The sequence below is a fragment of the Mytilus galloprovincialis genome, chromosome 6, assembly GCF_965363235.1.
Source record: "Mytilus galloprovincialis chromosome 6, xbMytGall1.hap1.1, whole genome shotgun sequence".
Taxonomy (NCBI): Eukaryota; Metazoa; Mollusca; class Bivalvia; order Mytilida; family Mytilidae; genus Mytilus; species Mytilus galloprovincialis.
Genome location: NC_134843.1, coordinates 90,492,885 through 90,713,571, shown reverse-complemented (window position 1 = coordinate 90,713,571; position 220,687 = coordinate 90,492,885). Strand labels below are relative to the sequence as shown.

The window sequence follows — 220,687 nt, the reverse complement described above, 5'->3', positions numbered from 1 at the left end:
ATAGTTATGCAAATACAATATAAAGCAAATTATCACATGACCAGAATACTGATTACTAATATCGATATTATACTACATGAAATGTTTGTTTATTAAAACACAACACTTGATCCAATGTACTCATCTGTTCAATATTTCATACCCTGGCGTATTTAATCCAATAAATTCAACGACTAAACACGATAAATGTATATGGCTAAAAGCATCAGACAATAACAAAGTCAATCAACATAACAGACAGATTAAATGTCGCATACAGAAAGGATCAGTAATTCAAATGATTTATGTTTGTGTCAAAATTAATTACATCAATGAGAAATTATAAATATGAAACAATTATCCCTTTTGTTAGTGGTTTTAAAATTCATCAATGATAATAAAATTACTTTTAAAACGCACCTTTTTTTCTTCAATATTATAAGGTTAAATACATGCATTTAATGACCCATACAAAGAATGAAATAATCTTTTAACGATTTTTAAATTCGTTTCGAAATTAGTTGGCTAGTTTCATTAGGAAAGAAGTAAACAAAGGATTAACAATACAACTAACGGTGAGTTAGTTCCAAAGGATATCACCCAACCAGCAGAAAATAATTCAGCATTGACAGTAATTCACTACGAACAGACATAAGGCCGTTAGTTTTCTCGTTTGAATTGTTTTACATTGTCATTTCAGGGCCTTTTATAGCTGACTATGCGGTATGGGCTTTGCTCATTGTTGAAGGCCGTACGGTGACCTATAGTTGTTAATTTCTGTGTCATTTTGGTCTCTTGAGGAGAGTTGTCTCAGTGCCAACCATACCACATCTTCTTTTTTATTTCTTATTGAGAACAATGTTGTACGCCTCGTTCAAAGCTGGCATCATTTGATGTAGGATATTCATTTTATTCTTCAAAGAAAGAACGTTCCCCAATATACTAAATCGTTCAAAGTGGGTTGGGCAATTTATTATTTATAGGTTGGTTGCCCACAGGGTTTCCCCTGGGTCAATTTGTTTTCGCCACCTCTTTCGCCTCTTTAATTATTTTTCGCCAAGAACTATAAAAATATTGTTTGTGTAAGATTCTTTTTTCTACCCTCCCCCCAAAAAATAATCCCCATTGTTTTCTATGATTTTTCTGTTAAACCTATCTTTTAGTCTTTATATATTCTTTCCAGTTGAAGGATAAAGACTAAAGGCAGCGTCCTTTTGAACAGGTTTGGAACAATTAACCCCAAATGAGAGATATCCCTTAAATAAGGGTATGTCCCTCATTTTGCTGTTGTAGAATGGTAAAAAGAAATTCTAAAAAGGGATTAACAAATTATTTTAAAAGAGGGGTTCACTTACTTTTAATAAAAAAGAAGACATATTAAAGTCCTTGAATATTACAAAGATCATTTATCTTAATCAAAGTTAAAGGATAAAGTTTTTAGTATGAGGTTGTTCTTACTTTTGGACATTTTCCGTCATAATAACAGTTTTCCTTACCGGACCATCGTTAAGGGAAGGAAAGGAGATTTGGAAAGTTTGCTTCAAACACGTGCATCGCAAAGTGGTTTATAAATCCTTTATGTGACATCTTATGGACGTAATTTACCCTTATAATTTTGTCAAACAATACAATCAACACCTTTATCAATTAGTCCTTTGTTGCCTACAGCTATACAATTCAATCAGCTGATTATTGTTTTTCTGTCACAATTGTTACGAGTTCAAAGTGAAATCCAAGTATTGTCTCATCAGGTAAAGTCGGAGAAACCCGAACAATAATTTATAAACAAGATGGATGAAATCAAATCGTTAAATATATTTCTTTCGCCAAATTCTTTTGCAAATGTTGAATTTTTAATCGCCACAATTATCATTTTTCTCAAAATGCAAAATTGGCAACCGCCAGAGGAAAGCCTGGCGTCCATAAAGCTTTAAGATTTACCGGGGAAAGTAAAAGGAAAAATATGTATCGATGGTAGTGTTGGAAGATCTAAATTTATGTCAAATTAAAAATTATATCAACAGACAAAATTGAGAAAGGAAATGCGGAATGTGTAAAAGAGCAACAATCCGACACAGTATGATCATGACTTGTATTATGAAAACGCCTTGGCATAAAGTAATATCTATTTTGTAATGATAGCAATACAACATCAGAATCATACAAAAATGGACACACTGTGACCTACAATAGAATTGCGTTATTTCTTGTCTAGCTTTGCCCTAAAATCGATATCTGTGTATCAAAATCAGAAACTAAAGATCAGATGGCTATTTATAGGTTTTCTAAGTCTGAACTTTTGCTGCGATCGACAAAGTGTTGTGTTTGGTAACTGATAAAAGTTTGATCCCTGATTAACTAGGATAAGCATCTTAACTGTACATATTCATAATTTAAAATCGTATATTAAAATCTATGTTTATAGATACTAGCTGTATATCATTGCAATTGTTCGTGTCACTTAATGGACATTCAAAAGATATAAAGAAAACTAAGTAGAGTAGCATATTTAAAAGTAAAATATGATATTAAACCTTCCTGAATGTGAACGGTCGAACATTGCTTACATGGAAGATGCTATCATTTTAATGTCAATTTTTGTCATATAGCTCACCAGCTGTTTCGTTTCTTACACATCATTGGCTTTCGGTTGTCTTACACGTGTGAGGTTTAGCTAGCTGTAGAAACCAGGTTGAATCCACATTTTTTTCTTCTAAGGAAAAACATGCATCAAGTAAGGAATATGACGGTCGCTCTTCAATCGTTTGATGTGTATGAGCTTTTGATATTTCCATTTGATAAGGAGCTTTCCGATTTGAATTTAGTTCGGTAATTTTGTTACTTAATTCGCTTTATTTAAAATTCCAAGAATGAAGTAAGTTTATTTTGATTTATTGCCATCAAAATAGATACATACAAATTCTAAAAAAGTGGACACATGGTGACCTACAGCAGAATTGTGTTATTTCTTGTCTAGCCTACCACTTAAATCGATATCTGTATGAAAATCAGTCGGTTAAACATTAGAAATCAGAAACAGAAGATAAGAAATCTTATTTAAAGGTTCTTTCAAGCTTAGCTCATACTGCGATCGACGGAATTTTGTGTTTGGTAATTGATAAAAAAAAAAATATATCTCTTTTTTTCATTGATGAAGTAGCATAATCATCTTTCAATTTGAAATCAGTTTAATTGAGGTCTGGAGCTGGCATGTCAGTTAACTGCTAGTAGTCTGTTGTTATTGTATTATTGTCATTTTGTTTATTTTCTTTTGTTACATCTTCTGACATCGGACTCGAACTTCTCTTGAACTGAATTTTACTGTGCGTATTGTTATGCGTTTACTTTTCAACATTGGCTAGATGTATAGGGGGAGGGTTGAGATCTCATAAACATGTTTAACCCCGCCGCAATTTTGCGACTGTCCCAAGTCAGGAGCCTCTGGCCTTTGTAAGTCTTGTATGATTTTTAAATTTTCGTTTCTTGTGTATAACTCGGAGTTCAGTATGACGTTCATTATCACTGAACTAGTATACATATTTTAAGGGGCCAGCTGAAGGACGCCTCCGGTGCGGGCGTTTCTCGCTTCATTTAAGACCCATTGGTGGCCTTAGGCTGTTGACTGCTCTATGGTCGGGTTGTTGTCGCTATAACACATTCCGTATTCCCTTTCTCAATTTTATCATGTATACTATTCATAATTCAAAAGCATAGATTGAAATCTGTGTTTATAGATAGCTGACACGGATCAGGGAAATCGTTCCAGGCACTTAATGAACAGTCAAGAGAAGTAAAAAAAAGGTACATGTAAAATTAAATACCGATAAAATTGAGAATGGAAATCGGGAATATGTCAAAGAGATAACAACCCGACGAAAGAGCAGTAATCAGCTCAAGTCAACCAATGGGTCTCGAGATCCAGCACCTGAAGACTGACCTCAGTAAGCTCCTTAACAAAAATGTGTACTTGTAAAAATAAGTTATCTTTAATTAGAAATGCCAAGTTGACCTTAGACGGATGTTAGCTAATATATGTATGTCTTTATCATACAGCTCTTCATATGTTCCGTTTCTTATGAATCATGGGCTTTCACATATTCGACTTTGTGTGTTTCTGAAATAAAAGTGAATTCAAGAAAGGGCGATGAACGCATGGAATTTAGAAAGTAATGTTTTCATATTTTTGCGACAGAGCACATAAAAGATTAAAGTTATCATAATTGTCATTCCGTGACTTTCAGCTTAACACTACTTATTTGCACAGTAGTCTTTAGTACAATTTGATTAAAATATGTATAATGTATGATATGATAGATGTGACACATGTTTTACCAAATCAAAATATTTCAAGAATTTTAAATAAAAGGCAGATAATGATAGTATAATGTATTGTTTGATTTAAATAATTGGTATTAACCGTCTTTTTTCTATGTTGATTCGCGTCAAACATATTGCAACTTTACCAAAATAGACAATTGTTGACTCATACAATAAAGCATTGAATTAATCATAAAAGTAACCACAAGAAAGATGGGCGGTTTAAAGAGCATTGTCAAATAAGGTGTACTATCTCATAGTCATAACACCACATTTATGATATAAAATATGTGAGATTTCAGAGAAACACAATGGTACTGCAAATATACCTCGTGTGCAACAGAACATGCTTTGAAGGACTTATATGAATTCCTGTATTCATTATCTCTTTCTAGACTTTATTTGTGCTTCTGGTAGAGATTGACTTCAGAATTATCTAATTATGTTTGTGCTACATTATGGAAAATAATAAAAATACTTCAACGGATATTGCAAACAGAGAGTCCTGAATAAAATGTCAAAATCAAAATCTCAAACATATACAACAAATGGAAAACAACTGCCATATTCCTGACTTGGTACATCGTTCTTCATGTAGAAAATGGTGGAATAAACCTGATTCTATAGCTAGCTAAATCTCTCCCTTGTATGACAGTCGCATACGAATTCCATTTTTAAAATTGACAACAATGTGTGAGCAAATATATATGGTTTCTCTGGTTCTTGCGATCTTCACATATTTTTGGACGTATTTGCGAATAGTTTTCAATATCGTATGTTTATCTCTAGATGTTGTTTTTGTATTTGGTTTCTGCCCTATTGACGTAATTTACATTTCGTTTAAATCGTACCTGAAGAAAGAGGTTGCCGAGACAATTAGGACAAAATTTCAGTCATGTATAATCGTAATCGACCATTTGTAAAAGTTGTTGATGGTGCATGGCATTAAATTGATTCTTCAGAGAAAACAAGGTACATATGCATAGCAGGACCCCAGTCTGTTACTTAAGGAAACTGTTTTTTTAACGTTTAATCTCCATTAAAATAGAATAATTCCAATTTCTGCATCTCATCTGCTTAATTTCATAACATAACTCATAACAGATAACAGATGTGTGTACATAAAGCCATATATCATTTTCTTAGCGAACAGACAAAACAGTAGATGTGAGCTTATAATACTGGACACCTTTCAAAAGTTTCAGTAATTCGAGAAGAACGAAGATCAATAATTGTGTCATTTAGGAAACAACCACTAAACCATTTTCTGTTTAATTTATTAGTAGATATCAAAACTACAGTGTTGAAGAGAATTGATTCTGATATATATTTGCGTTCTCTTTTCCATTTTATTAATCCATATGGTTCAACAATCACCAGATTGCTACACACAGATTTAAAATTAATTTTACTCAAGTTGGCTGCCGGTGCTTCCGAACTGGTGTCTGACAGAATCAAATAAAAAAACACAATTATCTGACCGACAACATATTGGTCTCACATCATAAGTAATACGTATTCATTGTTAAGTCATAGAATACTTATATTCATTGAACACAGACACCGGTTATAATTGTTTTCTTAAACGGAATTGTTAAGGATAATTATTAACAATTTGTATCAATGAGTGATCTCTGATGAAATAAAATCATCATCTATCAATTTTATAGAAATCCATATAAATGTTTACATACTTTGATTGCTTGTTATTGACATCTGCTTATTGGGTACCTGTTACGAGCAAGGAAAATCGTCAAGACACTTATTTGGCAGCTTTTAAGAATAAATCAAACAAAATGTCCCATGTTAAGATAAAATATGGTTAAGCTTTCGTTAATATGTTAATGCGATAGGCAAAATTGATTTTAGATGGGTTTATCTATTTTTTTTTGTACTTTTTGGATCTTTCCCACTCTCTAAGCTAACATACATTCTTGGCTCCGAAGTTTTGAGCGTTCCTGATGAAAATGAATACTGAAAACAGCTTCGGAAACATGTTATTTAATATGTTTTTTTTTCGTCCATTTTCTAGTGAAAGTGTAAACACCCATACCAAAGAACATTGGACTTACTTTATTGTTTACAAATGGGTCCTTTAATCTGCATTGCTTTTATGTTATTTAAATCAACCATGGCTACGGTCGACCATAAAAATGATTATGAAATCCAAACTAGTGAAGAACAAAAGCAAAAAAGTGGCAAACCACAAATACTTTATAACAATATTGGCAAATTACAATTACAGAAAGTTCAGGAGATCATACAAACGTATAATATAAAATTACATGAAAATAAAAATTTAAATTTCAAATAGAAATAAGCACCTTCAGTATAATTAAGTAGGATATTATAAATCAGAGTCAAACACTAATGTTATAATAGCCAGTCACAAACAGTACAACAGTATGGGTTAATATAGTGATAAAGAACTGAGCAGATACAAAAGCATATCATACAAATATATTTTGATTTCATAATAGTAATTGGTAATACTAGCAAATATCACAATATCACGTGACAGAAATACTGATTACTCATATCGATATCATACTACATTAAATGTTTGTTTATAAAAACACAACACCATATTGAATGTACATATTTCTTCAATATTTCATACCCTAGTGTATTAAATCTGATCAATTCAACGACGACGTTATACAATAAATTTATATAGCTAAAAGCATCAGACATGAAGCAATTTAGCATGAAGAGATTGAATGTCTCATACAGAGAGGATCAGTTATTTTAAACATGCTTTTTCTGGAAATATAATGAAATATATGAAACTTAAATAGCTTGTGACCTTTCAAAATGAATTACTACAACGAGATATTATATATAATGATGAAACAATTATATTGTTGATGGCTTTAATGGTAATACATTTATATAATCGCAATTTTTTGAACATTATCAAGTTAACTATTTACACTTAGTTACTCATAAAAAAAAATGAAATATATTATTCAGGTTTTTTAAAGTTCGTGTGGAAATCAGTTGGCTAGTTTCATTAAGAGATTTACAATGAGTCACAATACAGCTAACGGGTTGTCAGTTTCCCAGGCTACCATCCAACTAGAAGAAAATATTTCAACGTTGGTTATAATTCACTACTAACAGACATTCCTTTCTCATTTGCTAATGGGACCTGTCTCATTTTGAAGCCTTGTTCAAAGCAGGCCTCAAATTGTTAATGATCTTAATGTTGGTTCGTAAAAACGAACGTTCTCCAATATACTAATTCGTTCAAAGTGTGTGAGGCAATTCTTTATTTATATGTTGACTGCCCAAAAAGCGCTGAGACTTACAAGGGAAAGTAAATCTATATAAGTACCAACGGCAGGGAATGAAGATCTACATTTATTTGAAATAGAGAATTAAATTTACAAATAAAATTGAGAAAGGAAATGCGACATTTGTCAAAGAGACAACAATCCGACCAAAGAGCAGAAAAATACTTAAAATATTGATATACGCATTATTATATCAACTTCTACTTGCTGATTTGTTTCTTTTTTGTGTTTTCAGTGAAGATTTGTACAGAAAACCATATTCATGTTTACATAATTTGAATTATTTTTTATTGAAATCTATTTACTGGGTACCAGAACCAGGGAAATCGTCAAGACACTCATTTGGCAGATTTAAGGAGTAAATCGAACAAAATATCCTTTGTTAAGGTAAAATATAGTAAAGTTTTTGTCAATGCGAAATGCAAAATTGACTTTAGATGGATTTGGCTACTTTTTGGTATTTTTTTGTTATATATCCGTTTCGCTCTTCCAGTTTTTATACATTCTTGCCCCCCCCCCCCCCCCCGAAGTTTTGAGCGTTTCTGATGAAAATGAATACAGAAAACAGCTTCGGAAACATGCGATTTAATATTTTTTTTTCATCTTTTGTGACAGAAATAGCTATGACTAATGTCTAAGCTGTTTAACAGTCTCTTAATCGTTCATTTTCTAGTGAAAGTGTAAATAACCATACAAAGAACATTAAACTTTCTTTAATTTTTACAAATGGGTCCTTTAAAAGAGGGACGAAAGATACCAGAGGGAGAGTCAAACTCATAGATAGAAAATAAACTGACAACGCCATGGCTAAAAATAAAAAGACAAACAGACAAAAAATAGTACAGTAGATCTGCATTGCTTTCATGGTGTTTACAAAAAAAAATTTATATTTCAAATAGAAATAAGCACCTTTAGTATAGATAAGTAGGATATTATAAATCAAAGTCAAACACTAATGTTATAATAGTCAGTTCCAAACAGTACAAAAGTGTTGGTTAATAAAATGATAGAGAACTGAGTAGATACAAAAGCATATCATACAAATATATTTTGATTTCACAATAGTAATTGGTAATACTAACAAATAGCACAATGTCATGTGACAGGAATACTGATTACTCATATCGATATCATACTACATTAAATGTTTGTTTATAAAAACACAACACCATATTGAATGTACATATTTCTTCAATATTTCATACCCTAGTGTATTAAATCTGACCAATTCAACAACGACGTTACACAAATTTTTTATAGCTAAAACCATCAGACAATAATGAAGCAATTTACCATGAAGAGATTGAAAGTCTTATACAGAGAGGATCAGTAATTGAAATGTATTTCAGGAAATATAATGAAATATATGAAAGGTTAATAGTTTGTGACCTATCAAAATGAATTACTTCAACGAGATATTATATATGATGATGAAACAATTATATCGTTAATGCCTTTTGAAATGCTTAAATGGTAATAAATTTATATAAACGCAATTTTTTGAACATTATAAAGTTAATTATTTACAATTAGTTACTCATAAAAAAATGAAATATATTTTTTAAGGTTTTTTAAAGTTCGTATGGAAATCAGTTGGCTAGTTTCATTAAGAGATTTACAATGAGTCACAATACAGCTAACCGGTTGTTAGTTCCCCAGGGTACCATCCAACTGGAAGAAAATATTTCAACGTTGTCAATAATCACTACCAACAGACATTGTTTTCTCATTTGCTAATGAGAACTGTGTCATTTTGAAGGCCTTGGTCAAAGCAGGCCTCAAATGGTTTATGATCTTGATTTTTGGTTCGTAAAATAGAACGTTCCCCAATATACTAAATCGTTCAAAGTGGGTGAGGCAATTCTTTATTTATATGTTGACTGCCCAAAAAGCACTGAGACTTACAAGGGAAAGTAAATCTACACAAGTACCAATGACAGGGAAGGAAGTTCGACATTAATTTCAAATAAAGAATTAAATTAACAGGCAAAATTGAGAAAGGGAATGCGAAATTTGTCAAAGAGACAACAACCAGACCAAAGAACAGAAAAATACTTGAAATATTGATATACGCGTCTTTATATCAACTTCAACTTAACGATTTGTTTCTTTTTGTGTTTTGTGTGAATTGTTTTTTGCATATAAAATTATTACTTTAAGTTAGTATGCACATGATTTGGATCATGGACATTCCTTGGAACGGAGTAATTTACATTTCGTAATTATTGCGACAAAATGGACACTATGTGACCTACTGCAGAATTGTGTTATCTCTTGTCTAGCCTTTAGCTAAAAATCGATATCTGTATATAAAAATCAGACGCTAAAGATACGATGTTCATTTATAGGTTTTCTAAGTCTTAGCTCTTACTGCCATCGACGGAAATGTATGTTTGTTAATTGATAAAAATTTGATCTTTGATTGAAAAGCACAATAATCATCTTGAACCTACAAGAAATTAATGTAACATATGCATAATTCAAAATCATATTTTTAAAGGTTTATAGATACTAGCAACAGATCACGGAAATATTATATGTCAATTAATGGACATTCAAAATAAAACAAAATACTCTCGCATAAAAGTAAAGTATGATATTAAGCCTTCGTGAATGTGATAGGCGAACATTACCTTACATGGATGTTGCTTATTTTTATGTCCTTGTTGGTCATAAAGATCATCACCTTTTTCATTCCCTACACATCATTGGTTTTCATAAGTATGAGGTTTAGTTAGCTTTAAAAACCACGTTAATCCACAATTTTCTACATAAGAATATGCCTGTATCAAGCTAGTCAGAAATATGACAGATGATTTAAATTCGTTTAATGTGTTTAAGCTATTTATTTTGATATACGATAAGGAACTTTCAGATATGAGTTTGATATTTTTATTATTTTTCTTTACTTTCACATAATCGGCTTAGAGTGTTCCGGATAAAGGTAAATCCAGAAATGAGCTTCGGATGCATGGAATTCATATAATATAATGTATAGGTTTCTTTATTATTTCGACAGAAATATTGAATAGATTATGACAAACTGTTTAGCACTATTCGATGGGGATCAAAATCGTATAATCATTAACGATATGCACTATACCAGAGCACCTTCCGCTAAAATAAGGTTTCAAATAGGTTATTCCACTGTGTATGGCTTTGATGTTGTTTAAATCATCATTTCCTAATGGCGCCATAAAGGTAATAAAAAATACCCAGCTAAACAATAGTAACAGAAATACCAGTAATGACAAAGTAGAATTACAATAAGGTCAGCATATCATACATACACACAATAAAGAATGCTATTAAATACTATTAAATTCTTTAAAATCATTTTACATTTTTAAATAAAAATAAGCATATTCAGTTTAATTAGAACATAAATCAGAGTCATACACTGAGTTATAAATGTTTTGATAGCCAGTTTTAACTTTACAAAAATATGGATCAATATAGAGATACGTTCATTTAAGAGCAGTTACAAAAGCATATCATACTATAATGTTTTAATTTCACAATAGCAATTAGTTATGCAAATACAATAGCACAATACCATATCACCGGAATACTGATTACAAAAATTATTATCATACTACATTTGTTCATAGGAACACATCATTTTGTCCAATGTAGATATTTGTTCCATATTTCATACTTGGCACAAACTCTGAAAATTGATATACGTGCATAGTTTCAACTTAAAACAGGGCGTTATGTTTTTTATTGATTTGTTTTCTTTTGAACGTGTAGTTTTCAAGTAAGCACATTTATTTGATTTTCAAATCAAAACACATGAATTTGAAAACAGTATATGACATATATAGTTGTAAAATTAATGTTAAACGTCAGTATGCACACCGTTTAGATCATTCAAAATCCCTGGAATGAAGTAATTACCATTTTGAATTATGAAAAAAACCCAGATAAATACAAATGCTACAAAAATATATATACGGTGACCTACAGTAGAATTGTGTTATCTTCTGTCTAGCATACCACTAAAATCGATATCTGTATAAAAATTAGTCGGCCAAAGATAAGATGGCTATTTCTAGATTCTTCAATGTTTAGCCCTCACTGCGATCGACCACATAAAAATTCTAATTATTTGATTTTCTATTCAACAATAGTGTTGATTTGTAATGTAGTTCATTTTCTGAATGAAATCTGGTAACATCTTTTGCAAATAATAATGATGCTTGTGTAGCACAAATTGACTATGATTAGATAGACATAGAAGTATTTTACGTACATTCAATACATCAATTTAAAAAAAAAAACACGTTTATTAAATAAAATCCTTGAAATAAGAAAAATGTTAATAATAGTTATCAAAGATACCATGGTTTTAATTTAGTACATCAGGCTATAACTTACATCTTTTACCAAACATGTCACGAATGTTTAATTGTCTGTATTTATGAAATAGAAAATAAGAACATTTAAAGTAATGATTGGTTCATGTCCTATGACCTGATCCGCAACTCTGTCAAAATGGATATTGACTATACAAATATATGTTCATATCAATGTTTGAAGCAATATAATTGAAATATAAAAACGAATCCTACAGAATAAGCTTTCATCGTATATCACTTTGATTGATGTGTATTAGACATTAGAAATGTTACTTGTTCTTTCTATGACAAGTAAATCAATTCCCTGGTCATCACTATCATGATAGAAACCAATTGATTGTTTCGGCTGTTCCCCTAACAGTACACCCGATTCATTTTCTAATGTTGTCATGACAGCATCGTTGACCTTGTCGATAAGACGAGCTGTAACGCTGTGTGACTCGCCGACATTATCACTTCTATTTCGGTTTTCGTCGATATCAATATCATGTATGTCCCAAGATTGGATATACTGGTCAATTTTTGCTTTGAAATTACTTTTAAAACTAAGATTGTTTGTATCTAACTCTAACGGGTCTCTTCCACTGAATAAAACATTTTCGAACACCCATGGTAAAAGTCCACCAGCCAAGGTTGCCAACATTTGATTTGCACCTGATATATTATATTCATCACCAAAAGCTAACACAATAAGTACGACGAACATCAGGAATGCGCATATACACATAAATCGCCATACGGCGTGTATGATATTCGGAATGAGAGGGCCAGGTGCCCCGACGGTATCCATATAACAAGTTGAAAAGAAAAACTTTTCTGTTAAATACGGTTGATCTTGTCGGTCTAAAAATAGAATTAGTTTTCGAATAGACCATTTTGGTATTCCATCTTTTGATACAATCAATCTCACATTTACGTCATTTTTATTTTTCTGTTCATCACATTGACCATCTTCGTTTGCAGTTATCTGAAATGCAGTATTTTTCTGTTCTTCAAAACTGTCACTAGCAACTGCTTCAACCTGCGAGCGATTGTTTTCCACTATCAAACTATTTATTGTTTGATTAAATTTGAGATATTTTTCACCTATACCTTTAAAACAATTTCGCGCATAAAGACCAAGCATAAAAACTAGTGTAATGTACTTGAGCATGTCAGAAGAATTCATTATAATGCCTATGACTGTGTATAAAATCATTTCAACGAAGAATATAATTGTTTCCATTGTTAACAGAACAAGGGCAAATATAGTAATCAAACACATCGGTAACACAAAAAGTTGCAAGAGTCTATTTTTACAGGACACCGTTTCTCGTGTTTTGTCAGGTACGTTTTGCAGATGAAATAGGTCAAACATGAAACCACATCTCTTTTTACAGGAAATTAGAGCTTCTCTGTTGCACATTCCTGACCATTGAGTTAGATAGGCTAAGAAATGCGCTAGTAAGCGTACAGTAACGTTGATAGTTGGTACACAGTAAAAGGCTAAAGATATCATAATTATTGGAAAAGCAAATATGAAATAAAAGGGGTATATTATTAACCCAGCTATCCCACATATTTCGCATGGAATGAGCAGTTGAACAATTGAACCTTTAATTTTGGCAATCTTCGAAATTTGACGCATATCCCTCATTGACCGTCTCATCAAAGATTGTAATTTCTTTTTAATTCTTGGGTTGACCAGTGCAAAAACTATCACATCAGTTATAATAACGGCGTAGCAAAGTAAGAACATAGGATGAAGAGGTGTAAGAGTATATGTCAAACTCCATTTCAATGCTGGTAAAGTCAAATTCCGAATTTCCGCTGCTTGTTTCTGATCTGAAGCTTCCAAATCTTCATATTCATAGTAGAAATATACTCTGAGCGCCCAAGGAACGGATATTGCTAAAATCAGGAATAGTCTCATTGTTTGTCGAAGACATCTGTGCCATGGGTATTTTATTATGTCAACAGGTTGAATCGTACTTGTCTGCATCTCGTCCTCGGGCATCTTTTCGGTTTCTTCATCGATGTTAAGTTTCTGGGACTTTTTATCAAATAACCATTGAAACCCAAAAATGCTGCTTCTACAACACTTTTGGAAAGATGGAGATTTTCGAATGTGACACTTAACAAATAAAGAATACACTACTTGTAAAATACCAACTGGTACATAATTTGACGGAACCAGTCTATCGTATCTAACAACCATATCCAGTTTTCGGAGGGATACAGTCACAACTTTGTTAACAGGGACCGTTTTCATTGTTTCATAAAATTTCTTTAATTTACAGACTCTATTCCACTCGAAAGAATCTTGCATGTTTTTAATCTGGTTCATTTCCACGATCGGTACATTTAAATAAGCTAATTTGGATTTGTCATCTTTTGTTATTTTTTTTATTCGAAGTTCAATCGGTTTTGACAGAATATGTTCATAAACAGTTTCTGTGTATTTCTTTCTGTACAGGGACGACGGTATGAGGAGCGGACAGAACATAAGCACAAGTATTTTGATTATGAAGATACATGTAAATAATATTTCCATCCAATAATCGCTCGATATATTCTTACATTCTAAATGTTCATTTGCTTTACTGTGACCATGCCAGCAGCATATGTATTTGAAAGCAACAACAGATTGTTCGTTTTTTACCTCTACATTACAGATCTTTTCATTGTCTACTTCATGATCGTCTTCAAGATTCATTTTAAAGTCCATGACCAGTAGCCTTCGCAAATTGTCTTCAATGGTGGAGAAGTTATGCCTGGTAAGACACTGAGTTGGTGTCTGTTTCAACTTAACATCAATATGTTCTGTGTTGAAGGAAAGTGTTGTGAGAGATAAGTGTTCAAACTGAGGACGGAGATAAAGCAGGCTCCGTCCATGTCTTCCATAAGTTCGAATCCAGTCAAGTGGTTTATAAATATCCCCGTGATGGCTTTTAGATTCCAGATTCACGTGATCCTCAAATTTAAGATGAATGAATATTAGTTTCTTACCTTCACTTAACATTAGGTTTAATTTGCTCCTCAATTCAGGATCCACTGGTTGTACTTTACAGTTCGGAATAAGTAATCCAACAGCAAATATAGTGTTATAGGGGTCACTCTCATTGTGGCCTGAATGTTTATGATTATCCTCTGTAAAACAGCATGTGAAGAAACATAAAGACAGGAAAACAATAAATAATGTCATTTTGCAATACTATTTTCTAAGAAATTTCGATAAACCTTGTCAAATCGCACAATTTATCACTAGGCAGAATTCACAGTGCTTCAGCTCTAAATATGATCCTAGTATTGATCGATGAAGTCATGTCTAAAAGGAGGATGAACTTAGATTATGGAAAATTGTGAACGTAGGCAGAAAAAGTATTGGAAAACACAAAACGTGTTCTCATCATCTGTAATCTGCTTTAATTGCATATATGATAATATGTGATAATGATAAATAGTTGTATCATACTCAAAGTTAAAAGTCGGTGATCCATATGAAAATCTAAAAATGATAATGATCTTGATTCATTTATAATCTTATAATCAGTGATTTTTTATGAAAATTTCAAAAAAATACATAGACATATGCATGATAGTTTAGTAATGTTGAAAGTTTGTTCTCCTATATTCTGAATTGTTATGCAGCGTGCAAAGTTTGTTTATGTTACCGATACATATATATATTGTTGCGAATAAATTTAAAACACTATGCAAAACGAGAACAAAAATAGAAATGGAAAATTGAAAAGATATAAAGTATTTAACCCAACCATAATAAAATTTGAATATTATACGTGTGTGTGTAATTCGAAGACACCAACTCCCCCATAACACAAATTGGTAAAAAGCAACATGCAAGTGCAGTGTTTAAAATACGCTGTTTTCGACTATGTTACCTGAATGTTTTTGGACGAGTTCTATGTGTTATAGTGACGCGATTGCTTTTGAAACTCAGTCGATCGGTCCAACTTAATTAATCTCTAAACTTACAAAAATTGCAAGTAAAGAAATTTATGTCTTAGATTATTGTTTTTAAAGAAATAAAGATAAAACGTCTATTCTTCTTAGTATTGTGTTTTTGTATGGTGATTTATATATTTTGGGCAAATATTTAAATCGTTATTTACGTATTTTATTGATTTTCATTAGGTAACCCCGGGCCCGTATGCATAAAGCTACTTAAGGTAAGATTTGTTCCGAACGGACGGATTTTTCTACATGTCCTTTAAATTAGTACTACGATTGGATAATATGTTAACTTAAGTGGTTTCGGCAGACGTTCTATATGCATATCCCTTTCTTTATCTATAGATTCTCTTATCAGTTTAGCTAGTTTCGGTGTAACTTTGAACTGTTAATACAAACTATGGATTTGCGAATATGATTTGCATCTTAATATAAACATAATGATTAGTGGGATGATGAGATAACTATCAATAAAGACCAAAGGACAAACATGTGAACAATAACAGGTCACTGTACGGATTTAAACCATGCACAAACTCATATATAAGTAAGCTAGGCCACGGGAGGACAAAATGTTAAACAAATCAAAAGAGTAAAACAACGGCTTCATGTATGCTACAACAATGAACGAAATACAAATATGACGGACTTAAACTAAAGAACAACTAAGCCTTTCGTTGTTTATTTTTGATTTGCTAAAAAATCATTTGAGTTGACTTTGCGGATATGATATGTATATTGAACACAATAAAATCAAGGATACAAGTTATTAAGTATCACGGTATAAAAATATACTGTCAATTCTAGAAAGGAAACTCATGGTTCTTATTCTGCTGATATAGAAACCATAAGCATCTACACTTAACTACTGATAGCAGTTCTTAGAAACGTCTAGTAGAGTGCGAAAAGAGACGATTGTTTGAAAGGATTATATCAAGTATGTACAGAACTTTTAAATGCATAGAAGAAAGATTTAGAGACAGTCCCCAAACTTGTTTGCTTTATATATCATATTAACATAGAAGATAGGTTTTGATATCAATTTTAAGGAAACTCTTGCTAGTAGAATCAAGTTTTCATAATAAATGTTTATATATTGAAAGTTTCAGCTCCCTTAGGCAAAGTTGACCTACGATTGATCTGGCTACTTTTTTTTATAGCTCTTCAACTGTTTCAGTTCTTCTACATCATTGGCCTTTACATATTCAGCTTTGAGCGTTCCTGATGATGGTAAATCCAGAAAAGCGCTTCAGACGCATGCCATTTATAACGTTTTGCTTTCATTTTTTCAATAAAATTTTGTAATCACTTTAACAAATTCATGATATCTATATCCTTATTGTAAAGATATTTTAGTAAGGAAACTATTGCATGTATTTAAAGCTGAGACTTAACTGAGGGCCGTGCCTATTATTGGTCATATATCTTCATCATATTAACTGTGGTGGATAGTTGTGTCATTAGCAATCTTACAACACGTCCTTGTTTTTATATAAGAAAGACATCAAATGTAAAATACGGCAATCGTTAACTGCAAAATTGTTTGTAAAACTACGCTCTCTGCCCAATTTATCGGTTTCTTATTTAAATAAATTTGCATCGTTCAAGATATTGATTTGTTTGAACTTTTGACTTCATCCTCTACTATATAGTTATTTTAAAGTTAAGTGCATTAAAGGATTAAAAGTGAGAGGGTTATATTTAAAAAAAAAATTAACACAGCAACATATTAAAATACTAGCTGCCCTAAGTCACAAGCCTAAGTGATTGTCTTATGTCAAATCTTTAGTTTTTTCCTTCGTAATTGTCTTATGTAGTTTTTTGTTTACAAGAGGAATTTTGTGTTAGTCTTACACACTTTGTAGATTTGTGTCATCACGTGACATTTGCCTGTCCAAAGGCAGAAACTTCTTCAGTGGATTTCAATGTCAAATCTGATTGCGTGGGATTATTTGAAGAACTTGGTATTGGACCGAGACCACAATTGTCGTCCCACAAATATAGTCCCTAGTGTTTACAGTGGGTTACTTGCCAATATTTTTTATACCCCTTCCAAATTGATTTCTCCATGTTTTATGCCTCAAATGGCAAGAAGGGGGGTGAAATTACACTGTAAAAAAATTTGGGTCCAGAATTTTAAAGGAAAGTAGTGATTTGGTCCAGTTGAAAATGGTTAAAAACTAGCACTTCGGAAGCTGTCAAAAGATTCCAAGACGCCCTAAACATAAAATTATCCATATTTTGAGTTAGAGCGGATGAAGTTTTCTATAATTATGATATAATTTGTCCCAAAAGTAGTACAACACACTGTAAAAATTTCACTGAGAAAGCGGAGGTGGGATTTTTTTTTATTTTTATCTATGTTCTGAAAGAAATGCACTACGAAATAACTGTGGTCTCGGACCTATTGATTGAGGACATTCGACAGTTTCTTTTCACAACCTTTGTAGTATAGACACACGGCTGTTGATTACAAAAACACATGTGAAACTCTTAATGATTGACTTTGGTTATTTGAATATATTCATTCTGATATTAAAATATATCTCTTGAAAAATGCGTTCAAAAATGCGTTTTACAACGCATGACTTATTTTTGATTCGTAATTAACCACTTATACAAGTTTTAATTTATCTTGAGGTTTTATATTCGGCCAATGATTATTTTGCTAGATAGACCTTAAGGGTTACTGATAAATTACTAATATCAAAAGATAGGTGAAATATACCAAAGGGATGTTCTAACTCACAAAGCTACGAAATGGACACAACATATCGTTGCCAATATATTTATCTAATTTAAAAACTCGTATTGATGGTTAAGTGAGGCTACAGTTTTGGCTTCGAAATCGGAAATTCTTACTAATATAAATTACATAAGTTGTTCAGTTATTTGGCTTCATATGTAAATTAAAAAAAAACATGCCTGTACGATAACATTATTTATACTCAGATTTAGCTAACAGCGCTAATCAAGAATATAATCTACTTAATAAAATAACATATATTCACTGATAAAGGCGGATTGTTCGATAATTTTTTTATCAACAGTATGAAAATTTGTAAAATTTTATTGATTTCTTTGATATATTTCAGCCTATTATTGGTGTCAAGCTAATAGATAGATAGGAAATCATAACATTTATTGTCAGATTAGTTGTTTGCAGCAGACACAAATACTAAGTTAATAGAATTGTCCGTATGTTATTACAAATGTAGATGGTATGTTACCAACTGGTGGGCTTCCTGAATATATACATTTTGCAGTTGATTGTCGTTTTGATCAATTTCAGTTTTGTTCTGCTGATTCAAAATTGGTATTTATTTCACCTTAATTGGTTATACTTTCCATGTCATTTCGTTAACATGCACTAACGTACGTAGGCAGAAAGTACAGCAGAAAAATCAACATTACAATTCGTAATAATTTTGCTTTAGATGTATAATAAAAGTGATTAGAATGCTTATTGTACAAAGATTAAAAGTTTGATGTCCAGAAGGTTATTAAATCCAATTCTTACAATTTGTAGTACACTCGAAATTTCGTCTGATTTCGTTTTTCCTTTAAAGTTAAAATACATATAAATGTATATTTATGAATCTGACTTAAAAATCAACTCATATTTTTTCAGTGGCGGATCCAGAAACTTTCATTAGTGCTGGCCGACTGACTGCCTAAGAGGGGCCTGCTCCAGTCATGCTTCAGTGATTCCCTAAATAATCAACCAAATTTTTCGCACAAAAGGGGGGGCCCTGTCCCCCTTCTCCCCCAAAAAAGTAATCAGCCTCTGTTTTTGTTTAATTTATGAAGTCAAGGGCTTGCTATCAATGTCTTATAAGTTGCTTTTTTCAACTTATAACGTATACAATTTATCGCACGCCCCGTATGGCTTATACACACGTACGTTATGTGTGGTTCTCAAACACCCTGTATCACAACCCTGTTTGAAATACTTCTAGAATTATCTTGTTTTAATATATGATAAAGTGAACACCAAATGGTTTAAAACAATGACCTATAGTTGCAGACATTACCGGCATGAGAACTTTGACGGATTGTTTTCCATTGACAATCATAATACATTCCCTTATTTCCATGATGCATTGTTTTGCATGCTATAACAATCCTTGGTTGATATTAGTACGTAGGCATACAGGTACAGTGTATGTAAAGTGCGGATCCTAAAATATCATTTTTACTGTATATGTCATAAATGTCTAATGTAGAATGATAAATAAACAGACGAACTTTTTTTTACTTTCGAAGAAAATGAAGAAAATTAGTTAAAATGTATATGTTCAGAAATACATAATACTAATAAAACAAAGTAAGAGATGCGAGCGGGGTTTTATCGCGCCTAAAGCCATCCAGCTTTGAAATATATACCAAAATATGTGAATATTTATGACATTTCACGAACAGATCGTGCAGGTGCTTTATAACTAACAGGTAAGATGTTGTTGCAGTACAAAATATTCATTTTAATACAATTAATAAAGTTGTATAACGTAGAATATGTTTTGTCATTCAGTTTCTTCATGTTTAACTAAATTCCACTATGATGATTTCGTAATGCTAGTCATGTTTACTGTCGAATAATGATACTATTCTTTCATTTTTACTGTGGAGCGAATCATTAGTACTGTATATGCGGTGCATTTTCACTGTATAATTTTTTCTTTTTTTTTCTTTATCTATTACAGCTCATTTCTTTAAGCATGTAGAGAAAGACTTTAGTTGACTTGCTTGTTTTTCTTTTATTGGATAATCGTTATGATAACACCCAATTTCATTCAAATATTAAAAATACAGGTTAAACTATCATATGCCTAATCATATTGTTTAAAAATGTCAATCTTATTTTCAAAGTGTGTATAAACAAACAAAGCAAGCAAGCCAACCAAAGTTTTGCTTTGTATGCATTATGAAATTAGCTGTAAGGCCTTAATTTAGCCGACTTGCTCAAACAATAGATAAAGTAAGAGAAAGATTTGATAAAATTTAACTTACGGAGGAAAGTTTGGTTTTAAAACACTCTAATAAATTCAATAGAAATAACATTTATTTCAAATGTATTCCATTTAGTTTCTTATAAAGCGTATAGGGATCTTTATCCTTATTTTTTTATCCATTTCCATGACACTTCACCACTAATTACGTACATCTTGATATAGATTGAATCTTTGTTTTCCCGTTTAAAAGGTTTTACACTGGAGCCATTTATAACTTGCTGTTCGGTGTGAGCCAAGACTCCATGTTGAAGACCGTATGTTTACGTATAATGGTCTACTTTTATAAATTGTGACTCGGATGGAGAGTTGTCTCATTGTCAGATACGACATCTATATATGGCTCAAAAACGAAACGAGACGGGATAAAAAGGTATAAAAAAATCCACACTACTTTTTTAATATATGTATAATGGGCTTAATATGATTCAGAATAGAGTAAAATAGTGGGTCGCATTTGGGTATAAGCGTGACGCCGGATTGCCGATTTTTTGCAAGCGTGACAGGTGAAATTCAAATGATTGTGTCGTGAAAAACGAGAAATGAAGTCTAGCGGGACACAGGAATCTGACAAAACAATAAGCGGAATACGGGAATCTGCCAAAACAGTAAGCGGGATCCGGGATCAGAACCCCCCCCCCCCCCAATGAGACCCCCAGAATAAGATATTTGTGTATATCATTCCTATTGTTACAGTCATGCCTTCAATAACAAATGTATCCGATGCATGTATTTTTTTTTATTTTTTTGGTCCCTTTTTCAATTGTGAGGGGTCCAAATTTAAAGACAAAAGTCCTTTAATATAGATATTTGGGATTCGTTGACATGCTGAATCTAACCGTGTATCTAGTTTTGGGATTTTTTGTCTAGTTGCTGAAACAGCCCACATAGAGTTCCAAAGGGTCTAAAATCAACAAAAATGAATTGTAGCAATCATTTCGTGTACAATTCAATAACCCAAATGTGTATGGTTTTACCTCTGCGGTAGTATCCATTCGCGGATCTAGAATTTTTCATTTTGAGAATCGCTTTTGTTACAAGTTTGAAAAGCTATATATTTGATGAAGAATGAATGAGGAGTTTGTATTTCAATTTGAAAATACATGTATCATAAATACTAAAGTCATCAACTAAGTTTTTTCGTTTGTTGCAAGTGCATTTATCACATAATTCTACAATAGAAATTCCTCGCATCTTTGAAAATTCTACATTAATAATGACTGCACTAAGAGTGATAATTCATCGAATCTATAGCTAAAATGGATCGCTTTCAATAATCGATATGCTATATTATGATGCTTTTATAACACTTATTTGAACTTTAATGCTATGTTTGTATATTATAAAGACATATGGCAATGAAAATATGTTAACACTTATCTTCAAATCACTTAACTTGATATTTTCAAAACATAAACAAATACAGTTTTCCCATGATCCTTTATTCTACAATAGACATACCCGCATATAACAGTAAAAATGAACTAGCTGGATTCGCACTTTATATACACTGCAGGTATCTCTCGTGTTAATACAAAATATATAGTGAACTTTACTATACTGTATGGGTTTTTATCATTGTCGAAGGCCATACGGTTACCTATAATTTTTTTTATCTAACCTCCATTACATTTCTAGGATTATGATTGGTTAAAAGCGACCGCGTGTAAACTGTGTTTATTTTAAAATACACGGTTAGTAGTAGTGTTACGTCCTTTTATAAAAACAACACGGCGATGAGGAAAATCTGAAACGTTTTGCCCGGACAACATATGAAGAATTTGTTGATGAACGATTGAAATAAATGCAGAAAACACTTTAAAAGCTAACAAGTTTGGTATAAATATTGATTTTGTTATCAGTAAATTAAAAGCTAACTAAATTTTACTAGTATATTGCACAAGGTCATGTTTTTCTCTGGCTGTTTATGACGTCTTTACACTTAATCCATTGGATGTTGGATGTGTACGGATTGATAATTTAGTCTTAGTTGCATGATTTTTTTTATTAGTTGTTAGTGGCTTTGAACTAGCTGTCAGATAACTGCGAGTACTCTCAGATCTGTTCATTGTGTCTTTTTGTGTCAAGGAGTTAAGGTGGTACCCAACACTTTAACTAAAATTAATTTGGCTCGTTTAATTTTCATAAAATTTTGTTAAAGTATTTACTTTGACCTTTTAACAAAAATATAAAAAATTCAAAAACTTTGAACCAACCGTTTTGTCAGAAAAATTACACTGGTTATATAGCAGTTTGACAAACACTAATTTTGATCATTGAGAAACTTCATATTCCCTTACCAACACAACGTAATTAAAACGTTTAGCTGATTTTACAGAGTTATCTCCCTGCAGTGTTAGGTACCACCTTAAGCCTTTTTCAACTGATTTTTATAGTTCGTTCTTATGTTGTACTGTTATACCATTGTCACAGGTTAGGGGAGGGTTGGGATCCCGCTAACATGTTTAACCCCGCCACATTATTTATGTATGAGTCTGTCCCAAGTCAGGAGCCTGTAATTCAGTGGTTGTCGTTTGTTTATGTGTTACATATTTGTTTTTCGTTATTTTTTTTTTCATAAATAAGGCCGTTAGTTTTCTCGTTTGAATTGTTTTACATTGTCTTATTTTGGGCCTTTTATAGCTCACTATGCGGTATGGGCTTTGCTCATTGTTAAAGGCCGTACGGTGACCTATAGTTGTTAATGTCTGTGTCATATTGATCTTTTGTGGATATCTCATTGGCAATCATACCGCATCTTCTTTTTTATAAGTTGTTATTGTTGGCATTTTTTTTTTATGTAAAGACTAATAGAAGTATGTTCTTTATATTGAAGACTTTATCATTTTGATAGGCCACTAGTATAGTATGTAAGATAAATTCGTTACACAGTGTGCTAGTGACCTATAACGATATTTATGGGGTCAGTAAATTCCATATGGGGTGAGAGCAATCATACCACATCTCCTCGTTTTTATATTGTTTGAAGTAGGAAGATAGATACCTTAGCGTAATTTGAACCATCGAAAAAAAAGAAGTATATTAAAGTGATATTACATTTTCCGATTTGTTTTGTTCAGATGTTATGAATGTTAATATTTTTTTCATTTAAAGCCACAAAATTGAAATTTCAAAAACCTTTTATTCAAGTTTTTTAATTGTAGCACGAACTCCTTGTCATAGAATTTTGTTTGTGTTATAAATGATACGAAAAATATTCATCTATTTCATATTATATACGATTTGATATGTGTTGATGCAGTTATAAGACTAATGCAACCATACCATATATATTTCGGCAAGTGATTCGTTATTCGAAAATAGTCATTGTGTAAGGAGTAAAAGAACTGGAAGCAAAAACGTACATTAAATTCTTCACATACGGACACATTGCAACTTCCATTTATCTTTGAGCTATTCTACATTCTGATATCAGTAAAAATGCTAGTTATAGATACGTTAATCATTGTAGTGTCATAATAATTAGAGTGGCGAAGACCCTTAATTTGTTAAGGACGAGGACACATAATAAAAAAAAAACCCTGTTCATACCGATATTAGGCTATGTTTTTAAGGACAGAATTATTTTAACACGCACCCGTAGATTAAGTAATTTGAGATTGCACCCATTAGCATTATTTGATTCGATATTTTGATCATTTGCTATTTGATGGAGAGTTGTCTCATTGGCACTCATACCACATCTTCTTATATCTATATAGAGAGTTGATATGTAAAAAACATAGTTTAACCACATAATTAAACATTTCCTTGTTCCAAGTCAGGAATCTTGTAAGCTTTTACTTTTGGTGAAGATGGCATATCTATTGTCTTTTTTAGGAAGAGTTATAGCCCCTTATTGACGGAAGTGTCTTATATTCGCTCTTGAAATTATCTAGAATTGTAACATTTCCAGAGGAGTATTTTCTTTGGAAATTTGTGTATATGGAAAATATGAGCTGACTGTAAGTGAACGAACATTTTCTTTACTTGCTCACGAAAGTTGCTTTTGCATCTTGTATAATAAGTTTCTTTACATTTTCGTAAAACAACTCACAACACAACGTCTACTCAAAACACCATATAGCCAGAGTACCGTTGTATTAACCTCCGGGCGAACGGTTCATCGAAGTTGGACTTTGGACTTTACGCATTAAGTGTTTACCGACAATGAGTGCTAAAGATCAGATTGGTCGTTTTGATCTGCCGCCTAGGGAACAAGCACAACTTTTGTCTCGGAAAATATGATAAAGGATAGACACCTTATTAAGGTTCAAAATCTCTCTATGGCAGAGCTTCGAGCTTTTAATAAACATTTCCATAAAAAATTATGATAAATGAGATGAAAGCTTTATTACCAGACTTTAGTGATAGTATTATATCAGAAGCCTGTCACTACGTATCTAACGCATTAAACAACGAAAGTCAAAAGGTCTTGGGTGAATTAAAACGTAGTCGCAAGCAAGTTCCAATATAAACCAAAGTTAGCCGAGATCAAGACATTACTGTACCTAAGTTAGTAACAACAGCCAATGATGACCTAGAAAATCAAATACATAATGATCTATCTGACTCGTTGGTTAACCTCTGTCTCACGCAAAATGAACCGATAGACAATTGCGAAAATGACGTGACCAACGCTACTGATTCGGAAAATCTAGACACCAGCTTTACAGCACTGACAGAAGCCGTACAAACTTCACAAAGCATGGAAATAAGTCATTGCATCGACAAATCAGGTGACTGTGTGGCCGACTCGCCTTTGCCAAGATCGAATAAAACTCAAAAGCCTATCAAATCTAGCGGAGCCGACGAAATGGCTAAATGCATTTGTAACGCTACTAAAAAAGGCGATATGATACGTTTAACGCGTTAAATATATTGATTTCTTTACGCGTTAAAATCTTGTTTTAACGCGTTAAAACTGTATTTATCGCGTTAAATGTGATTTTATCGCGTTAAATGTTAATGTTAACGCGTTACTTTATCGAGTTTTTGACATGATCGGCCTTTCATAGACTGGTGCCGAGATTGGTTTCATGAGAAATGCATGAACATAAAAAAGAACGATAAGATTGGTTTCTGGGTTTGCTCGGTTTGTAGGGACATCCCGATGTCGATCAAACGTATCGAGTACCAGTTAATTTTGAAAAATATGGACATGATCCGTGACGTAGCTTCCAGAATTACGCAGATACATGAACTGAAGCAGAGAAGGACCGCCTTCGGACTCTTTTTAACAAGTCAAGTACATCCGAAGTTTCGCCTTCTTCTAAGAGTGATAGCCGACGTAAAGGTAAATCCAGAAAAACAAAAAACTGCTTCGAAAGTCCCCGAAAAGACAATTGACGAGGATGTTATGAGTCGATTCAACAGTATTCTGACCACAGAACGTGTGAGTGACAATGAGGACCTAGTGGAGATCTCCTGCGACGACCAACCTGGTTCATCGCAATCATCCAGATCGCTCAAACCAAAGGAGTCAAAAAGATCTACAGGAAATTTACTGATAGGTAGTTTAATTAATATACGGGATATTAACAAGCACAAATTTTTCCTAGATACGAATCCTATATGTGTCCGTGGAGATAAAACCAACGATATTACTGAACGTCTATTGGCGCTTCCTAAAGATACTGAGCTAAAACATTATTATTCAAGTTGGTAGTAATGATTGTTGTGGCCCCAACGTTGAAAGTTACACATTTAACGAAGACTTGTGGCATTCAAGGTAAGTGTTGGAAACTGCTAAAATCACTTTACAGTAATGTATCAAACAAAGTTGTGTTTGGTGATTGTGAAACAGACTATCAAGAATTTGGCTTGAAACAAGGTTATGTCTTGTCTCCAGCTTTTTTCTCTGTTCTAATGAATGACCTCACAAGTATGCTCAGAGCCAATAATTTTGGTGCCGAACTATCCTCACAACTAGTGAATTGCCTTTGAGTTGCTGATGTTGTAGTCCTTATCAGGAAGTCCGAGGCGGAACTACATCGTCTGCTTGATATAACAGCTAATTTTGCTTCAAAGTGGAATCTAAAATTTAACCAAAACAAATCCAAGGTTATGATAATAGGCAAGCGTTTAGATATTGATAAGAAGTGGCAATTGGGTAACCTGCTCCTGGAGGAAGCCAATGAATACAAATATCTCGGTGTTTATTTTACCCGTTCATTGACTTTTGCCTTCCAAATAAATTGTTACTTAAAAGATAACTTCGAGCACAAGCTCAATTATATGATAAAGTTGCTAAATGAGCATTGATCTTTCAATCGCATATCCTTCGGAGATGCCCTCTGGAACTCGGTAATACGGCCATCTATGGCACATGATTGTGCTGCATGGCTGCCGTCGTCAGCTTCAGGCAAACAAATTCTTGAAACTTAGCAATATAAATCGGCGAAATTCATTTTTTTGTACTAATTGAATATCCCTAAGTCGGCTCTGTTCGTAGATTTGGGTTGGGAACCGATAAATGATTTCCTAGACAGACAAAGGGTGTCTTATTTTGCTAGATTTCATGACCTAGATAAGAATAGATGATGTCGAATAATATTTCACGAGCACGAACAAATTGTCTACCCATATATCAAGTTTTGTATAGAATGAATATGTCCGAGACTACCATTTGTCAAATGTGTTCATGAAAATCTGAGGTGTCCGTGGAACATTTCGTTCTCGGATGTTCTGAATATTCTCCTATACCATGTATACGAAGTAAGTATTTTGCCGATATAAATGAGTACCTAAGTACTAACTTCCCCGACTTTTGCTTCACAGAGTTACCGTCCTACGAAAAAATAAACATACTGCTAGGTGAATGTTTTCATAAGGTTGATCCAAATGTTTGTAAACATGTTGACACTTTTAGTAAAAAGATGCTGAGTGAAATGTACACTTACAGATCTTCAATTTTAGAAGATTAAGCTAACTGGGATTTACGTGTGCAGCTTAATCGGTGTGATCTCTAAATGTTGAGATTTTATATTAATATATAATATTGTTATGTTTTACATGAATGTTGACTTGTTTTAAAAGAGAATTAATTTTCAACTTTGATATTGTCCTATGTGTATTTTATTTAATTGCAAATTATTCATTGTATATGCTCTTAGACGCATTTTGGATACCCTGCCTACAAGTGCCCCGTTGTAAAGGGGTAGTTTCTTAATAAATATATATATATATATATATATACAACTCGTCTAAACATCAACCCAACAATGTTAGATCTGTAAATTTGCTTTCGCAAATTTTATGTTCTTCCCTCGCCGGGATTCGACCCCATGCTACTGTGATATCGTGACACCAAATCGCCTGCACTGCAGCCGTCCCGCTAGACCACACGACCACCTGGGGCTCTCATATATATATATATAAGTGTCTAAGAATGTAACTTTAACACACTAATGAGTGTTATAAAATTAGTTGTTATATTTTATATATTATTCACGCAATATTTCGCTAAACAAATTAGCTTCATCGGGCGTGTGCATCTATCTAGGTGAAATCGGATGCATGACAAAAAAATATCTTTGTAGCTTGACGTTTTTGTGTAAAAGTTTAAAATATTGATTGATGGGGTATATACAAGATATTTTTGCCGTTTATTGTACATAACAATTTTTAAATCTAAACAAATAGTTGTTTTAGTTAAATAGAATGAAATTCATGATTTATTCCTTTGGTTTTGGATAGAACTGCTTTTCATCCCTCTCATTAAGTCCATCAGGTTCAAGAGTACGTAGCTGATGCATCCAGAACCTTTCTCTCTGTTTTCTCCTTTCGGAGTCCCAATTTTGATTTACCTCAATTATTTGAAAGGTGATATTATCAAAAGTATGTCCTGTTCTTAAGAGGTGTCTCGTAATTGGACAGTTTCTTCCTTTTGTATAGAACGACCGGTGATTGTTAAGTCTGATGTTGAATGTAGTTTCTGTTTCACCAACATACTGCAGCTTGCAAGTTCCACAAGTAAGAATATAAATACTATTTTCCGTTTTGCAATTAGATGTTACATAGATGTTGTATCGCTGCTTTGTTACTGTGCTGCTAAAAGAGTGGTCAGTGTTGGCGGCTTTACAGCACTTACAATTGCTTCTACCGCATTGTTTGTAACACCCAAATTTAGAAGTTTCTTGTTTCTTTACTTTTGATGTCACAAGTATGTCTTTGAGATTTTTGGGTCTGCGATAGGCAATAACAGGAGGTGATGGAAAAATTTCTTTTAAGGAAGAGTCATTTTCGATAAGACGCCAGTGCTTTCGGATAGTAGAGGAAATATTTGTCAAATCGGGATGGAAGGTTACAACAAACGGAATTCTATTTGCACGGGTCGTCTTATCTTTGTATTCCATGAGGCTAGCTCGATCTTTTTCTTGGGATTTATCAAAAGCGTCTGTGATGTTTTTGGTTTTATATCCTCTTGATTTCAGCTGTGTTTTTAGTTGTCCCAAACGATAGTTAAGTTTGGATTCCGAGGAGCAAATTCGCTTTAGTCTGATGGCTTGACTGTAAGGTATACTCCTGGAGCAGTGTTTCGGGTGACAACTTTTTGGAGAAAGGAACTGGTGTTTATCAGTTTTCTTTGTGTGGAGATCAGTTGTCATGATCCCGTTTTTTACAAATGTGGTGGTGTCGAAAAAAGCAATTTTCTCGCTTGAAAATTCAGATGTAAATTTAATTGAGTGATGGAACTGATTACAATGATCTAGGAAATCTTGCAAATGTTCTGCAGTATCGTTCCATTTCATGTCAATATCATCAATAAAACGGAGCCATGACAAGGGTTTGTATGGCACACTTAAAAGGATGCGTTCTTCGAGATCCCCCATAAAAATGTTGGCAAAAGAAGGTGCCATTTTTGTTCCCATAATTGTTCATTCCGACTTTTTCAACTCTTACTCTCCTTTTCTATCTACGGCTACAAACAAATTAATTCGGAATTAAATGAAACGTATATAAAAACATCTCTGTCTGTTACTCCAGAAGACATGGACGTAATTCAAAGAAGACTAACCGACATTCAAAGAATAGAGAAACAAAATTTCAAAGCTAAACAAAATAAAAAGTTCAAACGAGACCGTTTAAACCAACAAAGTTCCGTTTTTGAAGAAGATCAAATTTTAAACTTGTTAAAAGAGAGTAAATCAAAACAACCGAGGAAAAGACGTTTTAAAAAACAGAAACACACGGTTCAAGATAAGTTAGTGGGCAATCGGTCATCAATAGAACTAACTACCTCTGAAGAAAAACTATTGAGTAAAGGCCTTAATTTCTGTCCAGCTCCAGCAACCGTCAACAATTTACAACTTGAGACAGATGTAGAAGCATTTGCCAGGCGTCTTCGGTTGAAAGAACATTTCAATAGACAACAGAAGAAAAATTTAAAAGAAGCCGGAATGAATGAATCTGATTATGAGAGTGATGAAGGAGACATATGCATTCCAAAATTTAAAAAGAAAAGTAAATGGAATCCCCCAAAAAGCAAAAACGACAATTTGGAATCATTCATTACATCAGTCAAAGCTGAAGTCAGATCTTCAATCAGTGGTAAACAAGTCAGAAATATTTCAAAGTCAGAAAGTCAAGCCATGATAAACTTAAAAGACCGTGACGAAATTGTTATCAAACAAGCTGACAAAGGAAGTGCCGTTGTAGTGATGAACAAGGCAGACTACATCGAAGAAGGAAATCGTCAACTCTCAAACGCTAAATTTTATAAAGAACTAGCATGTGATCCAACCAAAGAAATCAGCAAAAAAATTAATGACGTCCTCTCAGAAATGAATAAAGATAAACAAATTGATGACGATACGTACGATTATCTACGCCCAGACGAAACATGCACAGCCGGTCGATTTTACTTACTTCCAAAACTCCACAAAGAAGGAATCCCAGGGAACACTATAGTATCAGCTAATGGCCATCCCTCCGAAAAAATTTCAGAATTTGTTGATTACCACCTCAGACCACATGTTAAACAACTACCATCTCATATTCAAGATACGACTGACTATTTGAAGAAAATGAATTCCTTAAGTCCTTTACCTAACAACACAATTTTGGTTTCAATGGATGTGTGTTCTTTATACACAAATATTCCAAAAGATGAAGGAATTGCCGCGTGTGAAAAAGTATGGAATACTCGAAAGGATAAACATCCCCAAACTGACTGTCTAATTCAATTGCTCAAGCTAGTACTTGAAAATAACAACTTTATTTTCAACGACAAGCACTTTTTACAGATTGACGGAACTAGTATGGGAACAAAAATGGCACCTTCTTTTGCCAACATTTTTATGGGGGATCTCGAAGAACGCATCCTTTTAAGTGTGCCATACAAACCCTTGTCATGGCTCCGTTTTATTAATGATATTGACATGAAATGGAACGATACTGCAGAACATTTGCAAGATTTCCTAGATCATTGTAATCAGTTCCATCACTCAATTAAATTTACATCTGAATTTTCAAGCGAGAAAATTGCTTTTCTCGACACCACCACATTTGTAAAAAACGGGATCATGACAACTGATCTCCACACAAAGAAAACTGATAAACACCAGTTCCTTTCTCCAAAAAGTTGTCACCCGAAACACTGCTCCAGGAGTATACCTTACAGTCAAGCCAACTGACTAAAGCGAATTTGCTCCTCGGAATCCAAACTTAACTATCGTTTGGGACAACTAAAAACACAGCTGAAATCAAGAGGATATAAAACCAAAAACATCACAGACGCTTTTGATAAAGCCCAAGAAAAAGATCGAGCTAGCCTCATGGAATACAAAGATAAGACGACCCGTGCAAATAGAATTCCGTTTGTTGTAACCTTCCATCCCGATTTGACAAATATTTCATCTACTATCCGAAAGCACTGGCGTCTTATCGAAAATGATTCTTCCTTAAAAGAAATTTTTCCATCACCTCCTGTTATTGGCTATTGCAGACCCAAAAATCTCAAAGACATACTTGTGACATCAAAAGTAAAGAAACAAGAAACTTCTAAATTTGGGTGTTACAAACAATGCGGTAGAAGCAATTGTAAGTGCTGTAAAGCCGCCAACACTGACCACTCTTTTAGCAGCACAGTAACAAAGCAGCGATACAACATATATGTAAGATCTAATTGCAAAACGGAAAATAGTATTTATATTCTTACTTGTGGAACTTGCACGCTGCAGTATGTTGGTGAAACAGAAACTACATTCAACATCAGACTTAACAATCACCGGTCGTTCTATACAAAAGGAAGAAACTGTCCAATTACGAGACACCTCTTAAGAACAGGACATACTTTTGATAATATCACCTTTCAAATAATTGAGGTAAATCAAAATTGGGACTCCGAAAGGAGAAAACAGAGAGAAAGGTTCTGGATGCATCAGCTACGTACTCTTGAACCTGATGGACTTAATGAGAGGGATGAAAAGCAGTTCTATCCAAAACCAAAGGAATAAATCATGAATTTCATTCTATTTAACTAAAACAACTATTTGTTTAGATTTAAAAATTGTTATGTACAATAAACGGCAAAAATATCTTGTATATACCCCATCAATCAATATTTTAAACTTTTACACAAAAACGTCAAGCTACAAAGATATTTTTTTGTCATGCATCCGATTTCACCTAGATAGATGCACACGCCCGATGAAGCTAATTTGTTTAGCGAAATATTGCGTGAATAATATATAAAATATAACAACTAATTTTATAACACTCATTAGTGTGTTAAAGTTACATTCTTAGACACTTATATAATTTAATTTAGTAACTGCATCAGTTTATTTACAAACTGATCCACACCTAGATAGATTGAATGTTGATTGTTGCTATTTTTAGACACTATATATATATATATATATATATATATATATATATATATTAGTTTTGTTACATAGCATTTCTAGAGTCGGGGTAATTTAGAGCCGACTAACTACTATATATATGTAGCTCTTTGTTCATTGTTGAAAACTGTATGTATTAACTTAATAGATCTATAATTAACCAAGCAGTGTCAGAACAATACCTATGATAAACATTTGCATTTTTGTTATAATGATCTTTTTTCATAATGCAAATAATTTCACAATAAGATTTTAATTTGGTTCTTAACGCTTTATTTCGTTAACGGAAAACCGTAACGTCAATAACAGGAAGTCCATCCGCATTTTCTGCCATAGATTCTGCTACATGTGGTTCCTCGGCATGGTGCTTGGGATACACCACAGCAGTTAATGTTTCCTTTAGAGCATCTTACTGCAACCTATAGGATTAAAAGGAATATTTCTTTAATTGAAAGTTTTTAATATAATGAATATTTAATATCCATTTTAAGTAAGCATATAAAAATTTAAAACAAAACTAACAGCGAAGTAATTGAGATTTTTACAAATTTAAACTCAAGAAATTTCTAAATGAATAATAAAAATTAATTGAATAACAATGCGCATTTATGGAAATAGAATAATCAGAAATCAAAAAATGTGAACGAATAAACAACAACTAGAAAGTTATGGCTAACTAATCAACCAAGGAAAAGTGTAAATTTTCTACCGAATTCAAAGAAACTTGACAATTTCCATTTTTTCAAAGGACCGGAAATACATAACGCTTTTAAAAAGGCTATTTTAACATTATGATTGACAATTATGAATATTTATTCAATGGAACCCTCCTCTCTGTTTTTCCGATGTCAACCTACTAGAATGACTAATGACGGATTTGTCTTTAGGTTTGAATTAACTAAATGATAACTAAAATTTGCCTATATATATATCAAGGTTTATTTATTAAAATCTTAGATTTAGAAAAAATAGTATATGAAAATGCTATGACATAAAACGTATTGTTTTTGAACTACCGTTTAATAAAAGACTGCTTCCTTATACATGTAGTAGAAAATTGCAAATGAACATTTCGAAAGATATATGTATTATTAACTCTGTAAGTACACCTACATAGCTTAAGTTAAGGACTTACATCACAGTTGTTAGTACATGTTTTAGCATAACCTCCAGTTCTAAGAGTCCTTCTTTCCAATTTGGTCAAGGAATTCCAACTTGCGATCCAGCTATTACATGAAGATAATGTATTTCGTCCATTTTCAATGTTTCCTATTAAAGAGTAAAATGACAATCCGATTAAAAATTGATTGAATTACAATAAGTCAATACTATTTTTAAGACAATTAATGATTAAAGAAGAAGCCACAGAAACGGGTGATCGTCTTCATTACAGAAAATATTAAAAATTTTCATATATATATGTAAGTTGTTTATGGTTGTTTTATTGACGAATACTTCACAAATTTCTCCTTTAGTTGCAATTGATCAATTGAAATACGTTTTTGTCTTTCTGCTGAAGTTGATAATTTGAAAATTGGCCTGTGTGAAAGGAGGATAGGGTGTCAATAAAATGGCTGCCAAACATTTTTTAAGGGGAAAAAATAAAAGTAATAAAAAAGCCACATATGCACAAAGGTAAGGAAATCATATTCCGAATTTAATGCAACGCAATCAATCATATTGCAGTTTTGACATTTAGGCTGTAACTGCGTACCTGTTACAAGGAAGTCTTTTCCATCCAAGACTACACCACATTGAGCAGCAGTGCCGGTTATTAAAGTAGTTTCCTTTCCTTTATAAAGATTGCTCTAAAATATATAAAAACGCTTAAAGTCTATAACACGCATTTACCTTTTTTTTTTTTTAGATTTCTTTATATATTATCAATATTTGTTATGTTTACTACAATTTATTAAGTCATGGTTGCAGCCATGTCTTGATCTGTTTCCTGTTTATACTCATTAGTAATAGGGGGTCATAATTGAGTAAACTATTTTTCAGAATTGCTCTCTCTGATTTTCTTCATGGTTTCTTGAGACTGAGTGCTTGATGTAATAATCTTAAATATGGGAAAACCATTGTATCATTTTCTAAAAGATTGAATGCAATTAGATTTTTGCAGATTTTAAGCATAAAATTTTGTAATGCTCATTAATTCTGTTTATATTTGAGGATGATGGAGGTCTTCAACCAGAGTTCTTTCTTCGTACATTTTCTTTAATTGTTGATGGCAGTTAAGGTTTTCATGATTCTTAGATACAGCATAACTGTATTATCCAGTTCAGTAGCGATTAGCAATTAACTGGATATTTGGATTTTTTCTTTGATTTGTTTTGTTGATTCTACCAGTAGCTACCATGTTGTCTTTTCAACAGGGGGTTTTAAAGAATAATCATACAACAATATACAAGAAAATTGTTGTTGCGCATGTTGCATGTATAACTAGGAGACATTACTTACCTTGAAGGCTTCAGTAACCCTCACAAAATATTTGGTACCACGATTGTAATTCAATCTCTTTTGACGCAGAACAGTCACTCGAATTACTATAAGATAAGATAAGAAGATAAGAAAACTTTATTTTGATTCGGCATTTAAGTACAAATATGCAACACAAGATCTAAGGAGCTTTTGAGTAAAATACTGTAAAAGAAAAACAACACAACATTCATAAAATATATAAAAGAAACATGACATGACATGAAATGAAGGCACTAGGAAAGGTTGGGGTTATGTACATTAAGTCATTTTGTATGGGGTATTTTACCAGTTACGGTCATGTATTTTTGAGTGTAAGTCATTTGGCAATTGCTATTTAACCAGTCGGTTTATGAACGTTTGAGGATATCTAATTTGGTATGGAGTATTTTTAACAATGCATTAATAAAGCACTATTATGAGTTTTTGGAAACCGAAGTGATTTATTAAATATCGGATTTTGAATTAAAAAAAATTGAATGATAGAAATTCAGTGAAGTTTTAACTATTACAGTTGTTTAAAAAAAACATTACTAGATACTATGTATCATTTGTTTAATCTGGATTTTATATTTAAGGAATAACTGTAATTTTTTTTCTGTCTATCGAGAAATAACATAAAAAAAAATACTAAATAACCACTGCCGAATAGACAGAAAAAGATATCACAGTCATTTCTTACAATTTAATTCTAAATTCCATTTTAAACCGGAGTAAACCATGAAAAAACGTTAATGACGTAACGATCACAAGACAAAATTATGTCTCTGAACTGATAAACAAAACAACGTCAGCCAATCAGAAGACGCGTTACATCGAAAATTAAATTATAAGAATTTGTGACACAGCATATATTTCGTCTTCTGTTTGTTTTGCCAAAAATTTTAGTTTGTAAAACTATGATTTATTATGCTTTTATGAGGATGTGTATGTACATTTAATAGAATTGAATAACTAAATACAAATTTGAGAGGACATTTTGATTTTAATTAAGCAAGTATAAACAGTGAAAAATACATTAAACATGAAGAAAATTTGAATATATTTGTGATGTCGTTACACTTTTCATGGCTGTTCTGACGTAAGATTCAGAAGTTAGAAATACAAACTTTCACCATGCATATGACTTTAAAGTTAACACATTTAGAAGCACGACACAGTAAAGTTGTTTTCCTTTTGTTAGAAAATGAAGTTAGATTGAGTCATATGGATTTTTAATTTTTTCTGCAATAACTAGACCTTGAATTTTTGAAATTTGGCTATAGACTGAGGATAATATAGGGTTTTCCATATGATAAGTTTTTCCCCTATTATTTCAAGGTCTTGTGTTGTTCTGTTGAAAGTTTAATTTTGATTTCAAAGTGCATTCGTGGAACTGAGGGTTACCCAACACATTGTTTACATATTTGAGAAGTATTTATGTATGTGTTTAGATTAAATCCTTACCAAAATCAGCATTACAAAAGTATTCTTGTTCATGGTTGAGTACCTCTCCTTTACATCTGCAACCCCCTCTGGCGTCAACATTTCCGAAGACAAGCAGAGATAACACCAAAGCAAACACACACCACATCCTACAAAACACACTTATTATCAACAAGAAGTACATCAATTGAAAAATTTGAAGCGGTCCTAATAATTTTCGTTGAATAATCGTAGAATTATTTTTGGTAACACCTCAACCAACAAGTACACACAGACCGACTGTATTTCAATATTCTATCAATTACTTTAGATATCTCTATTGCAACATATGATTGTGCCCAAGTAGTTGTTTTGAGATCTAAAATAATAAGTTAAATGACTCACATAAAAAAACGTCTGCATGTCTCTATTTAGTATTAACACCACTGGGTCGATGCCACTGCTGGTGGACGTTTCGTCCCCGAGAGTATCACTAGTCCAGTAGTACGCACTTCGGTGTTGACATGAATATCAATTATATGGTTATTTTTTTTAATTTACTGTTTGCAAAGGTATTAATAATTTGAAATACTATGAATTTTCTTATCCCAGTCATAGATTACCATAGCCGTATTTGGCACAACATTTTGGAACTTTGGGTCCCCAATGCTCTTCAACTTTTACTTATTTGGCTTTCGAACTATTTTGATTTGAGCGTCACTGATGAGTCTTGTGTAGAAGAAACGCGCGTTTTTGTTTTTACAACGTCTCAGAATGAATAGGAATATAAAAACAGCCACATTCTGATTAAATTTATAACTTGCACAACAAACCTACATAACCGGGAAAACAGTGTGTTGTTAGAAACACACGTTCGGGTAAACCACTTCCGGTTGCATTGAAAACTGATATGACAGGAAAGTAAAGACCTATATTAATAGCTGGTGTGCTTGGGTTGTGATCGTACCGATACTATATTGCTATCTACACATAAGTAAAAGATTGAAAATTACATCCTCAGATAACGTTTTGCACGTGGAAAAGTAATTAGAACGGAAAACTTATTTAACTTACCATGACAATAAAAGATTTTGATTTTCCATAATATTGAGTTACTTAGCATTCACGGTCATATAAGCAATTACGATCATTTAACATACAGTAGATTCTATTAATCTTTATTTCATATTGACCTTTTTGCATATGGTCACTTTTAGTTTAGGTCAAACTTATATTAATGTGAGGCTGAACTACCAAGCTATTTTCATCGACATAAAGGATTCTGATATTCAACAAAGGTTTAAATAGTTGATGGTTAAACATGTCTGATTTAGACTAAACCTGCCCACCTTCAACAAAATAAGTGAAGGCTGGTATGAGTTGGTATGATTTGAACATTATTCACTATATCAATTAATATATCCAACCTTTCTCAACCTTTACATCCAATTTAAAATAGTGGTGGTACATGCATTACAAAATATAGCAAGCAATGCATGTGTTCCTATATCTAAACATGAAATTTGAAAGACAAAAAACGATGTATTTTGACGATATGGCATCGAAAAGGTGATTTCATGTTTTTTTTAAAATATGTTGCTGAACTTGCGCCTTGAAATTACATACATTTCAAGAATATATGCCAATCATGGCAAGATCTCATTCCTAGTCTGTCTTTGGCTTTTCTTTAGGTCATTTTCCTATTTGGCTTATCAGCTGTTCATAAAAAACAACATTTTTTAAATAAAATTGTTAAATAAGTTCTTGATTTTTAAATATCTTGGCTTCGAACATCATTGCAAAGTCTTGTATTGCGAAATGCGCATCTAATGCAGAAACAAAATATACCAATAAAGGTTATTATACAAAGGTTTTGAAACAGTATAGTGCGAGATTATGGAAACAAGACGATTATGCTCACACTAACCTTACATACAGTATGAAGATGTATAAACTTACCTGATATCGTTATAATTTTAGGAATACAATTTTGAAACTTGCACTCCTATATATAGCTAATTGTGCAGATTTAATTGATCAAAACAACCACAAAGTTCATGAATAACAAAACATAATAATTTATCATATCAAATTAATTTGTCTTTAAACACTTTTTATCAGTGTAGACGAACTTATTATTGTTTTGGTTTTTCCGAAGTGCGTAAGATGAAGTAAATAAAAATGTATTAAAAACATGTTAAAATTACACTCTTTTGACATTTATCATATACATGTATTTTAAAATATAAATATCAATTTAGTATTCTGTAGGCATTGAAGTAAGGAAAACGATAGTTTTAGCGTTATTAAAATATAGTGACTTTAGAATAAAGAAAATTTATGTTATGTTCATCCGTATCTCTATGTGAAAAAAAGCAAATTGAAAACCTTTTTTTTAACCGTTTATTGAAAAACTAAGGTTAAGATTTCCTCATGGAAAGTCCTCTTTAGATGGATTTGATTATTATTTTAGTTTTTTTTTTATCGTTTAGCTCTCCAACTGGTTATGTTCTAGTACATTCTTGGGTTTTAAATGATCTGTTTTGAGCGTTCCTAATAAAGACAAATCCAGAAGAGTGCTTCGGACGGATGCAATTATTAAGTGTTGAATTCAATTTTAACAATACTGAGTCATTAATGCTGCAAATGGACTATCAGTCCCCAATGGGATCACCAGCTCAGTAGTCAATACTTCTGTAATAACATGCCATTTCTTTTAAATTGTCTTACAAATAAAAAGGAACGAAATTTTACAACCAAGAGATTTTGCTATTATTTAAGATCCTTTTTGGTCATATTAGTTGTCAAAGGTACCAGGCTTCAAATTTAATATGCCAGACGCGCGTTTCGTCTAAACAAGACTCATCAGTGACACTCAGATCAAAATAGTTTTAAAGCCAAAGCAGTACAAAGTTGAAGAGCATTGAGGACCTACAATTCCGAAAAGTTATGCCAAATACGTCTAAGGTAATCTATGCCCGGGATAAGAAAATCCTTAGTATTTAGAAAAATTCATAATTTTGTAAACAGGAAATTTATCAAATGACCATATTATTAATTTTCATGTCAACACCGAACTGCTGACTACTGGGCTGGTGATACCCTCGGGGACGAAACGTTCACCAACAGTGGCATCGACCCAGTCCAGTGGTGTAAACACTCAATAGAGACATGCAGATGAATCAAAGGTACCAGGTTTATAGCACTTTAACTGTTTAGATTTTAATAATCTTTGCAATTGTCTTTTAAATATTAGACTCAAAGTTTTCCCGAAGAAGATAAATCCGAGAGCATTAAATTATTTAAGTGTGGTTTTCATATTTTGTTAGAATTGAATTGTGTAGCAAGAATAAACAGAAAAAAAGAAAAGAAGGTCTGAAGTCATAAGTATCTAAAGGGTAATATCTGTTAAAATCACATTCATTTTAACATACTTAAACACATATCCAATATACAATTAGTCTGAAGTAAACAGTTAACAAAGCATATATCAGATAACATATATAAGAATGTCACGTGTATTTTTGTTAAGACGCCATCTAGTTACCTATCAACATGATCTCCCAAAAATAACGACGGTCATTTTACATGATATGAACAGAAAACATAAAAGAAATAATTGATAGCTATCTCGTGCAACTTGATTTGACTATGTTTGCTTGATTTCATTTTATAGGTGAAACAAATCAGTTAACTATCGTTTTTACCTTTAAATGTTTTTGTTGATCGAATCGGTCAATAAATGATTTACCCTGGTTTCACTTTCAATATTGACATTCTTTTTCTTATAATTACTGAACATGCACAATGCATGCGTAATCCATCTCTAGCGTAGGGGTTAAATTGAAGGTCAAATAAATACGGATTTATTTAGGTCAATTGTTCACCAGTAATCTTCAATTGGACCATAAATGTACTGGCTGCTAAAAGCGAATTATCATTTCACTATTTCACTTTCAATAATGATTGAAAAAAAAATCATATTTTTTTTTATCTTGTAGCTAGTCACCCTTTTTATATGAAGATACATTTACCCTTATGTTCTCGCACTACGAACAACACATTAATTCGTTTTGTAAAAAATATTTCCGTATTTTATGTACCCCTTTCAATAAAATATTTTTATTTAACTGTGAAGCTATTAAACCAAGCGTTCTAAATGGTGAAGTTGAAATCATCCCTTCGTAAATTTTACGGACGCCATCACGAGTTGGTTGACCGTTATGGAATAACCGTTTTACAAATGATATCGGATATGTTCATTACGTCGTAACTACAATCCCCTTCCCTTTCATGAATGTGACTTACCGATTTAGATTATTTATCGGATTTGTTATGACATAAGCAACACGACGGGTGACACATGTGGAGCAGGATCTGCTTACCCTTCCGGAGCACCTGAGATCACCCCTAGATTTTTTTTTGGCGGGGGGGGGGGGGGGTTCGTGTTGCTTATTCTTTATGTGTTTTATTGTTTGTCTGTTTGTCTTCTTTCATTTTTAGCAAGGCTTGTCCGTTTATTTTCGATTTTTGAGTTTGACTGTCCCTTTGGTATCTTTCGTCCCTCCTTTTAAAATCTATTCAACGGTATTTTGTCCGATTTTATAGTTATCTTTCTAGTATTGTTTTACATCTCACCACCTCCTCCCACCTTTTTATTATTTTTATATTCAGATGGTGTCATATAAGAACAAACTTATTCGTTCAGTGTATAATTCCAGGAAGTTGTGGGATGAGTGCCAATGAGACAACTCTCCATCCAAGTAATAATTTATAAAAGAAAACCATAGGTCAACACGGAGCTTTGGTTCACACCGAATAGCAAGCTATAAAGGCCCCCAAAATTACTAGTTTAAAACCATTCAAACGGGAAAACCAGTGGTCTTATCTATACAAAAACGTGAAACGAGAAACACTTATGAACCACATAAACAGATGACAACCACTGAACATCAGATTTCTGACTTAGAGCAGGTGTAAACAATTGCAGCGGGATTAAACGTTTTATGTTTACTTGTTTTGTTAATATGTCTTTTGATTAAGTTAAGTTTAATTAAGCCATTTCAATTGATATTTTATTATGCGTCTTTTTATATTGTAATATTACACTATTGTTTTAGGTAAGGCTAAAGTTTGACGCCTAATAAAATGTTTAAACCCGCTGCATTTGTGTGCACCTGCCCTAAGTCAGGAACATATTGTGTTTCGTTTTTTAGTACATATTAAACCGTTGATTTACCTGTTTGAATGGTTTTATACTTATCATTTTCTGGGTCATTTATAGCTTGCTGTTCATAGAAGGTCGTACTTTGACCTATAATGGTCGACTTTTTCAAATTGTGACTTAGATGGAGAGTTGTCTCATTGGTACTCATACCCCATTTTCTTCTTCTTTTCTTCTGTTTTATTCTTGTATGCGCTTTGTTTCTAGTGCTAAATTTAACTTTTGTTGATACTGATGTTTTTTTGTGTTCATAAAATGTTAACATTATTCAAAGCACTAAGATTTTTTCAAATCCCAGGTTTACTTAACTTTTGGAAAATGTCACAGTGACAAAATCTTATGGGGATTGTTGATTTGAAGTACTTTTCCGTAGTTTTTGATATCAACATGTAATTCGTCAGTACGAACATCGATATAACCTTGTAAATGTTTATTTCGAACAACGATATAACCTTGTAATTGTTTAATTCGAACATCGATATAACCCTGTAATAGTTAAATTCGAACATCGATGTAACCTTGTAATTGTTTAGTTCAAACATCGATGTAACCGTGTAATTGTTCAGTTCAATCATCGATGTAACCGTTTAATTGTTTAATTCGAACACCGATATAACCTTGTAATGGTTTAATTCGAACATAGATGTAACCTTGTAATCGTTCAGTTCGAACATCGATGATCACTTTGATGTATACGGATCGCATGTCTGGCGTATCAAATTATAATAGAATAATTATTTTATGAAAGTATGTTTGACGAGTTTATAAAGCACCAGCTCGTTGTTTGTAGTTAACATTAAATTGTATTTGGCAAAACTTTTAGGAATTTTGGTCCTCAATGCTCTTCAACTTCGTACTTTATTTGGCCTTTTTAACTTTTTTGGATTCGAGCTTCACTAATGAGTCTTTTGTAGACGAATCGCGCGCCTGACGTTAATTCAAAATTTAATCCTGGTATCTCTGATGAGTTTATTCAAAATCTTGAATTCCTTTTTGATATTCAAATACATGTATTTTTAGATAAACAGGTGAACCATTTAAAATAAAAACTATGATAGTTAAAGTGTACAACGTTTTACATTAAAATATTGCCCTTCATTATGTCATTGATAAAGAATTATCATAAATGGTTATGCATCAAATACTCTTACTGAACTTAATAGATAAAAGAGGTTCTTATAATGTACCAATTCAGTTATCTGCTGTCAAATGGGCCATTCCAGTTAATATCTGCTAAAGGGGGATGGATGGTCCTTTCTGAGGGGTGTAAAATTTATACATCTTAAGGGTGCAATTTTGGGTTTTTTTCCTCTGACAAGTACACTTATACGCAAAAAACTTCTGAGGGTCTTGTATCAGTAGATAATTAAAAATAATTACATCTAAGGGGTTACAAAAATGCCTATGTCAGATCTTAGGGGTGCTTTGAAATGTAGACAGTTTTGTATCATTCTTTATCTGGTATTGTATTTAAAATTCTGATGGGTACAATCCTTGCAGTAAAAAATTCTGATAGGTCATTTTTCCCAAGAAAGCCCATCCACTCAATATGAACAGAAACTCGACATCTGATAGGTCTTACATTTCTAGATCTGATAAGTAGTTTTTCATGATGTTTTTTTCTGATACGTATAAAAAAAATCTTCCCATCCATCCCCACCTATCAGAAATTAACTGGAATGGCCCAATTCAAAAACGTTGGTTTCTCGTTCGTTTTTTTTTGTCGATAAACAACCTGATTTTTCTGCTGTTAAATAGGTTTTTTAATCGAATTAATTATGACGTTTCAGAGTTTCTTTTTTACGCATATTATATTCAAATCTTTGAGACATCAAGAACTTGTGATGGGTTGATCATGGTTTTACAGCAGGTCAAACTTCCCTCATGAATTGAAGTCATATCAATTCAGATTTATTATGTATTTCGTAGTGAGTAAATTTCAAAATGTTTTTGGGACTTTTAATTTTACCCCAAAATTACTACAAAACTGTACAACGTCACAAATAAATTCGCCATTTAGCTCAAAATTCAGCACTTCTGTGCTGGTATGAATTATTATTGATATGGTCATATTTATAAATTAACTGTTGACAAAACTTGATATTTTCTGCCACAGGAATAGATTACCGTAGAAATATTTGGCAAAACTTTTAGGAATTTCTGGTTCTCAATGCTTTTCAAATTCTATCTTTATTTGGTAATTTTAACTAATTTTTATTCAAGCTCATTGACGAGTTTTTCGTAGACAAAAGAGGGGCGAAACATACCAGAGGAACAGTCAAACTCATAAATCAGAAATAAACTGACAACACCATGGCTAAAAATGAAAAGGACAAACAGACAAATAATAGTACACAAGTAACAACATAGAAAACTAAAAACTGAACAACACGAACCCCATCAAAACCTGGGGGTGATCTCATGTGCTCCGGAAGGGTAAACAGATCCTGATCCACATATGGCACCCGTCGTGTTTCTCATGTTATTACAAATCCGGTAAATAGTCTAATTCGGTAGGTCATATTCGGATAAAGGGAAGGGGACTGTAGGGATCAAGGGAATCATGATAGGAAATACAAGCGTGGGAATATAAATTGGGAGATATATACTCCGTATGCAGGCGCTGCTGGAATGTTGCTACATAGAAATGGAAAGTTCACAATTTGGAGGCTGAAATCATTACATTGGTCGTAAAGATTTGTTTTCAACTGACACTAATTTTCTCGCGTCTGGCGACAATACAAAATTTCAGTCCTGGTATCTATGATGAGTTTATTAATAAGTCAAAATACGGTTTTTAAAGTTCTCACAATTCACATACTGAAGTCATGTTATCATTGTAATATAAAATCAACTCTGTACATCTGGAAACAATCATAAAGGAACGTTATAAACAGTTCAGGGAGTGAGGCCATATAGGTATATATCTATTTGTGTGTCTTGTTAAAAAGTGTGTTTTTTAGGCAAATCTATCTTTTTTTCTGTTTGTTTTAATGGTTATTTTCGAAATTCAAAATTTTAACGATGAATGATTGTACAGTCCATCCTACAAAAACCATTTTTAGATTTCCATCAATAAGTTGAAAAATACGCACACTGACTTGTTGTTGCAGAAAACATCTTTTCAGAACCCCAACCTTCAAAAATGGATAGAATAAATAAAATAAAAATGATTTTTTGTTTTGAAAGGAATCACGAAACTGCAAAATCCAATAAATAGTTATTTTAACGAAAAAACAATATAAACAATACTTCTGTTGGACGTGATTTGTAAAAAAAGTCGAGTAAATTTTTACAAATATTTGTATCTATTCGAACAGGTACAATACAGTCGGAAACCCGGTTGAAATAGAACAAAAGAATTGAAGCTCTTTGTTAGAGAAGGCAATAAATGTGTACTGTAATGTTTACTATAGTGACAAAAAATTTAAAAGTTAAAAGAAACAAACAAAATTACAATTTTCTTCTCAATAACAAAGTGTTATATTTTAAAAACACCATTTGCATAAGTTTTCAATTTATCTAGTAGACTACATAGCTAAGCAGAACAATTAGATATCAGGTCGACGACATGGGTATCTTTCAAGTTGGATGTATAAAATGCATATCCTCCAATTTCTTATTTTTTTTTTTTACCACGGACGGAAAACATATCAATCTTTTAGTTCAGTAATTTTCGTGTCTCACCTTCTTTTTTTGTGACTCAAGAAAAAATTCCAAAAAATGGGTAACAATAGTATCGAAAAGAGAAACTCGAGTGCACCTTTTTATGTTAGGGCGTGTTTGAGTTGAATAATTTGTCTTGATATCGTACAAAACAAGAATATTTCATACACCGTCTCGCTTCAGATTCTATCATTTTTATATATCAAAGCTACAGGTTGACTTTATAACTTATAAAAATCACAGTACTAAAAGATGAAATATATGGGTCAAATGAAATACCTATCTAATGAATCACAAAATCAAAGTTCGAATAGCTATTATTTTACTAAAAGTACTTGACGACAGTCTTTCAAGTTGGATGATGAAAATGCATATCTTCGAAAAATTATAATTTTGTGTGTGTGATAACTAGGGTTTATAGTCTTCAACCACTAAAAAAATCTAGTCTGCCCTTCCACGAAATATTTAATTAGAATTTTTTTTAAATGTTTATGAATTTTCGAAAATTCCACCTGACAACCGATCAGACAATAGTTTTAAGTTGAATCAATGCAGACAAAATCATTAACTGATGCTCATTAGCGAGTTGATACATTTCTCTTATAAAATGCAACTGACATGTAAGGATCGTACTGGTGCAATGTTGATAAATTTATCGGTTTCCAAGAGCAAAATTGGTAGCGCGTCATCCCTACAAATGCTTCCATTTCTACGATTGTGAAAATGAACTGGCGTAATGGGGAGATAATTTTGACGAAGTAGGATCCTGACTGAATAAGGTCACTTAATACAGTGGTTTAAATTCTTGTAACGTAAATACATCATTACCTGTACAAATATTAGTAGGACGGTAGTTTAACTCTTGCACTTTTATTTCATTGTCATTTTTCATTGATATTCTCATCAGTGATGTTTATACCATATGTAATATTCACTTGAGGGATGCATTATCACCGTGACATACTGCAAGATTTATCACTGGCGTCAACACAAATGTTTTCCCACGCCTTTTTGCATATTGAACGAATGTTAACCTTAGCTACTGTACCTTAAAATCATATCAACCTTTTGTCGTTGTTTCGTGTCCGTTGTCCGTGGACTAAATTATAACGCAATATCAACTGAAATCATGATGGTAAAATTACTTGACCTGGCAAGGAGGTTTTCTTTACTAACTTATTTCAGAAATATGTAGCAATCAAAATGATACGGATGTTAGTACTTACGTATCGGATACAAGGATATGATAAACACTAGATAATCAATTATGGCTTACTTTATTTTTATTTTAAGATATATAACTGCATGCATTGATTGTTAGTACTTCATCTATCTTCAATTACGTTCAATATGCAAAATTTTATTTTTTTTTATTTTAAGGGAGTCCCTGGAGAAAACCATCGACTTTCGGGAAGAAAACTAGTAATCCTGATTGCTGAAGACTGAAGTTGAACACACATGCACGTACGGGGCTCGAACTAATTATAATTTGGAGGGTGGGAGTGTAGTTAAAAACAAATCATTGCATATACTTTTGACAACTGAACTTCTTTAAGCGTTATCATGTTTTTCTTTATATGAACTAGTATAATATATCAGAATTCAGACTCGCACGTTCTCACTCTTCGAAAGTTTAAAAGTGTTGTTTTCAATTGTTTTCATTCTGTTTATAAACATATTTTAAGTCAACCCATCAATTGAAACCAAGAGGTGTCGGATACCCAAAGGAAAATACGCAAATGAAACAATTATAATGAACAACAACTAAATGTATTAACAACTACACAATGAATAAATAGGCAATAATTTATCATTGTACAACACTCAACAGAACATTACACATTCAAACTAAACTAATTTAGTTTGAATAGCATAATTTTACACACAAAAAAAAAAACGGAGTTGGGGAGCTCGGGTGTTCCCGATGAGTGAACATAACTGGTTGTAACAGTATTGAGTATGAAAAGCACAAAGTAAGTATTTTTGACACACATACCAGTCACAACGTAAAAATACCTAGACATGACTTTATTTTACAAAAGTTATATGGGGTAATGCAATTTCTGTAATTGTTGTATTAGAAATAAAGAGCTGATTACATGTATATACTTTGATATAGAATAAACACAGATACAAACACTATTGCTTTTATACCGTAAACATCGCAATACTTCTATTCAGTAACAATTTTACATATTGGTTTGATTAAATTGGTTTTCTTAGAATGTGAAATCTTTTGGTCATTACTTGTAAGAATTAAAAAAATATGCACCGTATACAATCTACCAGAGTCGATATGTTCAAGAAAGCTTTATATCTGATATCCTTATGAATAGTGTTAGATAACTACAGAAACTGACTAAAATATGCTGAATAATTTTGTTTATTTATTTCAAAGTTGATAACTTGCGTTTAAGTCAATCAAGAAAAACTTAAATAAACCGTAAAGTTTTAAGTAAATCATGCACTACATTTATTTACAGATAATAGTGTCAAAGTTTCATCTAGCATATATGTTAAGATGACGGACCCTTTCGACTGTCAGGGTACTTTTCTAGTCTTTAACAAATAGACACCCCATAGTAGAAACATGATAACAATTAATGCTGATCCAATCGATATTCCAATTACAAATCCGATACCTATTATTTTCTCATCGTCTATATCCCTTTTCTTGGAACCACGCATAATCGGTTAGAAAATGAACGGTTCCAATATTTGACAGGTCACTAGTAGTATTTGCTTTATTCATAGCTCTTACAGTTAAAAAGTATGTAATATTTGTTGTAATATCTGGTATTTGAAACACATATGTGAACTATTAACAAGCCCTTTTTATGACATTTTGAACGGACATGAAATTAGGCATGCAGATCAGTTGTATGTATGTACTTTCGTTTGTATATGTAAGTGCAGTTATTCAGGAGATGATATGTTTTGTCATTATTATTACGCATCATCACTTTGTTATTAAAATTGAAGGTTATACACCGATGTTCAGTCAATACGACTTCTATATTCATAAATAAAACAGACAGACCTGATATGAATGTATCAACGTAACAGGGTTCAAAAATAAACATAAAATTGAAAGGATAAGAAAACTCATAAAAAGATACCAAAATAACAGTCAAACTCATAAATAGAAAATAAACTGAAAACGCCGTGGCTTAAAAAGAAAAACACTAACAAACAAATAATAATACACCAGACAAAAGAAAGAAAACTAAAGACTGAGCAACACGAACCCCATTAATATACAAGACCATAAATTTAGGTCGCCAGATGATGAATTTTCAAACTTTAAAAGTAGTAAATATTCAGCAAGGGGAATGTCATTCTAATGTGTACGATAACGGACAATAGGTGAATAACATTTGATCAAAAACTTACAGATCTTCTCGGTCTGAATGATACTATCATTGGAATCGGTTAAAATCAAGAACCGTTTCGGTTAACAGTTTGAATGCAGTCTCTTAAACTGTTCGTTAAAGCCGTTCTCAAAGGCGTTAAATAAATCGCAATCAACTAGAATTTCGTACCAACAATACAAATATTTCGGACCTAATTTCTATTTCTAAAACCAATGACAGACATTTTCCTGGTTGTCTCTTTAACACATTTCCCTTCCATTTTCAAATCATTCATTCGTTATTCATATAATATGTAAATTTAGGAAACAAAACTTAACTTTCCTATTAAAATTAGACAATTTAAAGTAATAATCATTGGATATGATAATCCATTCTTTGTTTACAGTATGGGTTAAGCTCAGTGTTGAAGATCATACAGTAACTTATAGTTTGCTTAATTTTTCTTTATTCGGATATTCAGCACTTCTGTGTTGCAATAAATGAAAAGACAAACAGACAAATAATCGTACACAACACACAACATAGAAAACAAAAGACTAAGTGAAACGAACACTACCAAAAACTGGGGGTAATCTCCGGTTCTCCGGAAGGCTAAGCAGATCCTGCTCCACATGTGGCACCCGTCGTGTTGCTCATGCATGTTATTACAAACCCGGCAAATAGTCTAATTCGGTAGGTCTCATAATCAAAGTTATAAATGATCATATGTTAACAAAACTTTGTATTCTTTAAAATGCTAAGGATTACTACACAAGAAAGACTTTCTTATATGCATTTGGCAAAACATTTCGGAACTTCATGATCTCGATGCTCTCCAACTTCGAAATTATTTAGCTTTTAAATATTTGTTTGGATTTGACCGCGACTTAAAGTTTTCGTTTACGAATTTTCTTATCATAGTTTTCTCATAATATAATTTGCAATCATAGTTATTCTTTATTTATAAGGTAAAATTCTTTGCATTGCCGTTCTTAGCTATTCGTTCAAAATGTTTAACTTTTCAATTGTGTGGTCACGTTTAACAGAAAGCCGTCTTGTTTCAACAGATCATTATGACCATAGTGCCAATCTGAGAGTCTTTGCCTTACCTTGAAGATTTTAAACTGATGCATCAACTTTTGTTTTTTGTGAAAAAAGAATTGAAGGTTATATTTACATACTGTCTACTTACTCTACTAGTTTTTCCCAAGCTAAGTTTGGTATGAAATTTAACACGCATCTAAGTATTCATATCACCGAGTGTTTCAGTTTATGTCTTTCTCCGGCGCTAATTCATACAGCTGGGTAAGGACGCAAAGCTTCGTCACCTCTTTAAAAAAGTAAAATAAAAAAATATCGAACTCCAAGGAAAATTCGAAACGAAAAGTCCATTATCCAATAGCAAAACCAAAAGCTCAAAGATATGAAATGAAAAGATAAAAACTGTCATGTTCCTGACTTGGAACACCGTTTTCTTAAAAAGAAAATGGTTTGACAAACCTTCTTTTATAGGTATTAAACCTCTCACTTATATTACAGTCGAATAAAATTCTATGTTATTGACAACGATGTGTGAACTAAACAAACAGACATTGAGAGGTACAAATTTCAAAATTAGGGATACAGCAGTCAAACTTGTACATTTGTTATCTTAATCACAGAAATATCAAACAAATGTGTCAACAAAGAAACACAAAAAGACAGATAGACAAAGAATATCAGCAAAAACGAAAAACGAGAGTAAATTGTTTTACCATAGCACAATAACACAATGACGGGATGTATTAGTACCGAGTCGTGTCAAATTGATATTATCAAAATACACTAAAAAGTAAAAATAATAACATATAAAAAGAAAAAAAGAAAAAAAGAATACTATAACACGTTAGTAAGATGATAAACAACGTATTTGTGAAGATTATACGGAATATTTATCAACAAAGTGTTGGTATCTCCCGATGAACTTTGTTAAAGGCCAAATGGACGAAACGTTCTTTGACCTACTGTAGTTAATTAGCTTTTCATACTGATTATCAGCTGCACGCTCTTTAATAACGAATGAGTATAGAAAATATATATCCACTATGCAGGTGAAGTTGGTAAATTGCTACTCAAGTGGAGAAAATTTATGATTTCAAAACTATAATCGTCTCGTTTGTCATACATTTTAGACGAATACCATTTAGGTAAGTTGAGGTGGTGTATTGTCCACAGTTATTTCGTATTAAGCAATGTAGTCAACACGACTTGGAGCTACATATTCCATAGGTTCTAATCGGATCATCACGGTTCAAATAAAAGAAATGCGACAATTTAATCAACCGATAAGGCCAACAAATATAAACTCAATGCATTCATAGTTTTATAAGAAATATTATTAATATTGTCGTAATACAAACTTATGTTTTACACATCAATGAAAAGTCACATTGTTTCAACACTTTTATTTAGATATTTATTAATCATAATTTAATGTAAGACAATGAATTAATTTCGTCAATTAATAAATCAGATCATCAAAAATTATACAAAAGCATCTGTATGATATGTTATGCCTTACTCACTGATTAAATTACTTCAGATACAGAACAGTTTACATATAATGGTTCCATGATCATATAATGATAGAGTAATATATACAATACTTATGGCAATGATTCCTTAATAAAGACTATAGACTATAAGTTTGAAAGCAGTACACTTGTCATTTGTGTTTTTTAAAGAAGTAAACACTCATATTGATGGTGAGTTTCAGTTATTTACTTTCATCCTTGGAAGCCTCCTCATGGCATAATGATCATCAGCTTCGTATGTGCTTTTCCTCTTCAAACTTAAAAAGAGATACGAATATATATTACAGACAAAAATAATACATGTCTAAAGGACAGAAGCGTGCACCTACAGTCGAAGTACTCCTCTGTATACATGTATATTATTATGAAATTATGTACATGATTCAAGTATTTATTTTTCAAAATAACAAATAAACATTTCTTTTTAATTCCTAAAATGGTTAGAAATATAAGATGGTATTATATATGGCATAATGGGCAATAAAGGGACAAAGATGTATTTAAATAAGGGTTTTAGCTGAAATAAAATACTCTTGAAACATAGGGATCACATTGGTGTATTCCATAACCTTTTAATATTCAATTGTACACCGAAAATCATCATCATCACTACATGTCAAAATTAAAAACAATTATAATAGTAGCTTAATATGCTGTACGGATGTTTTGGATCAGAATATGATATACAGTCATGTAGACATGAGTCTTGCGTACCAGATGATAAGTCTGGTACTATTGATGGTTGTTTTACTTACAAACCATAATATATCTTATTCATCATACACGTTTTATATAAATCCTCAAGTATTTATACTTATTTGGCGTTCAAGTGTTTATTTCCGAGCGTTCATAACCACCTGTTAAGAAAACATATACCACGTCAGTATATGACAGTTGATTTTTACTAGTTCCATTGGTGATAACGTCTGATTTTTTTTATGGACGTCTCCGTTTGAATACAACATAGACTTAATGTTTTGGGTCCTTTTCTATAATATCTCAATACAGATTTATAAAATAATCAATACTAAAAAAAAAAATATTCATTGAAATAATCATTGAAATCTATTTTTTGTACATAACTTACCGACTATTGTTATTCTTCACATAACAATTAACAATAAAACCAACAATGAACAGGATAACTACACTACCAATAGATCCCAGTAGTATCAAACCAAGTTTACTGGACGACTTCTCGGCATTAGATGGTTTGTCGACCTTTGTTATACACACTGTAAGTAGACAATGATTACAAAGGCATACAGTACGTACTTTGTAGGTACGTTGAAATTGTATGAGGAAATCAATGGCATAAAAATTTTGAATTAACTACTGATTATGTCAGACCAATGTTTTCTGAGAACACGTTTACTAACTTGTTTCATAAATTTAAATCTCAGCAGATAACAAGTCGTTAAACAAAAAGCTGACAGATTTTTAGAACGTTATGTTAATTGATATTTGGAAAAAACGTTATTTTTTTCAAAGATTATAGATGTTCTCATTTGTCGTATCTGCATTCCGCCTACTGTTAGTTATTCATTGATTTGGTAAGCTGTTGCTTCGCGCTATTTGATTATGGTATTAGATTGCTTCTTCGTATCCTTTTATTCGTTTATAATTATGATTTCATCTTTTTACAACGTAGAATGAATATTAAGAAATATCTAGAACTTATGTGATACACATGCGCACATGTGTTTCTGTAAAAAAAGTACTAGTATATTCAAAGCACAGAAGCTTAAAGTAATTTTATGGTATAAATACATATTATATTATTTCCAAGATACAATAAATAATTAAAGATTAAGAAAAAAAAGAGCAAGACTATGATCGACTTTATATCCGATAATTGCATTGTGTAAACCAATAAGAAATTAAGACTAGAGGCCATCAAGAGCCTGTGTCGCTCACCTTGATCTACCAGCATATCAAACAAAGGACACTCTATAACACTGTAGACGAGAATAACTATAACAATTTTTCTCTTTTTTAAATTTGCTTAGGATTAAAAAAAAATTATAAAATATTTACCATGAAAGAGAATAACTCCTAAAGGGTTTATTGACCATTTTTATCATTTGACTTATTTGTAGATCTTACTTTCTCAGTGTTTATCATGTTTGCTGTTTACAGTTAATCATCTCTATCTATTATGAATTACCAATTCTGACGCAGCAATCAAGCAACTGGTTTTTTGATGGGTCTGAAAATTTCAGGGAAGGTAGGACTTGATCTGATGAACATTTTTTTATCCCTGTCAGATATGCTTTAAATGCTTTAGTGTCAGAGATAAAAGCCAAACACTGAATTTAACCCCCCCCCCCATGACCTTTTTATAGCCATTGCAGTCATTATGGTTGATGGGCAGGGTTATCGGATACATTATTCAAACAAGATAATCTAAGAATGATTTTGGCCAAGTTTGGTTCTATTTGGCCCATTTGTTTCAGGGGAGAAGATTTGTGTAAATGTAAACGGACGACGACGACGGACAATGGACGCCAAGTGATGAGAAAAATGCCAAGAGAACTAAAAATAACTTATACCTTCATCATGCTTTGTCCACTCAAATAAGTTATTTTCGGTGTTGCAAAACAAACACTCATCAACCGTATTCTTCTGATCATGTGAAACACAATCACCGTCGATCAAACAATAGTTCTATGAAAAATGAAAATAGAAAAAATTAAAATTAAAAAATTGTAGCATTCATAAAACATGTAATCAACTACTTACTAAACCTTACATATAATTATTTCATCATACAAATGTTTTGACTATATAATATTTATAATTTAGTCAATACAATTTAAAAAAAGAAATGCATATCGAGCACCTGTTTTTTTTTAAGTTAAGCTTGTACACATACCTCTTTAAGAGTCCAATTATAAGGCGTAAAATCAGGGTTACAAAATAAGCATTCTTTGTCAAAGATCATGTTGTTACTGCTAAAATATTGCTCTTCTACTTTACAATATTTACTATCATCAAAAGTCCACCTATATCGATCAGTTTGTGCATTACAATACAGATATTCTTGTTGTGAATTTGGTTCCTGGTCCAAGAGGCACTGGTTATCGATAAAACAGGTATCATCCTGAAACATAAGAAAAATGTGTTTATGCCTCACTCAAATTGTACCGTTTACTTGTTTAGTTAACAGCACAAACTGGTTCTCAACCTTTAGTTAGCATTTAGTTTGTAAAAACATCAAATGATAATGAAAGAGTGTATTAATTCTTATGGCGATGTAACAACAACTGCATGGTAACAGAATCCCAAACTTAACCTTATGCAGGACGTACGTACTAGATATAAACTAGAAAACGTATGACCCTTTAAATCGTAGGTAGGACATATACAACTACATAATATTTTCTTTGGTAAATATGTTCATATCAATTGAAAGAATTACTGAAAAATGTGAATTCCAAGACCTTTGATTTCTAATTTTTGCAGGTAAAAAATTTAACTGCACGAAATGTTGAAATAACTATAGTTTGAATATTTATTCTATAAAAAAATATCTCATTAAATCTAAATTCAAGGTCAAATCAAAATATATATACAACTCAATAATAAAATAAGTAATGAGTTACCTTCAGAACAAAATTAAGCTCAGTGATGGTCCCGTTGTTTTGCTGACATTTAGAGTTCATAAGAATCACTCTTTCTGGGTCGCTAAAATCTTCCATATTATAACTGACGCTGACATCAAACACTTCAACGAAAGAAATGGAACCAGTATTTCTGACGCTTCTTTTTTGTTTGGTGGTTTTTAAAGGACAGTGTACTTCTACGAGTGTTTCTACATTCCCGCGTACTATTGTTGTCCCCTCAAATGATTTACTGCCATCTGGATGAATCTGGTTTGTAAATTTCAAAGGCATATTTGACAATTGAGGCTTAATATAGAAATAGTATTTTTTGTTTGTCTAACTATTTTGTTAGTGATAAGTCTTCATTCCAATGACACTTGTTGATTGATTTTATTTAAAAAAAAATGTACCAAATAAACAGAAATTTAACAACGATTTAAAATTTCTGTAAACATATGGTCGTTGGCAAATACAAAATAGCCTTCTCGACAGCGAATATAAAACGACCAACACATTTATTTTGAGAAATATAAGAAAGAAATAGTTATAAAAACAAGTGTCACAAAATGCGTATTGCCATCGACCAAGTTAAAAAAAAAACCAATCACTCTCCATATACATGTGTTTTATTTACATTCAGCAGACTTGGATTAATATAGTTACTTAAATCAGAGGTCTCAAGACTTACAACATATTTAGATATTCTACAAGACAGGTCGTCACTTTCTTCTATTCTATTTCCAACAACAAAGGCTGTATCACAATTGATTTCATTCCTATCACATATACCATTTCCTCTAACTCCGTATATTTCTGGTGGTACTGTCTTTGTCATAGAACAATCATGTGACATAAATCCGTCATTGCAAACGCACAAACCTTGAATTATAGATTAAATCAGAATCAATAGTTTTTATATTACTATGAAGACTAAATTAAAAAGTCTGTGGTAACATTTTATAAATCATAATATACATAGCTACTGGGTCTCCTTACACTGTTTAGAAGAATTCCCTCTAAAGATACAAAATAGTAAAAAAACATTTAAGCCATTTCGATTATATTGATAACATATATATATGTAGTTCATTTCTTTTTAAGGAATTCGGTTTATATGAAAAGGGACATAATAAAAAGATTATAATGATAACATTACTGGAAAATAATTTGCCCAAGTAGCTTTTAATTTCACTGCATGGTAAATGTTATTCTATAGAAATTACAGTCTGTATATGGTACCGAAATCTCAATCTTAACCTGAATACGTTTTGCTGTTGCCACCTAGCTAAAAGCATAAAACAGTTACTCAATCATTAAAATAACATAAGAATGTATATAATTATCTTTATGATGAAGTGCATACCATGATCGCATTTTCCATTACCACTACATTCAGGAAGACCTGGACAAATAGCCATTATTACTGTTTCAGTTATCGACGGTATATCTTCACTCGGCTGATCATCTAATGTCTCGTTTTTCTGAACTTCAGACAGACAACGACTTTTCATTGAATCAACCGTGTGCCTTATCCAATCTACAGATTTTGATTTCTGTAAAAAACGAAATAAAGCAAAATAAGAATAAATTAACACCTCACAAACAGTACCACCGGCCTGTTATTTGTAATAAATCTCATCTATCAGTTTTCATGTAATTTGTTCATGGGTTTACTCCATAACATACTAGATCGAAATAAATTTAAAAACTGAATAAAAAAAACCCAACAACAACTGTTAAATTGGCAATGTTAAAACTACCGCTAAAATGACAACACTACGTAACAGGAATAAGGTACACAAAAGGAAGAACACTCAGACAAGAAAAATACATGTAAATAAATAAACCATATAATATATAAAATTGAGAATGGAAATGGGGAATGTGTCAAAGAGACAACAACCCAACCATAGAACAGACAACAGCAGAAGGTCACCAACAGGTCACCATATAATATTCATTTACAACATGAAATCCGCAGAATAACAACGGACACCTCACATGAGTTTAGCTCGCCAGGAAACCACAAACAAACAAAATATAAATTGCACGTCATATGAATGGATCAACGTCACAATAAGTTAGCGTATTTTTTGTGACGTTGAAATTATCACAGGTAAATTTCAAAAATTAAATAGATTTGTTTTATTGACACGTTCAAGGATATCAAATTTGGATTGAGTTTGTAACGGTGTATTTATGTTTTTTTTAAACATGACAGAATATTGAAATGAAATTGTGTGTGTCATGGGTAAATAATTGTACTTTCTTACCATGTCGTTTTTTTTATAAATCTAAAGTTTGTATATAAGATAACAACATACTTGAAAAAGCTGATTTTCTATCTTAACTTTTACATACATATAGAAAAAAAGAGCTATTATATAAGGTAAGGTCATGTGAGACCAAACAGTAAGTAAACATGAAAACAAACATCATAAAACAACATTATACAAAACCCCTATAAACGAACCACGAGTAACTTGGCTCTACTGACTAATAAGACATAGACATGTAAAATGTACCAAACATAAGATATAGAAACAAAAGTCTTTTTTTAAATAGCTATGACTAATACATACCGCAACTTCAAAACCACACATATGTATAAAGTATTCACTTGGCATGTTTGGTACTACTGAACAAGCTTTGAATGCTGTATTATTTTCAATAGCTTTACGACAAAGAGACTGAGCATCAAGTACCGTAATATTTACGAGTTCAGGTTTCTATAAGAAAAAAAAGAATAAAAACAACATTTTCGAAATACTTTAAAAAAAAGATGTTTTAAAGGGACACTAGCTGTCAAATTCATGTTCACTGATTTGACTCAAATTATCATATTTGATTTACAACCATGCACAACTTTTATCCAAATTATAAACTGTTTAAAATAAACAATTTACGCAATCTGAGCTTATTTTGAAAAAATTGAACCATACTGATGTTCAGTAGTTGTCATTTGTAGATATGGTTCATACGTGTTTCTCGTTTCTCGATTTTGTTTATAGATTAGACCGTTGGTTGTCCGTTTAAATGGTTTACATTAGTACTTTGGTGTCATTTGTAGCTTTCTATTTGGTGTGAGCAATATCTATCTCGTAGCTAGTACCCCTTTAAGCTTCAAGACACCACCCACGTATTTTTCTTTGTTTTCAAGATACCCCTCTATTTATGTACCTGTTCATACAACCACAAACACAAAAGCGTTCTATCCATCTCTTCAAATACCCTAATAAGTGTTATTTTGTGAACAGTTGGCCTTACTGGTATTTTAGGAACAAAAACCAAGAACACAATTCCAAAAAGTGTAATTTTAATCACACTTATGTGATAAAACACTTGATTTTGAAAAAAAAAAAAATTTAAAAGACGGAATATCTCATTCCATAAATAACACTCATGTCTTATGTATAAATGTACTCGATTTAAAAAAAATATATACACGTTATTACAAGCAAAAAGAAAGATTTATGTCAACGCTAAAACGAAATAAAACTATACGTTAATACAAGCAAAAAGAAAGATTTAGATTCAACGCTAAAACGAAATAAAACAAGAGTTACTTACAAATGTTGTGGGATTTTGGTGGGTTCTATTTTTGGTGTGAAGATTGAAATTGTCTATAGGACTAAGCTTGCATGTTAACTGTCCTATCGTTTTATAATCGTTTTTTCTGTTACATGGTACGATTGCTCTTGCTGAACATTCAAATTTATCGGAGATCTCTGCTGAAGGACAACTGCAATACTCATCATGGTCAGTCCATAAAGCAATCGGTGCACCATTTGATATATTAAATAGGTCATTACTACTGGAAACTCTAAAAAAAAAAAGGTTCGTTTGATATGTCTTATTTTAACATAGAGCTGCTTGGAATAAAAAAAAACATTTGTATAGCTGTCTGTGCGATTTCAGTAATATACATGTATATTTGGTTTTTCTAGATAATATTTTCATTATTCATTGATGTTATCTTTCTTTTTCATTTTCCGTCGTGCTTGCACTAGAGGTGTTCATCATTAAAAAATAAGATGATTCCTTTTATGCGCCAAATATAAAAAGCATTATATTTTTTTTTTAGTGATTAAGGTTATAACATAATGTGACTTCTGTACCCCTGTTTTTGACATTTTACCTATCTTTATAAGAAAAAAGTTATGATATGATCGCCAATGAGACAACTCTTCACAAATGACACAGAAATTAACAACTATAGGTCACCGTACGGGAGTTAACAATGAGGTAAGCCTATATTGCATAGTCAGCTATATAGAGCACCGAAACGACAAACGAGGAAACAAACGGTTTAATTTATTCATACAGAAAATGACAGAAAATGTACCACAGAAACAAACGACAACCACTACATTGCAGACACATACATTCAGATTGAGGCGGGGCTAAACATGTTAGCGAGATACAAGCTTTACTTCTAACCTGAGACACAGGTGTAACAGTGCAACATAAAATTAGACTATAAAAGTCAGTTTCAAAGGGCTTAACTTATCAGAAGGATACAAATAGATAAACACATAAAAAAGTCAAACACAGAGTGGACATCACCGGGTACTTGTACATCACAACAATAAAAAGACACTACATACAAATCGTTGTCAATATAATGGAATGTAATGCGACTTTTACACTAGAGAGAGGTTCAGCTAGCTAAAAAAACCAGGTTTGATCGACTAATTTCTACATAAGAAAACGTCTGTACCAAGTCAGGAATATGACAGGTGTTAACCAATCGTTTGATGAGTTTGAGCTTTTGATTTTGCCATTTGTCTAGGGACTTTCCGTTTAGAATTTCAGAGTCCGGAATTTTTGTTATTTTACTTTTTATATTAACATTATTCATAATAGAAAAAAAAAACCATTCAGTTTGCAAATATTAGGCTTTTGGTGTTCACTCAGAATATTAATGAAAGTATGAGTACCATTTCAGGCAATCAATGTCACTGCTCTCAATACAAAATACGGCTTAAGGTAGATGGGGTGTCTAAATTATAATCCATAGAATTTTCTAATAATTTGCCAAAATGTAGTTTATATAATGCTTTTCAAAAAAAAAAAAAAAGAATGGGTCACGGGGCTTATTTTCATGGTACAGGTTGTTCAAAATTGACAGATTTTGTATAGATTATGCATGGAAAATCCAATTTTCTGCCATAAAACAAAAACTGCACCATAAAATTTGAGATAAAATTCGAGAAGATAGCTTTAGTAGTATGCTTTCAGATAAGAAAAAGAAAAAATGAGGCCACTGAACCCGTTTTCTCGCTACATAATAAAATAGAGAATTTCCTAACACATTCTATTGTAAAAGTATCTTTATCTGAATTATCTGCCCTTACATTTGAGTTGCCTCCCTATATGTTGCAAAGATCGAAAAAAATGAATCAAGCAAAATTTTCTGTGTTTTTATAAAATACAATCATGAATATGATAAAACATCTCATTTTCTATATTCAAATGAAAAATCTTACACATGAATTACCTACTACTCTCAAAATTTAAACATCTATCAAAGATCTAGACCGATGTTTTTTGGTATTTATATTACAAATGCAAGAAGGAGGAAGACATCCTATCTACCTTAATAAGTAATTCAAATAAATATGCTTTTTAGTGTAGAAATTATTCCACATTAGACAAAATATTATGATAAATAAATAAAAATATATATAGAATACTTTCAATTTTTATCTTAAACCACAAACCTCCAGAAATCCGAAAACTGTTGTGAGATCGTATTCAGTATTTCATTGGAATTACATTTTACAGGTGAGAACTTGCCATCAGTTTCAGCTAAATCATCAACGCATTGGTCGTTGAGAGTACCACAAAGACCTTCTGTCATGTTAAAGTCAGTTTCTGATGCTCTGATTTCAACATTCATGAAAGTGTTTGCGCCAATGTACTGGATATTAACGGCTACCTCCGTACCAGTTGGAAAGGTAATCTTTAACAAACCAAATAAGCTTTTAAATAAATTAGTCTAAACTGAAATCTCATTTTACATAAACCTGTCTATAGATGTTTGTAAATACATATTGGTTGCAGCATGAATTATTCAATCATATGTATATATTAATATAAAAATGCGAGATCCAATTACAAGCATATATTACGAAAGCGTTGGATAAGATTCAAGCAAACATTTGATTTTCCAAGTAACACGTTGATTTCTTTTTGATACAGACTTTTAATTTTTGATTTATAAACTATTCAGTTATTCGTACAAATCGATAGCAACCTCACAAAATTGCTAGTTTTGATGCAATATGTGTACTTATTTGCTAAAAAAAACTATCTAACTAATAAGAAATGTTGTTTCAATACTCAATCAATCATCAAAATACATGTTGACAATGTTGTAATCTTTAGTAAGCACTAATAGCGTACCTTATACTTTTTATTGTCTTTAGAACGAGTGGTAACATCTAAAAGTTTTTGCTGACAAGACATATACTGTATAATGCTTTTCCCATCACAGAAGTCGAACACATAAACATCTCCTCCAGCCCTGACAGCAACACCACAAATACAATGAACTCCGCTGATGTCGTCGCATTGTGTAAGCTTAACTTGTACCTATACATATTTAAGGGAATGCAGCAAAAATTATTATAAAATGAATATATTTGTTACATAAGTCATTAAATTCGAAGAATCTATAATGCTATAAAAACAATAAAAACAATTTGATTAAATAAAAACACAAGTATAATCCTGGTACCTTTGATAACTATTTACACTACTAGGTCGATGCCACTGCTGGTGTCCTCAAGGGTATCACCAGGCAGTAGTCCGCACTGCGTTGTAGACATGAATATAAACTACATTGTATATGGTAACTTTTATAAATTTCCTGTTTACAAAACTTTGATTTTTCGGAAAAATAAAGGATTTTATAATCTCAGGCGTAAATTACTTTAACCGTGTTTGGCACAACGTTTTGGAAATTTTAGTTCTCAACTCTCTTCTTCTATGTACGTGTTGTCTCTAGAACCTTTTTGATTCGAGCGTCACTGATCACTGATCAGTGTTATGTAGACGAAACACGCGTCTGGCGTAATAAATTATAATCCTGATACCGTTGATAACTATTAGGTAGAATAGAACCATAGAGCAAACTGGTTTACTTTTAATTTTCAGTGTAAACATAAGAATAAAATATCCGTTCAATGGACAGCAACAACACGACTGAAGAGTTTAGACAGGCTTTTTACATTAATCCGTAATATACAGATCTATTTTTATTTTGAAAAAAAACCCAAAAGCCGACCGTTGACGATATTTCGAACACCAAAAAGACAAGTGAGAGTATCAGAGTGTAAATTCGCATAAATGTTAAATTTGTAACAGCTATACGTATTTAAAACATATTTTCTAAAAGGATGATTGGGTTAAAAAAATATGAAAACCTACTAGGTTTTCTTTCTACTGGATGATGTGGATGATGAAATATTGACAAATTAAGTGGAATGTTTTTAAAATTTAAACCTAGGTTCGTTCAGAAAGAGTGTATAATCCAATGCATTTCGTAAAGAGATTTTGGTTCTCTGTTCATTACAACAACTCTTTTTTGATGTCTGCGTTTCCCTAGGCCTGTTGCAGGGCAAAATTGCTGACCGTTTTAGGCATACCAGAAGTCATTAATGAACAAATTATCGCTGGACGTAATGTAAACAACAATCGATTAATCAATCAATTCAAACATTTCTGTGGAATGAATAAAAGTTCATAAATTTTATATATTCATATAATAGTAAAACGAAAATCATGCTAATAAATGTGCTAATTTCACTTTCATAGTATATCAAATAAAGTGATAATGGACTTCACACCAAACTTATGAAATATACACAAGAAACTAAAATAAAAATTATACAAGACTAACAAAGCTCCCGACTTGGGTCACGCGCCTACATACGGCGGTGTTTAAAAGAGGGACGAAAGATACCAAAGGGACAGTCAAACTCATAAATCTAAAACAAACTGACAACGCCATGGCTAAAAATGAAAAAGACAAACATGTGTTTTGAGATCTCAACCCTCCCCTATACCTCTAGCAAATGTAGAAAAACAAACACAGAACAATACGCACAGTAAAAGTCGGTTCAAAAGAAATCCGAGTCCGTTGTCAGAATAGGTAACATACAAGTATCCAGTTTAACTTGACGGAGACTTTTTCTAGCAATCCAAGACTACATTAATGGTCAAACTGCAAATGTCTTTTAGTATATAAAGTTCATACATATTTTGTTCATTTTAAGGACAAGATAATATCTTACCATCATATTTCTTTCTTTTAGTCTATTATTGTACAAGGTAAATGTTCCTTGGTTTGGTTGAACATAATGCCTATGATATAAGGATAAAAATATTTTCAATAATTAGTATTCAAGCATTATATAAAGGAATCCGATGCATTTGTTCATGCAGAACAGAGTTAATTTATATAAAAGATTAAATTCATACTAAAGTCATATGATTTATAAATAGCAATGTCAATATATTTTTTGTCATAGCTTTTTTTTTAACCCAAATAATCGTAAATAGAACCCGGAAATTTTCAAATACCATCATCAGGTTAAGTATGTAAATACACTTTCGTCTTTCAAAATTTATCGGTAACTATAACTGATGAAATATTTATTTATAAAAGAATTTTACATACAATCCGTCAAACGTTGTAATATGGACATTATATGCCGAGCAAACTCTGTCCTGCAGTTCAACTTTACTATCGTGGACGTGCACCTACAACAAAAATAAAAATGCGAATGTTTATGAAATATTTTGTCTTTTCTTTAATTATATTTTCTTCAACATTGTTTTCATTGTTTTGAATGTTTGTTATCAACATCTCAGTTATTATTTTCGATTCAGATGATTAAAATATGTTTTCCAATAACTTTATAAAAACTTAATTTATTTCCCATAATCAATTTTCATCACGAAGCTATCGGAAATAGAAAATTAATCTGTAAGTTCTATGTTCTTAATCTGTATTTGTTCCCCCAATCTTTGAATTATGTTAAATCTTCAGTAAGGCTATACAGTGTGTAAATTAGCTAAACTGGCCTGTTTATCACCATCGACTATATATGCTCGTCAGGGACAGCTTTCCATTATGACAGGTAAACGATTAACCAGTCTACACCTAATATTGGCAATTGGAAACATTTTATGTGAAAAGTGTGTAATAACAGAATCAAATCGGTACTTGTCAACTAGACCATTTTTTCTCACTCTAGTTTATATTTTTTTATGTATAAAAAATAATATTTCAATAAATCAGAAACAAATCTTATTGATTGCTTTTAAATATTTTAGATCATTGAATTGACAACCAACAACTAAATAAACACACACAAGTCGGTAATGATTTGAAGAAATTATTTTCAAATACAGTTTGCTTTTCGAAGTTGTTTAAGGATAGTACTCACTTTAATTTCCGGAATTTTAGTTGTATCCCATAAGGGATGATCTGCACTTGAAGTTTTAAGTTTCATTGATATTTTTTCTGGAAACACACCATACATTTGTCTTCCCCTATGTTTGATGGCCAGTTTCCTGGGCGTACTCCATGAATCTCTCCATATCTTCACTCTACAGTGTTCCAAGTTAACTATATCTCCGTAACATTGATCGCTTGTCGTATAGTCGGGAGAAAGCATATTCAGTTCAATGAAACATGGTAGAGTTCTGTTATTAAATGATAGACATCCAAAAGGAACTGTTAGGTTATAACTGAGGTCTGCTGAACCTCCTTTCTCCACAGTCATTAGTTCAGTTATCTACAAGAATTAATTTTATGTTCAAAAGTCATTTTTTTCTATGTATTGTTTTGTAAAATGTTGTTTGTACTTTCATCACGTTTTGTTTTGCCATGGTTAACTCGGTATGTCTTTGACTTATAAGTTTTGAGTGTCCCTTTAGTATCCACCACCTTTAAAAACAATTGAATAGACGCACAACCTAGTTTTATAATATCTTTAATCCAGATAGAAGTGCACCGAAATCCGAATCCAAAAACGTCTTAATTCAGCAATTTCCATTATTGTTTGAAAGGAAGCAATGCATATGCAGCAAGATATGCACTAAACATGATGGTCGGTTTCCACAAAATGTTCATGCAACGTCAAACCAGCTTTAGCTCACCTTCGAATAATTACATCCAGTGATCAGTTAGCAAGGTAAAACAAAATGCGATGACAAAACTCTGATCCCCATGCATCTTGTTGCATAAACAGTACAGGAATAAAAGGTCTTTAAATAAAATACCTTTGAATCTTGAGATGAGATCACGTTTCTACAAGTAAAACCAAACTTCCAAATTCAATATGAGTACCTATTGAAGTTTTTTGGTAAACATCAACTTACGTAAATACCGGCAAAGAATGGTTCGCTGCTAAACACAGTGCCATCCTGATCTTCGTTAGAATGTTTTCCTCGAAGAGTGCATGAAATCTGTCAAAATATGAACGATCAATATATAACTAATGTTAGCTAACGTTTCATATTAAATTAAAATATTAAACAAAAAACATTTACCCTTCAATGTACAATAAAACGGGCATAAATCCTAGTAGCATGTATTGAATAACACAAAACATTTGTATAAAGCACACACTGTAGCTGTTTGAATGAGCTCATTGCCGAAATTATCATAATATTACTGACCTAAAATACTGTTCAGATTTATCTTGTTTGAACTTTTGAGTTATAATTTTAGAATAATGAAGACGAAAATAAAAACATTTGAAATTGAAAAAATTCAAATAATGAAAAATATAATTTAAAGGGCAGGTTATTCATGCTTAGGCTTAGTGAAGTAAAATGGTTTAATTTAAAAATAAAAGACTTTTTCGTCTCTATATTTGCTGGAATTAACGATTTATATCAAATACAAAAGGTAGTGCTCTTTCAAATATTATCACAGTTTTGTAAAATATGAATACTACAGAACTGTAAATTTTGAATTATGTTAGAAAAATCGTAAATCCATCATGATCTGCATTATGTAGTCAACGACTGTGACGTTGATTTAATTAAAATCTCAACCAATTTGATTTTACATCTCACAGATGTTATCCATTCGTTTGATGTATTTGAGCTTTTTATTTTCCATTGGCTTAGGGAATTTTCGTTTTTAATTTTCCTCGGAGTTCAGATTTTTTGATAATCTAGGGAAAAAAACCATTTGGTAACCTTATATTTTGACAAAAAATATAAGTCATTACCACAAAAAAAACAATCTAAAAACAAGAAGTAAAATATTACAAAACAGAAGAGAACAAGAATGTGTCCAAAGTACACGAATGCCCGATTCGCACTATAATTTTCTATGTTCAGTGGACCGTATAAAATGGGTTAAAATTTTTAATTTGGCATTTAAATTAGAAAGATCATGTCATTGGAAACATGTGTACTAAGTTTCAAGTTGATTGGACTTCAACTTATAAACCTGAAGCGGGACAGACGAACGAACGGGCGGATGAACAGACAAACAGAGCAGAAAACCTAATACCCATAAACAGGGCATAACAAACAAAAACAAAGCAAAAGCAAACTTATCAATCGAACCTGTCCTTATGTTCTATTGTATTCTGTGTAGTTTCAATCCATTTAGTTCAATGGTTTTCTATATTTCTTTGGTGAGAAAATAGTAGCTTATTTTTCTCCAGATATTAATTCAAAATTTAAACAGAAACCATACGACAATATCGGGGTTAAATTAAAATGATTATGTAGATAGTTATCCATATCATTTTTCAAATGTTTGAATACAATAGATTCAGTTGGTGTTCTGAATCCAATCTGTCAACTAACTGGCCGTCATTGAGTCAAAGGTCTCAATCTGTGGAATCAATGGACTCAATGACGAACAATTAGTTGACAGATTGGCGGACATGAATATCATTTCTTATCTGCCAGGTAAATAAGCACAAATTTTGTTTTCCAAAGACAAATTTAGAACCTGAGAAATAATGATTCATGTTTATTCATTGTGTACTTGCATTTGTTCCAAGAGTTTGAAAATGAGTCTCTGTTAACCAAAGGTTCTGCATATTGTGTACATCACTTTCCAGTATTAAAGACTGATTACTTCCCCAAGTCCATGTCACTTCATAAATCTTGTAGAAAAGTCTGTTAAGCTCCATGGCGCATTCAAAGTATAAACGTTCTACGTCAACATTCATAATTGTCTGGTGTACTTTCAGAAGAGCGGGTCGGACATCAGGAACTAAAACTGATTCTAAAAATAATAGATTTCAATACTTAAAATAAATGTATAATAAAATATCATTTCCTTATACAGATGAACATTAATTACGACTGATTGCATGCGCAGGATATTTAAACCTTTTTCTAGAACGTTACGTTTGAAAACCAAAAGAAAAAGAACAATATCTTTTTAAACACTTAAAAGGAATACCCAGATCTGCATTTCTGAGGGTTTGTAATCTAAACTTTAAATAAGGAAGATTGTTCATAATCATAGTTGCTGTGACGAATACGTTTTTAATATAGATAATTTAATGGTTGAACCTTGCGAAAATATAAAAAAAAATCAAATCTAATGAAATCCAATGTTACACATAATGTATAAAAAAATAACCACTGATAGCAAATAAGGTGAGCTACGATCTTTCGTTAAGTCTACCATACTCGCGATCATATCTCGAGTGTGAAATACATATCTTACTAATAGCAATGACCTTGCTGGTAAGAGTATACTAAGGTCAGAGCACTGTATCGCATTTGGTTTTTTTTCGAAATTCATACTAAATAGAAATATGTAACGAAATACATGTAGGACGTTGACGCATAAATCAGATCTTTTGTGTCATTTCGAAATTACAACAAAAGTCTTACTAGAAATATATTTTTGTACGTATTGAAACATCATTCTAATTGAATCATTAAAGTCCTGACTATATCAAAGCAATTGCAAATGATACGTGAGATACCGTTTTCAATGTGCCCATTAATGTTTTCTAGAGCCCTACCAAAACGGAGGTTTTGGAAATTAAATAATTATAACATTTTAAAACTTCACAACTACAAGGCATTGGCAGATCTAAAAAGAAAACCAAAACATAAGTCTAACTAAGCTTAAGTGAGTTGAAAATTTTAAAATGTATTTGGTGTTCAGATGTTTTTAATTGCAATTATCGTCTTGAATTTTTTCTTTAAAATTAATATGTATTGTTCAAGAAAATATTTATTTATATCATATACCGCTATTTTGAAAAATAGTAAGTAAAAATGTATTTTCATGCTCTTTTTAACGTTCGAGTAAGTAGGCTCAGTATTGTTAAGTACGCAATAAAAGACACAAAATGATTTCTTTTTTTTTTATTATTTTATTCTACTTCTGTTCTGAAAATGTAAATTTTAACATAGAGGAAAGCAGTTAAAATTAAATCGTAACTTCAACAAATAAATTGACATGTAACAAAAAATTATTTAACTTTCCTTACATAATCATAAGTATACAATAGAATATATAAAACATAAAAATACCGTTAAATGTCCATCTTATTTGACTATTTAGAGGATCACAATATTCATCAGCATGTTTGGGATTGCGATCATTATTGCTGTAGCATGTGTAGTTTATGAAACATTCATTCTGAAAATTAGAAAAGTAAAATTGAAATCATGTATAGTTTAAGCAGCAATAGTGTAATTCAAGTCATATGTACCCAGCTTTTTTTTTAGTGGCATTAGCTCTCATAATCACAAAACTATAATCCGACCTTGCTAACTCCCTTAAAAGATCGTCATAACCAAATTGCATGTGTAATGTTGGACTCAGTAAGTGGACTTCTCGATGGTGTTTTTGTTTGTGTTCAACATGTTTGTCTCAATGAAGACCACCATGTTAGGAACAAGGAGCTGTAGGTTAAACAATTTCAGAAACTTACATCGCACAAGATTTATATGACTTAAATACATTTTCCAAAAAAGAAATATTATCATGAAAAGGTTACCTCAAACAATTTTTACCTTTCAGCTTATGCATTTAAGAATTTTGTTATCTCCTGGTGGATAGATCGCTTTTGCTACTTTTTAGTTCGATAAAAATAGTTTTTATTTGTTTGAATTAGACGACAGCGAAATATGTAACATTTTTTTTGTTTTTCTGTTATTATTTAGTACATCAGTGATCTTTTTATACATTGAAAATATTAAGGAATAAAGTTTAAACCTATAATGCTGAAATCATACCTTCGTAAGTTTTACGGACGCCAACCCGAGTTGGTTGACCGTTAGGGAATAACCGTTTCACAGATGATATTGGATATGTTCCTTATGTCGTTACAACAATCCTATTCCCATTTCTCGAATGTGACCTATCGAATTAGACTATTCACCGGATTCGTAATAGCATATAAGCAACACGACGGGTGCCATTTGTGAAGCGGAATCTGCATACCCTGCCGGAGCAACTCATATCACACCCACATTTTAGTGAGGTTCGTGTTGCTTAGTCTAAATTAGTTTCCGATGTTGTGTTTTGTGTACTATTATTTGTCTGTTTGTCTTTTTCTTTTTTCACCATTACGTTGTCAATTGATGTTATTTTATTTTATCAATGAGTTTGACTGTCCCTTTGGTATCTTTCGCCCTTCCTTTCAATACTTTAGATTTTTTATTACAGATTTGATACTTATAATTTTAACTTGTATTTTGAAGTTTTGTTCAAATTGGAATCTTCACTTAAGGAGGCTCGAGGGTACAAAAAATCAGCAAAAATTGAAACATTTGTTTTTTTTCATTTCAAATTTTATTTATTACACTATAAGTTGTTACTTTATGATATGGTACAAAAATCGACCAAAAAAATCAATTCATTTTAGCCCAAGATGACTTTTAAAATGTTTATATCATTGAAAAAGCTTTAAATTATCTCCCTTTTGTTAAAAAAAATTCCTTTTTTGCATAAAAATTGAAATAATTCATCGGTGACCTATATTTTTTATTATTTTTTTTCAAATGAACTGTACTAAAACTTAACTTTTGTAAAGTTTAAGCAATTTTTAATTTCGATTTTACCTTTTTTTCTCCTATTAGTTTAACAGAAAAAGTGCATGCTTCTTTCGAAGGCAGATTGTGAGCTTAAATGACCAGTGACCCTATATTTTTATTTAAATTTTCCATTAAGTATAAGATAAAGTTTATTTATACAAACACATTGCGAAATTCTATTCAAGGGAGTTAACTCTTGGCGCGACGTTAAGCGTTTGAATTCCCGCAAAACGTCACTTTTTGCGGGACGTAATGCGTGTCATTTTCCGTAATACGAAACGTAATGTGGAATTTCCATGCTCCAATTTCTGTTTCTCCCGCATTCTTATTTCTACGCCATTAATATTAGTCAGTGCATTTGATTATACCAGGATAACAGTCTAATAACATAATAAGAAATAAAACATATTACTGTTTCTTTGAGATCTTCAACAAATATCGTATAGTGAGCAATCTCAAGACGACTGACCCTTTTGGTGTTACTAATATCATGCATGTCAATTAAAATTTTATTATCCACGATTTGGTCCGGATCCGATTTTTCATTACAGCACAGAAAACCAATGATATTTAAAAACTAATACCGAAAATGTATGTACACGAAGAAGTCAATTTCCTTTCTGAAAAATGTATTTAATTTATTTATGTAAACAAAAAATGGTATGCCGCTAATACAAACAATGATACAACTTTAATAAAAGAACAAAGTTTCTATTTCCTCCACGTTGCACGTAGTTTATCTAACAAAAGGCAATAGCAAACAATATGTTTATGCATCCGTAAAATGGTATAGAAATGCCCGCGTCCGTCTGTCCGTCGTAAATATGGTACAGCATATTATCATTAAACTGAACATGGTTGTTTTTTCAGTCATGATGGTCAAACGGTCTGTATCATTTTTGGTGAACTTTATAAGTTACAAGACTTTGTAACTAGAACAGGTTTTTTTTACAGTTCGCGCTGCATCTAGAAAACGTTTATGACTATTGCTCTAAACTTTACGCACTTCTTTGTTATATAATTCTGAAGAACTTGTATATACTTTTGAGAATGATTCAGAACTTGATTTTAGAGTTATTGAGTTTATGACAAAAAGGGGCTGGGGTTCACATGTCGCGTCGTATCTCAGAAACTATCTATAATAATTGCATAGTACTTCACATACTTTTTAGTTAAATTATTCTTAAGATCTGTATACTTTTTCGTAATGATTCTTTAATTCATTTTTGAGGTCTTGAATTTTTATTGAGCTTCAATTTGAGGATCGTATTAAACATGTTGTGATATATAAACTTATTATTGAGCAAGAATAATTAATGAGTTAGGATATACCTAGCATGACTTCCGTACGACCCCCGTGTTATTTTAAAAAAATATATTATGTTGGTTTTTTTTTCATGAGACGAAGGGCGTGTCATGCGCTCGAAGCGCAGCTGTTTATTTTTTTTTTATTTTTTTTTTATAGATATATAAGAGAAATGACGGAATGACAGAAAATACAATGCAATTTTCAATATAATTAATATTTCCAAATGGCATAACTCTTTTGAAGAATAGTTGATATGCACTGATTTTTGAACGTGTCCATACGATATCAGTTTTATAGAAAGTTGGTAAGAATTGTACACTTGAAAAATCTAATTAACCAGAAGTCCGGAAGGACAGACAGGGGAATGGACATGCGGTATTTTATGTACGCGCTGTGGTGAAAAAAATATATAGTTATTTACCAATAAAATTACGCTATGAGAGAATGGTTTTAATTGCAACTAATCGTAATATATCCAGTCCGCTCGCTATTAATTCAATCATTTTTTTGCGAAAAATCAAAAATTTCAAAATTATAGTTTCTCTGTCTGGACAAAAGCATCCATTAGCAAATTGAAGATTTTCCTTTTTAACATTTTGCGTCTGTTTTCTGAACACATAAAACAAAAGATGTGGTATAATTGCCAATTAGACAACTCTCACCAAGAGACAAATATGACACAGAAATGAACAACTATAGGTCTTCAACAATGAGCAAAGCCCATACCGCATAGTCAGCTATAAAAGGTCCCGAAATGACAAGGTAAAACAACTCAAACGAGAAAAGTAACGGCAAATTTGATTACTGTCCAAACGACGCTAACTTTTTTAAAATTCGTATCAACATAAACGGATTTTCTCAGTGATAAAAACGTGAATTAAAGGATATTAGGGGTATGTGTAATGAAACAGCAGCCAACCAAACAAAACAAAACAAAGAACAACATCTAGAGGTCATCATACAGTATGAAATAATATACGAGTGTGTACAGTAAATGTACCTGTATGTCATGTTCTAAATTGCCGAGTCCTAAATTTTTGAAAGCCGTAAAAATTATCAACAGTCCGTAATAACTTTTCTTGGGAAGTTTCTCACTTAGACCACAAACACAGAGAGGTATTTGTTATTCACATGATTTTACTTCCGAAAACAATATTACCAATTTATAGATAGTACTTTACAAGTAATATTTATAAATACATCTGAAAAATGTCGCCGGTAATTTGAAGCGATAACGTCGAAATTGTCTGCCAGCGACGTCGTGCACTTTAGTGCTAACGTTGAGGTTACAAAGGGGTGACGCAATTTTTTAGGATAAATCGTGATTATCATGGAATCCAGCACGGTGACCTATATTTTTTATTTGAGATTTGGAGAAAGCATGACAAAATGCAGATATGTACAAAAATGATAAAAATGACATTTTCAGAAACAGTTTTTTTCCATTTTTTTAGGTTTAGAAAAATACCACTTTGAGCATCTGGTCCGCAATGTCAAGCAAGACTTGAATAATTTTATAGTTATTCGTATAGTGATTTATTTTTTTCCTTATTGCCACTTATCACAGCTTCAGATTGAACCCGATCTTAATAATTTACGACGAAGAATATCTGCTACAAAAAAGTTATAACATTGCCTAATTTTTTTACAAAATTGCACAAATCCCCAATTGTCAGCCTCAATTTTCTCGAAAACAAGCACGGTGACCTATGTTTTATTTTGTGTTTTATTTTATAACTCGCCAAGGCCTACAACACATTTCAAAATTATAAAAATGACATTATATCGAGAAACTGTATCGGATGCCCTTAATACCAATTTTAGTTTCGAATGTTTTCTCTTATTTTTGAGTGTAATTTCACATTGCGATAAGACGTGTCACGGTACTTGTCTATCCCAAATTCATGTATTTGGTTTTGATGTTATATTTGTTTTTCTCGTGGGAATTTGTCTGAAGCTTGGTCCGTTTCTGTGTGTGTTACATTTTAGTGTTGTGTCGTTGTTCTCCTTTTATATTTAATGCGTTTCCCTCCGTTTTAGTTTGTTACCCCGATTTTGTTTTTTGTCCATGGATTTATGAGTTTTGAACAGCGGTATACTACTGTTGCCTTTATTTGTGCTTTGAATTTTTGCAAATGTGAAACGACACAGTACTTACATCAACAACTGTCCAATTGTAAACAGACTTTTCAGGATTACAGCTTTGACATTCACTGTTACTTGTCAAATTACTCTTTGGTACGTATATTCCATCTATTTTACAAACGCTCTATGAATGAAAAGATTTTTAAAATATATATATATATATATATATATATTTAACTTCCACATGCATCTGTTAAAATTTCCACACGTTATAACAAAAAACAGAAAGGAAAATATTAAGATTGTTTGTTTCAAAGCATTGTTTTTCTACTTTCATGTAATATTCAATAATTATGTCGCTATGTTGATACGGCGATATATCATGTGTCACGTAAAACCATGTCGCAAACAAAGAACAAATTAGATGAGTAAATGAAGCGCTTAATGATGTGATTGTTTTAAAAACAGGTCTGTATTTCATTTGTTTCAAATCGGATTTTTTGACATTCTTACTTATCTCTCACAAATTTAGTTGTCTTGCTTGGTTAATGTCGGTAATATTTGCCTATTGCTATAAAGTTTAGCACACATTTGGTCGTTGGGTTACTGCTGTTGAAGGCTTTTCGGTACCATCTTTGTTTCAACATGCTTTGCATTTGCATATTGTTTTATTGATCTTTTGGATTCATACCAAATCTTCCAATGTTATAGTTTTAATATATTTGCTGCTCGCGATTTGATGAAGTTCTACACTGTAACAAACAGAAAACCAATAAAACGCTTAGTCGAACTAATTTAAATACTATCTGGAATGACCGTTAGAAACAAATTTGACCCTTTTCAAAATGATTGAACTAAAACATTTTTATTTTAATTTTCGAGATAACAGAAAAATATAAATGCTTAGCGTCGATAAAGCAATTCCTACACACCGTTTTGTTAAAGCTCCACTCTTGTTGTTTTATTTTGGAATCACAATACTCAAAGATGTTGATTGGGTTGAATTCCATGTCGTTATAACATCTACCATTAACAAAGCATGTGCCATTCTGAAAAAAATCATAATCCGGTTCTTAACGAAAATACGTTTCATAAACGAAGATTTAATTTAAAGCAAAATTTATTCAGCTGTTTAAAAAAAATCTGAATCATTCTTGTGAAATTCACGAAAACAAAGTACTTATATCGGGAATATCGTTTCGTTCATTTTAATTAATCTGAAATATTACGAACACATTTATCGAAAATTGCTAGACATGCTGGAACATATTGACATTGAATATATATGGTTTATAGAAATGAAACAATATTGTTTGAACTTACAGCTATTTCGAAGAATCTATCTGCTTCTGTTCCTCTAGGTATCTGACATTTTGGTTCAAATTCAAAATATTTGAATGACTTTGTACTGAACAAATGACCATTATGCCCAACGCTGACAGTAACTCCTCTAGCAATGTAAGATGTGAATTTTTGTTCTATCAATAGTTCTGCAGAGATGTTGCATCGAATCTCTACCAATGAATTTATTTTTCCTGTCACGATGTTGACACTTCCATATTGAAATGATTTATCCTCAAACATCTAAAACAAGTATATAAAAAATATAAATAAATAGATATAGGAAGATGCGGTTTGAGTGCCAATGACACATCTCTCCATCCAAATAACAATTTAAAAAAGTACACCATTATAGGTCAATGTACGGCCTTCAACACGGAGCCTTGGCTCACACCGAACAACAAGCTATAAAGGGCCCAAAAATTACTAGTGTAAAACCATTCAAACGGGAAAAGTAACGGTCTTATCTATATAAAGAAAAACGAGAAACGAGAAACACGTATAAATTACATAAACAAACGACAACTACTGTACAAACTATGTTTGAATAATGTTACTGTGATATGCAAATAGACTATTTTCTGTATGTACGACAGTCTATTGTTACTTTATCAGAAAAAATTAAAATGGACACATTTCTGATGAATATGCATTTGAACAAGTTGTCAATTTGTTGAAAACGAATTTTGAATGTCGAATGTTGAAAATTGAATGATGAAAACGAATGTTAAATGTTGAGAATGAATTTTGAAAATGAATGTTGAATGTTGAAAATAGAATTTTGAAAACGAATGTTTAATGTTGAAAATCGACTTTGATAACGGATGTTGAAAGTTCAATAATTTTACTTTTGTCAACTTGCAATTTCAATATTTAGCATTAGTTTTGAACAATCGATTTTCAACTTTCAACATTCGTTTTCAACATTTAACATTTGTTTTCAACTTTCAAAATTCGTTTTCAATATCCAAATATTCTTTTCAACTTTCAACATTCGTTTTCAACATTCAACGTTCATTCGTTTTCCCAATTTGGATTTCAACATACAACATTCAATTTTCAACATTCATCTTTCGTTTTCAACATTCAACATTCGTTTTCAACATTATTTTTCAACTTTCAACGCTCGATTTCAGCATTTAACATTCGTTTTCTACTTTCAAAATTGGTTTTCAATCTCGAATTTTAACATTCAACATTTGTTACAAAATTAAAAACGTTTTTAACATTCAACATTCGTTTTAAAAATTTAAATCTAATGCTGAAAACAAATGTTGAAAGTTGATAAATCGATTTTTGAAAACGAATGTTGAATGTTGAATATCTAATTTGTAAAACGTATGTTGAAAGTTAAAAACGAATATTGAAGGTTGAAAACGATTGTTGAAAGTTGAAAAATAAAGGTCACCGTAGTATATTGCTGTTTGAAATTCAATTATCGATTGTGATAAAACAATTCCGGGTTACAAACTATAAATGAGGAAAATACACCAAATATATGAGGAGAACAACGATACTGACTTCGTACAGGACATTTTAAGAAGAAGAAAACATGGTGGGCATGCCAAACCACTCGCTTTTATGAAAATACTTAATATCACATTAAAAATAACAATACTACAATATAAATAAATGGGTGAACATATAGAACAGAGAAACTCACGATTAATAGCGAACAAAAGGTGCCATTTTTTTCCGAAAGTTGAAAACAATTGTTGAAAGTTGAAAACAAATGTTGAAAGTTGAAAACAAATGTTGAAAGTTAAAAATCGAATGTTAAAAACCAGTATTGAATCCTGAAATGAACATTGAATATTGAATGTTGAAAACGAATATTGACTGTTGAAAACGAATATTGACTGTTGAAAACGAATATTGACTGTTGAAAACGAATATTGAATGCTGAAAATGGAATTATAAAAACGAATGATGATTGTTGAAAAAAAAATTGTATTACAAAAAAGGTTTTCCAAACATTTTTTTTTAATTGTTGAATGTTGAAATCGAATGTTGAGTGTCGAATATTGAACTAACTTGACATCCGTTATTTCAATTGCAATTAGTTTTACAGATGAAAAACAGTCATACAAAAATTACATACTCAGCTCATAGCGACTGACCGATGATTGGATAACATATATATATAGTTTATTTATACAAATAATATCTATCAAATATACCTACATAAAAAGTTTGAATTCTACAAAACATCATTTTAACCTCGTAAATGATACGTCCGTAAACCTGAACAGTACGGCATGCTTCTTTAGACATATCACAAAGTCCATGATTCTGAATATGGTCGACAGTGGGAACGGTTGATATACTGATGGAACAGTCTGGGGACATAAAACCGTGATCACAAACACAAATGCCTGAAATTATATTTTTTAATATGAAGTATCTACATAAGTACAGGTATAGCATAGAGGTTTTGTTCTGTGGCAAACAAAAATCATTTTTTGACATCTGAAACACGCTATGCGATAAATTGTAAAAATCAACCATGCAAATGATTTAAAATGTCAGACTGCTCAGATAGTTAAACCATAAATTTAGAGGACTAGTTCCGTCACGACATTATACATTTATTGACGTTTGGTGAGGTTGGTACGTATACCATGATGTATCAACCCAAAAGATATGGTATTCACCGAGGCAAACGACCAAGGGTGAATATCATATATTTGGGGTTGATAAATCATGGTATAAACTAAAATCAAAAGTCAACAACTGTTTTATAATATGACTTTTTATCCTTCTCCCTTTTTGGGGTATTTGCTGAAGATATATTTAAAACTGCTCCCTGGTTTTTTTTCATACTAAATATATTATGAGCTTTTGCAGTTGCCAATTTTCATAAGTTGAAATATTTAATAACGTTATAAACTAAAAACAAGTAGACCAAGAAAAAACGGGAAAAACAAGAAATGAGAAAAAATATTAAAGTATCTATATTTTGATACACGGACGGCGCTGTTCCATATCTAAAATAAACCTCTCATGATTTTTACCGCTGTAATTATACCGTTTTATCAAAGAGGGTTTCCTATGCTTTTAGCCAATGTGAAAACAGAAAAAGTATAGTCATATGACATGTATGATAAATATAAACTGTTCAAATTAAATGTTTAGATTGTAGCTTTTAAATACAGCTGTTTCACAAGTCACGCCTCTTTTGGGGTGATATATAATATTCATAGATATGTGTATTTTCAATGTACTGCTTCCTAGATATTGTGATCTCTGTATCTCATCTCAGAGAGACACAACTTGGGAATGTTATCAATATAAAAAAAAACAGGGTAGCGCATACAATTTAATTTTTAGAAAGTCCAATAGTTTAGGTAGGGTAGTATAGTATTTAAGTATCAGATTTAACTCTTAGAAATTCAAGGCAAATAAATATTGAAAATATGCCGCAGAGCTATATTTTCACCTTTGAAAAAAATAGTAGTTCATTTTAACTTTTCGTTCTGTGATACAATTTTTCACGAAACTTCAAAGTCAAAGTGTTAAAGATTTAGGCAAAAAAGGAGTTCCTGCGGGAAATTGCATTGGCTATATTTACAGAATTGTAACCTTTAGGTTTAAGTCTATAATGTTGACTTTTTGTTGAAAATGTAAAGCAAAACATAAATGAACTTTATTTGTCAAATTCCTACATGATTTTGTTTGCCGTATGTATTTATTCCAAATATAAATGAATAAATAAAATCTAAATAAATAAAATCAAAATAAATAAAATAAAGATAAATAAATATAAATAAATAAATAATCTGATTTCAACATTGTTCAAGACGACAATCCAAAAAGTTAAAACTAATCTTCCTGAGAGTCATTAAAAAACTAATAATTAAGTCATAATTATATGTCATAATTATATCATAATGATACACACACAACATATAATTTGATAGGCTAGTAGATATCAATGAAAAGCATTTATCTACTTTTTTGAGTTGTGACATTGTTTTTGAAAAGTACAAGTGTATTACTTATCTTTATATTATTTGGTAAATTGTTTTAAATTTGTGAACCAGAACATAAACAAAAATCTTGTATCAAGAAATGTTTAAATGTCCTGTAACAAGTCAGGAAAATGACAGTTGCTATCTAATTTGTTTGTTTTTTGTTCACTACAGTGTGTCTGTTGTTCAGTTGCATTCCTCTTTAAGTTGATGTGTTTACCAAGTTCATATGATTATTGAATATAAGCATTACAATAAATTAATACGTATAAGCAACGACAATACTTTCGTAGCTTTTGTAATAAGTTGATTTTTTTTATATTGTACGTTTTATATATTTGCTCAATCTAAGTTAAGTTATTAGCGATATGAAAACCAATAAGATGTTCACTATCTTCATTATCTAATTGTTCATTTACAAATGACATCTAAACTGCTCCTAGTTGAATACAGTGTCTATTTTGTACCAATAATCATTGATTTACGTTTAATAGGATATTTAGCTACATACAATTTTCCGAACACCAATTTTCAATCATATAAACTATCTTTTTAAAGGTTAGCATTCTGTAAAGTAGATTCATCTGCATATAAACTATTTATGAATTTTCTGTATTTAGTGGCAAAACATTGATGTATAAAAAAATAACAGAGGACCTTGTAGTACACCCGTTTTTATGTATTAAATAACATGACGTTATTGATACAATATGTTTAAAAAAAGTGTGACTAAAACCAGTATTACTATATAAAATATGTCCATAAAAAAACATCCTTAAATGGCCGCTTGTGAAAAAAGCTAAAAACAAATAATGCATTGAAATCGATGAACGTACATTGTAGAAATTTTCTGAAAAACAGTTATGTTGCAGCAAAATGTTCTTTAAATTTCCTACCAACAAGGTAAACGCTTAATCACATACAATGTATGTATACCTCTTTTCGAAGGCATCGTTTAAGAACATTGGAAAGTATTTACCATTTCTACATGCACCATTTCGAGAGCATTGACGTGTGAATCCTGGACAAAGTTTGTGCCTCATAATCTCTGTGAATGACTGCCCTTCCTTTGTATGGCTAGTTTGTAGCACTGGATTTAAATGTAGTTCATGTATACATCTAGAAATCATCGTTTCATATGTCTGAGCTATCCATATGAGGGTATGTGACAACTGTAACGCAATGTAGTTAATAGATTAAATAAAACTATTATAATTAAATATTAAATTATCAATAATTATCATAAATGATTAAACGTGCGGTCGCCATACAACGAAGGTACGAGATTCGTGTTGATTCTCTAAATCATTTTAGGTTAATATTATACTATACTTTGATATAATCAATAGAAACCGATCACTTCTTAACTACGTTTATACTAAACACGACTATTAATATATTAATTTATTGGTAAGTGAACAAAATTAACGCAAAAAATGAGGTTTTGATGTCCCTCTATTTATAAGAATTGTACCGGAATAATATGCATTTTTTCATGTTCATAAATACACCAGCGAGAGTACATAAAATAAATATATACACATGGAAAAAAGTATTGCAACACCTTGATTTTTTTAAAATTTGAAAAATCAGCCTCTTTTTTTGGATGGAATATAATAAAATATTTGTATAATATTATTGAAACATAGTTTATGATAACATTGGCATTGAAATGAACAAAAAATGTTTGAAAAAAAATGATTTATATAACCACAATTTTAATAACAAAATGAAGTGTTTTTTGTACAAAAAAATGCATTTTACAACTTTTACTGTAGTCGAACCTTACAATGTCAGACATTTCAAAATTAATCTTCAGATGACTGTTCACATCATGGTTGATCGTTATACGCCAAAGAATTAGTACTTTGTGCGCAATCTCCATTCAAACGGATAACCGCATCTAAACGTCTTCTGATTCCTGCCAAAAATCGAGTAATTTGTTGCTAAGGTAGCAGCAACCATTTCTGATGAAGAGCATTGTTTATTTCCTGATGTGTTTGAACTGGGGTGTCCTTTCGCGCACGTTCCGCCCAATAGTGTTCCATATATGCTCGATATGGTTCAAATCCGGGCTACGATCCGTCCAAGGAAAATGAACCGAGTTCCATTGGAACAATGGATCTTCCTCCACGATGCTTATTTTCAACTTTAGCGATCTCTGCACTACATTGGATACGGAAAACTGTGTGTCTGTTTGTAAGCAAAGGTCTCTGAAATGGTCTTATCGCACGATAACCAGTAGTGATGAGTCAATCACGAACAGTTCTTGTTAAAAAGCTCCTGTATGCCCACCACTCTCTTTTTAGGATTGTATTGTATGCAATGGGTTTCCTTCTGACCAACCTTCATTATAATTGATTTTCCCTAGCAAATGGTATAGGGGGTCTTCTTTATCTCGGAAGGTCTTGAACATCGTTTAGTGCCTTATTTTTTAACTCAAAACGACTTATAGTGGAATGGTGATGACCAACTATACGTGCAGTTGTTTCAGCGACATCCCTGCTTCTCTCATGCTGATAATATGCCATCTTGCTGCAGTTTTGAGTTGTCGAGGACCCATTACAAGGTGTCAATCACATAACTTTAAAAACTTGGTTATTTAAGGTGTTGAACACAATGAGGATGAAAACATCTGTTTTGCTGTTTACGGGTACAGTAGCTGCATGTGCAGATAAAAACTTATCGATTCGATATTTATTGATTAAGCTCAGGTGATACTTGAATAATGTTTAAGTTGTTCTATTTTACCAAATTATATCACAAAAACTAAAAAGTGTTTTTTTTAATTTCAATTTCAATTTGGTGTTGCAATACTTTTTTCCATGTGTATATTTATATTCATGTTTTACTGATTAATTTCACTAATCAAGTTGGTATAACTTACATGAATATCGATTGCACAAATTTCTTCAAAGTGTTGACTTGGTATGTTATCTATTTGCGAACACAACTGAAAAGCGTCTTTACTAACCAACTCCTTTTTGCAGTATTTTAAAGATTCATTCATAGTCTTGTTATATTCACGTATGAAAGCGTTGCCTGGCTGAAATATAAAGCAATTAGAATTTAAATAAATTCAACCGGCAGTTTCAATTTCATACTGAATTGAGAACAATTATATTTGTTGGTCGGTAAAATGAATAATATCTGTAACATACATTGTTATCATACATACATAGAATAGATAGAATGAATATGCTTTTTCTCGTCGAATTGTGCATGAGCATGTGGTTGAAAATGGTTTTGAACTGCAAAAAATGTCTGCCCAAGAAACTATTTTTCTTGGAAAAATACTGTAGATGGAAAGGTAAAACGAGGGACGAAAGATACCAAAGGGACAGACAAACAATAGTACACATGACACAACATAGAAAACTAGAAAATAAGCACCACGAACCTTCCATAACATTTTCATTAAAACAAAAATCTGAAGTTTATACATAGTTGAAATATTAGACTTTAAGTAACTCCCAATCAATAAAATTGTACTATAACTAACAAATTTATACATGCAAAAAGACTTTTTTTTAGAAATTGATAAGAATATGATGTTTTTTAAACAAGTTTATTCCAAATATCGAATTATTTAAATTGCAAGAAGAAGCAAATAATAGGATAATAAATATGTGTTTGTTGCAGATGAAAGATAACATTTATAAACCTTAATATCTTTTCAAAAAACAAAATGTTATCAAAACTATATATTATTGCATTTTTTAAAAAGGTGCGAGAAACTAACGGGGTAATATAAAATCATAAGTCACCAGAATATGACAACAACTTTATGGTACATACCAAGTTGAACGTGATTAAAAAAAATGGCAATTATTAGTAACGGAAAGTTGAAAACAATTGTCTTGCAACAATAAACACTTTGATCGTTTACTTTATTAAGGAATGTTGATAGTTGATTATGGCAATAGTATACAAACATTGCAGTTATTAGAAATACTTGAATAAATAGGATTGCTAGACCATTTGAGATGTGTCGGATAGAAATCGACCTTATGCATATGCATATCAATACTAAAGATTGTTTACTCTGGGTTGAAATATGCAAAGAAAACAACATCTATGCAAAGTCAGTAAGTGTTTGAACATTTAGTTGATATACAAAACATTCACAACAGACCAAAACATATCTTTTTTTGTAACTGATAGTTCCGCAGAAGTTACAGAAGGGCGCAGTTCTAATATGTACAGCAAACCAACTTGCTTCAATAGATTACATGCTTGTTTATATTTATGCCAACTATTTGAAGGAGTCATCGTTTTTCAGATATTTGGATGCATGATATCAAATATACACATTTCAAACACTAGCGTTCGTATATACACGAGCTCTTGTATTGTATGCGATAATGCCAATTAAATATCAAATAAAGGCAACAGTAATATATCGCTGATCAAAAGTCATACATCGACTGAGAGAAAAAAAATCAGGGTACAAACTAAAACCGAGGGAAACACATTTGACATAAGGGGATAACATCAGAAGAACAGAAACACTGCAGTTTTACAAAATCAAACGCCAACACAACAAAGACAGAAACGAACTGTATAATAGCTGTCATATTCATGACCTGGTACATGGCGGTTAAAAAAAATGGTTGGATTGAACATGATTTTATGGATAGCCAAACCTCCCTTAAATTGTTGTTTTGAAATGAACTCAAACTGAGATAACATTTTACATACTTTATGTCCTCAAAACAAAAGTAGAAATGATACAATTTATATGTTGTTATGAATAGTTGTATGTACGAATAAGTAACATGGAATGATAAAAAGTCAATCTTTGACAAGACTAAAACATTGTTGAACATGATTAATAGTATAAATAGAGTCGTTGAAGGTAACGGATGTTTTCTTAGTAATGAAAAATATTGATTTTATTATTGGTTTGTTTTCCATTTACTTTCTGTTGCTTTATGTTTTTTCCATAAAATACATGTATAAAAGAAATTTATACTTTTGTTATATGATTCTCTCCCTTTATCTTTGGTATGGCTATAGTATACGTTCCAGCTAAAGCATTGTTTCTGCATGTCGTTTCAATAGGCTCGAACCCAGAATCAGTGCAGTACACGCTCGGGAATAAACTGTTTCCACATTTGTCATTTGATTTACCATTTTCTCTTGAAGTACATTTGCAGTAATTTTCAGTGTTTGTCCAAAGGGACAACTTATTTTTTTCGTGAAGTGAAAATAAGTCGATTCCTGATGAAACTCTAAAAAAGACATGTGCAACAATATTTCACAAATATAATTGATGGACATCTGACCTTTGTTTGTTTGTTAGTTCCCCTCTTTTATTTCATTTTGATTCATTTATATGTTTCGGAGCTTAGTGTGACATCCACATTCACTAAAGTAATACGTATTTTTACTTAGGGGCCAATTGACGCCCGCCTTAGGGTGCGCAATTTTGTCGCTTTGTTGAAGACTCTTTGGTTTCCTTGTGACACATTTCTAATTCCCATTCACAATCTAATTATGTACTGCGTATATAAATCAAAGTATTATGCCATTATGTTCATTAGTAAACGCATTTAAGAAGGATGTTTGTTGAAGGTTTGATATAGATATTAAATAGCTTAACGATACCCTAGATTGATAGATCAGCATGTTGTTACGTGTTTTCGGAATTTTAATGGTCCACTCTGTCTTACTCTTATTTTGCCAGTCACAGTCACAATTTTCTCATTTCGTAAACATAAATATTTAGAATATTCGTTTTTATTTAAATCATTTAATGTTAATTAAACATAATAACTTGCATTATTGAAATATATATATGCTATACATATGTGTTAACGGGTTATGTTCTTCTCATATATGATATGATGGTATGATACTAAACACTTAACGGGAAAGACTGTGCCTGATATTCATATGATGAAGACATAATCTTTCAATCAGTGTAATTGATGTCAGGAGCTGGCCTGTCAGTTAACTGCTAGTAGTCTGTGGTTATTTATGTATTATTGTCATTTTGTTTATTTTCTTTGGTTACATTTTCTGATATCAGACTCGGACTTCTCTTGAACTGAATTTTAATGTGCATATTGTTATGCGTTTACTTTTCTACATTGGCTAGGGGTATAGGGGTTGTTGTCTCTTTGACACATTTCCCATTTCCATTCTCAATTTTAAGCTTGTCTTTGAGCTATTTTTGAACGAATTTTAGGGAATAAGGAAGTTATAAGTTGTGTCATCAATAAAATTGACTGTGTAAAGCACCGAAGCGAGTTTTAAAATCAATAGATATATTCGAATAAACTTAATGCCACAGTTAATCTTAAAATGCTAGACAAAAAATTAAGATTAACATAGATTTAGAAGGAAAACATAAATGCACTAATTATTAAAAGTTCCAAAATTGTAAACTATGCTTCAGACAGAGTACTCATGGTAGTATATTGGCAATTCAGATTGTGGTGATCTCAAAGTTACTTGAAATATCATATCATCATACTTAAAGACAACAATTTGTAAGTATCAGTATGCGGTTTCTTACTTCCATGAATTAGAAAATTCTAGGTTAGCTAAGGAGTATAGTCTGTTATGGCAACTAGTAGCTGTCGATTTGGAATTTCCATTCCGTAATGGAAAGTCATCATCACAACTGTTGGTCAGAGTTCCACACAGACCGTCTGTATTATTGAAGTCATCAGCTGAAGGTCTGATTTCTATGTCCAAGAAGTTTACTGGATTTACACGAGCTATTCTTACATTAATCGATGTACCAGTAGGGAATGTGATCTACAATGCAATCGTTGCTATTAATGATTGAAATCGGTAAAGCACATATTTAAATAGTATACGAACCAAGACAGTTAACCTCTGTTTGTTTTCTCAAGTAACAAGATTTTTGTCATTTAAATGTTGAATTAAAAGTAATTAGCAGATCAGCAAAATATACTGAAGTGAATGAATTTATTTCGACATCGATGTTTAAATCTATTCACAATTTTGTACAAAACAACAAAAAGGAAAAAAACACTTTGTTTTGGATATCAGAGCATTGCGATGCTGGCATCAATTTTAAAATTGATTTGATCATCAATTGTACCTACCATTGTCTATAAAACGACTGATGACACAAGTATTTACGATCAAAACCTGAAATGTTTTCTATGCTTTGAAATGGTATGCTGAAGACGACATACTAAATAAGCTGATACATATGAAAAAAAAAAAATAATTCATAAAAAATGATATTATAAAAACTGACTACACATGTCTGCTTTGTAATCCACTGCAAAAGAAATGCTCTTCAAAAGTCTACGTGAAAAAAACCTTCGTTAATCTGGTGAGAAATACAGTTTGAATTGAGGAAGTGCTATTTATCTCGATCATCAATTTTACTGAAGTTAATAAATTACTGATCACTGATGTAATACGCAATTTCCTGCAGTAACTGTTAAATTCAATCAACACATTTTACAGTAAATCAGAATGCTTTAAAACTCATATACAATTTCTAAGACAATTATAATGTTTTCTTGCTAACATACTCTGTAGTGCTGATTGTTTTGTTTCATCTTTGACACTTGTAGAACAGGGGAATGTTCACAAGCAACATATTGTATGACAGACCATCCGTCACAAAAATTGATAATAAACACATCGGCTCCAGCTCTGACAGCGATGCCACATGCACAGAAGACATTGTCGTTGTAACAAGATGTCAGCTGAATTTGAACCTACGGATATTAAAATATATGAAAGAAAATATAATTAAAGAAAACTAAAAATAAGACCAAACTAAAATGACACCAACAACAGAAGTGTCATTGGATAAGAAAATTAACAGAGCAATATTTAATTTGTCATTGTATTTCAATTTGAAAGTACAAAATTTAAAATAAATTTTTGAATTTATGTTTTGCTGTACTTTACTCGTTTTTACCTAGTATAACTGTTTTTTTTGTTCACACATCATTTTCAATATAATGAAATTGTATGCGAATGTCATACAAGTGAGAGGTTAAGCTAGATATAATACCAGGTTTAATTCATCATTTTCTACATAAAAAAAATGTCTGTAGCAAGTTATAAATATAACAATTGTTATCCATTCGTTTGATTTGTTTGAGGTTTTGATTTTGCTTTTTGATTATAAATGGACTATCCGTTTTTGGTCGGTATTGTTGTTATTTAACTTTTTTCGTTTCAGCATTTTAACTCATCATAACAATAGTCAACATCTGCATTTATGTTATAGCTACTTCTTACGTACCTCCATATTTCGTTGTTTATTGCGATACATTGTATACTTTCCTTTATACTGATGTTCATAGTGCCTAAAATATCAACATCAGTATAATAATGCGTAAATCAGAATACGAAAAAACGAATAGCGTTATAAATAAGTCGTATGTAGAACAAAATTTGCAAAAAATCGAAAACAGAATATACAGGATAAATTTTATAATTGTCTATGACAGTTAAACACGCTAAATAGCATACTTTTGTAATTGCTTTTAATGTAGACGAAACGTGCGTCTTGCGTACTAAACCATAATCCTGGTATTTACACCACTGGGTCGATGACACTAGGGGTGGACATCACCAACCCAGAAGTCAGCCCTCTGGTGTTGACATGAATATCAATTCTATGGTCATTTGTATAAATTTCCGATTTATAAAACTTTGAATTTTTCGAAAAACTAAGGATTTTCTTATCCCAGGCATTACTTACCTTATCCATAATTGGCACAATTTTTTGGAATTTTTGGTCTTCTATGCTCTTCAACTTTGCACTTGTTTGGCTTTATATTCTTTTTCGATCTGAGCGTCACTGATGAGTTTTATGTTGACGAAACGCGCGTCTGGCATACTAAATTATAATCCTGGTACCTTTGATAACTATTTACACCACTGGGTTTCGTCCCCGAGGATATCACCAGCCAAGTAGTCAACACTCCGGTGTTGACATGAATATCAATTATATGGTCATATTTATAAATTTCCTATATATAAAACTTTGAATTTTTTGAAAAAGTAAGGATTTTCTTATTCCAGGCATTGATTACCTTAGCCGTACTTGGCACAACTTTTTGGATGCTATGGTTTTTTATGCTCTTCAACTTTGTACTTGTTTGGCTATATAACTATCTTGATCTGAGCGTCACCTATGAGTCTTTAGTAGACGAAACGCGCGTTTTGCGAATTGAAATAAGAATCCAGGTACCTTTGATAAGTATTTACACCACTGGGTCGATGCCACTAATGGTGGACGTTTCATCCACGAGGATATCACCAGACCAGTAGTCAACACTCCGGTGTTGACATGAATATCAATTATATGGTCATGTTTATAAATTTCCTGTTTATAAAACTTTTAATTTTTCGAAACACTAAGGATTTTCTTATCCCAGGCATTGATTACCTCAGCAGTATTTGGCACAACTTTTTGGAATTTTTGGTCCTCTATGCTCTTCAACGTTGTACTTGTTTGGATTTATAAATATTTTGATCGGAGCGTCACTGGTGAGTTTATGTCGACGAAATGCGCTTTGGGCGTACTAAACTAAAATCCTGGTACCTTTAATAACTATAAATACTCACAAGCCGTCAAACGTTGTCATATGAGGATCGCTATATGCAGAACATACTTTAGAATGCCATTCTGTATAATGTTGCACGACTTTGACCTAAAAGAAAGAAGCACACCAAATTAGTGTAAACAAAGTTTGCCTACATGCTTTACTAAATCATATCAAGTGTGTTATGAGTTTGAAAAGGGTTTGATTTTCTAAATTAAAGTGTCGTGATTGAAAAAAATAACTAGCAAATGAACGATCTTCCAGTAAATGCAAAAGATTTAGTGCCTTGTGTCAATTGTGTTTTTGTTGTTTTTCTTTGCTTGTTTGAATAAAGGAGCTTTTTTCAAACATAATTTTATAGTTGATTATATCATTTCTATGTTACGATTTAAAACACTCTAATGTTAGGCGCATCATTGTTGGGCGATCACAAACATGATAAACGTCATATGGTGTCTGTTATTGTTCAAATATTTGTCCTTTGGTTTATAAATAGCCATCGCAATAGCAATATCACCAATTCGCCTTATTTTCAAACTATTGCTAATACTCAAAGTGCCAATCAATAAACAAAAAAAATTAAAAAAAATACCACACAATTAAAGATATACATGATTCTTATATTATATTATCTAAATACAAACATTCCCTTTGTCAAGTGTTAAGTTCACACTTTCATATCCACTGACGTTGAACAATTTAAAGACAATATATCAATTCCAGCATGAATGTATGTAGAAACAACATGCATCTTTTTTGCACGCGTTAAAATACTGTTATCTCTTTTGTTAACATGACACTAGCTATTCTAACCTTTATATCTGGCACTTCAAGAACGGTCCAAATGTTTTCCGACACAACCGCCTCCAACGTAATCAGGAATGTGTCTAATTGAACTCCGTATTGTCTATTTGGTCTGTGTTTTATAGATAGAGTCTTTGATGCATTCCAGTTTGCATTATTTGTTTCAAAATCACACCCATTCCCCCTAGTCAGTGTCACAATGTCACCATTACAACCGTTATAATTAGCCACACCAAATGCTACAGTATCCCTTATCGTGAGATGAAAACTGCAATTGCTGCATGACAAAGGAACGGTTAACCAGTATCTTAACTTAGCTGTACCACCTTTTTCAATTTCAACAGGACTGTTTGTCTGAAACAAGACATGAATCAAACGTAAGTCTATTTTATATACGTTGTGAAATTGCAAATAGTTTATTTGCTTTTTTATACATTTCTGCTTTTCTTTCAATCGGAAAATTAGTTTATGCGAACGCTAACGTGTTTGTTGATTGATATATTGAGAATACATCATTTATTGTTTTAATATAAGTAAGCTTAGCTCTTGTCAATGATTTGTCGAACACCATTAATTAAGGTACTTACTGCAACAGCTAACGAAAAAACTGTGGTTGCATTTGATAAGTTTCCAAATATTGAGACTATTATATTATAAGTCATCCCGTCAAAGATTGTGCAATTTTGTTATTGAGTGGTGTTAAGAATTGCACATGAGGTGTTCCAGCTACCGCTCACTATGTACACGACGTCACCGTTGTTGTGATGTTATCTATTCAGAGTTCCTTTACAAGTATCATTGCAAGTAGACGTTCTTTTTTATAAGCCTTAATTTGTGTCCGATACAACCACTCTACGATATTGGTGCCGAGACAAGGATACAATTTCACATCACAGGCAACCACAAATGTTTTGCTCGAAACTACAATTAATCCTGTAAGATCGGGACGACAATGTTCAGATGCCAACATTCTTTTTGGTGAAGGAGCACAGAGGTCGTTCATCACAGAAGACCTAGCCGCTAAATTACAGTTATCAATAACTGGCACAGAGACTCAAAACTTATCCGGATTTGGGGACAGTGCAGAAAGTACAAGAATTAGACACTTAAAAACTAGTGTTATTTATTTGCTTACTGATGAAGGACAATTGCCGATCAGAGTAATGAAATCGCCGCACCGCTCAAAACTTACATCCGTAAAGCTACCAAATCACCGTACTTATCAGGAATAGAACTCGCTCATCCAGTTACTACGAACGAAAAATTTTAAGTCTCAGTACTCGTAGAAGCCGAATACTATTCAGAGTTCCAATACAAGTATCATTGCAAGCAGAAGGTCTTATTTACAAGCCCTAAATTGTGTCCGATACAACCACTCTACGATAAGTGGTTTAGATTAACAAATAGTTTAGATAGTAGTGAGTTAGAGGTTTCAAGAGCTTGTAAAACTAGTTTACCAAATATATTTTTTCATCAAATCAGGCTTCCTGGACCATATGTTCTTCAATGTTCTTCGTTTTCTTTTGAACGGATAATTTTCTGTTTTTGTTTAAAGTGTTCATGTTTATGAAAACTTATCTTAGTGATACATGACAAAAAGTATAGATAGACGAAGTGGCGGTTTATGTGCATTGTTGTATATCCACAACCTTTTGTGCCTGTACCAATTGAAGACTACCGGTACCGCGTATTGTCCGGTGTTATTATTTTCCAATTCGTCGTCATTTTGTAGGCGTGTCAGATATTCATGGTTGTCATTGTCTATAACACTGTTCATAAGCTATACATGTATTCAACAGCTGAATTGGTTTTGTCAAATATTTGAGAAGCTTGATTAAACGTTAAATTAACGAAAGTATTAAAATACATATTTGAAAAAAATCAGTATTTCTGAAAGAGCAAGATATATCTTTTTTTTTTCGGATCATTTTATTTGAATACATTTTCCCCTCTTAAATATAATATTTGGAAACTAATGAACAATCAGTTCTTTCATATAAGTTAAAGCAATAATACAAAAGGAAATTAACTATTTGTTATTGTATGAAATGTATGTTTGAAAGTATAATTTGGAAACTGTTTCCAAATTTACTCCAATTTAGTACCTTTATTCCAACATAAAACTCATTGCTTCTAAAAGTTGTTGCCACTTTATTAAGTTGATATTGTCCTTCAATCCGGCAAGATACCTTTAAATAAAAGTGAAGGTTGTGTCAATATACAGTTTTCTGTATAATGTGTGGTTCCAAATCATAAAAATAGTAAATTTTAAAATAACTCATCGGTTTGATTATTGATTTTATTTTTGTGTTCGTGTATGTGTCATGTATATTTAAAATTCCTCTTTTTAAAATTATACAACCTTCAACTGTCATGAAATTTGCATAATAATAAAAACGCTGAGAAATTGTAGGTCCATAGATTAGAAATTTTGAATTGAATATTCCAAAGTGTAGAAAAAATATATTTGCGAGATATTTGTTATACCTTTCTCATATTGCCTGTAACTTATTCAAAGCAAGTTGTAAATGTTTTAAAACTCATGTGTTCATACTATTATACCATTAGTCTAAGGGAGATATATGTACTTCCGCGATTGTTTTTAATCTTTCGTTCTTTACGTCAATTGACTCTCTTCTTTATATATTTTGTTCATTATTTTCTGTCCTTTCGATTTAAGCACTCCAGAAGTTTTTTTATTTATTTTGTTCAGATTTTTTTCATCTTTGTTTAAACACCTTAATACTTCTTATTCTTACTACTGATAACCCTCTTGTTTTGACTGACAATACAGTCATTGGTAACATATACTTACGTTTATTCCTAGGTCAGTTATGGAATAACCCGACAAACGCATTAAATGTAGATTATCAGGCGTGTCCTGAAATACTTGACTGTTATTTCCCCACAACCACGTTATGTTAAAATGCGTGTAATTCATTCTTCTTGTATCTAAATGGCATTCCAGTTCGTACTCCTCATTCAACGAATTTGGTGATACATGGATTCTTATGTCAGGAACCGGGATTGTTTCTAAGAAAATAAAACATGGCCATCTATTTATCTAATAGTAATAAAACGCAACTTAAACCAAGAACCACTACCATACTTTTATGTCACTTACATTTGTTTGCAATATATTTAAATCAAAACTTTTGAAGGTAAATTGTTTCATTGACGAGGAAGTCATATGATAAAGTGCATTGTAAAGTAAATATAAATTTAACGACTGCATTACAAGTAGGTAACAACAGTTAATATTCAACACAGTTATAGTTTCAAATTCAATCGCCAGTCTAGGTGAGTTTGTTGTAATTTCGAAAATTTTAATATCGAGAGTAGTGAAATATCGTATTTCAAGTGATTCAGTGGTGAATCTGTTTCTTTGTTGTTTTTTTATCTTTAGACCATAAGTAAATGCATTTTTTTTTATCTGCAAAAAGATGTGTTCTTTCTATTTGAAGTCATTAGCAATGGTTGTTTTTGATGATACGATAGAAGATTTAAAGGACAGCATAAAAATTGACATCGCACATAAATTTAGCTCACTTGACAAAACCATTCAGACTTTTAGGTCCACATGATTAATCACCGATATGGTCATTATAACTATATGAATAAACATATTTGTTTTCGGGTGTATAAGGCTTTTCTAACCTATAGGAAAAAGTAAAATAACAAAATACCGAACACCGAGGAATATTTTAAACGGAAAGTCCCTGAGTAAATGTCAAAATCAAGAGCTCTAACACATTAAACATATATAACAACTGTCATATTCCCATAGTAGATTATAGATTATGATAGCTATATTTGACAAAACCTATCGGAATTATTGGTCCTAATTTCTCATCCACTTCGTACTTAATTTTATCCTGTTTAAGTTTTTCACATTGATCACTACTGATAAATCTTTTGTAACTGAATCGCACGTATATCGTTCACAATTTTAATCCTATTATGAGTATATTGTTTTTTTAAATCTTAAAGTATCGACAAGTATAAATTGTGTAAAAATTATTATTGAGGACGAATATAACTTGTGAGTTATGTTTCATTTGTTTATATTAATTATTGGCCCTGTCTTTTCACAAAATATTTATGTAAACAAAAACTATACTTAGTACGTTTCGGTATAGATAAACTTACGATTCATGCTCCATTCTGATGTTGAATATGATGAGTTACAAATGTACATTTCATCAATGGAACTTTTGGACAAATCAGTATAACAGACACCGTTTATTAGACACTCTCCCTTAAAGAAAGTTAGAAATGTGCAATTGTTCTGTAATTGCATACATATACAAAGATATACAAGCTAATTTTTATGAAATAAAAAAATGAATGTTTTATATATATATATATGTATACACCATATGTAAGTAGCAAACGGGATCAATTCAATAACTTCAAAACTATAAAAGGCAGCCTGTTAAAGTTTGGTACTGTAAGGGTGGCATAAAAGATACTCAGACAAAAAATCTATCTCAGATATTAAAATTGATGATGAGTCGAAAACGAATGATATTGAGGGGTTTATTTGTATTTGGAGTGGAGAAAATACTTTGTTCATCTCCCTGTACAATTTGCTGCAAATTGAAACAATCGTTTAGCTACTTGCAAGGTATAATGTACAATAGGTGTTCCGAAATGACAATCGTCTGCCCTTAGACAACTTTTAAAAGAAATTTAGACGTTCAGTTCTCCAGACACTTTTTTTTTTTAAATTTCATGAAGTTTGAAATTCATTCGTTGTAGGGAATAAGAAGAACTTTATGTTAACCAACGCGAAATTTAAAGGAGCGCAATCAGCTGACCGAACTAGACAGTACATTACGTTGTCGTCACTAAAACAAATTAGTCGTTCCATACGATAGGTTTTTTTGCTTTCGCGGTTTTTGATCTTTGGGTTCAAAAATAGTATTTGAAAAATTTAACAATTGAGTCTTACTCACGAATATTACATTTTCGCCGAGTATGAATTCTCACGCCTTATGATGCATGCATAGCCCGATATGATTTGATTTAGCATATCAACCGATTTCATTCGAGTTCCAATGGTATTCCTATGTGGAAGAAAAGCGTGACTATTGGGAGTTGCTTGGTTTCTGATGTTATCACAAGTTGATAAAACGATGAATAATCAAAATATTATTATTTGAACATTGGTTAGAAATTGCCGACTTAGTTATTGTAAGGAATTTAATAGTTTACAAAAAATGATTTGTGATTTCGGTTACCGTATTGTAAAACGTGTTCGTTACATTATGTAGATTTTTTGGTTAAAAATTCACAAGCGCTATATTCCGCCATTTTGTGTCTTTTGGGGTGATATGCTTAGTTTGGTGTACTTCGACGAAGAGGGGAAAGTTTGTACCCGACAACAAGTGTTTATGTCATCAGTCCGCCATTCAGTACCCCACCATTACGTTTATTTGATTAAATATTTTACAACAAGTCTTACTATTTAGTGTATATTATTGCATGTGCACTGTTATGTACACATTGTTTTTAAATGCCTGGATCATCATAGTATATACATATTATGTTTTGTTTGTTTAAACATAGTGCATCAAATCATAAATATATGTACATAGATACATATGTTTTAATAATGAGAACATATGAAGAAATATTCTTTGGATCGGTACTGATAAAATATTACATGTTCAGAAGATGTAAGTTTGTACAAATTATAATTTTAATTTGTACAGGGTTTTTGTACAAGTTATATGTTTTTTGACACCTACCTTCTTACAACAGGTGATACAAGTTTATCTTCTAAAATATTTCAGTTAAATGTCTTAAATTCAAATCTATATACTTCAACTTAACATTTAGTGCCATTCTCATTGTCCTAAATCTGGAAATAAGGATACCTGAATGGTTTAAATTCTAGTTTTATTTTTCTCCATATACCAAAATTATATCCATAATAAGTCTTTTTATGTTCTAAAACTGTTTTTTATATAAATGCTCAGTATTAGACTGTATCATGTAGTTGTGGAAATATGACTAAAATATGCGAAACAAAAGACTGTTTGCTTGCATCATCCATTTGTGTAAAGCGGTTCATAAAACCTTGATTACTTGTACAAAACGTCTGTACAAATTATAATTTGTACAACATGACAACTTGTACACAACATATAGATCGAATTGGAAGCAGTCTATGCTATACATTGTGTTTTTTTGTTAATCTTTAGAATCACTTACCACGAGTGTCCAGTTAGTTGATGACACCTCCGGGTTACATGAAAGACATTGTAAAGCTGCATTTTTATGTTTGTGGTGATAGAAAGTTCCATTTATTTTGCAGTTGTGCTAGAAATAAAAAAAATTAAGCCTTTAACATGTGTTGCTTTGATTAAAGTTTTTATAATACGTGTTGCTTTGAATAAAGTTTTTATAATACGTTTCATTGTAGATTCCACCTAGTTCAAAATGATTTTTTTGTGAATTGCAACAAACAAAAAAACAAAAAACAAAAAAAAACAAATTTAAAAAAAATTATCCGAACATCTTGTCTCTTTTAGTGGAATGTACATATTTGAATGAAGTTATCTCAAATCTCCCCTGGGGTTATGTAAATATGAAAATCATTTTTATCTCATTTAATAAACATTTCATATTTTGGAATGGCTCAGAGTTTATCAAAAACATAATAAGGTTATCAATTTCTTACTACGATTGTTTGTCTCATTGAAAATGTTTAAAAAGTTTTATCTTGAATGTGTACTTGATATCTGCGTGATAGTAAACATCTTAACAATCGCCTTCAAGTAGTCAACGTGAACTTAATAAAAATGCAGAAGTGATAAAAACAGACATGTACAAAGTTATATTATTTGTAATGAAAGAAAACATAACAGTACACATACATTTTTTTTTTAAAGTAAACTGTTGTTGTTTTCCCAAATTTAATTTATAATTATCCAAATATAAAAGAAAATATACACTTCCACCTACATGTTAATTAGCTTGTTTTCGAGCTACTTTTTAGATGTGTAAAATTTCGTAAATATGTTGTAAGGGTGGTATAGAGAATATTTGAAATGAGATAATTTGAAAAAAAAACTAACAGGTATTTTTTTCTTATGTGTTTAGTTTCTTGTTTGCTGTGTCATTCACGTAATTCCCATAATTCCCTTTCATTTAATAAGTGGAAGATTTATATACAATATTTTACTTTAGAATCAAACGTCCACTTGAGTGGGTCAATGTCTGGATTGCAAACCATGAAATCATTATGTGTATTATTAACTCCTTCACATCTTCCGTTGATGAAACAAGTATTTTTCTGAAATGACAATCATAAAGCTTATATTCATAAACAAAACCCCCATTGTAATGAAAATAATGATAATGATAATGATATGGCTATGATGCGAATGTAAAAAATATACCCTTTGAGAACATAAAAAAAGTTTGAAAACCGCTCAATCTCCAGCGTCTACGGTTAATTCGCTACATGTGATACTGCTTGATTAGTTTATAATTCAGCAATAAAAACAAATACTGAGTTGCAGCTAAAACAATATGATATCGATTCAATAATGCATGACACGCATTGCTAAATAATCTCCATTCTGCTACGTATATGTAAAAAAAAACCAGCTATGACTTTTAAGAATGATAGAGGAAGAACAAAACAGTTTTTGTATGAATATAGAACTCTTTGTATTCATTATTTGTAAAACAATTGTTTCATAATTTCCTACTTGTTTTCATGACAACTAAGCCAATTAATATATTAAGGACAGAGAGAAATAAATACAGAACTATAAGGAAAGTTAAGAACGGAAAGTCCGTTGTCATATAGCACAACCAAAACTCCAAACACATAAAACGATTGAAAAACAACTGTCACATTCCTGACTTGGTACAGGCATGTAGAAAATGGTGTCTTATACCTAGTTTTGTAGCTAGTTATACTTCTCACTTGTATGACAGTCGCATAACATTTCATAATATTCGCAATAATATGCAAACAGTTTTAACAGACATAATAGTTCATGTTTTTCTATGTTTATGACGTCTTTACTCTAAAAGAGGTGCGAAAGATACCAGAGTCACAGTCAATCTCATAAATCGAAAATAAACTGACAACACCATAGCTAAAAATGAAAAAGACAAATAGAAAAATAATAGTACACATGGTATCAGGAGCTCCAGAAGAGTAAGCACATCCTGCTCCATGTGGCACCCGTCGTGATGCTCATGTTATTACAACGCCGGTAAATAGTCAAATTCGGTAGGTCACATTCATAAAACGTGAAAGGGGTTGTAATAACGACGTAAGAAACATATCCGATATAATCTGTGAAACGATTATTCCATAACGGTCAACCAACTCGTAATAGCTTCGCTAAAATTTATGAAGGGTTGATTTCAGATTGACCATTCGGAACTTTTGGTTTAATAGCTTCCTTATGAGTAGCAACCCTCTATCCAGGTAATCATGATAGGAAATACTAGCACGGGAATATCGAATCTATTTGGAGATATATACTCCGTATACAGGCGCTGCTGGAATGTTGCTACATAGAATTGGAAAGTGCACAATCGGAAAGTTGAAATCATCTCGTTTGTCGTAAAATTTTCAACCGAACCTCACTATGAATTTCTATCAATTGGATTTTTTTAACCAACTGGATGTTGGATGTGTACTGATTGATAATTTGGTCTGAGATGCATAATTTTTATATTAGCTGTTTTGAACTAGCTGTCAATAACTGCCAGTACTCTCATATTTTTATTAAAAGTAATGTCTTTTAGTCGTTCGGATATACAATTATCCGGCCACGTTCACTCTGTGTAGCATTTCTATGTGTATCCGTCTGATGAATTAAGCCTTTTTCAGCTGATTGTTATAGTTCGTTGTTATGTTGTTATGTTACGCCACTGTCCAAGGTTATGGGAGGGTTCAGATCCCGCTACCATGTTTAACCCAGCCACATTCTTTATGCATGTGCCTGTCAAGAGCCTGTAATTCAGTGGTTGTCGTCTGTTGATGTGTTACATATTTGTTTTTTCGTTCATGTTTTGTACATAAATCAGGCCATTATTTTTGTCATTTAAATTGTTTTACATTTGTCAATTCGGGGTCTTTCATAGCTGACAATGCTGTATGTTATTTTTCTCATTGTTGATACCCAAATAATTCAGTCGTTATATTCAGCTGATCTACGATGTCTACATTAACTCCCGTGGAAAGAAATCGGACACGGAGAGGAATTGAATTATTCCAGTTACATTGTTTAAGGCCGTAAGGTGACCTATATATGGTTGTGAATTTCTGTGTCGTGTTGTCTCTTCGGGATAGTGGTCTCATTGACAGTTAAATCACGTTTTTTTCTTTGTTTTTTTTTATATATTTATATGCAATTCGGAAGATAATCAGGAACAAATGAAAAGAAAAGGTAGTCCTTTCCATGTCTGTTATATCTACTTAAACACTATGCTTACCATCAAACCGACTCCATTGTTTGTATTTGGATGGTAAATATCTTGGCATTCACCATTGAATACTCTCAATGTCAAATGATGGCCATAATTAAGATTATTATAGCTAAGTGCCACTCGATATTCTACTACATAAAGTCCTGTATGATTAAATGTCACTTCGAGAGTCTGCCTATTGGTCAAAGAACAATGCACTTCTGACAAAGATTCAACTGTTGCATTTACCACATGAGTTGACAAATTGATGACTGTGCTATTTGACATTGCCTAGAATATAAAAACACATTAATCAAAATGGTCGAAGTATTGCAATTCTTGAACGAGACTGTTTCAGTTACATTTAGAAAAAAATGTATATCGTACATAAAACATTATCTGGTGACTGAATGAAATAAACAAAAATCTAAGAATATTTAAAACGTTTTCCCGTTCTAATGTCATGTCCTCTTTTTTTCATATTTAACTCTACTGTATGAGTGTCACCTTATGCAGAAGGTCATTTGATGAATTATTACACTTGATCAATCCTAGTTTTGGACCCTGTTTGAGCCTTATCTCATTGACAGTCAAACCCCATTCCAAAATACATTTTAGAAACCTGTATTTACAATCGGTATATTTTAAATCGGTGTTTATTCAAAATACTCAACTTATTTTCAGCATCATTTGTACTTTGAAAAAAGGAAACGATGTTTTGAAAGATATAGTTATGTTCAACATGAACATGAAATTACAGCTGAAATTTGGATCTTCCTGAATAGCTGGTTCGTATATACGTGGTTAGTGATTGCTTGACTGTTTTATGTAACAAAATAAAAAATTAAACTATAATCACGAAGTACGTGATATATATTGTGAATGCTATTATATGTATTTGTGAAAAAGAAGTAGAAGATATCGAATTAACAAGCACAACTAATACTATAAAAGACAAAAACACCTTGAGAAAACAAACAAGATTAACAACGAAAGGACACACATAAGTCAACAAAGAAACTGCTTAGAAAAACAAATTACTTATCAATACGAACCACACACCAATGGGGTTGATATACGGAGCCTAGAAAGATTAAGAACGTGTCAGAAGTTAATTCAAATATTTGGTTAAGTCTTATTCGGTAATTTCACAAATTATAAAAAAATAGATCGTGGTTTCGACAATTAGAATAAAAATTATTGATTAGTTTAGGTTAAATCAATTTTCATTGTATTTGCAAGCATGATAAAACTGTTGAGATGTGATATGCTTGCCAATTAGACATGCCAGTATCATTATTTTTGAAATGAAAAATATCAATCATGATCTAGATTTAAGACTTTTGTTTTATTGAATTGTGCAGTCAAGATATATATATCGAAAGTATTGTCTGTTGAGTATTTAATGTATTATTTATGATCAATTTCAATAAGAAAAAAAAAAACCATTTCAAAAAACAAAATATAACATTGTAAAGTCGATTTAATTAAACAAAGGATTTTAAAGTGAACTTAGATACACATTATTAAAAGCAAATTTCAGACAGTTCGAGTCCCATATCGTGGCAAAGATTCAATGAGATCATTAAAAACATACAATATAATGACCCAAAGTAAAAAGATGAAAAGGGTAATTAGCAAACAAAACATAACCGAGTTATTGTCATTTAATCTCGCATAAGTCCTTCGTGTCTTTTTTTTCAGCATTTAATCTTAAAAGCTACATTGTATTAAAAGGCAAAAGATACCAAATTAATATTCAAAATCATAAATCAGAAACAAACTGGCAACGCCATGGAAAAAAATAAAAACGACGAAAAGACAAAATAAGTTCACAAAACAACATAGAAAACAAAAGACTGAGCAACATGGACCCCGCCAAAAACCGAGGCTTTTGTGAATCCAATATGTATTTTTCATTCGGTATTTTTTTTCACAGACATTTCTTCTCCATATCTATGTATTTATTGTGACTGAGAGATTTGCAATTTAAGTGTGATCATTTTTAATACGTGTTCGTTTATATCTGGAAATGTATGGTGTATTATATATTATCATTCTGATAAAAATTCAACAAATACTCCATACTTTGCATGTATTAAAAATTGGATTTTTGTTTTATTCATATTTAATTCGATATTCAATTAATTTTCATTCAAATGACTTACTAGGTATTTTTCTATCTTGCATGTTAATGTCCCAGAATGTTCTATTTCATGTCCGTACAAAACAAAGGAGTAACATTTAGCTTTATTATGATCACACCAAATATGTCCTCCGCTTTTTAATCCGGAAATTTCTGTTATTGTAGGTGGAGTCGTAACACTGATTGAACAATCAACTCCAAGAAACTGATGATTACATGTGCATATAGCTAAAAAATAACGTTCAAATTAAAACGGGACATAAATATCACATAAGCCAAGTTTTTTTCCAAATTGTAATTTGCCGTTTGTAAGGATTATACATATATCAAACTTTAGTCAGAAAAGATTAAAATTTAGTTTAATATCAGTAAATAAAAAAATATAAAAAAACAAGTAATTATATACAACATTTTTCATCACTTTTATTATCATCACAGTTATAACATAGACACATATAAATAGAATATCAAAGTAAAAGGTCATACCGTTATTACAGGTTCCATGATCGTTACAGTCTTCTGGACAAAGTTTATCTAGATCCGGGAGTTTAATTGGATTGACAGTTGATGTGTTATGAGACTCCTCTTTATCTTTATTCTTAACTTCCACAACGCATCTTTCTAATACTGCATGGACAGTTTGTTTAGCCCACATTGTGCTGTCTGTCAGCTAAGAAGGTATTTAGTTTGCATTAAAGCTTAATTACAGTTATAACCCACGGGAAATGAGTGTTTAAAACGAACTTTAAGTAGTTTAACACAAGAGAAACACAAAAAGACGAACTTAATTTTTTTTTTATTATTATCTGCTAGATTAAGAACTTAAATTCATGATTCATTTTACTAAACAATTTAAATCTAACTACGGTTTGAATCCTATCTCAAAAAAACAAACCCACCTCAATATCATGCCAGCACATGTCATAGAAATGTGGCCAGTCTATACCTGGCAGACCTGCGGCACATTCTCTATATGCATTTGTTTCTTGTATCTTTCTTTTACAAAACTCCTGTGCTTGAACTGTATTGAAAGTAACGTGGGTTCCAGGAGATGATGTCTACAATAGTGTAATTTCAAATTTACATGCAATTTACTAAGAAATTTGAGGATAGCAGTCGGACGACTAATGTAGTGTAAATTCTTCTTACTTCTAACCTCGAAAAAATCAGCGATTTAGCTAAAATTAAACCTCTTTAATTGAAACCAAGTTCAAGCTACAATATTTGTTCAAATCGTATTAGTTGCACCAAAGCTGAGGGAATATAAGATTATAGAGCATGTGTTATAATTACGATATATAACTCTCAACCACAGACCATATTACATCGAAAATTATCTGTTTGAGTTTCAAAGTCTGCTTGTATTGTACTTTTTCGACTTATTCTATCCGTATTCTCATCCAAATCAATTTCCTTTTTCCATTTTGTCCAAGCGGTGATTTTGACGACCATTTTAACACGAATTAATAGTTGTACAAATTCCCGTTTTTTTACACATCATCCTAAGTTTCTATAGATACATGTAAGATTTTTATTTTCAAAACAAAATTTCATGAGGATACAGCGTGCATCATGAAAAGTATTTATTGCAAAATAAACTAAGAATGAAATAAAGTGATAAATCCCAGTCTATTTTTCATAAGAACATACAGATAAATCGTGCAGATGCTTAAATATTAAAAAAAGGAGAATATAAATTTAAAGTATATAGTAATTCATTTTTAAAGGTTAAAAATGAGCAGAAGAATTGCTGGAACACGATAAAGCAACCTATGTCAAAACGTTTAGCGTTACGTATTGCAAACAAACTTTCGACACTCTGCATCTAGAAAAAGTTACCATAAAAATGTCAAATAGTTTCCAAAAATATTTTTTTTAATTATTTAATCACTTTGTGATTGCAAAACCGGCTGCATTGACTTGTTTGTGTGAACGTTATTCGATAACGTCAGGAACGATAACTCGTGGCGTAACGTCATAAGTCGTGTCAACTTACTGTCAAGACAAACGCTTTTATAGAAAATAAAGGAATATGGAGTAAACATACACTGGACAGTAATCGCACACAAAGTCAATGTTTAACAAAAATACAAATTATCAATGGTCAGCGTTTTTATTCCTGTTCATCTTTTATAGTCGCTAAAGGGTCTTCAACAATGAAAAATTCACTTGTGTACCAGAACAACAAAAAGACACTAGCAAGAAAAGATCTGAGAGTACTTAAGTTACTGACAGCTAGTTCACACTCTTACGCTTGAAGTCTTCCTGTCCATCATCCCGCAATCGTTATTTTTGCGCATATATGAAATACCTACCACTGAACATTGAACCAAGTAAAATCCAGAGTTTTGCATTTACAAGGACGTGTACGGATGAGGATTAAATATAATATTTATGATATATTCACTTGTACTTTACCCTTAGGCTGTCTCCGTGTACTGTAATTTATGGTTTAAAGGAATACGAATACTTTATTTCTCATAAAACTTCAATTACTAGTTATCAAGAACATACATAAACATAAGTATAAGGTAAAATTATTACATGCATGTGTAAACGATACAATTAAATTAACATGGAGAGCTGACTTTCACATTTATATTTTTTACATAGTTTTTCTTATATTACAATATTTGAAGAGTGAAAATGTTGATCAACTTTAAAGATATATTAGGGTTTGACTAACAGTAGTTCCGTAAACATTTCCTTCTTTCTATAGTTTAAATGTTCTACTAAATATTTTTAAGATCCTGTCTATGACATATTCTCCTTACAGATCTAAGAGTATTGTTATTTTAAAGATGAAATTATTTTGCCTGAATACAGAATGCTGGTTAATTTCATGTCTATGTTCATAACGAGTTCTAGAAAATAAAACAAAAGGAATTCTCGAGATTTGTTTGTTTTATGCTTTTTTAAATATGGAATAGGATATATAGTTTGATCCTATAAACTTTTTGTTTATGTTGGAAAATAATCGTTTGTGTCCAATTATATTGAGTATCCTTTGTCTCATACTGTATCATTGATGCAATAGACTTTTTTTTTATATTATAAACGATGCCACGTTAAATATTGTACGAAGAGATTAAGATCCTGTAAATCGTGGATGGAAATTCAAACTTTAATTATTATTATTTATTTTTTTAATCACGACAACAATCAGATATTGTTCAGCAAGCGTCGATATTCAACTGTTTCCAAGCGAATTTGTCTCGATAATGCCGTTCTCAATCCGATTCTGATCCGATTTGTATCTTTTGCATGGTAAAAGTCAACCGAGTCTGTCACGACTGGATTCTACCGAATGCAATCCGACAGAGTTCAGACAGTGACCAAACAGTGAACCGACGCTGACAGAAGTTAGCCGTTAGAAAACTGTCGGCATATTCGGGATAATCAGGTATTATTGGAACCTAATCCTATCATGGTCTGCTCTATCGCATTGCAAACGGCTTTGTCTGGTTTCAGTCGTATAGCTTTCAGTAATTGTCGGGACTCTGGCATGGGTATCATTGACGAATTTCGTATTCATAACGGGACTGTTCCGGAACGGTTTCGGCAAAGACGGTTCGCAATCGACCAGATCTGGATGCAATCTGGACTCAATCGGCAGAAAAACAGCAATGCAAATTTCTCCAGATCATTCCCGTTCCACAGGACACCGTAAAAAAACCACAGAACATTGTTAGGATTTTGATCCGATACAGCAGAATCTGTCACGACATAGTCACGTGTGTAATCCGACTAGTCAAAATCGGTTGAGTTTCCCCGAACGTTACAGGACGCACATAACTGTCGGGGTGCTTCGACGAACTACCATGACCATTCCCGACCCGTAGGAATCTGTTACGAACGACTGCGTTCAGACAATGATAGGACATTCCAGATAATTGAGGATAGTAATCCGATTTTTCACTTTTCGTGTCTTATCGCTGTGTGATCTCAAACGGGAGCAGTAATCGGCAATGTGTGAACGCCGCCTTAATTCGCATTGTTATTGCACGTGTCTTGGTACTTTTCATCCAACATTCGTGTATTTAGTTTTGATGTTATATTTAATTTGTAATTCTGATTGGATATTGTTTCGTTCTTTGTTTTAATTCTATTTTTATTTTCTATATTTATGTAAAAGTAAAGATAATTCAACACCTAGTTCATTTATATGCGTTTTAGTTTTAAGCAACTGTATGCACATGGAAAAAACCAACATGGTTAGATATTAAAATTTATTACATAATTACTAACACAATTCTATACCAATATTTTTGTAATCGAGAGAAAATGCATCAAATAACACTGTTACAAACTAAATTTCAATGATATAGTAATTTTTAGGAATTAACCAAAGATGTCACCTTTGTTTATTTTTACTGTATTTCTGTCACGTAATGTTGTCATTTTAGAGATATTTAACATTTTCATATAAGCGGGAGGTTTTAACTATCCATACAAATGTAACAACAGGTTCAACCAATCATTTGACTTCAAATGTTCTATACCAAGTCCGGAATATTGCAGTTGTTATCAAATAGTTCGTTTCTATGTTTGTTGTATTAGCTTTTGTTTTTGTTGCACGTCAGCGTTTTTGTTGTTCCATTGCTTTCCTTTTATATGTAATGTGTTTTCCTCTGCTTTTGTCTGTACCCTGATGTGTGTTCTCTTAATCAATATACATGAACAGCAATATTGTGCTTTTGAATTTATTTACATGTTTGCAACTGCACATTCATTCCAGATAATTGAATTGTTGTCCTATTTCAAATATATTATTTTAACTTACCGGTAGAGTTTTATTAACAATTACAGGGATACTAAGTGAATAGTTTCCACCACACAATGCTGGTTGAACAGTTTCATAACTGTTATCATTTTCACATGTCAAGACGTTACTGGTTTCTGGGTTTAGTTTAAAATCCATCCATTTGTCGACGGAATTATTGTCAGGCCAATGAAACAAATTTTCAGAATCCTTTACCCTAAAAAATCCCAAAACGACTAAAGATCATTATGATTCAGAAGCAGTTGCTTTAAGAACAAAATCCCGTTACATAATAAAGAGTAACAAAAAAAAAAGTTCTGCACTTGTGTAAAATATGGCATGTGATATTATTTTACAAGTCAATTTCTAAATATAAAAATCTACGACTGCGTATGACAAACTATAAAAAATGAAGGTTTAAGATGCTAACAATAAGAAATATATGCCTTCATGTTTTTTACAATTTAAGTTTAATTCAGATTGAAAAAAGATCATTTCGATTATATCAACAAAAAATTTTATACAACCGTAATCTATTTTTTTTTAGAGAAGTGCACATTTGAAAAAGTTAATAAATTTTACATTACTGCGTTCACTAAAAACTATCGTTCTTAATTGATTGCAGATGCAGTAAAAATTGGTCGAACGGTATATGTTATTGTTTTAAATGTTTGTGCTTTGATAACAATAACTCACTATAAAAAGGATTTTGTTTATAGATCTGTGAACAAAACTTTTAATTTCAAATGACTTTTGTATTATTTTTTTTTATTTGATATAAAATCGAGAATGGAAATGGGGAATGTGCCAAAGAGACAACAACCCGACCATAGAGCAGACAACAGCAGAAGGTCACCAACAGGTCTTCAATGCAACGAGAAATTCCTGCACCCGGAAGCGTCCTTCAGCTGACCCCTAAACAAATATATACTAGTTTAGTGATAATGATATAGCATGATTTCTTAGTACATGTATTAATAATCTAGATATCAATTCTTTATAAAAAAAAAAACCAAACATATAAAACCCATTGGTAAAGTTATACTTTCCTCCATGAATCAGAAAATGCTTGGTATCTTCTCCAGCTTCCTCCTGAATTGTCAGTTGTATTTGTTCCTCTAATGAGCATGTTATCTGCTGTGTCTCCAGTCATTCGTCCACAAAGACCTTGAGTGTGTCCTTTATCATCACCTGAACCTCTAACTTCAACATTCATGGTTCCACCGTAACCACCATGCAGAAATATATTTGCAGATATTTCAGTTCCAGTTGGAAACGTAATCTATACAAATGAAGGTATTCCCAATTTATTTATCGTCATTGGTAATAATTTTATTTCATGATAGAACGGTCAATTAATTAAAAAAACATTTGTTTTATTAACGAGTTGTATCATTAAATTAAACGACTGACTATGTATTTGTAAGAACAGTTCATATGTCTTATTAGTGATTCAAGTATACGAAATCGTTTTCGATAAATTTACATGTATGTAAAGTAACTAATTAAATATTTTTAAACGATAATAACTTCATTGTTATTTGAAAATATATTCGATTTTTAAAATGAATGTGGCAAACTTTGTTTAAAAGGGAGACAACTTCTATAAATTACATGCGTCTAAAGCATTTTTCGATATTCGTTACAAACCCTGAAAGTTAACTACTCAAAAGCAAATGTTTGTTTAAGAAACGGAACATCAAAAATGACACTTTTGCTGTTAGAAGATGGATCTATTGGACTTTGTGTAACTTTTCGAACACCATATTGTTTGACCTAGTATTTAAATTTACATTATATTTATTCCAAAACAGCAGATAATTCGTTCTTATATGTGATTTAAGGGTGACTCTAATAACAAAACAGTATGTTTTTGTTATTCAAAAAGTCATATGCAGTATACGTCAATAAAACAAAAACTAACTAACTTAAATATACAATTATAGATCGCATAGAAAGATTAATAAAAGACAGACACCTTAGCATGGTGTGCTGTTAAAGGAGTTGTAAGATCTTAACCATAACTTTAATTTAATTCAAGTTGTTTTTCAGCATTTGCAAATACTATCAAAAATCTAATTTCTACGTGTAACATATTTGTCCAGTAAAGATAATTTTGTAATTGCACTTGTAAACTCTTAATTGCTATTTGCACTTACCTTGTATTGCTTTGTGGTTTTTTTTGCACGTTTAACCTTTAAAATCTTGTCGTAACAAGTTCCGTACTTTATTATGGTTTTACCGCCACACAAGTAGATAACAAATATATCTCCCCCAGCACGTACAGCCAAGCCACATATACAGTACGCAACATTGCTATTACATGGTGTTAGTTCCATCTGAACCTAAAACGGTAACATAAAGTTGTAACAAAATACTTAATTTCTGCTCTATAAGTCAAAATATCAGAAAATTGTTTTGTACGCGGCCTTAAGTACTAGTTTTAAGTTTCATTTACCAATTCAGGCTGTCTTGACTGTGTTGTTTGTTTGTAATTATCTTTATGCATACGTCTAATTTGATTTGGAGTATGGTAATAGCGGTGTTTGTAGTCTATTTTGTTTGTTCTCTCTTATATTAATGTATTTACTGTATTAAATTATTTAAACGGCATTTGTCAGCTTTTTGAACATTAAATAAAAAAGTTTATTTGAAGTGTTTTATCATATATAAGAGCTGACCATTTCTATTAGAATAACTTAAATGTTAATTTTTTTTAAGGTAAAGCAGTTATGAAATGGATAATTTTACCCGTCTATAGAATTCGTGGCTGGGCGATTGACATAAATGTATAAAATTCAGTGAAATGTTTCCTATCTTTTCAATTTGGATTGGTTGGCCAATTCAAATGAAGATAATTACATAGCAAAAGAACAAAGCGTCAAAAAGATTAAAACTTATACCAACACAAACCTCAACAAAATTCAAAGTTATCTGGTGCATTTTTTTGTAATTAGTTCCAAACAAAAACCCACAATCAATCAATAATCGATTAAGCACTCACACAGATACTAAAATTACTCACTTGCATATGTCTCTCTAATATGTTATGCTCGTACAAAATGTATGTGCCTGCTTGCTGATGTTCATATGATCTGAAATTTTAAAAAAAGGTGTTGTTTGTTGAACAGTGTCATACTACTATTGCATTTATTTATTTGTTATGAAATTAATACTAAGTGCAAAAATGTGATTAAATCTGATATGTCATCTTTATTCAAAACACAAGGATTTTTTAACAATTCTTTATATCTAATAAATTTGCTAGAATGGATTATTGGACGACAGCAGTATAATTTTCCTAGTGTTTGTCTGATTTTAAAAGCGACTCGTTATTTATAAAACATGAGGATTACCATACGGTGTGTACATTTTATGTATATGATAAATTTTAATGCATCTTTAACAAAACATATTCTGCAATAAAATAACAAATAAGTCTTTTAGTAATGTGTGTTGTTGAGTAATGGTCTTATTATTTACCTCATATCACCTGTGATTCAAAACCAAAGTATTGACAAAAGAGCTCTCTTGTTTATGTATCAATTCTTTGTACGAATGTTTTTTGTAAATACTTACAGTCCATCAAACGTCTTCATATGTGGATCATTATAAGCTGAACATACTTTACGGTTTGAGTCTGAATCTTGCACATGTACCTTTAGATAGCAATAAATAATGCAATTATCAACTATAATTACTATACCATGCTAAAGTTTCTTTTTTTTCTTATTTTATTTCTTGTGAGCACATATGATCGCGTCAATAAAAGGTACATGCCAAAGACTTGTATTAGTTGATCGCTTCTAAATGTGTTATTGTAGATTTGACAATTTATGGCTTTCTAGATTTAACACAATTACCTACATTTTTCCTGATTTTTTAAGCCAATTATGTCATTATTTAGAATAAACATAAAATTATTAAAGAAACTGCAAACTGGTCACTGTAGTTGACAAGTCTGTGATGTGTTTTTTTTTCTTCCCTGGTAAAGTAAGAAGTGTAAGGTGAGGAAACCTTTTAAGAATGTTCAAAGCCCTCCAACGAATGCAGTCGCCAAGTATTTGCAGAGACACGTAATGAGTTGAAAATACGAAGGTTGAATTTATAAAAAGTCAACATTTAATATGCGAAGACTTTTTTTTATATCTAGTAATCTAACAACATGGTTTGCTAGATTTCATCTGTTACCGTTTTAGACTTTTGCAATAGAATAAAAATATTGACCTTATGGATTTTGTTGTCAGTTCTCTACTGGAAATACCGTTTTCAGTTTTCGTTATCTCTGAATGCATCGAGTTGATATGCAGCATAAATCTGCAACCACTGAATTACATGCTTTGAACTTTGAACAGGCACATAAAGAATGTGGCGGGGTCTCATGTTTTTTTTTTAATTTACACTTTCTGTTATCTTTATGAGTTTAGATTCTAATTTTGTTTTGTGTATTGTTTTATAAGCATTTATTCAATATACTTTTGATTTTGATTACCTGTTCGCATATTGAAAATCAAAAATAACTATTAGTCTTCAAATAAAAAGTTAAATCACAAAAATACTGAACTCCAAGGAAAATTCAAAACGGAAAGTCAAATGGCAAAATCAAAAGCTAAAACACATCAAACAAATGGACAACAACTGTCATATCAACGATATGAGCGTATCTTTTGAACCTGCACTTTGATCGATATGCATTTGTAAATTATCAATTTTTTGGACAATAAAATATCTTTATATTTTTTATAAATGACGTTAAAATGTACTTACATGAAGTTCTGGAATGTGTTCGTGGTGAATGAAATTCGAATTAGACAAATCAACTTGGATTTCGACAGTAAAAGTAGAAGGTTTAACACCATAGCCCTTTCTACCAATATGCTTCATTTCAATATTGTGTGTGGAATTCCAATCGTTTGGCATTAAATCAATAGTATTGTTTTCTCGTAGGATAGCATAAAGTTGCCCATCACATGTGTTAAGTTTAGTTGTTCCCTTTAGGATGACATTCACATTGATTCCACACGTATCCATCTGACAACTTAATGGAACAGTCAGCTGGTACGGGATCACTACTACTTCTCCTTTTTGAATTGTGATGATCTGTTCTGGAAACTGCAATAAAGTACGCGCTTTTAAAAGGAATACATATGGGTTTGTTATAATATGTTAGTTTAATAGTCCCAGATCTAAGTATCATGCTAGATCATGCGTATTGTTATGCGTTTACTTTTCTACATTGGCTAGAGGTATAGGGGGAGGGTATAGATCTCATAAACATGTTTAACCCCGCAGCATTTTTGCGCCTGTCCCAAGTCAGGAGCCCCTGGCCTTTGCTAGTCTTGTATTTTTTTTAAATTTTAGTTTCTTGTGTACAATTTGGAGTTAAGTATGGCGTTCATTATTACTGAACTAGTATATATATTTGTTTAAAGGCCAGCTGAAGGACGCCTCCGGGTGCGGGAATTTATTGCTGCATTGAAGACCTGTTGATGACCGTCTGCTGTTGTCTGTTCTATGGTCGGGTTGTTGTCTCTTTAACACATTCCCCATTTCGATTCGCAATTTTGTTTTTAGTAATTAAAACATAAACACCGATGATTAAAACATATTATCTTACCTTCAGTCCAGCATAGAATTTGTTACTTGTTGCACTTAAGCCTAATACATCATGTTCAAAATGAAGTGCCTTCATTGTGCAGGTAATCTATAAAATCCCCAAACAGTTTTTATTAGTTGTATGTACATTGAACTTTTATTACAGAATTTTAGATGATCATTTTACATATTATTTTATATTCAAAAATATTTTGGTAAAACTACAACTTTGATATTACATTTATATTACACCGATTTTCTTTCTGGAAATTGTTTGATTATAAAACGGGTTTTTACATAGTGCTTGCTCTTGATATGTGTACTGGTTAAATTGGGGGGTTTCATTTGGGCCTAGCTTGTTATAAGAGTATCCTATGCTTTATGCATTTCCCACAACTTTCATTTACAAATACATGAAAATAATCTCCTTCTGATGTATAGGATTCTGCGAAATTCTTTACTATCTTTCCTTATTTCGACCAAGTGTAAAGGGTGAAAAATGCTTAATAAGATGTTATCCAATAATTGATTTCTCCCAAACTCCTACTGCAAAATGTCTTTGATTGAAATAAAACTAGAAATAAATATATCTAAACAGAGAACACTCTTCATTTGACCTTACATGTACTCCAAGTGTTTTAAAGTGTTCATCAGTCAATCTAAGACTTGAAAACTGACTGGATTCATTCTTTAGTGTCAGGCTGGACGTCCCCCATTTCCAAGTGACTTCGTAATAAGCAAAGTTAAGAGAACTGATATTCAAATAACATTCAAACTGTAGTCGGTCAACTCTGCTTTCATTTTCGTTGTAGATCGAAGGCTTGACTACTGGCTGTGGAAGTGGTGGGTCCTTTTTAATTCCTATGAAAAACAATACATGTTTCAAGCTAAAACCTATGTTTTGCTATTTTAGCACATGGCAAGTTTTTTTTTATTACTTTTCAAATGCTGATTTCACACATCTCCAAGTCAGGAATATGACAGTTCTATTCGTTTTTGATGTGTTTTGTTATTTGGTTTTGCCATGTGATTATGGACTTTCCGATTAGATTTTCCTCTAAGTTCAGTTTTTTGGGGTTTTTACTTTTTTCTCCAAGAGAAACAATTAACAATGTGCAGACTCGTTAAAATGTTTGCACATTTTGGCATTTTTTAACTAAACGCCACCTTATTATTCATTAAGGTGACATCCGAAGACCGCCGTCTGGCATATATTCCAATAAATACAAAGACAAAAATATATCAAATATTAATCAAACAAGCACGTGTAATCGTATAATGGTGACTGTACTAGGTCAGTAAGATATGATAATATAAATTATCATTTTATCTGTACAAACATGATTTTTTTAGGAAGTTTAGAACACGGGATTGTTATTCCTGGTGTCTTCCTTGTTTCACATTTAAATTTTTATATTTTTTTAACGAATTAACACGTTGACTACACTCTACCTAAATCAAATAAAGCTCAAATGAAAGGTTACTTGAAAACGAATTTAAATGAGGTTAAATTATTTTATCGCAAGCTAATATTTAATGAAGATTTTTTTTTAGTTTATATTGACATCATTTAACCAAACTCACTGCTAATAGCAAACCAAACTTGTTACATCTAAGTATTCCAATTGAATAAAAAAAATCATACTTTCATTTTTGTCTTGTTCGTATCTAATTACCCGTTCAGAACAAAAATATAACTCGCCTATACATACAATTTTCTTCTGTAATCAAAACCCGTAAAAACTATCTCATATGTTTGCCTGATATCTTGACTTACATCTAGAAATTGACAATGTCAGTCGGTGGAAAACAAAACTTTACGACAAAAGAGATGATTTCAGCTTCCTAATTGTGAATTTTCCATTTGTATGTAGCAACATTCCAGCAGCGCCTGCATACGGAGTATATTTCTCCAAATTGATACGATATTCCTTGGCTTGTTTTTTCTTTCATGATTTCCTTGATAGAGGATTGCTGCTCAAAATGGAGCTATTAATTTTACGGACGCCATCACGAGTTGTTTGACCGTTATGGAACAACCGTTTCACAGATTATATCGGATATGTTCCTCATGTCGTAACTAAAGTACCCTTCCCTTTTCACGAATGTGACCTACCGAATTAGACTATTTACCGAATTTATAATAACATTAGCAACACGACGGGTGCCACATGTGAAGCAGGATCTGCTTACTCTTCTGGAGCACCTGAGATCATCCCAGTTTTTTTGGTGGGGTTCGTGTTTCTTAGTCTTTAATTTTCTATGTTGTGTCTAATGTACTATTGCTTGTCTGTTTATTTTTGGCCATGGCGCTATCAGTTTATTTTCAATCTATGAGTTTGACTTTCCCTCTGGTATCTTTTGCCCCTTTTCTATCACTTATAAGCACACCAGTGATTAACACAATTCTTACCAAAACAATAAGCTTCTGGACAATGCTTTGTTGGTAGTAGAAAGTAAGCCGTGTACTTCTCACATCGTTTGATTCTGACAGGTATTTCCTCGTCACAGTAAGACATAAATCCCACTTTACATGCTGTTCTGTCTACTACACCTTCTGATATGGTTGGTATTGTTCCTAGACAAAACATGGATCATACAAATTCAAATGAAAAGAAAATATCATAAGGAAAAAATAGAATTAATCTGATATATGTAAATTTCTAAAATTATTTCTTATATCATTCAAAAGTCATTTTGTATCAGATTTTCTCTGAATTTCTCTGAATTTGATATGTTACGAGTTTAGGTATTGAAATAATAGCTTACAAATGACGTGTGTACTTTCGTAAAGATAAACGACTGTCATCCTAATCCTAGTTCTATTTAATCGTTTGAGAGTATTGTTGCTCTTATATTCATGTCATACCGTTCAGCCATATAGGATGTGTTGTTCCACAATCCAGAAATGTTGGAGGTACTGTTGGCATATCATTGTAAGACATAAACCATGCCCCGTGTTGTGGTATCAGGTATTTATCACACACCATCTCCTCGTGTCTCCTTTGGAACATTGTCTTATAGTTCTTAAACCTCCTATGCATATCATGGAGATGTCTTTCACTGTCATCTTCGCATGGATCAACAGACTTTCCTAAAACATAAACAAATAATCTATCAAAGCATCTGATCCTCCTTGATTATAATGCTCTTCAACTGTTTTGGTTATAAACCTTCCTGAGTTTTCAAATATTTTAGCTTTGAGCATATCAAATGTATGTGCCTGTGCAAAGTAAGAAGCATGTGTTTTAAAGATAGTCGTTTTTTTCAGTTTGTCAAATTTGTTTTTCGTATATTGTTTTAGATAAAATCATGCCTTTGGATTTTCTCGTGTGTCCTTTTTTTTAAATATGTTTAACCATGTCGAGTCCCTTTATTACGTATTATACCATGTATACGGCATGGGATTATTTTTTTCATTGTTGAATGCCGTACGTGACTTTAAGTTGCTTACATTGTGTTATTTGGTCCCTTGTGAATTCTTAGTATTTAAAAAAAAAAAAGTTAAATCACAAAAATACTGAGCTCCGAGGAAAATAAAAAAACGGAAAGTCCCTTATCAAATGGCAAAATCAAATGATAAAAAACATCAAACGAATGGACAACAACATTGGCACTCATATCTTCTTGTTCTATTATTTTAATACGATTTTCACATTTTCGAAAATGTTAGTTAATTTGTGTAATTTGTCTAACAACAGTTTAAAACACGTAAAACATTGCAAAATAAGATTAACCATTGTTGAGAAAAAAAAATTGTTACTATGAAAAACAAATATTTTAATAAACTGAGGCATTAGAGTGAACATGCTTAAAGAATATATGAGCGCATATAGATATGAGAAATTTCAAATAAAAATGTCAATATTAAAGGTGCAGAGATTTTAATGTTGAATTATGTAAACATACGCCTGATAAAAATTTCTCTGTGTGCATGATATATATGTTTTGAATAATTTTCACAGTGTACATTAAGGAATAATTTAATACATGTATTAAAGGCACTGTTTAATTCTTTGGTAGTCAATCAATCAAATTTAATCAATAATTTATATATGTGCACAGCCTTATTTTCAAACTCATATTCAATTTTCAAATAATATGGTATGACTATTTTACCTCATTAAGAATACGGATAATAACACTTATCAAAGTAAGAAATAACATTGTTGTTACGTTATCTCGTGTTGATTAGATAGATGTGTTAAAGGCTTCCTTGTAGGGGATGTTATTCTATAGTATTTACTTTAAAGACAGTGATTTGGTATTATAGCTATTTGTTGCTAGGATAGGTAGTCGTTTTATAGTATGCGTGGTACAATAGGATGATATTTATTAATTTTTATTTGCAAAAACCAAATATTTCTCAGAATGAAAAACAAATGTAATCAACCTTTGTACACGTACCTGACGTGTTTTCGATACAAATTCCAAAATTGAATTACTTATCAGAGAGGGACGAAAGATACAAGTGGGAAAGTCCATCTTATAAAACATGCGAAATGATGTTTAAAACAAAAACGCTACAAAATAATAGGTCCCTGAGGCTTTTCCCCATGCAATTTATAGTGAACTTCCATTTAGTTCTATTTTTTTTTAACTTAAAAGAAAACATTGTTGTTTTTTCTTTTTCTTTCATTGATTTGATAAGTAAATTTGGGTGTTAAAAACGGTATAACACATCCAATATTTTACAGTAATATTGTACTAAAAGCGCGGAAATCACTTTGTAATCCGTGTAAACTCATCGAAACTTTAAACAAACTTATTTGTAAAGGTAATCTTATAACTATTGTATTAAGATCTTTGAATATTGTTTGCATTGGCACCAATGTCGATTTTGTCATCAGCAAATTAAAACATCACTAAATTTGTTTTCTTTTCGAATGTTTTTTTTTTTTGCAATGTATTAATAATAAACATTTATGATTATTTTCTATAGAAAGATTGTTTTAACTATATATAACATGATACATAGTTATTCTAAGTTTTAAGCCTAACTATCCAACTGCCTGTCGATACTTTTATTTTGTCATTGCACAAATCTTATGTCTTCTTTGAATTTCCATTGTGTTAAAAAGTAAATCCCTGGGATGTGTTTATACTTATTTTTGTCTCTGATGCTTTATTTATATTATTCTTATTGGTTTTTAGCTTTTAACAAGCTTTCAGTCACTGAAAGTACTCTCAAATCGTACTTTCTTGATAATTTATCCACTCTTAATCAAATTAAAAACAATATAAAGAATGGCTCTGATAAATTTACAAATATATATTCATATTATCCTTCTTACAAAAGATGCTACACATAAAAATGTGGTATGATTGCCAATGAGACAACTCTCCACAAGAGACCAAAATGACACAGAAATTAACAACTATATGTCATCGTACGGCCTTCAACAATGAGCAAAGCCAATACCGAATAGTCAGCTATAAAAGTCCCCTAAATTACAATGTAAAACAATTCAAACGAGAAAACTAACGGCCTTATTTAAGTACAAAAAATTAACGAAAAACAAATATGTAACATATAAACAAACGACAACCACTGAATTCCAGGCTCCTGACTTGGGACAGACACATACATACATACATGTAAGCGGGATCCCAACCCTCACCTAACCTGGCCAGTGGTATTACAGTACAACATAAGAACGAAACACAGCTACTTTTGCATAGGTACTATTTCTGTACCAAAAATATGTAGTACTGAAAATTGACTTTTGAAATTATTGTAATATTTAGGTACCTGTATTTTAAAGAACTTGATCTGTACTTGAAATTTAAGTACTTTATATGTTTGGTAACACCGTTACATTTTCAGAATTTTTTTAATTTGTCTATTTCAAATCCCTTAAAGTTATGGTGTTCAAACAAGAAATATTTTAATCCCTGTTGGAATTATTTTTTAACCAAAATTTTAAGCACAAATTAAGTACTGTAAAATATAGGTACCTACATATTATAATAATTTTAAAGTAAAGACATAGTACTAAAATTAAAAGTAAATTTCCAGTACTACAGATTCTAAGTAGCAGTGTAGATGGTGTTCTATAGTCGACTTTGGTGTATATTATGTGTTATACGTTTATACGTAAAAAAGACAAAAAAGTTTTGGAGACTTCTATTGGTATAATAAATATCGTTACCTATTGATGTTTTCAATACAGAACCACTAAAAAGTAATCCAATAAATAGTATATAGATGTTGATTGTCCTCACATACATTGCAAGTTCAGGTTAAAGAATATTAATATTTGTTTCAAAAGATATGATGACAGTTAATATACATCATAAGATAAATGATCATGCCTTTTAAATAGTGCAAATACAGTATGTGTAGGCTGAACTTTGCACGTGATAAAGAGTGTTACTGTTGTTTCGTATCAATTAGCAACCAACAAAACAATTTCGTCATAATTTAAGTAGTATTGCTTTAAAATTTAATCTGCAATGTTGTTTGAATTATTACCAAGCAGACACAACTCAACAAAGATACCAAGCGTATAATTTCGTCCGCTATATGCGCGTTTAGTTATACATGTGTAGACATCTTGGCAATTCATATTGGATACAAAATTTTATCCTGGTATCTATGATGAGTTTATTATCTACATCACAAAAAATTAATGAAGGTTTGAACAAATATTTGTCTTTAGACATGTATTCTATAAACGGAAAGAACAGATTGACAAACTTAAAGACTAACAATGATTTTCTAGGTGACCAAGATAAAATAGATGATTAAAATTATGTTGTATCTTTTCGTTGTAATCAATATGCATACAAAGTTCTTCAAATCGAATATATATTGTTAAGATATTTTTTTCCGATTAGACGTAACTACATAATAGCATGAAAATAAGAAAGATATTCAGTTTATCATTGATTAATGAGCTGATTTCGTAAAAGTTTACGTATGGAAATAAAACAACAGACTAAGGCCGTGTTCACACCAAACGCCATGAACGATGAACATGTCTACAATTAGTTAAAAGAACTGTACACTGGTTTCACATTAAATTTGTTCACATCTATACACCTTGTTTTATTACCTGTACATACGATTTGTTAACACTTTTAAACTATAGGTCATTTAAATGTTCATTACGTAGAACTAAATGCAAAAGTTTCGGACAACTTTTCTAGCAGTTAGGGAACGACCATTTGACTTTAAAAAAAAGGGGGGATGGGTTTTTACTACAAAAATATTCTGACCCAATTTGACAAATAAAAGTATTCTGGACATACAGATAAATAAAAATCTGAATCCAGAGTTTCCACATCCATTATAGTGTTAAATATTGGGGGGAAAATATTTGATTGCTAGCAGAGAAAAAACTGAATAAAAACGTTCGCGTGACCAAAATTCGGACTCAGAAAAAAAAATATACCCCCCCCCTTCTTTTTAAATGAAGTGGTTGATCCTTTATGAAAGCAGTAGTTTAAAGGTACTAACGTTGTCTCGATTGCACATTAGAAAACGTGGGCAGCAGCAGCATGCTTACAGGCGAAGAAAAAGGATTGAGATGTTAAGGATTACTACATTTCTATCTTTTCTGTTTGGTTCGAATGGTATTTCTTCTATTAGGTGTATTTAGCAATGGGAGGGGGTAATGTCTTTTTTTTTTTTATTTCTAAGTGTATGTTAATGGATCTGATATAACTAGACACACACTACAGTTTACTTCACACTTTTTTAGTTAATGCATTTATGAGTGAATCGTTGGTTGAGTAAAGACAAGTGGCAAATATTTCTGTGTGAGTCCAGTCGATTCGGGAAGACCTTTTCAAATGAATTACGTGTTCGGCAATGATGATGCTTTGAGTCTTGGCAAGGAGTTAATAAAGCTACCTAAAGTTATTTTTTTATAACAAATTAATATATCAAGTTTAGACAAATATTTCTGTAAAGATCTTTATTAATAATTATCAAAAATCAAAAATCGTTTCTGCCTTAAATCTACATAGTGAAATTAAATTTAATGTTTCATTTGGAATTTTTGTCAGATTTTCGGAATCCTCTGGTTTTATCCATTCGAATGCCTTAGAAAGTTTTGCCCATTGACCCCTATTTTTCTTTTTATAAATCTTTTACATGTATTATTTTAAACCTTCTGTAGAAGTTTTATAAAATCGTTGTTATTTTTAATACCTTTTGAGCACCTACAACTGTCAATGGCAAAGCTATGAAAAATCACAAGAGAACATTTTCCCTCCTAAATGTCAATGGCTTATATAACGAAAACAAGAAAATTGACCTTTTGTTTTTGGTCTATTGATTACTTTATTAAACCCCTATCAATGCATACTAGTGTTATGAAGAGCTTGTTATTTGGAAACTGAGTAGCGAGCTTCCTTCATGTATCTTTTATCTTTACATATTTTCTGAACATATGTGCATCTATTATCTTGCATACGTAAGAATAAATTAAGGGCGTATTATCGTGACGATTTTGTGTCCGCAAATGATGCAACAGGTCTTTAGTATAGACCTTTTTTTCTTTTTTCATAGTGTTCGATTTATTATTTCAGAAACTATTTTCTCAACTCAACTTATTTTGATTTAAATAATGTGTTTATTTTTCAGATAGTATATATAGGAACCCGAACATATCAAATAAGACAGTTTTGAAATATTTAAAAAAAAAAAATTAAATAAAATCTAAAGAGTAATTTAACAAAATCAAAGCAAGAATATGAATTGACTTCTTGTTTAAAACCTCATTTATATATTCCTTGAAGTTATGTTCATCTGTCGATATATTGTGTTTTGTACAAACGAAAACCAGAAATCTCAATATGATTGAATATTTTCAAAAACAACTTTTTTTAATGAGATGATATATATATATATATGATCAAAGATCTAAAGATTACCTTCTACATCTTTCGTCAAAATAATTATAATGGTCCAAAACGCACAAAGCCAAACGACGTTACACCTAATGCGCATTTTCTGTTCAAATAAATGCTTGAATCGAGAGGAAGAAATTTATGTTAAGATTTAAGTTATCAATCTTATCTTTTCAGATAGATACTTGAATTAAGAGACAGATTTGTGTCGAGATTTAACTTATCAAGCTCTTCTTTCAAGGTCAATACTAACAGATAGTATTTGAAGATATAATCTAGTTCGGACAATATTGCCAGATATGTTTTGTTTTCACTTCCTGCTCGTAGACTTACCACTGGGAACGTCAGGGACTAAGATCTACTCAATGCTCAGACAATAATCTCATAAGCAATCATATCACGTGTTCTTATTTTCGTATTTTACTAATGAAATCGTAAAATTAGTACAGAATTGAGATCCTTCGCAGTTTTTATGTACGACATCATCTGAAAACTATAGTTAACGAATATAAAGTTCATGACAACGAGTATTAGAATTACATTTAACCATGAGTTACTCTATCTTTTAAGTGTTTTATATTTCAGACAAGGAAATAAAAACTGTATAAATTCTAAAGATATTTAGACATATAATCCGAAATTATTATATAAGAGACGGTTTGTAAATAATTACCAAGTAGTGTACAGTAGTGTTTTATTATTGTTTAAGATACAGAAGATACCACGGGAACAATCATACTTTCTGTTTGTTCTAAATGATATTTGACCTTAATTATACTTGGGTATTTCGTTCATAAATGAATATAACACATATTATATTATCTTAGTTGGATGAACAGGCATTTTTCACACCTTGATATGATCGTTAAAATGAAACTTTGCAGTGACAGTCTGACTATTTAGAAGAATATACTTATCACTCTATTTTGTTATGAGGTAAATGAGGGAACAAATTCAAAGTACTACAGTATCATTACTAAAAAGTAAAATCACAAAATTACTGAACTTAGAGGAAGATCAATTGGGAAAGTCCATAATCACATGGCAAAATCAAATAACAAAACGCATAAAAAACGAATGGACAAAAACTGTCATATTCCCGACTTGGTACAGGCATTTTCAAATGTAGAAAATGGTGGATTAAACCTGTTTCTATAGCGCTAACCCTCTCACTTTAATGACAGTCTCATCAATTTCCGATATTTTTACATTGATGCGTTAAATAAACAGACACAATAAATATAATAGTCAAAATATGGGTACATCAGTCATCATCGTTTAACAATTTTAAAAGGAAAAATTTAACAGAACACAAAAACATCTACTATCTACGAACACATTTATTGATTTGAGTGTCTGACGTCAGAAAATTTTATACGTCACATAATTTGTCGTTCAATGTACGTACAAACAATTTTAAAATTTTCATGGGAATGTTAGCATACAGGGTTAAAAAATCAAAAGTATGTAAGAATAAATTTAAGAAATAGACCGAGATTTAAACTAGTCCAAAAGTTATATATAGAATTTATAAGAATCCAAAAATAGTTAATTCCACTACATTCAATTTCTTATTTTGATTTATCATTCCTAGTTCTTGATTTGTCAAATGCATTTTATCTTTTTCAACTCTTATATGGTTAAATACCTTTTGATTCCAGATAATAGACTTCTATGTGTAATTCAACTGTATCGCATATTTGCCTATGATGTTCTGAACCAAAAACATCTCCAATAAAAAACTTATGCCCGTTCTAACTAATTGGTTTCCAGAATAAAATTTCCGTTGTAGTATATACATATACAATTCCACTAAACAGTTTGATACCACTTGAAATAGACGATCCTATCGACTGAAATATCATATATTTGTTGTCACCATCAGGTACTTTTATCTGAAATGTAGAATGTTTTACACTAGATGATTGTTTTCATTCTTTTATTATTGTTTGTTATTTCATTTCACTTTATCGTTTAAGCTTTCTTGAAGGAATATAACAAAATATAGAACTACTGGTTAATAGAAGAAAATACACCAGTGAACAAGTTCTAATGACTGTTTTCATTTTTTTTTCTGTTATCTAAAGTGTTACTTATACTTGTCTGTATTGACGTGTTACAATCCTCATTGGTTATTGAATATAACCAAATCAGCTTGTAATAATTAATTCCAAATTTTCAGATAAAAACACAAGCAAAAACTAAGGAAAGTCTATGTAGAACGTTAACAATCAGCAACAATCAGGGTAAACTTCATGAAGACAAATGATCCCTTACCTGTACTTTAATCAGATAATTTGACAGATCGTAGTAACGTGGAAATCTCAATACAGATTCTTCTTTGGAGGATTTACTAACTATGAAATTTTTGTGAAAAATACGACCCCGTTTATTGGTTTTCCACGCTAGAATGCGAGCTGTTCCTTCTGTATCTTCCTTGAATAACCCCCAGCCGTCTGATGCTCCAAATAAAGAAACTGATGTTATGACCAAATGTGTAAAAGCAAGACAAATCTTTGACTTCAAACTTTATCCTTTAACTAAATTTGACGTAAATGATTGTTTTGAAGTGGATATCAGTACTTTACAACCGTTTTGGCGACGCACGTGTTTCAAGTTATATGTATATATTATTTTACGTCACGACTTTTGGTGAAAAGAAAAAAAATCAAAAGAAAGACAAATCTTAAACCTAGTCTTTATCAATGATTCTTTCAACTAGACAGATAAATATATGTAAAGGCACCAGTAGTATACCGCTGTTCAAAACTCATAAATCCATGGACAAAAAACAGAATCGGGGTAACAAACTAAAACCGAGGGAAACGCATCAAATATAAGAGGAGAACAACGACACAACATTAAAATGTGACACACACAGAAACGGACTAAGCATTTGACAAAATCCGATGAGAATTACAAATATAACATTAAACATTTAAACTAAATACATGAATTTGGGATAGATAAGTACCGTTACACGTCTTATGATAATGCGAATTCACACTCAGCAAAACAGTCACAATCGGGAATAAGTCACGTTTGGTAATTAAAAGATTGGATGACGTAATGACAAACCATAATCTTCCATGTGGTAAAAATGTCCTTAACTAGTTTGGTCAAAGACACATCGTATGGATCCACCAATTCGTGATGGTGTTCATAAAATTTACGGAGTGTCAATTTTAATCTGTCCTCCTCATAACTTTGTTGGAGCGGTTTCTGCGTAAGGAGCACACTCCTGTATATGAACTCCGTATAATGTGAACAAGCACGAGAATAACGTATCAATTGTGATATGTCAACACCATACGAAGGGGCAGAGGGTATGTTACTGCTGAGAAATGGGAAATTGATAATTGGGAAGTTGAAATCGTCCCGTTTATCATAGATTTTCGTGTGAAGTCGTCCATATGCGTCAATTTGAAGATAAGATCAAGGTATGAAGCAGTCCTTCTAGTATCAGTACTACCTTAATTTCAAGTTCACTGGGATATATGAGATGTAAGTATTGGCTGAAATATGGGTTATTCAATGATAGAACATCATCAATATATCGGAAAGTAAAATTAAAGAATTTCGCAAGGTAATTTTTCTTTTTGTCTTTTAAAAGGTTCTGAATGAATTCTGCTTCATACGAATACAAAAACAAATCGGCCAGCATGGGTGCACAATTAGTACCCATTGGAATACCAAATGTCTGTTGAAATATAAATCCTCCAAACTCAACAAATATATTGTCGATCAAAAAGTCCAGCAACTTATCGAAATGCATCTCGTCTTTCCATAAGTAAAAAAAAAAGTATGAATTCATGATCTTAATTACCATTTGAAAGTATTTGAAAAAAATATGTGAAGGGTTTTATCATTACCAACAAGATTACAAAAAGATTCGTAGAATTATCATACACAACAATAGGGAAAACTGAAATTTATTTAAAAGATGCATATTCGTTGGCAAAACAATTGTTTTAGCGAAAGAGTAGACGAAAAAGACCCAGCGGAAACCCTGCTCAACGAATTTAATCCTTCGAAAAGAGTGTTTGTTTTGGATTATTTTGGTATCTCGGGTTGATACAGATATAATTTTGGAAAAGCATTATGATATTTGCTAATCATAAGTGAGTATATTTCGTTTTGAGAAACATTGGTTTTCCCGTTTGAAAGGTTTTACACTAGTAATTTTGGGGCCCTTTATAGCTTTTTGTTTGGTGTGAGACAAGGCTCCATGTTCAAGGCCGTACATCGAATTATAATGGTTTACTTTTATAAATTGTTATTTTGATGGACAGTTGTCTCATTGGCACTCACATCACATCTTCCTATATCTAGTTGTAAATACTTTAACTGACAAAGTCTATACTTTGTTTGTTTTTGTTGATAAAATTACCGATACAGCACTAGATTTGCTTTTCGACAAATAAATATATCTTGAGGGACCCCCCCAGGCCAACATATTGGAAAAAAATATAGAGAGCTGAAAACACCAAACATTATAAACAGTATAGCCAAAGACGGGCATTAAAACAAGTCTTTTCAAGAATTTTTTTAATGCGACTGTGATACAAGTGAGAACTTCAGCTAGCTCAAAACTATCTGGTTTAATTCACAATGTTCTACACAGAAAATGCCTGTACAAAGTCTGGAATATGACATGCAGTTATTATCCATTCAAATATATCAAAAATATACCTGATTTATGGGAAATAATTAATTTGTAACAGCTAAAGAATTTCGAGAGTATAACACATTGACTAGAATACAATGCATCAAAAGGGGACATTTTATCATTTTATCATATATATACTAAGGACACAAAACTGACACGGTACGACAACGGATTAATTGAAGTTAATTGATTGATTGGTGGTTGCTTGCTTAACCTAACGTGGAAATTATTAATGCATATTACGGACCTATTGAATTACTAATTATTATCATATGTATGTTCTAAAAGGGAGACCGAGCAGAAAATTTGGCCTGTCTATTGGAAATTAACATATGTTGAATTAAACAGACTGACGAACGTCTTAACCTAAGACACACCGATTATATAAAAATTTACTGAATGAGACTGTATTAAAATTATCACATTCTATCAAGATTTAAATGTTGTGTCGTTGTTCCCTTATATTTAATGCGAGTTTTGAACAGCGGTATACTACTGTTGCCTTTATTTAGATTTGAGATTTCATAGCTTCAAAAATGTTTGTTAGTCTTAAAATCACATGTTGACCTATGGTAACGTATATGAAGATCTGGTGTATAAATAGTTTTTTTTATATTAAATTGCATTTTGATATCACATATCTGTATAACTTGAATATGGCAATGTTAAGCTTTTTGGACAAGGATAAGTACTGATGTATGTACAGGCTTTTATTTAAGTTCGAAAAATTACCTTCTACATCTTTGGTCAAAGTGATTAAAATAGTCCACAATGAATAATACAAAACTATTCTACACCTATGCATTATCTTTATAAATAAATGCTTGAATTGAGAGAGACATTAAGGTAACGACTAAAGTTATCAATCTCTTATACATTGTAACAGGGTCAAATCAAATTGATATAATTTTGAGATTAAATTTGACGAACACAATATAACCAGGTATCTTAATTTTCACTTCTTGTGCGAACCACTACTGCGAACGTCATGCAGAAGCTTGGATCACAAGAACAAATAACATGATATTGAAGCAAATTTGATGCAACATGCATATATATACTCCTTAACATTCATCTATCACAAACGATTTCGTTGACCTTTAATAACATTGAACAAAAGAAAAAGAAAACTGGCACCAACAAAAGAATGAAAGACAACTTTATATTCAGAATAAAATCTATAGAACTAATTTTGTGTCTTATTGCCCATATCTAACCAAAGAAGACTATGTTTTTAGAGTAGATACAATCTAACTCACTTTCATCTTGTAACAGTATTAAAACATTTGACATTCTACTCTTTGCACAAGTATTCCACATTCCAAACTAAAAGACAAATTGAAAGAGTTGGTATTGCTTTGCTTCATAAAAAAAAATGGCCAACGTAGAAACAAGTATCTTGTCTTAGGGAGGAATAAATTCTTCTTAGTAAAGGATCACTCTGATTCAAACAAAAAATTCTGTGAAACAGATATTATCAAGATACTTGATTTCTTGATTAACAACATATTTGTTACGTTCGGAGGACGTGTTTTTTCAACAGACTGTCGGCATTCCAATGGGAAAAAACTGTGCCCCTCTACTTGTCGACTTGTTTCTTTATTATTATGAGGCAGAATTCCCTTTCATGAATCTGACCTACTGAATTAGACTACTTACCGGATAAGTTATCACATAAACAACACGACGGGTGCCACATGTGGAGCAGGATCTGCTTACCCTTCCGAAGCTCATGAGATCACCCCTAGTTTTTGGTGGGGTTCGTATTGTTTATTCTTTACTTTGCTATGTTGTGTCATGTGTACTATTATTTGTCTGTTTGTCTTTTCATTTTTAGCCTTGGCGTTGTCAGTTTATTTTAGATTTATGAGTTTGACTGTCCCTTGGGTATCTTTCGTCCCTCTTTTATTACCCAATAACACTTAATAATTAAATATTTCACTTACAAGATTTATTCAGGTGTTTAATTCATGATATAAAATCATTATATGCAAATGATAGTACCCCCCCCCCCCCCCCAAAAAAAAAAACAAAATAAAGCAGTGATGTTTATGCTGTTCTTCACAAGTCCAGACTTCTATTCTCACTGCAAGTTAAAAAAAAAAGCCCTTGGTGACTGTTCATGGTTACGTGTCGGTAACGCTTTATCAACGTATGCTTGATAATATAAAAAGACTAAAAACCATTGGGGTATCTTCTTATGAAAGTTAATTGTCACATATCTTTAAATAATTAAGGGCGGGCCATACACACATTTTCTATATTGAATACATCTGAACGCAATAATATGAATAATGTAAATAGTTCATATGGAGAACTCGCAAAGTATGATAAACAAGAATGTGTCCCCAGTACACGGATGCCCCACTCGCACTATCATTTTCTATGTTCAGTGGACCGTGAAATTGGGGTCAGAACTCTAATTTGACATTAAAATTAGAAAGATCATATAATAAGGAACATATATACTAAGTTTCAATTTGATTGGACTTCAACTTCATCAAAAACTACCTCGACCAAAAACTTTAACCTAAAGCGGGACGAACGAACGGACGGACGGACGGACGAACGAACGAACGAACGAACGAACGGAGCCACAGACCAGAAAACATAATGCCCCTCTACTATCGTAGGTGGGGCATAAAAACATAGCGATCGAGAAAAATTCCTGGAGTGAACACAAATAATGACATCTCAAGACTAAATGCACCATGACAAAACCAAACAAAACATAGGACATTACCTTTCTAGAGAAATTTATCGATCAATGTTTAACTTACTTACTAAAAACAACTAACTAATAACCATACAAACGAACAAACAAACGAAAGAAAAAAGTCTCAATAAAAAAAAAACAGGCTGTAAAGAATTACTTAACTTATCTTAATTTAAATAGAGTTGATAGATGTGAGGAACATGCATTTTGCAAAAACATTGATCGATAAATTTCTCTAGTACTTTATATGGGCAATTTTCCTGAATACAGATTAACATGGGGAGTGTTGCGTGAATAGTAGGTGAAGCTTACATGTTTTATGTAGATGCACCCGATAAAAAAGGACATGATGCAAGATTTATATATGCACTGCAGAAAAGCAATAAAAGCTGTTATTCATTTCAAAGTCCTAGTAAGGACTTATATTATAATAGACACTTTTAATAGCACATTGCAACAATACTGTGAAATCAACTTGCTGAAAACATTAAGCAAATCTTTCTTACTGCTTATAAATGAATTACTATTGTTATTTATTCCTAACAACTCTCATTTCTCGACAGATATTGTTAAATGTGTATGCATCATACATTAAGACCACAGAAAAATACTTTTTTTGGCATTGGGCAGGAACATTGAAGTGCATGAAGGTATCATCATAATACCAAATGAGCAAAACGAGATGTAATTTTGGTTTTGTATATTGTTTATTATTCTCTTGATTTTATCATCCTGAATGATCATTAATTTTAGATCATCTATTTTTCGGCAGATGTTTTGTTATTAAAACTAGACGAACAATATTGAAGATATTAAAAAGCACACGATAATTTAATTGGTCTTCATCAGTTATCCTCAAAACAAAAATAGAAAGTCAGGAATTCGTATCTACTGAAATGTTTGAGGAACCTACAACTATAAAGGACATAACAAGGATATTCAAAAATATACAAAGCCATCAGCATTTGACCCTTATAACTGTACTAGTGGTATACTATCATTCTACCCCTAGCGATATCGAACGTCTGAATGTGCTTGAAACTAAAAAAAATGTTTTCTATGCCACTCTGTCACTGAGTTCGAAGTTTGTTGGATAAATAAACATTCATCAAGAACGCTGAAACATAAAATCTTGAAAAACAATCTTTGATATCACATCATAGGGTTATTTTGTTGTTAAACGCATCGAATTTCAAACGCGGACTCATGATCATATCTTGTGTGTTCTTATAGTACTGATATCGTTTTCATTACTTACTACTGATAGTTGACATTTTTAAGTTTAAAACGTTTTTTGAGGATAAGCTACTTTATTTATGTATCAAACGCATAACACTTCTACAGTAATTATTGTATTATTAGCAGATTTTGTTTATGAAGTCCTACTTTTTTTAACACTTACTGTTTATTGGCAATTTCTTTTTTTTTTGTCTGTTTTTTGTAGGGTGAGTAAGTTTATGAAGGGTTATATTGTCGGTTATAATATGCCGTATTTCTGACAATACTGAAATCATCTCTATTGCAATAAACTAGGGGTACATCTTAACTAAAATTTCTTTAATCCTTTGAGTATTTCTAAATGCTCAATCTGTATCATATGCACACCAATAATATCATTAGATATTATTGATAATCGACACCAATAAACAAAATCTAAACGTTGAACAAATTAACAGGGTTACAAAATAAATTGCAGAAGTAATTTTTTTATTGGCAAGTCAAAATTTCTTATTTCAAAATGAGAAATAAATATGGTCAACAACAAATGTGTTTAAATAAACCTACGCATGTGAACTATTATTGCGATACAAAGATATAATCAGATTCAAAGTCCGATCACTTACGTACAAATGATCAAATCAAAAGCATGGCTAACTCTGTTCACGGTCAATACTGCCAACTACGAGGGTTTGTTTTGCGGGTATCAAAATCTGAATATACTGACTGTCCCATAAAAGCAATATAACACAATTGTCAGGCATAAGTGGTAGAACTTCACAATCTTAAATTTATTTTAATCATTTTGAGTGATCTGGCGATGAACAAGCACCAAGGTTAATATCATATTGAAAACGAATTTCATATAAAAAAAAAATTTGCAGCCTTTAGCGATCTCCTTTTGGAACAGTATTTATGATAGGGTTGAAATAATAAAGAATCTATACCAATGTTAAAATCCATTCATGCATTTTATTTAAGCAGTGACTACATATATTTCACATCTTAATCTAGTGAGATTGTACAGAGCTGCATACATGCTACCCTCAGTGCTATGTGTTCGACCGTGGTAACCTTCTCGTGTCATACAAATCATAGGATGATACAGTTTTCTCATTAAGACTGAAATATATATTATACATTTGAAAATATAATCAAAAATGCAAACTTAGCAAATATAAAATAAAAACACGTTTGGACAGCAGCATATACTCAAATTGAAAATAAACTCTAAACTAAATTTTGTATATACGCCAGACGCGTGTTTTGTCTACAAAAGACTCATCAGTGACGCTCGAATCCAAAAAAGTTTAAATGGCCAAATAAAATACGAAGTTGAAGAGCATTAAGGACCAAAGGATATATACCTAAAGTGAATGTTTTGTCATAACCAACATCGGGTTTGTTTTCGATATCTTATTCTCTGGCTTTTTTCGATATCATATTCTCTGGTTACTGGGGAATACTATAACCGTCGTTCGTTAAAGAACTATAAAAATACAACACGAAGGACGGTTATAGTATTCCCCAGTGACCAAACAATATGATTATGAAGGTGCGTCTAAACACGAAAAGAAATTTCACGATATAAGAGATTCCAATGCTGAGTAAATGATCTTTGAGTAAAAGGAAAGACAATATTTTGATAGTGTAATAAAAAAAGACAAAACAATGTAAAGAAATTCAAACTACCAAAGGACAAAGATCTATAAAGAAATATTACACAGAAAAGATAAGGTACACAATTCAAATCAAACAACCATACAACGTTTATAGAGTGTTCTCATGTATGTACAGGAACAGATAATTCTTCAGGAGCATCAGCGTACACGGCCAGTTTTTTATGTAAGGTTTGTGTTGTTCCGTCTTGTAGTTTTTTATGTTGATTAATGTTATTTTTCCTTTCCTTTCCTTTCCTTTCGTTTATTTTATTTTTTTTAAATTTCATTCTGTTCTTATTTGACTCATTATTTTTTAACTTTACCTTCTTTTACTTAAATGCGGATTTTTCAAACTCTATATATATATATATATATATATAAATGTATAGGTACTTACGGTCTTCTCTTGTATTTCACATACGAGTTAGCAACAAAACCAACAATCAAAAGAACAATCAGACTGCCAATAGATCCAATAAGTATCAAACCAAGTTCACTCGACGATTCATGAGCATCAGATGGTTTGGATACTTGTATTGTACACACTGTAAAACACATTGATATTGTCTAGGGGTACTGCAATAATACTGAGAAAATTTGACCCATAGAATCAATAATATTGCACGGCAGTGTGTAAAATAAAATATAATAATATATATCGTTTGTTGAATGATTAAAATTATATGAGATATATACTTGTTGATAGTCTACTGCTAAGCAAAATATATTGGAACTCCCTAAGCAGTCTTTGTTATTTAAGAAATAAAAAGATATATTTATGTATTTGTAATTTCAAAATCTAAATATGATAGCAATATTTTTATTTTTACTCATATACAAACTTCTTTTTAGATACGATCACAATACAACATTTACAAAACTGTCGAATAATTTACAATAAAACTTATATAAAAAGACTAATAAAACCTGAAAGTATCGGTTTTTGAGCATTAGACAAAATAAACATTATATAAGTATGGCCCACTAATGAGGTGAATATTCGAAATGGTCAACCCGAGTAAGGATTATTCCACGAGCGCTTTAGCCCGAGGGGAATAACACATACTGGGATTGACCATTTTGGATATCCGCCGACTCAATAGGCCATATTTGTTTTATCATACCGAACGAACATATAACTATTAACATTAAAATATGGTTACAGATTATCAAAACACTTACATAAGAAAATTGTTTTGTGTCTATTGAAATTTCGAGTATGTGCAGCAACGGTAGATTCTTTATCTAAAGTATAGATGGCCCTGAAAAAGGCCACTCACAATATATATTTTCGATACTAGATGCATTTTGTATGGTTTTGTTCTTCGTTACTTGATGGACTTCTAACCCGGCCATTACCGTATTTGTTTTTGTTCATCTGACGTTAAAAGTAAAATCACAAAAATACTAAACTCCGAGAAAAATTCAAAAAGAAAGTCCCTATTCTTATGCCAAAGTCAAAAGATAAATCACATCAAACGAATGCACAACAACTGTCATTAATAAGTGACGTCATACTTTAAAGGGAGTCAACTCTTAATCATTGAATTTACAAGCGTTGTTCATCACTATGAATACCTTTATCAGGCTTTGTCCATCCAAAACGGTTAAGTTTTGTGTTGCATAGCAAACATTCATCAGCATTATTCTTGTCACCATGTTTTACACATTTACCATCGATAATGCAATAATTCTGTGAAAATATATAACATTTAAAAAAAATCGACAGTTAGTAAAGTACTTCAATCACTGTTCTTTGATTTTTGATTTATACAAATATTGACTAAGAAAAAGCTTTAAATAAAAGACATGAAAACTCTTAATATTACAACTACTTGTCATTGCCAAGGTTAAAATACAAAAAAAGAGAAACTCTAAATATTTCAAATGTTCGTGAGTGACAAGCTTGGAATACAGGAAATAGAAACGTTAAATATTTAGAATAATTAAAGCCAAAATATGAATATATCCTGCCGTCAAAGACTGTAAATTCAAATTTAAATGGTTCTTTTCAGTGGTATTATAATTCAAATGATACAGGGCTGAAGTAAGTAAAGTTAGATTCATATGTAGCTGGTATACTTTGATAATATATATACCTCTGAAAGTGTCCAGTTGTACGAGGTTACGTCTGGATCACAAAACAAACATTCTTTGCCAAAAACTAAGTCGTTTCTGCTAAAATAATGATCTTCTATGATACAATTATCAACATCATGAAACGTCCATTCAAATGGAGAAATTGGAGCATTGCAATAGAGATTTATATTTTGTGGATGTGTTTCCTCATTCAAATAGCACTGATTATCGATAAAGCATGTATCTTCCTACAAATCAAGAAACATACTGTAGTTATTCAAAAGATAAAAGTTTTTTCCAATATTCTTCATACGTTAAAAATAACATGAAATTGATCATAAACACAACAAATAGGTCAAAAAAGTGAAAACAATCCTTGAAGATCAGTATGCTGACCTTAACTGATTAATTATATATTGTGTGAAGTAACAAATTAGATACATTAGACACAAATAAAGACACATGAAAGTTTAATACTTGACTGTAGATCATTTAATAATAACCCTAGATAACATGCATTAGTTAATTGTAGAATTAAAGACACTCTACCAATTAATTGTCAATATATGATTGCTGTTAATTTCCAGAGGTAAACATTTCACGGAAAGATAGGACTGATTGTCGTTGCAATGTTGAATTAAAAATGATATTAACTTATGATTTCTTATATATAAAATAATTTAGCATTACGTTATGCTACAGAACCCGACTGGTCATATTAAACGAAAATCTGTCCTGTAATAGGTACTAAACAACACCATACGCATACTGAATAATTCAAGCAGGGCGCATATACCTCTGTACACGTGAATGTACGAGGATACATTTCTATCATAACATATGATTTAGTTAGTTCTGTTCTATTAGAATAAAACCACAAAAGACAGTGAATGGCACTGTCATGATTTCTTACAAATATTTCTGCGTTGATAAAATTAAATTTAATTAAGAAAGGTTTCAAAGCTCTGCGGTACAATTGACCTGAGATAAATTTAATTCTACACTTTTATGCGTAATTTCCTAGTTGACAAGAATCATCATTGATATAGGCATAATTATATATTAACTGTTTACAAAACTCGTAATACTAAGGGTTTTCTTCCCCAAGAATAGATAACGTTTACTATATTTGGCAAAACCGTTCAGAATCCGGTTACTCAATACTCTTCCACTTTGTGCTATGTTTTGCCTTTAACATCAAGTGTACTTGACGAGGCTTTTCAATACACAACGCGCGTCTGGCGGACAACATTGTAAGTCTGGTGTCTAAGATGAGTAAATTAACCTATTGTGGCATTTACATGTGGACTAAGTATGGATTTTGCATGCTAAACTTATATCGATGCATTCGATCTTGTTTTATTTGAAATTGATGAAATTCCCCAATGCATTGTTTTATCCTTGACTTGTATTGTTTGATTGGATTGATGTGATTTGAATTTCAATTGAAAGTTACTGTCAATTCTTATAAATAAACGTATAATTTTGTCTACGAAAGATAACAAAATAACAAGATACTTACCATTAATTCAACCACATTATCTACAGAGACCTGGTTAATGTTATGACAATTACCATCAAATACATTCAGCCTCATGTGCTGGCTATAATTGTATCTGTTATAGCTGACAGACACGCTAAACTCTTCTACATATAGGCCGCTCATATTTACTGTTTTCTCATCGATCAAAGGGCATCGCATTTCAGCAAATGACTGCACAGTTGCATTAACAACATTTTCAGATATATGTATATAGGTGTTGTTTGATAGAACCTGGAATATATCAGACAAAAACCTGTTATATGATTAAAAGAAAATATAGATGATAGTGAAGTTTCGATTTACTCGGAAATGCACAAAGGACTTAAACAGTTTGGCATGCATGTAAAAGCTTATCCAAATGTGTAACGTTCGGGTGAGCCAATATATGATGTGTTAAGAACATATCAACAATAAAAAAAATATTATGATACAAGTAGCCATCATTTCCTAAAAAAGTTTTAGTCTTCATTAAAAAAATATATTTGAGTTGCATTACAGATACTGACAATGATCTTTATACTACAAAACAATCGTTTTGCAAGAATGACATGACGTTTGTAAACTAATTTGAAAACGTTTATATACTAGTATTTATTCTATTACAACAGACTAGGTATGTAATAATAATTATAATAGTGTACCCTAACGTCACTTTATTTGAATAAAGCGAATTCTTATACCTCTTTTTCTTAGTCTGTGCATACATTAAAATTTGGAGAAAAAAAATATGAATACATTTCTGTTCAAATATGACAATTAAAGTGCGAAATGGGCCTGAATACATAAACATGTTGATACTAACCAAAAACTTTGTTATCTTGCATGTGATTCCCGGAGCCTGTTCAATTTCATATCCAAATAGAATAGACATTTTGCAGTTGGTGTTCGCCTTGTTGCACCACGTCCGACCATCATGTTCAATCCCAAAAATGTTTGTAATCATTGGTGGGGTGTAAATGCTAACTGAACAATCAACTCCAAGAAACTGATCGTTGCATATACAGTAGGCTAAATGATACATAATATAAGCATACTATATAGTGTGTAAAAAAAGTAGTATACCGATTTTCAGAAGTTATGCACCGATGATATTTTATTAAGAGAAACAAACACGGATTACAAACTAAAATCGAGAATAACACATTAACTTTAAGACGAAAACAACGGGGAAAAAAGAATACTGAAGTGCAAAAAAATTAAACGCCAAAGCAACATACATAGAAACGAACAATTTGATAACTTGGATTGGAACATGATATTTTTACGAACCAATGATGGGTTGAAGTTTTGAATACAATCATAGTCACAATAGTTTGACTATGTACGTATATCAAGAAGATGGCCAGAAAAGACAAAAACCCGGATTAAAAAACTACTATTTTAGATTTCATCTGAACTTGGTTTAGGCTCATGTGTTTCAATTTTAAAAGGGGACAACAAGATACAAAAAAAGTGGTCGACAAAACCGACACTGCAGCCTACGCTATTGAGATCAAATCACGTATTTAACAAGTGCTACTCGTCGTCATGACAAGTAGGTATTCGGTGATTATTTACAACCGGTGATAATATGGTGTTAACGGTAGTACGATTGTCGTTCTATTTCTACCTAGGGGACGAAAATTTGATATTCTGTGGGTGGCGGGGGCAGGAGGATTTTGAAAATAAATAACTCAGCATTAATAATCACAAAAATATATGGTTTGTTCTGTGGTAGTTTGAAAATAAATTACCTGACTTGCAATATATTGAAAATAAATAACTCAACAGGTCTAATCGAAAGTATGAGATTGCACTAGATTCTTCATAAATTCATCTTTTTTCCCCAAACAAATCGGGAAACACTTCCCAAATCTTTTAATAATAAAAGTTCAAATACAATAATTTAGTATACTTGAAATGTCTGAAAATTGGTTTCATTTAACTTCAGGTATATTTTCTCATGAACACTTACCTCACTTTTTTAGAGGGCCATAACTACATTGAGGCAAATGCCTCATGTAGGAAATTTAAAAATCAAACGCTCGTCTCCATATCAAATTGTGTTTACGGCGAGTGCCTTGCAAGAAGCAAGTTCTATTCTTGGGATTAATGTTTCTTATTTATTTGTCTATTGTTCATTGATTGCCCTCCTGTATTCCGTTAGTGTTGCATTCTTTTTGTAATTTTTGTAATTTTGTTATTATTTTGATCATGAATTTAAAAAAAGATAGAAGCCAGCTGAAACTTAACTATGTGATTTACATTTTCGCTTTATCATGCATATTGATCTTTCGATGTTGTCCCTAGAAACTTAAGTCTTACACTGAATCTATACATTTTGCTTTTAGACCAAAATATTGTCAAAAAATTATTAAAACAGAACTTACATTTTCGGATTAAGAAAGGGTCTGGGAAACACCCAGAAAGCATGCTTTTGCATCATTTGTTCTATAGCTTCTTGAGCCTTTAATGGCTTCAGAACCTTCCTAAAAAATGTTTCCTAATACTATTAACAAAGGATAGGTACAACCAAACTTTAATACTGTGTATTTATGTAATACATGTATATGCAGTTGGGGATATAGAAGAATAATTTCTGCAGAGAATGGTGATTAATTCTGATTAAATGGTACAGAAATGACTTGCCTATACATGTATCATTTATAATAAACAAATAATTTAAAGATTGTATGTTTTAGAATATTATAAATATAGTTGTGAAAATAAATAATCAGTCCCTTGCTTTAATGAAAATGAAAAATTTTGCTTCAATAGTGCAGAAAATAGATAACCTGTCCTCATAGTTTACAAAAATACACAATTGATCAAACAGAAAACCTCCTGCCCCCCCCCCCCCCCCGAATATTAAATGGTCGTCCCCTTATGTTAAGATATAATATTTGTCGACTGATTATGTTTTGATAGACTCATTTGCATCTATTTCGTTTCTTTTACATATCGTTGGCTCAGCAATCATATAATCAAATTTTATAACGTTATCAAAATTAAAATAATAGAACTGAGGAATTTCATGTAAAAAAACGTACCTTCAATGCATTCTCCATGAGAAGAGCAGTTGTCAGGACATAAACGCTCTAAGATCGATGTATTGTTACCGTGAGGTGCGTGTGCACACATATTTAGCTGAGAATAATATGTTGGCTTAGTCCACATCGTGCTACCAGTGTCCTTAAATGAATGACACTTTTTAAAATTGAAACGTTAACCATATTTTGTATGAATACAATGCATATTTTAATTGTTTGCCTTTTCTCGACCTTGTGTTTGTATTGATATATATTTTATATTGATATGTTAAATGTTTTTTTCTCGATTTTGCGTCATTTCTTTTTTATATTGGCACTTCCTTCTATAGTCTCGGTAAGTTTACGTCTTGAAGCTCGTTATCGGTCACTTGCTACATACAGCAATTTTCAAATATCGAATACACAAATCATTTAAGTAAAAGAGAAGCGAAAGATTCCAGAGGGACAGCCAAACTCATGGATCGAAAATAAACTGACAACCCAAGAGTTAAGAAAAAGACACACAGAAAAATGATAGTAAACAAGACATAACATGGAAAACTAAAAACTAAGCAACACGAACACCGCCAAAACCGAGAGAAGGTGATCTCAGGTGTTTAAGAAAAGAAGTTTAATCAGATCCTTCTCTACATGTGGCACTCGTCTTGTTGTTCATGTTATTACAAAGCCAGTAAATTGTTTGATTCGGTGGGTCATATTCGTTAAAACGGAAAAGGATTTTAGTTACGACATAAGGAACATATCCGATATAATCTGTAAAACGGTTATTCAATTCTAAAACGGAAAACACACTTGTAATGACAACCGTAAAATTTATGAAGGGATGATCTCAACTTCACCACTTGGAACTCTTGGTCGAATAGCTTTCTTGTGATCAGCAAAATGGAACGATGCACTTCCAGAACAATCTAATTCAGTTGATGACAATCTCCTATCAGGGCGGACTAATATGATTCTTTTAAATTGATATTCATGCCTGTGATCGATGCAATTTACATTGACTAACCAGAATATCATTCCAGCACATGTCGTAAAAATTATTCCAGTCAACACCTTTAATTGTCGAGCATTCTTTAAAAGCATCGGTGTCCCTTATTTTGTTGGTACAGTATTTCTGAGCAGCAGTTTTGTTCCAGTTAACTTCAGTTCCAGTCAAAGTTGGCTTAAATGAGAGACATATATATTTACTGTTTACTACATTGTAAGCCCCGAAATGTTGATAATATACGTATGAATTAACTAATCAATCATCTAAATACATTTTCTAAAAGGTTGCCAATGCAACGCTATAATATATATCATTGAATATTGTTTAAGTTGGTAATAATTTTGATTGTTTTAGAAGTATAATAAAACAAAAGTGAATATCATATTCATATTAACGGTACTACAATCTGTAAATACCTTTGGCTGTGGACACGTTGATAATTTTCACCGTTTGTTTATAAAGTCTAATTGTATAATGGATATGTACTGCTGTTTTTCAATCTTCCATCAATGTTTTTTTAATATTTTTAATATTTATTATTGGCTTTGAACATGCTCTGAGTAACTGTGTGTACCAAATACCTGGTGTCGTTTTTTAGATGTGTAAAGATACCCTTCCACGGCCGGTATGTGCATTCATTAGTTGTTTTTTCTGCTATGTATCGATCTGATGAATTACATGGTAGCTCCTTTTCGACTAATTTTAAAGTAAAGAACTAGCTGTTAGTAATGTAACTGTGAGTACCCGCAGAAATGTTCTTGATGTCATTTTTGTTATCTTGAATGAGGGTTGGCAAAATAGCCTGCAAGATCCGGTCTGTTTTTTGTTTCAGTTTTTCTGCATTATTTAAGCCGTTTCAACTGATTTATATTAATTGTCCTTAAGTTGTACTGTTAAATCACTGGACAGGTTTGTTCCAGCGAACATGTCTAAACCTGCCACATTCTGTATATGCATGTCAAGGGCCTTTAGTTCAGTTATGGCCTTTGACTTTGGTTCATGTATGTCATAGCTATTTGTCGTTAATTGTTTTGCTGTAATAAAGGTCGTTTGTTTTCTCAAATCATATTGTTGTAGCAATTTACCCTGTAACTATTGTGATATTTTGACACCATGATAAATTTCTTAACAAATGAATGGAATCCTAGTTTTCAATGTCAGTTGAATCATTCGGATTGAAAACTATAAGTATTACTATACTTTTGTTAGAGGTTATTAACATATATATGTCGTCTGTTTGTTTCAGCTTTTAGTATAGCATAAATAAGAATCTGGTTAACAATTCAGTAACCAAATATTATGTTAATCAAAATGTTGAAGTCAGGTTGAGAAACGTTACTGAGAAAGTTGGAACAATTGTATTAAGTAAAGGAAGATACCAAAGAGATATTCAAAATCATCAGTGAAAGATATCTGACGACAACTTCACAGCAATGAAGTCAACTGTCCACAAAACAATAAATGAAACTATAAACCTGGTTTACTGTTTAGGTTCATTATCGACAAAAACATAACCAGACAAGTTCATGCCCATCATTCAATCTTGCAAACTATTGATGAACATAGGAAATAGTATTGATTGGAGTATAGAAAGCTAGTCTGTACAATATTGATATTATATGGTACTTGAGAATCACATACGATTATAAGTTCTATAGTTAGATATACTTACTAACGGAGATCGAACATAGCTGATTGGTATTATCGGTGTATATTTGGTCGCACAAGTATTACTACCAGTTACTATTTTAAAATTTCTATCATCGTTACAATCGTTGATTTTATTTTCATGCGGAATAACATTAACATCTTTCCATCTTTCAACATCTTGGTCTTTATGCAAATGAAATAAATTTTCATTGTTTTCAACCCTACAAACATATCCAAGGTACTATATCATCTAAATTGAATAATAAACATACAAAACAAGGAATGATGCGAATTAAAATCAAGAGACAATTTATCTGTTTTGTCGCTAGACGTGTTGCATAAGAAAGGTTAATAAAAGCATGGTCTTTGTTTTTACTATTTTGAATGTTTTTATTTTTAAATAGTTTTGCTAACAAGAAATTGCAAGTATGATATTAAATTGGGGGAAAAAGGATATAACACAGATTTAAGTAAGTGTATTTCACCGATCTGTGTTCCAAATATGGTATACCATATTCAAATTAATTAATCAAAGACTAACAGAGTATGCTATTGCAAATATATAACGACAAAAAAGACAAACACCAATCTGCAAAACACAAATGAAAGGCTTAAGACTGATAAATAAGAATATTACAGAAAAAAGGCGTTGCAATGAAGGATTCCGAAAGTGTAAGCAGAAACTTATTCACACCTGACAACCGTTGTGTTATTCGTGACTATACATATTCGTCTGTGAGGTCTCATTCTGTGGTGTCTCATTCAAGAACAAAATTGTGGTTACGACAACTGGAACATATTCATTGTCATCTGATAAACACATATTTCATGACGGTGAAAAAGTTCAAACAGGTCTTCGTGAAGTAACGAAAGGAGAACTTCAGCATAAAAACTTGGAAATCTAGGTTTAATAGCTCCATTGTAGACTCATTAGTCATATGAAACGTAAGCTCCGTGATATCGTATCACCTGGGAGAAATGTACCACAAAAACACAAGGAGACACAGTTGGAATGTTACTAACTAGAAATGGAACGATCACAGTTGATTGTGATAATTTCTTTTGTCGTAAAATTAAGTTCTCGACCGAAATTGATTGATAATTTATTGACACAAGTTGAATTTGAGGCAGACTTACCTTAAGTTGCGATATTCCTTATTTTTAATGCATGGGTTATAGAAATAAAAAAAAATGAGAATGGAAATGGAGAATGTATAGAAGAGACAACAAGTCTACCAATGAGCATAAAACAGCCGAAAGCCAACAATGGGTCTTCAACACAGTGTGAAAATCCCGCAACGGGAGGTTGGCTTCGGGTAAATACACACACACCTTTTGACCTTCTTGAGAATATTGTTAACAATACACTGTGTATGGTCGTTCGAACAGACACAACTATTAATCATCGGTCCGTAGCATTTATGATTATGATGACAAAAAGTGAACATACTTCCATGAATTAGAAAATATAGGATATTTCTGCCTGTGGTTACCACTTGTTTGACATGTTTTAGAAGTTTCTCGTATCAGCAAATTTCGCGACATATCTCCAGACATTCGACCACACAGACCCTGAGATTGTCCTTCGTCGTCACCTGATGCTTTAATGTCTACGTTCATTGTTGTACCATAAAATATATCAGTGAATATTTCAGTTCCAGTTGGAAACTTTATCTACAATTATTCATAAAAAAATATATAACCCCATAGGTATCTCAATCATGTTTCCAAATTTACATTTTATTTTTCTCTGAACATACTAAATATGAAAATAAGAGTTGTGTTCAAAGACAGCTTATCATTGGTGTACTAGGACTAATTAATGCAAACTTTGACGTATTAATTGTTTGTTTTTCCTAAAGATATTTCGGTACATACCTTATAACGTTTTGTGTTTCGTTTGGCACGTTTAACAACAAGGATGTTATCTATACATGATGCATATTTTATAATGACCTTTCCGCTACACAAGTGTATTATAAATATATCTGCACCAGCACGTACAGCCAGGCCACATATACAAAATACTGTACTGCCACAAGGAGTCAATTCTATTTGTACCTGAAATTATATCATAGGCTATATTGAAAATTCTTGATTGTAAAACATTTTATTGTTGAAAACAATTTGAAAAAAATAAATTAAAGTATTCCTTATTTCTTTTTATATAGTATTAAGTTTTGCCTTTCTTTGATTTAAGATTTGTACGATCAACGATTAATGGAACGAAAGGTGTTGTTTTCATCAGCACAACATATTGAATATAGTGTTGTAACCAGTAGTTGTAAATAATGATGTAGAATTGTGAGTTATTCAAAATAAATTTATACTTACTTGCATATGTCTTTCACTGATTGCATGTTCATACATTATGTACGTTCCTGGTTGCTGATGTTCATACCTCCTTTTATGCAAAAAACAGATAATACCTCATGCAAAACTTACAGTCTGTTTTTAAGTTACAAAATTTATCTTCTTTGGGAATTTTTATAGATTTTATCTTATAATGCATTTTAAGTCCCATATTATACAAGTTAATTTGAAAGCCCATCGGTAAGCGAGTGGCTCCATATCTACCAACACGACGGGTGACACACTGGGGCAGATTTTGCTTACATTCCAGAGCGTTTGAGATCGGCCTCTGTTTTTTTGGGTTTTGGGTTTCTTAGTCTTTAGTTTTCTATGAACTGTTTTGAAAATGTGACATTTGTCATACCCTTAATCCCGTCAAAGCGTCCATGTTAAAAAATTTATTAAAATGTCAACCTACAATTAAATTTTTCACTTGGTGGTAGTCTTTTGCTCTTTTGTATGGTGGTTTTCTCTTTCACACATACCCTATTCTCAATTTCATAAATCATTTGATTTTTCTTAATATGAACGTTCCTGTTTAAGGGAAATCAGGGTAGCCAATATATCATAATAGACTTTTATTATATATTTCATTACTTGAACAACTATGATCATCTTTTAATATCTTCGAAATAACATGTACATTGAGAAGTACTTACAAACCATCAAATGTTGTCATGTGTGGATCGTTATGTGCAGAACACATCTTACGGTCCCATGGCGAATCACGAACGCTTATCTACAACATCTTCAAAGATTTATTATATAAGAATATTGATCAGTTCCAAACAGGAATCAACCCATTTCATTTAAATCTTCTGACAATTAAAATCTGACCATAAGAGTTCATGATTATTGTTTTTTTAAAGTCATTTCTTTTATGTTTCAGGTTTTGAATTTTTCTATTTTGTACTTTGACTCTGTATTTATACATCGCGTCATTGTATTATTGTTCTATGAACATTTTTGTATCTTTCACTTTCATATTTTCGAATGTTCTTTGTCTATATGTTTTTTTTTTGTTACTTTGATTCATATGAGGTGACTTTGTACTTAGGCATCCCGTTTTGTGTTATTATACATTTGCAACATTTTTGTATTCTTGCTTTGAATTTTTAAATATTTCTTTTTCTAATTGCTTTGTCTGTATGCCTCTTTGTGTTGCTTTATTACAAATTTGTTTGTTTTTATAGTTATTAAGGTTCTAATACAATATTGACTGCTGTACCCCTTTTATTGACATTTTTACCTATTATGTCGGTTTGTTTTGTTCACAATTCGTTGTTAATATAATGGAATTTCATACGACTGTCATAAAAGTGAGAGAAGCCTGGGTGACCGTGTGGTCTTAATAGTTACTACTGAAATCACTAGCCTATCAATTATGAGGTTGTGAGTTTAAACTTCGCTCGTGTGGTTACACTCGACTCCAATCCTAATTGACTAGGATTGTCAGTTTTCCTATCGAAGGTCGGTGGTTTTCTCCTGGCACTTTGGCATCCCCCACTAATAAAAACTGGCCGCAACGAAATAGCATAAATGCGATACTTAAAAATGGCGTTAAAATACCAAAAATCAAGCATACAAGTGAGAGGTAAATCTAGCTATAAACCAGGTTTAATACAGCATTTTCATCATCAGTTAGTGTAGTCATTATTTCGGCACTGACATGATTTAACAAACTTTACTAAAACTGTCCGTTTATAAATTTAGAAATTTTAAAGAAACTAAGGTTTCAACTCCCTCAGGCAAAGTTGGCTTCAGATGAATTTGGCTATCTAATTATGAACATTCCGTTTTGAATTTTCCTTAGAGTTTAGTATTTTTGTGATTTTACTCGTTATGTATATTGTCATCAATGAGTCTAATTTTAAGACATAAAATCAATATCATAAGTATATATTATGCTTCAATTAAAATTATTCTAAGAATTTTTCATTTATTCAAACCTTTATTCGTACTTACATGTATATTCGGTATATTCATGTACTTAGTGAATATTGTTTTTGATAGATCTATATGCAGTATAATGGTAAAACTAGACGGTTCCACACCATAAATCGTTCTTCCAACGTGTTTCAATTCAAAATAATTCGAAATGTTCCATACTTGCGACCCAATTTCTACTGTTTCATTGACCCTAGGAATACTAAAAAGATGTCCAGTACATGCTTTTTTACTATTGCCTTCTATTTGCATGACATTGATGTTAAGTCCACATATTTCGTCTGTAGTACAACCAATTGGAATTGTCATATAGTACGGAACATATACTGTCCCACCTTTTGCAACCGTTGCATGTTTTGCAATCTACAATAGGAATTGCAAATAAAGGTATGAACCGACCGTGCAAATCAAAATCATACATCAATATTGGTACATCAATGTAGCCATATAGATGTTGGTTGTTTTGTTTACATAATAAATGATGACTATTTATTCAAAACAAAATTAAAACAGACTAAAATACAATATAAAATCTACGATTTTTTGATTTATTGAAAGTGAATGGAATATTAATAAAAACGTGATAAAATAAATTGATCAAGTAAAATGAAACTCTTGGTTCTAGTTTTTTTTAAACGTAGATTTTATTGTGTGTTACTATTTATCTAATATAACTGAATGTACGATAAATTACCTTGTACATTTATTTCTTAAGGACGACTTTGTACCTCTTCCAAAGTTTAAATTGTCCTATTTCCTTTAATGTTAAAACAGTGTTTACGCGATATATTTGACCAGAACTATAAAAGAGGGACGACAGATACTAGAGGGACAGTCGAACTCATAAAGAGAAAACAAACTAACAACGACTGGCTAAAAATGAAAAAGACATACAGACAAACATTAGAACACATGACACAACATAGAAACTAAGAATTAGCAACACGAACCCCATCAAAAACTAGGGGTGATCTTAGATGTTCCGGAAAGGTGAGCAGATCCTGCTCCAAATATGGCACCCGTCGTGTTGCTCATGTTATAACAAATCCAGTAAATAGTCTTATTCGGTTTGTCACATTCTTTAAAGGGAAGGCGATTGTAGTTACGACGTTAGAAACATATCCGATATCGATTGGAAAACGGTCAACTAATTCGTGAAAATTTACGAAGAAATGATTTCAACTTCACCATTTGGAACTCTTAGTTTAATAGCTTCCTTGTGAGCAGCAACCCTATATCAAGAAAATCATGATAGGAAATGCACCAGAATATCGTATCCATTTGGAGATATATACCACGCATGCATATGCTGTTGGAATGTTGCTACTTAGAAAGGAAAGTTCACAACTGGAAAGCTGAAATCATATCTTTTGTCGTAAAACTTTGTTTTCAACCGACCCTCATTGTCAATTTCTAGATGTAAGTCAAGATATGAGGCCGGTTATCCTTATCTCTAGTTCGATGGGATAGATGCGTTCAACATAGTCACCAAATTTTGAATTATTTAGTGAAAGAACGTCATCTATATAGCGGAAAGAAGAGTTAACGGATATTGCTAGCTAATTGAGTTATTGTATCGTAAAGAATTCTTCTACAAACATGTGTATTGTAGTTTTGTATTTAAATAAACAAATATACAACAAATACATCGAATAAAACAAATTTCAAAATGCCGGGGTTTTCATCGACAAACGGTTCGAGATTCATTTATCGATATTAAAGTCATATGAAACGAGTGAGTGGTGAAAAATAATGTTTATCCAATTCTTGAACCAATGCATGTAACTATATATCATAAACTTAGTCCTCTGTGCACGATTTTATCATTTTTTACGCAAATATATCGTATAATCGTCATTTTTTTTCTCTCTGTCTGTTATGATTTTTAAAACAAATATGGCTGCTCATTAAATGCCGTGTTTTGAAGCCGAAGTTGACCGATTGTCACCATATAGTAAACAAATAACAAAACCATGGGTATTGAGCACGTGTTTAACATGTACAAACAGACAATTGTTTAGCTTAATGACAGATCCATGCGTATTGTGATCATCGGAATTTTACGAGGAGGGTTACGCTCAGGTCACTATGCATACGGAAAATGTGTCGGCGAATTGCTTCCTGGAAGCAAGCAATTAAAAATAAGTCAACTTCTTCTAAATATGGACAAATTAAAGAATTTTCCTCAGAAAAAAAGTATATGTACATAAGTTGTATAATGAAAACTTTCCATTTAGTTATAAAAAAACATATGCATATTTTTTTTTAATTTGAGTTTTCTTATGACTTTAAGCGGAACGTCGTCATTTAAATGGGTAATAGTTTCATACTCCTGCTAGCCGCTTGATGTTCTATTTATATATATTTGAATTTATACAATTTTTTTTAAAAGACATAAATAAAGTGTCATTCTACATTTACACCGACGAACGAGTTCAAATTATTCTGACGTATTTTGTTTTTTATCGTAATAAGTTAACGTTAATGAAATAGTCAATTGTGCCAAAACATCGTCAGAATTTGGTATCATATTTTTTTTAATTGACACCCGATTCAAGAAATAAAATGCGTTTTTGACTTTTCTCCTCAAGCATCAGTTTTTGAAACATATCACAAATAATAAAGTATAGATTTCTTAGAGAAACATTTGTACATTTCAAACTTATCTTATTAAAATGAAATATAAGTCGAAGTTTTCCATGGGCTAAAAACACTATTCCAATAACACTATACTATTGACATACCATAAGGCCAGCATAAAATTTGTCACTAGTGACATTAGAGCCTATGGTGTCGTGTTTAGAGTGAAATGCTGTTACAGTGCATGTAACCTGCAATAAAAACACACGCAATTTATAATGAGAAATTTTCCATCTAAAAGTCTTGAAATTATTCCTTAATTTTGAAAATAACATTTTAAATAAAAGAAAAGTTTATGAGAGGAATAGTTATAGAATGTTGTTGAACATTGTTCTCACAAAGCAATTTATCTGCAACGAGTCTCATCCTCTATAAATATTACATGCATTTCAGTTTGTTATTACATTTAACAATAAATAAAAAAAAAGATTCTTGTTTAGGCATGCAATTATAGTTATTTGACTGTACATATCAAAAATCAATTAATGATCCGAGCCCAAAACATATTTATTGAGTACCTTCATTAACCCCTATTGCAATATACGTGGAATTTAAAGTAAACATTTGTATTTTTGGTTTATTGATTAACAGTTTTTCTTTCGTTTTTTTTAAATTTAATGCTGTTTTAGGTAATCCACGTCACAACTGTCATATTCCTGACTTAATACATGACATTAAAAAAATATTTTTACAACACCCTTGCAGTATATTTCTTATGTCGATCCACAATGAACTTACATATACTCCAAGCGTTTTAAAATGTTTATCAGTTAGTCTTAGATTTGGAAACTGACTGGACTCATTCTTAAATGAAAGGATTGAATCAGCCCATCTCCATGTCACTTCATAGTATGCAAAATTAAGTGTACTTAAGTTCAAGTAACACTCAAACTGTACTCTATCTACACTACTGTCGTTTACATTGTATGTAGAGACTTTAATGACAGGTTTCGGCAGTGGTGGTTCCTTTTTGGTTCCTATAATATAATTTTGAACTAGTACCAGTTGCTGTAGTAACAAGGCAAACAACTAAATATTGGTAGTTAAATTCTAAAAATAATTTAGTTTTGCAGTTGCAACATTTTTACATAGAAAACAAAAATATTAAAAGTTTTCAGTTTTCAAATTTATTTTATTACGATGTCCATATTTTAGTCAATACAATACATATTGAATGCTATGGTCTGTGTCTTTACTCACTTGTTCAACTTTGTATACCGGTATGTTATTTGACCTTTTGAATTGTTAACCTGTAGCGTCACTGGTGAGTTTTATGAAGGGGAAAGGATAGTCTAGTGTAACAAATTACATGTACCAGCGTGGATCATGTTCCATGTTCTAAGTATAACCAAAAAATATATACCACATAGAGTACATTAGTGTTTTTATTTTTTAAAGATGCAAAAAATACAAAGGGAACAATCAAACATTCGTTTTGATCTAAATAATATTTGACCTTCAATACAAGAGGGTATTTTTTTCATTGAAGAAAAATCAATAATACACATATTTAATGATTCTATCAGATTTACAGTCATATTTTTTCATTATAACTTGGCCATATTACATTAATTTTGTTATGGTATTCCAAATGAAACTTTGTAGTCGCAGTCCAATCATGCAAAAGTTATGCAACGCCACGGCTGTCTTATGTGGAACTCTTATATTACGTTATATTGTTCTATAATTACTTGATGATAGTTTGTCTTAACATAATATGGCTTTGACATTACGTAATGATGATGTTTCAAAATTTGACGATTTTACACGACATGATGTGTTTGTTTCAGATTTTGATGTGGTCATGTCATTCTTTGATGTGGTTATCCCTTTACTACTACGAGGTAAACCACGTGACCGTTTTGGAAAAAAATATGTTCTAAGTTTAGACCGTTTTCCATATGTCGTTTGTGTAGTGCGCTTTGGATGAGTACTGCTATCCATTAAGTTAAAGTTCAAATTAACGTTTTTGTTCATACATTTGTAGTTATTTGGTATGAAAAAGGGGAACGACAGACAAAATTAAGAAACAAGTGCTTAGACATTTACAGTAATTCAGGAATCTGATGTACAGTAGTTGTCGTTTGTTTATGTAATATATACGTGTTTCTCGTTTCTCGTTTTGTTTATATAGATTAGACCGTTGGTTTTCCCGTTTGAATGGTTTTACACTAGTAATTTTGGGGCCCTTTATAGCTTGTTGTTCGGTGTGAGCCAAGGCTCCATGTTGAAGGCCGTACTTTAACCTATAATGGTTTACTTTTTAAATTGTTATTTGTATGGAGAGTTGTCTCATTGGCACTCACACCACATCTTCCTATATCTATTAGCGGGATATCCAAAAACCACTTGCCGGTTTTCCATTGTTCTCAAATGGAAGCAGTATTATAATAAGTTCGTAAATGATCCAAAGAACACTGCTTTGTCTTTGTCTTGAAGAATAACTCCTATACAAGTTTTATAAATTGGAGGTTTACAAATTCATCATGTCAAAATAGTTTAACTCGGTAATATTCAATGCAAAACAAAAACCTTATATGAAAATTTAAGAAAAAATACATGTGGTATGATTGCCAATGAGACAACTCTCAACCACTTACCAAATGACGTAGAAGTTAATATATGTGTGTGACTGTATGGTCTTTAAGAATGAGCAAAACTCATACTACATAGTAAGCTTAAAAAGGTCTCGAAATGAAAAATATAAAAAAAAAATCAAACTAGAATCCTTACGATCGTAATGATGAAGACGCCGACGATACTAAAGACGCCGGCATATATGTTTGTTGTATCTCACTGTCGCTACATTAGTTTCGCAGGTACGACACGAATCAAAAGACTTGTACTGTATTTTTAACAAATCAGACACTTTAAATCAACTCGCACTAAAGTTAAAGGGAAATGGGGGAGGGGGGACTAAGCGACAAAGCATCATATCTATAAAGTAAGAGTTCTCCGGGTTTTATTTTAGCGTGTATGTTTATTTGAACATTTTAATATTAAACTTTTATCTTTATTAATTACCGTTTTTGATATACCACGCTCTAATTGAAAAAAAATATTTTTGAAATATCTGTTTCCCAGGTGACGACGGATAGGTTCCAGTCGTCGTAACCACAATCCCGTTATTTTTTCCTCGAATGTAAACTACCAAATAAAACAAAATCACTGGGTTTGTACTTTCACGAATAACACGACGGGAGTAACAAGTTGAGCAGAATTCGCTAACCCTTCCGAAGCACCCGAGATCACTTTGCTATTATCATGATTATACACTAGGTTAGGTTAGGGTTTAGCGCTTACATACAAGTTAACGGATTGATAATTAAGTCTTAGATGCATGATTTTTTTTATTAGTTGTTATTGGCTCTGAACTAGCTGTCAGATAACTGCGAGTACTCTCAGATCTGTTCCTAGTGTCCTTTTGTTGTTGGGATGTACAAGTACCCGGTCACGTCCACTTGTATTTTTGTCCATCTGATGAGTTAAACCTTTTTCAGCTGATTTTTATAGTCCGTTCTTATGTTGTACTGTTATACCAGTGTCCCAGGTTAGGGGAGGGTTGGGATCCTGCTTACATGTTTAACCCCGCCACATTATGTATTATGTGCCTGTCCCAAGTCAGGAGCCTGTAATTCAGTGGTTGTCGTTTGTTTATGTGTTGCATATTTGTTTTTCGTTCATTTTTTTGTACATAAATAAGGCCGTTAGTTCTCTCGTTTGAATTGTTTAACATTGTAATTTCGGGGCTTTTTATAGCTGACTATGCGGTATGGGCTTTGCTCATTGTTGAAGTCCGTACGGTTACCTTTAGTTGTTAATTTCTGTGTCAATTTGGTCTCTTGTGGACAGTTATCTCATTGGCAATCATACCACATCTTCTTTTTTATATGCACTCCGCCGCGTGCACTTTTTTTATATGCCTGTCCCAAGGCAGGAGTCTGTAGCTCAATGGTTGCCGTTGTTTTATGTGTGTCATATTTGTTTTTCGTAAATTGTTTAGCTATAAATTAGACCGTTGGTTTTCTCGTTTGAATTGCTTCACTTTTTCACGTTGTGGTTTTTTGTAGCCGACTATACGGTGTGTTGATTTTTTAGTACTTTTTTTCTTATTTTTGTCGGTCATTCCTCTTTTTCATACCAATTAACTATGAACAATAACTTGAACTTTAATTTGAACTTTAACTTAATGAATAGTGGTACTCATTCGAAGCGCATTACACAAATGACATATGGAAATCGGTCTATAAATAGAACATATTTTTTTCAAAAATGGTCACGTGGTTTTACCTCGTAGTATTAATGGGATAACCATATCAAAGAATGACATGATCACATCAAATACTGAACAAACACATCATGTAGTGTAACATCGTCAAATTTTGAAACATCATTACGAAATGTTAAAGCCATATAAAGTAATGGCAAATCATCATTACAAATAACAAAACCACATAATGTAATGAAACAACTACATTACGTTATGTCACATACACATCAAGTAATGTTAAAACCACATTGCCTAATAGCATTACCACTTTAAATAATGGTGAAACCACATCGAGTAATGACAAAACCATATTAAGTAATGACAAAAAAAACTATATCAAGCCAATACAAAACCATATCATGTAATATCGGAATATCATTAAGTAATGACTATTCCATATTGAGTTATATCAAAACATCATTACGTAATGTCATAACCGTATTATGTGAAGTCAAACTGTCATCAAGTAATAATAGAAAAACGTAACGTAATATCAGAGTTCCACATAAGACAGCTGTGGCGTTCCATAAAAAGCCTATCCTTATCTATATTGTTCGGAGAAAACATGAAAAAACATGCATTCAATTCCATGAACTGTCTTATTCTTTCGTTGTTTTTTATTTGTCTTATGCATTTCACCTTTTTCAATTCTATATCAGAAGAGTACACAACTACCTATACTTATATATATTTATACCTTTAGATTCTAGATGATAGACTTCTACATGTAAATCAACTGTATCGCATATCTGGCTATAGTGTTCTGAACCAAAAACATCTCCAATAAAAAACATATGTCCTTTGTAACTAATTGGTTTCCAGAAAAATATTTCAGTTGTAGTATATACATAGACAATTCCACTAAACAGTTTGAGACCGCTTGCAACTGACGATCCCACCGACTGAAATATCATATCTGTGTTATTACCATTTGGTACTTTAATCTAAAATGTAAAAACAAAATCGACAATTACATGATTGTTTCAATTCTTATATGTTCTTTCGTTAAATTTTGTTTTGTTTTCAGTTATCTTTAATGCTAAATTTAACCCTAAATATCATAGGGCAATAGTAAAAGTGCTTCTGGAACCCTATTCTCAATCTTTATAGAAAATATGAAAAGACAAAACTGACCAAAAGAAACAAATAATGACCATTTTTTCTATTGTTGCCATGTCACAATATTTAAAGAGATGTTATTAACGACGTCAACATATAAGAATACATCTTATCAGGCTTTTTATTTTGTTGTTACGATAACCTAGCTTATGAGAAAAGAACAGAAAGTATATATGAAAAGGTTGCCAATTTTATGAGTGTCGATATCGTTACATTTCACCCGCTCGATAAAACGTTTCACATAGGGGTGTGTTTGCTATATCAATGTGCAGAAAACCCAAAATACAAACATACATTGACCATGTTTTGTGCACTGATGAGAGCTTATGTAGAAGGTACTGACAAGACAAAAGTAAAATCACACAAATACTGAACTCCGAGGAAAATTCAAAACGGAAAGTCCTGAATCAAATGGCATAATAAAATGATGAAACACATCAAACGAATGGACAACACCTGTCATATATCTGACTTGGTACAGCCATTTTCAATTGTAGAAAATGGTAAATTGAACCAGGTTTTATAGCGCTTAACCTCTCACTTGCATGAAGGTTGCAACAAATTACATTATATTTACAACAATACATGAACAAAACAGACATAATAGGTATAATTGTCAAAATATGAGTACAGCAGTCATCACCGTGTTGCAATCTCAATTAAAACAAAAAAAAAAAAAAATATTCAACAAAGAAGCACACAAAAAACATCCATCAAATATAACAACCACATTCATTGCTTATATATTATAAACCAATAAGGGATTGAAATATTTTTGACTGAAGGGCAAGGTCCACATCAATTTTAGTGTAGAGATAAAAAATAATTTTGTCGTTCAAAGATTTGTCAAATAATAATAAAAGAAAAATAACATCATGGCAATATAATAGAAAAATAACATAATGGCGGGATGTTTAAAAGAACAGAACCACGTTATATGTACCAAAAGGTCACACGTACAAACAAACCAGCAAAAATGAAAAATGTTACAAGGAACACATTGACGGGATGTATAAGTACCGTGCCACGTCAAATGGATATCACCAAAACAGACCAAACAGTGAAAGAAATATTTATCTACAAGGTCTTGGTACCTTCCGATGAACTCTTTTAGAAAAAGGACGAGACGTTCTTTGACATACGCCTGGTTCATCAAACCTTATGCTTAGACACTTGTGACGTTTTAAAAAGTCTGGGTAGTAGCTGCACGTTGTTGAATTTTAAATAAGTTTGAAAATGTATAGCCCATATGCAGGTTAAGTTGATATATTGTTACTAAGGTGGGGCAAATTTATAATTTCAAAATTAAAATTGTCTCGTTTGTCATAGATTCTGGTACTGAAATGACTGTGTATGTCGAATTCGAGGTATAAGTCTAAAACTAAGGCGAAGGAAGCCTTGTCTGTTGTTTCTTTAATTTCTTAGTTCTGGGGGGATATGTTAATGGAACCTAATCAAAAAAGTAAAATTTAATAATTTTGCTTCTTTGATCTTCTTGTTTTTGACAAATGTTTGAAGCAACTCCGATTCATATGAAAATAAGAAGGAGATCGGCAAGGAGAGGAACACATTTCGTTCCCATAGAAATGCCGACAGTTTGTTGAAAAAGTCTACCTCCAATATGTTGTCGATAAGAAACTCCAGCATACTGATCACTTGTTCCTCTGTGTAGCATTAGTTATCCTTTTGTTCACTATTAACAAAATATCCCTTATGATATCCAAAAGTAATAAATTTATAGCGTATAGTACAATTTTTATGTTGAAAGTCATTGTGGATTATTTCTTTGAAGCGATTTTTCAATTTCACATGCGGAATGGTGGTTTACAGTGTTGAAAAATCAAAAGTTTAAACTAATCTCAGAAAAAGACCGAAATTTAAAATTATCCAGAAGTTCTTTAGAATTTTTAAGAAACAACATATGGTTAATACCACTACGCGAGTAAACAGTTTCACAGTATTTCTGAAGACCCTCTTTCATTGCGGGCAAAATTCAAGTCAATCTAATGGACAATTGTTTAGTGAAAGATTCAGATGAGCCGGAAATGTATCGTTGTTTGTACAGAATTTTGTGAAGTTAAGATATCCTATGCAAACAAGCTAAGTCATGATTTGCTTTATGGAAGACAAAATATCTATTACCTTCACTTGGATCAGATAATTTGATAGACCGTAGTAACGTGGAAACCTCAATACAGATTCTTCTTTTGAGGATTTACTAACTGTCAAACTTTTGTGAAAAACACGACCCTGTTTATTGGTTTTCCAGGCAATAATTCGAGCTGTTCCTTCTGTATCTTCCGTTAACAGTCCCCAGCCGTCTGATGCGCCAAATACAGCTATATTGCTCCCTGTAATTAAGTTTTTTAAAACGACTGCCTTCGACAAAACATGTTTCCTTAGTATAACGTATATTGCTAAAATCAATGATGGAAAACCAAACAACCTGGCACCATAACGGAGTACAAATTCTAAATATTGGTTACGATTACGTCCATGCTTTTACACTGGGTTGTTATAAAACGTTATAAAAGGATCATGTAAATGATATAAGTGTTTTGTCAACTTTATCTTTATGGAAATCGATGACAATCTTTATCATGGTGAGAATTGTGTATTGTTTTAAGTCATGTTAAAATATCGGTTTATTAACTGGTAAAGACGAGGGAAAAATATAATGTATCCCATGCTTCTCCGGGATTAAATTATTGAATTCCAACGTAGTATAATGGATTGAGTATACATCAATTATGTAACAGACAATTCGAAGGTTCTGCGAATTAGATCCCCTTCATGTACGTTGAAAATAACAACAACCCGCTACCTTCAAAACTGTATTTTTCACCCGAAAACTCTAACGTTGTAATGCATATGACCGCATGGGTAATTACTTTGAATTCATAATGTAAAAATACAGAACTGAACGAAAGTTCCGTTAAATTTTAAAAATCGCGCTATAAGTTCGACGGAATACGTTTCTAAATGTGTTAGCTGCCTTCCATAACGCAAATGTGTGGCAAGTTCACTTAAATACCATTGAGTTGTAGGACAAATACTTTTTAAAATTGATTAAAAAATTTGTAAGAAACATAATTGATTGACTATTGGATGTTTTCATGTAACTTCAGTAGAATATATAAAGTGTATATTCTTTACGGCATAATGAGTACACTAGTATATTATCCGGAGAAAAATAACGTTTTCCTTTTTAAAATATTTTTGTAAACAAAACAAATCTCAATAACTGTTTAAAAAAGATAAAATCAATAGATAACTAAAACAATAGAAGATATAAATACATGTTCTCACCCCATATTCGTACTTTATGATCATCATATCCGTAAATTACTCCTCTTGTACCATCATTATTGTTTTCTTCAAAAACTGATCCTTCAAAAATGACATAATGCATAAACCTGCTTAAACTACATGTAATAAAAAATTTATGATTGTAAAACATTCAAATTCATTGTTTAAAAAATGTGCTAGAACTGAAATTGCAATTGCTTAAAAAAAACGCATGGTTTTATAACAGACTTAAAACAAAAACAAAAATAATAGTATATTCCTGCCAAAGAATGTTACGCAGACACCTTTTCTCTTAAAAGGAGGACACAGTTTTGTATAATCAGATATTCACCAAACGAAAAGGTTGTTCTTCGTATTATTATTATTCTGGTTACTATAAGTACATACCTTGTGCATCAGATATATTGCCATCGCTTAGCATTATTTGAACGTACAATATGTCAGGATAAGATCCCAAGCCGTGGTATAATTCTTGAAAGTTTAGAGATGCTAAAAAAGAAACAATGCTTATTTTGGAAGTTGACCAGTAAACACAATACTGCAAATATGTCCCATACAAATGAATAATTAATGGCTATTTAGTTTTCTTTGACAAAAATTACACTTGTGTGTATATAACGGACCTAATATTACCGTGCTCCTTATGAAAAAAAATTTCATTTTAAGTTACCTGTGTGCGTATTTTTATTAACCGAAATTATGTACCCGATTAAAGTTTTCTTTTTGACATATGTTTCAAATGTTTGTATGTACGATGTGTCATATTAAAATTCAATCAGTGTATTTTAACTTGTCTTTTATAATACATTTATTTATCGATTAAGCCATTTCAATTGATATTTTATAGTGTTCTTTCTATGCTGTAATGCTATACTACTAAGGGTGAAGGTTGTCGCCTGTTAAATCGTTAAAACCCACAGCATTTGTTTGCAACTGTTCTAAGTCAGGAACCTTTTTCTAAAAGGTGTCGTTTGTTGATATATGGTTAATGAGTTCCCGTTTCTCTTTTTTCTATGGATGTGACTGTTGGCTTCCTGTTTGAATTGATTTTGGAAGCTTTATGATTTCAACTTAAAGGATGATGTGGTTCAATTGTCATGATAGGTTGTTAATAAGACATCATTGTACTTACTATTAATATAAACAGTTTTATTAACAGCTGCCGATGGAAAGTCTTTTGCAAGCCACACTCTCACTTTGGCAGCGCCATTCATGTAAGGTCCCTTTAAATGAATATTTTGTGGCCCTTTGTAGTCGTTGCTTAATCCTTTAATATATTTAATATAACTTAAGAAATATTGTCGCTCAATATGCTCAACTAATTATGTCATTTCTTCTTTCTTTTTTATTATATTTCACTTTTTTAAAAATCGTTATGACTTTTGTCTAGACAACATTTCTTGACATTTGTTCTCATTACCTTTGCTAATTGTTAATCGGGCATCTTGATTGCTTAGTACTGTTATTGATTTTAACATACTCGTAGGACGTTTTCAAATACGTTTAGCACCTCTATACATAAAACAGTGAAATGACATCAGCTTTAGTTATCTATGATTATGTTAAAAAAAGTCACATCTCTCAAAATACACTTTCATTTGACAAACGATAAAATTGTTCAAGTTTTCAGGAATATCATATTCAGTGTAATTATAAAATATGCACACTTGTCTGATTTAGATTGTGGTGACATTACGTCCTACTTAAAGTTTATTTAATCAAACTACTTGTTTATTAGGCAAAGTTTTAACATCATTTTTAAAGATACCTAGTTCAATTTCAGGAGTTTTGTTACAACCTCACAAAATTATCGTTAATGAATGCAATATGATTTTATTGGCATGGTGAAAAGAAAATAATCATTTTCATTAACGAAAAACTCTAGTTTCTATGATTTGGTTAAAGTAATGTCGTTGTCAGAGTGACAACAGAAGACATTATAAGTGATAGCTCACATCGTCATGTGTATATAAAAGTCGTCATTGTTTTTTCAAATTTGTCATTTAAGTGTTTAATATACTCTTTTAATATGTCATTTAGTGGGTTTTGTTTTTGCTATGACATTTTCGGTTTTGTACTACTTATAAAACTATATTCTTTTGATATCTTCCGAATTTCTCATACTCTTATTTTTATTGAAAATGTTGAACAGTACTAATTACTTTGTAATTAAACAGCGATGTCTGGTATTAATATGTCTTTCCCTTGACCTATTTAGGTTTTTGCGTTTCTTGTGATACAAATTCAGAATCGAGCTTCATGAATGCATATATCGTTATTTGAGTCTTTGATGGTGACAAAACTAAGCGACATAGAAATCAAATAAAAAAAGCTGAAAATACAAAACGTATCCTCGAAATTCCATATTAAAAGGCATGACATAAAGAAATAAAATCTAAATTCACAATGAAGAAATATTTGTCTATATATGTAGTGCTTTAAATTTAAAACCATCAAACATGGATTTTTAAAATATGTTATAAACTGTTAGAATATGAAATTGAGATTTCATTTTCAATATACTCTGGTGTATGTATGTAACACAAACGGGTCCTTCCCCTCAAACGTGTCCGATTACCCCAAACGTGTCTATTCCCCCAAACGTGTTCAATAATTATAATTCACCAAAACGTGTCCACTATTTAACGCCAGAACGTCACACGTCTTTTAGCGCTATTACACGCATGTCCTAAAGAAAAAAAGATAACGTTTACGGATCTCTATGATGGGCGGACACAGGTCATGAAGTTGTCATTTGTTAACATTAGTTAAATCTAGTTATATCAATGTCGGTTTTTAATGATTATCATTATTGCTTTTATCTGTAACATATAAATTAACTTTGACTGAAATTGCTTGTTATCCAGTTGCAAGTGTTTCATACGCGTTTAGAGCGAACATACAAATAATTCCAGAGTTGACTTAATCGTTAACTATGTAAATCACTTTGCATTAATAAACTCTGATAATGCCTTTTATAACAATTCGAATATGGCACGGCGGGGTTTTAGCAGAATTGACGTTCTTTTTGTCAACAGCTCTATTACTTTAAAAGCTCTTCAAACCATAAACGGATTATCAGATTTTTTAAAAATAAATTTTAGGTTTCTAGCAACACTAAAGGAAAACGATCAAAAGACATAACGTCCAGTGTCAAATATTTCATGTATTATTTGAACGACATCATGTTAACCATACATATACTGTAGGTAGGTTCTACAAAAGTATTATCATACCGGGAATTTGGAATTGGGCCTAAAGTTTTACGGTTGTTCAGGATTAAACACTAGTAGGGGTTTTCACGTAAAAAAAGGAATTCAGTAAGAAATTACTTCAATCTCCGTTATGTAATACGATAACATTTTAAATAAAATGTGAGGAAATTGTAAAAAAAATGTTGCCTTCATAAATACAAAAATAAGCTTCATAGCCATGTTTAGGGGTATCGGACACGTTTGTGTATTTATTAAAAATGGACACATTTAGGTGTTTATACAAATGACAAGCTATGGGGCCCTTAAAAACTAGACATGTTTTGCAGTTCAGTGACGTCGATGTTGGCACGTTTAGGGGATTCGGACACGTTTGGGGGAAAGGACACACTTCTTAGTATAACATGTATACCAAACAGATGTGTATCAAACATAAATACAACGGACAGTCAATTATGGAACTATGTAAGTCAATGTGACTCGATCGATTTGACCGGTTAAAGCTTGGAATACACTCAGAAGGATTTACTGTTTGCACTGTTTTAAATTTGATTACAGAAAAAAATATTGTAATGTATATACTTCTGAACTAGTAGATATAGGAAGATGTGGTGTGAGTGCCAATGAGACAACTCTCCATTCAAATAAAATTTATAGAAGTAACCATCATAGGTCAATATACGGCCTTCAACACGGAGCCTTGGCTCACACCGTGTACACTTCTATTAACTAAAAGATACCAGGCTGATAATTTGTTACAGCAGACGTGTGTTTCTTCTCTATAATACACATAAATAACGTTCGAATAAAAGAGTTTAAAAGAAACATCAAACACAACGTTGATGAGATTTCGTAATCGAGAATTTCCTTTTTTCTTGAACCTGAAAATTTAATCTTTCTAAAATCATCACAAATTCAAGTACAATTGGTTGCCTGATTATCAACATTCCTGCTATCTTTTCGAAACTGTAACTTTATCAAAACTATGCACCCTGACAAATAAAACCATTATTTTTTTTAAATTCTAAATATTGACTGAGGGTTTCAAAACAATGATGATCAATTTTATTTTCAAATGAACAAAGCGTTAGGAACATTGATTTTTATTGTAATTCAACGTTACATTTAAACATTATTTCACGCAATTCCTTTGTTTTCAAAATTGTAGTTTATAAAATGCACATCAATTACGAGTTTTAAATTGATTTCAATGGCAATCTGATTAGATAGTTACTTATATATGTAGACAAAGCACACGTCTGGTGTATCAAAATATCAATTTGTATCGTTGATGATTTTTTATCCAAGTGCCAATGGAGATTCTTATTACTACGAAATGCGCGAGGATAAAGGTACCAAATAAGTTTTGTGTTTCTTACCTGTGAACGCAACACCACCCTTGGCGAAATTGTTGAACCTTAAAGGAAACGTCAGAATGACTTCATGTGTATTGTAAAGATAAACTACTCCTCCGTATCGTTCGTTAAAATCGTCATCTCTGTGTGCAGATCCGAATCCAGTGAATATGAAGTTCGTTCCATTCAGTGTTATTTTAATTTGGACGTCCACTTTTACTGGATATTCGCCCAGATCATGTTGTATCTTAAGATATGGAAATGAGCTGTTTTGAGCTTGTATGTTGCACCAAACACTTTCAAAGCTTGGTTTTGAAATTGAACCAGGTTTCTCTAAAGCCACTGAAAGAAATTATCTGATTATTGAACAATCTAATAGCAGACTAGAGTTGGTAGTGTTTATCGTCCGACACGGAGAGTGGCAGAAGAATGTTGTTCGGTAAACCGAATGGTATTACATTTATTGTTCTAGGTAAAAAAAATACAAAGAAACGTCGATATAGGCATAATGTCATCGCGTTGTCAACCGTAAAACGTCAAGCTAGTTACCGGATTAGTAAATACTATAAAAATGAAGTCGGTGACTGCATGATTATTTACATCATCAAAACGGAAATTCATGTATCAACAACATATAGTTTTTATGATTTAAGAGAAATTGAAGACTTTTTTGTTTGTTCATGGCATGTGCTTTCTATAATAATACGTGTACTATTATAGTCTGTTTTTCTTTTTTTCTTTAGCCATGGCGTTGTCAGTTTGTTTTCGATCTATGAGTTTGAACTGTTCCTTTGGTATCTTTCGCCCCTCTTTCATTAAAAAGTTAGTATTAAAATTCATTTACTTATAGGATCTTTGCATCGGAAATAAACACAATTATTCTAACGAAAGTTGCAGGCATAGTACGGGTAATGCTCTTCTCATAAGGTTTATGATGGATTGTGCTTGATTTTAATATGACGACGGCACAATTTTTCAATCAGTTGAGTTGAGGTCTTGAGATGGCATGTCCATTACAGCTGAGAGACCTTAGTTAATCTATGTTTTACTGTAACTTTGCTTCGTTTTTTCTTACCAATACTGACAAAGGACTCAGACATCTTTTAAACTTACTGTACGTATAGCTGTGAGTTTGTTTTTCTACATTGACTTCAAGTATAGTGGGAGTATTGAGATCTCACAAAAATGTTTAACCCCGCCGTTTTTTTTTTTTTTTTTTGCGCCTATCAAAGGTCACAAGCTTCTGGCCCGTATTAGTCTTCGTATGATTTTTTTAAAGTTTATTTATATGTTTTCGAGTTTATGTGACGTCACTTTGGGCGTTGCAATGACAGCCTGCCTATTCAGAATCGTTATCATACTATATGGTTCTGGGGTAAATGTGACAACAAATTAAAAGTACTTTAGTATCATAGCAAAATAAAACATTCGATTTCTTGTATTGTGTTATTATTATCTTGTTCTTGATTTGTCAAATTAATTTCACCTTTTTCAATTATATATCAGAAGAGTACACAAAATACCTTTTGGTTTCAGATAATAGACTTCGACATGTAAATCTACTGTATCGCATATCTGGCTATGATGACCTGAACCAAAAACATCTCCAATAAAAAACATATGTCCGTTATAACTAACTGGTTTCCAGAATAATATTTCCGTTGTAGTATATACATAGACAATTCCACTAAACAGATTGATACCGGTTGCAACTGACGACCCCACCGACTGAAATATCATATTTCTGTTGTCACCATTAGGTACTTTTACCTAAAATATAGAATATTTTACAACTAGATAATTGTTTTCTTTTTATATTGTCTAGTTAATTCTTTCTTTTTCTTGAGCGTTTATACGAACCAAAAATTCAAATGTCATAGATCTAAAGAAGAAATTACTAGTATCTCAGAATCTTGTCGCTGATCTCAAGAATGTATATAAAAAAAACAGAACTATTAGTGAATAGATGAAAAAACAACAATGAACATGTTCTATTTTGGTTTTCTATTTTTGTTATTTAAAGTGTACCTCTCCTTAGCTGAAGTGTCGCAATCTTAATTGGTTATTTGGTTATTGGATATAACAAAGTAAACTTAAGCTTGAAATAGTGAATTTTAGATAATCGCTATTTTACAACAAAAGCAAGAAAATCAATCTTGTTAAGATGATCAATTGTAATCTAGCGATGTGACAATATAACAGCAAACTCACTTTCGTTAGAAAAACATAGCTAGAGAGAGGAGACCAAAAAGCTACCGTCTGTATATATGTTGATATCGGAACTGATACTAGCAGCAATAGTTAGGGTTGAATTCAGGAAGAAAATCCATTACCTGTACTTTAATCAGATAATTTGACAGATCGAAGTAACGTGGAAACCGCAACACAGATTCTTCTTTTGATGATTTACTAACTGTGATTTTTTTGTAAAAAATACGACCCTGTTTGTTTGTTTTCCAAGCTAGAATGCGAGCTGTTCCTTTTGTATCTTCCGTATATAATCCCCAGCCGTCGGATGCTCCAAATACAGCTATATTGCTACCTTTAATTAAAAAAAAAACTAGACAAAAATACCGTAGTCTGACGTAATATTGCTAATTTGTTTCCCATCGTTGGAAACGTTCTTAAGGGATCTTATCAATCACATTAATTTTCTGTAACCTTTATTTCAACGAAATCGTTGCCAGTCTATATTACAGTGAGCTTGTGTTATGGTATTCTGGTAGATACCAATATTGGTCTAGTGTACCTGATGACGCTAGATAATAACTTTGACTAGACAAATGTATCAGTACCACAGGTATGACCTATCAACGGCAAACTTTTCAAATATTTTAACGGTCTGGTATAACGTCAACGTGCTGTTCAAAACGGAAACATCACGTTGAATCATTGCATGTGTTCGAAACGCTTTTCCCTATTTTAGTTAATTTATATATTATATAAAACTGATTTTAAAGAGAACTAAATTTTATAAATTGCAAAAAGTAATTATTATACAACTGATTGATGAATTGATTGCTGATTGTTTAACGCCTAGTGTCAAATATGCATGTTCAGGACAACATTACAAGTATATTGTGATATCTTCCTAAAGGAAACCGCGTGTTTCCATTTGTGATTGTGTACTACAAAACATGACGCCCAACAACTGCTTGTAAAAGATGAAAACAATAAATAAATATAAATATTAAATGTTTGAATAAACCTCCGTACCCCATATTCGTACTTTGAGATCATCATATCCGTAAACCACTCCTCTTGTGCCACTATTTCTGCTTTCTAAAACCGATCCTTCAAAAATGTTATAATACAGGAATAATCATTAGGCAATTTTCATTAATGATTGCAAACCAATAAGAATTTAAAAAAATTAATATTCGTCTGAAATTGTAATTAGTTGAAAGAAAAAACTCTTACGAGTCCCAAAAACATGATAAAACTTCATTCGGTGTATTCTTTTCCAGGATTTTTATGCATACAACTTATTATCGAAAAAATAGAGATTAAGCACATTTGTATAATCAACAATTCCATGAAAGAACTTATTATTTTGTTTCTTATCATCATTATCATTACATACCTTGTGCATCAGATATATTTCCATCGCTCAACATTATTTGAACTGACATTATATCAGGATACGATCCCAAGCCATGGTATATTTCTTGGAAGTTTAGCAATGCTTAAAATGAATCAATTGTTTTATTGGAGGTTGAACAGTACACGTAATGAAACTGTGTGCAAATTATTGTTTCCGTGTGAGACAGTTAGTTGTAACTTATAAATCGTGCTCTCTTCTTAATTGTAATCATTATAATAGTACTATGGTATTTCATCCAGTCAATATAACGGAACTATCAACATTTTGCATAAAATTGAATGTTAAGCTAGCTATAAAACCAGGTTTAATCCATCTTTTATGTCGGAAAGCGCATGCATGCATGCACCAAGTTAGGAACAGACAGTTGATTTCCACTAGTTTTGTTGGTTACTATTTGTTATTGGCTTTGAACTACATGACAGTACTCTCAGATATGTTCTTAGTATCTTAATGTTGTTGGTACGTACAAGTACCCAGCCACGTTTTCTTTTGTTTTTTGTTAGATTTTTTCTATTTGTATCCATCTGATGAGTTAAGACTTTTTTCAACTGATTTTTATATTTCTTTCTTATGTTGTACTGTTATATCACTGACCCAGGTTAGAAGGGATGGTTGGGACCCCACTCACATGTTAAATCCCGCCACATTATGTTTGAATGTGCCTGTCCCAAGTCAGGACCCTGTAATTTAGTGGTTGTCGTTTGTTGCTGTATAACATATTTGTATTTCGTTCATTTCTTTTAAATTAGGTTGGTAGTTTTCTTGTTTTCTTGTTTTGAATTTATTATTTCGGGCCTCTTGATAGTGGACTATGCGATATGGGCCATGATCATTATTGAAGGCCTAACGATAACCTAAAGTCGTGAATGTCCGTGTTTTTCATGTGAAGAGCTGTCTCATTTGCAATCATACCACATGTTTTGTTTATAGTCAAATGCATTAATTTTAATGTCTATAAAAGATAATAAATATCAAGAAAAAGCTTACAGCTCAAATCATAAATCACAAAACATCACTGTGACTTCGAAATGAAGAAAAGCAATAAAAGCCCGGTTCCTTTGCTCTTTGTTGTTGTGTTTTTTTCTTTAGTTTTTTTTTTTCTGTTGTGCATTTACATATCTCGTGTCATGAAAACATACCGCATATATTTTGTTCATCTACAAATGAAGCGTCTGAACAGTTCTGTGATTTCTTATGTCTTGTTTAATTCTAATAATCGTTTCAGATATAATTATTTATGCATCATTGAAACAAACACCTTTTTTTTGTTTTCTTTTTGTTACAAAGAGTAAATCTTCATACTCAGATTTCGTTGGATTAATAACCAAAAGAAATTTTGATTTAAATTATCACTTAGTTCTATCACCAGTAATAGCCGTTTATTAGACCTCATTGTACTTACTATTTATACCAACAGTCATATTAACAACTGCCAATGGAAAGTCTTTAGCAAGCCACACTCTGACTTTGGCTGCACCATTCATGTAAGGTCCCTTTAAATGAACATGTTGTGGTCCTTTATAGTTTTCGCGAGAACCTTTAATATATTTGATATCGTTTATGAATCCCTATTCCACAATAAGTTATGTTATTGGTTGTTTCACTGCCTTTATATTTCATCCTTTGTTGTGAATTTAATCTTTATGACAATTGACCAGGAAATAGTTCCTGACATGTGAATGACCCGTAAATAGTCTTCAGATGTTACTCTCTATGAAACTTTTTTCATCACCTTGGCTAATTAATTAAAAGACATCGTGATCATTTCGTACTGCTTTAACCGAAATACGTTCGGCAATCAATTTAGTACCTCTACATAAGTTGAACAAATAGAATCATTTCTTAATCCATCAAAGTTTACAATTGAAGAAAATTTAAATTTAATAACAGAATAAAAGTTTTGAGCTAGTTGAAAGGACTCACGTTTTCTTTATCTGTATAAAATATATTACATGAAATAATGAAATCTCGATTCACAATTTCAAAAATTTGTCTACAGTGAATTCATTTTTTTTTTTTGTTGATTAAAGAAAACGTACATAATCATGGATATTTAATTTCGTGTTTTTTTCGAAGTCTGCATACAAGCCTTTGAAAAAAATTAAACATTAAATTTCGTGGTTTACCTGTACCAACGAAATCCACGAAAATTAGTATCAACCGAATAATAATGAAACCACAGTATATATAATGTACTTAACAAAATTTGATACCACCCAACAGCGATTTTAGCAATATTGAATATTAAAACGAATTATTCAGAACAAAACTGATTACAATATCTAAATGAGAATTCAGCATGGTAAGACTCTGTTGCCTGTGTAATGAACAAATGAATATACAAAATGGAGAGATAATGATCAAACTGTTCAATTCAGTGAGACGTGGTCGATTTAATCGCTTAAATTTTGGGATAAACTAACAAAAAAGGGAAGTTTGTACTGATATCAAACTAGTTTTCAGAAACAAATTTATAGTAATATGACAGCGTCAGAACTAATATTATATTCCAACTAACACTTACACTCACTAACAATTATAATTGGGTATGATAGACGACCGTTTCATCACGTTAAACTCATAAGTTGCGCTTGATTCAAACAAATATATAAGACACATCAACTACAAAGTTAACGATTGTGTCCTCATATGATTACAGCATTTAAAACATCATCTTTTGTATTTGTTCTTTCTTTTAAAAACCAAACAAATGCATTGCAGTTCTGAATTTGTGGTTTATACAACGCTCCTTAATTTTGAGTTACATTTGACCCTTAAAGAGCTACGATTCGAGAGCGACTGATGCATGTCTAGTGCAACAAATTATAAGCGGGAATCGTTGATTGGTTGTCCAGCCACTTTGGCGCTTACAAAAACGAAGGATATTCGTCTACAATATAAAAAAAAAAAGATATGCTATGATTGCAAATGAGACAACTCTGTACAAGAGACCAAATGACACATAAATCACCAACCTATTAGTAAGCACTTCTGTATATATACATTTTATGACGCCAAACATGTGAAACAATGAATGAGTTTTTCTAATTTGATAGATGCTTTCTGTTATTGTTTGTTTGTTTTGAGATTGTAACACAGTGATGACTGCTGTTACCATAGTTTGACTATTTTACCGATTATGTCTGTTTTGTTCACGCATCGTTGTAAAAATAACAGAATTTGATGCAACTGTCATATAAGTGAGAGGTTTAGAGCTATAAAACCAGGTTCAATCCACTATTTTCTATATTAGAAAATACCTGTGAATGCAACTCCTCCCGTAGCGAAATCGTTGTTCTTTAGCGGAAATGTCAAAATAACTTCTTTTGTATTGTAAATGTAAACTACTCCTCCGTATGGGTAATTGAAATCGTCATCTCTGTGTGCAGATCCAATGCCAGTGAAAATGAAGTTCGTTCCATTTTCCCGGATTTTAACTTGGACGTCAACCTTAACTGGATATTCGCCCAGATCATGACGTATTTTGAGAAAACGACAAGAAATATTTTGAGCCTGTATGCTGTACCATACACTTTCAAAGCTTGGTTTTGAAATTGGACCAGGTTTATCTGAAGCCACTGAAATAAATAACTATCTCTATTGAACAATATAATCGTAGACTATTTTAATAAGTTTGTGTTTTTAGCGTCCAGACTCCTATATAGTATATTTTGATTGAATTAATGAAATTTAATCATTGGTAAAACAAGAATGTGTTCCTAGTACACGGATGCCATATCCGCAATATCATTTTCTATGTTCAGAGTGGAAAGTGACAATGGAATCAAAAATCTAATTTGGCATTTAAATCAGAAAGATCATAACATAGGGAACATGTGTACTAAGCTTCAAGTTCATTGAACTTCGACTTAATAAAAAAAACTACCTTGACCAAAAACTTTAACCTGAAGCGGGACAGACTAACGAACGAATAGACGGACGAACGGACGGACACACAGATCATAAAACATTATGCCGATAAATAGGATATCTCTTCTGTTTATCTTTAATTTAAATTTTAAAGTGTTCTAGGTGCTATTTATATGATTGTTTTATCATGTTATGTCTAAAGTATCATCTGTAATGGGATGGACTCTTTTTATAAATATTGTGAGTTATGGAAACTAAGAGTAAATGTGGAAAAAAATAAGATTGTAATTTTTTCACAAGGTAGACTACTGCAGAGTATTGTTTTTAAGTATGATAATATAATACTAGATATTGTGAGTGAATTTACTAAATTGGTGTATTACTGTCTAGGTCAGGAAATTTTTCAAGAGCTAAAACAAAGCAATGTGAAAAAGCAACACATGCTATGTACGATATTATTCGAAAAGGTAGAGTACATAATCTGTCAATTGAATGCCAACTTAATCTATTCGATAAAATTGTTAAACCAATACTTCTGTATGGGTGTGAAGTCTGGGGTTTGGGAAATAATTCAATAATCGAGAGGGTACATATTAAATTTTGTAAAATATTACTTGGAGTAAAAAATTCTACCCCTGATTTTATGATTTATGGTGAATTGGGAAGATATCCATTAGATATTGCAATTAAGTTACGAATGATAAATTTTTGGTTCAAGTTGGTAACCGGAAAACCTGACAAATAGCCTTTTATTTTGTATAACTTAGCAACTGCCAAATATGGTACAAATAGTTTATGGTTAAAACAAGTCAAATCAATTTTAGACACGTGTGGCTTGTCATATGTATGGAACAATATCTTTTTTGTAAATAAAACATGGCTACATGTAACCATCAAACAGAATTTAATCGATCAATTCAATCAAAAATGACTAGCAAGCCTACAGGAATTACCAAAAAACATTAATTTATCGTTTATTTAAAGATACTTTGGAGTTTGAGAAATATTTCAATATTTTGGATGACAGGTAAATATCCTTATTTCTTAAATTTCGAACTTTGAACATGACATTTCCAATAAAAACTGGAAGATGGCAAAACATAGAAAGAAAAAACAGAAAATGCGTATTGTGTAATTCAGACGCCATTGGTGATGAATACCATTACATTTTTAATTGCTCAGCTTTTGATAACTGTAAAAAACAATGTATTGCATTTTACTATAGAAATAGACCAAACACATTGAAGTTTTATGACTTAATGAATTCAAAATAATGTACAGAACTGAACGAACTATGTAAACTTATTTAAGGAGATCAATGACAAATTGAACTTTTCTGGGTGAACAATTGTGAATGCCTCTATCTACTTTCGTACGTTATTTATTTATGTAATTGTATTGAAATATGTATAATTGTCTCTATACCTTTGTAATTTGGTTTGTGAGAATAAAGATATATAATGATAGATTATCGTTGATCATCTCAAAGATATTGATTTTATCACTTGAGCCAGTGACATAAAGTGATAATCTGTTTATCGCTTTTTTAACTTTGACGACGTTGTTAATTTCATTTACAATGGGCATGTGCTAGCGATAATTTTCATATCACTCTACTGTGCTGAGAAATCTTCATTCCTAAACTGCAACAAGTGTGTTACGATATTTCTCCACTGGAGACAGTAAAAAAAATATTATTTAGAAAGCGCGAGGTTTGCCGAGTTTTTTTTGTATAATTGAAATTCAACTGTTGAGAGTAGAGAAATCTCTTATAAATTTTATCATTCTTTTTCATAAAGTTGTGTTATTTTCATGTGAAACCCATCCGACATGGTCGCTTGTTTCGTGACGTCACAATATGAAATTCAGAAGAAACTACGAAGAACAGATATTTCAATAGTGATGGAAATTATGTTTTCTTACACCGATCAAGAAATATGAAAATAACACAAAAATTGATGAAAGGAAATTATCAGTCAGTACAAATGTAAGAGCATGGCATAATTTCGTTAATTTCGTTAAATTATCGATAACTTTTTTATTCGACCAATTTACACCCTATCTCTACTCGAAGACACATAAATAACTGATTTTATTACATTTATAAATGTTTACAGAGACATAAATTCATTTATTGATACCGTATGGTTATTTTTGAATTATAAGCAAGTGATGATCCTTTTGATACTGAAACAGTAACAATATAATGGATATGAGCTTTCTGGTAAAAATTATATTATGAAAATTAATTAATTTGACCTCTAATTTCCAGAATTTACATAACATAAATTTTAAGCATTTAAATGCAAAACATGTATTTTCTTTAAGTATTTACATTTTTTACATGTACCTCATTGTTTAATTTAAAATGAATTATATGAATGTTATAGATGTTACGTAAATAAATTTAACAAAGTTGTATTTTTATGTGCACTTAATTGAAAATTTATCACGAAAGGAGTTAAAAATATTTCAAAGCCTACCTATATTTCCACTGACTAAATTAATTAGAATATGTAATGTCCATAGACATAAAAACAACATTTTCCTTCTTTCTGCAATTAAGAAATGAACAAAATCTTAGTACATATATAAAAAACATTTTGAAAAAGTCACCTGACAAGCCTTCAGAAAAGTTAACGATTTAACAATGATAATAGTTTCATATGCATTTATATTTTCTGTTTAATTATGAATTGGTTATCAATGATAAGATATCATAATAATACACCGATGTTAAGTTTCCAATTTGTCTATTTGGAAATTTACGAAATAGGCATGTAAGATTACAGATAGTTTATAAATTGGTTTACCTTCTATTTAACGATTGTTGATAACAATTTTTAGCGTTTAATTAATTATACTATAAAAAATACATGTGGATGACTTCCAATTTTTTTTTTACCTTCTCTGACAGTATATCAACAGGTTTATTCATACTTGTTACAAAGTCGTTTACCTATTTTATTTGTCTGATTTGATGTTGTTCTAATATATGCATAAAGCACGAGGCTCAAACCCGCTGTTGGTGAGTTGCTGGCTGATGAAGCACATTTGAAACCATTCATTAATAGTTATCATTGAAGATACATGTGTTATTCTAAGGGTTTATTTTCGGAAGATATTTTTGACAACTGTAGACTCATAATAAGATCTCAAATAAAAGCTATTTTAACAAATTTTCATACATGTTTTGTTATTCATTAATTATCCTCTTCTACATTTCAAGCCTTATCTTCGACCCATAAAGTATCAAACGATGAAATTGAATACTTTCAAAATATGATATCTTTTTTCTTTGACTTGATGTTTTCTTGAAGGACCTACAAATTATCCTCAAAATAACGAAATAACGGAATAAAGAACTTTAAATTTTTATTTTTTTCATATTTATTATTTGTCGTTTCAACATTTTAATTGGCATGTTCGGAAAGTTACATCTGTAATAAACATAAACTTTGAGCTACCTATCTACACACAGAACAAAATATAAACTGGCTAACGAAGTTGCACAAAACACCTTACACATATATATTTATTTCTTCTTCAAGATATTGTCCCACTGCTTAATATTTTATTCTACTTACTTGTACACTTGGTACAATAAAAAAAACTGGTAATAATAAATCAAATGAAACCTTTGAGTGGAATTAATTACTTTTAGAGTGTTAAAATATTTGATTTGTATACCCTATATACGACTTTGCCTCATAATCCGATTAAGACAAAAATCACATACATAATTCAATAGGCATTAAAAAAGCCAGAATGCCATTATATATATTCCAACTCTTTTATGTCATGTTTTAGTAATATCAAACAAAAGAATTATGCCAATATGACCTGCTTTGATATTATAACTGCCCTTGAATTTTTGCTAAATACCATTTTTGTTCGCTTTTGAGATTCCGTATATCTTCAAGTTATCGGAATTATTATGGGGACTTACTGTGCACCACTCGTTGTGGACCTGTTTTTGTATTGATATGAGTTACAATTTGTGATTCAATCAGCACAGACCAATGGAAACAACATCTGATACAAAATATTAATAATTTAGATATTTGGATGATAATTGGTTCTCAATAAAGATACCTTCAGTATATACAGTAAAGAGAGCCATCTTACTAAACTGTATAAAAAAGAAGATGTGGTATGATTGCCAATGAGACAACTATCCACAAAAGACCAAATTGACACAGACATTAACAACTATAGGTCACCGTACGGCCTTCAACAATGAGCAAAGCCCATACCGCATAGTCAGCTATAAAAGGCCCCGATAAAACAATGTAAAACAATTCAAACGAGAAAACTAACGGCCTTATTTATGTAAAAAAAATGAACGAAAAACAAATATGTAACACATAAACAAACGACAACCACTGAATAACAGGCTCCTGACTTGGGACAGAACATACATAAATAATGTGGCGGGGTTAAATTTCAATAATACTAATAATAACAAAGAACCCTTTCCTGGATCTTGACATCTATATCTTTAACGAAAGGCTTAATATCAAAATGTGTGACAAAATAGATGATTTGTCATTTTCTATTGTTAATTATTCATTTTTCCCTTATCACCATCTCATGATGATTATGTATCTGAACTTGTTCGATTCGCTCGTGTATGTAACAGTGTATTTGATTTGAACGAAACAAATGTCTGTTTTACTGAAAAATTGTTCCATCAGGGTTTTTGATATCACAAACTAGTCAAAACTTTTACTAATTTTTATCATCGGTACAAGGACATCATTCCTAAATGCAGGCATCTTATACCTTCAGGTTTTTCACATCCAATCTTTAATTGTAATATTCTTAGCAAACAACAAAAACGTCGACATTCACCTCAAAATTTAACCAAACCTTTAAAGAGATTTATTGAGAAGGGATATAGCTACGATAATGTTGTCATGTCATTAAAGATGACATATCTTAGTATTGATATTGATTCACTCATAGAGTCTTCGTATAGGATATAAACACATTTATTAATGTTGGTATGACTCGCTTTTCTACATTGGGTAGAGGTATAGGGGAAGGGCTGCGATCTCATAAACATGCTGCAATTTTGCGACTGTCCCAAGTCAGGAGCCTCTGGCCTTTGTTAGTCTTGTATGATGTTTAAGCACAAAAACGGTAGGACTTTGTAACTATGTAAAAACTTCTAACCGGCAATGAAAGTTTTTGTCAAAATTAGGTGTAAAAGTTCCCCCCAAAACTTGCTCTCCAACTCCAGACGTAAAAAATGGCTTCAGCGTTATGACGTCGTAGGAAGGCGTCCCAGACAAACATTAAAATAGCCTTGACAGACGTCATAATTATTTGGACAAGAGTTACACTATCTTTTTAAGTGTTTTATATTTCAGACAAGGAAATAAAAACTGTATAAATTCTAAAGATATTTAGACATATAATCCGAAATTATTATATAAGAGACGGTTTGTAAATAATTACCAAGTAGTGTTCAGTAGTGTTTTATTTTTGTTTGAGATACAGAAGATACCAAGGGAAGAATCATACTGTCTGTTTGTTCTAAATGATATTTGACCTTAATTATACTTGGGTATTTCGTTCATAAATAAATTATGAATATAACACATATTATATTATCTTAGTTGAATGAACAGGCATTATTCCACACACTATAGTTTTGACATATTATTCTATCCTTGATATGATAGTTAAAATGAAACTTTGCAGTGACAGTCTGACTATTTAGAAGAATATCCTTATCATTCTATTTTGTTTTGAGGTAAATGAGGAAACAAATTCAAAGTACTAAGTATCATTACTAAATAATACATTCAATTTCTTATTTTGATTTATCTTTCCTAGTTCTTGATTTGTCAAATGCATTTTATCTTTTTCAACTCTTATACATGTATGGATAAATACCTTTTGATTTCAGATAATAGACTTCTATGTGTAATTCAACTGTATCGCATATCTGCCTATGATGTTCTGAACCAAAAACATCTCCAATAAAAAAACATATGCCCGTTATAACTAATTGGTTTCCAGAACAAAATTTCCGTTGTAGTATATACATATACAATTCCACTAAACAGTTTGATACCACTTGCAATAGACGATCCTACCGACTGAAATATCATATTTTTGTTGTCACCATCAGGTACTTTAATCTGAAATGTAGAATGTTTTACACTAGATGATTGTTTTCATTCTTTTATTATCTTTTGTTATTTCATTTCCCTTTATCGTTTAAGCTATCTTGAAGGAATATAACAAAATACAGAACTACTGGTTAATAGAAGAACATACACCAGTGAACAAGTTCTAATGGCTGTTTTCATTTTTTCCTGTTATCTAAAGTGTTACTTATACTTGTCTGTATTGACGTGTTACAATCCTCATGGGTTGTTGAATATAACCAAATCAACTTGTAATAATTAATTCCAAATTTTCAGATAAAAACACCAGCTAAAACTAAGGAAAGTCTATGTAGAACGTTAACAATCAGCAACAATCAGGGTTGATCCCTTACCTGTACTTTAATCAGATAATTTGACAGATCGTAGTAACGTGGAAATCTCAATACAGATTCTTCTTTGGAGGATTTACTAACTGTGAATTTTTTGTGAAAAATACGACCCCGTTTATTGGTTTTCCACGCTAGAATGCGAGCTGTTCCTTCTGTATCGTCCTTGAATAACCCCAGCCGTCTGATGCTCCAAATACAGCATATTTGCTCCCTTTAATGTAAAAATGAAGACCTGTATTTGACAAAAATATACCGGTAGTTTGACGCAATATTGCTAATTCAATTGCTCAAGAGTTACTATTACGTCTGCAGTTTTTCACTGGGTCGTTGAAAACGGTCTAAATGGATTTCATCAATGCAATTACTTGGTTTTTAACTTTGTTTCAAACAAAATCTATGCCATTCTATATTATGTTGACCTTGCATGTTTCGAAGGCATAGTGAATATTCTACGGAGAGAACCACCCTAGTTCAGGACAATATAATACGTACATTATTATATATTCCTAAATGAAAGAACGTTCTGCCATTTGTGAGTGTGTAATTAACTAATTGTCACTCAACAACAGCTTGATAAAGATGTAAAAAATAGATGAATGTAACTATCAAAGATTTGAACAAATATCCTCACCCCATATTCGTATTTTATGATCATCATATCCGTACACCACTCCTCGTGTGCCACTATTATTATTTTCTTCTAAAACCGATCCTTCAAAAATAATATATAATAATCATTAGACAATTTGCTTGTTTGAAAACAAAGAATTTTAGCAAAATAATAATCGTCTGAAATTGTAATTAGTTGAAAAAGACTTGATATAACTTCATTCGGTGTATTCTTAACAATAATTTTTACTCATAAAACTTCTTATCGTTCTTCCCTACGCCTATATCACCCTGCTCTTTCGTTCAGTAATTCTCGTATCAAGACTTCATAACAAGACCAGGCATTATCAGCGACGTCACAATGTGAGAGGAGAAGTTATCAGCTTGCTTTTGTCAAGCGTAACCCTGTCTTAGGAATAGGGAAAAAGAACAGTAATAGAACAGATAATCGGGTTTTCATCGTATCAATATCGTAAAATATCAGCCGCTCGACACAAAGTGAAACTGTTTAGCTCGTTCGCTACGCTCACTCGCCAAAACGGTTCAAATTGTGGCTCGCGGCTGATATTTTACGATATCAATGTGTAGAAAACCCGATAATCTATACTTATCAACTATATAAGCATGTATACTCATAGGTTCCTTGAACGAAAATTCTTCGTATTATTATTATCAATGCATACCTTGGGCGTCAGATATATTTCCATCACTCAGCATTATTTGAACAGACAATATGTCAGGATACATTCCCAAGCCATGGTGTATTTCTTTGAAGTTTAGCGATGCTAAAAATGAATCAATTGTTATTTTGGAGGTTGAACAATACAAATAAAAAAAAACCATTACAAATTAATGATTCCTTGTCGGTCATGTAGTTATAAGTAAAAAATCGTGCTCTTATCTTAATTGTTATAATTCTAATAGAACTATAGTATATCACCCAATTTTGTCAATATATCGGAAATGTCACCATCTGGTATACAAATTGAATGTTTAAAACCTATATCAGGTTTAATCCTTATTTTATGTCGAAAAGCGCATGTACCATTTTAAGAACAGACAGTTGTTTTCCACTAATTCCATTGTTTGAAAACATTTTATTTGTCATTTTAATGGACTTCCTCTTTTAAATCTTACTAGAAGCGTGGTATTTTTGCTATTCTTTTTATATTATAACAAATGCGGAAATTAGGTAAGTGACAACCATTACATATAAGTCAAAGAGAGATCCACACAGTGTACACGCAGATTGATAAAAGACGAAAACGCAAGAAATACAGCCTACAAAGCAATACTAGTAAATAGTCAAATGTACATGAATTACTCGGCTTTTTGTGTTTTTTGGTTCTTATAACGTGACTCTGTACTTTAAAAGATACCGTCATTATGTTATTGTTCTATTATATATCAGTATGTTGTTGTTCTATTATATATCAGTATGTTATTGTTCTATTATATATCATTATGTTATTGTTCTATTATATATCATTATGTTATTGTTATATTATAAATTTAAAAATACTTTGAACGACAAACGAAAAAATCATTTTACTCGTGTAGTGTTATTGACCATATGTGGACTCATATAAATTCTAGATAACTTCTGGACAACTTTAAATCTCGGTCTGTTTCTAAAATTAATTCTAACATAACTTTTGTTTTTTTAATTCTTTAAACCACCATTTCCCATGTGAAATTATCATTTGTTTTAATAAACATTGAACGACAAAATTTCTTCCTATGTGACGTTTGCGTTTTCTGACGTCAGACACGCGAAGCAATGAATGTGTTTTTTAATTTGATAGATGCTTTTGTGCTTTTTTGTAAATGATTGTTTGTTTTGAGATTGTAACACAGTGATGACTGCTATATCCATATTTTGCATATTTTACCTATCATGTATGTTTTGTACACACATCGTTGTAGATATAACGGAATGTGATGCGACTGTAATACAAGTGAGAGGTTAAGCGCTATAAAACCAGATTTAATCCACCATTTTATACATTTGGAAATGCCTGTACCAAGTCAGGAATATGACAGTTGATGTCTATTCGTTTGCTGTGTTTTGTCATTTGATTTTGCCATTTGATAAAGGACTTTCCGATTGATTTTTTTATTTTAATTTGAATGGTTTTGTTTCAATTGTTTTACATATATCATTTCGAGGCCTTTTATAGCTGAGTATGCAATATGGTCTTGTTCAATAGTTAAAGGCCTTACGATAACCTAAAGTAATAAATTGTGTCAGTCTTGTGAAGAGTTGTCTCATTGTTAATCATACCACATCTTCTTTTTTATCGTAATATGCATCAGTTTGAATGCCAATAAAAGATAATTGATATCCGGAAAAATTTTAAAACTTAAATTATAGCTTGTTTCATCACTGTGTCCAAAAATGAAGAATTTAGATTATTCCTTCTTCCTTCTTTCCATGAGTTAATGCTTCTCATATTTTGAATTTGTTGGATTAAAAAGAAATATAAATTTTGATTTGATGTATCGCTTGGTTCTATCACCAGCAATGGCTGTTAATTATACCTCATTGTACTTACTATTAATCATGTTAATATAAACAGTTTTATTAACAGCTGCCAATGGAAAGTCTTTTGCAAGCCACACTCTTACTTTGGCAGCACCATTCATGTAAGGTCCATTTAAATGAACATTTTGTGGTCCTTTATAGTCGTTGCGAGACCCTATAATATATTTATTTCGTTTATGAAAACATATGCCACAATACATTGTCATTTATTGTTTTCCTGCTTTATATTTCACCATTTGGTCTGATTTTCATCTCTATGACTAATGACCAAGAAATAGTTCCTAACATGTGACTGGCCAGTAAACAGGCTGGTATCTGTTCTTTGGTCGGTTTGTTATCTCTTTGAATAAAGGCAACAGTAGTATACCGCTGTTCAAAAATCATAAATCCATGGACAAAAAACAAAATCGGGGTAACAAACTAAAACCGAGGGGAACGCATTAAATATAAGAGGAGAACAACGACATTACACTAAAATGTAACACACATAGACAAAATCCCACGAGAACAACAAATATAACATATATATATAACATCAAAACCAAACACATGAATTTGGGATAGACAAGTACCGTGACACGTCTTATCGCAATGTGAATCTACACTCAAAAACAAGAGAAAACAAACGACACAACGTTATAATGCAACACACACAGAAACGAACTATAATATAACAATGGCCATATTCCTGACTTGGTACAGGGCATTTTTAAAGGAAAAAATGGTGGGTTGAACCTGGTTTTGTGGCATGCCAAACCTCGCACTTTTATGGCCATGTGAAATATAACATCAAAATGACAACACAGGACTACAATATAAATAAATTGGAGAACACAATTGACAAAGAATCACACGAACAACAGCCAACAAAAGGTAACAAGTTCAAAATTTTAATACGCCAGAAGTGTATTTTGTCCACACAAGACCTACGTGTGACGCCCACATACAAAAGTTTGAAAGCCGAAACGAGTACAAAGATGAACAGCATCGAGGACCAAAAGATCAAAAAGTTTGTGCCAAAAACGGCAAGGGTTTTCTGTTAGTTACCAAAAAATCCCTATAATTTAGAATAATTTATACTTTTGCAAACAGTAAATTTTATAAAATGAATATTCAAAAGATGTACATTTACATAACCAGACATTTGAAACACAAAAGTAGACACATCCGAATAAGTTTAAACCTCAACGCCAAGTGACGTCCTATTTGAAACTGAAAAATGACGAAAAAATGACGTCATTTGAATTTGTAAAACAGATCATCAAAAAATGAAAAATGACGTCAAACATGTCAAATAAGAATGAATAAGATAGAATTAGGATTGATTTAAGATTATATATTTGAACTAAATACTGATATTGCATTTAATAACAAAGCACATTTTAATACTTATCAATATCAAACTAAGGTAGCAATTAACTATATTATAAAACTATGTCCGGTTTGTTTTGAATCTAACTTCAAACGTAAAATATCGTACTGATTACGTTGAACGAAATCAAATCTAATAAATGAAGGCGGTGATTAATTTTCTTTGTCATAACACATAAATATAATAGAAAATACGTCAACACATTTGACGAAATCCAATGACAATTACAAATATAACATTAAACATTTAAACTAAATACATGAATTTGGGATAGACAAGTACCGTACCACGTCTTATAGTAATGCGAGTTCACACTCGGCAAAACAGTCACAATCGGGAATAAGTCACGTTTGGTAATTAATTAAAAGATTAGACGACATTATGACAAACCACAATCTACCATGTGGTAAAAATGTCCTTAGCTAGTTTGGTCAACGACACATCGTATGGATCCACCAAATCGTGATGGTGTCCATAAAATTTACGGAGTGTCAATTTTAATCTGTCCTCCTCATAACTTTGTTGGAGCAGTTTCTGCGTAAGGAGCACACTCCTGTATATAAAGTCCGTATAGTGTGAACAAGCACGAGAATAACGTATCAATTGTGATATGTAAACACGATACGAAGGGGCAGAGGGTATGTTACTGCTGAGAAATGGGAAATTGATAATTGGGAAGTTGAAATCGTCCCCCGTTTATCATAGATTTTCGTGTGAAGTCGTCCATCTACGTCAATATTGATGAAAAGATCAAGGTATGAAGCAGTCCTTCTGGTATCAGTGGTATCCTTAATTTCAAGTTCATGACACATTCCCCATTTTCATTCTCAAATGTATTGTTATGTTACTCTCAACGAAACTTCTCTAATCATCTTTACTAATTATTTAAAGGACACCGTGATCATTGCGTACTGCTTTAAAACAAAATACGTTCGTTAATAAATTTAGCACCTCTGCATAAAAAGAAAATCACAAAAATACTGAACTTAGAGGAAAATCAATTCGGAAAGTCCATAATCACATGGCAAAATCAAATAACAAAACGTATCAAAAACGAATGGACAAGAACTGTCATATTCCTGACTTGGTAAAGGCATTTTCAAATGTAGATAATGGTGGATTAAACCTGGTTCTATAGCGCTAACCCTCTCACTTTAATGACAGTCTCATCAAATTCCGTTATATTTACAGTGATGCGTTAAATAAACAGACACAACACTAAGTTCAACAAAGAGAACTATTACTTAAAAACTGTTTACACCTTAGGAACAGGAAAACATGTTCTAGTTGATAGGTGTCACCAAATTATATACGGGTTTATATGATTAGTTTACTAACCACTTTGGCGCTCAAAAAAGGTGGGTGGATATTTCGTTTTTCAATATAAAAAAAGAAGATGAATTATGAATACCAATTAAACAACGCGCCACAAGCGACCAAATGATACGTTCGTTTTCTGTATCATTCAGCAGTTTCATTGTTCAAAACACTACGGATTTCAACCCAGACATAGGTTACCGTAGCGCTGTATTAAACACTTAACAGAAATTAGTGGTTTTCAATGCTATTCAACTTCTCATTTGAATTCGCCTTAACTGTTCTGTTCCCAGTGTCAATGACGATTTTCCATGAAAACTCGAGTCTAGTACCGTGCAAGATTGTAAGTCTGGTTAGGATATTTTTTACCTGCGAATGCAACTCCTCCCGTAGCGAAATCGTTGTCCTTTATTGGAAATGTCAAAATAACTTCTTTTGTAATGTATATGTAAACTACTCCTCCGTAAGGGCGATTCCAGTCGTCATCTCTGTGTGCATCTCTGTGTGCGGATCCAATTCCAGTGAAAATGAAGTTTGTTCCATTTTCCAGGATTTTAATTTGGACGTCAACTTTAACTGGATATTCGCCGAGATCATGTTGTATTTTAAGAAATCGATAAGAGTAATTTTGAGCCTGTATGCTGTACCATTCACTTTCAAAGCTTGGTTTGGAAATTGAAACTAGTTTTTCTGAAGCCACTGAAATAAATTAATATCTATCAAACTGAGTTTTACTGCGCGTATTGCTGTGTGTTTCTTTATTCTACGTTGGCTATAGGTATCAGGGGAGGGTTGAAATCTCACAAAAAATGTTTAAACCCATCGCATGTTTGCGCCTATTAAAAAAGACGAAAGATACCAAAGGGACAGTCATAAGTCGAAAATAAACTGACAACGCCATGGCTAAAAATGAAAAAGACAAACAGACAAACAATAGGACACATGGCACAACGTAGAAAACTATAGAATAAACAACACGAACCCCAAAGTGAGACGCCTCTAGTCTTCGTTAGCCTTGCATCATTATATAATTTTATTTCATTTATATGTTTTGGAATTTTCACTGAACTATTTCACATTTTCATTTATTATACTTTACGTTAAAACCATGTTTTGATTGGCTAATACACGGCTGTTAATTTACTCTATCACATGGCTGAGCGGGTGACAAATTTTTTAATGTTACCCTCTCGTCCAGACAAATAAAAATCGATCATTTAAAGGATAATAAATAATTTACATTGCTTAAGTTCTCTATTTTGGCTCAGATTATCATTATTAATTTTGACGGTAAAAATAAATAAAGAAAAAAAAACAGCTTGCTTAACGTTTGCTTTTTTTTTCTAGTACCCGTAACGTTGCTATGTACGTGACGTCAACAGAAAATACTTTTAAAATAAAATGTATCTTTAAAAGACAATAATGATAGGACATTTAGTATAATAAATTAAATGACACATAGCTGAGAGGGTGATACAGTAGATTGGTACCCCTCTAAAAAGCATTTTCAACCTTGGCTTCGCCGCGGTTGACAATTTTTTCTCGGGGTACCAACCTGCTCTATCACCCTCTCAGCTATGTGTTATTGATATATTAGGTGCCAGATGAGGCCCACTTTTGAGTGATATATTTTTTCGCTGCGTTGAAGACCCGTTGGTGGCTGTCTCTTTTGTCGGGTTCTTGTCTTTTTGACACAATCCCCATTTCCATTGTCAATTTAAATCTAATCGCAGACTATCGTAATACGTTGGTAGTTTTTAACGTCCAAATTTAATCAGATTAGAAAATGTTGAATGGATTATGGAAATTTTAACATTCGTAAATGTTTTTTTGTTTATCTATCTATCGATCTTTAAAGTGTTCTATGTGCTAATTACATTGTTGTTTTATCATGTTGTGTCTAAAGTATCGTCTAAAATGGAATGTTTTTTATTTGCTTGATTGATAGATATGCTTGTACAGAAATGAAATATGGTATAGACATTATAAAAAAGTGATATTTTTTAACAGAACTGAAATGGTTTATAGACATGATATATGTATAGTTAAAACATTTATAGTCTTTTATAATTCATTATAGAATGACACTTATGTTTTACCCTACAGTGGAAGAACTGTATGACCAAACAGAAGTTTAAACACTAACAATTTCAGACATATAAATGTTGAAATATGCCGCACACGTTTTGACGTTTGAATAAAACAGTAGTGCATATCAACCTTCTATATCATAGGATATAATTTTTCACGAAACTTCATAGTAAAAGTGTCACCGTTTAAGCCGCAAAGGGAGTTCCTACGGGAGATTGCATTGTCTATATTTACAGAAGAGCAACCTATAAAGACATTAATTTATTTATTGGTACGTACGGTTATCTTTAAACAATTATTTAGTTATAATACTTTTGTTACTGAGGCAGTTACAACATATTGAATATGGGCTTGATGGTTAGAATTATATTATTAAAACTAAACACTTTAAACTCTTTTTTTCCAGCATTTACTTCAAATAAATGTATACCATTTGTAGGCCTAACAGATATTTTCTTTAAATAATTACACTTCACATTTACCTAATTGTTGAACTTAAAATAAACTATATGAATGCTACAGATTCAATAGAAGTAAAACAAAATCGTGTTTGTATGTGCACTTAGTTGAAAATTTATCACGAAGGAAGTCAAAAACATTTCAATGCCTACCTATATATCCATTGAATAAACTAATTAAAATGTGTTATGTCCATAAACCTAATAACAACATTTTCCTTCTTAGCACAATAAAGAAATGCATATAACCTTAATACATATATAAAGAACATTTTGAAAAAGTAACCTGACAAGCCTTCATAAAAGTTAACGAATTCACAATGCTAATGGTTACATATGTTTTTATACTTTCTGTTTAATTATGAATTAGTTATAAATGATAAGATATCATACTAATACATCAATGTTATGTTTCCATTTTCTCTATTTGGAAATCTACAAAATAGACAGGTAAGATTACTAAATGTTTGTAAATTGGTATACCTTGTATTTAACGATTGCGGATAACATTTTTTATCATTTAATTTTGAACTATCCAAAAAACACTTGTGGATGACGTCCAATTTTCTTCACTTTCTCTGCCAGGATATGAACAAATTTATTAATATATGTTCCAAAGTGGTTTACCTATTTCATTTGTCTGATTTGATTTGCTTCTAAAATTTACATAAGGAATTGGGGTCAAAACTGCTGTTGGTGAACTGTTTGGCTTATAGAGCACCGTTTGAAACCATTTAGATCATAAGTAACATTGAAGATACCTGTGTTAATCTGGGGTTTCTTTTTGGGAAGATATATTTTACAACTTTAGACTCATTATAAGATCTCAAATAAAAGCTATTTTAACAAATTGTTATACATGTTTTGTTTTTCATTAATTTTCCTCTTCTACACAAGGAACATGACAAGCCTTATCTTCCACCTTTGAAGTATAAAACAATAAAAAAAAATTGAAACACTTACAAAATATAATATTTATTTTTCTTTGGCTTGAATCTTTTCTTGAATTAAATACAAATATCCACAAAATAACGAAATAACGGAATAACGAACTTTAAATGTTTATTGTTAGCAAATTTTGTATTATGTATAAAAATAAAAAGGTTACCATAAAGAGTCATAATCTCTATGATAAAATGTTATATTTATCACTATTATTTGACGTTTAAACATTTCAACTGACTCCATTTTCGGCAAATGACATCTGTCTTTAAACTAATTCTTTACAAACAAAGCCAAATATAATGAAATTTCCAAATATGTACTAGCTATTTAACCTGCTGTTTACACCTTAGAAATGTTGTTTATTTCGTGTTCAAAACATTGTTCCACTACTTACCTTTTTATTCTACTTACTAGTACACTTGGTACAATCAAACACCTTGTAATAAATTGTTTAAGTAAAGCCTTTGAAAATAGTGGAATCAATTACTTTTGGAGTGTAAAAATATTTGACTTTTATACCCTATATACGACTTTATCTCATAACCCTATTAAGAAAAATTTCAGACATGTAATAAAACGGGCATTAAAAAAGTCAGAATGTGAATATATATATATTCCAACTCTTTTAGGTCATTTTTTTAATGATATCAAACAAAAGAACTATGCCGATATGACCTGCTTTGATACTATAACTGCCCTTGAATTTTGCTAGATAACATATTTGTACGCTTTTTAGATTTCGTATATCTTCAATTGATCGGAATATTTATGGAAACTAACTGAGCACCACTTAATGCAGACCTATTTCTGTGATGTAATGAGTTACAACTTATGATTCAATCACCACAGACCAATGAAAACACCATCTGATACAAAAAGTTGATAATTTTGATATTTGGACGATATATTGGTTCTCAATAAAGACAACTTCAGTATGTACATTAAAGACATTTGTCTTACTGAACTGACTGATTGAAGAAAAAAAACACTGCCCTTTCCTGGATCTTGACAGTTATATCTTTAACGGAAAGCTTAATACCAAAATTTGTGACAGAAGAGTTGACTTTTCATTTCCTATTGTTTATTATCCATTTTTCTCTTGTCACTATCTCATGGTGTTTATGTATCTGGACGTGGTCGATTCGCTCGTTTATGTAACAATGTATTTGATTTAACGAAGGAAATCTCTGTATAACTGAAAAATTGTTACATTAGGATTTTCGATATCACAAACTATTCAAAACATATACTATATTTTATCATCGGTACAAGGACATCATTCGTAAATGCAGACATCTTATACCATCAGGTATTTCACATCCAATTTTTTATGATAATATTATTTGCAAACTACAAAAATGTCGGTATTCAACTCAAATAACTGCTAGTAGTCCTTTGTTAGTTTATCTATCATTGTTATATTGCTTAGTTTACTTGTTTTATGACATCGAAGCCGGAAGAAGGTACCGATATATACTTGATACATCTATTATCAAATGTAAATATGTAAATAAAACTTGTTTTGTGGGTGAAATTTTTTTCAGTGACTACTCAACAATTTATATATCCCTAACTAATTTACTTGCTTTGGCCTTTTATTGATAATATAAAGTATATTATGATACTTATAAAATGCACACACCATTTTAATTTAATGAATGTTTTGTTAGACAAATACATTAAGCGATTTTCTTAGATTATCCTTTTTTTCCTGAATAGATAAACATTCTTAAGTGAAATGAACGATAATAAATATATTTACTACGGGCTCTCGTGAACTTGCAGTGAAGTGAGCGTTTTTACTATATATTGAATATTCTATGTGAATTTGTTATAAAGAATAGCAATAAAAATACTGTTTCATTGCCATTGGATATTTCACGTTAACAATGTGGTTTAGTGTGAAATTGACACATCTCATGCGCTCTTTAGCTTAATATTAAATGTGTTTGTCTCACACGCCGTGTATAGGCTTTAAACTTAAATGAGTAACTAGTATTTGAGTGTTGTGACATTCATGACTTTGAAATAAAGACAACTCATCAGGTAGAAAATAACCATGTCCCAATTACAGCCTTTTCATTCAGCTGTATATTAATCTGCAAATTTTTTTACCAAATCTATTAAAAAATATTAGTTCTTTTTATTTTTTTTTTTCATAGAGGATGTGAAGAAGAAAATTGTTTTTCATAACTCTTACCCTAAATACAACTAAATGATTAAACAAATAGTCTGCCAATTAAAAACGTCTCATTTCAATAACACAGATATAAAAGTTGCTGTTTGTTTTGAATGAAAGTTTTTGCATGTTTGACAATATTTACTCATTTAGCAAACATCTCTTTTGTTTAACAGCCTACATTTATTCGTAATTGAATGTGTTCTATCTGACTCTGTCGTTGCTTAATTTATGTTTCACTTAATGTAAATCTAGATACCCTGTTCTTATAAGAATTATAAAGATGTTTATATTCATTTTGATACATTGCGTGCGTCTGAACCGCTGTCCAGAATTTATCTTCATCAGGAACACTCAAACCTCAATAAGAACGGGTAGACATGCGATAACACGTAGCCAGTGAAGCATTTTATGTGTCCATAAGGAACATACAAAGAGCAGAAAAATTCTTTTTAAAGAAAACGTTGTCTAAATGCATTTGAGTTAAGTTTCTAAATAATTTATTATGTATGAAGAGAAACGACCATTATATAGTAAAAAAAAGAAAGAAAAACGACCATTTTATGGTAAAAAAAACCGACAAAAATATTAGTACTCAAAAGACAACGAAAAAACCAAAAGACTGATCAAAACGAAGCCCACTACAATAACCGTCGTGATTTCAGGTCTTCCGATAGAGTAAGGAGATCCTGGTTTCCATGTGGTACCCGTCGTTCATCCAAGTAAAAATCAGGTGAAAAGTCTTATTCAATAGGTCACATTTGAAGAACAATATAAGGCATTTTGGTTACGACAATTTTGGAACAAACCCGTGGTCATCTATGAAACAGATGTTCCATAACGGTCAATGATATAGTGATAACATTCGTATAGTTTGTGAAAGGATGGAACTGTTTGAGTAATATATATAGCTTATTTAGATGCAACAATGATATATCATGGAAATCATGACAGGAAATACAATCTCTGGAATATCATATCAAATTCGAGATGTATTCTCCATTTGCAGTTGCTGCTGTAATGTTCCTACATAGAAATGAAATATTCCATGCTCTTCAACTTTGTACTTGTTTGGCTTTATAAATATTTTGATATGAACGTCACTGATGAGTCTTATGGAGATGAAACGCGCGTTTGGCGTACTAAATTATAATCCTGGTACCTTTGATAACTATTTAAAATTGGAAAGCTGTAATTATCTCCTTTTTCGTAAAGTATTGTTTTCAACCCATTTCTAAATGTAAGTCAAGATAAGATGGTAACTTCATTGTATCTGTTGTATCCTATATTTTAAGTTTGATGGAAAATAATGTATAATACAAATGATGTCAACTACAAAGTTGATAACACCTTGTTGAATAACTTGGTATCAAACCAGTGCTGGTAAATTAAAGTAACAACAACATTTAATAAATTTCGTGCGTTCTATACGTTTTTCTGATTTATCTTCATCAACAACCGAAACATTTAAAAGCAAGGCATGTATAAATACGTAGCATTGGAAAGACCTATATGACATAAAGGTCAAATATATCTAAGTTCAGCAATGAGGTTAACTTTAAAAGAAAATAGATAATGAAATCCTGCCTCGCACGTGACACCCGCAAATTTATCTATGGTCAGCAAGAAGTTAACTTTAAAATAATAAGATACTGAAATCCTGCCTTGCACGTGGAACCCGTAAAACAGGAATTCTATTTTCTAATACAGGTTCGCAATATGATTATCTCACTCTTTTGATCACATGTATTTACATGTATTAATATGTGTATGTACTCGAGTGTCTAAGCAGAAAATTGATGAGACAATGTTACACAAAAGAACATCTCGTTATTTTTCATTTTTGTAAGAAACCACAACCATTTGGCTAAAAATTCCGTATCAACTTTAAACAGAATACATGAAGGTCTTGAAGTATAGGTTCAAGGTACTGGCATTGTGCATCATCTTAATTACGTGTTAACATTGTCTTGTATTGTTCTTCTTTTCACCTTTTATATTAAGAAAAAAAAAGTATATTCTAATGACATGGCTTAATACTTATACATCCCGCTATTGTTGTATTGTGCTATGGTCAATTTGGAATAATGTTTTTTTTTTTATTTTTGCTGATGTACCTCATCTATGTGACATTTTGCGTTTCTTTATTGAAACAGTTATTATTTTTATAGTGATTAAAATTACATTTCAATGTTGACTGCTGTCTTTCAATTATTGCCGCTTTTACCTATTACGTCTGTTTGGTTTGTTCACACATCATTGTCAATATAATGAAATTTTATGCGACTGCCATAGAAATGAATAGCTTAGCTAGCTATAAAACCAGATTTTATCCACCAATTTCTACATAAAAAAATGTCTGTACAAAGTCGGAAACATGACAGCTGTTTTCGATTCGTTTGATGTGCTTTTGTTGAGCGTTTGAATTTGCCATTTAATAAAGGATTCTTGTGAACTTTTGATCATTAGAGTTCGGACAAATAAGTACTAGACATTAAAGAATTCCATTTCACAGTGTTGTATTTGTATCATCATTTAGATTTGTTAAAGAAATGTGTGTTGTGGGGTTTTTTTTAACGAGTAAACGCTTTCAGTTTCATGAATATGAGCTGTGTGTAGAAGAAACACTTCTCTTCATCTTCCTTGGGAACAGATAAAATATAAAGATTATATATGTCAATAGATCCTGATTTTTGTTGTAATTCTGGAGATTTTCGTTGGTGCGTGTGTGTATAATTTAATGCGAAGATAATTCTTAATAAAAAATGTTAAACACAATTGTTATAGCTGTAAAAAATAAAATTTGAGATCAAGACAAAATAATATTGATTAAAACAACTTATAATCCATAATAAAGTAAGATAGGACGAACTCGAAAATTCTCTGACAAAACAGGAGCCATGCGGTTTTCTTTCAGATATGACTTCCATAAACCTAAATTTCAACAAATACAAAGTAAAATGAAGATTTATATGTCCAATGAGAATACAACACTATTTGCCCTGGGAGATTCCAACTCGTTATCCGTATTTGTAACAAAACCATATTCCATGCTATCTGTTGAGTTTGCATCAGCGTTCGTATCTAATAGTATTCCTTTAGTTTTTCTTTGCTGTTGTTTTCGTAACAAAATTTCATTATCCTCAGAATCACTGTCACTATTAACACAATCAAAAGGAATACTTTCGTAATCCCCTTCCATTTCACTAACACTAAGATTATTTTTGGCTCCATTTTCTAGGATGTCATCGTACTGATCATTATTGTCTGTCTGTTCGGTTATCTTATCATACTGATCTTGTTCAGAAACATTTTCTTCCGTTCTGAAAATCATAGAAACAAAGAACATGATTCATATTCTAGTCAAACAGTAATAAGGTAATATTACTATTACACTGTTCCCTAAGTTTTTGTTTGTTACCCGGATTTGTTTTTTTTTTGTCTCTATCGATTTATGAGTTTCGAACAGCGGTATACTACTGTTGCCTTTATTTACACCAATAACAAAAGAGAGAGAATATGACATGTTGCATCATGAATTGAAAATGTTAACAAAAAGCATCATGGGGAAAAATAGAAAAACGACGATAAATCAATAAATACAATAAAAGACATAGAAAATGGAACATTCAGTATTACAAACCTTGTCAAAAAATTGTGACTGAATTCAGCTGTTCCAAAAGTATCGGCAGGTCAATCGTGTAAAAAAATATGAAACTATTAATTTAGAAATTGCTGGAATAAAAAGATTTTGTATATTTACCGTAAATGTTTTTCTATGATTGTGTAAAGTTCTCCACAGGTAGGACGTTTGTCCTTGTCCTTACTCCAACATCGACACATTTGTTCATACAACCACTCTGGGCAGGCCTCTGGCTGATCTGGCTTGCAATCTCTGAATAGGTTGTCACGCAACTAAATAGACGACAATGAATACTGTTGTACAGATAGAAAAAGGGTGAGACAATAAATTTAAGAGATCAGCTTTTTTATCTTCCTAATGACAAGGCTTAATGCAATAACTTATAAAAAATAACAGCAGGTGGCAATGTGGCTTTTTTTTTAAATATACAATTGACTTTCAAATTAATTTTCTATGCATTTACAGTCATTTTTAGTAACCATATAGATCTTCGACTGAGAATAGGTGTATTTAAATCTAAACTGTTACTACACTGATCATAAGTTCGCCCATTACGTGATAGGGTAATAACATATGTTGGCAAGATTGATATTTTTACAGCAAAATGCCTCCATCTTGAATTGTAATTAAACTGGATTACCATTTCACGTTTATTCGTAAAAATATAATTTTCTTATGATACTAGTCATTTTATTCTACGCATAAAATGTTAAAACTAAAAACAAAAACAGCTAGATTCTTTACAAAACTAATTATGTGGTTGTAGTTTGTTTATCTGTTACATATTTGTATTTCGTTCATTTTTTTGTACATAAATTAGGCCGCTAGTTTTCTCTTTTGAATTATTTTACATTGTCATTTCGGGGCCTTTTTATAGCTGACTATGCGGTATGGGCATTGCTCATTGTTGAAGGGCATATGGTGACCTATAGTTGTTAATTCCCGTGTTATGTTGGTCTCTTGTGGAGAGTTGTCTTATTGACAATCATACCACATGTTCTTTTTTTTTATATTAGAATAAGATTATTTTCATGCCAAATGACCAACGACTGAAATAATTTAGGAAGAAATACACTGATAAAATCACAATTGCATATCCGTCAAATGTTTCCTATGTTATTCAATTTACACACAGACACACTTTAGCCACAGTTTGACATAAACTTACATCCTCCAAAGCCACGTTTGGAAATGGTGCTGATTCCAATTCTCCTGCCATTGGATCTTTTTGATTAACAGACAAAGTCATGAAAAACTCATAGATTGTCATAGCTAGTGAGTACACGTCTGAAGCAAATGAGTACTGTTTGAATTGCAACACTTCTATTGGGCACCTGTGTATTAAAAAATATTTTATTTCACTTTAAAATGTCTATTTAATTAATTTTTTTTAGTACGATTAATCAAGTCTTGCAGAAATATGATGTAAAGAAAAAGAAAGAATATTGTGTAGCAACCATTGACACAAATAATTGTTTTTAACATACCAACATAAATATGCATTGTAATATAACTTTTATTGTTTTGTCTTCTTTCTAAAGTAATTTTTACCTCACCTCAATATCAAGACAACTTCCAGCACCACCTGTTTGAGTAGATTTGTGCTTAATGTCAATCACGCTACCATTTTGCATTGAAGATCACAGTCGCAGGGTATTATCAACATATTATAATGAGTGGTTTTTTTTAAAACAAGTACCTCTGTTTATAAGACACGCACAAGTTTGAAGGTTTTGGTCGCTGAATAAGTGTAAAATGCATACTTCAAAATCAATCATTAATAAACTAAATTTAACAAACCATCTCATATCATCTGTACAATCTTGACTAGCAATAACATAATCATCTTCTAATCCTGAGCGGTCAAACCATAACATTCTTCCTAATCTAGCCATCACAACCTTTAGTTAAACATAAAAATATGATGTACTTATGTACATAGTGCCATTCGTGTCGTATCAAAACGTATAAGAAAAGTAAATATTTAATTAAAACTGTATGATGATAAGGAGGGTAAATCAGTAAACAATTGCAAAGAATACTACAGAAAGAAAAACAACAGTCCATGAGAAATGTACAGTTAACTCTTTAGATTGGGTAATACAAAATCACCCAAACATATTCAGGTATCCCAATGTTATAATTATGTTTCAATCATTAATATTGTCATGACAATTATGAAAATCTTATAAAAGTTTTTGATTAATATTTTTCTAATTTCAATTCAATTATCCATTATTACTTAATTATGAATTGGTAAAATGTAACTGACACGGTTTTATCATTTCACCAGCGATATATCAATTTCTTCTTTTACAAAAATGTGTGATAACTACTTAGTTGATATATGTTATGAGATGTTTTTGTACATTCAGGCGCATCGTTTAAGAAAAGAAAATATTCAAATCAAAACAAAACAAAACAAAAATGGAATAGAAAACTTTTAAGTATATATTAAGACATAAAATAGTTAAGATAGCAATAGAGATAGTAAATAACTTTTTAAAATACCAATACTGTGGATTCATCAATATTCGTGGGATACCAGTTTTCCAGGATTTGTTTGGTACAGGTAAACATACACTTTTCTATCCCAAATTCATGTATTTAGTTTTGATGTTATATTTGTTATTCTCATCGGATTTTGTCTAATGCCTAGTTCGTTTCTGTGTATGTTACATTTTAATGTTGTGTCGTCATTCTCCTCTTATATTTAATGCGTTTCCTCGGTTTTGGTTTGTGACCCGGATTTGTTTTTTTTTCTATCGATTTATGAGTTTTGAACATCGGTACACTACTGTCGCCTTTATTTAAATGCTGAATGAAATTCACATATTCCATATTATGCTAGACTAAGTATTTAGACGTGTGCATAACCATGAAATCAAATATCCACGAAATTACAAGATTTTCTCGAGTCACGAATATTGGTACCCACTAAAATAGAAAAATCCTCAGTATATCATAAATCGATATAAGCTTTATTAAGAAGATATAAAAAAAACCTTCGAAAAGTATCCATTGTAGCCTACTTACCTGATCATTTTCATTACACAGGTACATATCGGCACATCGTACTGATCCAAGAATCCACGAACAACGATTCATTTCCATAACGAACTTCACCATTTTCAGAACTAAGTCAATGTTTTTCTTCTTAACAATATCAATAAAGGGATCCCCGAAATGTCTTGAATTTGCTATTTCCATAACACTTGTTCTGCAGTCCATACTATAATCCTAGACGTCATGTCAAAAAATCATTACAATTAGTATCTAACACTTCTAAATGTTTCAAGCCACAACAAATTTAGGTAATATGGTCTATGGTTTATACTTGGTTATTTCAAAATAGACTAAAATAAAGCACAAAATTCTTGTTGTCTATTCGTTTGATGTGTTTTATCATTTGATTTTGCTATTTGATTAGGGACTTTCCGTCTTGAATTTTCCTCGGAGTTCAGTCTTTTTGTGATTTTACTTTTTTCTTGGTTTATTAATGACTATCTTTGTGACCATATCTTGTGTCGGTCAAAATTTTTTATAAACATACATTGATCACACATTTATTATGAAAGAATATGAATTATTGTTTCATGCATAAAATGTTTTATGTAATGCTTTTGTTGCAATATTTCCGACGGAAGAGATATAAAAACTCGTATAGCATTATTTGTACGCTGCATACGCTGAAATCTCAAAAAATTGATCTCGAATTTATATCGATTTTTTTCGTTTTTCAAAATTGCAATTATAAATGCACAGACAAATTTCTGAATTATTACTTATTGCATTCATTCACGTCATTTCGTTTTTTTCTGCATAGTTTTCGCAATACAAATTATATCTTACATTGATTCTTCATGAAATTTAGTCACAATGTCATAATTGATATGCACTCTCGAAAAATAGTTTATATCTTATTTGGATTTAACAAGTTCTTTTTATTAACACAGAATTTCAGGTTTACATATTATTCCAAAAGAAAAAAATCGATTCTTTAACGGAGAGTTGTTATTTCACTCGAGTTTTCGCAACGTGCGTCCAAAAATGATGGCTGAATCCATTTTTTAGCTAACTGATATATCAATTATTAAGAGAATGTTTTGGACTATTTTCTAGCACTTTTTGTCCAAAATTACGTCGCAACGTATAACTATTGCAAAAAAGTTAGACTTTTGACACCAGACATGAAAACGTTCAAAATTTCAGTCATAAATTTCAACTGATTAATGCATGAAAAGATAAAAGTCTTAATCGGTTAATAATGTTCTCTGATTTTTTTATATACTAAACATACACAACGTTGCGAAAACAAAACAAATTAAATTTGAATGCATATATGTATATATCTGAGTATAGAAGACTTTGTATGGTTTACCCTTGACTTTTCTTTCTATCTGAATAGTCCATAAAAAGATAACTTTAGCTTTATTTGACAAAACCATTCTTAATTATATGTCAATTATTCTTTTCGTGTTCATACTTTTTAACTTTTATTTCAATCGAGTGTCAATATCGAGTCTGTCATAGATAAATGATGTCGTGTTAAAAATAAGCAAACGAACTTGATTCTTTGACATTGATATATATACTTTTGGTAAAATTTAAAAAAAATGATTTTTTTCGTACAAAAACGTTTAAATTTATAGTTCGAATATTGAAAAAAAATAATTTAATTTTAAACTATCAAAATGAAAAATACCATGCTGGCCAAACTTACAAGAAGGTATGTGTCACTTTGTCCATCTGTTTTTGTCCATGTTGGACAACTTTTCATTTTCAGTACGTTGATAAATGTATCTGATTCCAAATGTGATCTAATTCTGTCTATCAGCGCAGTTGTTACAGGCTCCCGAACATGTATATGGTCATTCTGTTTATAGAATTTGGATACATAAGGATGAATTTTATCTGTATTATATGATATACCGTGTCATGCAACTCAAACAAGATAATTAATCAAATAAAAATGAGAAATCATATTAACCTGACTTACGAGACAATTCAGCATTTGATTTACAAAACGGGTGCTCTTTACAAAGCAGGAACTACTTATGATTCGGGAACATCTGATGTCCTCCTCGTTTTTGATGTTATTCGTTTTACCCAATTGTTAGTTTTCTGTGCAGTGTTTGTGGACTGATGTTTATCTTTTCAACATTTTTGTTTTTATTCTTTATTTGACATATAAAGTTTGACCATATGACCCTTTTCCGATCGATACTTATTCAAACGATATAAATAAGATATTGCCGATATTTAAGATTGAAGACATGATGACTGAAAAATATTAAGAAAAACGAATTCAATTGAAACCAATTTCTTTTGTCTCACTGTTTGGTTGTTTAGCAAGATGTCACTTATATAGTTGGTTAATGATTTTGAACAGTGTATATACTTTTGCAACTGACACTACTCCAGCCAACACCTTACGATGCAAAAAAAGCTATCTTTCAAAACACTGTGTTCTTGTGTTTGCTACTCCTTTGCAACCTTAAAGAGACCAATTGATGATCTTTCCACTCCAAATGCAGATATTTCGGTTGGAAAATGTTCACTGACGGTTTTAACTGTCAATTCTTGAGTCAATTGATAGCTCTCGATTAACACAGATTCCAAAAAATATATGGCTTTCATATACCTATCACCTGTGGTTTATGAAAAACGATAACATTTCACTAATGTCGTATATGAAAACGGAAACAATTCTCTTTTGAATATCCAAATCACTTCGGTCAAAATAATTCTGATGATCCTGAGAATATTAAGAGCAATTTGATGACATATTAATAGTTTTGCGAATGAGTAGTATAGACAAGAAAAAACGTCATCGGGGACAAATAAAAGTGTTCATTTAAGAGGTGTCAGTTTTAAAAACGTATAAACTATTCGATAACAAATATCTAAGCGACATATTACGAGGGGGGAAAACAAAGCAAGAAAAAGATACACGGAAAGTGGAAGACATTATAATTTAAGTTCATCAAAATATAAATCTACTAACAATTAATTTTGCTTTCAAAATACACAAAATGAAATAACAACTGTACATTTTTTATCTTTAGGCAACAGTAAAAGTTATTTACCTCAATGTCGACACGTGGTCTGTCTGGTGCCGTTAGCTCAGAGATCTGAATCTGTATTTGTGTTATTTGGCTTCTTCTTTCTTCAATTTTAAGGTTTGTGTATGCGTTGTATAAGTGATCTTCAATAGAAAAAAAATCATGTTTAAAGGCAAGCGTTTTAGACTTTGATTTAGGTGAAAATGTTGTTTTAAAAAAAATAGAAAGGTACTAAAGGTTAAATCAATCACAGTTATTAATGTTGGACAGGCTACCCCATGGCAATTCAACAGCTAAAGGTACCCGGCACAACACATAGAGACGAAAAAACAAAGAATTCTCCTTGCCATTGTGTTAATTGTATTGAGAGCTGAAAAGGATATATTGAACTTTACATTTAAGTGCAGATATGACAGTCTCATTTAAAATCAATTTCATATTATTAAAGAGTCGAAATACGTGAACAAATATAACCCGATTTTCCAGATTAGTTATCTTAAACAGCCAACAAACCCTTTGCAGAAATCTATAGATTGAGCAAAATCAGCCACACAGTATATCGAAGTTCACTTTAGCTGGAGGGTAAGCAATACATGTTTTTAACAATAGTGGTACCCGTAATGCTATAAATTTGAAGATCAGGGATAAGGGACGGAATTGCTGCTCCGAAAGGAAGTGCAAACCCCTGATTATAGGTGACGTATATATTCCATTGCGCCCCATTATTATAAGTATCAATATTTCTACTTACAAAGCATTCGTTTACTTTCTCAGGTCTATGATCAACTCTTTTTTTATTTACCTTGGAGGTAGGTACTTTTTTGTAACTTTGTTATAAATATAAAATTTCTTTAAAATGTAATAGCAAGAAATTTGATATCCAGTTCCATTTGATAAAAAAAAACTCATCAAATGTTCGATTGACATTTTATTCTTTAAATATATTTACCGGATCTGCTTATGGTCTGTTTTTTCATCTGCAGAAAAAGTTGAGGTATTCCCTAAAACACACAATTTAAGTGTTAAATTCTAATTCTATCTCACTTTTGAATTATAGTTTTTCATGTGTGACGTCATGCTGTTTCTAAATTTCATAAATTCAAATGTAGCATAACGTTTGCCTTTTCACCATCGTATGTGACGTCATTTTTTTTTTTTTTTTTTTTTTTTTTAATTGCGTTGACGCCTGGATTGATTCGGGTGTGTCTATGCTGTATTGAACTTGGCATCATGTATTCGGGTTTAGTTTTCTGTAATAAGTTAATACTTCAGTTTCATTATGAATATATCTTTCACATTCATTTGTTAAAATTTACTGTTTGCAATAGCATGAATCGTTCTATATAAAAGTGTTCTTATCCCGGGCATAAAAACAATGCCGTATTTGGCAAAACCTTTTCAACTTTTGATCTTCAGTGCTGTACAACTTTGTACTTTTTTCACTTTCGATCTTTTATATCTGGGCGTTATGTATTCGGGTTTAGTTTTCTGTAATTAGTTAATACTTCAGTTTCGTTATCATGATTATGATCGATTATGTATATCTCTTTCATATTCATTTGATAAAATTTACTGTTTGCAATAGCATGAATTGTTCTATATAATAAGAATGTTCTTATCCCGGGCATACAAACAATGCCGTATTTGGCAAAACCTTTTCAACTTTTGATCTTCAGTGCTGTACAACTTTGTACTTTTTTCACTTTCGATCTTTTAAATCTGTGCGTCACTATTGAGTCTTGTGTGGACAAGACGCGTTTTTGGCGTATTGAATTTTAAACCTGATGCTTTTTGTTATCTATTAATCATGCTTTTCTTTGTCTAATATGGTCTCCTTTTTATTTGTATTGTAGTCCTGTAATATTATGTTGTCATTTCAATGTTATATTTAACTTTGCCATTAAAGTGCGAGGTTTGGCATGCCATAAAACCAGGTTCAACCCACCACTTTTATTCCCCTTTAAAAGTGTCCTGTACCAAGTCAGGAAGATGGCCATTGTTATAATATTGTTCGTTTCTGTGTGTGTTGCATTTTAACGTTGAGTCGTTTGTGTTTTCTCTTATTTTTTAGATAAGACGTGGCACGGTACTTATCTATCCCAAATTCTTGTATTTGGTTTTGATGTTATATTTGTTATTCTCGTGGTGTTTTGTGTGTTGCTTTTCGGTGTTGTGTCGTTGTTCTCCTCTTATATTTAATGCGTTTCCCTCGGTTTTAGTTTGTTACCCCGATTTTGTTTTTTGTCCATGGATTTATGAGTTTTGAACAGCGGTATACTACTGTTGCCTTTATTTAAAAGAATTCATAAGTTATCATAGAATATTTACATCATAGAATATTTACTTACTTACTGTGCGTGGTCTGCATACGGAAAGGTATATTTATTCATGCATATCATACTTGCAACTTAATGTTTAATTTTTGATTTTTGTTTTAACGGAGGTCAAACCTTTTTGGGGTATTTGGTTACTCTTCACAAAGGACCACACTTTTACTTGTATAAAATTGAGAATGGAAATGGGGAATGTGTCAAAGAGACAACAACCCGACCAAATAAAAAACAACAGCAGAGGGTCACCAACAGGTCTTCAATGTAGAGAGAAATTCCCGCACCCGGAGGCGTCCTTCAGCTGGCCCCTAAACAAATATATACTAGTCCAGTGATAATGAACGCCATACTAATTTCCAAATTGTACACAAGAAACTAAAATTAAAATAATACAAGACTAACAAAGGTCAGAGGCTCCTGACTTGGGACAGGCGCAAAATGCGGCGGGGTTAAACATGTTTGTGAGATCTCAACCTTCCCCCTATACCTCTAACCAATGTAGAAAGTTAACGCATAACAATACGCACATTAAAATTCAGTTCAAGAGAAGTCCGAGTCTGATGTCAGAAGATGTAACCAAAGAAAATAAACAAAATGACAATAATACATAAATAACAACAGACTACTAGCAGTTAACTGACATGCCAGCTCCAGACTTCAATTAAACTGACTGAAAGATTATGATTTCATCATATGAACATCAGGAACAATCCTTCCGGTTAGGGGTTTAGTATCATACCATCATAACATATATGAGAAGAACATAACCCGTGTCATGCCAACAACTGTTTTTAGAATAAATGTGTTTAGTTCCGATGTAAAGACCTTATCAGTGACTCAATATTAACGCCAAAATATGCAATCTTTAATGACTTGACAACAGTATCGTAATTATATCCCTTCTTAATAAGTCTATTCAAAGGTTTTGTAAGTTTCTGAGGTGAATACTGACACCTTTGTGCTTTATAAAGAATATTTCCATAAAAAATTGGATGTGAAATACCTGAACTTATTAGAAGTCTGCATGTTGAGCTATATTTACGAATGATGTCTTTATACCGATGATAAAATTTAGTAAATGTTTTGACTAGTTTGTGATATCGAAAACCCTGGTGTAATAATTTTCAGTAATACATAAATTTCTCTCGTTAAAATCTAAAACATTGTTACATACACGAGCGAATCGTACAAGTTGAGATATATAAACACCGTAAGATGGTGACAAGGGAACGTCACCATCTAAAAACGGATAATTAACGACAGGAAATGAAAAATCATCCCTTTTATCATAAATTTTAGTATTCAGCTTTCCATTAGTGATATAGATATCAAGATCGAGAAAAGGGCAGTGGTCATTGGTAGTATTAGCTTTATTTAAAGTAAGTTCAACAGGATAAATTTCATTAATATACATACTGAAGTCGTCATTATTGAGAGCCAAAATATCATCCAAATATCTAAAAGTATTATTAAATTTGTTTATCAGATGTTGTTTCGATGGGTCTTTGCTTATTTTTGTCATAAATTGTAACTAATAACAATACAAAAACAGGTCCGCAATAAGTGATGCACAGTTAGTCCCCATTGGAATTCCGATAATCTGACGATATACGGAATCCCCAAAGCGAACAAAAATGTTATCTAGTAAAAATTCAAGGGCATATATAGAATCAAAGCATGTCCAATTAACATAGTTTTTTTGTTTACTGCTACTAAAAAATGACCTAAAAGAGTTTGAACATATATATTCACATTCTGATTTTTTAATGCCCATTTAATTAGGTGTGTGAATTTTTTCTTAATGAGAATGTGAGGCAATGTGGTATACAGGGTAGAAAAATCAAAACTTTGAACAGATCCAAAATCACCAATATAAGCATGCAATTTATTAAGTACTTCCAACGAGTTCTTGACACTCCAAAAGTAATTTATTCCACTATTTTCGAAGGCCTTATTTGAACAATTTATTATCAGGTTTTTAATTGTACCAAGTGTGCTGGTAAGAAGAATAGACAATTTAGTAGTTGAACAATGGCTTGAAGACGAAATAAATCTATATTTGTAAGGGGTTTTGTGTAGCTTCGGAAGCCAATACATAGTTGGGACTTTCATTGTATTTGGCTCTGCTTGTAAAGCGGTGGCTAAAAGTTTATGTTTGTTACAGATTTCGTTTTCTGAAAATGGAGTCAGTTGGAATGTTGGTGAATTGGTGATTTCCTTTTTCAGAACCTCAATGTAAAATTTACGTCAAACAATAATATTATTAGCAGCTTTATCGGCCGGAACAAAAACAAATTCCTTGGCTAGTTCTTTTAGTTTATGTTTGATACGAGACATAGGTTTATTGTGGTTATTGTTTATAGTAAAATGTTCTTTAAAATGTTGAATACGTATATCAACTATCTTCATTACTGAATTAAAAAAAGAGTCCAAAGATTTTTTGTCAGCTTTTTCCCGTTTTATCCATTTCAAACAGTAAGTATGGAGTGAGTCGTGGATGCTATTACGACACTCATTCCAATTAATAATTGACGGGGGGCGATATTTAGGTCCTTTACTGAGGAATGATTTTAACTTTCGGTCTTGAACGATGTTAAGATCTCCTGTTATAACATGGGAAATGGGTCCATAAATATATTCGGAATTACTGCAATTACATGAATTAGGTGTATTTTCACTGATATTAACATCTTTACACAATTGACTATAATTAAACACAAATTTCCGGGTAGATTTCTTGTAAATATAACAAATAAGAAGTAGCTCAGTATTGTCAAAATATCCAGGAATTTGTTCTTTAACAGAATGGTCGTTAAATATACCGGCAATATTTACAAAATCAAAGCCTTTATTGACATATTTAATTTTAATAAAATGTTTTTTATGATCTTCAGGGCGATCAATTTTGGGAAATAATTTAGAATAACAATATGCCATAATAATTTGAACAATTTCATACTTAGGACTGCTATATGAAATTGTGTTGCAATCCTCCAAAATTTTATTTAACTTATTAACCGGTAACGAACAGAGTTTTGTTAAAAGATAATGTCTGCCGTTGTTTTTTGAAATAGAAATTAGGTCCGAAATATTGGTATGATTGGCCCGAAATTTTCTTTGATTGCGATTTGTCCTACGACCGTGAGAACGTTTTTTACGAACAGTTTTAGAAACTATATCCAAAATGTTAACGGAATTGGTTCTAGATATATTACCAATTCCCATGATATTATCATTTAGACCGAGAGGGTTAACTGTCTGTAATTTTTTAATCCAATTTAATTCAGTTATTTTCCGTGATCGTACAAACTTTGAATGCGATTCACCAGGCTGCTTATTTACACTTCTAAAGGTTGAACTGCTAAATATTTAAAAGGATGGTTGTGCTTCTTAAGGTGTTTGTAAATGATACTTTTGAATTTATTGGGTCTTTTAAAACGATACAGATGTTCTTGAGTGCGTTTAGATAAATATCGTCCAGTTTCTCCTACGTACTGAATACCACACCCCGGTTTGTTTCATGTGAGTAAATAAATAATACTGTTTGTTTTTCAAGTTATATCAGTTTCAAAATTTAAAGAAAAGGTGCGACCATTAAACGTGGACCTTACCGTATTGTTGGTGGAAAGACGGGGACATGTAAGTCATTTTTTGGCATGACACTTATCGATAGAAGGGTAACCACGATTTTTATTGTTAAAAATGTTAGCGATGGTAGTATTTTTAGATAACCGATTTTGAAGATTGAGACGTGTAGATACCCTTTGAACAAGTTTAGTATGTTAATTAGTAATTTTCCATTTCTAAGCTTCATAATTGTTTTGTTAGTGAATTATATAATAAAGGAGCAAATATTGGCGTCCAGAATATGAACCAGCATACAATAATTTAAGTTATATAAAATGGATAAATTTATTCGGCTGAAAATGTCAAACGCTATCAGTATTAATTACCCGAAAAAGATAGGATATATCAGGGTAGGACTGATGGCTGACTATATAGTAGAATGGGGCTGAATATTGAAATACTACTTTTTGATAAATATTCCTAAAGTAATGAACTAGAGCAGTTCTCGCTCGGACACACACTCCATAATCTAGTATATTACAAGTTATCTAGTATATTATAAGGGACCGTTCAATATTTATCAGATGGATGGGCCGGTGCATTCTTAATATTGTTTCATTAAAAAAGTTATTGCCCATCCTTTTAAATTCTGAAAAAAAGTCCTTGCCCATCTAAAAAAATCTATAAAAAAAGTCCTTGTCCCTCTAAAACTCTATAAAGACAATCAAAAATTATTTATGTTCTTTTTCTATTTTTAAGTTTTTAAATTTTTATGTCTTGAAATCAAAGTCAAAGAATAGACTTTATACAAAATTTAAAATGTGCTAGTTAATTCTATATGTATATTTCTATGTGTGTATCAGAACCATACATTTTATTGATTTTCAAAATCAGTATGAATATACATGTACAGATTTGATTTTATATGTACAGCCTCAAATACAATATTGATTTAAAATAAAGGAAATAATTTAAATTAAGGGACAATAACTCTTGGACTAGTAAAAATATTATCCTATACTGAATTACTAATTATTGTCCTAATAACAGAACTTGTTTATAGTTCAAATATCAATGTCCCTTTATCTATTCTACTTTTCAAAAAAGAAATTTAATATGGTCTTTTTAAGCAAATATAGGCAGACATGTTTTTGACTTTAATGCTGCAGCCTTTTTCGCCTATTAATTAATTCCCCAAATTTGACAGCTTAACACAAAACTATAAAAACAACCTGGCATTCTTTAAGATCAATATATAAATGAGATAGCTGTACAGTTATATGAAAATCTAAGTTGATTTGAAAAAGTTATAAAAAAAATGAAAGGTGACCATCTGAACTTAGTCTAAACTTAAAATTGTAGCTTTTTTCAACCTATTAACTAAATCCATAAAATGACAGCAAAAACCCAAAGTACTAAACAGCCTGGCATTCAGTAAGATCAATATACAAATGATATAGCAGTAGAGTTTTATGAAAATGCAAGTTGATTTGAAAAAGTTATGAAAAAAATTAAAGATGACTATCTTGAAATAACCAAAAACTGAAAATTTAAGCTTTTTCTTAAACCTTTTTATTAAATCCATAAGAATGGCAGCAACACATCAAACTACCAAACAACTAGGCATTCTATAAGATCAATATATAAATAAAATAGCTGTAAAGTTTTATGAAAATCCATGTTGATTTGAAAAAGTAATAATTTTTTTTAAAGATGACTACCTGTATCTGGATTTAGCCTAAACTGAAAATTTGAGCTTTTTTTTTTAACCTTTTTATTGAATCCATAAGAATGACAGCAATACACCAAACTACCAATCAACCTGGCATTCTATAAGATCAATATATAAATGAAATAGCTGTAAATTTTTATGAAAATCCATGTTGATTTGAAAAAGTTATAAAAAATTTAAAGATGACTACCTGTATCTGGATTTAGCCTAAACTGAAAATTTGAGCTTTTTTTTTTAACCTTTTTATTAAATCCATAAGAATGACAGCAATACACCAAACTACCAATCAACCTGGCATTCTGTAAGATCAATATATAAATGAAATAGCTGTAGAGTTTTATGAAAGTCCATGTTGATTTAAAAAAGTTATAAAATAAAAAAAAATCAAAGATGACTATCTAGATTCAGCCTAAACTTAAAATTTGAGCTTTTTTTTCTTACCTTTTAATTAAATCTATAAATTTAACAGCAATACACCTAACTACCAAGCAACCTGGCTTTCTATAAGATCAATATATAAATGAGATAGCTGTAGAGTTTTAGGAAAATCCAAGTTGATTTGAAAAAGTTAGAAAAAAATCTAAAGTTTACTATCTGAATTTAGCCTTATCTAAAAATTTGAGCTTTTTTTTCTTACCTATTACTTAAATCCATAAATTTTACCGCAATACACCAGACTATTAAACAATTTGGTATTCGATAAGGTCAAAATAATTCAAAAGATAGTCTGAACAGAAAATTCTAGCTTTTTATTCCTTAATTAAATCCTTAAAATTGACAGAAATGAGCCAAGCTACCAGTTTGTTGCGACATGTTTTGGGTGCCCGCAAAAGAAATTTCCTACAAACCAATAAAATTGATAGCAAACTTTTTCCTATAAAATATGTTCTGGCCCATCCACTAAATATTTAAAAAAAAGTTCTTGCCCATCCAAATATTTCCACAAAAAAGTGCTTGCCCCGCCCCATTTTGCACCGGCCCATCCATCTGATAAATATTGAACGGTCCCTAAGTTATCTACTTTGTATTTTTGTAGTGAAGAAAATAAATGTAGCATATGGATGTGTTAAGCACAATACCTGATTTAAACGGTTAACTTTTGGGGTTATAATGTAATATATTTTTTTCATACATACGAGTGTAAGCAAACATAATTTGTTGGTTTGGGTTGCAACACAATTTATGGTGACATTGCTTTAGACCTGTCAACGAACATGTCTAACTAAACTACAAAATAGAACTTACCCTCATTGGAACGTCCTGTTTAGGATCTATACTGGGATATAATGTATCCTCTTCATGTCGGAATGAAGGATGTCTGCGTTTCGATCCTACTGTAATGATTGAAACTTATTTTAAACAAAATACAATACAATAACAAGAATCGAAATATGATAATTAGTAAAAACAAATATAAGTATAAAGTCACGAATTGATTTAAAAGAAATGACTTCGCTTCATGTTTTGGCATGGAAAGTTACCAAAATTTAAAAGTATAAAATGTGATATCAGGTATGAAACCTCATGTTTTTAAATCCGTTTGCAATGAATTAGAGATATAAGAGATAAACCCAGTATGACATGGATTACGATAGAAGACGACGAAGTGATTCACAACACTATCTGCTACTAGTATATAGATGATGTTCTATCACTAGGTTCGACAGAAACGTTTTGAAATCTCGATGACTAGAAAACCTTGTAAAAGAAATATTATAACATTTACGTGTTGCATGATTATTATTTTTACATCTTGTTTTACTAAAAAGACGCGACAGATCCGTGCTCTTCTGTCCATTAGGGATGACAAGTTCATTTCATTTGTTAAGGACAATTTTGAAATTGAATATTATGGTCTGATTAGAACTGAAACACGTCTTACCTATGAAAGTATTCTAATCAAATATTCTGCATAATAAAATGCCTGTCAAAACATCAAAATCTAATCTAGCAACATTTAAAAAGAATATATCCCGATGGCAATAAAACCACTTGCTACCCACAAATAAAGTATAAAATCATCATAGCCTGACATTTTAAACATTTCTGGGATTCTATTTTAAGAGTTGAAAAATCTACTCATGGGAAAAAAAATCTTTTTCATAAAGAAGAATTTTTCATTTCTGCAGGAATCGTATGCTTAAAACCCAACGTTTTGTTTTATGTAGCAAACCTTTTACTATATTTTTCTATTTTGAAATTTGTTTGATGCTTTAAACAAATAACAATATGTGTTGCAAAAACCCTAGATAGCAGTTCACACATACTAGTAAAATATATAAAAAAAATGAAAATGGCTAAGTCTAACAAAACATGCAAACACTAAACCATGCCATACAAATAGGATTACAAAAAAGATGGCATGCCATGCAAGACTTACATCGTTGTTCTAGACAGTTGTATTCGTGACTTAAATTCCTGATAAATAGAATAACACGTATACTGACTATTATATACACGTACATTAATCTGCTTTATTCATTTTTCTTCTAGCAGACACTCCAAATTGTCAATTGTTGTTTAGTTTTCAATGCATCACATTTAATCCTATCGTCCCCTAAATCTTGTTTTTAGCGAAGTGTGTTTTGACATTGTAAAAGAGGGACGAAAGATACCAAAGGGATAGTCAAACTCATAAATCTAAAACAAACTGACAACGCATGTGTATTAAAGGAGATGTTGGTTTGCTAATTGATTAACGATTTTGTTTTTGAATTTTCTTTGGAGTTCAGTATTTTTTTTTTATTTTTTTTTACTTTTAATAGTTTTGTCAATGTGGCTATTAATTTTTGTTAATTTAACTTCATCAAGTTTCTATGTAGAGCAATGACTTTCTTTGTTTCCCAAAACTGAATTATTACCTTGACTGCTATACATATCTATCGTCTCTTTCAGTTTATTATGTATCTCAGAAAGATCGCATCTGTCGTCTGGGTTCCGTTGTAACAATGCGGTGATTAATTCAAAGATGCACTTAGGAATGCATTGCCACTGCTTTGGTTGAAGATTATGGAAAACAACCTAAAATGTGAAATCGAATGTGTGTCTTTACTTTCAAATCGGGTTTTCAGTTTTTAAATGGTGCGAAGGTAAAAATATATAATATATTTTTGATTGTGGACCGATACTTCGATTAACATATGACTACTTATTCAATCACAAAATCATTTAGAATACATAAATAAACTCATTATAGATACAATTATCAAATGTTGTATTTACGCCAGACGCGCGACTGTCAACTTAACCTACACGCAGAAATGCCTATCAATAAAGGCAACAGTAGTATACCGATGTTCAAAACTCATAAATGGATAGAAAAAAAACAAATCCGGATCACAAACCAAAACCGAGGGAAACGCATTAAATATAAGAGGAGAGTGACGACACAACATTAAAATGTAACACACACACACACACAAAAACGAACTAAGCATTAGACAAAATCCGATGAGAATAACAAATATAACATCCAAACTAAATACATGAATTTGGGATAGAAAAGTACCGTGACACGCCGCATATTAATGTGAATTCACATTCAAATATAAGAGGAAACAAACGACACAAAAGAAACACAACGTTAAAATGTAACACACACAGAAACGAACTATAATATAACAATGATCATATTCCTGACTTGGTTCAGGACATTTTTTGAAAGAAAAAAATGATGGGTTGAACCTGGTTTTTTGGCGTGCCAAACCTCCCGCTTTAATGGCCATGTTAGACATAACTTTAAATGACAACACAACATTACAGGACTACAATACAAATAAATAGGAGAACATATTTGACAAAGAATAATAGCTAACAAAAGGCATCGAGGACCAAAAGTTCAAAAAAGTTGTGCCAAAAACTTTCAAGTCTGAATTATAAGAGATGTTTTCCATTTGATTGATGTGCTTGAGCTTTTGATTTACCCTTTTATAAAGGGCTTTATTTATGTATGTGTCTGTCCCAAGTCAGGAGCCTGTAACACAGTGTTTGTCGTTTGTTGGTGTGTTACATACATGTTTTTCGTTCATTTTTTGCACATACATTAGGCCGTTAGTTCTCGTATGATTTGTTTTACATTTTCGGGGCCTTTTATTGCTGACTATGCGGTATGGGCTTTGCTCATTGTTAAATACCGTATGGCGATCTACAGTTGTTCAAATATGTGTCATTTGGTCTCTTGTGGTGAGTTGACTCATTGGCAACCATAAAACATCTTTTTTTAATATATATTCCCGAATTGAATTTTCCTTGAAGTTCGGTATTTTTTGTTAATTTACTTTTTATTTGAATATATTTGTCATTTGCTACATTTACTCACATAGGAGAGGACCTTGTCAATACCAAAGGTGTACATCTCTGTATACGGCTGACATCCATGTGTAAACACTTCATACAGTAAATGACCAACCATCCATGCGTCTGACTTTACATTGTATTTGTCTTCCAATATGCTCTCCGGAGCTGACCACAAAGTGGGAATTAAATGGTTGTCGTCAGCTGTTCAATAATATTAATAAAAAAAACTGTTATAAATTTAAATTTCAGTTTTAATTGTGCAGGGCATTTCAACAGAATCAAGGAAACTTGAATATTTTATTTTATTTTTGTCAATTATTAAGATAAAATTATCAATAAACTAATGACTAAGCTCTTGCCTTGTATGAAATCTTTGTCTTCAAGCATTAATGCTATGGAGAAATCGTGTAAAACGATTCTTTGGCCACCATCACATATTCTAAACGCATGACTTGTGAGATCCCGGTGAATGATACCTCTGTCTTTAAGGAAAATAACCACATCAACAATTTCCAACACCAATGACGTTAACATTTTGTTGGGCTGCCAATTTGATTTTTTCCTTTTTCGTAAAAGAAAGTCGTTAAGAGTTAATGAGGACATTCGTTCTGTGATGTAAAATAATGGTAGTGGTTGAAACTGATATGCCAATAGTTGTATTACAGATTTATGAGTTTTACCATCTTGCAGATATGTCAGTATCCGCAAATTGTTAAAATGAATATTTCTTTTCTGTTGGTCTGCTGTTTTGTATTCAGTAATTTCTCCATTACACAAGCATGACAGTGTTGGCATCAAACAATGGAGAAGTATTTCTTTTTCATTATAACTCAGTACTCCTTTTGTAGTTAACCATGTTGGGACTATTTCGTTTAAACAGGAATAATTTAAAAATTTAATTCCTGTATGTAAAAGCTCCTTGCTAATGTATTGTTGCACAAGTCTGGAGATAGGGACTGATGTTTGGTGATTTTTGATAAATAATTGCAAAATTCGTTTTACAGTTTTGGGGTTTTCAACTAACAACAAAGGTTCTAAAACTGTCATCAATGACATTCTTGTTTCTTGTAAAACTTTCGAATTCATCAAAATTGATTCTAAAACAGTAAACAATCCTTTGATTGTTTCTTCTGATTGCAATTCCAAGTAAGCATCTGAAAAGAGAGAAGTATAAAATACTGATACATTTGTAAATAATTTGTTAAGGTATTTTTTACTTTATTTTTAAGTTTTTACAGGATATTTTTTTTTAATTTGTATGGTTTTTATTAGGGGAAAGGGTGGACGTAAACGTATTTGATTACTTTAACGAAGTATTTAAAACAAATTCTTTAGACGTTGCCGTTTCACTGAAATTTTTAAAAGTATTTATCTATATTTTGTTATGGTAAATGAAAATTGAAGCTATTCACATCAGTTCATCAAAATAGTTACACTTTTTAAGTCATACATATCTGGGTAATATAAGTACAGATATTTTATCTCTCTTTTGACAATTACTGAAAATTCTGAAGAAGAAAATATTCAAAACACGACAGCAATGTATTATTTTTATTATTATGAAACTGTTATCCCAACGATCACATTAAAACTCTAGCATGAATAAGATCAACCTGTGATTTTGTTTTCATGTCTTATTATAGAACGTTACATGCTGAAATGAAGCTTCATTTTTTGTTCTGGAGCAAAGAAATCTCATACATCTGGGCTGGTTAAGTAGTAGGTGTATGTTAAATATGAACGAATGCAACATCTAGTATGGGTATTCATATAGAACAGAAATGGGTGACTTTGATAAAAATGTGTAAAAATGATTTCTAAATTTCCTCGTATCTGTCCACGTGTAAACACAAACAGACGGACGTACATATCACATAGTGGCATAACTTCTTTATACAGAGTTAATCAACATTGGGGAGAAATATATTTATTCAGGTTTAGAGTTGATTTAATTGTACTACTCTAAACAAATATTTTGCATGATATATAATACAATATATACTGGTATAAGATAGGAATATGACAATTGTCTTCCATTCGTTTGATTCGTTTGAGTTTTGGATTTTGCCATTCATGAGAATGGTAAAGGGTTATTTTCGTGCAACGTGTTTTGCCATTTTTATTTCACGCTCAGCCATGAAAAATGTTCGTTATTCACCGTGTTTCGTGTAATTGGTAAAATGATGGGCAAAATATTTCTAACTGTTCGTTCGTCGTGAAATGGCAACTTCATTTCGCATTCTTTCGTGCATATACCTCCCCTTTAAAAGGGGCTATCCGTTCTGAATTGTCCTTGGGAATATGATATTACACGAAACAGCTCATTATGTTCTAAATCAGCTGATATAACAAGCCACTATGTTCGACGTTATAGGCAGATCCAAGGGGGGGGGGGGGGGGGGGGGGGGGACCCGGACTCCCTTTTGTGGGAAAAATTTTGTTGATTATATAGGGAATCACTGAAGCATGACTGGGCAGTCAGTTGGGCCCCCTGAAGTTCTGAATCCTCTACTGAACGTGTCCTGAGATAAGCGTAACGAAAATATTCGTTTTAAACACACAGACGAATTGAAAATATTTACATAAGGACAAAGTGATTAAAATTAAGTACCATGGTTTTTACGAGTTAACATATTTAAACAAACGAATCCGAAGGATGAGTTTGTTTAAATATGTTAATGAGTAAGACACATGGTATATAAAATTTGTAATATAAATAAAATGATTGACAGCTTCAAGACCTTCAACTAATAACGTTACAGTTTTATCCAATGAAATGGAAGCTCGCGCAAGTCACTTTTGCGCTTCGTGTATGATTGTCTGTGTATTTCATGTAATAGAACCCCTGAATTTGCAGAAAGTAAAGAAAATGTCGGATTTTCCCGATTTTTTTTTTTTTAGTTTTGCGCCGCGTGTATGATTGTAGGCGCAGGTAATTTCATAATGTCATCAGACTGAGGTAAACAAAAATGTCGGATTCTAGCGACAAGGATTAAATAATTATTCTAGTGACGGTAAGAATTATTTTTTTTTTCAATGTATCATACAAATTAATCATATTTTACAGAATTTTCATCTAATTGAAAAATGCCTTTTTCCATTATTTTATTAGATTATTTATTAAAACACAATTTTAATGATAAAACAATATTTTAATAGTGGCGGATCCAGGGGCGAAGATAGTGTACGTCCCCTAATCATGTTTTTTTCACAGATATTTGTAGCCGATATTTATTCCTTTTTGTATAGGTACCCCCTTTTTGAATCGAAATTTAATTGAATTTTCGCAAAGGAAATGATAGTTTTACATTTTATTTTTTTCAAAACTGAAAGAAGAAACATTTAGTAATTGTTTCCAAAATTAAGGGAATTCGTAACAATCCTATAGTTTGTGCTTTTTCTTATAAAATGAAAACAAATGAAGATCTTGACCTTTTGGTACGTTTTACAGTTTCCTAAATATTTTAGAGGCGGATACATTTAAAAAAAATGTGGAGCTTCAGTCATAGAATAACATGAAAATGAATATGTTATACCATGGCTGAAGCTGCGCCTTTTTTCCTTTGGATTCTAGTCGAGTTGCATGATGTAATTAGCAAAGTATGGTACAACATAAATTTGCATATAATATACCATGGTTTTCCCTCACCACACTTTTTAAGCAAATTATTTCATAACAACATCAAAGGAAAAAATCCAATTTATGTTACAATGAGTGTTTGTAACCTAAAACATAACCAACAGATGATTTTTGAGAAGAAGTTAACAAACGCTAGTTAGTAATCTTAAAATTATTTTCTATATAGTACCCCTTTCTTACCATTTTTTAGAAGAAGAAAACAAGCAGTTGTTATTAATCTCAATGTTATTTCCTGTATAGTACTCTCTGATTGAGGCTTGTGTTTCTTTTCAACAAGATGTTCAGTAGAACGCTTCAATGCATCAACATACGTGTTATCTGTAGTCTTAACACAAAGGAATATCTAAAACATAATTAATGATTGGTTAGATTATTCACGAAAAATGCAAATAGAAAAAAAGCTTTTACCTTAGACTTCGAAATATACGAACCGTTATGAAATAAAATATCTAGCAGTATATGTTACATGACATCAAGTGTTGGCGTTATACCTCTATAGAAAATACAGTAAATACAAAATCTACTGTATTTACTAAATTAGCTATAATATGAATTTGTGGAGAGTTTTCATTTTCTGATCATAGTAACACCATTTTAATCTTTTGTCAGGCAATTTGCTATAGTAATCAACAATACTGAATTGTAAAAATATATATTTTTCAGTTGAAAACAAAACAAAAATAAGGAAATATTTATGACTAGATAAACAAATATATATACTTCAGTCTTTTAAACATGGTTTGTTTAAAAAAAAATATCCAACCATTAACGCCTTAAACATATTTTTTTAACGCTAGTTTATATCCAATATATAGCAAAGATGTATTTAGGTTACGATTCATTTTTTCTTTTGTCGTAAAAATTTGTTCTCATCATAAATCCCATCGTACTTCTGATACCTGACTTGAATTGCAGATAGTAAATCATTTGGATACTGATTTTGGGAGCATTTGGCAAACCAAGCAATACAACGGTATTTGTAAGGTCACTTTTGGTAATTCTGGTATTCCTGATCTTGGGATTAAATTCTAATGAAACATTCTTCCTTGGTAAGTGTCCTTTGAGTATATGTTCAGTTTCCAAGTGAAATGTCAACTTTCAATAGTTTTAACCTTCTTTCTGCCATAGGGCCGATGCAGAAACAGTACCTTTCAACACAGCCGATGTTGTTTTCCGCTGTGACGTTGTTCCTTGACGTCATAGATAATTCGCAGTGCCCTGCGAACTTCGCAAGCTGACTTGGAAAGAAAATCAGCCGTTGTTCAGAGTTCTGCTACCGGGCTCATGGACTTTTCTACTATACATAAGTGTCATATTGTGATAAAATATAAGCATAGGTCCAATATCAATCTGTCCTTTCAGTCCACGGTGTTGACCGAATGTATAAATATGGACACAAAACCGATAACTCCCAAAGGAAGATTCATGCACTTTAGAAAGTCTTGCAACTTCAAAACTTCTTTGAGTTGTCCGTAAGTGGCCTGTTGTAAATTAAAATATGCACCAATATCTGTCTTATCTTTTTTTCAATTGACAGTCCGTCCTTCTATCCTGTGTTACCACTTTTACTAACATATCTTTTAGATTTCTTATGCATAAAATCATGATAATGGATAACATTTTTTATGCAGTACTTTATTTAATTTAATCTTTTTACTTCCACACTGTAGTTCTTAAATGAATATGACCATCTAAATATAAAGATAAAGAGACGTGGTATGATTGCCAATCAGACTATCCACCAAAACTGAATTTCAAATCTTAAAAAACATCGCTTTAATTATCAACGAAATTTAATTCGTAAGTTTTTGATAATATTAGGACTGGATAGCGTTTTTCAGTTTATTTCATAGATAAAAAATGTAAATCCTGTATTTCATCTTTGTTCTCTGAGTGAAGATTAAACGATTGACTTCCATACTAGTATTTTTATAAATATTAAAATGAAGATATAGGCGCACCGTCCATTCTAATTTTGTAGTAATGAATTGGCTGGTATTAAATGTCTCGAAAAAATATTTTAGAAGTTAAATTGAAAAGAGAACTTTGTTTTCATTGAAAATTAGGGAATCAATTTAACTCTCAGTTTTCAATTAAAACAAAAACTGTATGTGACTGAAACGCAATTGTTTTCAACTGAAACAGAATAAAGTTTTTGTCCAATAAAAACAACAAACCCAACCTTTTGCATCCGTGCATTCGCACCCCAACCTCGACAAAAATAAAGGATAAGGGCCTAAAAGTTTGTCTGATTGACGATTCGTCAAATTTTGCATTGATATGCTGATTGATTTAGATTAATTATATAATATTTAACACAAATTGTATCGAAATGCATAACACACTTGTAGAATTTCCGAGAGGACTTGTCCTGTTTGCACTTATTTTCCATAACAATACTTTGTGCATATGAGTTATGGATATAATGTGGGTTCGTTGATATCAACCGATACTAGATACCTAATATCATTTTTGTCGCGTACTTTTTTGGGGAAATGTCGTTAAAGTTTGGCGGAAAGAATAATAATAATAATCAGAAGAAATACAGTCAGGTCTTTCTTTATTAGTTTAAATATATATCCTTATAGAAAAAGGAAAGACCTTAAATAGTAATAAGTTGATAACAAATAATGGCCCCAAACAAAGGCAGATCTTACCTTATTTAAGAGTCCAAACAAATATGAATACTGGTCTATAAACTTCGTCGGAAAACTTTGTCCTTCTTCTGTTTTACTCCTGGGAAGTTCCCATTTCGTTGATGTCTTAAACTGTTCAGTAAATGACTTCACTACATTCAACACATTGCACAGTTTGGACGATCCAAGAGATTTACACCTGTCTAGACATTTTTTGCAAATACTTTTCCTCATGGGCTTTTGATTTTCATTATACTTCATTCGAATAATTGTTGCTAGATTAAATAAAACCAAAAGAAGATCGAGAGATGAACCGGTGAAGACTTCGACCACTGAATCAAATGCTTGATACAACGCTACTACATTTACATATCGTAAATCTACCTCTATCGTTTCTTCAATTAATACAGGAACTACAATTTCCGTGATGTTTTTACTACCTATGTGCAAAAGTTTCGCAATTCCTGCAATATCAGTGCGTCTCAGTCGCGGCAAAACTCGAGTTATAATATGCCTTTTGAGGTCCTGTTTACGGGGATCTTCCATTTCAAGTTCTATGTATAGGGCAATCAATTCGTCAATTGTTTGTTGCCAGTTTTCTGAAATAAGAAAGCATTTTTCATATGTATGCTTTGTGCTATGGTAAATTATCATGTTCTTGTTCTTCATTTTTACTAGTGTGCTTTGTCTATATGCCTTTTTGTGTTTCTTTTTTACATATTTATTTGTTTTATACAACACAATGTTGTCTGCTGTACCCCTATGTTTGACATTTTTACCTATTATGTCTCTTTGTTTTGTTCATACATCGTTGTTATTATAATACAATTTCATGTGACTGTCATACAAGTGAGAGGTTTTGGTTAGCTATAAATATTGTGTCATTTTGGTCTCTTGTTGACAGTTGTCTCATTGGCAATCATACCACATCTTCTTTTTTATATATAAATCCACCATTTATCTACATACGAATATGTCTGTAACAAATCAGAAGTATGGCAATTGTTAACCATTCGTTTGATGTTTTTGAGCTTTCGGATTTTTCCATTTGATAATGGACTTTTTTTTTTAGAAGTTTCGTCGGAGTTTTATTACTTTTTTCTCCAGAAATTATCATGGTCATGCTGTTTATTGAAAGATTGACAAGACCGTAGGTGGTTAAGACCTAAAAACTGTATTAATAAATAGCAAACCATCTATAATGTCACGAATGTACTAACGGGTTTACCCTTTGATCAGAAAATTATATATATTTGGAAGGAACACTCAGTATGGTTAAGCATAGAGATCTTGATTTTGCCATTTGATAAGGGATTTTCCGTTTTTAATTTTCCTTCGAGTTTAGTATTTTCGTAATTTTATTTTTTCATGTATTCACAGGTTAAATTTGTTTAGCACTTCAGTCATCATTATTTTAATCACATATTGCAGAAACAAAGTCTATCTACTTGCATAACTTCTTAATTTGTCTAAGTGCCAATTCAGAATTATATCAACTAGATTTCAAATCCTTTGGTCTACTATTTACTATTTAGTTCCTTTATTTATACTATCACAATTTAAGAATGGTCTTTTAAAAAGCTTGTTATTTTGAAACAGTGTAGCAAACATCCTTTATTTGACATGCAAGTTGTTGGAATATTATTGAAAAAATCAAAGAAAACTGTTACAAAGATGGAAATTAAGTTCGTTTTGAACTTTGAAAATAATGATTGCCATGTATAACGAATATTCTGTAACATTTCAAATAAAAAACCACTATTGTCGGTTGACTGATCGACAACTTTTTGATTTTTTTGTGTAGTTTAGTTTCTGTCGCATTGACGTATAGTTTTTATATCCAATGTTAATCTCTGTAAAAATAATACAGAAGTGCATACAATCGCAACTTTGTAAAATCATGTGAGCTTTATACATGCACAAATCGTCCATATGTTTAGTCTGATAAGCTCTTGAGTTTTATTCAAAAGCAACTTTGAAAGTCAGGACATTACACACATAAAAACTATTCGTTTTTCATTTAATAGGCTTACCGGATGGGAAGTGCAATGAATCTTTCACGAATATCCCAGAACTATTTTCATCTGGTTCTAACCTTTTTGTTGACACAAAATGGTTGGCTGTGGTATTTTGAAATCCCCTTGATATCGGTAGATCTGTAAACAGTTGATATTCTGAAGGAACGCGATTCAATCCCCCAGATGAAGAATTAATGCTATAATATATACGGTTAGAGTCTGTTTCTGGAGATCGACCATTGCTTTGAAACCCTCTCCTTGGAAAAGTGGATGTGTCGTTTAAGGAAGCCGTTGACCCGAGAGAGCGATTTAAACTTAAATTGTTGCTATGCAGATTTGGCTGAGAATCAGCTAAATGACCTCTGGCATCATGCCGGTCTCGAAGTATACTGGTTGTATTGTTGTATCTGGTGTCTTCTGGTGACTTTGGCAGTGTGGTTTGTCTTCTTCTAGGTGGCAAGGGTGGTGCGACAGAATTTCTTTCTTGTCGCGCAGGAATATTAATATAAAGGTGACGAGTCGGTGATCCAACTTCGGCATATGGCATCTCATCATCTTCGTACTTAGCTGCCATTATTCACTGCAATCCTCTAAATACTTTATATAAATTAAATAAATGCATATGTCATTATAAAACTTTTATATTCTGATTAAGACTCTAATTGGATTGCATCTTTTATCAGGTACACTTATATATTCAGTTATCAAATAACATGTATCTTTAAAATACAGATTGAAGAAAGCCCAGGGGCGGATGCAGGAATTTTCGAAAGGGGGGGTGGTGCTAACCCAGGGCACCCAGGGCAAAGGGGGGGTGCAAAACATATGTCCCGATACAAATGCATTGATCGGCAAAAATAAAGGGGGGGGTGCGCACCCCCGGAACCCCCCCCCCCCCTGGATCCGCCACTGAAGCCAATTTCACTGACCATTTGAATACATATTTATCGTTGATTTTGTAAATGATTGTAAATTACCAGTTTCTATACCCTAATTGTATATGCAAAATTATCTTTCACCTGAGTTTCAGTTTCATGTAAAAGTTGAATAAATTAAGGAGAAAGAAGTTAACCGATGTTTAAATCTAACTACATTTACGTTAATATTATAGATACCAACAAAAACTCCGAGAATCGCATAAATTTTGAAAGCTCTGTTAAGCTCATCAAATAAACTGCTATCACTTTTGCAACCGTCCAAGTTTATCATTATGTTTATACTGCAGGTTTGTTTAAGAATGTTTGCTCATCTATTTTTTTTAAAACTTTTGCCACATTTTCGGAATCCTCTGGTTTTATCCATGTATTGCCATAAAAAAATGCCCAGTAACCCCTACTTTTTTCATACTTTTATTACATAAAGTTCAAAAAGCCATACTTCAAAATCTTATAAAATCCCTGTTATTTTTTCATAGTTTTTGAAACCAAAAAGGTGCCAATTAAAATTAAAGGAAAATCAAAAAAGAATTATTTCCCGCCAAATATTCTATGGCTTATACCTCGAAAACAAGCGCATAGACCCTCCAATTTTTTCTGCTTTAATTGTTTCTTTATCTATATACTATCAGTTCATACCATTGTTTTAAAAAGCTTGTTATTTTTAAACAGAGTAGCGAATATCCTTAATAATTTTTTAGAACCGGTGGAGCTTGGTACTTTTGGGGACACTGCATTATTATGATTTTGATATAACGACAAGCAACACTACGAAAACCACACTTTGAGCAGGATTTGCTTGACCTCTGGAACACCTGAGACCAACCCAGGTTTAGGGTTCAACTTAGGCTCTTGTTGCTCAATTGTTAATTTTCTTAGTGTTTTGTGGACTGTTTCTTCTTGTCTTTCGTCGTTTTTTGTCTGGTTTTCTTCGACTTGAGATTTCTTTTGTCCCTAGAATATCTGCTGTCTGATTTAAAATTCGTCAGTCTATATTTGATTGGTTTGCATGAAATCTTAAAAACAATTTCTACAATTTTACTCTACAAATTCCAAAAATCATTATAAAAAATCATTATGATTTTAAAAATCTTACCACGGATTTCTAAACTTTGTAACCTTACGCTTGATTTCTCAACAATTTGTAATGATCATATGTGAGTTTCGTGGTGTGAAATTTGATAAAAAGTTTTTGCAGATTTATTATTATACTAAATAAAGTACTTAGTAATAAGAAATCCGTGATGAGCATCTTCGGTCTTTTTTTAATTTTTTTAACGACATGTATAAAACTGCAAGACGGTTAAAGAAAATACAGAATTAAGTTCGAATCCTCGTATAAATACAAAATGCATAACAATAGTATGACGTACATTTTCTTTATCAATTATTCTATAAAACATGCAGAAATGTCAGATTTGAAGGACAATTCTTAAATGTGTCCCGTTACTAATGTTATAAAATGATGGTCCTGAAATACAATTACATCATTAGTTTCGTGTACTTGGGATCATGTTTTCAAAATAACTCTATCCATAAGTGATAAATATTTAGTAAACATTTTCATTTGACCAATTTAGGTTTTGCTTTTTATTCATTCTTGAAAGTATTTAGTGCTGAAAGTATAAAGTTTACTACAATTGATTGATTTATTCGTTGATTTTTTCTTGACACTTAGTGGCAAATATTCCGTGCACTTTTATACCATTTGTGGAACATTAGTGCAAACATGTGCATACTGATAAATGTACACTACATTGAAGACCCATTGGTGGCCTTCGGCTGTTGTCTGCTCTATGGTCGGGTTGTTGTCGCTTTGACACATTCCCAATTTCCTTTCTCAATTTTATTTTACTCTACACCGTGCAGACAGCAAAAAGAATTGAAAGCAACATTTTCGCCCAGTTTTTTTTTTCAGGTAGGAAGATTCATCACTGTGAATGTATTCAATACCAAGCAATAAAAGTTTTAAACCGGCAAAAATCTAAAACTGCTTAGAAAATATAAATGTTCAGTGTATTGTCATAGATTCATTTTAGGCCTCATTTTATATTTTTGTGAACATTTAATTTTCAGCAAAAATTTAAAAAAAAAGGAATAAGCTGTTCAGCCCGTTAAGTTCAAATATTAGCTCGCATTATGCTCATACATTTAAGATTTAGTCTACATATTGCTCATATATTTGAATGCTAAATAAGCTTCTTTTTTTAAAGAAATGTTATAAGCATATATACGTTTTCGTCAGTTTAAATACATATCCTCACGCATTTACGTAAAGTTGGTTTCTATTATTTGCATTATATGGTATTATATTGTTATTGATTATATATGAATTTCTCATGCGCTTTTGAAGATACAAGATATAAAACCTACCCTTGTTCAACTGATTTTTATATTTCGTTCTTATGTTGTACTTTTATTCCACTGTCCCAGGTTAGGGGATCCCGCTAACATGTTTAACCCCGCCACATTATTTGTGTATGTGCCTGTCCCAAGTCAGGAGCCTGTAATTCAGTGGTTGTCGTTTGTTTATGGGTTACATATTAGTTTTTCGTTCATTTTTTTTTATACAAATAAGACCGTTATAGTTTTCTCGTTTGCATTGTTTTACATTGTATTATCGGGGCCTTTTATAGCTGACTATGCGGTATGGGCTTTGTTCATTGTTGACGCCGTACGGTGACCTACAGTTGTTAATGTCTGTGTCATTTTGGTCTCTTGTGGATAGTTGTCTCATTTGGCAATCATACCACATCTTCTTTTTTATATTCACTGTGTTTGTTATTACTGTTTTCAGGTCTTTACTCATTCCCCTAAGTCCGTAAGGTGTGCTGTTTGTTAAGTCCAACCATAACAGTCAAACAACAGACCCTATAACCCAGAAAACCAATTCTGATAGTATCCCAAACTCTGTCAGATAGTTTAGTTGAAAATATAGCAGAAAAACGTCAAATTCTTTTTCGGTCAGACAAACTCCTAAAACAGTTTGGTATACAGACTGAATGTAAGGATTATTTTGGGGTGTGGTTTCATTATTAGTATCTAGATGAATTTTGCTATGAGCATTCACTGTTTATAAAAAAGATGTTGTATGATTGCCAATAAAACAACTCTACACAAGACAACAAATGACACAGAAATTAACAAGTATAGGTCACTATCTAGGTCACTATAGCCTAGGTCACAGTACGGACAACAATGTTTGTCTTTACTTTGTGAACCAGGAACAAAGTTATCCGTTAAATTCGGAATAAATGAAACTTACATGTGTATTAAATGCGTGAATTGTCAGTTGAATTAAAATATATTGAATTGAATAAGATATATGTAGTTCAATTAATCTATATGTTGTACTTACGTTTAATCGATAGATACATGTATCTTCCAAAAGTTAAATTTAAAGGTAAGATCATAGGTTTCCATTTTTAAAAGTTTATGACTCGGTGACATACCCGTAAATAATCAATGATGCGATTAGTAGGTCGTTGATAAACTTTAACTAAAAATAGTAAGCCGGTGTTTGTGTGTGTGTCTGTGTGTCAATATAAGCGAGTTACCCTTTAAGATCATAATATAAAATTGATATCAAATTGTTAAGATCTACATGTAACATGCAGTAAAAGACAGTGAAATATTTGTATATTGGAAAGAAATACACACCTATACGACGTGTTTTGGGTTATCAGTCGACGGTCGCCCAGGCCCTACCTTTCGTGGGAAAAATTTGGTTGATTATATAGGGAATCACTGAAGCGTGACTTGAGCGCACCCCCTTTTAGGTCAGTCAGCGCCCCCTCCCCCTTTAAAAAAGTTCTGGGTCCGCCTCTGTTCTGCCATGTATGTATTTAAATAAACTTATCATAGATACCAGGATCAAAATTTTATATATATACGCCAGACGCGCGTTTCGTCTTCAAAAGACTCATCAGTGACGCTCGAATAAAAAAATGTTAAAAAGGCCAAATAAATTACGAAGTTGAAGAGCATTGAGGACCCAAAATTCTTGAAAGTTTTGCCAAATACAGCTAAGGTAATCTATTCCAGAGGTACTAAAACCTTAGTATTTCAAGAATTCAAAGTCTAGTTAACAGTAAATTCATAATTATGAACATATCAATGATAACTCAAGTCAACACAAAAGTGTTGACTACTGGGCTGGTGATACCCTCGGGGAAATAAATCTCCACCAGCATGCAGTGGCATCGACCCAGTTGGTGTAATTAAACTCATCATAGATACCAGGATTTGACACCATTTATTTCAAGTTCTGATGATAGATGCGCTACCCATAGTCATCAAACCTGTTTGAATAAAGACACAAGTTAGAAAAGAGGTTTGCAACGTACATAGAACACTTTACAGGAAACTAAAGATTGTTCAACACTGACATTACCGTCAGCCAACGAATTGGCTGTGAATTCATGTGCACCGTTATGATCCGCAGTTACTGCTCCACTTGTGACTCGCCGAGTTACCCAGTTGTCGAAACACATGGATGAGTCATATCTTGTTATGCTTTTGTGTGTATGCTTATGGCTCTGGTCTGGCTGTGGTTTAGGATCTAAAGAAATATTAATC

The 220,687-nt window shown here is 31.7% G+C and overlaps 5 protein-coding genes and 1 long non-coding RNA gene across 8 annotated transcripts; all 6 read right to left on the bottom strand.

Annotated features, from left to right (window-relative positions):
- Window positions 1-33,012: 33,012 nt before the first annotated feature.
- Window positions 33,013-46,707, bottom strand: LOC143078411 (tissue inhibitor of metalloproteinase-like). 2 transcript variants are annotated; one of them, XR_012979211.1, is made up of 6 exons: window positions 38,604-38,622; window positions 36,687-36,814; window positions 35,223-35,308; window positions 34,477-34,570; window positions 33,898-34,031; window positions 33,013-33,181 (listed from the first exon to the last, which is right to left on the bottom strand). XR_012979211.1 is itself a non-coding variant. In XM_076253283.1 (6 exons), exons 1-6 carry the CDS (start codon window positions 46,591-46,593, stop codon window positions 33,062-33,064), a joined length of 573 nt encoding a protein of 190 aa, XP_076109398.1. In that variant the 5' UTR covers window positions 46,594-46,707; the 3' UTR covers window positions 33,013-33,061. The 2 variants fall into 2 exon arrangements, 1 of the variants encoding a protein (XP_076109398.1); XM_076253283.1 differs by lacking the exon at window positions 38,604-38,622 and adding an exon at window positions 46,583-46,707.
- A 4,609-nt stretch (window positions 46,708-51,316) lies between these two features.
- On the bottom strand, window positions 51,317-105,724 carry LOC143080674 (uncharacterized). Its single transcript, XM_076256649.1, has 39 exons — window positions 105,557-105,724; window positions 101,673-101,831; window positions 101,260-101,443; window positions 100,796-101,001; window positions 98,655-98,918; window positions 96,376-96,486; window positions 95,403-95,510; window positions 93,333-93,441; window positions 91,999-92,216; window positions 91,289-91,372; window positions 89,193-89,537; window positions 88,402-88,487; window positions 87,071-87,134; window positions 86,346-86,534; window positions 85,346-85,590; window positions 83,798-84,056; window positions 81,710-81,868; window positions 79,802-79,994; window positions 77,036-77,226; window positions 74,834-75,094; window positions 74,443-74,559; window positions 73,584-73,694; window positions 68,608-68,716; window positions 67,098-67,336; window positions 65,461-65,547; window positions 64,524-64,874; window positions 63,752-63,834; window positions 63,366-63,435; window positions 61,474-61,662; window positions 60,789-61,030; window positions 58,636-58,888; window positions 57,648-57,794; window positions 56,429-56,618; window positions 55,754-55,944; window positions 55,066-55,332; window positions 54,336-54,563; window positions 54,013-54,127; window positions 52,548-52,695; window positions 51,317-51,717 (listed from the first exon to the last, which is right to left on the bottom strand). The coding sequence occupies exons 1-39, from the start codon at window positions 105,692-105,694 to the stop codon at window positions 51,639-51,641; spliced, it is 6,789 nt and encodes a 2,262-aa protein (XP_076112764.1). The 5' UTR covers window positions 105,695-105,724; the 3' UTR covers window positions 51,317-51,638.
- Window positions 105,725-106,574: 850 nt separating this feature from the next.
- On the bottom strand, window positions 106,575-120,099 carry LOC143081067 (von Willebrand factor D and EGF domain-containing protein-like). The gene is made up of 10 exons (XM_076257302.1): window positions 120,014-120,099; window positions 114,000-114,224; window positions 113,544-113,708; window positions 111,753-111,991; window positions 111,153-111,239; window positions 110,303-110,647; window positions 109,115-109,194; window positions 108,561-108,630; window positions 107,695-107,880; window positions 106,575-106,817 (listed from the first exon to the last, which is right to left on the bottom strand). The coding sequence occupies exons 1-10, from the start codon at window positions 120,087-120,089 to the stop codon at window positions 106,575-106,577; spliced, it is 1,716 nt and encodes a 571-aa protein (XP_076113417.1). The 5' UTR covers window positions 120,090-120,099.
- Window positions 120,100-129,544: 9,445 nt separating this feature from the next.
- Window positions 129,545-163,425, bottom strand: LOC143081066 (uncharacterized). Its single transcript, XM_076257301.1, has 26 exons — window positions 163,330-163,425; window positions 162,963-163,040; window positions 162,080-162,288; window positions 161,270-161,516; window positions 159,771-160,088; window positions 156,312-156,446; window positions 155,567-155,668; window positions 155,180-155,260; window positions 154,013-154,221; window positions 151,449-151,695; window positions 147,220-147,458; window positions 146,586-146,672; window positions 143,860-144,204; window positions 142,554-142,633; window positions 141,877-141,946; window positions 141,421-141,603; window positions 140,993-141,216; window positions 139,565-139,763; window positions 137,911-138,066; window positions 136,905-137,046; window positions 134,678-134,883; window positions 133,855-134,106; window positions 132,353-132,580; window positions 131,832-131,946; window positions 130,651-130,798; window positions 129,545-129,714 (listed from the first exon to the last, which is right to left on the bottom strand). The coding sequence occupies exons 1-26, from the start codon at window positions 163,376-163,378 to the stop codon at window positions 129,645-129,647; spliced, it is 4,419 nt and encodes a 1,472-aa protein (XP_076113416.1). The 5' UTR covers window positions 163,379-163,425; the 3' UTR covers window positions 129,545-129,644.
- Window positions 163,426-164,760: 1,335 nt separating this feature from the next.
- Window positions 164,761-169,769, bottom strand: LOC143078410 (uncharacterized). Its single transcript, XR_012979210.1, has 3 exons — window positions 169,704-169,769; window positions 166,611-166,928; window positions 164,761-164,887 (listed from the first exon to the last, which is right to left on the bottom strand). It is a non-coding gene; the product is annotated as an uncharacterized LOC143078410 (long non-coding RNA).
- An 18,287-nt stretch (window positions 169,770-188,056) lies between these two features.
- On the bottom strand, window positions 188,057-219,584 carry LOC143080673 (uncharacterized). 2 transcript variants are annotated; one of them, XM_076256648.1, is made up of 16 exons: window positions 219,468-219,584; window positions 215,190-215,771; window positions 213,178-213,755; window positions 210,701-210,863; window positions 207,240-208,034; window positions 206,903-207,081; window positions 205,446-205,605; window positions 203,830-203,915; window positions 195,905-195,956; window positions 194,980-195,098; window positions 193,614-193,766; window positions 191,927-192,130; window positions 190,691-190,791; window positions 190,059-190,224; window positions 189,011-189,162; window positions 188,057-188,570 (listed from the first exon to the last, which is right to left on the bottom strand). In XM_076256648.1, exons 2-16 carry the CDS (start codon window positions 215,746-215,748, stop codon window positions 188,216-188,218), a joined length of 3,822 nt encoding a protein of 1,273 aa, XP_076112763.1. In that variant the 5' UTR covers window positions 215,749-215,771; window positions 219,468-219,584; the 3' UTR covers window positions 188,057-188,215. The 2 variants fall into 2 exon arrangements, with proteins under 2 accessions (XP_076112763.1, XP_076112762.1); XM_076256647.1 differs by having other exon boundaries at window positions 203,830-203,918; window positions 219,468-219,583.
- Window positions 219,585-220,687: the final 1,103 nt, after the last annotated feature.

Coding starts and splice junctions, on each gene's coding strand:
- LOC143078411 (XM_076253283.1), bottom strand. Junction 34,571..35,222: donor GGGTTACTGAAGCCTTCAAG/GTAAGTAATGTC, acceptor TATATATTTTAG/AGCAATCTTTATAAAGGAAA. Junction 33,182..33,897: donor CATGTACTAACAACTGTGAT/GTAAGTCCTTAA, acceptor TTAATCCTATAG/GTTGCAGTAAGATGCTCTAA.
- LOC143080674 (XM_076256649.1), bottom strand. CDS start 105,694: ATGGATTTTAAACTAAACCCAGAAACCAGTAACGTCTTGACATGTGAA. Junction 101,832..105,556: donor TTGTTAATAAAACTCTACCG/GTAAGTTAAAAT, acceptor ACACTATTGTAG/ACATCATCTCCTGGAACCCA. Junction 73,695..74,442: donor AGTGGAGCTTTAACAAAACG/GTGTGTAGGAAT, acceptor TTTCATTCATAG/AGCGTTTGTAAAATAGATGG.
- LOC143081067 (XM_076257302.1), bottom strand. CDS start 120,089: ATGCGCATTAGGTGTAACGTCGTTTGGCTTTGTGCGTTTTGGACCATT. Junction 111,992..113,543: donor TCCAGAAGCTTATTGTTTTG/GTAAGAATTGTG, acceptor TGTTTTTCATAG/GAATTAAAAAGGACCCACCA. Junction 110,648..111,152: donor AATTCTATGCTGGACTGAAG/GTAAGATAATAT, acceptor ACTTTATTGCAG/TTTCCAGAACAGATCATCAC.
- LOC143081066 (XM_076257301.1), bottom strand. CDS start 163,378: ATGTCAGTTCAAATAATGTTGAGCGATGGAAATATATCTGATGCACAA. Junction 144,205..146,585: donor AATTTTATGCTGGCCTTATG/GTATGTCAATAG, acceptor TTCCTATTGTAG/ATTGCAAAACATGCAACGGT. Junction 139,764..140,992: donor ATATTTTCTAATTCATGGAA/GTATGTTCACTT, acceptor ATATGTTTGTAG/GGTTGAAAACAATGAAAATT.
- LOC143080673 (XM_076256647.1), bottom strand. CDS start 215,748: ATGGCAGCTAAGTACGAAGATGATGAGATGCCATATGCCGAAGTTGGA. Junction 210,864..213,177: donor TGTTTGGACTCTTAAATAAG/GTAAGATCTGCC, acceptor ATTATGTTTTAG/ATATTCCTTTGTGTTAAGAC. Junction 195,957..203,829: donor AACAGGACGTTCCAATGAGG/GTAAGTTCTATT, acceptor TGTGTGTTTTAG/GGAATACCTCAACTTTTTCT.